This window comes from Xiphias gladius, chromosome 8 (genome assembly GCF_016859285.1).
Source record: "Xiphias gladius isolate SHS-SW01 ecotype Sanya breed wild chromosome 8, ASM1685928v1, whole genome shotgun sequence".
Classification (NCBI taxonomy): domain Eukaryota; kingdom Metazoa; phylum Chordata; class Actinopteri; order Istiophoriformes; family Xiphiidae; genus Xiphias; species Xiphias gladius.
In genome coordinates this window covers 26,495,844-26,784,201 of record NC_053407.1, presented here as the reverse complement: position 1 = coordinate 26,784,201, position 288,358 = coordinate 26,495,844, and the positions used below count along the sequence as shown (strand labels likewise).

The window sequence follows — 288,358 nt, the reverse complement described above, 5'->3', positions numbered from 1 at the left end:
TCCTTCCAGCTGAAGGACAAGCAATAACAGCCCTGCCGCTGCCATTGCGATGCCACCACTGTGGCTGGGAACGGGGGGAGGTTGAGTCATTTCAATTATCACAGGCAGGCAAAGAGACGCAATCAGCCAGTTGAAGGCCCGCCGCACCGCCTGCTTGTCCCTCCACCCCTAGCAACAATTACTGAGGCTCGGCTTCTCCATGAAGCCTGCTTGTAACATTCGGGCATGCCACAGAGTCGGGGATCAGCTTGTCGGTGGGAATCACCTTCGTGTTGTATGCTTCTTCACACAACGATGGTGTAGAAGCATGGCGTGTATGTACAGGCCGAGCCATTCAACTATTTGTATGCATGTGTGTTCGTGTAAACCTGTTTTGTCATCAGTTTCAAACCGATGTAGATGAGATCTGACCAACTCCGGTGGAGTGCCAGTACTGTACTGGGGGGGGGGTCCTTCCCATTCAGCATCTCAAGGTTGTTTCTCGTTTCTCCAATGAAAAAGATAAGATCCGCAGACAGAGGCATGATAACCAAAGACACACCATCAACGTAAGAAGGCTAGTGGCACAGCCTTTCAGGGGTGTAGAGGAGGATACTTTGATGGTCTGAAAGTCCTGTAATTTAGCTCCTTCTGCACACCTCCACTGTGGGATTCTCAAAATAACAAATCTGAGAGAGTCTCTCAGAGATGAAAACGAGCACACCCTGCAATAACCAGCAGGATGTCCAGGCCAGTAGATAACAGACACAGGGTTTCAAATGCAATATATTTACTCCGGGGGGAATGGTATCTGATCGTTGCTTAACATTTCAGAAACCAAAATGACTATATCATTCTAAGGCTGGGCTGCTCCCGTGTAAGCAAATCTCTACCCTGATATAGAGACTGAATGGCGGTTTCAATCACTGATTCATTCTGGCATCGCCTTTTTGTTAGCTCTTTTCTGTGGGGGGAGGATTGATTTTGCCTTCTTCAATAGTAATCGACATGTCAGGCAGAACTGATGTTATTTTTAGTCAACAATGAAGCCGTGTCAACTAGCACACAGTTAATATAACTTATGCCAGCGTACAGAGGTGAGTCAGAGGATATACAGTGACAATTTTCTTGTTTAAGGGGCAATAACACATGACAAGGTGTCATCACGTAGGAAAATAAGAGATGAGGCAGCCAACCAAGTCAATTGTTTTTCTGTATCAGGATGCCTCAGAAGGTATTATCACTGTTTCAACATCGACAAGTAGCAAAGGAACAAAAGAAGAGGCTGTGTTTACTTAATTCAAGACAAATAATCAAGATAAGTTATCGAAGACTCTACCTGCTTGACCCAGGTAGTGTGTTATCCTTGCACCCAAGATGGCAAAACAACTGCCCCCATGCCCCAGACCACCAAAGGGCCTGAAAGCTCCAGGCTCACAGTGTTAAAAATTTGTTTTGGCACATGGCCGGTTGGGGACAATATCATCAAACATGACGAGATCCCTGTCGTTAAGAGGGTCGAGTTTTAAGATCCTCACTATATTAGTTTTGTGTTTCTACGGTGCATATATCCATAACCAAATGACCACACGGCAATTCTGAGGCCAGGCAGCCTTCGAGTATAGAAAGACGTGCTGCTCCCATCCATTGTTTTCTTATGAGGAACGGGCATAAAATCCAAGATTTTGAGTGATCACACACACAAAAAAGGCAGGTGCAGGATTGTAACAACCTAACCCAACCCAACCCAACCCAACCCAACATACAACATGTGAGGCCAGGTATTAATTACAGAATCAAGTCACAGAATAAAGTAATTATGAACAGTAACTGAGCTGAATGTTTAAAATACCGCCATCTTACGCCGTGTCTATACACTTGGACAGATTTTTTCGTGGGTAAGATTTTGGGTAAAACAAGAACGTGTCCACTTCTTACCCGACGGAAAGTTGAATCCACCAAGCAGCTTGTTTGATGCACAGAGCTGCACTAGATGTGGTTGAGATTTGGGAGATTCTCCTGTAACAACCTTCTCTCTGCTGATCTGTAGAGATTTGTTTAAATCTATCTCGACTGAAATATAATTCCAGCTAATTACCAGCTGATTGTCTTCGTTGCCTCTTCGACTGGAAAGCCAGTCACCAGAGCAAAACCCGAGCTCCGTGAATCATTGACAGCACTGGAGATGTGAGTGTTGATATAGAGGTCTGAAACCAGGGTATCGGATCCCTTTTTAACTGGCAACATTGTTGGCTGTTAGTTAGGATGGTGAACACGGACGTTATCAACAGGCATCACACAAAGTGTCGATCTCGTTTTGGAATTAAAAAGCGAACTGAGTCTTGAGTCTCTCTTTTTTGTTGCAGTTTGTCTCTCTCTGCTGTTCAACTCTTAGTAACCAGAGGCCATTATTCACAACTGACAATGACAGCCTTACCTGTGAAATTAAGCAGCTCCGACATGGCTTGTCTCTTCACTGCCACTGCTGAAGGCTTCAGTAACGCTGCCCATATGTGAGGATTAATTACTTTCTCGACCAGCCTTCGCAACAAGGTCGCACTTGTCATGCCACTGTCCCATCCACACAATCAGATTTCTCACAAAGGGAGCTAATCTCATTCCTTCACAAGCCATTATCTTGATCGGACCGGCTTTTTACGCAATTTGCAATGCTGTCCAGATGAGAGAATGACTTTCCTTTAGCAGGAGTTAAGACGCTCATCAGCATCCCACTGAGAAGTTTCCAACTGTCAGCCAACATCCACCAACTCTAAATTGGAGTTAAATTGAAGAGGCGTCCGGCTGGAGAAAGGCCAAGACAAGCACACCCAAGCATCGCTGCCGCGGCAGATGTCGATGAACATTTTTAATGGAGTTGAATTAATTCACGCAGGGTGTAATTTGTCCTGTGGATGTGGGAGGCGTACCAAGCCTGAACTTTTTCAGGGTCACGGGAGTCGTTATATTGATAGACATCTGCTGAGGCGGCCTGCAAATTTGCAAAAACTGACAGGTCTGCTCTGATGTTGAGATAATGATAAATTGCATTCCTCCAATCTGAGGCCTGTTGTGAAGCCAGAGTTGTTTCCCCACATATGTGTGGCCAATACTCTGCAAAGGGAGGCTGTTAAAGTCATCAGTATGTAAATAACTACTGATATACAGTACTTTTCCAGTTCATTTTCCAAATATAAATTCGTACAGTTATTTTAAGTCCATGTAGTCTGGTATTCAAATACATTTTAATTTGTTTTTACGTTTAAAGTACATTGATTTTGAATATTTTACCATAAAGAGTGTGACCTAAAGATGAAACACTGGCACACATTTGTGTTTCTCAAGTAATGATAACTGAAGACATAGGCCTGATTTCCTCCAGTTACAACCGGTATCGATTTAAACAAATCTTTTAATGGCAACAGATGTTATTAACTTACATTTTCTTGTTTGCTAGTGTTGCTCTAGCCTGATAATCAGACTGAAATGCGATTTTCACAGTAGTAACTGACATATCTGGACATTTCTGGAAGCAGAAAAAGTCTGTGCCTACAATAAGCTGTTCAGATGCATCTCTCTCAAATTTTCTGTCACTATTTTTCTGGCTTTTGCACAGGAAGATGGCATCCCCATTCTTAATCCCATCTACAAAGCTCTGATTGGCTTGGTTGTTTTTTCCGACCGGGGAACCAGGCTGTCAGTGAGCACAACACCAGATCTAATTGAATCGCTGTAAGGAATCTCATGGCGCATGATTAAAAAACCTGCCTATTTATAGATCCGGGAGTGACTGCAGGTTCCAGTCTTGTTTTTTGAATGTTGGTGGTGAAGGCAACCGTTGATGTTGTTGTTGTTGTCGTTGTTGTTGTTGTTGTTTAAATCTGCATCATGGATTGTGCCTAGACCCCTATAGACAGCAAGGCACATAATTACCACAAGTTAAAACCCTCCTGCTCAGGTGTGTTTCCACCATTTCCACTGACACCCCTTCTCCCAGTAGAATGGTTTTAAAGTTAAGAGGAGCTGCTGTGGATGTACTGTTATTGTCTTGGCTCTTTTTACTCATCAACCAAAGTCCGGATTAGTTTTGTGCTGTACTGCCACCTGCTGGTATTTAACCTACATGTAGGCACAGACTTTTTCTGCTTCCAGGAATGTCCAGATATGTCAGTTGAAGATTGGCGTTGTCGAAGGGGTACCCTAAACCTTAGAGTAAGGATCAGGGTTTCCTTTTCCCACCATCGAACTTACATTAGACTAAAATTTCAGCCCATGGCCACACACGTTCTCGTTTAACCACGCAGACACACACAGACACACACACACCTTCAATCGCAAAGAAGTGTTTTGTGCTGTACCACAATCTCGTGATGCCAAAAAATCCATCCAGAAGATTTTCCTTCAAAACTGTAAAACGAAGCAAAGGCCTGCAGATGCTGCCAGTCTGATAGCGATGTTCAATACTACTGTCATGTCTGGAAATTAATGCAATAAATTAATAAATATAATTTTATTTTGGAGACCTAGTGTAGGTTTTAATTTGTAGGTGAGAAAAGGCTAAATTAATTAAGGCCCTGGTGAGATTTTTAGACTGTTCAACTTCTAGTATTGTAAGAGACTTAAAAGCTTTGTAAGTTTTTGAAAAATATCAAAATGACTTGTGGTGCCTTTGGGTGTTTTACTGTGAGCTGTAAAACAAAAATATTTCTTTATACTATGTTATTTCACAAGGAAATATCCTATTTTTCCGAATTTTTTGAAATTACCTTTTGCTGCGTGGAGTTAAGTGCAAGTGTGTTGCACCCAGACTTTGCACGGAGGAAGTACCTCACACCTTTTAAAAACATAGCTGTCTCTAGTGGCGACACCTTATGTATGAAAAAAAACGAAAAACCTGCAGGAAGGTACCGTAGGTTTTTGGGAGTGGAAGCTTTATATTATCTACAACTAATTTAGCACAGTCAAAGAAGCTGCTTTGGTCTCAGTCAATTTACATATTGTCAATCAAAGGCCAAATAGAAACATCGTACAGCTACTGATTACACTGCCCTTTTCATTGGCATCATTTTTGTTAAACCTGCGTTTGAAATCCATGTTGCAGGACCGTGATTCCCTCCTGGATGCTTCCTGCAACTCACCTGCAATCCGTCAGTGTCGAGAGACTTCACAATCTTAATATTGTTGCCATATACTGTAGCTACGTTAACTTCTGTAGGATCAATTTGTCTTAAGGCTTTTACTGGGGTTACTTCGATGGGTCACTGACTGCTTCAGACCCATTCCGTGATCATGTTATCGTTTACGTCTAAATGAAAATAAGAATAAAAATTGCCCCCATTGAGTCCTTTTCCCCCCTGCATGAAGAGTAAGGAGTTGTGTCACCCTGGTTTCGGGTCCCAGACCTTGTCTGGCTGGACAGAACTGGATCAGGGCCCTGGACGAGGAAAGTGCTGCCTTTCCTTACCAAGGACTGCCAAAGTGCCTTTGAGCAAAGTACATTAATTCCCAACTGTTGCAGCAACCAACATAACATAACTGTTGTAGCACTGCAATTCTTTTTTTTGTTTTTTTTGAGGCAGGTTTGGTTGAGTTTAAAGCAGAGGAATTGCAGGCATGCCAGATCTTTTTTTTTTTTTTTTTTAAATTGACAGTTAAAATTGAAATTAGACTAAAGAAAATGTCAGGGTTCTCATTTTCTGTTGGTATTGGACGAGGCTTTCTCTGGAATTGATTTCTTTCTATTCAGTCGTCCTTTTCAGCCTGCTTTGTCACTTCAATTGACTCCTCTTTTGCCTGCAGGGATACCTGTATTTCTGTGACACAATGGAGTCGTTCACACTGTAGATGAGGCCACCGGACTAGTTAAACAACACTGCCATCCGCTGCCTGTGATGGGCACATACATTGTCGGTGGTCACTGACATGAGAAGTACAACAATAGAGGCTGCCTATATGATTTACTTTTAACCTTTATTTATTGAAAGGTTGACATTTTATTGCTGCACACGAACAATTTGACACTTCAACTGGAGTCATCTGTCGTTTCTTATAGACTGGCAAGTAAACAGCTGATGATGCTAACGCTGGCTACATAGTGTTAGCAAAAACTTACATATAGCACCTTTAAACAGCAGCTTTGCAATTTTGACACGCTGGCTGGATAAACACCTGCCTGGAGTGAATAAAAAGCTAGAGCAGTGATGGCTCCAGATGATTTGATCCTATCAGTGTAGTTTGGGTCAGTCTGCGAAGACTGGATTAAACGAGATACGATTTAAGTGTGTCGACACTCGCTGACCTGAACTAGATACTCACCATATTCGCCGCTCTCCCACTGCCTCTGAGGTTATTATTGCCTTTTGCTTTATATTCACAAGAAAATAGAATCGACTCACTTGATACGGTACCTAGAAAGACCTTTAAAGCCTTCATATTAAATGGCTCATTCTCCTGAAATCCAGTGGTATCTAGAAAACCGGTTCGATTAAGTTTGCCCTGCTGATGGTTAAAGATATGTATCTGTCTCTGAGATTTCTGCTTTTACCCCAGTGCAGGGGAGGTGAATGTAATTTTCTTTTCTGCGGCCGTAAGAATTGAAAAATTACGTGTGTTTTATTTTTGACCTTTTTCTATTTAAAAAAAATAAAAAATAAAAAAATAGCCCCAGTGAAATCTGTTCACAGTGAGGCGTGCAGATAATCCCCAGTAACTGGAGTATTGTTCCTGGAGACAGAAAATCTCAGCATCCCAGTAAAGACCCAAAATTTTGGCTTGTATGTATCTGTTGTATAAAATGCTTGATACAAGTATTTGGATTCAGCATCTTTATTTTCACTTCAAAAAATACTTACTGGCTGTAAGCAAACTGTGGCTGGAGTGAGTTCAGATTTAGCAGGAAACTGATGCAGCTTGACCACTTTTAATATCTGGTTTCGAAGAGCTGATCACAGTGTTGATTGAGATCCAGTTGTTTTGCTTTAAAATCCCTTCACACATCTTGACACGAGTAACCAAAGCTTTGTAGGTGGAACAAAATAAAGCCATTTGTGGCTAATCCCGTGGCAGCAATTAGCTAGTCAGATGAGTGAGCTTCGGGGAGAGATGAACACACTCAGATACAATCACATTGAATATATTGCTTTAATTAAACATAGTCAGGTGCCTGCTGGGGAACACAGTGCACTTCTCCTTTTCTTAAAAAATGAAAATCAAACTGTTCTACCTCACCCGCTCACCGGCTGACAGTATACACTGGGCAGGCGCCAGCGGATGTGTAAAGTAAAACTGACAATGAAGCAGAATTCTGATGGAGAAGAATGGTAAGGTTTTCCTGCAGATAACCTCCTCTGGAGGATCGCGGTGAGGCTGTTCAAAACCTGCCCCCCCGGGTCCTGCACTTCGTCCGGGATCTTCGGGCGTCAGGGTTAAGAGCCAGGTTTCAGAGTGGGACACCGAAGCACTTTGGGTATGCAGATGAAACTGCCGTTTATGAAGGCCAAGACTCTCACTTTAAAGTCTGTTTTCATCTGCCGAAGTTGAAGTGCCTTATGTTCCCTCCTGATAAATGTTCAACACAGTACATGCTAATAAGAGCGCACACTGACCCAGAAATCATTAGTGCGTCCATTCCCAGACCAGACTGTGGTGTTGAACATCGCCATCAGACTGGCAGCATCTGCACGCCTTTGCCTCTTTTTAGAGATTGGCAGGAAAATCTGCCGGAAGGATTTTTGGCATCACGAGATTCTTGCACGACACAAAACAGTTCTTTGAGAATCTCTTTCATAAAGAAGTAGAAGAGGGGGAGAAACACCAGCAGACAGCAGTGTGATTCATCAGAACTGTAATAAATAAATAAATAAATAAATGAATAAATAAAAACTCAGGAAACAATAACACTGGAGTATACCAGTACGGCTACCAAAAGCCTCTTTTTTATATAACAAAATTATAACAATCCACCTAATACACATTCTTTTAATGGTTACAATTTAATGAATGAGGCTGGTGTTATTTTATATTTCTCCTACTGTCAGCAAATTCCATTAAAAGACGAAACAACAATGCGTTGGCACTCAGCCCCAAGCCCAGTAGTTTTCACTGGAGTTGTAAATCTTCAAAAACTACTCACAAATATACATTTTTATTCGTAAAAGTAGCTTGGTAATTTTCCTGCAACAGCTGGGCACTGTAGTTTTTAACAAACTTTACTCAAACAGGAGGACGTCCGTTTACTGGGGACTATTTTCAACAGCAGATTAATACACATTTGGTGCTCTGGTGAACGTTTCCTGTAGCAACATGGTGTATCGGGGATTGAGTCATACTAAAACTAAAGTGTGTGTGTTTGTGGTAATGAAATACATCACCCGGTGAAACCGTGTGCCTCAGTGATGTGTGTTAATAGTTTTTGGACATCAGTGGAGCTCTATGACATAGGGGGATAAGACTTTGGCTTCACAGACAATACTTGTTAGTAGGATGAGCTCAGTGTTGGTTTTGGTCTTTTCAGGGGATTTTTGGGTCTAGGAAAGATGTAGAATATCAACAGACTTATCCTTTAACAGCTTTTCTTACAGGGTTCCATTAACAGGAAAGCCAACTCTTGAGGTACGAATTTACTTTGTGAGTGTTACCTCTCTTTTGGGGAGCCACTGTGGAGCGAAAGGACCCACCACTCTCAAACTGAAAATCTAAACGTTTCTGGAACCTCTGTAGAGGAACTGAGAGTGGGTCGTGAACAAGATCTGCTGAGGAAATGCTGAGGTCAACGGTCCAGATTTCCCAAGGCAAGCCCCAGCGCCAACGAAATTTCTGAAATCATGCACCAACAGAATTTTGTAAAACCTCTCTTTACTAATGTAACTATACAATTCTATTTTCAACATAAATGTGATGGTCTGAACCCCCATTTCAAGTAATACACTAAATTGGTTGGTGATATATTAAATCCCTTTTAATAAAACATATTTAAGTTAATGATTTTAAACTTTTTGATCTTTTAATTTTTTTTTTAAATCCAAAAAAAAAGTGAAATTAGGACATACTGGATGCAAAAAAGGTGAAACCAAATTTAAAAAAAAACCTGCCCAGGTGCTCAAAACCTCCAGATTCCCAGAAACAAGACCAAGGACATGACTTCAGTGTCCTCAGTGGTAGCTCCAGCCCTGTGGTGAGTATGAAGCAGGTGAGAAAAGGTTTAGAGAAGCGACTGGTAAACAAGCTTAAGGAAGCGGTGGCATGAAAGAAAAGATAGTCACATCACACTGGTTTTATATCATGAATCCTTTAATCATATCCTGAAACAAAATAGACTCAGTGTGCAGTGAAGAAATAGAGTAAATAAATATAGTTTATCAAGAGATACACAATTTGTTTGATGCTCAGGATTTTATTTTCAGGACCTATATTTGAAAGGAGCAGAATACAGACAGGCCTCGATGCTGGACATACAATCAAAGGGTCTGACTGAAGAAAAACAACAATGGGAAAAGAAAAAACATTGCAGCTACAGGAAGCGAGAGAAAAGAAACACAATCACATCTTCACAGAAAGTATATGGCCTGTTCCCTTTAACATCACCTCGGCCTCTGGGATGGTTGTCAGTAAATTGCACTTCGTTTTAAGATGTATGGCCTCCGGGACTTGGTGGTGTGCGCCGCTTGCCTCTTCAGGATGTAGGGTGATTTTCGCTTCAGCGGAGTGTCACTGTTCTCCTCTAAATATTCTAGAGAGTCGTGAAGTAGCTGTTGGGAGCGGAGAGAGAGACAGGGCGGCGGGTTGAGTGTCGCACGACGAGGATTAAATGGCAGGCAAACACATGTTCCGTCGCTGAGTGGCAGGGTAATGGGCGGCTACGCCGGTGCAGCTGTGATTAAATGAGCGCTGTGCTTCCATGCAGGGCGAAACAGATGCCGATCTGCAATCACTGTGTTAAGATTTTTTTTGTTTTTTTAAAAACAAACAACAACAAAAAAACCTGTTGTGTAAGGAGCTGAGAGTGAAGGGATGATGATGATGGGGGGGGGCGGGCAAGGAGGAGGGGTGAGAGAGAGGAGATTTAATGAGGTGTGTTTACAGCGAGAGAAGATGGATGCGCTCTGTGTGTGTGTGTGTGTGTGTGAGGAGAGTGTGAGATGTGAATGAGATTTAGACTAAGCCGTTTATGTATGTGTGTGTTCTTATGTGAGCGTGTGTACTGTACATGTGTTTTGGGGATTTTATATCAGCCAGGACACGCTGTTACTAGCTCTACCGCCTTGTGCTTATTTCCTTGCTTTGTTTTTGCAATCTCGGCAAGTGACTCCTGAATAACGAATAATCCGCCTTTAGGATTAGTGAATTTGCACAATTATCCCCTAATTTTTCAAAGCTGGACGCGGGATGACAATGCGACTGTCTAATAATGCAGATTTACTCAAGTACTAGTTCTTTTGCCGACATGCAGTATTAGTAGAGTTTTGGATCATTTTCTCAACCTGTAGAGCAGCATCTAATCTAAGAAAGCACCCAGGAGCACTTTAACTTACCATACGACATTTCACTGCTGAAATGTTTACTTCTGCTTAAGCAGTTAGTGCTTATTTTTAAAAATTAATACAAAGAAATGGCAAATACTGTCGATGATAAGAGAATAAAGTTGAACGGAAGATGAGTTATTTCCATTGTGGTATTCTAGTATCTCATATGGCAGCAGGCATGAAAAAAAGACACGCCAATCAACTCTCTACAGTAGAGGGTGACTACCTCTTCCCCCACTGTTCGTCTGTGTGTGTGTGTGTGTGTGTGTGTGTTCGTCTCACCCTCTCCTCCCGGCCCTGCAGCGCTCGGCAGATGTGTTGCAGGCTGTACAGCTCCTCCAGCAGCTGGAGGCTCCCCTCCCTCAGCTCGCCGTCCTCCTGCTCGTCACTGCTCCACGTCTCCTGCCGCAGGCTGCTCACCATCCTGCACAGGTTGGCCAGCGACACACGCCAGTAGGGGGCACTCTGCTTATTCTGCTTCATCTGCAGAGAGCGGACAGTAGGGCGTTGAGGAGTGGGCGTTAAAGGATTGAGTTTCAGGGTGAGTTGAGGAAGTGACGGGCTTTGACAGATTCGGAACTGTGCAACGAATCAGCTCTCGGCTGTGAGGAGGGGATTTAATTGAAGCTTCAACTTGTGAACTGAGGCGAAGTGAAAATTGAGTTGAGCCCAGAGGAAGAGGGGCCGCGGAGGATGGAGACACACAGCTGCTAAACATCCTGATGTTTATAGCATGAAAAGTGATTTGGGTGAGGACAATAACGAGAACTGTTATAATTTAATAGAGTCTAATCCAATAATCCTGCTATATCTGGTACACACGTGTATTTTATTATTATGCTCGTGTTTAGATGTGACCGCGATAGAAATTACACCACTGAAGAAACTATTGAATAGTGATTTTGTTGTTAGTGGTATTACTGCATTGCATTGCTTTATATTGTAAGTTCCTGCTGTCATTCAGTCCGTCCCCCATTCACACAGATTGTGGGGACAATGTACTTGGTATCCTTAAAATGCTGCCTTTGTTTTGATTTCCGTTTTGGTCCCAGGTCTGAAACTCACTCGTCACAGATGCTGAGTCTCAAGTTTCGCCTCTGAAGCTTTGCCTTTTTATATTTCAATTAAGCACCCTGACTTGAACATTTGTCCTGTCATAGCTTGATGGACGATGCATTAGATGCAGCCTGCCTTAATGAGCCGCCCGCCCGCCCCAGTGCATTGCATTTGTTTCACAACGGCCGTGGCAAGTCCTTTGAAGAGGCACTGAGGATGCTGCTTCACACAGAGCACCGATGCAGCCTGCCGCGTGTTAACGCAGCAGTCGAGGTATGCGTGTGCGGATTCTTAACCATTCGTAGGCACCAGACACCCGGGGTGATGTCTGTGTCACGTCTAACCTCATCGAGCTGCAGCCGGCTGTGTTACAATCTAGTTTGACTGCTTGAAGATGGAGAAGGGCCCCGGGGTGCAACGGCGTGCTTGTGCCACTGATCTCGCACGCAATGCCACAAAGACCTCTGGGTGTCACTGGGGATGATGGAAAGATTTAGAGGGTGAGGAGAAAAGTGTATTTTCCGAGATTCTGTAAAAACGGCCACATGCCCTCCGAAACTCACTTTGAAGCGGCATCGAACAGCATCGAATGTAGCTTCCTTTTGTTTGCCAGGAGGAGAACGGCAATAAAAGTTTTAGAGACGTCACACCGGGAACAGAGCATAGGCAGCAACTGACATTTAGAAATCATTGGTGCATCGAAGATTTCAGTGGTTTTCATTTAGTTTTAAATGAACTAGATGAGCGGGGCCAGGTGTGGGTTTAATTGTGTGGAAAGGTCACATGAAAAGGTTGTTGTTTTTTTTTTAAATGCAGCTTCATCAGGGTCTTCTCCCTTAATGCTGCTTTGAGGAGTGCGGTCCAATATTCTTAAAGGCCCCAGCGGGCCCCACGTTATTAACCAATCAGCTCCATCTCAGTGACGATTGAATTTTCTGTCAGTGACTGGCTTAGTGACCGCACCGCCAACATTGAGCTGCCAGAGCCAAATCAAAATACAGAGGTGTAATTTGTCGCACGTTCAGCACTGTTTCTTGTAACGTGTCAGAAATGTAACTCAGTGTCTTTACAGTGAGCATCTTAAAACCACCGAAAATCTCGACCTACGTTCCTACGTTGCTCGCAACTAATGATCAATACCAAACTGGCCCGGACTATCAGACGAGCCCTGGCTGTAGAATAACGTAATCATGTTCAACAGAGATATAAGAACCAGAGGGGAAATCTACCGCCCGCATCTGATCAAGTGGACAGGCAGGTCAATCAGTTTAGTTGTTGCCTTAAAAAAAAAAAAAAAGGTCATGTACAGTGTTAATATATTGCCCAAAGTATCTTCATCTTCTACAATACTGCACTTTATAGCCTCCTGAGCGCTCTCAGGCATCCGGCGAGTTATTATTGCAATCATTACCCCTGAGCAACCTCGGAGCATGACCGGCAATGAATCACATGGTTGATTTGTCAGCCTCACGTCTTCGTAAGAGCGCCACGGTTATTTATCAGAGAGGGAGAGAGAGAGATGAGGAAGATGTGTCGTTACGATGCTGTCGGGTCCATCTGAATTCTATTAGGCTCAACGATTCGTCTCCTCGTGCCTCCAGTCGCACTCGCACCGGCTTCATCCCTCAGCTTTGCCTTGGCCTTCGGCGCGCAGCTCCAGACGAATTTGATGCAAGTCTTAAAGTTACGGCCGAGCAACTACTCTCAGCCTCAGCGCTTATTTTCTTTTCATCTTGGAGGACATGCCCACGACCGCAGCAGCTGGAGTGTGTCGATCATATTTATTTCTCTCTACACATTTGAACTAAAATTTAAAAAAAAAAAAAAGACATTTCCAGCCACCAAACAAAGTCAATCCCAAAAAAAAAAAAAAAAAAGTTGGGCCCTAAGCGACAGAAAAGAGCCTCTTATGATAAATGATTCATCTCCAACTCGGTATGAACACAACCCAAAGGTGAGGCTGTGACTAAAGCATGGATCCAGATCCAGATTTCATGACGGAACACCTGGCAAGCCTGCGTGTGGAGCCAGGTGGAGGGACGTGAAGGGTCACTAACTGACCAGGTGGGCTCGAGCTTTTCGGACACCCCGTCCCCGATGTCACGGGTGCGAAAAGAGAAGACCCCCGTACCTTAGAGGTGAAGAGACTGCTGAGCAGCTCCTCTTCTAGTGCTCGCTGCTCCTGGTCGACGTCTGTGAGTGAGAAGGTAAAAGAGAAATGTAACCTTCAGCCAAATCTAATCAGGACTTAAATCAATCCTGACTGCCTGCCGCAGAAGAAATTTCAGTCTAGAATGATCTTTATCGATTTGTCTGATGTATCACCTGGCATTTAGACCTTTTTCATCACCACTGTGAGCTGGAGTTAAGATGTAAATGTTGCAAAGTCTTCTTAAGTGTTATTTGGAAAGAGGCTAAGCTGAGTGGAAACTCAGCCTACAGTACTGTTTGTCGGTGGGCAACTTTAATCGTTCAATAGGTGACAGGGCCCATTGGGAGTTCTGTAAATCAATGGTATGAGAGTGAAACAAAGCACAAATTACCCAATAAAGCTTTGTAATTCCAACATCCATTACTTATTTTTGGCTCATTGGACCAAAAGTTACTTTGTGGTCCCCCGTGGGTTTAGATTCTCAAGCGCTTTCGTGTAGCCTGAATTTAATGTGAAATAAATGAAGAAAAGTGAATTCTCTTAATTCGGAATCAAAAAGATAATGAAAAATATCGTTTACTTCTCTGTGCTTCATCTAGAGGCTCATCTACTGTACATACACATGGTTCTAAAACAATTAAATGAGGCATCATTACACTGGGTCATTACAGGAACCCAACAGAGGGGCAATGCTTCGAAGAATCAATTGAAGATATTAACTTTGAGGTTTCAAAGTTACTAGCCTCCTGGAGTCCAATTGTGGGACCAGTAAAAAGAAGGTAACGGCGTTAAGAATAAATTATTTTGGCAGCACAGGTATTAAGCTGGAAACACAGACTCAGAAAACCATAATGTTAAAAACAAGCTTTGAAGTGCACATTCATATTTTAAAAAAAGAGAAATATTTCCAACATTCAGAATATTCTGTTTTTAAATACACAAATGGTGCACCTGTTGCACACAGCACGTTATGTGAGGGGCAAATGGCTAGACTTGTCCAATACCTTGCTTGGGTGTCATGGCTTTTTATCTCCTTTGTTACTATGAATGAAGTCGATGATAAATGATAAAATCATTTAAAAAAAAAAAGATGCATGAAAGAGCCCCGGTGCTTACCTGTACAAAGTCCACCACATGTGAAGCAGAGGAGCAGCACACACGCCAGCTGTGCCTGCATCTTGATGAGAGTACAAACAGACAAAAACAAAAACCAAAAAAAAAAAAAAAAAAGGATCCCACACTGAAGAATTCACCTGAGGAAGAATCTAGTCCATAAGGTTGAGGGGTCAGACCCGGACAGCTAAAAGAGAATGAAGAGCGAATGTGTAGTGATGCTGCTGCTTCCTCTTCTTCTTCCTCCTCGTCTTCTTCTTTCCCAGCTCCAAACAGCGCTGCCCCTTCTCCCTGCAGTTCCTCGGTTGGATGTGAAGTGCAGTGGGCTCCATTCCCTCAGTTTATAAGAGGCAACGTGATGTCAGAGGACCCCCCCCACCACCACCACCACCAGCACCACTAACTAAGCCCCGTCCACCCATCCACTCATCCCTCTCTTCATATTTCCCGTCCCTCCTGTCGCTGTGTCATTGTTTCATCAGACGTCACTCTAGCATCACGCGTGCGACAGGTTTCTGCGTCAAGGTTTGGGAGATTTGCTTATTTCACCCCAATAATGCACACAGGTTTGTCTGGCTCTCGTCTCCCGGGGACGGGATGCGGGAGTGATGTGGGAGGGTGGGAGGATGCACAACAAAGAGTCACTCTGTGTGTCACTGACTTTTTTTTTTTTTTTTTTTTAAATTTGGTTTGACTTACGAATCAAATGAGTGTCTGAGAAAGACATGAATCATGAGCAACCAGTTATCTATAAACAATATTATTCAAAAGTAGAATTTTACCATTTACTTTAATTATTCTTTTTTTTCTTTATCAAAATTCTTCCTTGACATAGACTTACACTTTATTTAAGAATATCAGTAACAGATTTTCTTTTAAACTGTGCCCTCATTTGAGAAAATCTCAACGCAAGTTCCATTTAGCAGCTTTTCTGAAGCTTTTGATCATATTGCATGATCTTCATCGGCAGATGGAGTTTTTCCAGTTCCATTTTTCCCAAGTACTTTAAGGACGTCTCGTCCATGTTGGCTTAAAAGCTGATGTTCAAAGTTCAATTCGTTTATTTTTCCTTGGAGTTCAAAGCTACTAGATTCTGTATGAGCATCATTTAAATAAACAGAACTGTTCTGTGCACCACAGGTAAGATTTCACAAATATGTTGCACAGAACTTTCCTACAGAGTCCCACAAGGATCTATTTTAGATCCTCTCCTCTTACTTGACTTTTATTTTATTTTATTTTTTTGATTGACGTATGATTCTTATACTCTCATGACATTTCTCGCCTGGATCAGAGATATCTGATGTAAAACAAATGAGGGGGGGGGGGGATTAAGCAGTGTCTACATTACAGTAACATATCACATCAGAGACCTGAGAGTTCATTGCAAATTCTGCTCGGTCTGCTGTCTGTCTCAAGGCCCAGGTGCTTATTGCTTGGTTTGGACGTCATATCAACAAAAATGAATTTCGCACATGACATTAAATTACATCTTAGTAGCTTTCCTCCTGGCAGTAAACTTTGCCAGGACATAATTTAGTCATTTCCCCACTTCGCTGTTTATAAAATTACAGCTTTTTGGCTTCGAAGGGGCCGTAAACAATTAGCTAATTGTTTAATTGTAAAAACCTTTCATTTCTGTTCATTACTACACACAAAAACAAAGATAATCTGGCATCCTAATCTGGGATGCCTTGAATTCTAACATAAAAAGGTGACTGGATTTTTCTCATTAAATACATATGTACATGCGGTACATAAAATGCACTTTGATTTAAAGCCACAAAGTGAGTACAGTCCTTGTAAATCAGCCCTAGTTTCTCTTGTCCATGTTCACACATAATTGGTGCCCACAGATAATTATCTTCTATTAAAAACGCTGTAATACAGTAAACAACCCAGTTGGAGCGACTCTGCAACAGGTATTTCAAGGGTCGGGCCGGAGTTGAAGCAGCCTGCGTTCCCCCTACGACTGCGTCTCGTCCTGGCGCCTTGAATCCAACAGGGATCCCGAGCCCCACGAGGTCAAGTTGCCGTGTGCAGCTTCGCCGAGGCCCTGGTCATATCGTGACGCCCCTCGACTTGAGGGAAGAGGGTAACTCTTCGTTGCACTTTGAGAAATATCGGTGGAGCGGCCTTTTAACGAGACCAACGCGCAGAGCTGCGCGGAGGTTTTAACCGGAATGGCGGATGCGTTCTGTCATTCATCACTGTAGTAATGATGGTGCATTGTGGCACTTTACGGGGACACGCTCTAGCGTTCAGACGGGCCATTTCCCATCTGCAAGCTTTGCATATTCCTGGTGGCATTTCTCTCATTAACGTGCCACTCGGGCGTGAGTTTAACCGGACCTCATCCCACGGGTTTTGCCCTTTTTTGTTTTCGCTCTCAGTGTTTCACGCTGCATCGCCGCATGTGTTCACCTTCGTCATTTTACTTTTTTTTTTTGTTTTTTTTCCCTCCGTGTGACTTTCCCTGGTTGTTCTGGTAGGTGGAAGGGGGCAGAGTTTCGCCGACAAATCTCAGTCTCGTCCTGGGAAACACCTCCCTCCGCTTTGCGGATGGGGCGGCGGACCGAGTTGCAGTCGGGACACCCTCAACTTTCCTGAAACACCGAACACACACACGCACACACACACACGCAAACACACCACAAACCGTCCGACGTCGTGGCATGCAGCGACTGTAACTCGTTTCGGATTGTGCTCGACTCCCCTGCGCTCCCGAATTATGGCTCCGTTTGGGAAAAACTTCCTGAAAGCTCGACTGAAGAACAGGTAATGTGAAATTTCTTGACGGGAAACCTGTTGCGTGTGTGTGTGTGTGTGTTCTCTCTCTCAAGTTCGGTTTCAGAGAGCCCTCCGTCTTGAACTGTTGAGGGGGGAGAATTGCGCACAACGCGGTGCGCATCGTGTTTTACGACTGAGCTGCACAAGGGAACACAAAATAAAATTAAATCATAGGAATATTGCCGATACATCTTGACAGGTGTACCTCTTTAAGGCAGTATTTCACGCGTGTGCGTTTCACGCATGCAGCTGTATCTTTAGACACTTTCGCTATATTCAACGGATGTGAGACTTATATTCCCCATTATGGGACGTTTGAGTAAAATAAGCCCTTCGCTACTGGTTCTCTCATTCCTGTCAAAATACACAGCACCTGTACATCAACTCTTGAGAGCTTTGACCCTGCTCCTGCTCTGTAATTACTACAAAGGCGTTTATATTTAATACCCGTTTCATCTTGGACAGCAAGAGTCAAAGAAGCTTATTACTTAAGGTTGAAAGAGATCCTGTCATCAACACCTACACATAATATTATATTATTTGCTTCAGCAGTTTCCCTCAGTGACTAGCTTGGCCTTTTGATGTGCCCTTGGCTACGGCTGGGACTCAGTCTCGACTTTGAAAAGGTGGGAAAAGGAGATTTGCCGAGGCACACGCTATCCTCTGTTCGGGCGGTGTTGACTGCAGACTCTTGTTGTGCAGAGCTGGTAAACAGAGTTTTTTGTCTTTTGGAGTATCTAGGTCACGGTCCGATCCCTTGCAGGGTGCAGGCGGGATTCCTGTCGCCAAGACCAGGATCAGATCATTAGAATGCACTAAAAATCCTCTAAAATAAAAAAAACTCTTTGACAGTGGCACCAGCAGGAAAATAGATGCATTTTCACTTTACACAGAGCTGAGATGAATTATCTCCTTGATAACTTCAAACCAGTCTGACTGAAGCTGTCTCCAGTGGATGTCTTTGCGTAGTAATTACCATTGCTGCACCTATAATTACCTCGAGTGTTGAGATCTGTAGATATGTCAAACGCTTGATTTCAGGGACTGGCTTTTACTCACGGCGAGACACTGAGCTGGATGTTTGTTTTTAAGAATGGCAAGATGAAGCTGATGCGGAGTTTCAGTCGGTTGAAACATCCAAACCTGCGCAGACCTTCAGAATAAAACTTGAGTGTGTCAATGATTACAGCGACAACATTTGTTTGGATACTGTCAAAACATGGCGTCATCACCGAGTCCTGTGTGTAAAACTGGCATCCTATAGTGGAACAGCGCGGGGTTTTGAAATTAAAATGGTTGCCAGCCGGTGACATATGTGACCAAAGCAGTTTAGTGACCAGTTCCACTTAATCTTGCTCTGAGCCACGATTATAGCATGGCAGCCTTGTGCAGAGGACCAATTAGCCACTGAAACTGTTTGGGTAACAAATTAGCGGGCCAAGGCAAATCATAAAAAAAATAATAGTAAAGAAAAAAGATGCCGTTTGTGTCGAAAGAGAGCAAGCCACTTATTTTCACTGAACAATAGCTTATATGGTGATTCAGAGACCTGCTCGGGGGGAAGGAAAAATAAGAGGGGTGGGTGGTTTCACAGAGGAAGGGAAGAGAAGGGAAGGGGTGTGTTGTGTCTCTGCTCACAGATGACTATCAAAGGAGTCACCATCCCAGAGATCAGCATATCCAGATAGAAAAGTGATGTTATTTCCTCACCGATCCCCCATCCTCTTTCAGATAAGAGCGAGAGGAAGTGACTCCTGTCCACCACTGGGTAGTTTATTCACCACATTCTCTGTTTATCTTTCGTCCGTTAAACAAACCAGACACAGAAAAATACTATGTAGATACTTTCTACACACACATATATATATATATAATCTGTTTTGTGAGGTAACCATTCTGTGTGGCCTTCTATTGTTTCATACACTCAATGACAGACCGGGCAGATAAAACCTTTTCTAAATATGATATGTAAATTCAAAGCTGTGTGGTGGTCTACCTGGAAAAAAAGGGCTGCTATAATTAGTTTAGGAAATGCTAATGCAAGGTTTTCATCTTAGTCACCCTGATGTTATTAGTGTTTACCATATGGAAAACCCTCCCCTCAGGACGAACCCCTTAACTTTCCATATACAGTAGCGCCATTGAAACTAAAACTAATTCTCGTTCTAGTAACTGATTCTACCCATAAGCTTAAACTGTACGTTGTGTTACACTAAACGTTAAGTGCTAATTAGCATGCTAAAACACTAAACTGAGATGAGCGAACACGATAAACCATATACGTGCTAAACACAGGCGTGTTCGCATTTTCATTGTGAGTACGTTAGCATGCTGACATTAGCATTTAGCTCAAAGTATCACGGGGCCAAAGCCTCAGAACCGCTAGCATGGCTGTTGCTTCTACTCTATCTCAAAGACTGGGCAATGAAACCAAAAGTACCAGAATTGATAGACACCAATCTATTTGAATCAGAAATGTATTTGGGTGAACCAACCCTTTAGAGTTCCAATCAGGATTGATTTACAGTATATCTATATATCTATATATATCTATATATATATATCTATATATCTATATATATATAGATATAGATATATATAAATATATAAAACCAGTTTTACTTCACTTATCTTACACCTGCCTCAGTTGCAAGAGCAATCCTATAATTTTAATACCACCACCACACTAATCAGGATATAAATCAGAATTTTCAGATCATAGCGAGAAAATCAGAACCTGCTGACAGCAGTGGCCACAGGATATATTTATATTTCACCACTTTGTTCCTGTTGGAAATATCTGCATCTCCTAAACAATCACTATTGATCTGAGAAAAAAAAGCACAGACACTGGAGAGCTATAATTCTGTCAATTGTTATGACTTGCTCAAACCACCAGCATGCTGTACTCTGTGGTAACTTGTAGCTTGCAAATTTATGACACAAGAGGGAATTGTTAATGTCTACAGGGTTGTTATGAGTATTAGAATGGAAGAGCGCCATGCCACCAGTGGAGCTGTAACGTAATCTTCCAACGCAGAAACTTGTACTAAAATTCAAATAATTTAAATGCGGTTTCCTCCAACATGTCTGATGTCTCGCTGAGTATTGCAGCTTTTAAGTTCAAACTGAGGTCAAGCAGGTCTGCTCACGTTTCTTGGGTTCACTCAGGTGTGAAATGTTTGATGTCGAACCCGTCCCGTGTTATCCACTGCACAGCATCCATCCTCAACGTGACAAGAACTTTATATTTTCAAATTTCTATTAAAAGTATATATATCATCATAAGTCCTAGTGCCATTGGCACATTTCCAGTCACAAGGATCGAGTTCATCACCATATCAGTGTCAGCTTTGTCATTTATCATCCAAAGCTGTGACCTATGAGGGCACCCTCATTTGTTTCGTCTGGTACCGCAGCTTAATCCCAAACTATGAATATCAAATGGCACCCAAAGTGACAGCCCTTATGAATGTATTAGCTGCGATGTAATCAGCCCAATGGTGCGTGCAGCATTTGTGTATGTCCAGGCAGGGAGTTGACTCCAGAACGTTAGTGGTTTTGGCATTTGAAAAGACTGATGCCACCATTCTCATCAAAATTTGTCCTCAGAAAATAATAGTCATTTTTCCCCCTGCAGTTTTGTGAGGTTCCAGTGATACAGTCTTATAGCCTTAAGGAATTTGACGTTCAGCCTACAACAGCTTAAAGTGAAAATATCCTAATATCTCTTGAGTAAAAAAATCACAACATTTTTCCCTAGAGCTCTAGATTTTAATTTGTGTAGGTTGCCATTATATGAATCGTTGTTCCATTAAGGAGGTGTTGAGGCTCAGAGAAAAGTATGCTGCAGGTTGTGTTTTTTCTTGATTGACCTGTGCCTCAGCCTGTAACAGTCAGCTGCTGCTGTTGGTGCTGCTGTTGTTGCTGCTGCTGTTGCTGCTGCTGTTGCTGCTGTTGTTGTTGCTGCTGCTGTTGCTGCTGCTGTTGTTGTTGCTGTTGCTGCTGCTGTTGCTGTTGTTGTTGCTGCTGCTGCTGCTGCTTTCTCCTGCTCCGGGTACAACTAGGCCCAAATTTAGCTTTACAGAAAACTCCAAGCTTCAAAAAGTCAATGATCAGAAATCTACGGGTGACGTCACAGGTACTAGTGGCCGCCCACTTCAGTGTTGGAATAGTAGCCGGTAGCCAACTGAAAAAGTAAACAGTTAGGTAAGACGTCATATTATAAAGCCTAGCATTCGAAAGACCTTAAAAATTCAATCCACACTCGCATTTAGGTAGTTAGCATAAGTAGCTGCCCTTCTTCTGTAAACTCAAACTACCCAAATTAGTCTATACCGTAGCTACCTTGGTGAAACAGTTAGCCTGCTGTCCATCCAACATGATGACAGTCACGGTCATGAATGAAAAACTGAAATGTGAATGTTTTCCTCCTTTCCTGATGCTATTTGAGTTTTACCATCCCACAGGTAGCTGCTTGGCTTTCCTGTTCTTCCCACTGAAGATTAGTTCAATTTTTTTGGCATATCTGTCACCAGAGCAGCTCAGAGAAACGTTTACACATTTTTAACACTGCCAGCTATTAAAAACGTTGTATTGCAAACAGTTGGGATATGGTTAATTCCCCAAAAGTCATATTTGTCAACACTTTCTTCACATTAGAGTGGAGCTTAAAAGCGACTGGTGCGGAATCCATTTTCCCCTTCCTCCCTCTGTGCATTGAACTGCGGTGGCAGGATGTCGTCTGAGCATTTGTGATTGTGGCCTAGGACAAATACAGGTGTTTCCATGCCATGCCGTACCCTCTTCCTGCACAGCTGAGGGCTTGGGTCACCCTCTCTGAAATACCCAATTGTCTGGAGAACGTGTTTATTCACCTGTATGTTCAAATATGCCCAAAGAGACATGTTTCTCACACGTTTAGGCAGGCCGGTGTTAGTGCTACTGTTTCCACACTAGTGTGTTAGTATGGAAATATTTGTCCTGCACAGGCGATTTAAAGATGTTAAGCACAGCTGTGATGGACTGATCTTGTTTTCCTTTTCATTCTCTTTTCCCTATTCTGTTTTCCCTCCTTTCCTGATCTATTTTTTAGTTGTTGCCTATTCTGTTCTTTCATCAATCCTTAAATCCATGCATTGCAGTGTGGTACAACAGTGGTTCACACACTTTTTGGCTGGTAACACCTTAAAACAAAGCAATTTTGTAAATTGTGAGTGAGAGAAGTCCATTTAAACCAGCCTCTGAATGTTAAATATCAGTCAAGATGGTGCTTAATTTAACAACCTTATATATAATTGGTATTTAAATCCATAACAAATGTAAGAAAATTCTTAATCTGCAAGTTGCTGTAACTGATAACGGCTGTTAAATAAATGTAGTGGACTGAAAAGTACCAGATGCCCCTCTAAACTGAGTAGAGGTATAAAGTAGCATAAAATGAAGATTCTGATGTACAGTACCTGAAAACCACCTGATTTTACCCAATAACCTCTTCAGATTGTTTCAGTTGACCAATTTTTAGAAGATGTAAAAACAATTGAATATTATACTGTAAGCTGTACAAACATATTATGTGTTAAAGAGCTGTTGCATTAGATTGCATTATATTGTACAGGATCTGCCTTCACTGTGTCCACCCACTGTTTTCTCTCCCGTGCCACGGTAGCATTTGCAGGGTTTCCTGAGTAGGTGGTAGCTCTGAGGTCAAAGTCATCATGGTTGTTGTCTATGAATGCCGGAGGCGCGCTGGATTTGTTTGGCCTGTGCATAGCTCAGGTATTTGCTTTACCCAGCTTGTTTCCAAGGGTCTGCATAACCATTAACCAGCTTCTTGCATTGTTGCATGTGTCACATTCCTGAGACCTTATTCACCGGCAGTTTACACAATGCTCCTGTTGTGTGTTTTCATGCCATGTGGGAACCAAAACACAGTAGTATCAGTCTTTAAAAATCAGCAAACTGAGACATTTCGTTTAAGTTCTCCAGTCGGAATAATACTTAATATCTCACTTACTTGTCTCAGCATGTAGGTAGGTAGTGTCTGTATCGTCTTCAGAGGATGTGTATTTTTGTCCACCCTCCCTCGTGATGATCAGGAGATTAATGTGGGCTGCAGCCAACCAAGGCTATCTCCACAGATAAAGACACGGCAGCTACAAGATGCAAGGTTCAGATCTGAACTCACTTCTGTGTACCAAGGCTAGGAACAACATCTAACTTTTAATAGCCCAGCTGAACACCTAGTGTATCTGATTTTGATCCAAATTTTGATTAACTTTTGGTAAATATACCATAGAATCCGCTTTTGTGCACTAATCCTTGAATGCAGGTCTCTTTATTTTGAACTGAAAAAATGCTTAGAGGAAAAATCCTTTAGAAATGTATTGGTTAAACACCATTTTTGACTTTTGGTTTCTGTCCACTTATGTGAGATGATGTGAACAAGTCTCTAAACTCCCTCGGGGATGTCAGTTTGCTATCTGAAATGGAGTGACTGTTGATGAAACCTGACATTGACCAGGATTACAAACACATTGTTCTGATGTATAACTGTTTACAGTTTAAATGAAATATTGCCTGTTTGTTTGCAAAACCACACACCCACATGAATTCAACCCACAAAATCAGTCTGCAGTTCAGTGTTTGGCGGAGGAGCTGTCTCTTGAAAATATTACATTGATAATCGTTCTCAGGTTTCTTTGACATTGAACTGTCTGTAATTGCAGAGGTATTATATTTCACTTCTTTTTTGCTTTCAGAGTAGCCTTTAACTTAATATTTGAGTAATCCAGCAAGACAGAAACTTGGCCGTCAGCTACAGTACATCAGAGTTAACCTAATTAATCACATGAGTTGCAGAATATTCCAAATATGTTATCTTTCATATAAATAATATTGCGATACATCATTCTTTATCTTGAAATCAGATTGAAATTTCTGGCAATGTTATCTACTTATTTGATTACTTGTTCGTGTTGTGGTTGTCTGCATTGCCAGTGCCTGTCGTATGATGACTGGATATTAGGTCCTGGATATTACCGGTGGTCCATTAAGCATGTAAAAAATGGATATCGTCGGCCCATCAGAGGTCAATTTTTGAACAAGTTTTACGGTCCAGACGGAAAGGTAATGAGGGCCTTGGGGTTAAATAGCTCAGAACCGAACCATTAAGTGATCATCTCTGATGAGCAGGACGATGAGGAACAGTCTAATAGAATCAAGCCAGAGAACACAAGATGAGTGAATGTAGTTTTCTGCTCATTGACCTAATGGAAAGCCATTAAAGTAGGATCCATTTAAGAAGAAAATAATACTTAGATACACTCCCATTCATGCTTTTGAAGTCCTTTCAATATTCTGTGTGTTGTACTTCAAACTACAAACTGCAGCTGTAGGGGAATTTGTGAAGTATTTGAACATATCGTTTTTTGTAAAACACGGCCATTTAAAAAAAAAAAAAAAAAAACATAATTTGACTGATTCTCCAAGTTATGGTTGACAACACAATTTTGGGTTAACCTGGTGGCCTAGGGGTTTAAGACACTGAGCATGTAATCTCAACGTACCTCAAGTCTGACTGGAGACCTTTGTTGCGTATTATCCCTCCTCTAAATTCCCTCATTTTCTGTCACCTCTCTGCTGTAAGCCATCTAAATAAAAAGGCAAACAAGACTTAGAGTCTAAAGCTCCACCACTGCCTCAGCGAGGCTGTAGTTAAAATGATTTATCCTCTCGGCACCACCATTATGTCTACCAAATTTTTTTGGCAATCGATCCAGTATATGTTGAGATATTTCACAGAATAAGTGAAAACTAGAACTGGTGGTGTCACTATAGGTAAAGGTCAGTGAGTTTTATCCTCTGGGGACCACGAATTTCATGGGAATCCACCCAGTAGTTTTGAGATATTAGTCTCTGGACCAAAGTGGTGTACTTTGCTAATCATAGGGCTTTAGTGTTACCTTAGGCATTAAAAAAAAACCAAAAATATAGTTTAAAAGGCAATTTTTAAATTTTTATAGTTGTTTGCATATAGGTACAATGACTTTCTTGTGTTGCGGATATCTCTGTTTTCACAGTTTTAACCCATAGCAAGCAGCAGCCTGCCAGTGGGTCAGTCATTACTAACTCGTGCTGTGAAGCCAAACGTTAACCAAACCCAGAACAATTTTATGTGAAATGCTAAGTAAGATCCCAGAGTTTCCAAAGAAAACAAATATGAGTCTGGTCATTTCAATTTATGGAATGTCGAAAACATTCAAACCATGGAGTTTGAATATTGCAGTGCTTGAACAAGCTGACACACAGTGTTATACTGTCAGTCAGTATGGTGGAATAAGATGATTTTAACAACCTCAAAAGCTACTTGAGGAAAAACAGAGGAGAATGTTTGTTTCATTCCAAAGCCACAAATGTAAGCTCTTTTTCTGTCTCTTTCCTAGGACAAAAGATGCCGAGCCCATGATAGGAAAGGAGATTCAGGTTACTGTCTGTAAGGAGGAGAAGGTTGTCTGTGGAGTAACAAAGCACACAACTTGTGCAGATATGATTCAGGCATTACTGGAGGATCACAAGTCAGTCCCGGAGAGCAAGCGGCTCCTGCACGGGGACCCCAAAGACTTCTGTCTGGTCGAGCGGTGGAAGGGTTTTGAGAGAGCCTTGCCTCCTCTCACCAGAATCCTGAGGCTCTGGTATGCCTGGGGGGACCAGAGACCCTTGATCCAGTTTATTCTTGTTAAAACCAGCGATTTTGTGCCTCAGCCTGCCAAGAAGGCTTTAAAGTCCAAGGGGGCCAAGCCGAAGCGTTGGGAGAACGGTCGTGCGCAGTACCCCCAGTCTCTGGCAGTGGAGAAGCAGAAGCGCATGGTGAAGAAAGCTTTCAGGAAGCTGGAAAAGCTTCACAACGAGAGTAAGAGCTCCCCGGGTGCTGAGGAGATTGACCGGATGGTGAAGCTCATTCTCAACCAGGACCACACCATCCGGGAGCAGATCCAACGAATGAGGGAGCTGGATTTGGAGATTGAGCGGTTTGAACTGCAAGTGCAGAGAGAAGCTGAGTCCGAGAGTTTATTGGCACAGGCTTGTGGTCAGAGTTTGGAGGTGCAGAGTGAGGAGCAGCTGCAGGAGTACCTGTACACCAGAGATGGAATTGAACAGCTTGAGCTGCAGGTCCAGAGACACCGGGAGCTCATCCTCCAGCTGTCCCAGGATATTGACACTGAGCTGGGGAAGGCTAACTTCCCACTAGACCAAGATGAGGAGAGTGAACAGGAAGGAGCAGCGGCTGCTTCCTGGATTGCCTCTGCGACAGACCAATCCTTCTACGCTGCTGAACTCGAGAGGCTGCAGGATGAACTGAAACAAAGCCTCTTCACCGGTGTGTCCATTCACAACCAAGCTGGAGAAATAGACAAACAGCTGAAGTACTTTGACACTACGCTGGCCTCCAAGGACCAGGAGTGCTGGCAGCTGGCTGCCCAGCTGAGCTCGTTGCAAATCGGGGACAGCGCAGAGGATAAGTCCAGTCCTCTCCCTCTGAAAAGTGAGACTCAGTGCAGCGTCTCACAGACAGTGAATCTCAAACACAGCCTGTCCCCTCTAGACGTTACAGACACAGACTCAGACACCGGGATTAGCTCCACACACAGTCAAGACTCGTTGTCACCATGTCTCGACTTCCCTCCCCCACTGGATACAGACGTTTGAACAACCCGGCTGACTCTGCAGTTTAATGTTCTGTATGCACTAACCCCAGTTTGTGCCGCTCAGGTGTTATCATTAGATTTGAGCATTTCTTTGTCTGAAAGATAAATCCCTGGTGACGTTTCATAAACAAAAAAGGTAATTTAACTGGAGCTGAAACAATAAGTCGATTCATTTTTTGCTAATCAGCTATTTTAATAATCAATAAACTATTTCAGTCATTTTTATAAGTGAAAATGTTAAACATTCTCTTCTTTCGGATTCTCAAAGGTTCTGCTGCTTTTTTAAGTCATATGGCATCATATGGAATGGAAGTCAACAAACAAGCAATTTGAGGATTTCATTTTTTTCTGGCATTTTGTTGAGAAAAAAAAATCAAGAAAATAATCAACAATGAGTAATGAGAGAATCAGTAATGACAGTTTGCGGTTTTTAATGTCTTTCCTCCATTAAACACAGATGGTTGCTGGGATTGAAATACCTTCTAGCTCTATCTGAATCATGAGAGCCAAAATTAGCCAAAGTTTTATTATCAGGTATATTTATCTCCATCAATATTATTCAAAATTTTTACACACATCTGTATTTTTTGTATGTTTTTCTTGTGTCATAAAATATAATATATTGCTTTTTGATTGGGAAATGAGACACAATTTGGGAAAAAATTGTTCATGAGCAGTATTTTTTTGTTTTGTTTAAAACGTAATGATAACACATGGAAGGCACAGACTGGAGCAACGTATGCACCAACTACTGTCTATCACTGTTAAGTGTACATTTTTGCCCCCAACAGAGAAGCAAAGGCTATTTCCCAATGACAGACACGTTTAACGTACTTACTTCACAGGCCTGTTGTGTTAGAAAAAGGATGAATGTATGTTTATTGACCCCCTTAAAGTTCTCAAGCTATTTATGAAGCTGCACTACTTCATACACACTTATAAGTCTATTACCACTGTTTTATATTAAAACAAATAGCGAACTGGTTTGGATGTAGAATATGTTTATAAATGTATCATCAACATTCCTCTGGACTAAACTGTAAATATGCTGCTGTATATACTGTAAATGATTGTTCATATGACACAGGCACAAATTATTTATCAAGTAGTTGTATTTCACAAATGATTGTTTCTCCTCTCACCCAATAATCTCCATCTAATTTCTGATCAAACACATTCAGAATCAAGATAACGCAAACATCTGTGTAGACTATGCTTAAAAACACAACATATGATAAATTAAAATGTATATTTCAACTTTCATAATAAACACTAATACACAAAGAGTAATCAGTGTCGCTGATTTTGTTAAATATGTTTAAGCAACAGCGTTTCTGCTCTAGAAGGTGTTAAGGCAAAAACAGCTCAAATTCAGTTCTTGCAAACGCAAAGAAAATGCAAAGCTCTGAGTCACCAGAACAAAATGACACAGCAACCTCAGAAACCCCTTTCAGTTACTGCACCGTATAAATCAGTCAAGATGGTCGCCAGGCAGGCACAAACAACAGCGAGCACTCTCCTCTTAGCAAGGTACTGCTGACAGACTAACACTTTGTACTCGGGACAGAGTGAGACTGGCTGCTGGAAAAGTGGGGGATATCTATTTCACACACTAATTGCTCGCCCCCCCCCCCACACACACACACACACACACTCTTCCTCCACGGCTTCAAACCACTAAGTGACTCCACCAAGCATAAAAGGCCAAGAGATCTTACAATGTGAACAACTGTGCACTGGTGCCTCATACTTGTTGATGGAACAGGGGTTTATTATGGTGCTTCTAGCACTTTCTGTCTCACCAACAACCGCACACCGAGCAGGAACAAAAAGGGAAGGCTTCGTGGATTTTATATTCTAATGCAAATTTGACCTGTCTTAAGTTGGTGGAAATTCAAGAAAGGGATGTTGAATAACTGAGTCCGCTGCTCAGCCAGAAGCCAGGTGGACAGTAAGGGCTCAGTCGCTTGGAAGTTTTACAGTCACTAGTATTTATTCACAGTTTAGGACGACTTCCAGCGCAGCAAGAAGAACTATTGCACCAATAGCACCAATGTTTTGTGCTTGCATGTCAATGATGTGTTTAAGAAACCTTCTTCAGGCACTCTTAGACACGTACCTATATAGAGTACCAGATGTAATCTGTTTTTACCATTTCCACCCTAATGAAGAACATTTTTCTTTTCTGTGAGCTGTTTATTTTTATCTTGAAGATGACCCTAAAGTTCACTACACTTACTGCGTGTGGAACTGAAACATGCCAAATGGCTTAGGCCCTTTTTTTTTTGGAGAACAATTTTTTTTTTTTTTTTTTTTTTTTAAGAGTATTACTGTTTACACCAGACTTGTATTCTTGACAGGTTGGGGGAGAAGAACAGGGACTTTTTTCAAAAAAAAACCAAGACAAACTCAGTTCACCTAATGTTATTGACGGACACGCTGAGGCAACTGCTGTTCTCAAATGGCAGTAAGTAATAACATGAGCTGATTTTGGCCGTGGTTTTTCAAGAGAAAGGACCTCTCTTTACTTTTTTTTCTCGTATTAGATGCCATTAAGGCAGCTGAGGCAACCACAGAAGTTTAACAAAGCACAGGGTATAAATTTCCCAGTCTTGGCAGAACGCAAAAGCCTTAGAAACCGTTCCTAAGAGAGAGTCTTTGGAATAGTTTGGGGGGGGGAAAAAATGCAGCCTTTTTCCCTAAATTAATATGTAGCCTTTGCAAAGCACTTTCATAACAAAAAACAGAAGAAACTGGCGTTTCCCTGCTCATGTGCAACTTCACTTCCTAGTTTCAGGGAGGCTGCAGACCCAGGGAATGTTTACCTCTTCTCTCTGCCACAGATCAGCAATTCAAAGACTTACCAGCTCGCAAGTGTGTTTGCCAACAACAATAATTAGATGGACCAAAATGATAATTAGGCTGACTGGAAACCCGTCTTTGTTCAGCCCTCCCATAACGACTGGCCAGTTTCAGAAAACCATAATTTGTTATCAGCTATGGGTCCAGGGCTGAATATGAGCAGTGTGGTGGTTTTTAAAATAGTAGGTATTTTTTTTTTAAATATTTAAAATCATGACAAATTTACCAAGTATGGTGGCCTTTTGGCATTATTTGACTTTTTCTGTATCCACGTTTTATCCTATAGCACAGACATCTAAAGGAAGCAGTGAGATAAGACTCAAGATGGCGTGACGTGAAGTGTTACGGTACACAGAGACTGTTGTGGCTATACTGTGTTTGATCTAGTTGGGTAGCTGTCGTCATCAGTGAGGGACAACACTGAATTAGAAATTAAACACATTTCAACCGCCACCAGTTAGCGAAAGAAAACATTCCGCCTGACCCTATCAAAAGCCTTGGGAGGGCAATTGAGGAGATTAAGCATTTGCGTCAGTCCCCCGCCCACCCCACAGGCACTTTCTCTACTTTCAGGCGAAAAAAAAAAAAAAAACACATTCCAACAAGTACATTTGGCTCCAATATTTGTATACTGTAAATCAACCAATCACACTTTCAATTTTTCCCGGAGAAACATACATCACCTTGTACATGTGCCAAAAGCCTGCACTGCATTTTTGTTTGGTGGTGTTCCCACAACACACCCGACCGTCAACTCAGTTTGATAATGCCGAGAGCAAATGGTGGAAAAAAAAAAAAAATCAATCTTTTCACCCTTCGTCACATCAATTCACGTTACCTCTCTATCGCTCTCTCTCACTACATTGACCCATCTCAGAATAATAATATACGTTTGGGGTATGAGTTTGGATGAAATAGTACATTTAAAAAAGCATCAAAATTATCAATCGCATCTAATGATGTTCACGCAGTAGACCTGCAGCAGTCCCATCAGCCAATCCCAGTCACATTTCAGTTTAAACCGGACGAGTCAGGACTTGTCAAAGTAGCTCGCGGGGCCTTGGGCTTAATTGCCACAATCAAAGCACATTTGGAGTGCCATCCCATCCAAGCGCATGAATCATTTGATGAAAGAGCCCAAGGAGCAATAAACTGTCCCTGCTGCCAGGGAAGAAGCAAGAGCGCGCACAGGGCAAATTGAGGGTCGGTGTGTGTGTAGGTGTGCGTTTCTGTGCTGTAGATCACGGGGAAAACCTGCTGGCTGCTGTTTTATAGATGGGAAATTGTAGATATTTGATCTGGGTTGTGTGGTTGCTCTCATTACTGTACATAATACTGTATAGTAATATTTTCACCAATTCAAATTATATTCAAGTGATCTCTTTTATCCTCCCATCACCACCACCACTACCTCCCTCCCTGCACGCTCCTGTAAACATGTCTTATTTTGGCACGGATGTTAATTTTCCTCTTTATTAGTGCTGCTGTCCTGGATGAGGCTTTCTTTGCTTTTCTACAGGTGTTCTCTGATGCTCCTCCATCACACAGCCTCTCATTACAGGAAGGTGGAGACACTTGTCGCCGCTCAGACAGTCAGGCAGAGACGGAGAAAAGACGATCTCAGTCTGCTCAGACAGAGAGAGAGAGACAGAGACAAAGCAAGGAAAGATACTTATGCACGGGCTGAAGTTTTGTTGTGTTGTGTGTTTTTTCTTAATAAAGTCAAACCGATAAATAACTTTATACTAATGTCTGGTGGAAACAGAATAAAGAGGACACCTTTTTCCATGGAGCCCTCATTGCCACAAAAAACAAAACAAACAAGAATAGCATTTAAATGCTGGCTTCAAATGTTTCTTTTAGCAGGACCATCACGCGTGGCGTTCAGTTGTTTTACCTTGGGAGACTGCCGTTGCTATAAGCAAACAACAAAAAATTATAGTTGCCTTGTTCCCTTTTAAAGTTGAATGATTTTGCGTTTTTTCTGTATTTAAAAACGTCATGATGTGGAACAAGAAATTAACGTTTGGGGGAACTGCTGTGTGCTCAGATTCCTAAAAACGTTGGTATACGTTGCGAACTGCCTTGAGAGCTATTGTAAAATTTCCCATTGTGGATACCGGTACAGTGAGTCATTTGTATGGATTTTCTCGCACACTTTCCCACTTGATGGTACCGTTTCCCGCAAGGTTATAGGTTAGCCATTTAGCCTTGTTGATCTTTAAAGGTCAGTGTAGCGATGCTATCACTATTCAGGTAAATAGTTTTTATGTTTATAGTTTTATAAATGCCAAGGCCATCAATGCAGAAAACAAAACTAAACTGAACTAAACTAAACTAAACTTCAAAAAAAATAAAAGAAACATGCATTTTCCAGGGCGCCCAGATTGAACACAGGAAAAAAAAAAAACTTTGACAATCAAACATATGTATGAAGGAATATTAAGTTATACAGTTTAGAAGTATTCTAGCAATAAGTTCATTACAAATCTTGCGTTTTATTTATGTTTCAAGTCACCATTTCCTTAAAGAGTTAAGTAGCGAGATGGCACAGGAGATGGAAGAGTTTTTAAATCTGACAGTTCTGGCTCATGGGGGTAGGGTAGGATCCGAAACCCTGGATGTGAGGGACGGGAGCTGTGACACCGAATGGACCCTGCTGCTGAATGGACTGTTCTTCTGTCGAGTGCCAGGGATTTTGACGCAGACCATTCACCAGCCTATTTAAAAGTGTTTTCTGTTTGACAGAAAGAGCAGAATACCAACAAATAAAAGAAAATCAAAGAGCTGATTCAACCAAAGAACAACGACATACATTTTGTTTGCACTACCTGCTGCATATATTTAATTTTTGCAATTCAAATACCTAATTTGCCTGCATAAAAACAGGTTCTTGGGTTCTGCCATTTCTGAGCTACATACATCAGCTCTCACACAGAATTAGATATTGAGTTCAGATGAGAACGTCAGCTGCCAGACAACTTTCACCACAACCACAGCAAACATGAATTCTGACTCTTAACAACATGCATTGACTTTGTTTTGGACAGGCGTTTAAATTTTTTCTAAAAGCAGGTTTTATTCACTTTTATTCACTTTATAATGTCTTGTGTGGCTCTAGGGGAGCTTTGTCAAGTCTGAGGGGGGATCCCAGCTCTGGAATATGGAGTTTGAAAGAAATGGGCATTTAGCAGGCAGGGAGGGTCTAACTAAAGTACACATTGTGGGTTGCAGTACGCAAAGTGTAATATCTAGCGTTTTTGGAGTTTGTGAGATCTCGGCCTCCGCTGCATCAGTTTTGACCTTGTTTGTGTCTGTCTCTTGTGAGTCTTGAGCGTTTTTTCAGTCAGAGTACTCTTAACAACTTGTATTCCTCATCCCATTAAAAAAAAAAGGGATTACATTTAACTTTACCGGTTTTATTTATTCAGCCCAAAATGTAGCAACAACACATAAGGGTAGGAAGGAAAACTCGTCTGATGAACCAAGAAAATAAATCCAAAACAATGCAGGAAATAAACTTATTCACACAGGAGTCTACATAATTTAACCTCTTTTACATTCCCATGAAACACACGGGTACTTTCCTCAAATCCATTTCATACGCAGCAGGCTACACGAGGATGATGGATGATGGCATTTGAGCGTCGCTGTCCCCCGAGGAGGATGAGGACCAGGCCGCCGCCTCCCACCTCTGATTGCCTTACGTTGGCAGTCTGATTAGCTACTTAAGCAAACATGGAATTCGCTTGTCGTTTCACCCCTTCAGAAACCTGCGGCATGACCTCTACGCTCAACACTTCCTTTGTGGTTCTCGCCATTCACACCTTTATTCTCCTGTGTAGGATTCCTGATTATGCCCGTTTTCATGGGGTTTGCCGTCTTCCACAACGTGTAATCATCTGGCGAGTCCTGACCTTCAGCGGGGGGGGGGTCATAATTCACCACCTGTAGGAGGAGGAGAAAGATAAACTGCTATGTGAATATAGATTACACACCTAACCTTTTGTATGTTTGTTGCTGACGCCTATTTCTATGACGTAAATTCTGCTTTCTGGTTTAAATTGGATATGAACATAAAGACCGATGTAGATGCTGCAGTATCTTGAAGAGCAACAGCCTCTTCTGATCTCAAATGAATTCCTCTTATGGAAGCTGCTGTGACGAGTCTACTCTAATTTTCATTCAGTTAATGTTGGTTTTATATTATGGCCTCATTTGGTAATTTGAACTTTAAGAATAGGGGCAGTCAGGTTAATCTAGCTAATAAGATTACTGCCATGAGTCTGGTCTGTCTCCTGGACATACATTGAAAAAGCAGATCCTCGAAGAAGGCAATACCATGATCAGCTTTATAACAAAGGCAGCCAGGGCTTCGTTAATTTCTTGATTTTCCAACTAGAAACCATTTACTAATCATTGACCGCTTTTAATCTTAATACTTTTTATGAACTCGTGTATTTGTTGGTGCATGGGTGTGTTTTGTTCCACATTCAGGACTAACATCAAGACATTTTTGGCGCCAACTAAACTGTGTCCATTGCGCCCAGTACCAAAAACTGCCAAGCGCTGGAAGGTAGCTCTGAATGCTTTGCTCAGATTTGCCTGTTCTATGATCAGACACTTGCTGACCTGCGCCAAAATGGTGGCCATTTTAAGCCATGTCATTTAGAGAGAGATGCTGTACAGCCGGGATATGTAGAAAAAGGGATATGTAGAAAACTGTTTACACAAAAAATTGCATCCATGTGTAGAGGGCAAATGAAGACATACAATACAGAACAGCCATGAATTCAGTGTTTTCTTAAAATTTCTGCCTTGGTGGAGTCCCATTTTCCCTATATGTTCCCCTCCTGCACACTTAGTATGTTCCTGCAGCAACATGGGCATGCAAAGACACTTCTCTTATTCCAGAAAATAAGGTGCAGCAAAAATAAAAAAGAAAGAACAACTTTGTAAGAGGAACTTGGCCATTAAAATGCTGCAAACATTGCTTGTCTTGAGTGTAGCAACACTGAGACAACAACAACAACAACAACCTTTATTTATAGGGCACTTTTCTAAACCCATGTTACAAAGTGCATCACACAAGGCAACAGCCTCAAAACAGGCAGATCATAAAAACAACCAATTTCCACTAGAGTAATAAGCAAATAAAACAAGTAGAACCATTTACAGTGTCGCCAGCAGTAGGGCACTCAATTAAAATAAAGTAAAATCAGGAAAAGCCCTCCCATAAAAGTATGTTTTATAAAGAGATTTAAAAGTAGGTCACTGATTCTGTTGAGCAGATTTCCTCCGGCAGCTCGCTCCAAAGCTTCGGGGCTCTGACTGCGAATGCTCGGTCACCGCGCCTCGGCAAAAGACGAAGACCTCTGCCCGAGGACCTCAGGCTTCGTGCCGGCTTGTATGTGACTCACTAAGAGATCAGATTTATACTGTAGCATGGAGAGTACCTTAAAAGTCAACAGTGAGATCTTACACATCACTTCTAAGAACGTACTGGGAGCCAGTGCAAGGAGGTTAAAACTTCGCTCAGATCTTGTTAGAATCCGGGCGGCTGAGTTCAGTACAGTCTGGAGCCGATTAATAAATCTTTGGTTGAGGCAGGTGAAGAGGCTGTTGCAATAATAATAGAGAGGAGATGAAGGCGTGTGAAATGGTCTAGATCTTTGAATATCCAACAATCAGCCACAACATTCAAACTGGTAACCGGTTTTAATGATCGGTGTATTCCTCTCACAGCGTCTCTCAGCAGAAAGGAGACTTTGAAGAAAGATCTCGTCTCACAGCGGGTTTGAAGTGGCAGACTCCTGAAGACCAACACGCTTGTCTGCTGCCGCCTTTGATGGCAGGAAAGAGGCTCTGTTGTTTCCCGTGCCATGTCGCGGCTGGATGACAGCACTAATCTAGACACGCTTCCCCCTCCAGAGCTGGCACTTTGAAGACCCCGGTCTGTTTGAGAGATTAATGTGATTTGGGGCCAATTTCCTGAGAGGGGTACTGTGATTGTCGCAAACACGCCCGGTGAACCTGCACATATACAGTATGTAACTGTGCGCACATTCACACACACACACACACACACACACACACACACACACACACACACACGTACATGTCCAGAGCATGCGCAGGCAAACACAAAAACAAAAAAATACACACACCCCTTTTTTACACAACCTGCAACCCACAGCCACTTTGTCTTTCACCGCCCGTTGCCATGGTAACTGAAAGCACACTGAGGTCCTTGGCCGTTGTCTCCTTCTGTGTATTTCACAAGGTGCAAAGGTCCCAATGGAAAAAGCTTGGCAACCTTGTTTCCTGTTACATCCACTGTAGACAGAGTTTCTCCGTGCTCCGCTCTGTCATTCTGGAGGTTTTTTTTTTCTCCCCTCTTCTCTTTCACTTTTTATTTATTCATTTTTTTTTTAATATGGTCCTGTTAATCATAGGAGATAAATATTTTCTAAAATGAGTTTCTCAGAAATGAGATGGGATGTGCTGGAATTCATCTCAATTTGAATGAACAGACAAGTTCAGACAATCTGTTTTGCAGACTCTGCTTTTCTGTCTCTTTTTGACAGTCAGAGAGGGTGCACTGGATTTACGGCAGAGATTGACGTGTTGTCTCCGACGCGAACAGAGCCGCGTTCCTCTGACCCTGGACGAACGACAGATCGAGGCCTGGCCGGGCCCGGCCCGACGGGCCGGGGTCTCTCTTTCCAGTTGCTCCCGTGCACTCGTGGGTAGTGGTTTCCTGTGAGCTTTCCTGTCCGAAGGGGCTTTCGGGGCAGCAGTTATAACCTCGTGGGAGGAATGTGAAAGACACCGAAAGGAGTTGGCTACAGATCTGGGCTCAAAAGTGTCTGCACGTAGTCATTTTTATGGTTTGTCATTGTCTAGAGTAGTGCACAAATCTGTGGGAAAATGCAATAAATGTCAGAAAGTAGTAAAGTTTTATTTATTACTTGAAATAAGTTTGAATAGTTTTCCACTATTTTACCCAGGTAGCTTGAAAACCTGGAGGCTCATGCATTTACTGCGATACATTTAAAATAATGCCGTTTTCCCCCTTCTATTAAAACTCAGTTTGTGTCACTCAACTGTAATTTTCGCATCTTGCAGCGCCTTGCATTGTATACTGCTTCAGTCCCACCGTGGTATTTTCGAGGCCCCTAAGTTCACTGCATACATTTCTCACTGAAATTCAAATTCAGGCACACAAATACGAAGGGCGGAGCATAAATGTAGTTCACGTAAATAGGAAATGATTTTGGACACAGCTCAGAGAACATTAGTATTCTTCTGCTGAAGCTGCAATTTGTGGCCGAACCTGAGGAGCACACTCTGCCGAGGGGCAGCTTTAAGATGAGTGCTTTTGAATTTTGCAAATGAGCACAAACATCGCAGTGTTGGCGATCCAACTTGAGTCACTGTGGTTTTATAGCCCTTCATTTGGAAACAACACCTAATGATACTTGAAAAACATGAATCTTTTAAAAAATAGAAAAAAAGTCAAGCTTTTTGGAGGCTTTGAACTCGATACTTGAACTTTCTTTGCATCAGAAGTTTAATATACTGAGTGCAGAGTGTATGGTTGAAGCTTCATGTTTACCTTTCGGTCTGCAAAACTCATTTATGAAAATGGGCTTTCAACTGCAATTGTTTTATCTGACCAAATTTGGGAGAAATGAAAACATGCTGCATATGAAATGTTTGGCTCGCCTTCCTGTGAGCGTCAGGTGACTGACAGGAAGTGAGGCTTATTCGATAATGCGGCACTGATGTGAAAACAGTAACTCAGACAGAAGAAAAAGAACCTGAATGATTCATGTTTGCTGGGAGAGATTGTTGCAATCTGTGATGGTTGTGTTAGAAAAAAAACAAAACAAAAAAAAAAAACTTGATAGCACAGACTGTGTGCGGACGCCATGCAGGAACGGTGGACTGGTAACCTTTAAACTGGTTTTACATGACGTTATACAGGTCAAGTCGACTCGTCTCTCTTCTTCAGTCTGGCAGGAATCAGATTAGTGATCACATGCTTGAGCACCATTCCACTGTCTTCTAATATCATGGGACAGTGCTGTCCTTTGTAATGTACATTATGTTCTCGTGAACTCATTTAGAAATGTCTCCGAAGGCGATGGTCTGGGCCGAATTCAAACTGCGGTATGTTGATCTAAAAATGTGTAAAAAAGTCAAGAGTGACCACTGTTTTACTATGTTTTCTGTCATAACAGGCACTGGAAGAAAGTGCTGCTTTGCCCATGATATGAAAAGTACTGTACAAAATGTTTTGGGGTTTCGGTTTTCGTTGGCTTTAGGGTTAGGTTTTTGTTGGTTGTAGTCCAGGTCAGGTGCTACTTGTTTTTGTTAGTGGTGTCGGTCTGAGTGTCTTGGTCTTTCATTTCATTTCCCATTCATCAAAAACATTTTAAACAAATGAGTCCTTTGAGCTCCTTCCCACAATGCTGTTGAAAAGTATTATGTACTTATTGTGGTATTATAATAAACTAAAAACTACTACAAAGTAGTTCAAGATTTTACTTAAGAATTAATCCACACACAGTCACTACTTGCAGTGACTTCTGGCAACAGTGTTTTTCAGGCATTAAAAAAAAAAAAAAAAAAAGAATTTGAAAAAAAAAACAAAAAAACATGCTTTCGTTCACAAAAAGAATTAGCTCCCAGTGTACTCAACCTAAAAACAACACACATCTCATTTTTGCAATTTATCCTGCACACCAAAACTCCATAATTACGTACTAATTGGCTGCTATGATTTGCTCAGATTTTCTACCTTTGTGCAGATTGCTGTTTTTTTTTGTTTTTTTTTTAACTAACTAACTATCTGCTGTTATTGAACCATATAGACATGAGCACAGATGACAATTAAAGTTTGTCAGTGACGTGTCCAGTGCCTCTGAGAAGCCCGTGCAGTTATATTATTCCTGATGACCTCTGCATTCCCGATTTATACCCTCTGTTTCTCATTAGTGTGTTTTCAGCTGTTTTCTGTTTAAGCTCACTCTTTAAGTCGAAACGATTGTTTCAGAGGGGTTCATAGTAGCTGTAGTAGCTGGTCATGGAGGAAAAAGGAACTGTGTAAAATCGCCCCACATTTATGATCACCTATTTCAGTCAGGCATTTCCTGCCACAGGCGTGATATTTTTCTTTGACACAATGGGCCGGACTGTACATTACTTTGGAGCAAGAGGGAATTATATTACCTCAGAAGAACAAGGAGTTCAACTACTTTGAAAAGCTGGAAAATTGCATAAGAGATAAGCGGCTCAGGGTGGAGATTAAGCTAAAAGTAGTGCTACAACGTGTAGATAATGACCATCTTGTGGTTGGTGTCCTCTTTCACAAATACTCTCTTTGGGCTACTGTTTAATTTATTTACTGTTTTACAGGTATTTGGTCATAAATCAAAGATTTAAACCAATTGATGCTTCGGTGTGAGTCTTTAAAATGCAGTATGAAACAATAGCAATGAAAAATTACCTCCAAACTGTTAAAGCCAAAACAATTAAATTTAATTTAAAAAAGCATGAGTCACATTATCATAAGGAAAAAAGTAAATCAGGGCCATCCAATCCAAAAATACTTTATACTTTATCCGTGATGGGACCATTTAAGGACCAAATGTCATCACTGCGTTAAATGACTTTCATGACCCCTTAGGACCATGATAACTGGCAAAAATCATCTCTGCCTTCCTGGATACTCGCTGCAGGAATGTGGGGGGGTTTTTTTCCGTCTTTTTTAAAAAGTAGTGATGTCCTCAGTGTTTCCATTACCTCTGACTGTCATATTAGCTCTCTCCAGGGAGACGTGGTATGTTGTAAACATCACCCCCTGCAGGACCGATGACATCAGCGTCTCTCTTGTCTGAGCGTCTCCCCCCCTTGGACTTCAGTCAAACCCTCACATCTTAATTACCACTTTGCCAAAAGCCATTTCGCAGTGGAGATGAACACCCCCCTGCAGACAGTAAACAAGTGGACTACCTTCATTAACCATCATCACAAAGATTGCTCCACAAAACTGGTCGCTGCCAACAGTAAACAGCAATTACCGCCGGCAGGGCTTTTCATCTCTTTCCTACATATGATTCAAGAGTTCCTTTGTCACAATAGCTTCTTTTGTATTAACTTGCCTGTAAATATTAGTCTCACTGTCCTTTTCTAAAGTCGTTTATTTGTGACCTGATGTAATTTTAGAAACATCACAACAGAAAAGTGTCAGAGGGTTAGAGAAGTTGGATAAACAGATCCAGAAAAAAAAAAAGTGAGAAAAACCATCTATGGTAGACAAAGCAAACTGTCCAGGAGACATAAACACTTCCTCTGCTGGCCCGTACAGAACACAAAGGAGGAATTTAAACACTGGACTGACAATGCCAAACTCCCTTTACAGTGGAACAATATGAGCCAGCTGCCCATTGGTGAACAATAGGTTTAAAACATAACCCTTTCCTGTTGCCAGAAAATCTCCTTTTAGTCCCCTGAAACCTGTTCGTCACAATGAGAGAGAGAGGGAGAGATTCAGTTATGAATATACTGTGTTGCTATGGAAATTATTCAAAGCTTGCTGCCGCTGGTGCATTGTGATAAAGCACTACCTTTTAGTATAAACACAATGGCAAAATCTAAAGACACACGGAGGTGAAACTGCAACTTAAACTGTTGTAAAGCTCTCACTATGTTGATCAAATATATCTGCCAGACAGACTGTCCCCAAATCAGAAGAGACACAAACTGTATATATATTGCAATTTCTTAAGGCTTCCTAGAGTTAAGGCAATTCATGTCAAATAAACACCTGTATAAATCTGGCAAACAAATACAGAAAAAAAAAACAGTAAAGAATAATAGGATTAAACTTTTGGGGGCTCTCTGAAAACAGCCTACCAAATCTGGTGGAGATTTGATGAAATACGTTAGATAGCTGATAGAAAAAAAAAAAAATCTAAATTCAAATGAATGGAAAATCTGTTTAGATGCAAATGGGGACGTGGCATATACCGAGATTCCTCAAGGGAATCCAATTTTTTTTTTTTTTTTGTTTTTTCACCTTGTGGTGCAGGACTGTCGACCTTAAACAGAGTGTTTTTAAAATGGCCCCACGGTGATGCTGTGAGATCCAGATCCGCAGCAAAGAGCGATCATTTGCTTCAACACATGCTGTCCACACGCTGCCCAGCTCAACTAACTCAAAAAATGTTGGCTCTCTGCCTGCAGAAATCAAAGCGCTAATGAGGCCCCTCTGCCACACGTGTATTTTCACCTCTGGGTCTGACATTGTCTTTGCTCTGCTTTCTTTGGCTGGAGTGCAGCCTGATGCTGCTGCGCTTTGGGACATGATGTCAGGACGGACGTAGGGAGCACCTGTTGATTTACGCACAAAAGGCGGGGAGCGAGCTGATAGGTTCATGACCCTCACCGGCCCTTACGTGGAAGCATCTGTATGCCGAGACGGTCCCGCTGCCTCTTCTTACGTACATACATCCTCTGTACGTTATCCCTATGGCGGCGTGAAGCATCTTTGCAGCGTTAGACAATATCTAAAAAAAAAGGGGCAACTGCAGTCCGCTGTTAGTCTATTTCACACACAATCACTGCAGACATGCTCGCTCAGTAATCAGAGGAAGCTGGTAGCAGAGGTGCTTTGATTCCAACAGGAAACACCCTCCATTGTTCTTCCATGGTAGCTAACCAACACCCACAGGCTGGCCTCACATTAAAATGTCAGTTTTACCCCATTCTTTACTGCTATAAACAGGCCTCTGTGTTTCAATATAGCCCTTGATTGACTGTTTTACATTCCATTTCCATTTGAGGCATTTAGCTGACACTAAAAACCAGGTGGTGTTTATAGATATACTGCAAGTACATGATTAGTGTCTTGGCACATTTAAAGATGTCTTTATTCAAATTTGGCTGTGGTGGAATTAAAACTTGAGGTTCTTTGTTCTCACCATCCCCAATGCCTTTGTTTGAAAATGACTATTTTCAAGATGAAGGCGTTTTGGGGGTTTTTTGTTTGTTTTTTTAAATAAGCTGCAACTTCCCGGCATTCATTTTCTTGTAAAATTATGCACTGTAATGTCAATGTTGTGATGACAGCAGAAAGTAGCCAAGCAAAATCCATTCCTTGCTAAATGGTGTTGCTGAAAGCTTGGTGACATATCGACTTTGTGGGGCCACCGTAGCCAGGAAAACCACCCTGGAAACATGCTAGCGCGACAAAGCCACAGCTAACCACAAGCTAACTAGTTGGCTAATTGGTAGATATCCAGTTAGCAAGGCCGTTTAATGCACAAGTTAACAATTTATTTTATTTATTTTTTATTTTTTTTATTTTTTTAAATTGCACAACGGCCAATGACACAGCTGCTATGAAAAAGTTTTATTTTGGACTTACTTTCCCATTTGATAAATGTTTGCAATTGGTCAACGACCAAACTTTTGTTTCAAAGTTCACATAAATGCAACTCTACAAGCTCAGCGCAATCTACTTTGCCACTGCAAGGGTTAGGGATATGTTTAATTTGAAATGAGCCATTTATTGTAGCTGCACAGCCCATCATGCAAAAATATGCTTCGTGTTCAAATATATTTAATATTGCATTTGCAATATGAAAAGACATTCTACTCCATGCGGACCCCGTGCCACTGTCATCACTCCAAGCCTTCCCCCTTGTACATTTACATAAGTTATGTGCAAAAACCCAAATCTGCCGTTTTTCACAGATCAATATAGACAACTGAAAACGAATGTAGCCATGTGACCACAGCATGTTTCCATTCTGCATATACATCCTGAGCACATCCTCCAGAGGTCTGGCCAATCAGCAACTTGATTCATCAAATGAAGATTGTGCCCACGCTGGGCATCAAAGCCCACACTACACAAATCACATTCACATACAGCGAGTGGGTGAGCATGCTTCTCAGAAATTCTAAAGGTGATGTAGCTGGGTAACATACATTTTCCCCTCGTTTTGTCCTTATGTAGCTTAAGAAGGTTGCCAGGCTTTGGAAAAACCATTTTATTCCACACTGGCAATATACATTTTCTGTATCTTGCTACAGCTCTTTCATTGAACTCATGGAATAGTCAATTCCAAGACTATTTCGTTTTTTTTGGGTTTTTTTTGGTTGTGTACCATTGTGCATAATTTTATACACATTTCCCCCAAATTCAACATCATTATTGAACTGTAAAATACTTTGTTCTCCCTAACCCAAAATGAGGAACCCTTGATAAACACATGAAATCCCAATCCAACTACTTGTGTTTGGACTGGGTAGTGATTGAAGCTTTTAGTACGGGTTCTAAGGTTCTAAGGTTGCAGTTACATGAAACCACAAAGTTAAAGGCCCTTGCTTCAGTCCTGTGACTTTTGTCAATGAATTCAAACGCGAGCACTGGTCATGAGTGTCTTTTGTACCTCTCATCACTGATTGGCGAATCAGCCACACCTGGAGTTAAAACTCCACTCTGGGTTAACTAAAGTCGCAGCAGAAGCTAATCAGCAGAAAAGGAGGGGCAGAGCCAAGAGCACAGAGACGAAAAAAAAAAAAATGTGGAGGCTCAGAGAGAACAACATTCAACATTTTTAAAAAAGGGCATTTTTAGATCAGATTGGTACCTAAGCGGTTCTCCACAGAGACGATTACGCCTTCAATTCACAATCCGCTGCAGCCGAGCTACAATTTGTCAATGCTGCTTGGTTTTTTTCCAGCACACACTGTGGCATGTGGCGGATGCATGAATATTGTCACTCGCTGACATTTGTCTATTTAAATGAATGCAGACATCTGTTGATAGTTGAATGTTTGTTTCTGGTGGCTATGTTCACTTCAGTATTGTAAGATGGCAATAAACATAAAAGACACGCTGAAATGACTCTGGGCCTGGAAGATTTAATTATCATCTTCTCCACTCTCTCTAACATCCTACTGGTTTTTGTTGTGATATTTTGTAGAACAGAAATTTGCAACATACTAAATGTTTTTGTTTTTTTTTGGTTTTTTTCCAGACAAGATAGGAGAAGTAAACACTTTGTAGTGTATTGACGGTGTATGGTTTGTGAAAATGCTTCATTTGTGGCCTAATAGCCACACCCAGTTTTGAAACAGCATTCCAACAAACCGGTCTCATGTATTACATATAAGTCATACTCAGAACCTGCAGAGGACAGATGAGCTACAGGTACAAGAGAGAACAACCACGAAATAAAGTTCACAGAGGAGCCAATAGTCCATTCTGCATAAGTCTGCAAAGTTGAAGAAAAGCTAAAAAAATTAAACTAACTGGTATTTTATTAACTGCAATTTGTTGTGTCTATTGTCAAGTCACGTGTGCCTTATGTCCGATAGCTGCATTTGGGAAAACTCAACATTGAGACCATTTGATTTGCTTTTTCCTTGAGATAGCTCTGAATTTCCAAAATTTCCAACATCTGTGGAATGCAGAGATGCCTGCCCGAATATTAACAAACATGTCTGAAGGCCATGTCTGGTGCCAAAGCAGGTCGTGTGATAGCTTTGTCTGAAGAAGCCTCTGTTCCTAATCTCAATGAAGCTGAAGAGTGTCTGGTATCTGGTTCAAGGCCACGGCGTCTATAGGGGTGAAATGGGAGGTCTTGTTTTGACACCATGGGACAGCTCACTTTGTTCTTACTTATCTCCCCCCTTTTTCTAGCTTACCCCTACATGCTGTTCCCTCTGATGTCTGGCTGTAAGATAGTGGACCATAAAAACACACTGTTCATCTGAGAGAGTATCAGAGCCTTCCTTTGGGTAGTGATTCGTAAAAAACATGCTGCTCAGTGCTTGTACCTGTTGGTCGCCTCCAAGCTTTTTGACAGTTATTAATAATTGTGCCTCCAGCAATACAGAAAAAAAGACATAGTCCAACAGGAGGAAGAGGAAAAACTCAGAGATGCATTCCAAGATGCTGTGATTGTTTTGTATGTGTATCAGAGATCAAATTAAAAGGTACTACTATACCAATGTTTGTAGAAGTCAAAAAACATAACACACTAGAGGGGGTTGCAGCACATATTAATTAATGTTGCGCAATGTAAAATAAAAAAAAACCTTGATGAGTACTCTTCAAACTCAAGTTGAATATTTATTTACGCCCCCTAACATACCAGAAAAAATGAGCTCCAGTTCAAAAGTGCCACCGGCAAAATCCCATTAACAGAACCAACACTGGTTACATCCTCCAGCAGCAACACATTTCTACCTGCTGTTGGTAACTGCACTGCACTGGATGCTAGCTAGCATTAGCTGCTTTACAGGCAGACAGGCCCAAATTTAAATTTGTGAGCAGAACTTTAAGGGCACATCGACTGTTTTAATGGTTCGGAGACATGAAAACTCTAAGCAACTCTAACCAGCATTTTGCTAACTGCCACGTTTGCTAGCACACCCACCTTCTCTGTTGAGTTTTCCAGCAAACTCTTTGCTGAACCGGCAGGCCTACTATCTTAGAAATAATAATAATAATCAAAAATCCTTGCACATATTTGGTTTACGTTATCTTGTTCCGGGGATTTGCGTAATTTTTGTTACCCTTTAAAAAAAAAAAAATGCAGCCATTTGATAGGTTAAAAAACCAGCAGACCTGGTTTAAAGTATTGTGACAACAGATTTGTAAGATAAAATTTGATTTAATGTTGTTAAAACTTTCTTCTGTAAGGTGGGCCCTACCCTTAGGACAACTGCCAGAGTCAATGAAGCAATGAGTAAACAACCGCTCTCTCAACTGAAAAAACTTAAAAGAACTGTCAACGAAAAATCAAGTCATTAACCGCAGACAGATTTACTGTGTCATATTGGACTGAAACCTCAGACATTTAGGGTTTGTTGTCAGAAGCAACTGCTTTCCGAGAGCATTTGCGGAAAGCTATTAGCCCGTTTGATAATGAACAAATTCCACTTGATCCATGAGTATACGATCCCTCCGCTCATTCCAAGGCCAACATGACGCAGTTGATATATTGTTTCAGTCCCAAAATTGTCAAAACCTTTTGCATATATCCATTACAATCCATACCATCCACTTTATTTTATGAGCATTCGCCTCTCCACCCTCTCCCCACCATGCAGTACCTGGGTGTATTGTTTCACGGAGAGCCCATGTAATTTGCTGTGCAGAGCTCAAGATTATATTTCAGCCTGAGGCTTTGGAGTGGCCATACGTCTTGGGAGAGCGAGAATTGGCTCCACGGGGGGACGGCCAAACAAGTAACCACCGACCGGTTCTCCCTCTAATCCTACTGAATGGCATTAAGAGGTGAGAAACTCTATCGCACATAAAAAGACAGAGGCCTCATTTTACACACTCTACACTGAGATCCCAGCTTCCCACAGCCCGGCTACAACAGGAATTAATGGATTTGTAGCTTTCTGCAACAATGTTCGGCCAAAACAGCCTGAGATTTGCATGGGAGCCTTTAGTCAGAAAGATGGAGAGCACGACTTTGAACCCAATTTCCTTTGGCTGCACTGAGCAAAGGATTAGATCCAACACCAACTTTTATAATGGTGTTTGATACACTTTGCAAGGCTTGACTCACAACAACCACAACAACGTTCAGTCTAAAGCTGTCTTCCAGTTCACTAATACATACAAATTCTAATGTGGTATTGTCGCACTGAAATGACAAATTAAATTTAATCAAATATGAGTATCAGCCAGCTCTGGATAACCATACATATCAAATACTTTAATGTTAAATTATCTTGATGCGGCAAACATAGGGAATGGAGCAGCCACCCACAGCTGCAAGAAGTTAAAACTAACCGTGTATGGTGATGAGACAGCTTCAGGAACCTCCCAGAAGACAAAACACTAATCTTAAATTAAAAGAAAAGTTTGAATCCATAACATTTTTTGACGTTTTTATTAAGTCTCCAGATTTAGTCTTTTCGTGGTCAAAAGTTGTTTAGGTGTGGAATTGAAAACTGAGCTTAAAATTGGTTTAAAAGTAAGGGATTTTTTTTTTGAGATATCTAGGTTACATAAAACCCCCGTTGCAGCAGTACGTCGGTGACAATGTCTTGGCATGTAGTCAGGACCTTCTTTACTTTAAATATAGCCATTTGATCCTGTTGAAACAATGTGTATAAGTAACCTACTGTAGACATCCAAATGCTTTCTAATTTTACCCAATTTAGTACAAGTTTAACCTAGACATCGATTGACCTGCAAATGACCAAATCAGTGTTTACTAAATTGGCACCAGTATTCCTCGTAGTGTGTGATGTCCTTCAGTATCTTCCGTCCCCTGTTAATATGAACCGCTAAATTACTTTAACTCCTTGGAAACTATCTGCTGAAACAGTATATGTCAGTTTATATGCCCATATATATTAGTCTTGTTCAACATCGACGAGAAGCCCGAAAAGTAGTTTGCCTAAAGATTGAAATTTTATCTTCTACAATTTCACAACAACAGGGCAAACTCCACCTGCTGATGACAGTCATGTGATGTGGTCGGAAACTCTAGAACAGCTTCTAAGTGGAGCTGGTGGTGCGACTTGTTTTTTCAACTGCAGTTTCCGGTGTCAGGATTGAGCTTTCAGATTCAGTTTTAAAGTCAAAATGAACCTTGTGGTGAGATTGTTTTTTTTCTCCACAGTTTTTGTCAAGGTTTTCGAGGTATTAGTATGTGTAATCATGAAAGGAAAATTGTACTAACACTGAGTATGTTTTTACTGGATTAATACATAAATCACTACTTTGCAGTTTGCTGAAGATTTAGTGTTGATATCAACAGTAGTTTTGAATCTGGATGGGAGATTTCACCAGCAAGGAACATCTACTACAATGATCACATCCCACTGGGGCTTAGCATCTCTAACTCTACTGAAAGGCACTGAGAACTCTCTCTGTCCTATATATTTCTTCACGCTCAGAGAACAGCGCGTCTTTCTTATTAGTCGACTGTGCAAAATAAGTTTTAAAATTGCCTCTGCGACCGGAGCTCTCGACTGTGATGACTCTCTGTTTGTGCAACTCGGGGATGTGAAAGCTCGATGCAGTGTGTCTTCATAACGCACGACTGGCACGCTAAAACGTTATCCAGGAGATTATTACTTCCAGCCTATTAGCAACCTGAGAAAGCGCTCGCAGTTCTTGTACGAGTAAATTGATATTAAGTGGTGGGATTAACTCGGTGTTATAGTGACAAATTAGTTTTGGCTTTTTCTTTATTCAGCTCCGTTCGTCTCCGAATGATAAAGTCTGAAAAGCAGAAAATATGTTAGAACTGCGTGAATGTGTGAGTTGGGCATTGCCTGGGAAGCACATGGAACACTGTGCTTTACCATATGAACATGCGTTGTGTATCAGATGGGAATCGGCCCTAGCAGATCACACAACTGGTGTATAGTGCAGGTCCGGACGTATTCATGGATTCTGACTTGCCTTTGGGGAGTTGTTTATCACCAATGCCCGCCAAGAAGGGAATTTCTCCACTCCGTTCTCACAGGTCGCTAAAGGTGTGCTTCACTTCTGACTGGCATGTGGTAGGTCAACTTTTGCCCGGTACCAAATGTTCGGTCACACCAAAAGGTTTCCCCGAGAGTCTGCGGACAAGTGTCAAAAACTGCCCAAACCTCAAATCAGACTCTCTGCGTTCGCATCCTTGTGGACATGGTGTCTGATCGATGCATTATACGAACATTTGCGGCCAGTGGGTGTTGGTTTCATAGCCCGAAAGCCTGTAATTTCTTGCTGAGCATGACTGTGACTCAACACCCAGCACCGTGAGAGCTCAGCAAAAATGGTACTGTAATAGTATATGTTTTCCTGCCCGTACGTTGTCCTGAGCCGATAGCCAAACTGCCCCCTTTGGTTTTCGAAACCAAGGCTCAAGGTCTGGCCATGAAAACAGATTCTTCTTCCCTCTGAACAAATTACATTTTTATATTTTTCTCCTGTTTTGGTTCCGAGCTCAGCAAATATCAAATCGCTGAGATGCAATCGGGGCGTGTAAATATCGGAGCCTCTGCCCTTTTGGACAATAAACTCTGTGCATGTCAAGTCAAGTTCTGCGGAAATGCGACTGACTACCAACAAAAACAAGCTCAACTGTTAAATCTAATTAAATGACTCCATCACCTGTGAGCAATTAAACTGATGCACAAAGAGCAAACAGCTAAAGTAGGTGTTTGTTTAAGCTTCAGTGCTAGTTTCAGGCATGCATGACTGCACGTTGCTTTCAGTGGTAGCTTGGTGTTGTCCAAGCATTAAACCATTTAAGCATTGACCTGCATAGATTTAATTTGTATTGTAGAAGAGCAGTTGGGTGGATTTTAAAAATTAAAGGTGCTTTTCTGGTTTTATGAGTTTCGTCTGGGTTTGTCAAATCCTTATTCATCAAACACAAACACTTTGGTCATTGATGTAGATGTAATATTTTACGCTATGGCTAAACTTGTCCTATCAATGTGATTTTTATTACATTTCTCAATTTATAGCAGGATACACGACAGGTCCGGCAATAATTTTTGATAAATTTTGGCCCCACTGCTATAAAGTCTTCAGCATTTTATAAAGGTGTTAAGACCTCCTTTGAGATCTAATGCAGCTATGAGAGCTCTATTTCCCTTAAGTAGCTCTGGTGTGTATTTGTGGCAAGATGCTGTCAGTTGTCGATGGTGCCCTCATGCCACTTTTTATGGAAACCCGAACCGTTAAAAGTAACATACGAAAATGAATATGACATTATGCAATAAATACAGACTCAATAACAAAACAATAGAAACAAAACAATAACATTGTGAAATAACCCAATAAATGTTTAAACCTCAGCTTGTTATTGTAAAATGTAATTCACCCTGCTCCTTTTCACAGTTTATTGCAGGACTTTATTTCATTTCAGAATTTTCCATTTCAAAATGTCTGTTTTTATTTCACAACTCAGTTTTTCTTAATTAGCATTTTTTTCATTGTGCCAGTATTCATCACAGAGTCCGTGGCTTTGAATCAAGACAAACCGGGCAGGGACAGGTATGTGCTTGCCTTTGTTGCTGTCTAAATAATTCGATTTTTTGCTTTTAATCTGTTTTATAATAATGAACAGAATTTTGAATTACTTCACAGTTTCATGGTTACATTAAATACTTTGTTGAATCTTTCATAATTTTTTTTTTTCCAAACGTCATATATATTTCATCACGAACACTTTGGGTCACACCTGTGTTTTCCTTGCTACACCACGTCAAACGGTCTGCCATAGAGGACGACGACAACAGACCTGCAGAGATAGAACACAGCATTTTCTGCAGAGCAAAGATTCTTCTCTTCGTAACATACTGACCCAGCATTAGGGCGGTTTCAGTAATAAGTTCATTCTTCCCAAAATATCTCCAGAGGTGCACATGCTCATTTTTTCCCCCAGTCATAGGAAAATATGGCATTATCCAAATGGAGTTTTGCCTAATATGTCTGCTTAATGAATGTAATGTCTCGGTTTGCGCGCGTCCATTTGCTTTTCAAATTGTTAAGGTTTCTTAGAAGTTTCCTATCCTAGATTTAATACCAAAACTATTTTACAACATCGAAGATAATGAGAGGACAATGAAATGGAGAGTGTTGATTTTTTTTTTTTATAATTAAATCTCATAAATGTTGATTATTAGATCAGATTTCAGGAGTCAAATTTAAAAGGGAAAGTGTCATCATTCTTCTCCTCGACCCCATAACCTTCCCACCACAGCAGTAATAGCTCATGACAGTCTGCGTCTGGTGAAACAACCTGGCTTCAGGCAAGGTCTCACTCTGCTTGGTGCGCGCGCGGCTCACTTAGAGGAATAATTCATCTTCAAACACTCTGACGCTTAAAAGCAGCTATTAGGGATGCACCTTGGATTCCTGGGTCAATCTGAACTCGCGACGGAACATGCAGGACTTTCATTACCGGTATAAAGACTCTCCCCCCCCTTGCATTTAATCATTTTTGTGTTTAGCCGCATTCTTTCATTTTTGAAGGTCAGCCATAAATTTGGAGCACTAGCTCTGGTTCCTGTACTATAAACTACATTCTTTTGTGTTGACACAGGCGTAAACAGTGAGAGATAAAAAGTGTGTTTCATTCTTTCTTTTTGATGTGTACTTTCACACAAACAAAGAGCAAAAAGCTTTATGCCATCAAAACAGGCCTAATCTTATACAGTGCTAAACTACCAACAGTACTCACTTCTTACTTTAATACTATATTTAGACAGTTTTTCGGTCAAAATTCTTTATTTGCAAAACGGCTGCCTCGGGAGCACTGGAAGTATCTCACGTAAAGATGGTTAAGGCTCTCCAAAACAATCAGCAAATGCAGGAAATGTGCTCATTTCACCAAATTATACGAGATAAGCTGATGAATCGCTGTGAGCTAAATGAATCTCAACTGCTGGCCAGAGAAAGCAGTGGGTTATGAGTAACCAGAATAGCAAATTTCTTATGATGCCAATGTCAATACCAAGGACTGGCATGACAGTTGGTGAATTTCTTTTGGATTTAAATGTATTTAGACAAAAATCATCAGGTTTTTGGCCCCAGATAGTGTCTTCTTCCACTTTAAATGAAACTGTCCATTTATAATAATCAAAGTCAAGATAAAGGCAACTTCTGTCGTTTTGAGGGGGGGAAAAAAAATCCAGGATTGACTTGGTGCCAGAGCTCAGTGAAGGACGTGTCTCTAATCAAAGCCTAATTATTTAAATAGATTCAACAGAGCAACTCAAATCGAATGGAGGTTTTCCAAACAAAGAGCTCCAGATCTGCGCTGCTCGCAGGTTTCTCTCCATGCTCACAAAGGCTGCGAGTAAATCAGAGTAGAAATCAGGCAGTGTGTTTTGACAGATATTAGGTTGATTAAAGCACACAGATGTGTGTTATGCAAAGTGTTTCTGCTAATTCATTTAATTGTTTGCTGAGTAGTAAAGGCAGGGGAGGAAACACTTTATGTGATTATGTTGTAATTTTCTGTGTGTGTCAAGACTGAAAGGGCGATAATTTACAGTTTGGTTACCGTCATCATTTTTTCTCCTCTACAGGAGCCTGTGTGTCATACAGGTTGAGTTTAAACGTGTCCAGTTAAAGACAGTTTACTCTTTAAAAAACCAAATAAAGGCACAGGGATAAGGTTTTTTTCCAAACAGTCCGAGTACAAGCAGGCGACAAATTCAAAGAAAAACCTGAATAAAGGAGCAGAGAAAAACATTGCGAATGCAGATGCTTCCACACAGGTGCACTGTGGGATACAGTTAAGCAATTAACATCCAGTCATGCTCTGTGACATGTATGAAAATACTGAGCAGGCCCCGTTGATTCTGATTTTGTATCAAGACGGCAAAAGGCAAAGATCTAAGTGACTTTGAAAGAGGGTTGATTGGTGGGGCACAGATGGCAGGAGCTCCAGTCAGAAGGACTCATCTGGCCTGTGTTTCACTAGGAACAGTGACTGAAGTGACATCTGCATTTAGATCTATGGGAGAGACATCAGAACATAGGAGCGGAAATTGTGGTCGACAGCGCACACTTGATGACCATGTTGCTCATGCACTAGTGCGATGTGTAAGGAAAAACAGACGAGCAACTCTTCTTCAGGTGACTGAGAAATTCAAGACAGGATGCGATCAGACTGTGTCGGCAAGTAGCACCATTACATAGAGAGGGATATGATAGTAGGGCTGCAGTGCGTACACCCCTCATTACAAAGATAAATGAAAATTTCAGTGGTGCAAAAACCACAGGCCCTGGTCTAATGAGATGTGGAAAAAGGTGATATAGTCAGATGAGTCATCCTTCACCATGTTCTCTACAAGTGTGGCGTACACCGAGAGAAAGGTACAGGCCTGAATGCTTGACCCCTGCAGTGATGGGATCCGGTGGCTCTGTTATGCTGCGGGGGGCATTTTGCCGGCATGGTCGTCGTCCACTTGTCCCCCTTAGAGGACAAGGTCACTGCAAATCATACACAGAGTCGTTCTGACTGATCACCTTCATCCTGCGATGAAACATCTCTATCCTGATGGGAGTGGTCTCGTCCGGGAGGACAGTGCCTCCACCCACAGGGGACGAGGGGGGTCACCGAATGGTTTGATGAGTATGAAAACGATGTGAATCATATGCTGCGGCCTTCGCAGTCACCAGAGCTCAGCCCAAAATAACACCTGTGGGAGATTTTGGACCGACACGTTAGACAGCGCTCTCCACCACCATCATCAAAACACCAAATGAGGGAATATCTTTTAGAAGAATGGTGTCCCTTCCCTCCGGCAGAGTTCCAGAGACTAGTAGGATCAATGCCAAAGCTCGTTGAAGCTTTTCTGGCAGCTAGTGGTGGCCCAACACCTTTCTGAGACTCTTTATGTTGGTTTCTTCCTTTCATTTGTCACCCGTGTGTATATGCGAACATACCGTGTCGAATCAAAAACAGACCTGTCCGGGGCAAACTAAGACTTCCTTTAGTCATACGTTATGTTACCTGTTTATGTTATTGAGAAAATAGTTATATTTAGCCATGTTAGCGGCAGGGATGGCAATGGCAGTCTGTGGGCCGAGCCGCCTTTTTCCAGACTGAAATATCTCTACAACTACTGGATGGTTTGCCATGAAATGTTTGCACAGACAGTCAAAATCTTGATTTGTCCACCACTTTGGTTTTTGACCAAATACATACAAAACTATTCCGCCTCAGCCGTACATTGTGTTTAGTTAGGGAGCAATGCATTCACTGTGATTTTTATCACACAACTTAAGAATGTTTCGACGTGAATTGTTTGGAACAGTTGTCAAAATGCATAAAAAATCTAAAGCTGTACAGCATGTGGTCAGAAAAAATCCAAAATAAGAGTCATTTGTAATAAAGGAAGTTAAACTTGCAGACACACTGCTATGTCCTACAAGGGTACATCTGATGTTTTAAAAAAACAATCATTACTTTTAAACTCACAGTGTAAAAGTATTTTATTTTATATTAATCTTAACGCATATCAACTCATGTCTCATCAACAGTATCGCAGTCTGTTTTTTGGGGGGTTTTTTTGTTTTACAGTCTCTTTAAAACGGAGTTTCACTGCACTCGGTTATAGACTACCTCCAGTTTCAAGTCTTTAAGATGCAGCTGAGATGTTATGAAAACAATGAGGTCAGCCAGATATATAAAGAGATATAAAACTCTCTCACACACACACACACACACACACACACACACACACACACACACACACACAAACTCTCGCTCTCTCTGCCTGCCATCAGGTCTCAAAAGCTGCTCCTGAATGATTTCCAAGAGGTTTTATAAAGCAGCTCTATAAAGCTGTCACAGAGCGGAAGCGCCACCAAAGCAGCTGTGCTACAATGGCCACATTTATATTTTGCTTTTCATGCCGGCGTACATTTTAGCATTGTCTGCCCGAGAGGGAAGGGAACCACTAAATCTGTTTGGTTTTTTGTTTTTAAAACTCTATGGTCTGCATAACAGCTTCGCGTGAAGAGGGAGAGCCCATTTTTACAACATAAACAAAGCTATTAAAATAATCTAAACTGTGCGATTTTTTTACAGTAATTTGCATTTAAGGGATGAGGATGGCGTGGAACAGTATTATTTCTCTTATCCAAGACCCAAACTGTCGGTCAGCCTCTCTTCATTTTTGGACTTCCGCAGCCTGTATATGGCGCTGAGCCCCAACGTAAATCATTAAAAACAAGTCACAAAATCCAAGTTTAATTTTTACAAAAGGCCCACTCATTTCCTGAAATAGCTGGGCACTGTAGTTTTTAGAAAATGTGACTGAAACAGGAGTAGATAATCCACTTGTTCTGGACCACCATCTGCTGCCGATTCATCCACCCTTTGGTGCGCTATTGAATACAGTATTTATGGCAGCAGGATGGTGTAGGTGGGGTCGGTTGGGCCCATGTTCACCATAATAACCATAACTCAGTGCAACAGTGTGGCGCATTGATGTGTCCAATAGTATTTGGACAATAATGGAGCTCTATGGCAAAACTCTGTTGATTTTATTTTTTGTAGCATATTTTTTTTCGTCTATGGAAAATCTAGAATATCACCAAGTTTATCCTTTAAATGAATTCATTCATTTTCTCATTTCAGACGCTGACTGTCTTTCTGGATTTATACGTGGCATCATAAATCCGCTGTTTGAGATGTAAACGTATTCAGATATTCAGCCTCTCGGGGCACAAATTATGTTAAAGTGTATCCGCGGCTGTGGATGAGGAGATAGGAAATATGATGGAAATGTACCTTATGCATCATCTGTCGATGACAGTCCAGCCAGTATTCATTATAGCCGAGACTTCAACAAGAGACTGAACTGCGTCAGTGAGCCCTCAGTAAAGATGATCAACACCAGCTGTCATCAAGAGCCCCTGATGAGTCCATTACAGACCACAAATAAATAGAATCATTGGGCTGTTTGACAGTGAAACAGTGGAAAACTGAGTCTCATCAATTATCAAATTATCATCAATAGAAATGCAAATTTCCACTGGATAGAAAAAACAGCATTGAACAGATGGACAAGACAAAACAAAAATAATTGACATTTTGATACTTGTCAGAGCTGTTATTCTATAAACCAAAAAAAAAAACAATCAGTTGTGCTCATGGGAATGCAGGATGTGTGTTACAATGCACGCTGTGGCCTGTGAAGCTGCAGATGGTATCACCGGAGTCACGTTGAAAGGACATCTTTTTCTTTTGACAAATTTTTGCCAAGTTTTCGTGTCAACGACACGTGTGTTAGCAATACATGCTAAAAAATAAAAAGTGATATGGAAAAATGAAAAGGTATGTTTTATATTCTGCTAATTTTATGCTAAAATGACATTTTAAAAATTTTGCAGGGGCGTCAGTAGCAGTGTGACAGAAGATTCCAACCAATAACGCCACTGGGCCCTCTAAGAGGACCTTTTCAGTTTTACTACGCCACCTTCCAAAACTGATATAATGGGGAAATATCTGGCGAAATGCTCCACTATGTTCAACTTTGCCTTCGTGTAGTTTGGGGCCGAGCACGTCGTACGCAGTGTGTTTATCAGAGCTGGAAACCGTGCTGACGAGAGCGGCTACAGGGCACCAAAAACGAAAAAAGCTAAAAGACGCTAAAATAACGGCAGATTCGGTTGATCATTTTCTGTGTTTCCATCACTACGAGCGACCCCCGTCACATTTCACAGTGATTTAATGTTAATGTAAATTTAATGGTTAATATGAAGCTTAGGATTAGTGCAGTTTCAAGATATGAAGTAACTTCATTGTCCCTCTATAATGGGAAAGTTGAAGTGTTTGTGTTTGATACAGGAGTTACTTTGGGTTGCCAAACCACTCTTTGTGCCTTCCGATGGCTAATCGGAGAAAATAGTGACAGTTTTCCGAACTTCTTAGAGTCGGAACAAAGTGACGCTACCGCAGCACGATAGCAAGTGCCTGCATGAGATCGCCAACCTGCTGCACTTGTCGAAAGTGTTTGCAACTGTGAATCATGGTCCCTGTGATCTTTATCTGAACTAAGTGGAGAGTCTGTGAATCACCACAAATAATGAAGTCCACCGTTAACAGCGGGTACATGGTCCCTCTCCAGGCAAAACTCCCTGATTATGGTCACAAAACAGGGACTCATCTTGACCAGAAAACACGCAACAGTGTTTTATAACACGTTGTCATAGTCATTATTATCAGTTGTACAGTTTACGCAGTGGTGGAAAGTAAGACTCAAGTCAAGTACAAGAAGAAAATTGTAGTGAGTTACAAATTTGACGTAAAAAAAGATCAGCATCTTGTGAAATGTGATGCATTATTATAGATTAAACTAACTACTATAACTATATTTGAACCATCTGCAATATATCACTGTACTCAATAATATATTTTGCAGTATTGCAGTAAAACTGTATTGCATATGCAGTATTCTTGAATGTAAAAAGTAGGTGTAATATTGGGAAATATATTTGCATTTATGCATTTTTTTTATATAAAGAGTTCCTCCATATTATAGTTTCCAGTATATCTTAGTGATACTTAATGTTTGTTTCATTTCTTCAGTGGAAAAGTTGATTTTTTTTTTTTTTTTTTGCCACTGACAACAGGTAACATGCAGGCATCTTATTTAGAACAGCAAATCCACGTGGCCAAGATCAGATAATTAAAAAAAACTAAAAAAAAAACAAAAAACAACTTCATCAGGGGTTACAAAAACCAGAGACATCCCACTATAGTGTGAAAAGACTGTTGTCTGTGTACAGTTGAATAAAACCTCTCGTTCTACCCACCAAGAATACAAACAGCAGCTCGTTACCTGTGGGGTCGCCCTCAAACAAGAGAGGAGCTTTTTCAAGGATCACTGCAAAGCCACTCAGATCAAGAAAGGCAAACACGCCCGTGGTAATTGTTGGACGTTTGGAGCGTATCAGACCCCGTTCCCTTGGGCTTCCCGGGACATTTCTGTTAATGGGCTCTTTGAGCTTTGAATCTCTGACCTGCATGATGGTTAGCACAAAGAACTTTAATACTCCGAAGACCAGCTCCTGACTCAGAGCTTTTTCATTCATTTGTATAAAAAATGTGCGATGAGACAGATTCATTAACATTTAGCCCTCTAATTCCTAACATGTTAATGCACATCTTGTTTTGGTTTTGCTCTTGGCATGCAACATCCCATCTGTCTCCTCAGTGATAAATCCGTTCTTCTTTGTGGATGTTATCTTTGGATTTAAATCTCGACTTGCCGTAAACTCCCCGGAAACTTAACACGCAGATTTTTTTTTCCCCCAAGATTTCTTTCGCCTTAATAACAAACAGAGGACTCTTGTTTTCCTGACTTTACTTTGCTCTGTTTTCTTTGCTTTGATTTAAATCCTATTTGGTTTCCATGCATTCCCTGCTTTTGACTTTGAGATAAACTCTATCACATCGGTAAGATTGTCCAAATTAATATCTCGACACAATCATTACGCTGTGCTGTATCTCAGCTACTCTCAGTGGTACTGTTTGAGTTACACATTGTGTGCATGCCATTTAAAAGTCAATTACTGTTCTCTCCAGTTTGACGAGTGGGAACAATGTACTCCAAAGAAGGACATCTAATCTCTCGCCTCTCACTTTAGGTTTCTGGTAACACATCTAGTGCCGGTTCCTGCATACCTCAGATTCCACAGACCTCGAACGCCTCAAACATATTTACCTCTGACCGCTTTCCTGGCTAAATATTACCTCATTTGGTTATCTTAACTGTTCTTTGAGTGACTAAAATTTAAATGGGCACCTCCGGACGCTTACTTCAGACATTTACGTCAGCCGGAGCTCCTCTGTAATGGAACATTTTGGTTGAATGCACGAAGAGAGTATTTTGTTTTGTTTTGGAGATACACTGCTGTCCTACTCGGTGCATCGATGTGTTGTTTGCTTTGCTTTTGTTTGTTTGTTTGTTTGTTTTTATGCTACCCTGTAGCGTGAGAGCCTTCAGTGGGTTCTGAAGAGCTCTTTCATCCCTTCCTGTGGTGACTAAGCTCATTCCTTGCAAGCTGAAAAGAAGCACGAAATGCGGTGGGAGAGTTTCAAGTGTTTATACCCACACCTCCTCCCCCGGGCCTTCTCAGAGCCTAAATCTGTTTCAAAAGCCTTGCGTTAGCCAAGCCGTGGCCATACTGCCAAGTCCCATCGAACCCATAGGGGTGCCCGGTGTGTGAATAAAATTTCAGAGAGGAGAGGGTGAATGTGTTTGACCTTTTGCGAGGCACACGGTGCAGAGCCTTCCTCCTGAGCTCTCCGGGGCATTAACCTTATCTCAGAGCCGCATAATAGCCTATTGACTGCTCCCCGTATCATCCTGTGGCTCCGAGTTCAATGACTGCCGATGTCTTTTTCTCTGGGAGGACCTTTTGATTCAGCCTGGCGCTAACACCACCAGGCTTGAGGATTCGTTTCCAGCCGGAGCCATCAATTTATGCATTCCTAATGTCTGAGAATTGGGTAAAATGAGCCACTCTTTGCAATTTGTACTAATAAATGTGTTTTGCTTCTGAGGAAAACCGGGTATTTAAACCTAAACCGAGTTTGGTAACTTTTGAAGGGACACATTCACATTTACACATTCCTCTTCCTGCAAAAGTAAGCTTGAGCTCATCAGAAATAAGTAAATGGAGGAATTAAGTAAAGGTTAATAATACAGGGAGTAATAATTGACCTGGTTTGCAGTAGGAGGTGACCACTTTATAATAGCAGCCTATGGGGAAGATGCTGTTTTTGGACAACAGGGGATTTTAGCTGCAGTACTGCAAGTGGCCAGCGGAGCAAACTGGCAGCAAGGCTGAGTGGTGGCTCCATACCCAGCTCTCTGAATACATACATGGCCAGTAGATTATGGCGGCAAATGTCAGAACCTGACTGAACAAGAAGTAAACAGGATCCTGCAGCACAAAGGGCACACTAACTTTTGAATACATTCCGCGGCATCCAGACAGCTTTTAGTTTGTCGAGAAAATCTGAAGACTGGGAACGTTGGGTTGTTACCTTCATCTCTTTTCCAAAAGTTCACTACAATGCTTCATGCGATATTCTCATTTGCAGACATGACAGTTGACCTTGGCGGTGCATTCCAGAACACTCCGCCATCCAAGATCTGACAGTCGGCTGCCAAAATTACATTCATGAGCTACTTTGTTATTGTGCATGTGTTGTCAGGCTTTTGTGGAAATTGATCGGGTGGAAGAAAAAGGAAGCAGAAAGAAGACAAAAGGCAACTGATGCACATGCACAACAATCAGAAATGCTCGTTCCAACTCTATTTGTTGGAATGACTATATTTGATATAATATTGTTATATAGTTATACTTTTTTTCATTCTGCTTGTTGGAAAATAGAGAAATGTGCAAAAAGCCCCAAATAATGCAACCCATGTACCCCTATATTATATTATATTATATTATATTATATTATATTATATTAATTTGTTGAACCTCTTAAACTATGTTTGATCCAGACACTGTTTTGAGGCAACTCAGACATTTGCTTGGCTTCTCTTTTTGTAATCATTTTCCGCTCTGTAACCTAAGAAAATACCTCTCGAGCATAATATTATGTTTTTATCTTTAATTCTGTTTTAATAGATTGTAAATCCCGGCACTAGATTGAGCCAATTTAGCTACTGAACCATTCTACCCCCAACATATCACAAATACCCCATAATTGGCTCATGTTGCCCACATGAGCCAATTATGGGCCTCGGATTAAAGCTTTATGTGCGACTTCACCCCGTACAGCACGTACATCTCTTGTTACTGGAACAAATGTCGAAGTTCAGATGTCGCATCATGAAGCGCTACTGCTGGACTGCCTGCGGACAGCTCACAATGACGTTTTGTTGCAGCCGTAGTTGTCGCGTTCTGCGTGACGCTGCTGCTTGTCTCAGTTTAAAATGCACCTCAGCCCCTTGATCCCGAAGGCCTTTCAGTCCGAAAGGTAAGAGTCAACAAAGGGAAAGCCTGGCTACCACGAACCACGGGAAAGTAACTTCTTCGTCTTGTTCCTGATACACACTTAATATATTAAAAACTGTCAACGGAAAGTGAAGTTTAACTTTGAGTTGGTTCAGGATTTAGCCTCCTTCATTTCCTGCCTGCCAATAACTGACTTGTGTAAAGAAACGTGCTCCTTGTTTAGTAGATTTTTTTTTTTTTTAGAGTAAAGTCCAGGAAAAGAAATCATGAGGGATGATGGCTTTCTTTGCCAAGATTAAATGAAGAACACATGAATGAATCTCAAACTGACTCCATCCATGTGCTTTTTTTTTTGGCCCAAATGCTTTATACTAGTGAATTTCTAATGATCAATAATGTGTTGACATTATTAGAGGAGCTGACCGGTCTGTGAATCTCATGTTGAATCTTAATGGGCTACTTTCTGCTGCTGTAGGCCCAAACAGAGGAGAGACCTCTGGAGACCGGTGCTCCAGCTGAGGCCCAGCAGGCCTGGCACGGATCGGCGCTTATAAACGTCTCTCAAGAAATAGTCTTTGTCAAACAGCAGCCTTTAAAAAGATAGTCCGCCACACGGTTTTCGTCTCAGAAGAATCACCCGTGTCACCGCAGCTCGAGAGGAAACAACTCTCGGTAATTTCAACAAAAGTACATTTTTTTAAATACATCTACAAGGAGAAGGAGGGAAGTCGATGAGAAAGAAAAAGGGTGAACGATGAAATGATAGTTGAGCAATAAGAAACGCTTCCAATGTAACACAGCAGCCTTCGACCTTCTCTGTTCATGCGTTTGTTTTCTTGAACGTGTCTCCAACGTCTTTCCCAGGAAATACCAGTCTGGCACAGTTGAACCGATTGGTTTGGAATGATTGTGTGATGGATTCATGTAATAATCACTGCTCTATGCAGAGCACACACAGTAAAAAAAATATGCACTTGGATTTGTTTAATGTCTGATTAGTTATCGACTTCGAATCCCGGTGGTCGTGATTAGGCTTTCATATGCAATGATCAACAAAATGCAGTCTTTAAGGGCAAGTTAATACAAATTTCTACTGATTCTTTAAAATTGGGAACTTAAACGCGACACTATCGATTTCAAGGGCTCAGAAGTTTTAGTATGACTGCTGAATGAATGAATGTATGCTGGGACAGGAAGACGCAACCGAATGGTCCAGTCGTTGTCTCCGCTTGGCTCGGTTCAGTTTCTACGGCGCCACCAAACCAGTACATGCATACATGTACATGATCACCGCAACAAGGCAAACGAGATAAAGGATGAGAATGGAATCAAATGCACATCAACCAAAGGGCATTTCAAATGTACAACTACAATCCACCGGCATCAAAATGCTCAAGAACTCTCTTGTTTCCGTGTGGACAGATCAGTGTTGCGCATTTTCGAAGAGTGCAGTTTTTCCACCCCTTCGTTCGCGGCAGTCTTTGGAAAGTTTCACGACCACACAGCAATTTTCACACCCTGCCACGAAATTCTGGGCCGGATTAGAGTGTGGTCATTGCAGCGTGTTGACTTTGTTGCTCTGAGAAAGAACCTGTGAGCACGCCGACATAAAACAGAGTCAGACTAACAAGGATCCCACCTATTACCACCTCAACACCTACCCGCTGCTGCAACAAAGGAGCAGGCAGAGAGTTTCCGACAGCTCGGCTCAGTAATGAGGAGGCTGGCTCCGAGTCCTTCCCGAGGTGAATAATCGCATCTGAGATTTATAAGAAAAAATAACCGGCCGTGCCATCCTTCCTTGAGCAAGGGGTGGGGGACTAAACTTAACTCCTAACGACGCACTTCCACTCCAGTGACGAAACTGGTCAAATTCAACAGGCGAAATACCAGTATTGCCCGTCAGCCGGCGGGACTGGGGTAGAAGTATGGGGTAGCAACAGCGTGCGTAGAAACGCAGACAAACTAATTCCCCGTAGCTGCCAGGCACAGCTCCGACCGGGAAAGTGATCCGTCTTTCTACTTCAGCTTGAAACAGAATACGGTACCATGAGAGCTCAATCTTCCCCTCTCTCCGGACAGACTGCCTCCTTTATTAGTTTTTTCTCGGAAAAAAAATGACACATTCTTTATGCTGTAAGTCTTCGCCGTGCTGCTTTTCAAATTTAATTTGCGTTCACGAATCGTCAAACCGCTCGCCTGTCACCGTTCCTCCTGTCAGTCCGCTTTGATCAAGCTGGTATCAGGAAACCCGATCCTACCGTGTGAAGCGTTTTGTTCCGCAACAGGATAGGGAGCAGATGTAGGCTACATGTTTGCAAATAAGCATCCCAGGTAAATGTAATGAGGAATGTGGGCTATTGTTGTGTGACACGAGATACAGCCCTGAGGAGAAAGCCTTCACTTCCTGTTGCAAGAACACGGGGACCACAGTCACGTCGGCATCCGAATGGGACCGCGAGGCGACGCCACTCTGCCGTGGACCACAATACCCCCAGGGAGTGCTGAAGAGATAAGGGAAGTGTCGGACCACATACTTCGGGGCTGCTCTCCACGCAGGTACCAAGCGCTGCTCCTGTTCGTGCTCCGCGGTGTTGACACGTTCCCCGGTACCTAAATGACGACACAGATCGTTTGTCATTTCCCCGCAGGCGCGGCGGTTGTCACGGTCCCCATTAATTGGCTGTCAAAAAAGACAAAAAGACAGTATGAGCCCGTCAGGGGGCAGACACCGAAGTGAGAGGGGGAGGGAGGAGACGCACACAAAGAAAAGTTAGTGCGGATGGCTTCTTATGTGGAGACAGTGATGAACAAACCATTTCAACACCACAGTGGATTAACCCTCATCTGTCCCTCCCTTGCTGAAGTGCTTTTGGGACAATTTTCAGAATCGCAATCCCTTTAACTGACAATTTTTTTTTTTTTTTTTTTTAACTCATCACTCTGCTGCAGCCTGCGAAGAAAGAAATGAAATAAGAGAAAGTCTCTGCTGCAGGAATGTACGGTACATAACATTTCCCGCATATTTCCCCTGCTAACTTTTCACGACGGGTGCGTGTTCTTCATCAACTCGTGTTACTCAAAGTTCTTTTTTAGTCTTCCCCCTGTGCTCTGGGTAACGTCCCCCCCCCCCTCTCTGTTCACCGGGGCTGAAGACGTGTGACAAAGGGGAGCCGCTCATCCAAGAAATGTACGTCGATGATTCATCTCAACCCACTTTGCTGTACGTCGCAGCCGCAGCCATGAAACCTAAATTCTTCAAGAGAACAGAAGTGAAACAAGAAGATGCCAAAGTGATTCAGTCAAATAAGTCGCGCCATGAGTAATCCCCTCTTCATTGCTCTGTTTGTCATTTTCCTAGATCTTTTGCCTTACATAATTTGACACTTGTACACTTGGCTGCCTGAATCCTGGAAATCTAGGAAATGCACCTCCTTTGTGGTTCTCTATCAATGCATTGAAAAAAGGAATTAGGCTTTTCCCCTTTCTCAGCAGGGGAGAGCGGATGTGCCAGACCCACACTGACCGACGCACCGGGATTGGCTCACGCTGTGTACACGCTCCGAAACTTTAGGAGCCGACACCGGACCGGCCTCGGGGTTCCAGTCGCGAAGCCATCTCAACCGCCGCGCCCTCAGGATTGAACTAAGCCTGGCAGAATTGGTGGAAAGGTTTATTTTGCCGCAGGCCTCTAAAGTGACGCGTATGAGCGTCTTGTGAAACGCCCTCTCTAGCGGCTGGTGGCAGCTGCTTCAGGGAAAGACACACGTGGTCAATAAGCAAAGACTGACGGTCGATAGGAGGCGAGACACTTGACCTCTTCCCTTGGACATCATATAAGCTGGACTCTTTCATTTAAATGCATGGAGTTGACAAGTGTTTCTCCTGATGATTGGGCCCCAGAGTTGATCTTAACCGGCCTTTTTACAAGCGCAAACATTTTAAACCGCAGACCCCGCATTTCGGATGTTTTGGTATCGGCGCTGGTGAAGATTAGTACCTTCAGTCTCATTTCAGCTTTTGTTTCATTTCCCCATGTATGGGACCTACACTTAAGAGGCTTATCCCACCTTTCCGATTTGCTTATACGTCGGTAAATATGCTTGAGTTGATGTGGAACAACCAGAGGAGCATCGCAGCCCTGCTGCACGCTGTGAAACGAATCCAACCTGATGGAGAACATGCAGAGTGCGGAGGCCGACAGAGGATGTTCTTTTGTCTCATCACGAGGTTTATTTATTTATGATAATTATAACTAATGCTTTAAACGTGAAGGTTATTAATGATTAATTGATGGTAAATTGCCACGTTACACCATTTAAGTCAATCGGCGCGAGATAGACTCAAGACTAAAAACGCACACGATATGAACCACATCCGCTGCAACTTGTCGGTACACGGCTCCAGTATGTGTGTAAAACGTGGGACTGTGACTGGTTGCCCTGTCTCCCCCCACCCAACACCCCACCCCCACCCCCCAGGCGTGACTTTCACACGTTTAACGAGGCAACAGGATGAGCAAGGATGCAGGAGTCACGCCTTCTAAAGACCTAATTCTCATCTCGATAAGACTAACGAACGGTCCTGGGGCCCCTTTATTCGCTTCTCTTCATCTTTGAGCATGATGCAAACATTTTTAAAGAATACAAACTTGCCTTTTGAGTAAATAACAGAAACAGTTTTGCCCGATTTAATCTGTGCCGCACGACAGGAAATTCTAAGACCCGTTTTTCTTCATCATAAATCACAACTTTGGCTCATGTTTGGTTCTGAGGTGAAAATATGTGCAGAAGAAGCTTCTAAAAATGTAAATGCAATCTTCCCTCTTCCTCTGCATTAGATTATTGATTGATCATCGTTTTGCGAAGCTGAGCGTTTGGGGCAGAACACTGTAGATTGTCGGTGTTTGGGGTTCGAATCCCCTCAGCGGCTGCTCACGATGACAATGTTTGCATTTCGGAGCTGGGACATGAATTAATAAAAGCGTGTACTATTTTCTGGTGCGGGCTCTGTCATCAGACGCCTGTATGTGCCCTTTACTACCTCCGCCGAGGAGGTTATGTTACACCTGCGTCTCCTTGTCGTCTCGTTTGTCAGCAAGATTACGCACAAGGTGCTGAAGCGCCTTGCACCGAACTTTGCGGAGGGATGGGGCGCGGGCCGGGGAGGGGCCCATTACATTTTGGTGCGGACCCGGTAAAAGCGGCGGATCCAGGAATGGTTTTTTTTTTAATCACTTTAGTGATGACCAGGGCATTTTTTGACATTTTCGTCGATACTTGGCCGTGGCGGAGGAATGCGCTCCACTGAATGCCAAAGACTGCTAAATGCTCCGCCATGTTCACCGACCAGAGGCTAACTTGGTTTTTCGGCTCTCTGGGTCCGAGCGGGTAGTGCACGGGGGCTTCGCCAGAGTCACGGGGCTGGTAAGAGCAGAGTTGCAGGCCAGAAAAACCAGAACGAAGATCCGGAAGGGACCCGTCTGGTGATAACTCTCTGTTTGTTGCTGCACATGTGACCCGCTCCGCGTTCTATCATTCTATCGTTCTATCAAAAATACTGAATCGTGCAGCTTTAATTAGGCAGCGTGATTCTTAGAGAGGCATCCCTTTGAGCTGCCTGGAGAAACTTGAGTGCGGTTTTAGCGCGTCACATCAGGCCAGATTGTATGAGATAATGTCTAGAGCGCAAACAGATGGGCGACTACTTGAAGGAAAAACCGGCGTTGTCATAGTTAGGGTACTGGGCCCCCGCGAGCTGCCACGGCAGCTTGGTTGCTCCTTCGCTGCACACCGATCACTACTATCGAACCGTCCTGGAGAGACCAACGTTGTCTTCCACAACTCATGTGGTGTTTTAATGATGGCGGCTGAGAGTCCCGTTGGACACGCCGGTCCAAAATCACCCACAGGTGTTCAGTCTGGTTGAGAGAGGCCGCAGCGTGCGCTTCGCATCATCTTCATCACCGGGCGCCCGTGTTTCGTCACTTTTTCTTCGCTCATTTTGTCCGTGTTTTCTCCTTCGATTTGCCACAGAGCTGTACATCAGAAAAACAAGCTCAGCTAACCCCTGGCCGGCTACCTGGGCGTAGCGGGGTGAAGCGAGATTGTCCTCTCATTGTCTGAGCCGACCACTCCGGCGCCTTGTAGGGAAAACCTCTGAAGTGTCCTTGTTTTAAAGACAGGGCGATAGATTCAGCAGCGCTGAAGTGCACACATGAAAACACACACTGCACAGCCGATCGATGCCGCCACGCAGCCATCGCTGCCTCTCTCTCCTGTCTCCAGGTGTGGGCCATGAAGTACTTTCATCTTTCCTTTTTTTATGTTTCGGATCCGCAGACTAAGCGCTCCGCCATCGTCCATCCCCGCTGATGAGAAAGGTGGCAGAGTGCGGCGCTCCGTCCCACCTGGTGCCCCCCCTCCACCCCCACCACCACCACCACCACATTGTCTTTGAGTGCTTTCAGAGAGATCTCACTCTGACAGAGGAGAGAAGGACGGCAGCCCTGCCACGTCCCTTCAAACTCGAATGACGCACGTTACGGGGCGGGGAGACCGCGGCTGCGCTTGATGTGCTCATGTTGGTAAAACGTGGGGAAAAAAAACAAAACAGTGCTGCTCTTTCAACCTCTTCTTTTACCCTGAGCTTTCTGGCTCAGGGTAAAAGAACGGCAGTTATCACATATAGTATAGAGTAAAGCGTGGGTCTGCTCGTTCCATCCCTCTGCACTTTTTATCCCCGGTGAATCTCTCTGTAAACATGGGTGTCCCGTCTAGAGTATTGTACAGGGTTGAAGAGGGTAAATGCTCTATACGGCCCAAAGTATTCGGACGCCCACATCCACATGCTTTCTCTGCTGGAGGATGTTAAAACAGCAAATTGATGCCCTTGGTTTTGGAATGAAACTTTCAACTATTGCGTATAGGTGTTACGTTTGGGTGTCCACACACTTTTTGCCCCGTAATGTGCGTCCTTAGCTGACCTGTCTGTAACTGCTTAGCGGTTATTGAGAGATCTGGAATATCTGGAATATCTGGAATGATCCCTGTGGTTTTTGGTGACAGCTTTAAACCCAGAACACACACAGAAGTTTTCATTGTTAATTATCACCTTCGCAGTGTCGGTGTCACACACACACACACACACACACACACAAACACACACACACAGCATTGCAGTTTACAAGCATTCCACACACATACATGTGCATGACTCGATTGTGTGAATGGGAGAGAAGCTGTGAATGGAAAACTAATGAGTGACTGGTCTAAGTCTTGACAGAAAAAGGAGCTTTTCCTCAAACCTGTATCACACTTGAACCAGCAGATGGCGTGGTGATCCAAATATTCACCACTCCTTCACTGGCAAGATCCTCTCCTGTGCAGAGAATCATCATGAACACTAAACAAAAGTACAGCGGACACCGAAATATGACACCCATGTGTTGTTGTTCAAGCTTTCAATCCAAACCAACTGCCATTAATGTGCTGTTTTAGCATCATCCACCCTTCTGGTTTCAGGCCTTCCACCAGACTTTGAAAACTGCCTGCAGGACTTGCTCCCGTTCAGCCCCAGCTGCGTTAGTGTTGGTCGGCCTGACGTTTAGCGATAAGGCCTGGCTCCCAGCCGGCGTTCCGGTTCCTTGCGAGGGTGTCGGACGGGCTGGAGGTCAGGGCCCCGCGCGGGCCGGTCAAGGTCTCCCACACCAAACTGAAAACCGATTCCTAATGGACGGTTGTTTTGAATCTCCACATACTTTTGGCCGGATATTGTATTTCAGCTGGCTTCTAATCAGAAGGATTGCTGGGCTGCATGTTTACAAAAAACCAACAAAAAAACAAAACAAAAAACTTTTCAGATGTATCATCAATGTTTCGTAGTTTGCCATAAATAAATAAAGTGCATGTCTTGGTACTTGGTACTCACTGAAGCAAATGGCACTGATGCTGTGCTGCCATCTAGTGGACCCGTGCGGACCTCCCTCATTTTTATATCCCAGACTGTATAAACCAAGTTTTAGCATTTTACCAGATTCCTCTGACTTCAGTCACACACTGTAGCTTTAGTAGCCCTATCAGACTAAAGACTCATGTCCGGTTAGTGTACGGCACATGTATGTGGTGCATGTAAAGTACAGTGCTAGTGTCTTATCTTAAAGTGAGCCGTGATTCACACCAACGTTTTCTGCACAAGTCAGAAGTCAGTTCGATTTCAGCTTTATCCCAGTATCCTGCCCTGCACTCCCGCCCCTGCGCGTGTGCTCCCGTCTATATTTATGGCGCATATGGACTACCTGGAGATGCCGGCCCAACGCGGTCATGTCAGATATATGGGTCACTGCGGGGGCCGCCCGAAGAGGGAGGGGGGGTGGGGGGTTGTGTGACCCGGGGTGACCCGGCTGCGGTTTGGTTCGGCCACCGCACAGCAGGAGCCGTCACCCTCCCAGTCAGCTGTCAGGTGGAGGAGACATTCATCTCCGTGGAGGCAACGAGATTGCAGCTCAGTGAATATTGTGTCTCTCTGCCGTGCGATTTCTGCGGCTGAAAAATGTGGCTTTTCATATCCCCGGCTGCTTTTATGAAACTGTTTTGGTTTTTTTTTTATGTTTTCCTCTTGAAGCAGATGTGACACCTTTGAAAAAGCAGTTTGTTTTGTTTGGGGACAAAAGAGGCCTCTGACAGGTTTTGATGAAAACATGTAGGCTGATGTGCCGTCGTCCTTTGACTCAAGTTTTAGATTATTTTCCATAAAAATGAATAAAACAGAAAAAGATATAAACCTAACTTCGGTTTTTTTGAATTTTAACCACTGATTTCGAAACTTTCCAAAAATCGCAACTTTGCCCTTTGTTTAACTGTTCACTCCGTATTTTTGCAAATTCAAAATAGAACTCTTGTCACTAAATTACAGGCACATTATAGATGAACTGGAAGCATTATATTCATGTGCTTTTAGAGACAATTGAATATTCCGGTTTTATTTAGACTTTGAGGTGTAAACCTGAAATCTTGCTACAGCATGAAGCAGAGAGAGCGACTTGCTCCAGCACCGGCGGTAATGAGTCATCTGTTCCCAGGCAGACTCATCACGGCTGGATCGGAGCGCTCGTGCACCTCTTCATCTTCTCCCACGTAGAGCTCCACCCTCTGCTGGGGGGAGCTCTACGTGCCCTGCAGTCGGGCTGAGGACACGATTTTAAGATCATTTTGTTGCTTTGAGGGGAAAAAAAAAACATCCATTCAACGTTGCACTTTTAAATGGGCATTTAAAACTAAGAAACCCAAGAAACAATAATTACACCTTGCTTTTCTACCCCTGTCACAGATTTTGAATAAAACAAAGCCCCCAGGACACTGGTTCGAAACCCGAGTCTCCGAGTAATTACACACGTTCAGTTTGTTCCCATGCACACAGCAAACTCAGTCAGCGAGTGTGCGATTTTCGGCATACGGTTTCGTCTTTGAGTTCAAATCTTGTCTTTCACCGAACCAAGATCTTGTCTGAAAATCGCCAACCTGCCTCAGCTTACCTGTTATACCCGCTGAATGTTTGTCACTTGACACCGGTGACGCCACAACGTGCATCCGGTTTGTGCCCATCACACAAAAAAAAAAAATCACTCCCCTGCGAGGGAAGAATCTTCACAAGGAAATGTCCACGTCTGAGACACGTCTCTGCATTTCTAAGTTCCCGAACTCTATTCTGCACGTTTCCAACAGCACAAAGATGGATTCAATCTGTCTGTACCTGTGTCAGTGTTATAGCTTCGACGTTTTTGAGAGAATCTCCTCTAATTCTGCATGTTAATGGACAGAGACGACCACAGCGTTAATGGAAAGCAAGTATATTTTATGGCCTGTCCACCGGCAAGGTCAAACTAAGCATCGCATCAGTCACATCGGTGTTGTGTGATGACTGTGTTTGTTTGGCGTTAATTGTTGGCTGATTCCGGGCTGCATAAACATCATTATTCTGCAGGGGCTGCGCCTCATCTGACTATTCATGAGTGAAGCAGCTGTCGCGGCCGCCGTGATGCTTTTCTACTGACGGATGACTCACCGCGTGAATGTGTTTGCGAGTGTGTGTGTGTGTGTGTGTGTGTGTGTTTGTTTGGGTCCATTTTTAACATTATGTGCACTTTGCAAGGAAAAACAGATTGAACTATAATTTAAAATGAGAATGCATTGCCCTTGCAGAGAATTGATGTTTTAGATGTTTAATTATTTTCTTTATGGGTGCATTGATTTCTCACAGCACTGGTTGTTTATTTGGCTCAGCAGTTTGTCTGAAAACAGTATTTCCACCGTTTTCAGACAAACGGCCAAAAACTGTAAATAAAACTCTGTAAAATCGTATTTACAGAATAAAATTTTTCAGCCCACTATTATAAGATCACTCAGTCATTTTTCTTTTTTTTCTTTTTTTTTACAGTTAACGCCACATTCTCACGTGGGACTTAGGATCCAGCTATTGGTCGCGGTCAATGCGGATAGCGTTGCCGTGGCCGACTGTCTAACCGAGCTACCACTGGTAGCCACTGATAGTCTTTTTTGATTCTGAATCTAAACCTCGAAGGTGCTCACACTAAGTCATGTACCATTGAGTCATGCGTGAAAGACGGTACTCAAACAATGGCTGGGTAGGTGGAGGTTAGGGAATCTGGGTCTCCCTGATCCAGGGAAGGTGGACTCTGGTCCATAGAGGTCCCTCTTACTCTGTCCACTCTCCTGGAGGAGGTTTTCCTTGGACGAGCCTTCCCTGACAACACGGCTCCCAGAGTCACGTAAAACCCGATCGCGGCAACAGGTGAGGGTGGAATTTTATTGAACCAGCTCCAGTTGAAGATCAGATTGCTCTACAGCTGACGTACTTTCCAATATGCTGCCTCATATGGATGAATCCGCGTAGCCGCCCTCGCTATCCAGAGCTCTCTGCAGCACGCAGACAGCGGGGGGGGAGTGTTAAGACAGGGAGAGGGTGTTTGACTCAGATAAATGTCTCCTTCAAGGAGGACTGACAGTGAAGTCCCATTTCAAGGGTCCAGAGTCAGTTTATTTCTCCTCAGCAGGAGCTGTTTTTCAATCAGCATGGTCTGAACATGAATCCACTTGGGAGAGAGGGGAGGAACTGGCTGCATCTCCAGGAAGGGAAAAGAAAGTAGCGGCAGACCTCTGCCGCAAAGTGGCATCGGCACAGCATGTAATGATGAATGGATGATGACTTGATGAGAATGTCTCCCACTTGTGGGAGAAGAGGAGCACTCGGGAAAGTCTTACTGGCAATCCAGCCCACGTCACGGTTTGTGTGGTGTTCTGGTCTACCATCTGCCCCCAGCCGGCTCAGACCAGGTCAACAACGCAATGCCCCTGCTGCACCTTTCCTCTGTGCAATTTTCTTTGCCTGAATTGGTGGAAACACATCCACGCAGACTGTAGATACACAGTTTGTTTTGTTTTTTTTATAAATACAGATAATTATCAGCCTCCAGAGTTTCAAAATGTTCATGTGTGAATTAAAAAGAATTAATAAGAGACACCATCTTTGTCATCCTGACTGACCATTTGTAAGTTTGCTCTGTTGCTCTACTCTGTACAGGACATCCATTGCGCATCGGTCTGTCCCGTCTCCTCTGTTGCTCCTCCTGAGGGTTCCTTATCTGATTCGAGGGTCTAATAACATAGAGTGTTGTAAAATGTACAGAGTGGAACCCCATGGGGGAAATTTGTGACACTGGGGCCATGTAGATAGAATTGATCTGAGCTGAGTTGCTAACCCGTACGACTTTCCTTTCATGGAAAGCTCCCATGGATCAGCGTCAGGGCTCAATGGGGAGTGCACTGCTTTTAAAAGGGAATGAGAGGTTGCCACTGCGACTGCCCACGTTTGTTACCACACACGTTATTCACTCCGTCGTTTCCGTGTTTAACCCGGGTGCCCGACGCCCCTGCAAACACAAAAATTAAGGTATAAGTAGATTACTAGAGAAGTCCCTGACCGCACTGAGCTCGGCTTGGTGCCCTTGGTGCCTCACTTTGTACCCTGTGACTCGACTCCAGACGTTTTCAGCCCTGGCGTCTATCAGAATCTCTCACGACTGAGCACAGAGTCAGACTCTGAAAATCAGAAAAGGAAGAATCCATTACAGCGCCCGACCACACTGTCTTGACTGATGTGTGGGAAGTATACCTGCCAAGCGCCGGGCAAGAAAAAAAAAATGGAGCCAAAGTTCCAAAATGAGGCTGTCGCATAGTTGAGAGTGTGATGACTCTGTAGCCTGGCGTTGGGTCTGCGACTGCTGAAGACTGGCAGCCTCCGGGGATTCCAGTCAAACCTCATGTAGAGCTGGGAACATGACATCAGTGGTTAGGTAACCGTCGGTCAGATTCTCCATTGGTTTCGCTGGATTGGACTACATTTACCAAGGGACCCCAGCCTGCAGCTTTCCCACAGTAACACTGCTGACACACGGCGCGAACAGCATACTGTACGCGCAACAGCATTACGCGACGCACGTAAAAACACTCCGGACAAAAGACGCACTCAAACCAAACACACACACACACACACACACACACACTTAGGTTCCACTCTGACATCTCTGGTAACTGGACACCTGCTTCTCTCCTCCTCTGACTGACAGGCAGCAGCAGACGGTCCAGACCCAGTCCCGGCTCTTCCTAATTGGATTTGCGAGGCATCCTGCCGCAGGCCTCTAATAGCCTCTTGTAAGCCGCCTCGGCCCTGTTGTGGACCACTTCCTCCCCGCACTGAGAATAAGGGACCTCCTGAAAGGCATTTTTGGCTGCACACCCCGATTCCTCAGAGCTATTAGGCACTTGTAGATTTTGAGGAGCTTTGACAAGAATGTCAGAACAACAGGACATATGGTCGGGAAAAAAAAAAAAAAAAAAAAGGAAACAAAAATGGGTGCAAGGTTGTAGCATTGCAAAGCCAATTCCAGCTGATAGGGGTTTCGAATTTTTTGAATTGTACCACAGTTGCTCCAGGATGTTTCCTCAACCGTACGAGCCGGTGATTCGACTTTCAAACCCCAACCAGGAAATAAGAAAAAAAAAAAAAAGAACTATTTCAAAGTGAACTGCATTGACTCTTACCAAACCCAGCAACACCCCTACGAGGCCGCAGCGGGACTTCTTTGAATATGCAATGTTTCTTTTTCCACCACAATAGGTCTTCGGAGTAATCGACGGCCTAATCTGAGATAGAAATATGAATTTCTTCGCTGGCACTAGACAACTTCACAGGTACAAGGGGATGTTTTTAAATGACTGCAGAATAAAAATAGGGGCTTGTTGCAAGAGTACATTAAAAAAAAACGACATATTAAGGTTTCATATTAACAATAAAATATGAAGCACAGGTAGCTAAGGCAGAGCACTGGGGCCACGTTTGCACTGGGTGATTGGCTCCAGCCGTTTGCGGTACACTTTACAATAACCGGCTCATCCACAGCTGTGTAGCTGGTGACATCAAATCAAATTCGTCCAGGTCATTATAACCTGACACTCCCTAACCGTTACTCCTACGTCTGCTGCCGCAGCCCCCCTGGACCACCCCTCCCTACGCGCTATTGGGTGTCGCTGATTCAGCTGAGATTCCTGGTCATGTTTGTGGGGTCAGCTCTCTCAGCAGAATCCGCATCGCCGCACGGATGCGTGGAGAGCCGCCCCGAACTGCCGAGCCTCCTCCGCCGAATGCGACCCCGTCACCGCTTTGCGGAAGTGCCTCCAACTGGAATCTAATCATTGTGAAATAGGGGGCCTTTAAAAAGACAGGAGCTAAAGCGGCACGGCAGCGCTGCAGCAGGGGAGAGCAGGAATGAAGCAAGAGGGTTTTCGCACATTAAACTTCTGCGAGTAGACTCCCCAAATGCAAAAATCAACATGGAATTGTGCACCATATGTCCCCCCTTTTAAAAATGTTTTCTCTGGTCATGAGGTTTGGTGAATACCCAAAGAATTCTTAAGTAAATTTATACAGTTTTTTATACCGTTTTTTTTTTTTTTTTCTCCCGCTAAACATGGTTGGCACAAACAGCCAATATCAATAACAAAATAAAAAACAAAAACAATAACATAACAACGTAATATATATATTAAAAAAACAAAAACGAATGGATTAAATATACATATGAAAGTAAAAATTCTGATATCAGCCTGATAGGTGTGTGTGGTCCGTATGTGTCCAATGTGGGATAAAACATACTGTACTTTTTAAGAATTTACCAGGTGAAAGGTCCCCATTGCCGTGGCTCTATTATGTCAACATTACACTGTCATGAATGAAAAAATAAACATCTCTCCACGCGTCCCGAGGCCTGAGAATATTTATCTGACAACAGTTAAAGGACCTTTGCACGCTGACTGATTGAATTTAAGTGGCAATCCTCAAGTCTTACACTCTACCTGCAGGACATCAGACCCTTAGGGAGCTTTTAAAAGGCAAACGATCGAGCTCTTTGGACTCTCGGTTGGGATTAAGTGTTACACTGCTGGCTTCCAGGGCTGGAAGTAAGACAAGAGGATCTTACCCCATCCCCTGGTCTTCCATGTCACACCAATCTACGACAGAGGCGTACAAAGACTAGGGAAAAAGCCACTTTAATTTTTTTATTATCATCAAAGAGAGTGGCGGTACGATGGTCATTCAAGGAGGATACTTTATATATATTTCAGTAAGAGTAGTTTTAAGTCTTGTGAGGCAGGATTAGCTCAAGTCCGAAGATTTCATGAGCAAGCTGTGTGTTCAGATGAATCCCTTTGTCTCTCTGAGCACGTAGTAGTGGTCGTAAGGGAGCCGGACATTTTCCTTTCAAACCTATTTCAATTCTGTAGTGTTTCTTAGAAAGCCGAGACCAAGTTGCTTCAACGAATTTCAATAAAACTTTCGTAAAAAAATTCCAAAAGGTTGAGCAACGGGCCCCTTTGGTACAATTCGATCCTCAATATTGCAAATGCATCGAAAAGAGAAAACAAGAAACCAAGAGCACGATCAAGCAGGAACTTGCATGTGAGTACCACAGTGTGTGCTACAGTGAGTCTTGCGGTTGCAGCGAGGCAAGTGTTAACGTGCTTTACGACATGCCAAACACGAAGTTCTTTCATTCATTCATTTTCTAAAGTGGCCAATTATCAGGGATATGCCAAATAATTTAACACACACAGTCTGCCTGCTGCTGGATTTTATCATCAGGTCTAAACTGATCACGTTTCTTCTTTGACGTCTTAAGTCCGGTCAGCTCTTACAGAAGACAAGATCGAGTCCTCGTCTCTGACACAAAAGTCTGACTTGTGTTTTCAATTTCAGTCCGTTCTGTTGATGCAAATCAATAACACGGTTTTAGATGTGAGCCTCCTCCGACTATGTTTGTACAATATGTGAATCCTCAGCTCGTGAAGTTTGCCTTCGCCACGGCCTGACAAGAAAGTCGTATATGAAATGACCTCGGAGGAGACTCGAAGATTACACTGAACCAGGGAGAGGGCCTATGAAAAATAACTCTGCTTACAGAAAAAAAAAAAAAAAAAAAGACGATGGACTGGTGGTGAGCCGGACGATCCGTTCCAGAGCAGAAGAAGAAGTAGAACATCAGTGTTGAGTGATTAGAATAACAACAGTGGGCAGACAGCAAGTGTAGATCTCTGCTGTGGAACATACGTGACCGCAAGCTCCATTTTTCAGCCGTCTGCCGACAGAGCGTTTGATCCAGCTCTATTTCTTCATGTCAACAGCCGTGTGTGTATGTGTGCGCATAACACACACACACACACACACACACACACACACACACACACACACACACACACACACACGCACACAGATGCCTGTCCTCCCCCGTGTGAGGTAGTGCGGGAAGTAGGGAGGCAAGGGAGGGAAGCTCTTATATTAATGGTTGCGGTTAACCTGGAAGGGTCAAACCCATTGGAGCTGTTGATGGATCTGGTCTGCAGGAGCTCTCTCTCTCTTTCTCTCTGTATCATATACACAAATACATACAAATACACACACACACACACACACACACACACACACATTTGTACACATGTGTGCAGGCCTGGCTGCACGACCATTAGTCTCTGGGTGTCCAGCCGCAGTGTGATGACCGCCGCTGTGCGGAGAGATGACGATGACGAGGAGGGGAGGGCAGCAGGGAGACAGAGACTGAGAGGGGGGGCGGGGGCAAAAAGATGATGGATATGAAAGAGTAAATTGGAGTTTTACTTACAGGCATGTTTATCGGAGGCAGAGGAGGAGGAGACTATGTCACTGGATGAGGTAAACCTCGGGGGGGGGGGTGACATAACAACAGTGTTTCAAGATAGTGAACAAGAGGATGGATATCTGCAAACAAAAATAACTTCCTTTTTTTTTGTCCTTACCATGAAAAACATCATCATAAACAATTAGCGTGTCAATGTTTCTGATTTGCCATACTCTGCGGTAAAGGTGCCGTTAAGCCAAACCAATTAAAACCACTTGCTCAATGTTGGGGAGAGATCATGTCAGATCTCGTGTCAGAGTCGGACAATGTGTTCGCCCAACCATTCACTCCGGCCTCACCTTCTCGGAGACAACGAGCCTTATTTTCACAGCCCCGAGAGGTCGCGTGTCGGGAAGACCCCAACATACAGTAGGTGGTTTGAATGAGCGACAGATGCTCATGGGTTCCAGTGACGAGAGTTTCCTCGGAAACCTCTGCAAAAGCTCTCGGTAACATTGTGCAAATTTGCCGGCATTCTCGCCATACATCGACCTAGTTTTAATGGTCGGCTGGGGGGGATTTTAAGATTTGTTGAAACTATGCAGAAAACTTCTGTTCTCTGACACGTTGAGCCCACCCAAGATGCTTTGTGCTTGCAAATGGGTTATGGTTATAGCTTGCTTATAAACACACATTGTGGGTATGACCGTCCAACAAGTTAGTGCAGAGCAATGACAATAGTTTTTTCTATATTGCAAAATCACCAGGCAAACAAATCGGTGCTTGCATGCACATGGTTTCGGTATCAATAATAAACTGACCGCCAGTATCAGGTTTCCGTGGACACTTCAGGATCAAAGCCTCTGTGTTATGATGCGTGCAGATAACATACTCGGGTTTGTGCTTTCGAATGGCAGCAACCAGGAAGTACCCTAAGGAAACAACCTTGTTTCCAAAACCAAAGCATCTGACACCGGTTACAGTCCTAATCGAATCAACCCCACCGTTCCTATAGACAGGGTTTTCCCGAAGACCCTATTCACCGCCGACCGTGATCTCAGAGCAAAACAAAGGATGACATCAGTAAGGGACGGAGGGGAAAGGAGGAGACGTTGCTCCCAATCACGCGACGGTGTCACAGATTAAAGAACGGTGACTGCGTGTTTTAGGGGAGGCATGTAGTGCTGGGGCCACATGGAAACGGCTTCTATTGATGAAGGAAGGGATGAACTGCGTTTAATGAGATGAGACGACTGTTTCCAGGCTACAGGGGTCAGGCCTAATTTTGGACAGAGTTTAAAGGAAAAGGCTCATTATGCCATTGTCTGCGTATCCATAGCCTGATACACGTACTGTATATCTTGTTCTTCTGCGCCATAGAGCTCCAAAACTATTAAAAACACATCAGTGAGCCACTCTGTTGCACTAGATTACATGTTCCTTCATTACCGCGAACAATGGGACTGCAGTTTATTTTGAATCAATTCCACATACACCACCCTTTATGTAAAGATTCTTGCCAGAGCTCCAAATGTCTATTAACCCACAGCCGATAATAGTCGCAAACAAACACGCAATTTACTCTCGTTTGAGTAACGCTTGCTAAAAACTACAGCTGTTTGAGGAAATGACTTAGACTTTTTTGAAAAATAAAATGAAATATCTGTGACCCATTTTTTTAGAGAATTATTACTTCAGTGGGAACCAGTGGGCTTGGGGTTGAGAGCCAAAAACAGGGTGGAGAAGTCAGAGAGTACTGACAGATGGGCAAACACATTGTTTATTGTGGTTTCTTCATGGGGTTTGTTTACAGTAAGGAAAGTAAATGGAAGGGAAGGAAAAGGAAATGTATGATTTTAATTGTCTTAAGGGTTACAGCTAGTGTCAATCTATATTTTTCTTAATGTCTGGAAATCCCACAAAACAGCACCAACAGTGCATTAGTCTGGTTTGCAGTATTTCCCGACTTCCCCGACCTGCCCGTGGCGCTCACCCCTAAGCCCATTAGCTCCTGCTGGAGACGTAAGTCTTTAACAACGGATTAAAAATGAATAAAAATAAAAAGCTTCATCTTTTTACTAGAACTGCCGCCTCGCGGTTTTACGCCTCCATCAACCGGCCAAGGTGCAGTTTACGTCCATGTCTGTCCAGACCCATATTAATAATATAGCGAAGCCTCTGAAGGAATTTAACGAAAGGTATTGAGTGCATTTGCCGAACATTATGACGTCACAGTGAAGTTGACCTTTGACCTTTGGGATAGAAAACGTCATCGCGTCATCATTTTATCCTATTAGACAGTTGAGTTACATTTGATCATAATTAGCGTATGAACGCTTGACTTGTGACCAAAAAGGTTTTTCTGTGAGGTCAGAGTGACCTTGACCTTTGACCACCGAATTCTAATCAGTTCATCCTTGAGTCCAAGTGGACGTCTGTGCCAGATGCAACGAAAATTCCCTCCAGGCCCTCCTGATGTATCGTGTTCACAGGAACGGGACGGACGTGAGGTCACAGTGACCTTGACCTCTGACTTTTTGACCTCCAAAATCTAATCAGGTCACCCTCGAGTCCCAGCGAATGTTTGTGCCAAATTTGAGGAAATCCCCTCGAGGCGTTCCGAGGACATTACGTTCACGAGAATGGGACGGACGGAGGGAAGGAGGGCCGTGTGGACAGACGGACCAGAAAACATAAGCACGGAGGCACAGAAAAATCAAAAAATAAAAGTAAGTGTCTTCAAACAACTGGACACTATAGTTTTTAGTACATGTTTCTCAAAAGGGAGTAAATGGCGCACAGGGAATAGTTACAGCAGCGGATTCGTCCACATTTGGTGCTCTGGTGGGTACTTCTGGCAGCAGAACCGTACTAAAGAAAAAACTACAGTGCCCACATTGATCATAACAAAGAAAAATCTCAGCCCGTGCAAAAGGGGCGGCTCACTGTTTTGGGCAACAATGGAGCTCTATGGGAAAGAGGAGTAAGAAATACTGTCGGGCTCGTTAGCGGGATCAGTTCACTGTGGGTTTTGCTCTTTTCGTGGGATTTTTTTGACGATAAGAAAAAAACGAAATACCACCAGCCTTACCCTTTAATGTAATCTTTAAGAAAAGTGCAGTCATACCGGAATTAAGTGACATTCATTTATTATGCTTTCACCAGATAAACTCGGAACACAAACATATTAAAATCTGCCTGCTCTGCCTGCATCATGTACCTGGGATACAGCACAGAGGCAGGCGACAGAGATTACAGAGCTTTGCTGCAAAGCACATGGACACGTTAGTACGTCAAGTCAGTCTGTCTCCGCGCTGCTCGTCCTCAATCCTGAGCCGGAACGAGGGGGGAAGATGAAAGGCGCAGGTAAAGAATGCTAATTCACAGTGCTTAGAAATGCGGTAGTGGTTTGGGACCCCTCCCTCGGGATCCACATTTACCCATCGTGGGATCGAATCCCACCGAGAGCCTTTAGTTTTTTCTTGCTTCACCTGCCCTTCACTTCTTTCTGTGTCATTAAGAGGAAGTGCGGAGGACTGCCCGACCCCCCCCATTTCAAAACAACAAAGAAAGCTTATCCTCATCACAGCTCTCACCTCCGCAGGTCACGAGGGTTCATCAACCCACTGGTCCGACCAGAAAGGACAGTCTCTGGGTTGTAAAACACCGCACTGGACATTACCCTGGAAGTCGGAATGACGTGAATGTATTGCCTTAGATAAGCTACATGAAGGGTCTAGACTAGCACCGCAGATCTGCCTCAGACCAGAAACACAGCTGATTATCTGTCACACAACATTACGGCTGTTTAATTTTTGGTTACTAGCTTGCGCTTACTGACTTTCAGCTTTTAGAAAAATGCAGAGAACCACAAATCCTGACACATTTTCCACTTGCGTTCCTTATCCAGACCCTATTTTTTCTAACTCAGTAGATAAAATTTTGGTTATGAGTTACTGTATATATGATGTAGATGCAAAGAGCAGGGTAGTATGATTGTGAAACTGGCCATATCATTCAATGGTAAGCGACATCTAGTCTGTAGATGGCAAAAAAGTGTTGTTAGGTTTGAACTGTGAGTCGCTATGAGCTTATTTTGAATATGATTTCAGACTCTTTGGGCATTCCCCACAATTCCTAAAAAAAAAATCTTTTTCCAAACATTATCCAGACTTTCCAGTCATGCACAGAAACCCTGATCACATGGCCCAGGAGATGTTGGCCGTGTGCTCCTTGGCCTTCATGCGCAGCACGGCGATGCTGGACGAGCGCCTCTCAAACTCGGGCTTGGTCTCGAAGGCGTGGTGACCGTTGGCGGCCGGCGTGAGGAGAGAGTCTGCGCTGAAGAAGTTGTTGAGGGAGACGTGACCGAACTGGTTCTGCTGATTGGGAAAGCCCATGTAGCCGTGGTCAGCGGCACCGGCGGCCGAGCGGGGGGAGTGCGAGTAGGACGTGACGCAAGGCGGGGAGCCGCGGGGCAGCATGCAGGAGGAGACCACGGAGCCGCCGGAAGCCGGACTCGGCCACAGGTTGTTGGAGATCTGTTGGGTAAAGAGGGTGTTAGATACTGGGGAGAGGGACTCTCATATCATGGGGATCCAGTGCAATACAATCATTTAGCATATACAAAGATTTCATCTACATTCAGTGGATCTTTTCCCGACAATTAGCATGGAAAAGGTAGCTGGATAAATATAGGCCTTCACTGATGAAGGCCATGACATACCGTCAAAAGCCCTGAAAGAGCCAGTAAGTGGCCCTGTTGAGTTGAGATTATGTTGTCACGCAGTATAGATGCAGTTTTTAGGGAATGAAAAAATAAATAAAGTCTCATTCATTGTCTGCGCATGTTGTTCTTTGTTGCACTTTTAGGAGGCTACAGAAGACACAAAAAGAGAAGAGGAATAAACAGAACGCATCTACGTATCTGAAGAAATATATTGATCTGGTTACCGGCTCTAGTTCGGTCAAAGATACGCACAATGCATCAATTAAAATAAAGTAATATTATGTTAAATGTTTACTTAAGGGGACAAAAATGCAAATGTTTTATACGCACATTGGAAATTTAAAAAGGTTGTTTCTCCCATATGACAAAAAAACAAAAACAAACATTTTCTCACTTAACTCTGGGGGTATCTGGGCATTCAGTAAGTTTGGGTTTTGTTTTTTTTGGGGGTTTTTTTGCCCACGCTCTGAGATATCTGTCGTTCCGTAAACAGCGTCCTCGCGAGCAGTCTTTACTGGCACTGTTTCAGAAGAAACAGTCCCTGCGAAGACTGTTGACATTTCTGCGTGTGGATTATCGAGCGTAACAGCGACGCTCCCTTAATGCTGCGAGTCTCGTGAATTAAATCCCATACAGCACAACTGTGTCTTTGGGCTGGAGGCTGAGATCTCAAGAGACAATCTCCAAAACCTGGACAGTTTAAACTAAAACTATTTGCATAAGTGTACCAATAGAATAAGTGGGGTATGTTGTTTTTTTTGCTTTTAATCATTTTGGGTGAATGGTTAAAAGGAATTTTTTTTTAAAAAGGCACGTGGATTTAAATAAATCCAAAGAAAATTCAGATATTTCTGAAATTCATCACAGGAGGATCATGCCGCCGCCGTTGGTATTTTATCAGGTGGGTCAGAGGGCAGCCGGGGCAGTCAGCGCAGAGAGGACAGAGAGGAGATAGAAACCCATCTGGCCAGCACACGGTAAACACGTCGCGTCTGTAACGCAAAAATACAGGCCCGGCTCGGACGGCGCGATCACATGAAAATGACTTCATTCCCGCTGAGGCAGGGCACTGGGTCTCACTGGCCGAGGTCTCAATCAAACTGGGAAGACCGGCCCATGTAGGCGAGTGGCATGTGAGGAGCGTGCGAATTGATTTGGTCCCTAATTGTATTTGGTCAAAGTCAAGTGGCCGAAACGCGCTGCTCTAGCTCTCTTCATTCTAATAAATAAAAAAAACCAAAAAACTGTTCCGTAATTTTTAAACTAAGAAAATGCACCGAAATCGTTCGAGAAAAAAAATCTTCAAATCAAGGATCAAATATACCCGCAGAGCGTTCAGGAAAAAATCTGAAGATTGCACAAGCACATAGACTGAACCGACCGGCTGTTGCTCAGCACAGGACAACACCTTTTTGCCCGAGTATAGCTTAGAGAAAGTTTTAACAAATACCACATTGTGGTTTGATGAAAGAGCAAATGTCTACTTTGACACTCAGATAAACTTCCTGTGTAGCAGAGAAATGTGGCTGTAGCACGAGAGTCCGCTGGGCCAATCAAACGCGTTCCTTACAGTGCCTTCCTGACCACATGTGCCATTGATAAGCAGAACCTCAATCTTTGCCCAAAAAGCAGCAACAATGGCCAAAACCTCATAGTTAACAAAAGAAGAAGAAGAAGAAGAAGAAGAAGAAGAAAAAATCAAACTCTTTAAAATCCAAAAGAATGCAATCCGGGTCCACTGTGTTTGGGGAGACAAAAACACCCACTGCCAACACAGTGACTTGTGGGGCGGTCCATTTAATGACAGTAATCTGGATCAGCTGTAAGAAAATGGCATGGCTGGTATCCAGGGCCGTCTATCAGAAACATGTGTGAGGAAAAGAAGAGAGGGTCCAACAGATTTTTTGAACTGGTCTTGGGCCAGGGGCATAGCAGAGCTGTGACTCTAACGTCTTCTGCTTTTTTTTTTTTTTTTTTTTACAATTCTGCCTCTTCTGAATTCAACCCATGAGCTGCCTCTTCTCATGTGCTTCTCATGTGTTTCCTTTAAGCTTAAAAAAAGGGGGAACACACAGGCCTCTGAGAAGCGGCTGCCTGTACATTTCCATCTCGTCGGGGGAAAAAAGCAAAACCCCAGAGCAGGCTCGGAGGCCTAAACTCGGTTTCTGATGGGGAACGCCGACCCGAAGGGCCAAGCTGACACTCCGCATCTCCTCTCACCTCATCTTGCGCCTGACCTTTTGTCCGAGGTGCAAGACGAATGTTCAGCTAACATGAAATCTGATATTTGGCCATTAATTCAGCCGTGACACCTCGCAACCCCTCTAATCAGTGCTCGGGCTCTTCTCCGAGGATGGGTTCAATAACGGGTGATTAATTGTGCAGCGGTGACAGGCGACCGGGTTTACGCGCTTTGCTGTGACTAACGCAGACGGCGCGTTTTAGAGGGGGGGGACGTCGACGGGGGCAGGATCGGAGATCGCGGGCAGGCCGGCGAGCACCCCTCGCCGCCGGCGTCCAGCGCGTCCAGCGCGCCTTTGACGGAGTGAACAAAACTCTTTAAACTCCCGTCAGATGCAACACGCAGCTGGCGGGAGAACGCCGGGGGGGGGGGGAAACTTGCCTGCGTGTAGCTGTCGGTCCTCGGTAACACCGACAAGTCGTAGGTGGCCGCAAAGTGCGTTTTGGCTTGCTGGATCTGCCCGTAGCGCTCTCTTTTCCGCCACTTTGCTCTTCTGTTCTGAAACCACACCTGGTTGGCAAAACAACAACAACAACAAAGAAAACAAAAAAAAGGGGGAGAGGGTTAAAATGAAATGAATCAGAACAAAATCATTTAAAATCTGTGTCGACCGAAACTCTGGGACATGATCTGCTTAAAGGGAACTGAGGCAGCGTAAAAAACGAAACGAAATCTTTCTGCAGTAGTTAAAAAAAAAAAACAAATAACAAAAAACAGAAAAACAAGTACGTGTGAGACATTAATTTGAACTAATAAACCTATTTTGGGGTGTGTTCATATCAGCCACATTGATTCCTTTTTATTTTTACCAATAGAGGCCTATACTTATGATTGATTGATCGACTGTGTTAAAACCCTTCTGTCTTTATTGTGGGGTTTGTTCTCTGCCAAAAGCGAAACTTCAAGAAAATAGGAGTATGGTGATAAACTGTACCTGCACTCTGGCCTCTGTTAATTCCGTCCTCATGGCCAGCTGTTCCCTCACATAAACATCTGGATAGTGGGTTTTCTGAAACACTTTCTCCAGCTCCTCCAGCTGCGCGCTGGTGAACGTCGTCCGGTGCCTCCTCTTCTTGCTGCTGGACACGTTGCTGTCGCACTTGTCTCCCATGTCGTCCAGGTCCGCTTTCTCCTGCCCGGTCGTCACCGGGGACGCCCGCAGGGTGCAACAGTTGTCCATGGACCGCCCGAGGTCCGAGTGCAAAGCGTCGTCGCCTGGTTTCGGCGCGGCGTAGCTGGCTGGAGCGAACAAGTGACGGATTATCGATTAGACGTTTCACACTTTCCAGCGCCGTTACATTGTAACTGCGACTGAAAGCATTGAAAAATTTAAAATAAAAATAAAATAATCATCAGTACAAGTGTTGACTGTACAAATTACTTGCTGCTGCCCTCAGGTTTTTTTTAAAGAAAATCTGAATTATAAGTCAACTTCGATCCTTTCAGTGTTTCATATTAAAATAAACTTGGATTTTTTTTTTTTTAAAGAAAATTTCAACAACTATTTTCAAAATTAAAAAAAAAAAAAATGGCGAAAACGTGAAACAATTACAAGAGAAATCACATCTAATGAGAAGAACTGAACCCCATGAATGGCGCTTCTGAAACGTTTTGGACAGAAGAACAAAAACAACCAAAACACCGACTGGATGGTGACTTTCCTTCTCTTTCTCCTTCACTCGCACGCAGACGCGGGGCAGCAGAAAAGCGCCAGAGTCAAAAGACACATGGAGGTTTTTTTTTTTTGTTTTACGCACCGTTTTGGTCTCCGCAGGGCGAGGAGCGATGTTCGCCGCCCTGAAGCCCGAAGGCCTGCACGCATTTCTGGGAAGACTTGGCGAAGTACTGCGCGCTGTCCAGGCTCTCCATGACCTGGTCCATGTAGTAGTCGCCGGTCTTCATCGCTTGACTTTTCAAGGCAAACTTATCCTCCATGTACTCCATCATCTTAACCGGAGTCCGTTCGCTTTAATCAAATGTCACCATTTAGGAGGGAGGGGGGGGAGAGAATTAAAAAAAAAAAAAAAAAAAAAAAAAAAATCGATCAGCGGAGCGATGCTTTGCAGGGCAATAATTTGCCAACGGAGTTAATTTGCTCCGTCTTGAAGGCTCAACGTTTTTATAGCCCCAAAGAGAATGAGATCCTTAAAAAGCACCCCCCCCCCCACCTTCCTCCTCTCTGAATATGACACAGCACCCAACTCCTCCCACGCCCCGAATCCGAACCGACGTGACTCGAGATCCGCGACGACTCCGAGAGGGAAAACCATCACAGCCGACTTCAGCATCGGGCACGTTTGGGGATCCAGAACGAGGCCGCCGCTCGTCCGCAGCTGCAAGTTGTGACTGCGAGCGGGATTTTTAACCAGAGCCCCCGGAAGGTCGCTGATTCCCCGCTGTCCGTCCCTTTCCTCTCCCGGGCGCTCTAACCTGCGCGGTCCCGGGACAGAGGGAACAGCAAAATGCTCCAAACTTCACTTTACAGCTGTATGGAAAATAAACACCTATTTACTTCAGTTTATTCTCATGCTTATTCTACCATCTTTATATCGGGCAAACTGATTGAAAGGCTGCTCTTGGATTTAAATAATAATAATAATAATTCTAAGAGATTATAGTTTATAGCTTCAAGCCTCTAGGCGTCATGTCACTAATTTAAAATGTACTAATTTGTCTGGGAAATCAAAAAACAATTTGGAGCTTCAGTAGGAAAAACTAGGAAGCTTGAAAATGCTTTTTGTTTTTGTTTCTTTTTTATTTGATTTTTTTGGGTTCAATAAAAGCCTTCCCTGCTCAGAGAAAAATCTGCGCGGCGCACACTAGTTACAACACACACCTGGACAATGGGGCGAATTGAATTTCCTATTTTCATTTGAAGAAAATGGGAATAATTACACTGATCCTTAAATGACACCGTTTAATGGGCGCGAGCAGGCTTCAGACGCAAAGCGCAGCTCGATTAGGATTTGAATTGAAGGAAGTTTCAAGTCCTGACATTTCGACAGAACAAAGACAAAAAATTTGTACATTTTTTTCCATGTGATTTTCAGTTGATTATTTCCCGCTAACGCTCAGTATGGCCTAAACTATTGATCGCACTCGGGTTGGGCTGCACCGAATTAAAAAAAAAAAAAGGTTCAGCTCCTTATTTTGATTTATTTTGAGGCTTCGTGTAAAACCCAACGTTGGGTATTTTGTGCCGCACGTCATGCCCACGTTTCAGGTGAGGTTCGTTAGTGCGCCGGGGAGTCAACGTTTCCTGACGAACAACGAAAAGGACGGCGTTTCGTTTCAACCTGGACAGACGCGTAGAAGCCGAGCCACGCTGTCCAATTAGACAAGACCGCCGCCTTTTGGTCAGTGAACTTTGGCAATTTCTCCTTTGTGAAAACATAGTATAAACACGACCTAATTAGAGTTAATATTCGACATTCAGAAGTCCTGTAAACGAAGCATTGGCCCTTTCTTGCTTGAATTATAGACCAAACATCCTCCTCGTGCGGGAAAGCTGAGTTTCATTGAACCCAGCAGCCCCCAGGAGCAGACGCACTGGACTCAACGGGGAGGTTTTCGAAAAAGGACAGGAAGTGGGGTTCTTCTGTTTCTTCTTATTGGAGGAATTATGTTACCACTAACCAAAGCCCATCTCCCACCTCCACACCTCCAGCCGGAGCCGCACCACCTGCCATGCGCACCGCGCCTAGCTTTGGTTCGCTCTGGAGTCAGTGGCAGTTACCTGGGGCTGCACAGTGCCACGGGAGAAAAAATAAAAATAAATAGAGGTGCTCTTAAGTGTGTGTGTGTGTGTGGGGGGGGGGACTTATTGGGGCTTCTAAGATGACCTCGCACACTATCTCATGCTGAGGAGAAAATGTGAAAAGTTCACTGTGGTTTGGTGGGTCCTTGGCTGGGAATTCCTGCCACACTGGGTGCTGCGCGGCCCTGTGAAGATGCAGGGCTCGGTCACCTCGAGGTGCATCAGCCAGACTCGTTCTCCAAGCGCTGCAGCCAGAATGTCTCGCGGGGCCACCCGGAAAGACCTACAGCTTCACTTTGAATAGGAACATGCACTGCCAGTTTGTTATAACATTATGTAGCACTCGTCATTTTCAAAACATGATTGAAGTGAACTAATTATCATTCATTTCAGCCTTAATGCGGCTGAACGTAGTCCAACACAACCAAACCAAGGCCCGGGAGGCCAGAATGTGCCACTTCAGAAGGCAGAAACATGACATCATAATGCCTAAAGCCACCCTTGGGTCTAATTTAATCTATCGAAATGTCATCAAATTTGGGCTAGCCGCAAAACACAAAAACGAGCAGTTTGTTTTGTCCAAATGCACAGATTGTGTGTGGCTTATGACTGTCATCTGAATCTGCAAAACATTCGGCTCACAAAGAGGAGTATCAAAGAGGGGAAAGCAGCACATTTGTCCTTTTAAAGTTCGCTTGCATCGTGTTTGTTTTTCTTTTGTTTTTCCAAGAGTCAGGCATTCCCGAACCTCAAGTCTCAGTCACATGTTACGCAGGTCACCTGTGACTGAAACCGGCTCAGACCGGCCATTGGGTTCAGCCAGGCTAAGTCCGGATGCTGTGATACAGGACTAGAGCAAAATGTTAACAACAATAGAGTAGGAGGATGAGAGGGACATTTTCTTCTATAACCACTTTAAAATGTTCAAAAGCGCTCCACAGATTCATGTCACCAGAGCATGCACCAACATTCAAAAAACAGGCGAGGTGAGTTCACACATTATCACGTTATTTGCATAGTTTGTATTTTAAAATACACTTAACAGATTCAGGGCTCACAAAACATTGATCTAAAAGCAGCTAGAGGCTTCCACGACCGGTTGGTTTTAGCTTTGTTATCCTTTATTTTGATATTCATTTCATTTGAAAGATAAAATTAGTCAAAATAACATTTAATCAAATGAAGCATAAACACATAAATGACCTATAACAGTGCAGGGTCCCAAACAGCGTAAGTGTAAACATTTTTTGATATAATGATTACTGAATCCAGCTGCAAAGAGAAAATGCTGGTAATCATTTAAAAATCAATTAGACAAGCCTGGAAGTACTTTAGCTGTAGATACAAGAGGCTAATATAAATCATCCCGCTGATCGAGTCTTTCCAAGAGCTTTCTCCCCATAATCCCAGCTCTCATTGCAATACGACAACTATGATGCAATTATATCATGCGATCAGACTGTATCACAAAAACACAATTGAAAGTATGGATTATCAGAAAAATGTAAATATCAAGGTGAGTGTGTTCAAATTTACATTTCGTAATGTAATTTTAAATTCTGTACATTTTATAAGATGTATAAAATATGTATTTGTGTATCTAGACACTCGTGCTGTATGTACACATGCACATGTACATATTCATGCACTTATTTCCATAAATGTCCTTACAAATATAAGTGATTCTGTTCTAGCTTTATCTCAGTTTACAAATGTGTAAATAATCTTTCGGTTTGTCTCAACCTCCGGAGATAATTTGCTTGCTACCTGCGACATCAGTCCTGAAAGACCCACTCTGACCTGTTTTCACCTAAGTGGTATCATAAGCCAGCAGCTGTCATTCGGTGAATAGATTAGCTTTGACTTTTACCAGGGTCCGGTGCAGAACAGTTTCTGCTTGTGTGAGTTTATTTCCAGTTTCTTCATACGTTGGGTTCACATTTCTAGGAGAGCTTGCACATTCCTCAGAGTTTATATCCATTTCCCTTTTTCTTTACCTTGGCTTAAGGAGCCGGCTAATTGTGTCACAAGGCAGAAAAAAAATAAGAAAAGACCATCTCTTCTGTCATTTTTCTTTGGAGTGAGGCTTATTTTACATCCAGGAGTATTTCCATTGCCGAGAGCAAAGCCATACACTGTATCTCCGAATAATTATAAAACTGTACAGCTTTCTTTTAAAAATATTTCACTCCAATCCTAATGACTTTATTAGTGCTGTTCTCCTCAGAACATGCCTCAGCATAGTGCTATCATTATTTTTTGTGACCGAGAGAAACTCCTGCACACTTAAAGCACATAATTCATACTTTACTTTACAGCTAATTATTTTATGCAAGACTCTCTGCTGTATTTCATTATCTTTCCAGGCAGCCAATGGTTTCCATTAATTTACATAGGATATAAAAAGCAATGGTCACACCCTTGTAATGTGCTTGAGCTGCCAGTCTGTGCACATTTTATAGTTACATTATTGTTGTAATGCAATAACACTTTGAAAAATAAACACAGACTCCATGTTCACTGCGACGAATTACACAAACTCAAGCAAGTTTCATGAGTCTGCTAATTCGTTCTCAAACATAGGGGAATTAACAGAAACTTATAGCTGCCTGGAATTGTTTACAAAAAAAATGCCCCAAAAAAATTGAAAACTGTGCAGTACGCATTCAGAAACGGTCAGCGAAAATGTACAGTATACATATACATAATTTGCAGCTAAAACTTGCACATACACTGTTATGGTCCTATAATGTATTTGAGGACGGCACTTGGAGCGATTTGGATTCGAAACCTCTCCCTGCTAGACTCCATTTGACTGCATTTGCTGACTTGAGGTCAGGCTGGCAGCGCACGCTGGACCGAGAGGGACATTCTTCGTCTTATCTAAATGTGTGGCGGAGCACTCATTTCACCAGGCAATGGATTTTGGATGACTTAAGTTACATATAATTTACCCATAACACAAAGGTAAACAAATCTAATGACGGCCGGTGGACGATGGTTTAACAGTATAATTTCAGAAGCAGTAGTTGTAGAGGAGAAGTCTAAAAGCCTGGCAGATCTGAACTTGCGTCAAACAAAACAAAACTTGTGACAAGATGTGCATGTACAGCACTTCTATATCACCTGTCTGATATGTTCGATAAAAATCTTTTTCCAGTATCACAGCTGTATAATGACGGTTTGATGACAGAAAAACAGCCCCTGAAGGTCCCCCAGGAGGGCTCGGGGCTTCAGTCTCCCCCTGGAGGGGGACAGTGCTCTTGGGTTTCACAACAGCCCCAAAGTGGGCAGGACCACCACATATCTGGCATACGGCACTCTCCAAGACAAAAATCCCCATCAGCTCGTGTACAGTCAAAACACACCCTCCAGACATGTGTAAGTGAAAGATAGAAGGAAAATAAATAGAGAGACATGCATTTCCTGCCAGGGAGCCACTCTGCAGCTCTGAATATTTGTTTTGACATTCATTAAGTTATCATTTCCAGGCAGCGGACCAGCGAGAAACCTCCAAGCCTGAGGTTCACTGCCTCCGGTAGGACAGTGTTTGTGAACGGACGCTCTAGCTCTCCAAATTCAAATACACAGACAAGGCCATTATAATCCACGACTGAAAATAAAGAAAACAGGCTTCTAATTCTAACACCAATGTTTGTGCCCGGCTCATAAAGGCAATAATTTCAAGTCCACTGTTGCTGAGCCAGAGTCAAATACATCCACAGAATGGTGAAACTGCACATGAATTTCTGGGCTTCATTAAACTTTACTGTTAAGAGAGCACAGGAGAAGTGGAAAACTCACATCTCTTCCCATGGTTACAAACTATATCTACTATATTTTCTGTCCTGAGAGCATATCGACGCAGAAACCACAGTGAAGCATGGTAAGAAACATGAATCCACAGGTATTGCAGGTCCTGGTTCTTATTTCATGCCATCATCTGCACACAAAGCGTGTCATTTGCTGAGGGGTTGTGACTTTGCTCCATGTGTTTCGGTACTGGCTGCTGCTATCAGGTTCAGGCACTGACACTTGAGCAGAATTAACATAATAGAAGTGCCTGAGGATGTTTTGGCTGGTCTAGGTCCTATTGGTCTTAATTAATTTTCAGGAGAGAGAGCCAGAGTTTTCAGCTGAGTTTAAAAAGAACAGCTGCAGGGAGATTCAGCGCAGGTGATAAAATAGCATTATAAATAAAACTCAAGAAATTCTTCATCATGGAAGAAAGAATTAGCTACTTCACACTGACACTTAGTGGCTAAACTCCTAACAACAGATTTATTTGATATCTTCAGACATCATCATTTGTGCTGTTTTGCAAGTGAACATGTTAACACTATACCAAAGCTTCCATGGCTGTGAGCAGTACCAATGCACATATATTTTGAAAATACCGGACATTTTTAGGTAGATGTATCAGGGTTACAAAGATAGAAATAAAAATTTAAAAAGTACCGCAGTTGTATCTGCCTTAAGGAGTGCTGGGGCAGGGCGGGAAAAAAAGGGGGTCGTGGTTGCAGAGGAGTTTGTGTTTTACTTGTACACTTTGTCCCTCTTCTTGCCCCCTCCCCAGCCGCCACTCAACTGGACAGGGTTGTCTCGGAAGGAGATGCGCTCCCTTTTTAATGGAGCAGACGTGACTTGCTTAGGGGCTGGAAGCTCTTTTCCTGCAGACAAAATGGAAGGGGAACACATCAATATTTCACATGTAAAATGAGCAGTGTGATATCAACCCACCAGAGCCTTCAAATGGCAATCCATAATATTCTTGCTATTCTAAGGACATCTGCGGTGGTGCGCACTCGTTGCTGTAGCGTCCTTGCACTGCCCTTTAAGTAAATAATTAGTGAAATAAAATAAAATAGGTTTCTACGGTAACTTCTACTGGTCATTATAGCAGTGTCTCAATTTTTGCACACCTGAAGATTTCTGCCTAGAAGGACTGACTCACAACGAGGAGTTCTTAGAATTTATGACATGATTACTTCTACTGGGAAAAATTGACTCGGCGTCAAGCCAGAAATTCCAGGAACAAAATGCTAAAGGGCATTATCATTACCACATAAGTTTGAGTTTCTGCACTTGAAAGGGAAGAACATTCATTTAATGTTGGGTAACTAGAATCTAAAAACTAAAAACAAACAGCTGGCCTGGGAAGTTCTTGCTTCTGACTTTTCACGGAATGAGCCAATGAGGAATTAAAGAGAGTTACATTAGGAAATGTAAAAGCTTTAATGAATGAGGCAAAGGTTGACCATGTTTTGTATTATATCATTACTTCAATATGGAAACTTGTCACTATGGGACACAAGTGCACTGTGGTCTCCAAACTCAGTAGAACAGTGAAAACTTAAGCATGAGCAGAAAACTTTTGTGTTTGTGTGCTCCGTCTCCCAGGGGCACTGTGTGCTGTATCAGAGGCCCTTCCATTTCACCTGGGGATCAGCACAAAGCTTTTCCAACACACAGAACAAAGGCAGCGCTTCTCCCGGGCATGATGCATTCCACGTGTAGAGCCCAGGCCCACAGTCTCCACGGCCACCCCACACAGGGAGCCAAACAGCGGGGAGGGCTCTGAGGTAGGCGGGGGGCCCGGGACACATCGCAGGTATTGACTCGGCTCCAAATATCTGCACAGCTGGCACACTGTATAGAATATCCCTCCACTCACATGTCACACCTAATCGCAGCTCACTGGTTTGGGATTTTTACTCATGTCCGTGGTGTAAAACTGTGCTTTTCCTCTCCTCATAGTTCGTGTAATGTAGTTTAAAGATAAACCACCACAGTCTCTTGTGTTTATTTTCAGAAACTTCAGTCCAGCTTTGGTGGCTAAATTAGTTTTATAAAGACTTTTGTCCAATTATCTGTTCCAAATCAAAAACAGATCCCAAAACTTAATACACATGCTGCTAATTTTAATGCAAGTTGTCTAGTCATGCTATTAAATGTACAGAGATAAACAAATGGCCACACATTTGACCCAACCGCTGTGACCAAACAAATTGTTTTCCTTCATTTTACTCCAATTATGGTTGAACAGCGAAGCAGATATGCAACTTAAGTGGTTTCCTCTGCACACGTAATGAAAATATTTTGTGAGCCTGGAAACGTATTTTATGGCACCATCCCAGCAAGTGGTGAGTATCGCATTACAATAGGTTATAGCGTAGGTTATAGAGCATTTATGTACTCTTTACTGCCATGGCAAACTAAGTGAACCCTCTAACTTTAAATCTTCACTTTGATGTGTGTATGGCACTTGAGAGGCAAAGGATACACAACTTCATGATACATAAAGTTTGTTTTTTTAAGTCACACTCTTTTACTGACTTATGTAGTGTAGGCTTACTATAAAAAAAAAAAAAAAACACTTTCATCAAAGAAGCTACACTCCTATTTTCCTGATTTAACCCAAACAGTCCGTTTCCAGTGATATGAACTGGTCTGGCACAGAGACCCTTAGATGCCCTTTCCAAGTTTATGAAATATCTAATTGGCTTTTTGAGAAATGCTCTTGCCTTACACATACATTCGTATTTCAATTTTCGCTACAAAATGTTGATAAGTGGTGTTTTCATCAGTGCAGACAAAGCGGCTTTCTTCCTCCCGGCCGTACTCCTGAGGAAAACAACAGTCTGCCTGCTTAGCACGACAACATTCACTCCTGCTGCACCTCGTGGATATCATTTTGAAATCATCATCAGAATCCAATTTGGCTTCGTTAACAGGGACAGGGCTCTCCTTCACTTGGATTCCTGGGCTTGTTTAATGTGATCATCTGCCGTCAGCCTGTCAGTAGCATCTTTGTCACTCAAACTCCTGAGCCCCACTTCTCCTGACAGAAGGGCCAGTCATTCTTCACTGAAAGGACTGATTTTTTTTTTTTCCTCTTTCTGCCCGTTTCCTGTCAGAAGAGAAATTCACGGCAGTCTGTCCCCGGCCCGACCTTGCGGCACCCCTCCCCTCCCACAGCAACAGACGAGTGGACTCAGTCTGGGCTGAATAAGCAGCCGCCTTCATCCCTGACTCTATGCACTCAGGTCTGTGTGACCCGAGAGCCGCTGGTGCGAGTTCGCAAACACTTGAACATCTGTACACACATGTACTAAATGTACATGTACTGTATATATACACGCATGTGCACACAAGCTTCTGTTATGTTATGGCAGTCTGATTCCTTAGGTTTGAGCATGAAACTGCTCAGAAAGTTTGACTTTGGCCCATCTCCCCCTCCCTGTGTAGTAATAACTGCAGAAATAGTGACAGTTTGCTTAATCAGACAATATGGCTGATTACAAATATAAACACAAATATATGGTAACAGAGCTAAATGCATAGGTAACTTACCTTTTGTATAAAGTAGGTACAGTGTTTTTGCTGTTATTTATATTTACTGTTGACTTTATGAATTAAATTGGAGTATTTTTATGTTACTCTGTGCAACATTTTTATTTGTCCATCTATCCTAATCCTCAATTCCTAATTTCCAGACCGATCAGTAACAAAAAAACCCCTTTAAATAACATATAAATGTCTTTGTTAACCCTTCTCTGGATTAACAGTTTTTGTAAGAAAAGGTTAAAAGAGACTAAGTGACACAAATAATTTCCTTTAAGGGAATAATTGTCCTAAATTTCAGAACATTTTAAGAATATACTCATATGTGTTTTTCGGATTCTGTTCAAAGTTTAGTTTAAAATTCCCAGTAACACAGTGTTCACAAGACTCACTTGCAAGACCCAAAGAGTTTCTGCGAGGATAATTTCTCTCTTTGCTGGGTTGGGCAGCTAAACTGCTGTTGGCCCACAATCCACTGGCGTGATGTAGACATTCTGTGTACCCTGGATCAGCCTGTACACACAACAAGCAAAAACACACAAACACACACACATAAATGAGGCCCAACACGACACGTCTCACGCAAGCAGCCCAGCATTTTGAAAAACATTCAACAAGCAGCGGTTCTGCAGTCTGAACATATCTAAGAAACAGGAGGAAGGGGGCGGCTCCCCTTGCCAGTGATCATAATTCAAACTGCTGTATAACAGCACAGGGAGACCTGCGGTTTCTGACTTCAAAGACCACATGAGCATCAGTATCGTTCTCAGGTTCAGACAAACTACTCCAAAGTGACACTAGGATTTCTACGAGTGAAATGAAGAAATTGCAGCCAGTTGATCCAATTGAAAGTGTCACTGTGGAGCTAAACCTTAGACTCACCTCCCCCCCTTTCCTCCTTTAAATCGAAGCGGATGAGACAGGCTCCAGGAGAGGGAACCTACAATGCGGGACATAACTCTTACTGGCAAAAGTAAATACTGCATACCTTCACATACATGCAACTGCCCCCCAGAAAAGATTCAAATCAAGATTCGCTGTCATTCTACCGAAGTGGATGAACTGCAGGGGAAAACGGGAGGGGACTGTACTCACCACTAGCTGCACTCTGCCTCCGTTCAGAATGTCCGAGTTGATCTCCGGTAAGAAATGCTCGCTGAGAATAAGTCGAAAAATGTTTAGGCTGTTAGCGCTCAGTGATTTTCAAATCAGTTCAGTGGTTCCCCATCTTCAAGTCTACGCCATTACATCTGACATATCATAAAACAAACAGAGATGCCACGGACGATAATGTTAATGTCTATTTGTTAGGTAGGGACGGGGGTAGCACAGGCCTACATGCTCACTGCCTCACAGACACTCTGTTGGTATGTGTTTCAATACACTCGTTATACTGAAGTGTCATTCCTATCTCTTTTGTCATTTGGCTGATTTGCCCCTCAGTATTAAAAGAAAAACAAAAAAAAACAGATCAAATAATGATATTTTACTACAGTACAATTTATATCAGCTAATTTAGCTGAAAGAAATAAGTACGGGAAATTATAAAAAATATATACATTTTATGAAAATAAAAATAATAAAACCCACCCAACACTGTTAAAAAGTCCAAAAAAAAAAAAAAAAAAATTAAAGTCTCCCGAGACTCAAACATTTGTTTTGTTTTGGATGTTTTACTTACATCCTTCTGCACAGTGAAGGTCAAAGACTTGCATGTAAGAGCATGGTTTTGTGACATCAGAACCAGTCTGGAAGCCAATCAAGGTCTAATATGCAACTTCCGCAAGTGTGATGTGGAAACCTGAAGCCTCGATACACATACGCTAAGAATGAATGTGTGTCAAGATCCGTCCCTACTTCTTAATGACGTAGGAGATATCTCGGGTTTAGTACTTAAACTTAAAAAATGAAAAATATATGCATATTGAAAAGTTTTAGTTTAAGGAGGATATGTAATTTTAAGAATTTTTAAAGAGGTACCTGAACTTTGCAGTGGGAAAAATCCCACACAATTATTATTCCAACCAAATATTTTATGTCTTAAAACATGTCTGGAGGGGATCTTTAAGAAATGATGCCAACAGTGAGAGCAGCTTATTAAAAGATCAATTACAAAAAAAACATATAACCTCTAGCAGCATCTAGCCCTGGAAATAGTTTGGATTTTTTTTGAGATATCCATCTCTGAGATTTCTCTGAGGCACTTTGCTGTTGAATCAAAACTTTTGATTCAACAGCAAAGTGCCTTTCCAGAAACAATGTCCCGGTTACGTTGGCTCATCCATTGACTTCGCTGCGAAATCTCAGACAGATATTTCAAAACTGGTCAGATAAAACGAAAACTACGAGTAAGAGTAAAGTAGGTAATTTAGTCATTTGGTGACGTGACCCTTTAAAGCAATTCTATCTACACAACGCACCACCTCGCCGTGTGACCTACATTAGGTGTCTCACCTCTCTGGGTCCCTGTCAGACTGGGTGTGCAACCACTGCTGAGCTTGTTCCCGCTTCACTTGCTCCGTCTCCTCTGCCTGGTGAAGGCCCAGCTCAGCCTCACACACTGCATTCAACAGAAAACATTAAGTAAACGTCACAGGCGCGACTCCAACTCTCCAATTCTTCTTGTCAATAAAAGTGACATTCTTATTGACAATGGCAGCAAAGAATGAGTGTGCTGCCTAATCAGTGAAAGCTGGGGTGAAGGTGGCATGTTTCTAAATGACGCATTATCAATACTCCAGCGAAGGAGTTGTGTTAACAAATGATCACCAAAGTACGAGCTCAACAAATAAACAGCTCGCAGGCCTGACCTGAAGCAACGCTTGACATGTTTCACTGTAATTACAGCCGGCCAGGGTTCCCAGCGCTGGGAGACAACAGTGGTCAAAGCTCCCAGCATTTATGTTTTGACTTAAGGTATAATAGTGTATGATAGATTTAAAGTTGATGAAAGATGCCACAGGAGAGGTTCTGCATTTTTTCGAAAAATTGTTGGGGCTTGTGGTTCTTTGTACAACTCAATCCAAGCGATGATCCAACAGTTTGTTAAAGAGAGAAATCTGAAAGGCGGCTGATTTACGAGTTGTGCTGAAATCCCATAATAAGGTCATAATTCAAAGTAAACATTTATGTTGCGCTGACAGTAATGCTGTAATGCACCCGTAGATGGGTGTAAACTGATAATGAATTTTGACAGCCCAATGCTGGAACTAATGATGCATTTATTTAAGCCATTTACATGCTTTTGCTGAGCTGTAAAAAGCAGAGAAAAGCTTTACAGTTTTCATGGGTTAATTGAGAAGCCCCACTAAAAATGTCAAGTGATAGATGCTTCCCCCGGGGCAGCAAAGGCCAGGAAATGGCTACTTGCACTTCCCAAAGCTGAAAATACACAGAGAGACGGGGCACAGGCCATCCAGAAAAGCCCTCAGAGAAATATTTTTTCAAACAGCAACTTGCTCATATACTGTAATTATTATGGAACTAGATCACCCAAACAATGGTTCTGGACTGCTTCTTCACGGTTTTTATATATGTCAATCATATCCTCGGATCCTATATGGATAGTTTAAAAGTTGCTAAGAAGACTGACGATAAATTTGAAACCCCTGGCGTTGTGCAAGAAACACATGGTCAGTCTGTACATAGAGCTACAAGACAGGAAACACGAAAAATGAAAACATTTTTGCATTTATGCTGCACTCTAGTAGCATGAAAAGACTCTCCTCTCCCTCTTCCCCTCTGAACCCTGCACTAAAGCCCCCTCCTGACCCCCTCCAACCTCCCGAATCCCCCTCCAGTACTCCTCCAGGACATCAGGAAGGGGCCTGTAGGAGTCACGCCTGTTAAGAGGGGCTCTTAAGCACATTAAGCGATCTCGTCTCTACTGAGGTGGGAAGAACTCTGACTTAATATCAGAGGGTTGGAGGGGAGGAAGGTGGAGGCTTTGGCCCACAGCAAACCAGCGTTGAAGGAGAGACACGGTGCTGGGACCTTGGAGCCTCCTTCCCTCCAACATCGCCGCAGAAACAAACAACAAAGGGTCAGGCAAAGGATCGGGACCAATGCTGACCCTAAAAAAAAATAAAATGGTGCCCTGAGTGAGTTGATGACCTTGTGTTGTTGTGAGTGAGCATCCTGAACAATTACAATCATCTGTCCTCAGAAAAGTTATTTCAGAGATGTGAGAACAGGACGGGGCAAAACACGCAGCATTCAGACAATCAGACTGTAAACAATCAACAATCAGGTTGAAAAAAAAACAAAAGTTTAGCCAGATTATCGAAACCACTTTATTTGTACATAAAAGACAATGTGAGCACACTTGTAAAGTTGGTAATAATTCTGCATTGCACAGTAAAACTGTGTACGTACACAACTACAGCAGGAATGGTAAATCAGCAAGTACTGTAAGTTCAACCACAAAGTCAGTCTGTAAGACATGTTTACAAAAAGCAAAAAGCCTGCCCTCATAGACAGAATTTAGATGGAATAAATCTTGCGATGGGAATAACGGCGCAAACAATCTCACACAACCGCACACAATCTCTCCTCCAAAGCATTCATAGCGTTGCCCTCCGTTGTACGCACAAAAAGTGTCAGAAGTGGTTGTGTGAAGAACGAAAAAGGAAGCTTGAGGAAGAAGTTCAAGGCCTGCCTACTTTCTCACCTCGGCACACCTAGCTAATCCCTGGGTAAAGTATTTGGGATTGTCAGATTGTCTGTTTTGGAGAGTTATAAAATTGCTGGACAAAGCCCCCACCCCCCCACCTAATTTTCTGTCTCAAAGGGGGTTTCATATGCTTTTAGGTGACTATTCTACAAACTGCAAACTATTCTAAAAACGGTCCAATAAGAGCTTAATTTGATCAATACAGAGGCTTTTACCATTAACTTTTTCTTTCTCTCCCAAATAGTTTGGCTAAGCTTTGCTTTGTTTTAACAACCAAAATAAAAGACAAAATAGGTTGTGATAGAATGAAATTATCCTTTAATCATCAGATCTAGACCTTTTAAAAAACTTTTACCAACTATGTAAAATCACCTCTAATACAGCAGTAAAAAAAAAAAGTTCAAATGCTGTGTCATGTTAATGGTCAACATTCAGAGAGTTGAGAGGCTTGCTATTTGTTAATGAAGACTTGTACTTGTCCTAAAGGATGTCAAACTTGACTTTAGATTTACTCTCACAGACTTGAAACGTGCCCCTTTAGACTTGAAAACATCTACGTTAAGGCTGACCCTTACCTTGTTTAGTATTTTGTTTATAAGCCATTTTGTTGGAAAATATAGCACAACATCAAAAAAGCGTTTAAAGAATCCCGTTTTCATGGCATTTGCAAAGTGGAAGACGAATCAGAACAAGTCTGAAATTTGACTAACTTAGTGGTTTTAGTTCAACGTCTGTCTCTGTGAGTGACTTACACCGCTGCCTCCCTGTTCATTGGCTCTACATGTTTCTTCCTTAAGTGTGCCAGTGCATCTCAACATATACTATGAAGAGAGAGATTGCACTGCCTGAGATAAGGGGGTGAAATTGAATGCATATGAATGGTGGTAAATAGTCTGACATTAAGTTATTTTGGATGATGGATGATAAACAAGATGATTGTGTTTCAGTTGGACTTTGTAGAGGACTTGAACTGTGAAATTGAGTTAAGTGCTCGGGAGGTAGAGGTTCCAGGCTGAAATAAAAATATATACCCTCGTGTCCCTCTGACATGAGGACGGATGTTTGGCGGAGCTGGATCTCAGTTTGGATGGAAAAGGAAGGTTGGAAGAGAGTGTGTGTGTGTGTGTGTGTGTGTGTGTGTGTGTGTGTCTAGGGGGCTAAGTGGAAGGCATTGGTGGAAAGTAAGAGGAAAAACAAGGAGAAATGCTTAGAGGCATGCAACATCTTCAGCATCTACAGTGCCCAGGCACTTGACAATACAAAACATTTAAAAAAAAAAAAAAGGAATGTGCATTTCTATATTTTTTGACTTAAAAAGAAAATGTCTTGCGGCTCTGCTCCATTCTCTCCCTCTCTGTCTCCCTCTCTGGGTATGTAAGCCGATACCCATTTCAAGTGGGTTACTCATGTCCAGCACATCCACACAAAGAGCCCGGATAAAATAAACACGCCGCGTCGGATATCTTGGAAAGAATCTGTCATGGGTTTGGGGCTAATCACCTCCAGAAGGGGCTTGACTCAAAGCCTGAAATGTTAGCCCCTGTCGGGGAGTTCTGGCTGGGCCGGGCTGGGCTGGCTAGGCCCCGGGCACTGGGGATGGATCCGGAGGAGGGGGTGCCTTCCACAGGTCAGGACCAGGGGAGCAAAAGGGGAAGCTGGCCTGGGCCCATTTACACAGAACCTGGATAACAGCACCATGAGCCTGTACCCAACACACTACCTCTGCTGCCAACGTGACCACTGCCTCTTGGTCTCCCTGTAAAAAGGCAGCAGGAGTTGTCTCCTCCAGATCCAAGCTGGTTAGAGTTACACATTTTACAGGATCGGATCAGAAAACCAACTGAGGGGAAGGGGTATTAAGCAGAGGGATGGGTGATGTCCCAACCACTGACCCCCATTACCTTATCAGCTGATGTAGCTGCTTCACTTCATTCCTTGACAACACCAGCCCTGTTTGATGAATTATCAAGACAAGGGTGGAGGGGAGAGATAAGGATACTGGAAAGAAACAGAACTGGAAATATTATTGTAACGCAATAGGTTATTTTGATGGAACCCATCTTTAACTGCCAGTTGGCTGAGAGCTTATCCACGGCTATGGCTATACTGTTCTCAGACATGCTTCCAGTGTCAGGAATCACCATGCTGGAAAAAAAAAAAATCGACATAATACACCTGCAGTTCAAAATAAACACTCGTTAAAATAATGATGCCGTCAAACTCAAATTATCAGCTGAGAAATCTGTTGTCTGTTGAAAGTGCCGTGTAACTTAGGCAGCTTACTGGGGACAAGGGGACTTCTTCACAACTATTTCACAAACGAATTACCGAAGCAATCCACCCAAAAGAGATAAAGTTAAATGTACGATTTGTTCTATTTCTTTTTAAACTGTAACATGGGATGACAAGCAAAACTGTAACATACTGTATTTCCCTACAGCTAATTAAGTAGTATTTCATGCTTATGGCAGCATGGGACTTGGACAAGAGAGAGACCAGTCACTTCACTGTCTGTTGGCAAACACTGTTGTTACACCATCCCTCTGACTGCTGGATGACCGCAAGTGTTGTGCACTCTGGATGTGAGGCTTTGACCCTGGTGGATGGGGGTGGGGTGCAGAGAAAAGATGGAGGCCCTCATGATAAAAGCCAACTTCCCCCATCTTTCCCCCCCTTTTTAGTCTGGCTGTGGATGTCACAATTCCAAATCATCTCTAAACCTCAGGGCAGGGCAGAGCGCCACAGAAGAAAAAGATGGAGAGAGAAATTTTCCTCTTCTCAGATTATCAGACAATCAAAGTCAACCTGTAGAAGACTGTATATCCATCACAACAGGAAGTATGTCTCAAGACAAAACAGATATCATCTGTGATAAATTAAAACCTGTTTTGCCCTGTGAAACCACAGGGTACACAGTACAGAAAAAAAGCTACATGGCTGGGTTTTTTGAAAACTGGCAAAGTGGTTTACACTTAGCTGCTGGTTGCACCCAATTTTATAGGGAAATTATGGTTTTAGCCATAATTCCTAGCAACAATAATAATAATAATAATAATAATAATAATAATATAGTACTTCCCGAACCTGGTTGTTATATGTTTTTGCCCTGTCAAACTTCACTGTGACAATACCAGGTCTCAACTACTTTGGTGAATACAATATTATCATATCCAATGGAGACAAGACCCAAGTTGAAATGAACTGGAATTAACCTTTAAATCAAACTTTAGTCCACATTTTTAGTCTCAAGTCTACAGCTCTGGGACCCGTTTCAAAAAAGAGATTTATTGAGCACTACTTACACACACATTGCAAATGCTGTCACATTTCACAAATGATTGTCACTCGCAAGTTGCACATACATTTCTAAGTCCTACAGGGCTCTCACAAGCTCATGCATGGGTAACTAGTACAGTGTGTGTTTTGATTAGTTCAACATGTCAAAATTAGTAGTAGAGGAAATTAGCTGTTGCAAATTGCAGCTTGCATGTTGCAAATTTGGTGAAATGGACCCCCAATCTGTACAGATCTATACAAGTTCCCAAATGTGTAGCATCTCCCAAGTCCTACCTTTCATATAATTTCTGCTGTGTGGTGCAGGCCTGTTTCGTGCCTCCACTGGATCCCGCTGGTAATTGCAGTTTCTGAACAAGGCAGGGCGGACAGGGGGATCTAGGATAATAAGAGAAAGAGGGTCAAAGAAGGACAAGGCAAGCCTAAATCCAGAAGCAGAAAACGAGGACCTAACATTCGGAAAATATTAAAACAGCGCTCTGGTTCCACTGAGGCAGATGCCAATGGGAGTTACAGCCGACATAGACCTGTGGAGCAAGATGACAGGAGCTATGGGAATCATTCATTTGTAATTCTGATCAAAGAGCAGCCTCCCTCTACATGACCGTGGCATGATAGCCATGGCAGGACTACTGTTTCTTGGAGCAGAGCAGAGGTGAGGTCACCTTTCACTGCAGCCGCACTCAACCACTACAATTAAACAGAATGAAAGTCATCACGGGATGAATTGTCAAGAGATTTCTTGGCAATCATTGTTGCCTTTGCAAGCTCTCAAATAAGGCCCAATAAGAGGCGACAGGCCCTGGCTTCTGCTGTCTGTTATAGCTCGTTAACATACATGGGGTGGAAAGCTTTCGCCGCTGTTGAAGCATGGTTGAAGGAAGGAAAGAACAAAGATGATAATGGTAAGTGGCAAAAATTGGTGTGGATTTTTTCCCTTTTAGAAAACGGATTTATGTCTTAACAGCAGTTCCTTCCATATTGTGAGAAATATTCGGTGTTAAAAGATTAGGAATGAGGAGACAGACAGAAACTTTAGTTCAGGTGGAGAAGGATTACTGAACAAATTACGCTTTGTATTTGAGGTGATTTAGGAAGAAAACCGTGAGAGTTTATGATCCGCCGACATAATCTTCATATTTCTTCATATGTCATATAGCATTTGGCTAACAATAATCTATCAAAACCCTGAAATTTTTAAACACACACAAGCACACATAACAGAAAAAAAGCACATACACCTCATAAAAATCCCCAAATTACCTTTTTATCAACACACTCACCACCATGTTTCTTCTTCTGTTGCTTATTCAACTTCATCCTTTGAGCTCTCTTGAGCATCAGGAGAGCTGTGTGGCTGTGTTTAAAGCCCCTGGAGAGAAGAAGGACAGAAAATCCCATTCATTGAAATAACATTGTACACATAAACACAGCGATGGGGTAAAAAAAGAAAGAAAAAAAATCAAAATCTGATTTACCATTCTTCCAGAATCTTTTTTGATCTTGCAGAGAGACCACTGAGCACCGAGGTTGAAGCAGGAGATTTGCTTCTAAAATCATAAAGACATTTTTGTCTTTAAACAGATAACATGAGATGCAGAAATGTACAAATTTGTATTTTTTAATATCACCACGCATATTTATAAACCATCATATTTATATAGCACTAACAAAAGATGGCAGAAATAGTATCAGCATGTTATTGACAAATCAACTTATCATCAAAAGAGATCAGCAGAGAATGCTTTTTATCGAAACCTAACAGCAGCCTGCTACTGTCAGCTACTGCACGCTCTTGCTGAGGTCCACTGGTACAGTGGGGTTTGAGTGTTGCTTAACGGCTACATTAACTGAGTTTGAAATGTGGACTATGTTGATCCAACCATGGCTAACGTATGTTAAATATGTATATAATTTAGACATGAGTCGTCATGATTTTTTTTTTTCCGACAATTAACTTTTCTATAATTTCAAGACAATTATTTCATAGTTGATTCTATAGTGTATTTGGATTTTGCATAATGTACCTACATTAGAAACTTGATAATGGTTGTTTATGGAGAGAAATGTGTTTTATTTTTTCCTTTTACTCCCCCCGTTTTTGTGTATTGCTTGTTTAAAATTAACTGTTTAAGATTATGTTATTCATGTTGTTTGATTGTTTTTATTGCACTTTAATACGTAATTGTAGGTCACCTGCGCTTTGGTACTGGAGTAAATACTATTTGGTGTCCTTTCCACAAGCGTACTGAGGAATGAGAATTAAAAATATTGAATGTAATGTCATTCTTAGTCATCTGCTTTGGGTTCAAAAGATATGAATGTTACAATGTCAGTGTAATATGAATGTCAGAATAATCCAGGAACAGAATACAAGAAGTGAGAACATGAGGAATCCAGCTAGGCTAACACCTAGCATAACATACAGTATTATTCCTCTCACTTTGGGTCTCTACTGTGTGCAGACTCAGACTCACACAGCCTTATTATGATACGAATAAAAACATTCTAATAAACACTGTTCTCCATAACTGCCACTGCTTGAATATTTTTTCTTTCTCTGCATGAAATGTAGTCAAACATTTGTGTAAACAGTGTGAAATAGAAATTAAACGGATTATGAATAACACTTTATTTCCTACAAGTAAATGACTGCCAGTAATCAGGCTGTGAGTTGTCTTACCTGTCGGAGCTCTCTGGGGAAATTCTCTGGCCACTGGAGTCCACCTGTTCCCCAACCACCCAGGCCTGCTTTGCCCTCCATAAAGGTGGTGGTGGGAGTGCGTACTGGGAGGGTTCAGGAAACGGCCAAGTAGGCTGTAATACATACATGGATAGGTGTAAGTGACAAAAGCTGACACTGAGCCTCTGTATATACAAAAGTATATACAGAGGCCAAGCTTTAGATTAGCTTCAAAAAGTATAATTTGCAAAGTTTTTTTGTTTACTGGAGTGGTTCTTTACATTTAGATTTTAAATTTTAATTTAGGAAACTTAACATCTGCCTGAAAACTGAATCTTCATTTGAGGTGTGTTCAGAAAGCTTGGACGCTGGAGCTCTAAATGGAAAAATAGAGTTAAGGCCCTGCCTAGACAACATAGAGTCCTCAGGATACCTTAGGGAAAATGAAATATAATGTATAAAATAATGTCCAGTCTCATTTAACTCAAGTACATATTTTCATTTGACTTATCTGGCTGACACTTTTATTCAAAGCAAGTTTTCACACTCAAGGAATGCTCATTCGTAAGTCAAACTAACAGCTTAATTACTCTCCAGATCCCATTTTCTCTTTGTCCAAGCGCTAAATTGTACATCCCCACCTTTGATGTGTACCTCTGTGTCAACATATTGAAGCCAGCCACGACAGCAGCTGCACCACATCAGCTGGCCTGAACCGGCTACCATGATGTACAGCACTGAGCATGCTCCAAAGAAAAGATCCAACAAGAGGTAAATGAAGGGGAAAAAAAGGGGACGACAGTCCACCAGTGTGAAAAATGACATCTGCTGGTGCTGAGCAACCTCCAGCCCTCCAGGAAATAATTTTGTTTTTCAAGAGAATAAATTTAAAGATCAATCAGGGAGAGTGAGACAAATCCCGGAGGGGGCAATAAGCAAGATGAGGAAGGGGCAGGGCAAGAAAATAAGTATTCCATTGACATCAAACAGGGGCTGGTAAATCCCAGAATTCACTGGCTACTTTCACTATAATACCAGCCCACCAGGTTTTAAGGAATATTAGAGAATGTCCCAGGACAGTTTTTTCACCTCCAGAGATGGAGACTGCTCTGACACAGGGTGATGTCTGGAAGGTGAGTCTTCCGTAAGCAGCAATGTCCAGTGCTTCTCTAGTGCTGCCTTTGTGAAAATAAAAAGATTTGTTTAAACACACACACACACACGCACACACACACACACACAAACACACACACACACACATTTCTGAACAGCAACTGGGGAACAACAGAGAAAAGTGTCTTCAGAATCAAACATTTAATACTGTGTTTAATATATATAATATTATGTACGGTATATAAAATATAATAGAGAAGGGATTTCTTCAGTGTCAAGAACAGGTTAGAATGACAGCTCATAAAGATTTGTGGATGTTTGTTTTGTGTGTGACGTCTGATGTGTATGGATGTACATTCAGGTTGTAATCTGTGCATTATTCAGTGTCGTTGTATGTTTCTCTGTTTTTGTGTATGTGTAAAAATGTGCATGTCTGCAGGTTTATGTGTTTGTATCAGCATCTGTGCAGGTTTGTCTGACTGATGGGGGGCACGGGGTGGGGAATTACTGAACCATGAAAGTGAATAACACACGAACTTGTGTGCATACCTCATCAAAGACAAATTCATCCACGTCTACCTCCTCAAAGATTTCGTCCTCGCCGCTGTCGGGGCATGTGACAGCAGCGAGAGCAGATGCGAGCCTCCTCCTCAGAGTGAAGCCCTTCCAGAACGCCTGGAGGTACCCAAAGAAAGAAAGAGAAGAAACCTCTCCATGAATCACGGGCAAACGTAAATATTGTGTGTTATCCCATTAGGGAGATAAAACATGTTAACCCCTGTTTTAATTGCTGAGTGTTCTGCTGTCTGAACTCTGTGTGACTCCGGGCTGTTCTGAGACAAATGGCGCTCCAGTGTGCCTCTAAATCCTCCAATTCCCAATGGGCCGGGGGGGCACACTTTAACTTCAAGTTGAGCTGAGCAGGAATCCTAGAACTCTTACTACCACACCTCTTTGGAATCTGATTAATCACTCTGTACAACCCCAACATGAATACAAATGACTCTACTACACAACCACCCCCACCATCTACCTTAGAGAGCCCTAAAGGATTCATCAAACACTTTTTGGGTTGAGAAGGGATTTTGGGGGAAGTGTTGAGTAGCATGTTTTTTAGAACAGCAACTTGCACCTATACAGAGGATAAGCCGAATGAGCCTCCGTAGCACGTATGAGGCCTGAAGATGGATGTTAAAGGGGGGAAATTAGACATTTTCAGATATCCTCTGTGTGAAAGTGACTTTAGCCTTCTTTCAAAATACTGGAAAATTGTAGCTGTAGCTGGTGGGGTTTTAATTGACACACTTACAGGGTAACAGTCTATCAACCATTCTGAATAGCGGTTAGGTTTGCAAATGTTGACTTTTTTTAACTAGCAGGCACTGTGAGCAGTAGTTTTATGCAGATGTCCTTTGTTTTTTGATGCATATGTACATGATGGACATACTGACCTGCTGGATGAATGGAATCAACTCAATTACTACATCTTTGTTACTAGTAAATATAATTCAGATACCGCAATAATGTAGTTACACTTGGTTGGAACTTTGTGTCCAGTCCTGCACCAGCTTATGGTGTGGCAAAAGTTGCTCAATAGGAAAAATGCTGAGTTTGTACCTTTGAAGCAAATTACTCAGTATAACTGTGTTTTTTCTAAATAGTCTGGACTGGCAGAGAACGTTGCAGAAACTGGCAAATTGGCCCCTCAAAAAACTCAGGCAACTGACACGGCTTCCTAATTTCTGCCCCATAATTTATAATTTTACCCAACTCACTGGATTTAACCTTCTATAAGTGAAACTACATATTAATCCTAATATTTGACAGAATTCCTACAGTTTTACCTGGATGATAGTTGCTGCATAATCTTGGCCAACAACACTCCTGTTAATATAGGGAGGTCCTGACTCTGGCTTTGCTCCCTCTACTCCTCTTCCCCCTCCCCTCTCAGCTGTGGGGGGGCTGCTGATGTTCCCACATTTCAATCTGTACTTCCTCCACCGTTGTTGAATCATGACTGCTGCTGTGCTGCTCCAAAAAGGACACACACCCAGACAAATACACACACACACACACACAAAGTGAGGGATATACATGATGTCATAGCACCTTCGTCTTTCAAAATATGAATTTATTCCTGAGCAGACATCTGGAGAGCAGGACTCCGGAGAGTTTAAGCCTGTCCAGAGCCACCCGTCTTATCAAAGATCTATTGTCCTCCCAAAGATAGCGCAGTGTTAATGATGAAGCTGCGTGTTAAAATGAATAAGATGTTCAACATCTTCTGCTGTAAATCAAATAAAGGAGGCTCCAATGATGACAAATGCCCTGCAGCAGAAACTAATAAAATGCTGAGCTGCTATAAAGAGAATTATGTAAAAAAAGATTGTGTTTGCTTTCAGTCGGCAGTGTCCAGTTGTTTACCGTGGAAGAATTTGGAGGATTTCCTTACAAACACTACATCAGTTGATCTCGTTAATTTGTTTTCAACAGCATAGTGTTGGATGGAATGGACGTACATAAGTGGACACTACTGACTCTGAAAATTTGGTGAATTACTTTTTGGGGTCCCGGTCTTGATGGTTGGACAGTGGTGCCATTTCAAAATGGGATCTGGCAGTTAATTTTCCCTTTGTTCCCAAGGAGTGAGGGCTTGATTTTAGAGCTGTTGTAACAGTGTGTAATGTGTCCCGCCAACTCTCCGTGGATGACTTCTCCTCTAAAGTCCAGTAGCTGCAGTTGACATTGTTCCTGCTCGGAAAGCTCGGTGGAACTTCTTCAGTGGACTCCATTTCCAAGTGCTCAGCAGGCTTTTGAGCATTGGTACTGCCCATGTCCAGTGTTTTCTCAGCCGTTGTTTGGGCTGCAGACACAGTCGTGCTGCCATATTCGTGGGCATATCTCTGGTCCACAGCCAGTTTCAGGGTCTCAGTGAAGTGTCTGCAGGAGCTTTTTACAGCATCCAGGTGAGATGAGGCATTACTGTGAACATACACACACGAAAACACAATGTTTAAGGCATGGGTGCTCACTGTATTTAGGATATCTGCAGCCACTGTAGCAGAAATATTGGCCCCAATGACCCACTTACAGAAAATTACAAAATATAACCTATTTTAGCTCCAGTCCCCATGACTCATACTCATGCCTACTCATTGGAATTACCGTGCAGTGGCTTGTGTGGACTGGACATAAGTCTGAGATGCCTGACTATACAGTCAACAAACATGTTAATGATGAATAAATGCCAACCAAAAATAAAAAACGAAAAAATAATAACTTCATGCCAATTGCAATGCAATTCCAAGTGTAACCACAAATATACACTGAAAGCAGAAGTCAATTCAAAAGCTTTCATGTCAGATAAAGATCTGACATGAAAGCTTTTGAATGGGCTTGATTGTTTTGTTTTGGTTTTGAACAGATGTATGTAGTAAGGCATATGTTTTGTTTCCAAAATAGATTTCCACTTTTTAAAGAAAATCATAGCTATTATCAAGAAACCACACCTGAGACTATATCAGTGTGCTCACTAGACTCTAACATTTTTTTTTTTTTTAAATAAATTTAAAAAAAGCTGTTTGGTGTTATGAAATTAAATAATTCAAACAAAAAGAATGGAAGCATTTGCAACTCTCTCTCTCTTATTAAAGGCCTGTAATTCATATGAGGGTCAGAGTTATTTAGTTTGGGACATACTGTTATGAATAGTATTAGAGTATTAGAGGCACTTAATTCAGTGTGTTAATTTCTTGAGAAATTCAATCCATTCTCCGGCAACACAGAAAAATTTAATCATATATTAATGGAATATCAGATCTTATTCCTGACTGGTTCATCTGAGGTGAGGTGAGTGCACTGAGTATGTGTGTGTGTGTGAGCTGCCTCTCTGCTCTGTGTGTGCCCTAATACCATATAATGTCTCTTTCATTGAGGGGATAAACTGACTACAAAGCCACCTCAATGGAAACTTAATGATTCTATTAGCAATGCTTGGCTCTGCTCCCCCGTCCCCTCCCTGTCCTCAACCCCGAGGGGCCAGAGACGGTCCAGTACCCAGCCAGTGTGGAAGGCTAGTAGCCTTAGGTAGTACAGCTTCTTCACTACAAAGACCTAGCTCTTTGTTCTCGGTGGGACAAGAAAGAGCGGAGTCGGGAGGTCCAAAAGGATTGTGACACAAATGACCCCTCCTCCATGTACCTGCTGGTTCACGCCAGGGTCACCATGAACATGTAAAACACTGGAATAAGAGGGTAAGGGAAACATTTTATAATGTTGAAAAACAGTATGTATGTAACATGTTCATGTCACGTATATATTACTAGCCTTTGTCCGTCTGTAACCTTGTGTGTAGATAGCAAAATCTGCGATGGTTACTAGTCATTTCAATTACATTTCAGGACTTTTAGGGACTAAGACCAGAACGAAATATTTCAGCAACCGATGACTCTTTCAATGTAAATATGGGCATATGAGTATTGTTTTTAGATCAACTTGACAGAATGGGAACCTTGAAGCAGCCCAGTATCCACAGAAAGTTCATTCTTATCGAATAATTTGCAGCTCCGAAATTATGTTTATTATGTCAACGTTCAGTGGCAATGCCAGAAGTGAGCGGCCTTTACGTAGCAAAGTGGAAAGTAAGAGTGGGGAGGTTGGGGTGGTGGATGGGTGTGCCTTTATTCTTGGGTCCAAACCATGGTAACATGCAGTATCTGTTATGTATTGAGTATTGACTTTAGAGCCAATTACTCTAAGACAACATTAAAGATTCATTCTGTTTTACTGGGTCAACCCACAGCTCGTCTCTAAAAAAATCTTGCACTGTTTGGTAGCGAGTGATGTATCCAAGGAGAATACAGAATGTGGCCAGGAGAAGAGAAAATACGGGAAGCGGGATTTCTTCCACAAAAAATAACTTTTTATGGATTTCTCTATCATACATGATCACTTGAGGACACAGAAAAATTTGTTTTATATATCTGCTTTGGTCAAGACACTTGTTTTCCAACTATGTGTTTGTATTGAGGGAAAGAGATTTTAGTAGCTCAGCTAAGTTCCTAAAAAGTAAATTGTATGTCTGAAATAGAGGGACTTTGTGAAGAACATTGGATTCAGTCTCCAACCTACACCCTGTAAAGAAAAGTTGTGAAACCATACCCCTGATAAACCCCATGGTTTCCCACCTTACAGTCACCAGTGGACCGGCGTGTGGCACTCCTCTCACCTCCCCTAAACCTCAGTATGACACGAGGTCAGGCAAGGGGTTAAATGGCTGTGTTGGTCCTTGCAAAGCCCCCAGAATGGCTCATTGTACAGAGGCCAGGGGGGTAGAGGGCACACAGTGAGGGGTGAAGCAAAGGGAGCGCCATGCTAACCCCCAAGCCATAGGAGTCCTCAGTGTGACCCGTAAGGGTAGCCGCTGCCACGTTTCATCTTTTGTGCTGTTTAATTTGGAAGGGTCATGAAGATAAGCAGAAAGTTGACCACTGTTTTAAGTGTTGGTGGTCCGTCTTGCATAGGACTGTCAAAGTGTGCGGAGGCCAGTGACACTGAAGGACTTGTGAAAATAGATGGACGTTGTCTTTAGGCTCACTTCGCCCTACGTATCAGACATAACAAGAGGATAGCTAACATTCCTGACTGCTTCACGTCTGTCTGTCTGACAGGGCGGTCAGCACACGATCAAGAAAGTGTAATACAAGGGGAAAAGGTTAGAGAAATTTCTTCACTTCTATTAGATTTTATTAGATTTTTTTAGGTTATTTGGTTTAGAATGAATAATAACTTGACACAGAGAATGGTGAAAAGTAAGGGAGACCATGCTACGTATGACAATGGAACTACAGTACATTGTACTTTTTTTTTTTTTTTCTAGAACACCTTGAAGCCAAATTGCAATGAACAAATCTGAGCTGAGCGTTTCCCTCCTTCCTTCCCTCCAGTGAGCAGCTTCCGAGCTGCAACCAAGTCCGTTAGACATTTCAATTTACCAACACAGATAATGTAAGTGTGTTATCTAACTAACCTGAAAATCAGTGGTACATATAATTAATCCCTGGTGTCAGTATATAGAAAATAATCATGATGAAAATTATGTTACCCGAGTTAACAATAAGAACCATCAATCACTGTTTCTTTTCCTTCATGGGTCCATGACAGCTCTAGAAAGGATTAACAGTAACTTTTGGGGTCACACACCAGTCCAACCACTTCCGCTTACCACTGGTGAGACCTGTGCTCCTCCACACTAGGCTCACTCAAAGTATATCTACACAAGCAGTCAGTAATTTTTCTCTTACCTGAGCTCCCTGCTGTGCCGCTGCTGTAAATCCTGAGTCTGCTTAAGCTGAGCCTGGCAAAACGTTAGGAAGCTGCCTGAGTCCGAGCTGACCTGTTGAACAGCAGGGGCCGACAGAGAGGAGTCTGTGTCCTGGCCATCAATGGCTCTCAGGCCAGCCACTGCCCTCTGCAGAGTGGATCTGAAAAGGAGAGCAAACTGGATTAAATATCCAGTTAAAGCCATGTTTTAAGAGCTTTAACTTTTTATGTTAAAACAATATCAACAAAACATTCTTACAATACAAGTAGCCTACTTAAAAAGACAATAATTTTCAGCCAAAAATTATATTATTGTATATTTCTTGTTAAACAACTGATTTATATTTAACTATCATACAAGAGCAATGTGGTTAATATTACCAACAGATCTAGATGGCAAGATATCGGCTATCATATTGACTGCAGCACTGAACAATACCACTGCATTTATTTGCAAATTTAGTCAAAAAAGACAAGTAAGCTTTGTCATCTAGCAAGACCTTTTCTGCTGACACATTAGCATTTCAGACTTTTTAAAAGAACTACACTATTGCTACTCTATATTGTTCTACATAATAATACAGCTTTTTGAATGCACTCGTGACCACTTCAGTGAATACAAACAACTTTTTGAGTCCTACAGTGTGTATGAAAACCAGTATATTCAAAAACTGAGGCCTTTGAGAGCGACATGAATGGAACCCAAAACATGGGCTGAAATTTCAGATTCAGTGGAGAAGTTTTAAAAATAAGGCCTAAGTTAGAGAGAGAGAAGTTCTGTCAGGGCTACAGATGTAGACATGAAAATGTTCCCTCAGGCTTGTGCAAAGGGCAATCGGCAGGATTTGACTTTTACTTTTTGGTCAGTAGGCCTCACAAATCAATAAGGAGGTTTGAGACTTGTGGTTAATAGATTTCGTTTATTTCTGATGTTTTATGTTTCAGCTGAACATTTAATCACTGATAAAGCTATTCAACTCCCCATCTTGTTGAATAATGATCATAGTCTTATTTAAAAACCGACAGCTTACTGGGTAGAAAGTTGCTCTAATACAGAAGGGCTAGAGCAGCCATTCTCTGTTTATCCTGACAGGTAGAGAGTTTGAGAAAACAGTCTTGGGTCCCACTGAGGCCACTCATCGTACATGCTGTTCTGTATGCTGAGTGCATTGTACTTTTTGTCCTCTGAACTAACTAGACTGATCTATTTACAGTAATTTGGTGAATTTGTTGAACTCTATCCCCTGCTACATATGATGCACACTGTGATCTGGCATTACAATCTAAATCCATTTTGAGACTGTTAACGATTGTTAACTTTATTTTATTATATCTAAAAGAGCAGTTACAGAGCTATTTTGGATTTTTTTTTTAAAAACCCTACCAAATGGAATATGTTATGTAGCATTAGCCTTCAAACCAGAGGGGAGCCCTGAATGGCTTCGAGTCTAGGGGAGAGGTAACTGCTGCCTGAGGCTAAGGATGTACAAGCGGAGGAATCCCAACTATCTGCCAGAGAAACAGACTCACAGAATCCACCGGCCGAGCAAACACCAAATGTGGTCTGTGCTCAGTGGGAAAATGTGGAGCTGGAAACTCTGCAGGACACTAGGGAACATCAACAATAAAATCCATTAAAATAAAAGCTTTCAGACTACAAACTCGATTTTTTAAAACATTATGAACAACTGAGTTTCTCAAAATTGATTCCCAGAGCACCACATGCTCTTAAATCTTGCTACCATGTCACCAGAAAAGGATAAAACATGTGTTGAGGGCAAGCCTTTCATTTAAAAAGCTCAATGTGTTTTTTGTGTGAATATTATTTCATACTGTTTCTCTTTACATGTAAATGTAAGATGTTTTACCAATCCATGGCTACAATAGATTTTTAAGGGAAAATCTCTCAGGATTATTTAAAGCTCCATTTTGCAGTAATCAACAACTGACCCCTACACTCTACGTACAATGACCCCTGATTGTACAAATAATAAAGATGAAGCAGAAAACAAAGTATAAAATCCAGTGAAAAAAAATATAAACAAAGCTGATGGTGGTAATCTTGGTGCTTCAGGTACTTTATTCTTATCTATGCTTTATTCTGATTCATGCACGGGTTGTGAACCCTTTTCTTCAGAGTCTTGTTGGGGGATTTAAAACCATGTAAACAGTTCATACTTTGCACAGATAGCATGCAGAGTGTTCTAACCCTAGCGCCACCCTGAGTCAAAGACATGACCACAGAGGACAGGATCTGTGTACTGTCAGAGGGATACGGTTTTGATGTGGCCCACTTGGTCTCTGACACAGTTCAGGATTAGATTCCAACCCTTAGGGCATGTTGTCTGGCTGGCTGTCTTCAAATGAAGCTCCAAACCCAAATGGGACCTTTTGATTGTTACATGAGCTCATTGAGGTGCAGATTGTAATTCAATTCAGCAATGGACGCCACTTAGACACACTTGGGCGAATGCAGAGGAGACCTATGTATATACAAAATAATTAGATGCCATGAGTTGTTGATGTTTACATTGGACAATTCTTATTAAAGAATTGGGGGGAAAAGTTTTTCTGGTTTCACCAGTTCAACACTCAACAGTTCTCATGATCTTTTGAAGCATAAAGAATTTTTCCTGTTGGGTTGTTGTAAGTTGTGTATTTGTCAAGACTGGTTCTTTTTAACCAAATAACTGGAACTCATTATTTTTCAAACTAAGGTAGGACCTTCACAGTTTAGATGCTATGATTTTTTTTTCTCTCCTTAGCACTATATCTAACTTGATTATACTTGGACTTTGACTTGAATCTTTCCTAAATTGATATAAATTTTATCCTCCTTTCTGCGGGAAACACTGTTCTTGGCTCACATTCCTTCATCCTTCTTCTCTAGCCAGTATGAGCACAGGTCCGTATTTCATTTAGTGAAGACTTCCTTCAAAACACAGGCTCTTCAAGTGGCCCTGATTAATCAGGCCTAGTGTTTTCTTCTTCCACATCTCCTGGATCAGGGGCTGCTTACAGGGAGTGGAATTCTTAGCGCTTGCCTTTTGGTGCTTTAATTTAGCCGGTGTTATCACTGGCTCAGGATGAAAGGGCCAGGGCATGAGTGTGGAAATACAGAGGGTTAATTCAACTGCTGGCACTGGAGGTTAAATAAAGTTCAATGAAATATTAAGGTAATGTTTCAGTTAAGGCTTAAGATGGAAAAAAATGTCCACAAGTATCCCATGTTTTTAGGTTTTCTTTCTGATAGAAAATAAACTACTAAAAAAGGAGATTTCCAAATAAAAAAACGTTAATTTTATGTTCAAACTGTTAGTATTATTGACCCAATTGGCCAGTAGTACGTAAGGCAGGAATGTTTTACATGTGCAATTGACATTCAAGTCTTCTCTGTTACTGATTTAAAGGTTAAAAAAATTGCAGATAAAACCCCCGTAATACAACTGTCTAAATGCTAATAGATAAACAACCCGTAAAAGATTTTTTAAAACAGCTACATTAAGGGCTTTTTGGAGGGGTAAGCAAAGTATAGTTCTTCATATTTTGTATATTGTTCTGTGAGTACATGGGTGTGAGTAACTCTGCTGAGCCAAAGTGAGATCATTGCTTATGACAGGGTGATAAAAGCATGAAGAATATACGTGATCATTGCATATTTTTCATATAACTCACTGCAACTGTCTTAACATGAGAAAAATATTTAGGCACTGTAAATGAATGAACAAATTGACACCGAAGAGATAATAGATTTTTCTGTTGTATCAATATTTTGGGAATTACGAACGCTTAGCGTGACGTACATACACACAGATGTCGGTGGCACGTCGCAGCAATCTAATAGCAGGCGCGGATCACAGTGCTAATCCTGGGAAGTGAAGAGGAAGGCCTGTGTTCGGCTGGAATGTTTAGACTACCTCAGCCAATAGACCGAATTTGTGATAGAGAAATACTGGATTTTCACTGGTATGTTCCTTTGAACATCCATCACAGCAAATGATATTTCAGGGAAGAGGAAGCTGAAACTGAAACTTCTTCCAAGGAATTTCCAGAAAGAGCCACGGAAATTTCTAATTATACTATCTTGATTAGAAAACTGTGTGGCAGGTACTACAGAGGCGTACATGCTAAAATCAGAGGTAAACAGCCATCCAAAAAATTACTGGGGCATTCAAAGCAGGTTAATACAACAGTACTGCCTAATGCGTCCTAAAAGCAGAAGCATACAGATTAGATAACAAAAATATCTAGCTCCTGGGAAACAGTAGCCCATGTAATTTGCTTTAACTCCTCCATCCAGACCTCACCATACCTCCAGCCACTTTCCTGCTGAAGGGGATTCCCAGTGAGGTGGACCTCTCGCAGAAATTGACATCCCTCCAGACTCTCGCACACATTCTGCAGTTCTGTGAGAGAAATGGAAAAACTGTTTTGCCATGTCAATATCTGTTTGTTGTCTAAGCTGGTCATACAGAAATATATCAAACGGATGAAATAAACAGCTACGTGTTGCAAACACTTACACACCGTATTTCCATGGAGTCATATACTGTACTTGGATGGACAGCATACTTCCACTATGAATGCAGCAGCGTAATATAAAATGATGGAACCATAAGTGTTTATGACTAAAAGTTTGGTGCATCAACATTTTATAGCTATCGTAGCTTCTTTTGTTAAGCAAAATCAATCTGTGGCTGAGTGGTAGTAAGGTCTGTGAGCATACATACGGCATGTAATCAGTACTGAAAATGACTGAATATTCAGTATGCGAGTGTCAGATAATAATAGTAGTAGTAATAATAATAATCTTCATTTATGGGGCAATTTTCAAAACCCAAGTTATAAAGTGCTTCATACAAGCAGCAAATTAAAATCAATGAAATATAAAATCATTCCATGAAGGAATGTAAGCAAAAAGGAAAAAAAAAAAAAAAAAAAACCACCACAGGTTTTATCTTGTCCATGCTAAATGCACAATAGAATTAGGTATGCCTTTATGATGAGGAAATGCTATTTCATATAATCTTTTTAATCATGACAAAATGTTACCTGATAAGCAGTTGAAAGAAAGATCCAGATTTGCAAGGGACACAAAATCAGACATGGAGGGCAGGAGGGTAATTCTAGGAAAGACAGAGACATATTGTAACCCTTTTGAAAGTACACTACATCTAGCATTTGTCAAACACTGTCAAACACAGAAACATTTAGAAATTATGTGAGGGTTTTTTGAAGTCGTTAATGTGGCATGAGTCAATAAAAAAGTTTTGTTTGAATTTTTTGATATCAAATTACTGAAGAAAAAGAGAAACGCCAAAAGATGCAGTATGTGTTATTTTCTTCTTTCTCCTGTTTCTACCACATAACAGACCTTAGGGAAAGACGGATATCAGGTAGGACTGGTGGTATATACCTGTTTTGAGCCACCGAGAAGTGGCATATGAGGGGAAGCCAGCAGACAACGAGGCCCTGAAGTGAGGAGATGCTGTTGTCGTCTAGATGCAGCTCTCTGAGGAGGATGTGGTTGTTAAGACTGGGGGGCTGACAGACAAACGGGGAGAAGTTGTCAGATAACACTGCTAACATTGAGGGGTTAGACTAACTTTACGCTGCTGCTGCTGGTCCAGCGGCAACTGAATGACCCCATCCATCATTGTCAGTTGTTTTAGTCCTGCTGTGCTTACAGTCATTAACTCGTGTTGGCCACGAGTGAAGCTCATCAAGGACCAAGAGGCGCCTTTGGAAATACTGAGAACATACCAATTGCTTTTGTGTATATTTTTTTTTCAACTTACATGTAACTTTTTTTCCTTTTTGAATTTGCCTTATCTAGCAATCACCAGAGAGGTTTTAAAAAACAAAAACAAAGATAAGCTTCAGTAATTTGTAATTTCTCCAACTAATGCTTAAATTTCTTAAATTTCTTCTCATAGAAGACATTTTGACTTGACAACACAGGTGTAACTGATAACATCAATTACTGTCTTTCAGCTGTCAATGCGAATGCTGAGTCCATCTCTCTTTTCGTTGAAATGAAGCCTATATTACTGACAAATTTAAGAATGCACTTTGCGCTTCAGTCTGACGCTTCTGAGACTAACAGGTTAAAATTAATCTTTGTTTCACATGCAAATTTGTGCTTTCCACCAATAAAAACCGTTCTCTGTTAGTGCGTCTTATGTGGAGATACGGAGTGTGTCAAACAGGCTTCCTCTCGGGAGATGTTGATTTAAATATAATCAGCTTATATCTATTCATAACATTTTAAGGCTTTGATTTTGAAAGTTTGAGACCCACACTAGTCGTTATTTACACATTTTTATCATTCTGACTAGCCTCACACATCTATCCCTGTCTAAAATTAAATTCTGGGTTTGTGATTATAAAAAATAAAGAGTATGTTATGTTATTTTTTTGTTTCTATATCTTGATATAAAAATGAAAAGAATTTCTCGTTATATGCAGAAAACAAAAGATGGAACAAAATTGACATTAAAAAAAATTGTTTTTTCAAAATTAGTTGTTTTTTTCCCTGATTTTCCATGGGAAATTCCCAAGTCCCTACATACAAATCATTTACATCAACACAAGATGGAGACAGAATGATGTGAGCTTAATTCAATAAAACCTCTTGAGTCCCTCAACTCCCTCAAACATGCAAAACAGTTTCTATACGGGTCTAACAAAATTGCAACACTGAACAGTGACATGAGATCCAGCGCTTTCAGTGATCAGCTGTTGCTGCTTTTACCTCAGTGAGGCTGTTGGCTCTTAGGTCCAGTGTCTGGAGCAGAGCCATGTTCTCCAGACCCTCCACGCTTGCCAGGTGGTTGTGTGAGCAGTCCAGGTGAAGCAGGGTATAAACGTCCCTCAGTCCTTTGGAGCTGATCAGCTGGTTGTGATCCACTGACAACCAATGCAGTCTCCTCATAGACTCCAGACCAGCTGGGAATGAGACAAAAAAAGAGAAACATCTTATTCAGATTGGAAAACAGCTCAGGATGAGTAGCATGAATCTGCATATGAGCAGTGTTCAAATCCTAAGCATGTGTAAAAACCTAGTTTGAAATAAGAGAGTCTGAAAGCCCCTACCTGAATGTATAATTTTAGGGGTGAGTCACAAACCAAATGTTACAGTAGCTGAATGTACGTGCGTTCAATGCGTTCAGCTTCTTGCCTGGCCAATATCTATTTATGACTTTAGCCCCATGGCTCAGGGCCCAGGCTGGGTTTAGTAAATAAATCACATTTCGATACAGATTGCAGTGAATGAGGTCCAGGAGTGAAGGGACAAGAGATGACAAGAAGAGAGAGGCTGCCCTCTTGTGGAGTATAGTTGTGGATTGGAGTTCAGGCTTGTCAAGCTTCATCTCAAGCTGCCACCGTAAATACACATTCCAAGGGCAATAATCGAACTACGAAGAATTGGAGACCTCATACGTGACGCAATCAAACATTATAATCACAGCAATTTTTCCACTTTTATCTGTTATATCATTTTTACGACAAATATTCTTAGCATCAAAGTTAAGGTTTCAGAAGGTACATCATGAATTTTCAAGTTCTCACCGATGCGGGTGATGGAGTTGTGTGAGAGGTCTAGAACGTCCAAATTTTCAGCACCACTTAAACCATGGATGGATGTCAGCTTGTTGTGGCCAAGTCGAAGAACTCGCAAACTGCTCATGTTTTCACAGTCCACAAATGAGATGTCATTTTCCTACGACAAAAAAAAATTAAGGAAAAAAAGAAAAAGAAAAAAAAGAAAAATGGCAGCAGTAACTCATTACATATTGACTGAATACTGACCTGTACATCGACGTAGCAGAGCTGTGGTAACTGGTTGATGCCTTCCAGGGATTTGAGGCCACAGCGTCTGAGGGTGAGGGACTGAAGGTGAGTACACTGAGCGAGGGGGGATAAGCTGCAGCCCGGCAAATCCCCCAGGGTCACTGTGGTTACCTGAAAGAGAGGCAGAGGTTGCTTCAGGTTTCAGGGGTTTTACTGAACTTTGAGAGGTTAAATTGGCACGTGTGACATGACCCCGGGATCTGTTATTATTATATTAAATATCAAATATGGACTAGCCAGGAATGGGTTACTGCTAATGCAAAGTATTTTCTATAATATAGCTAGGTAAAATCAGTATCAAATATGCAATAAAATTTTATTTTCCTTGCAAATACAGTAATTAATACATTTGTTTATTCAACATTGTCTTTTTGCTGAAATTTCGGTCTTCCGAGTTTTAAAGGAGAGTTTAAAGTTCTATGTATAAATACTGTTTCAGACAGTTTCCTACAGTGAAAAGAATACAGTTCTGAGAAGAACTACTGCATTTTTTAGCATGAAAATGACCGGAGATATTGCCACTTCAGGCCAAATCCCCCAAACTTACATGTCAGTGTTCAAATAACTTCATTCTCCATAAATAGTATCGCCAGTGTGTCTGTATCATGGCTGACCATTTGTACAAAGGTTACCTCTTGCAGGGATTTGCAGCCTGTGGACTGCAGCAGAGTGTGTGGGCAGAGAGGTGGCAGACTGCTGGCCTCGGCGGCCCTCCTCAGTCCTCTTTGACTTCGGACACATCCTTTTTGTTTCCTCCTGTTCTGGAGAGACAGTTTGGACCATGGGACGCAGTCTTTCATCCATGACAGCCTCTTCTGCTCTGTGTGCTCTGGGAGACACACAGGTAAAGAGCCGGAAGAAAAGCAAGGCTCTAATGCTGCATCTTGTTGGTTCATAGTTTTATATACGGAGGTCTGACTAATGTCCTTGTTCAGGTCAAGTTGTTGTATAGTTTCAGAGCTGGTGGGACTGGCTGTGGACTCGCTGTGTAAAGGACCAGGGCTTGAGGGGGTCAGGGTATTGCCGTTTTCTAGTTGTGAGGTCTGGGGGTTTCTGGTGTTCTCTCTATTCTTGCTCTCATTTTGAGTTTTCATGCTGTCATTTTCTCTTTTCCTTTCTTGCAGCTCATTTGCTCGCATCAGTCTCTCCTCCTTTTCAGCATCTCGAACTCTAATCTTGTTGCTTTCCTCCTCTTCAAGTCTTTTTTCTTCTGCTTTTATTTTTTCTTTTTTCTTTTTTCTCACATCTTCATTAATCTGCCTCTTGTCTGCCTCTATATTTCCTCTGCCATCCTCCCTTTTTCTCATATAATCCTCCTCTTCCTGCCTCTTTTCTTTGTCCTTTGTTTTTCTCTCATCTTCCATCTTTCTGTTGTCTGCTTCATGTGCTTCATTCAATTCCTTCTCTTTTTTGAGTCTCAATTCTTCTTCTATATTACTGTATTCTTCTTTTTTCTGTTGCCTCATTTCCTCCTCCTGCCATTTCTTCCACTCTTCCTCTTTTGTGTTTTTCTCTTCTTCCATCCTTATCATATCTTTACACTCCATACTATGTTTCTCCTCCATATCATTCTCTCTCTTTTCTCCATTTTCCTTGAGTTGCATTTCTTCTATTTGTCTATTTTCCTCTTCCTTTCTCTTCATCTGTTCAACCATCGTTTTCTTCTCGACCTCTTTCTTTCTTGTTTCCTCATCACTTTTTCTCTTTTCCTCCGTTTTCCTCATTTCCTCCTGCTTCACCCTCACCTCTTCCTCTCTTCTCTTATATTTGTCATCACTGTTTCTCCCCTCCTCCTTAAGTCGTATTTCTTCTTCATTTTTTCTTCTTTTGTCTTCCTCCATCTTCTTTCTTGCCACCTCTATCATTTTTTTCTCCTCTTCCCTTTCCCTTGTTTCCTCCTCCACCTCTCTTATCCTTTTTTTCTCCCTCTCCTTTATTTTCTCATTTTCCTTCCTTTTTCTTTCTTCTTCTTCCACCTGTCTCCTCTTCTCTTCTTCCTTAAGTCTTATCTCATTACTTTTTCTCTCTTCCTCCTTCTTCCTCATGTACTCCTCTACTTTGTTTTTTTCTTCTTCTTCTCTCTTCCTCTTTTCCTCCTTTTCGATTCTCCTCTTTTCCTCTTCTTCCATTTTCTTCTGCTCCTCTTCCTTCTTCTTTCTGTGCTCTTCTTTGAGTCTCATTTCTTCTATTTTTCTCTTTTCTTCTTCCTCTTTATTCCTTCTCGTCTCCTCCTCCATCTTTTTCCTTTCCATCTCTCTCTTAATTCTCTCCACTTCCCTTTTCCTCCTGTCCTCCTCCTCTCTCTTCCTCCTCTCTTCCTCCTCCTTCCTCTTCCTCTCACCCTCTTCCTTTATCCTCTCCTGCTCCTCCTCCCTCATCTTCCTCTCTTCCTCCACTCGTTTCCGTAAGTTGCTGATCAGCTCCTGATTGATAAAACAGCAAAATATTTCATTAAAAAATTTAAATGGAAGTAAATAAAACAATCCACACTTTTGCATACTCTCACTGTGCTGAATCCAAGCTGTTGAAATAATGATGATTTTAAAAGATTATTTGGAAATCCTAAAACTGAATTATTAACTTGTAAGAGTGCCTACACCCACACTGGGAGCCCCTGTCTTTGGTTCAACATCTGGTGGAAAATGCAAAAAGAGTATTCAGGCATACCTGCTGAAGCAGCAACTCCTGTTCAAGTTTTTCCTGCGCTCTTTTCTCCATCAACTCAAGTTCCTTTTGATGTAGCTGGAGAAAGCAAAAATAAGAAATAAACGTAAGAGGACATATACGAGACAAATCCCTGCAAAGTGGGAGATTACAAATTTGCTCACTTGAAATAGATACAAAAAACCTGCAAGTAACCATGTTGAGTAAAGGAAGTCCCAATGATTCACCTTCTCTGCCTCCATTATCTTCTTCAACTCCTCCTGGAAGTCTCTTTCTCTTTGCCTCCTTTGATCCACTTTCTTCATCTCCTCACAATGTTGTTCCTCCCTGTGTTCTCTCTGGTATTCACTGCTTTGTTTTATCTCCTCTTCTTTCATTGAGCTCTTAAGGGTCCTCACTTTGAATTCCAGATACTTCTGGCACCCCATATATTCATCCATTTCAGCCTCATCTGTGACAAGTACAAAAATGTAGTATTTCAGCGACTGAGGAGGAAAAACAGGCACTTGTGCCATTGTAGGTTCAAATGTGGCTCCCTATGAGTATGCCATTGTCTTTCCCTGCCTTCTCTGTGATCATCCGTTGCACACTATGCAGTGAAAACAAACTACCTAAAAATTTTGCATAAAGAAGTACTTACGTAATTTAACATGAATGATTCAAACAGCACTTGGGCACGTCAGTAGCATTATACTATATGCTATTCTTCAAAGTTCTGTCAAAACTATAGTTATGGTGTAGCAGTTACATACTTCCAAAATGTTAAAATTCGAATTAGAGCATTTCCATCAGCTTGAACACTAGATTTTAACACGCAACATGCAGACAAAAAGCTTCAGCTCCTTCAATGTTAGGCTTGCACTGGTAAAATGTAACCATCTACTCTATTCTCTGTTCAAAAGTTGGGATTATGTACATCTTCATCATTACTGTAGTACACTACAGTCATGAATGAGAACAAAAAACAAAAAATAGGACAACAGTGACCTCTTGTGGGAAACTGTTCTATTACCAGAGTGCAGTGCAGAGTAGAAGTATATTGCAATTAACTGCAATATTTAACATTGCATTTGCTTACTTTGAATTAACATCCTGGTGTCACTCTGTCATAAGTACATACTGTAAAAGAGTTTATGAAGTAAGAAAAGATGTTCGTCTTGAATCGTGTTTTTGTACTTTGTACAAGTAAGTTCACAAGTGTCAATAACAATGATGAAGCTTTAACCTGGGTAATATGCACATGAAAAAGATATTTCAAAGATTAATATTATTACCCTCTAGTGTGGCTTAAATAAAGCCCGGCTTCACCATGTTTACAACTTTTCAGTTTACAAAATTTCAGTGGATGTACTGTTAAATTTGAGTAAAACATCCTGCATTTTTTGTCACCCTGTTGGGTTTACACGACACCACATTAAGCATTTTCACTTTATTAAACATGTACTGTACCTTCATTGTAGGGACACACTGACACATTGTGTGTGTAAAGTGCTTCTGTTTCCCTGGGTGCAGGGGGGAGGTCAGTGTCAGTGGAAGAGTTGTGTTCCTCATTTTCTGTTCCACAAGTATCCTGTAGCAAAAAAAAAAAAAAAAAAAAAAAAAAACTAAATTTAGAGTAGGTTTCAAGAACTTGTGGACCCATTGTAGTTTGGATAGTAAGAGACTTGAGCCTAGACCGTAAAGAGAGACATTTACCTGCATATCCAGCTTCATCGTGTCCTTATCGAGTTCAATAGGGAAGTTCATCATGTCCTTTGTGAGATGTGATGCAGTGAAGTCTGGCATGTGATTCAAAGAAAATTCAGATGTTACAATCTAAGTCACTTGGATGGGATCATTAGAGGTCTTACTTTATTGTCAATATCAGAAAGTCCAGATCTCTGATTTAACAACCATTCTGTCAATAAGGAAGCTTTAATACATTTTAACACAGGAAAGAAGAGCCTTTCGAAGTATCAAAATGTTTCAAAATGTTCTTGCTATTTAACAAGTTTCCATACCTTCAAGTTCCTCGAGGAAGAACTTCTCACAAACTGCTGCTCTGCTCTTTGAGGTTTCAAAGTAGCTGAGCAGAGATGGTGGAATATCATCTGAGACCTATTGTCACAAAGTCAGTTGAATGTTATGCTGGTCTCATCACAAAAAGAAAATTAATTTATACTCTGTCATTTTTGAACACTTTCCAGTTTTCAATCTAACCAAACTTCCAAACATGGGTTTATACTAAGCTTCTGAGGAGAAAGTGAAGCAAGAACTACTGACTAACTGAGTATATAAGTAAATGATAGCATAAAGGGTCAGTGTGATCAATCATTAGACTTGTGGTAGGTCAGTGTATTGTGGGCACAGAATGTTCCCCAGTTGTCCACAATCCATCAATTATCTATGCCACTAATATTGTCCGTGGTCCCAGGGATGCTTCCAAATTCATCTGCACAGTTTTCTTGTGGCTTTAAAAACCCACACTCATTTTTTTTAAGTAAGGCATGGCCTGTTCCAGCCGTGGCCGATGGCTGCCCAGCAGAGCCCAGAGTGAGGTAGCTGGCTTTCACCTTTAACTGTATTGTCCTCAGGTGGACTGAATCACAGAACACACAAAGACTTGGCCATAGAACAAAGCCTACCTAAATACATCAAACACAGATAATATGTAAAGCACACAAAAGCCACCATACACAAGCCGACATTGAAAAAAAAAACGAAAAAAAACTAGCTAGCTTCTAGCTACACTTAGCTTGTTGTCGACCTCACCTGTCCAATTAGCGTAAAGAAATGCTAATTTGATCAACTTATTTCAGGCTTCAGACCTCAGCAAAGGAACCACAGACTTACCGTTTCTTCGTGAAAGTTAAAGCTCTCCTGCTCTTCCTCAGTCTGCCCAGTGTCAAAGCTGACCACATTATTCAGCTCCGGTGTGATTGCTTCATACAACTCATTAGCATCCGTCATGATTTTCAAACGTCAGCGGCTCGCTGGCAGTTCACTCTAACATTCAGTTACCACCGTTCGTCGTCAGAAAGTTAGCTTTAAAAAAAAAAAAAAAACATACTCGCCGTCTAACTGAATGTTGTGTTTCTTCACCACGTCAAAGCTCATTTAAAAATTTGCTAGCATGAAGAAGAAACCGACAAGAACCTTTCGCGTCTAAGAGATACTCCAGTCTCCATGGAAACAACGCTGTGAACTACGTAACCTTGCAAGGGACAAACCATGCAAAAGGCAAAAGTAAAATTTAGTTCTTCATAAATACATCCTTGCACCTCCCATTTATCAGTATTTTAATATTTCTTTCAATTACATCTTCATTCATATTCATCTATTATATTATATTATAATAGATAGATAGATTGTTTGATTGATTGATAGATAGATAAGTAGATTGGTAGACAGACACATAGATAGATTTATTCTATTATAATAGATAGATAGATAGATAGATAAGTTGTTCATTTGTGATTGAAAAAAAGGCTATGGGACATTATTTGCTCTGTAGCTAGGTAAATGTAATTTATCGAATAGTTTATTGAGTATTATTCAATATTAATATTTAAAAAATGTATTAGAGGTGTAAATAGCTCAATTGCAATTGTCAGGTCAAAATAATCGTTTAGCCACAAAACTTGCAATTGGCCGACTACTGGTACACTTTGGTGCAAAAAGGAACCTGAGAAAAGCAGAGCTGTTTGGATCCAGCACCTCTTTGTGAAATAAAATGTGGTCTCTTGGACTTGTGTGGGCATTTTGGGCAACCAGCTAGAAGGGGCCAGTGAACCTAAGACCTTGTAGGTGAATCACAGGACCAGAAGAACAAAAAATGTGTTGGGCTGTGAACAATGCACACTTTTTCCATGGCATTTCTGATCACAAAGACCGGTTCCTCTCTCCCGTGGTGAAGGCTCTGCACTCATGCTGTACTCTGTCTCTTTGAGGAGATGCCAGTGGCCCACACAGGTTTTCCCATACACATTCCCGAGGGCTTTCTAAAAGGAACCCAGTCTCCTTCCTCAGAGTTTCAAAGAAAAACAGCGTGTCCTCCATCCCAAACTGTTTGGTCTGGAGACACTCTAAGGCCTGTTCTCCGTTGTCGTGACGTTCCACGACAAAAACAAAACAACAGAATGGCGCCAGATCAGACTCATTTTTCCTTCAAAGGACAAAACTGAATTCCACAATGACAATGAAAGGCATCGCATCTACCACACTTATGTGGCCAACAAGGTCAACACCATCAGAATCTTCACAGGTTCGGCACAGGCATGCTTTCATAAAGGTCATTATGGGTCAAATCACAACTTCAGTCCTGAGGCTGATGGGCAGAAATGGGACAGTTTGGTGTTGGCCACGTTGTTGGAGTCAAACTGCCTGTCCCTTATGTTTCATTAGGTCCTCTAAGATTCATTGACCAAGTTCAATTGCTCAAAAAGGCTCCATCAGCAAGCCTTGTCCGCTCCGATTAGGGCCAGGCCCTTTGTCAGTGGGCAAGGTGTCCGTCGCTTTTGTCCAAGTGCACAGAACCCAGACAGCAGCCAGACAGGGCCAAGCTGCAGATTTATACAGCAGATTACGCCAGTCAATGGCGGCTCCGGCCCCAACGCAGCAGCGGTTTGGATAGTAGCCGTGTGTTTACACTGTCAAGGGTTTTCTGTTACTCGTCTGTAGCCATTATCTTGGCAGCCATTGGGCCTATCAAGCCTATCATTTCCATCTGGGGGCTTTGACGAAAGAAGGGATTGGAGGGAAAAATTACCACTACCCCAACTCCCCTTCATCCTTTCATTCTCAACGCACATTCTGAATGTACAGGTTGCAAGCCATAGATTTATTAATGATGCATAAAAATGAATTTGCAAATTATGCTTTTGTGCTGCAACACATAAATGTGTCTCTTTTGTAGACCTGGGTTAATCCATTTGTCATATTTAATCAGTGTGAGTAATCCGGGAACCTAAAAGGAAAATAAAATATTTTACATGCATGAACTCAAGATGACATTCCAAATCCCAGAAGTGGAAAACTGATGATTCTTCTCAATGCACTGAGCCAGATTATAGGCTCCTGCCAGTAAATCGACTTGTATGTAAACCTGATGGTAGTTTAAACATATTAAGTGCACGTGAGGGGAGAAATATTTAAGCAAGCTAATCCTTCACGAATGTCGCCGTAAGCCTAATCAGTCTTATGTTGCATTCTTGTAGTTATGCGTTGTCAAATCAAATTCTCGCTCACAGAAACAATATCTGATATCGCTCCTTCACAGAGTTCCGAAGTCACACCTTCACAACGTTGGCCCAGATTGGTGCGTTTCACCTAGTTCATCCTCAGCACCCTCCTAACTGGGATTACCACCCCCTCAGTGGGATGACAACAGCAGTGAATCGGCTGGACTCGGACACAGATTTGGATTGCCTTTCAAAGTTATCACTACGCTGCCAGTGTGACCTTAGTACATCTAAATCTGCTTCAAATGACTGTGGGATTACTGTAATCAGAAATCCCCCTAACACACTGGGAATAGTCAACCCCAGGTTCAGAGAGTTACAGTAACAGGTCTACAAGCTTTTATTCATAATTTTGACACTTCGTCCCAGTTATGTTTTGTGCATTCGGTACGCGGAATTACAAGGTTTATACAACGTCTTCAAGGTTAAATCTGAACATTTGCACACGTCCTCTGCAAATTTTACAGTCACATGCTGAGAACAGCATTTCCCCCAGGGCTGCCAATGGTAACATTGACAACCAGGGGCAAAATTAAATGTGAGCTCTTTTGTTTTCATCACTAATGGGCTGTATCCTGTAAATGTACAAAGAACGTCTCAAGTTAAACTTAGTTTTTTTTTGCTGAGCCACAGTCTTTGTACAGAGATCCACTGTGCAGAGGCAGAATGGCTCTCAATGAACAGACTCGACTGTAGAGGACACCCACTGCTGACTCTCTCTCAGAACGTGTAACACAGCATTTGCTTTTTAACGAAACATGCAGAATAGAGGAAAATTGCATAAAATATTTGTTTTCCTCCCTCCTGGATGAAGCCCTGCTCAGTGTAGTGTTTCGTAAATTGATCTTTGTAACGATAGAGGAACTATTGAATCTGGAACGGTGCAGACATCCATAGCAGTGTGGGGCAGAATATGCTTAGTCATTTCAAACACCGTGACATGTTGTGGACCAAAACACGGTTAATAAATATGCCATTAATAAGCATGACAATGTGCCTGAGTTTTTTCCATTTTTATTCAAATACAATGGCATGACACCAGTGTTGCTGGGGTTGTTGTTGTCCCCTTTTTAGGAACTAACAGCCTTATTTTTAGCTTGATAACCAACAGTTTATCATACTGTAAAAATGTTTTCATGCTCTGTATCAGAGGGTTTTTAATATGTACTGGAGAATGTTAGTCTTGAGCACGGTCTTGAGATTTAATAAAGATTGGAGTTGTTTTCACCTGCGTGCACCACTCTGAAGTACCAAACAAGAGCCAAATCACATACTGGCATCTAATAATTAAGTCAAGTCAAGTAAAATCAGTTTTATATATCAGATTTATGTAGCACCAAAGTATAACAGAAGTTATCTCAGGGCACTTTTCCTGTAGAGCAGGTCTAGACCGCACTCTTTATAACGTTATTTACAGTGACCCGACATTCCCCCTTCAGCAAGCTCTTAGCGACAGTGGTGAAGAAAAATTCCCTTTTAACAGGTAGCAACCTCGAACAGAAGCCGGCTCACAGTGGGCGGCCGTCTGCCTCGACCGGTAATAATAATAATTTATTTGGATGTTCTGACATTTAGTGTACCATAGTGCATAGCAAGACCCACCCACTTGGTGCCTAAAAGGGATAAAGCAAACCATAAGGAGAGCACTTGGCCCAGGTCTGGCGTTAGTGCCGTGATGTGTTCTGTGGGTCTCATGACTTGCTCCTGGCTTTGTGTCACAGTTATTTCCTAGTGAGAGAGGAGAGGAGGCTGTGCTGCAGTTAATCTTCTCTTTGAAAAAGCACCTCCACCTCCAGCCAATGAGCACCAGGGGTGAGCCAGAGCCACATCACCGCCATCATGTTATCGAAAACGAGCCCAGTGTCTGTGTGTGTGGTGAATGTCCTGGTGGCTTCAGATGTCATTACCTGTCGCAGTGTTTGTGCCTGCCTGTAGGGCTGGGCAGTAACTCAGAGTTTTGTTCTGAAAATAAATAAATAAATAAATAACACACACATTGGTTAAACATTAATCTAATTTAAAATGTATTTTTAACATCTCCACTCTTTTATCTTTACCCATTTATCCTGTGCAGGGGTTGCAGGTGGGCTGGAGTCCATCCCTGAGTATGGGCAGGAGGCGGGGTACATCTTAGACAGGTCACCTGTATATTACAGGATTAACAAACATATAGAAAGACAAGTATTCACACTCACAATCACATCTACGGGCAACTTAGAGTCTTGAAAACCTGAATACTTTTGAACTGAGTGAGGAAACTGCTGCGTCCAGAGGAAATCATGCAAACACAAGGAGAACATAATAATATGTTAATTTTCATTTTGCACATATCATCCACTTCTGAGTGCTTGAGCTTGGAGGTGCCACGATATTTCAGCTGGAGCATGGTGATGTTGGCTACATGGTATTTTGCAATTATGGCGAATTTGGGTCATATACTGGCATCAGTATGTGGTGGCATCAGAGTAATCGAGTAATTTATTGTAATTTTCCTAAATTTGCCGATATTACTAGAGCAACTTCAAATTTCTATGTCCAGGTACCAGAGTAATAACATGGCGTGACAGTATACCATTACAGAGAAACTGGCACTGTACCATACAATACGTATTTATATCCATTGCCATCAAAATACCATCATATATATATATTTTTTTTTTTTTTTTGGTCTAAGTGCGACCTTAACACTAACATTTAAGTAACAGACCAATTTTTTTATAATAAAATGTGATTTAACCTAGATCCAAAAACCTAAATTTGCTATTCTGTTTTTCTCGGTGGAAACAATAATTGAAAGTTGAATGGAAAGCAGTGTATGTGTCCATTTAGTTTGGAACTAAATGAAGAAGGGCCACATGAGCAGCAGCAGCCACTGCAGATAAACTGACGGAGTTCCACATGCAAAAAGTTGAACCTAAAGACCTGTAGTGGTGCCTTGAAGCTGTTTTTCTATAGGTGGGTCCCCATTTTGTTTTGTCTCATGTGACACGATACACATTCCCGCCAATGGTGAAACACTATTCTCCTGATCTACAGGTGGCGGTTATGCGGAAAGATATGCGGAAATGCACCCACAAAGGTAAAAAGGAAGAGGGCTGCTTGCTGGTAAACATGTATCTAAACAGTGCAGGTTTCAAACTCTTGAGACAAAATGAGAAAGGAAATGCATTCATCACGTTCCCGCTGTTAGACCTCAAGGATACACACAATGCATTTTGACGAGTAACAATGAATGTAAACATAACTTTTGTTTGTTCACAAGAAAACTCCACAGGGCACCTTGAAGCCACAGGACATCTGAGGAAAAGACCACAACAGTTCTGGCCACAGTGTTTGAATAACTGACTGTTCCAACATTGTTGGTCCTTGGACCTGTAATAATAATCTCGTATTGGTGCGGAGATACTTACGGCTCACAGAAGCGTCAGCAGTCGTAACAAGAGATGAGATGTGGCAGGACTAGTACCAACAGCTGCACCTACTGTGTGGTACGCGAGGTTACAGGGCATCTGTTGTGGTCAGTTGCTCTACAGAAGAAAGTGGACCGCTTGGAAACAGAGGCCACAGAAAACTCCCGTGGGTGAGAGAAAGAACATCCCGGAGTAACCCACGGTTAAAAACTAGAACACTTTGACTCAGACAAGACACAACATGGCGGGAGCAGATAGCATTTATCACCACCTAGTGTTTTGATTCCCATTTTGCCCATCCAAACTCCAGCCATCAGCACTTCTCATGGCCTTGCGGTCTCATTTTTGACACTTGTCCTCACTGGGGAAAAAAACAAAAAAACAAAAAAACAAAAACCCACAAAATTGCATCAAGGCTGTTACGGTGAACGTCATTGTTGCCTCACCACTTACTGTTTTCGTTTGTTTTATCAAAGCAGGTTTGAGCTGCGCACTGCCTATCGCGGCACACAGGCTTTTCTGTTTTTTTAAAGCAGCTCCCAGACAGCACATGAAATACATTTTGTTTCCCCTGGGTGAAAAAAAAGAAGAAAAAAAGAAAAGAGCTTTTCAAGACAATAGCACACACTAAAGCTTTGTAGTTAAAGACTTTAGTGTGTAATTATGATTTTATAAACAGTTAAGCTAAATATAAATGCTGTACATCATAGGGTTGGATAACAGTTGCAGGATGCTACCTCTTTATTTGGGTCTAAATTCCGTCAGCATTGCTCAAACTCAAAAGGTTTTTGGTTGCCATGCCTGAGAGTTCAAAGTTCATCTTCGACTGTTTTACTGGCTTGACTTTGCTCCCCAATGTCACCCTTCAATAAATACTGGTAACAAAAGTAATGAAATACCCCTTATCCAAAATTATTGACTTGTGTTCAAGTTTATATTTGTACATCTTTGAAAAACGCATTTTTATTCTGTAGCCCAGTGAGTTTGTATATAATAAAAGTCAATGAAAATTGCTGTAAATAAATCATCATTTTAATTAGCATTTCCTTTGGCTGTGAGCTGTGATTGCCTCAAATTTTCCTCCCGATTTAAAAGCAGATCTGACACAACTTTGCATCTGCACCGGACATTTTTATCGATAATGCTTCAAGACTTTCACTGGTATTTTTACTGATGCTTATTACAATTGTAATATATGGACCTGGTTCCTATCAGTTAAAGCGAAACAAGTCAGCAGTGACGATAAATGGAAGGAAACCTCACTATTTCTGCATTCAGTCTCAGATTCGCCCATTAAAACTGGGCGGACCGAACACCTGTGCACCCTGACTCGACTGTATCATGGTAGCTTGTGTTATCGAGCTCATGTGTTTATGGCCGGAATTGGCTAACTGTACATTCATTTTCCACTTTAGAGATGACTGGGGGCAATTAAAAAATCATTTGGAGTCTTGTTTCTGGCCATCTGTTGAATGTAAGTCCAAAATTCATTCTCTTTTTAAGCTCTGATTTGGAGACATGTTCGGGGGAACACGTCTGGGTCTTTAGCAGCTAAATTTTCCACTCTCTAATCGCAGTTGCTAGTCTCTAACTTTTTTCCGTCTGCTGTTTGGGGCTGGGTAGGTAGTGTACAGTGGATTTATCGGAACTGTTTGCTGAAAACAGCGTCCTTTGAGTTTGCAGGCTGTGAAACCAAAACAATGAGCTGAAAGACGTTAAAATGAAGAGACCTGGGGAGAGCTGCTGTCAGGTGATTATCTATCTATGGCTTATGAAGATTACACAGAGCCATTTGATCCATTGTTTATATATAAATATTTTTGTTCTTTGCTTTAATATATGACTTTTCTTAATTTCCAGATCAGTACAACAACCATTTACCCCAAGGACAATATCTGGATAACATGAGATAATTCTCACTGTTTGCAAGACTTGTTTCCAAAGTCTTGTTTTTTCTTTCACGGGGTGAGTGTGAAGAGTCAGTAGCTGCACCAGATCACTGATTCGCTCATTCATGCCAGCTCTGGGTGATTCCCATTGGCTGAGAGCTTCCATCTCTGTGACACGGTGAAAACCAATATGCCTTAACTTTCCACCAGAAGTCTGGGAGGGGTAAACTCGTGACGTCTGGATGGCATCGGGTTCCCAAAGTCACGGTCGGTTCATGAAGAATTCAACAGGTAGCCCAGGTAATCCGCCATCTGTGACCGGCTCTGTGTTTACCGTCCCAAAATCAAAACAGCAGCACAGAATGGGGAAGACCAAGTACTCAGCAGTTCATGTAAATTAATCAGTTGTTTTATTCCTGTTTCAAAACAAGCTCAACATTTTAACTGTGTTTTTCAAAATAAACGCAAATTTTACAATTGATGAATTTGGAGAAAGTAATCAAAATAACAAAATAAGGCCATGAAAAAAAAAAAAAAAATTCTACATCTCATCACCAGGCTCTCTCTTTATTAATGTCTTACACCGTGCGTTTGGGTTATACTGCCGCCGGACACGCTCATCAACTGAGCTGTCACCCGGATAACCGATGCACGACCCCCAACAGCATGGCGAGGAGCAACAAAGAAGTCATGAAGAAGTTAGTGTGAAAATACCGTGCAAGAGACCTTTTGTAAAAGACGTAAACTGTACAATACTGTATATATATATATATACGATGTAACAATATAGTATTTATGGAGAAGGAAAAACATAATAAAGTGTCTAATTATGGTGTAATTCCACCACAAGCTGTGACTATGACTCATTTTACACGACTCACATCATTTTCATAGTAATCGAACCGTTCAGTGAGCCCGCGTGCCCTGCTGTGAACCTCGCCAGGATATGTTTCATCCAAGATAAAGGCGATAACTTGGAGTACCTTTTCTGTAGATTTGGAGTGACCCTTCCCCCTAAGGAGAAAAGTGGACCCAAAAGATAACAGACCCCCTTCAACTGTAGGGGTCACGTATTCAGGTCTGTGCCATTCTCCTGCCGTACACCACACGTGCACCTGCCCAATCGTCCGGACTATATCGAACGGGACCTACCATGACAGTTTTTCCCACATCTGTGGAGACCTGTGCCTGTGGTTTTTGCTTTGTCTTTGTAATGAGTCACCCTTGGATCTTTCCCTTTGGCCGTGTTTGACCCAAAATCAACATCAACCAGGTTTTTATACACGTCATAGGGTGTTACTGCTTGATTGTATCAGGCAGTACCCCTGTATAGAAGCATTTGTAGTTTCTTATGTGTCTTCACTCACTTAATCAGGTTTTTCCTTCAATTTGTCACCTGTCTGTACGCGAAAAATATAATAATGAAAATTCAAGAGAGCCAAGATTATTAAGTTGTTATTAAGTTTTGGACTGGGACGTAAATATGACATGAGGAACATACAAACACACACATCATTATGCTCACTACCAGGAACACTGCTGACACAATCTATGCCTGCTTGTCGAGTTACGGATACGGCTCTTATCAAATCTGTGTGGCCTTCAGAAAATTAAAATAAGAAACTCTTTAGCTCGCTGAATAAAATAGCGCATCAGTGAATGCAACTGTAGCTTGGCTGGTCCACAGATGACAAGATCACAGTAAAGGAGAGACCGAATATGAGCCCAGGTATTAGAGGCGAGATCGGTAACTACTACTGTAAACATTCATCTGTATCGTGCGCTGTTCATTCAAGATGATTGTTGGGTGGAATGATAGGATATGAGATCTAACTTACCACACAAGTGCTAAAAGTGTCTCACAGATGTTTTAGGCCCAGTCGTTTTGTGCTGTCATCTTCTTTGTCGTTCAACTCAAATGCTATTTCTCTCAGCAGACCGGTTTCCATAAGAAATGTAGTACAGGTAGTACATTTCGTCATAGCCGGACTGTATTTATATTCCCATGTCTTGTAGTTCAGCTGTACTCAAAAATCCCAGGTGAGATACTGAAGGGTGTAATTTAGGTGGAGACGGTGGTGAATTTAATTCACTCCTTCATGTGATTTGAAAGCACAAAGTGTGTAACGCTGCATCTAAATGCTGAAAATGGCTCAACGAGGAGCTTCAGTTCACTAGAACCTTCCCTCTCTGCTGGCAGCTTTCAGCACTGATCAGAAGAACAACGCACTATTATCACCTTTCTTATCAGTGACAGTCATTAGCTTCTTTGTCTGCAGTACATTAAGCCCCAGCCGATACTGTTCCACTTGCAGATTAGAATAAGAGAGCTTAGTTTCAATGGATTTCTGGAGTTAAATTAAATGAACTGGTATGATAGTAATCATCATCATCATTTGTTAGATTTTACTGATTGGAATCTTTCATATGCTGTTCGAGTAAATGGAAAGAAAATTCAATTAAATTAGACAAAAAACCAAAAACACATAAAATGTTATGTTCATAAAACAAAGTAAAATACAATAAAAACAACTTGCTACTTTGAGAGTTTATTTGTTCATCCATGTTAACAAATCTTGCGATTTTTTTGAATCCCTGCAGATTGTCATCTTTTAGCAGCTGTGCTAAAGGCACGTTAGTCAAAATACATTTGTAAGCCTTTTATATTCTGCAAAATTTGGAGAACTTAAGCAGCCACAAATCCTTGGTTTAAGTAAACCACAAACTTTTAAGCTTTTAGCATGCCTTTTAGAATGCTAACATGCTAAACTAAGATGGTGACAGAGGCAAACCTGATAAACCGCGGACTCTCAGAGCCACTAGTGTGGCTGTATTGTTTTCGTCAACAAACAAAAATCCACGGCCAGATGGGAACGACGGATGTTGGGGTTCATGGTCAGCACCTTAGGACTAGGACACCAGGGAACTAACTCACTGCTCACCAGAGAAATGGCGGTTTGTCTTTGGCCCCATAGATTGAGCTGTTTTCTGCCTCTGAGGCCACTCTGACATCGAGAAACGTTCATAATCACCTAGAGGCACTGCTATCCTATTAGCCAGAGCTGCTGGCTGCTCTTCTCAGCTGCTGCTTTATGACTTGACAAAATCCCTGACCACAAAAACCCTGAATCACTCACAATCACCATAATACATAATACCACAAATCCACTGCATCCACTTCCCGGTGGGTTAACCCAGGCTTGTTGGCTTTGTTGTTCAGCCTCAACTGCTGTAGCCGTGTGTACTCTGTTTGACTTGTCCACAGCATATTCTGTGAATATATAGAGAGGACGGCCGTCTGGGTGTTGAACCAGCGGCAGTAGATGTGTCCGTTTTTGCACTGCAGTTGACAGCCTCTACTGTTACCCTAAGCTCCAGACGAACATCCTCTTTCACTTCCCATTTCCTCGCCTCATGACACCGCAATAGTTCACTTTCTCTGTCATACGGAAAACGAATTCAATGAATGGATTACTTATATCCAAAATGGTATTAGCCTTTGAACTTTTTCAAAGTAAAATGACCATAAATGTGGTGATTAAGATATAAGCATATTGGCTTTTTTTTTTTCTAGCCATGCTAGCATCTGTCAGTCCACCACTTTGGTCCAGGCTGAAATATTTCAATACCTTTTTGGTCACTGATGGGAAACTATGATATTCATGGTCATCAGAAGATGAATCCTAATGACGTTGGTGATCCCCTGACCTTCCCTCTAGCACCACCATGAGGTCGGCAATTGTGGTATTTGGTAAAATATATTGACAACAACGGGGTGGCTCTCCGTGAAATTTGGTATAGACACTCATGTCCACCACGGGATTGATTCTGATAACTTTGTTGATCTTCTCAGTTTTCCTCTTGTGCTGTTATCAGGTCAGAACTTTAATTTGTCCAGTACTTTGGTTTTATGACCAAATATTTACAACAGTTGACATTCCCATCAGCCTCAGCTGTACTTTATGTTCAGTGCTAATCAGCAAATGTTAGCATGCTAACACCCCTAAACTAAAATGGTGAAATAGTAAACCATATACCTGCTAAACATCAGCATGTTAGCATTCTGATGTTAGCATTTAGCTCAGAGAAATGCTGTGCACACACCGTGTATTTGCAATCATAATATCTCTCTTTGTTTCTGAATGGGTAGTGGTGGTTACCTGAATAGTTTTTAATGTGAGCCACAGTGTCATCAGCCAAACCAAAATATATATATGAACTAATAGAACGAGAATGGCACTCAGTAATAACACATACCTCCGCCACGGTCAATGTCAAACAACACACACCAGACTTCAGAGATAAAAAAAATTCAAATTCATAGTAAATGATCCGGACCTTTCCCGAAATTTTAATGGGCTCCTCCATGGCCCATTCCCCATCCCTCCATAATATTCAGTGCAAATCGGTTCAGGGTGAAAACATAACCTCCTTGGCAGAGGTAATTAGCTTGAGCATTGGTTTTCTTTCACTGCTCTCAGGGTTTCTGTGCCGCCCTGCTGATCAGATGGAGGCTATTAGCAGCAATCAATAAATCTGCTACTTCAGGAGCTCTCACTGAGATCCTGCAGAGAGAGAAGACTGCAGTGAGCGGGCAATATCCTGGACATTTTGTGGGATGAGGAGGACAGGCTATGTTCATGTTAGAAGCACCAAGACAAACAACACACAGTGTCTCAGATACTCTTCATCCTTCATCAGAAGAGAGTTGTAAAGAGCAGGGATAAGTGCAATGAACTGGAAGTAATAGGATTTGTGTGAGCATCACACACACACACACACATTTGTGCCTGGCAAAAACCCTCCTGATGACTACTCTGAGATTTCTGTGATGATGTCCTTGATGTGGGTAAAATACACAGTGGGTGGATATCATACCGAACACTGGGGCAACTCAGGACAAGATAGGACAAGACAGGACACAGACATGGGTGGTGCTGGTTTCTCTCTTCCAATGATCACTTACTTAAACAAATTCCATCTCAATCAATCAGTCACAGCTTTCTAGACAAAGAAAAGAAGGCAAGGCGGGTATTCCTCTCTCTCATATTGAAATATGATTCATCAAAATAAGGCGACCGTAAGCTCGCAGGTGACCAAGGAATTTCAGGTTATGTCACCGTAAAAGTGATTCCTCTTAGGTGGTGTCACTTTCCCTACATTCTGACGAGTAAGGGCCTGTGTGTCGGAGATACTGCACAAAAAGTAAAGGTAACTCTTTATATGGGGCAAGTTAAAGATATTTTTTACGAAAGAAAAGGAAAACAAACATATTTACATGCAAATTTCTTCAACTTTCAAGTGTCTTTATGCCCACATTGTGATTAGATGTAGAGGGTGAGGAGACTGTCTAAGTTGATGGCAGTGAAGGTGATCCATTTCTCCCGTATTCTGGGAAAGTTCTCCCCCTCGTTTCTCAGGTGGAACTTTTTGTCCGGCATGCGGTGAAATTTTACAGAAAATACAGGCAGCTTTTCCTGATAAAACTTCTTCTGTTATCAAACCAAGATACAATATGTTGCCGTCCTTGAAGATTTCGAAACCAGGTTCAGTACGTTTCAAAAAGTTAAAAAAAAAAAAAAACCCTTCAGCTTAACAGTGTCTTTATTTTTTTTTAAATGCCACAGCGGAACGATAAATGGAATGAATTTGTCTTTATATTTTAATGGTATGGGCACATAAATGATAGCACATGTTCTACGTGTACACAGAAAGCGAAATCAAGACAGTTTTGCATTACAGAAGGATTATGTGAAAGTGGCTCGATAAAAGCCTGACCCTGAAACTGCCATGTGATCGGGAGGTGAACGAGTGCACTTATACAGCATATCTCCCTCCAACAACCCAGTGTGAGTCCTCTGAGTCATACCCTTTCATTGTGAGGGTGTAGGTCAGCTTCTCTCTCACTCATCTTTGCCGAATACACTCGCGAACGTAGACTCAAGAGCATAGTTCTGCCTTGGCCATACTGTCATATGAGTAGACGTTAGGCAGAGGAACACATATATCGTAATGTTCACGTGAAAACATTCATTTTATTTAACACAGAGAAGGCAGATCCATAGTTTCTACACTGATTCTGTCATTAGATTTCAGTCTTTATTATATGTCAACTTTGCCAGACGAAAGCGACGGAATCAGTGAAACAATCCAACAAGCACCAACGCCGTGTCTTGTTGGTTACTCGCTACTTTAGGGTACTTTTTTTTTCCGCGGTCGCCAGCAGTGTTCAAATCCCCTACCTGAGTAAAAGCAGCAATACCACGACGCAAAAAAAATGCTCCAATCCACGTAAAAAGTCTTCCACTGAAGATGTTACTTGACTAAAAGTTCAGGAGGATTATCAACAACATGCACAAGTACAAGAACCTCAAAATTTACTTGCGTAAATGTACTTAGCTACAATCCACCACTGTCCACTTGTTACTTCTGGCTTTGTGATATCTGATTAGGTCTATATTCTTAAAAAGATCATAGTGTAATTATTCACACAGATCATGTGAACAAAATGTCTTCTTTGTTTTATTTATTCATACATACCTATATGCAACCATGTCTCCCAGAAATTAGATTTATGTTTCCCCAATTCCTCTGTGGTGCCAGGGCTGCTATTTCGCCTGTTAGTTATTTCATTTTAATTTTTTTTTTTTTAACTGTACGGACTTATATGCAGTACTCTTTACTTTCTTTGTGTGTACTATACACCGTCTGGTAGCATAAAGCCTGTAGCCTACTGTGTGTGTGTGTGTGTGTGTGGTATTGTCCGGAGAGCAGCCAAATCACAGGACGCTCACTGTGCGACACGGTTCCAGCGGCATTTTTAACGCACAGCACGTTTCTTGTATGAAGCAGAACACTTGTTTATCATATTCGTATAAAATATTCGCCGACATAACGGGTCTTTGCATTATCCAAATATGTTTGAAATAACCCGTATGGCCCACGTATGAAGGAATATTTTTGCGGTTTGGATTTTTTCTTATTTAGAAAAAAAGATTTCTGCCTCGTCTACGCAATAATGTGTGTGGTTGTTTGTTCGTTTGTTTGTTTGTTTATTTATTTTATACGCAACAGCCTGGAAGGTTGCGCGGGTGGATGACGTCCAGAATACCGAAACCAAAACCTCGCTTTTTTTTTTTTTTTTTTTACGGTTTAAAAACCTAAATACCGTCTGTGTTCCGTTATGAAAAGGACTGTCTGATAATAAATCGGTGTAACGTCAAAATGAATAAATGTCCCGTGGAGAAATGAGCGTTTATAAACAGAGGCACATTGAATTCGTCCGTGAGCCAGCCCCCTTCCTTGTAGTAGTGGAGCGTACCAAGTGGAAAGGGGTGGCCACGGAAAAGAAAGACGCTAATTTCGCCATAAATATGAATTATTTCAAAACGTCTAATATTCAGCGCCGTACGGTAGAGCGATAGAATTCGCATGCGACGAGATATTGCGAGGAGAAAGCGCGAGAAACCGGTCCGGTACCTGCGCGTCGCGGGCGGAGCGCCCCCACCCCTACCCCCTAGGCGTGCGGTGCGTCTGGCTGATATCTAGAGAAGTCTCGGAGCCGGAGTCTGAGGCAGCACACACCGGCCGCAGTGGTTGACATAGAAACAAGTGATAATGTCTGCCCCGTGCATGTGCTCTCACAATTTCATTCCTTGAGACGCAGCATTTCGGAAAAGGACGCCGGTTATTCCTCACAGGTGAGTACCCACCCGCCCGCCGCGGCATCCTCATCGGGGGTCGCCAGGCTTATTGATAAAGGCATATGGCATTGCGCGCGTGTGTGTGTGTGTGTGTGTGTGCGCGCGCGGGCGCGTGCGTGCGTGCGTGTTTGCGTGCGCCCGCGCCCCAGAGAGGCTGACTGATGTACCAGTGCGCAGGATGTGGCACGGCCAGTGGATGATGAAACGCCTCACATGGATGCCATGAAGACTGGGCGGGAGGGAGGACATTAATTTATGCGCATTCCTCAGAGAACAAATTGTGCCCGGGTAGAACAACGAGCCACATGGCACCGGTGTGACTTGTTGGGTTGATTATCTTTTTATATATATATTTTTTTAATTTTTTTCTTCCCTCTGTTGTGCGTGTGTGTGTGTTTTCAATTCCTTTCTCCATCCGCATTTTTTTTTTTTTTTTGCCCTTTGTTTGACTCATCTTTCCCGATAAGCGTTTTTTTTTTTTTTTTTTTTTTAACCTTTGCGCGCTCACTCATCCTCGGCCCTAGACACGGCCGCGCCGTCCTTTCCCCCCGCAATAACTGCGATGCCGTTTGTTATCACGGTCTCCGTGATAACTGCGGTGAAGGTTACTCAGCATCCGCGGTCCGCTCGGCTGCCGTGTTGCGTCCGCCGGATGATTAGAAACGACGGCCTCCGCCTCACACAAACCAGGCTAATCTGCAAGCAGTAAAAAAAAAAAAGGAAATCTATTAATCACTTAATCCGCTGGTCGGCACCAGGCGGGATGGCTGCGCTGGCGATGGGTTCCGACGAAATTCTTTAAGCGTGAGAAATTGGAAAAAATGAAAAAACAAAAAACAAAAAAAAAAACCAAGACGCCCTGAGGATGCTGAAATTCAAAAGATAAAAACATGCTGCGCACCTCAGCCCGCCCTCAGGGTGGATAGAGTCCACACCCTTGAATGGGTTCCAGCGCTATTTATAATAGAAAATCCTACTAAGTGTCATTACATGTGCGTTTAACGACACGGCTGCCCCCCCCCCCCCCCCGCACATTTTTCATCCAGGGACAACTTCCGCGTGTCTGCCCACATACTCAGTATTTTGATCTCGAAAGTTGATATCCTTTCCCATTTGAGGGCTTCCCCCGTCCCCGACAGCTGCGGAGAAAAAGTAGTGTTTGGGTTCGTATGCAAATGGCCTCCTCCCTTCAATTATTCAAGGGGGCCGGAGACCTGATAGTCCCCGCACCGCGACCCGTCACTCTCTCAGTCACCGTCCACAACCAGGCTAATGTTTCCAGGCCTCTTGTTTTTTTTTTTTTTTTTTCCCCACTTTTTCCAGAACACTGACTTACACTAAAATGATCCCCATTCACTGATTTTTCTGCCCCAGCCATGTGATTTCCATGTGAGAAATAGCTTTATGGACCTATCCAGTCAGATAAGATGGTGTGGAAGAAATAGGAAGAGTAAAACTGGGATTTATTTTCTGCAGAACAAAAAGTACGATTAAAATCAGACTGACACATCTCAATAATCAGGTTGTCTCTTTGGCATGTGCTGTGCGTTTGGGTTTAATTTCCATTTCAAAGCTCTGAGAGGGGGTCGTCGCTCTCGTCGTCATTTGACAAAGTTGGCAGGTTTTGGTTACGCAAAGTTCGTTCGGAGCGAAAAAACCGGCAGTCGGCAACCTAGGGAGGGAAGTGAAACGCTGAAACTGGAGACACGCACCTCGCTCGACTACACTGACGACTAGACTCTTAAGCAGCGACTCGTCAAAGGTGGTCGCGCCAGTGCCGTGTCGATGACAAAGCACTGGCGCAGCCTCTTTCAGAGTATTTCACTTTTAATTGCTGTTTACTCACTTCAGTGTTTCCTTTCCTGTGCCACAGACACTTGGTGATAATGAAGAAATAAACCACTTCATCACTCAACCTCTACAAACTGTCTTAAACCCCACGGGCCCTTGAACCCAAACACCATCAAACTTGTAGCCGGGTAAAGACAACGTTACAAAAGTGACTCTTCACAGACGCCCGCCCTGCCCTTCCAGCCCGCCAACCGAAAAGACTTTCCACCCTTCGCCCCTGATTGCTTTATCAAATGCCCAAAAACAGCAAGGCCGTCAAGAGAGAGCTTGACGACGATGTCACAGAGTCTGTCAAAGACCTGCTTTCCAACGAGGACGCCTGCGACGATTCCTTCAAGAAGAGCTCGCTGATCGTCAACAACCATGAAGGGGAAGGGAAAGAGTGCGATGTGGAGGAAGGGGGCTCGGATGGCGAGGAGGAGGAGCGCCCGGCCTGGAACAGCAAGCTCCAGTACATCCTGGCCCAGGTTGGCTTCTCTGTAGGCCTGGGTAACGTCTGGAGGTTCCCCTACCTGTGTCAGAAGAACGGAGGGGGTGAGTTACCGTCGGCAGTCCTCATTCGCAGTCTCACTTTGCACATTGCAGCTGACAACCGCATACACAAAAGGGAGCGGGCAACCAGGGGTTGTGACTCTGGCACTCGGCTCTTTGGGGGCCATCTTGGCAAATCTGGAAGTGGTTCCAGACGCTTGGCTTTCTCAGCACCTTGCTAGCATAGTTGTAAGTTTTCAGCCTGTCACGTGTGACCGTCCCAGTCACAGTGCTGGTAACGTTGGAGGAGAGCTGCAAAACTGTCAGTAAGATTAAATGTCCTTGTCTGAGAATAAGTAATAATAATTAATGTCGCCTCATAATGAATGATGGGGGATCACCATTTCTTATTTCATGGGCTATTTGGGATTTTTGTGAAAATGCATAGAACAATATATTATATATGATAATGATAATAATAATAAACGCAGCATTCAAATACTGATTTGGGGCCGTCGATTACCATGGCAACAGTAGAAAGCGTCGAGGCATTTGGGCTAGCCCTGCCGTGCACCAACAGCTACGGCAAGAGGAGCAGGTCAAAATTGCGCAGGGAAGTTTGTCCGTAGACTGTGGTAGATATTTAGAACGAACATTTGGAGTAATAATTTTTACAGATCGCTTTAGCTTCGTTTCCTACAAATAGGTTTGGCTGATTCGGGGATTCGTTTAAAACTTGTCTGAGCATCCGACTGCTCAAGTTTCTCCGTCCCATCAGGAACACAATCTCACCACCGACAGAAATGATGCCTAAAGCTACGAAAATGAAATCCCCCATCGTCATTAACCAGAAGTACCCTATACACGAGTTTACATGGAAAAGTAGCATCAAAAACAGTGGTGAACTAGGAAATACTGCTCCAGGATCTAAGGCTCGTGGGTGGGAGATAAGTGAAGCTCTGGAAACAGAAGACGACCATACTTGTAGTTTCTGAGGGTGTAGAGATGGCACGTCTGTATGTTTCATTTGTTATTACAGAGGACAGACAAGGACTGAAGAAAGCATCTGTGTGGTTTGCCTCTATGCCCGTGTGGATAGTAAAGAACTAGACAGATAAATCTGCCTGGAATCGTCCATCCATACTCAGAAACCAGAAGTATAGTCTTCCTCTTTTTGCTCTTTTAATCTTTGTAAATAGTGTGATTGTGTATCTGAATGACATTTACGTCTCAACTTCGCAAAACGATCATGGAGCTTTTATTGTGACACTGTGTTTATGCTTCACAACGTGGGCACAAGGTCCTGTCGAAACGTCTGCTCACTATTAAAACGTTCGTCGATAGAGTGCGACAGTCAATACCACAGAGTCCTTAAAATACACGCATTATTTATGCCCGTGACCCCTGCGTGAATTTCTGTGTCCGAAATTTGCCACGTGAAGAAAAAGAGCGTTGTGAGAAAGATCAGCCAAACTCCGCTAAGAAGTCAAAATTTACCATCAGTCTACGACACTCGGACGCAAAAAACACTCCCCATGATTAGTCCTTAAAATGCACGTCCAGAACCAGCATGTACCAAACAGATACATGTACTGTATAATTTATCTGTGTAAGCGCAGTACTGCTGCCCGCTTCATTTTAAGTGCGTGTAAGAAAGACGGAGAAACAGAGCGCTTCCAATTTTGGACTCGTCTGTCGAAAGCAGACTGATCAGTGACCTTCAGGATCGACATACGAGCCACGTGACCGTCCTCGTCTCCGTCGTCGTGCGGTCTGCAGCGTTTGGGCAGACTGTAACCCAGCGACACTGCTGTCAACGCGCGGGAAATCATTGCGCGGGCAGCTCCGATGCTCTCGGTTGGAGGCTAATAATGACAACATTCAACGCCGCTGCAGTCAAAACCACACGCCCCACAACTGCCATACGCGCTTACTCGAGCGGCGCCCGATGAGGACTCGCTGCAGGATTTATACCCCTAATGTGTATGCGCTCCGGGGAGGTGATAAGGCGCTGCGCGTCCCACCTGCAGATTATGTAAAGCCACTGACTGCCCTCGAGAAAGCGGATTAAACGAAACCGTCTCAGAGAGGCTGGCCGGGACAGGAGAGAAACCCTCAATCCAGGACAGTGCCTCAATGGGCTTCACACACGCACACCAACAATGGTTTCTGATCTAGTTAAGTCTCTCCAAAAAATACCCGTAGCACATCCAGAATATGGTGTAGAATAGGTTGTTTAAGACCGATCTTTATATTCCGCCTTCTCTTGACTTTTCGTCATTACACACAGTATTATATTATTATCGTATTATAATCACAAGTCTAGGGGCATGCGTAGTAGGTGGTATGCCGTGGGGCCGGACTGCGTATGTGCATATATCGTGACGATGTGATCCTGTTGTGTTAGACTTCTACAGAATCGCAAATGTCTTTCTTAACTAAACGGATCGTTAAAAGGTTTAAATACTCGACGGTTTCTGTCCCTTGTGAAGCGTAACAGTGCATAGATTTGCCGTCATATGATGTAGGTTGGTATCAGGGGAATGTTAGCATTGTGATACTGACCTCTAGCCACGTCAACCAGCCCTAGTATGAGTTTTGGCCCTGAAACCGTCCCAAGTCTTTGTTTATGCATTATGTGTTATGTAATCCCATCTGGGTTTGGACACGCTAACATACGCACGCACACGCACACACACACACACACACACACATGCACTCGTGTGCGCGTGAACACAAATGGGTTAAAGAGATCATTTATTCTTGTGAACATTTCCAGTGACAAAACGAATGGAAATTTCTGTTCATCAGTGGAAATGACAAACTCAACAATAGGGCCGTAATCTAATTATTTAATACTTATGTAGTAAATCCAGAACACAGTAAGAAATCAAGGGGAAAAAAACAGTCTTAGAAAATGGACCCTTTGTAATTAAAAGTACAATATCAAGTCTTTACATCGTTCCAAACGAAAGGTGGAGGGTAGGTGAGATATTGATCGGGGAGAAGGTCAGAGGACCGGGAGTCAGGGAGGGCATCTTGGTAGAGTACAGTTTGAAAGACATAGGAGGTCCAGCTCTGTGTGTGTGTGTTTGTGTACTTATATTACTAATGTTGTTGGAACACAAATCTGTTTACACAGTCACACTGTGGGGACAAAGACCAAGTCCTCGTAAGCTAACTCTTTCAGTTTCAGGGTGAAGACGTGGTTTCACGTTGAGATAAGGTCGGGTTCAGGTCTGGGAAGGAATGATTTAGAAATGAATGTATGTCAGCGTCGCCCCCTCTGAAGTGACGGAGACATGACGGTGTATGTAAACCCATACGGCGAATCATGTTCCTATCATGTTCTGTGTTCGTGTACAGAATTTGCACAAGATCCATCTGTTGGTATCTGTTAAACTGTCTGTGTGTGTGTGTGTGTGTGTCTGTGTGTGTGTTTTGTGTATGTTAGGGGCGGTTCAGCTCAAATCACGACCTCTCTTTTCCACCCTGTCGTGTTTTCAGGTCTGTTTTGAACAGTCTCTGGTCACCCTGCTGTGTTCAGGGTGACCAGAGGCTGTAATTAGATTAAAATATCAGATCTGGGGCTGGGGCAGGTCTGTGTGTGTGTGTGTGTGTGTGTGTGAGAGAGAGAGAGAAAGACGGAGTGAGTGTGTTTTTGTATGTGTGTGCGCTTTATCTACATCTTTTCTCCACCAACAGCAGGAACCTCTGTGCATTGTGTGTCATGCGTATGCCTCATCGCCTTTCATCTGCTTACCGTATATTTCCTTTTAAGGCAGTGTGGTGAGCACAGAGGGGCCTTTTTGCACTCTGAGTCCGCTGCAGTGCCTTAAAAAAAAAAAAGAAAAGAAAAAAGGATTATACTGATTAATCTGTTGATTACGTTAAATGCTTTGATTACAGAATGTCAGAAAGTAGTGAAAAGTGCCAGTTACAATTTCCCAGGGCCCCTGTCGACACATAAATTGTGTGTTTTCTCCGACCAACTGTGCAAAAAAAGAAGAAAAATTCAGTTTACTGTCGTTAGTGAAAAAGTGAAACGACAACAAGCTGGAGCACAAGGCAAAGGCCCGCTACACGCAAATATGCGTATTTTTCCCCCCCATGTTTGTACAGTAGTTTGAATTCTCAATAAAAAGTAAGAGCCCTGCTGAATTCTAAATAGATTCATAGTAATGTCTGTTCGCTCTGTTCGGCTTCTCATGTCAAACGAAAAACATCTTGTGGAAAGGCATAGTCATATCCTGCCAAGTCAGGTTTAAAAAAACAAAAACAAAGCAGTATCGCTTTGACATCGGTTACCTTCTTGTCAAGTGACAACCAGGCCTCATCCAGATATGACTGTGCTCTTTTAGCCACGTGACCTGCCTAGTATCCATTTTTGCGGTTTGGAGAGAATTGTGCTGACACCTACTCGACGGATGGCCGTGAAATTTGCCCTGCGATTGGGTTTCGAGCAAGCTGCAGCGTCTTTCGGTGATCCCCTGGCTTTGAAATTCGTTAGTTGTTCATTAATTTGGTTTATGACCGAAACCCCGCAAAGCTACGAATGTTAATCAGCAAATGTCAGCGTGCAGACACGCTAAGCTAAGATGGTAAGATTATACCCAGCATCAGTAAAAAAACAATCCACAATGTTGCAAACTGGCCCTTAGAGTTTTGGCAGTGGCTTTGTCATTTTTAGTGCACACATGCGTCTGAGCTTGCAGCCGGAACATCCTGGCAACACCCTCGAGTCAAAACTTGCAAGTTTTGACTCGTTTTTTCAGAAACCGATGATTGTAGCTCGATCACACAGCTGGTCAGAGACCTCTGGGCATCATCCTGTGTTTCGTTTCTGCGCTCATTTCTCCTCCGTCCGGTGATAAATCGACTCAAAGACAGTGTTTTCTCCTTGCTTACACCACTCTGCATGCAAATCATCCGCACGCGCATTCTAGTACAGCCAAAAATCAAAAAGCCTAGACTGGATAAACCGGCTCTTTCACCCTCATACTATGAGTGAAGAAAACTATTTTAAGAAAAGATTACATGCACTCTTATCAGGCTTCTCAAAGTGTTTGAATATCCAAGGGAGACTGTCGAATGTTTTAAAAGACAATGGAGACCAAAGGGGGTTTTGATGCTGACTGAAGTCAAAGCCTCTTCCCAGAGTGAACTGTGTACTCATTGAACCAGAATTAGATGTTTTAATATTAGAAACAAGTTAGTATACTGTACACACACACAAACGCGCGCGCGCGCACACACACACACACACACACACATTTACTTCCTTTCTGTGACCACTCCCATCCAAGCCAAACCTGGGCGGGACGGCAGGACTCAGGAAAGGATCTGAATGAACGTCCTGCCAGGTGAAAAAACAATAAACTCTGCTGAAACAGAGATTAAACTAATCTTAAAAACAATACACCCATGGTGGGAGTTTTGATATTGTCATCGGTGACACATAGCAAACACTCCAGTACGTAGAGCTACCAGAGTTATTATTTGATGTTGCGGTTTAGCCTCGGGGGTGAGGGTGGGGTAATCTTTGTTGTGTGGCATCGCTCTTGTTGGACCAAAAATATAACTTCAAAAAGTGTGTTTTCGCTTGTTACTCCAGCAGTGAAACGAGGTAGCGTTTTCTAACGGCTTTTCCTGACTGAGGCTGCTGAAACCTTTAAACACACATAGGGAGCTTTCAATTTCAAGGGAGGAAAAGAGAAAAACCCTCTCCTTTGCATCCCCCCGCATACGCAACGGGAAAATTAGAAGGCGTAATTCTTTTAAAATCTCGTGCCACCGAACACATCTGACCACCGGCCGTTTCTTCGAAACAAGGAGTTTTAGGTCCTCCGCTCCTGTTCCGACCGTCATGTGCCTGGCAGTCTCACCGCTCATGAGTAGTCTGACCATCACAAGAGGCGTGCCCCCCCCCCCGTCACTTACCGCACCACACTATTACAGCCTGTCTTAATGGTAGTCCTTCATCCTGAAACCTTAATTCTAGAGAGGAATGTCATCTTTGTAATGTGCCCCGAAGTAATCCCATAGTAATTTAGGTAATTTCAGACTTCAGTGTCTTTCTCTGGTTTCCTGAATTATTTGATTGCACCACACACCGTGGGGGACGTATTAGGTGGAGACACACAGATGCAGCTCAGCAGATATGTGTGTAGCAATTTGTGTGTTTGTGTGTGTGTGTGTGTGTGTGTGTGTGTGTGTGTGTATTTGTATAAGAGAAATAGTTAGACAGATACTGTCTCATTGGGGCTGCTGTGTTGTTTTATGTACTTTTATGCAAATGTGTCACCAGCGGGGGGGTCATTCGGCAGAAGTGTAGTTAGAGTCCAGGAGGCCGCTGTGTTTGTGTGCAGCATGTGTGAGATAGGCAGATCAAAACTGCTTTAAAAAAAAAAAAAATCCAGTTTGTGTACATGTGCTTGTAGGCGGCTCACGGGAATTGAAATGGTGTCACCTCACAGTTGTCCGTTTCCCCTCCTCGCGTGTCCTTCACCTAACTTGCTTGTCTGTAATGTTTGGGCTGGCAGGAGCGTACCTGGTGCCCTATTTCATCCTGCTGGTATTGATTGGCATCCCGCTGTTCTTCCTGGAACTCGCCGTGGGACAGCGGATCCGCAGGGGCAGCATTGGGGTGTGGAACTACATCAGCCCTCGGCTAGGGGGCCTCGGCTTTGCCAGCTGCGTGGTGAGTCTGACACTGGGTTCTGCATTAGGTCTACCAGTGTACATCCATAGTGTAGCAGTGGTATGAACGTTAGACGAGAGTAGGGTTGAAAGAATAGTAAGTACTCATTATGTGACGTTAACGAATGAAATATAAGTAAGAGTAAAATATTAAAATACATCAGGCAATATTTGAAAAAATTAAATTCAGACTTCCAAAATTTGCACTTTTATTACCTAAGTTGATTTGATAGTTCATTTTAAAATGAAACACGTGAGGGATTTTTTTTTGGAACAAATACTGTATGTTGAAAATTTAAAAAAAATAAAATTAAATAAAATTAAATTTGTAACCAGAAACCAATTTATGGCATCTCTGGTGTGTCATAAATCCTTCTTGTGGAAAACGAGCTGGTACAGAGGAGGTGATGTGGTTTCTTTTTCCAGCAGCAGCAATAGCTGTTTTTTTTTTTGTTTTTGTTTTTTTTATATATATAACGAAAAACAACCGCAACTGCAAAATAGTGCAAGATCCGTCAAACTTCAACTTTAAGTCACAAATGAACGGGACAAAAGGATACCGTACATCGGCCATTCATGGGTGTCTAGGTAACTGAAAAACGAAAGGGACACTTCTTCAGTACTGGTGGGGGTCTGTGTCACTCTTCACCCAGAAATGAAAGGTGCCCTCTTGTTGCAACGAGAGGAAAACCAAGGTCATTTTTGGCGCCGTATGTGGTGATGTGAGGCTATGACGACATGACTTATACAGCTGTTCTAAGAAAAATAAATCCTATTCCCCGTTTTTTGGTTTTGTGAGTCTGAGGTTAACTTGGCTCTTTTGCCTGTAGGTGTGCTTCTTTGTGGCTCTCTACTACAATGTCATCATCAGCTGGAGTCTCTTCTACTTCTCCCAGTCCTTCCAGCAACCTCTGCCATGGCATGAGTGTCCACTCGTCAAGAACAAGACCAGTACATGTAAGACACAATCAGACATATTGAAACCAGATTCACTAACCAGTTAACTGGCACCGTCTACAGTCTAGCGTTCAACTCCCTAAATGTGCTCATTCTGTAAAACACAGACACCGCAGTTCATTTTAGCAAAGACGTACACAACGGGACTGAGGTTCAACTCGTACCTTTTTTTGTCCACAGATGTGGTGCCGGAGTGTGAGAAGAGCTCGGCCACCACCTACTACTGGTACCGCGAGGCCCTGGACATCTCTAACAGCATCTCCGAGGGTGGAGGACTCAACTGGAAGATGACGGTGTGCCTGCTGGTCGCCTGGTCCATGGTTTGCCTCGCCATGATCAAGGGAATCCAGTCCTCTGGGAAGGTAAGGCCACATTGGATTTCTGTTAGCATATTTAGTTCCCTCAGTGGTTTTCTGCAGCCATTGCTCTTGCACCGCCTTGGGTTTCCACCGGCAAAAATAATTGGAGAAAAAAGTTATTTTAACAGGTAGGGAGTAGGGCAGAAGAGGAGACGGTGCGTGAGAGCAAGAGGCGAAGGGAACAAAGGGAAATGGCCGAGTACAGTTGCCTTGCAATCCTGGCAGCTTGGCCTTGATAACTGCTCAAATATAACTCTTGTACCCTGTAAAACGGGGAACAGTGACAGAAACAAAAGGCCATTTCTTGCCAAGTGTTTTGAAAATCCTCTCACACATAATTAGCTCACTTTAAAGTGGAGGCTTATAGAGGGCAAACTGTATGGGCGCCTGGTGTAAAGACACTGCTGGGTGACTACCGTAATGTGACTTGGCAAATTTTTCTAATGAAACAATCCCAGATGTGATCCTGGGAGCTCATGTGATCTTGTGTGGGATTTCTGCCTCAGCTTACTTTAGCTTAATGAGGCAAAGCTGACAGTAGCGTGACTAGCATCCGGAAGGATTAGCCCACTGGCTAAAGGTTGGCGTTTGCTTGCAAACTCACCCCACTCCTCCTCTCTTTTTACAGGTGATTTTTTTATCATTCCACGCTTTGTCATATCATATGACAAGCATTAGCTGGTGTACTTCCAAGGTCAAGTCTGTGCTAATTGGAAAAAATGGTCGCACCTTTTAACGTTCCCAGAGTAAGCTTTGATGCAGAAGTTATTTGATTTTGGTATTATCCCCACTTCTTATGTTAGGCATGGGCTTGGTTGCAGCAAAGTGTGGGGTCAAAGTTAATACAGTATATTTCAGGGATAACTTTTTTTTTGTCTGCAGTAGAGTAAGGTCTTCTTGAACTTCATTCATGAGCTTGAGTGAGCTTAACTCAATGAAACAGGTCTTTGTAACAGAGTCAAAGTTATGGAGAATTAACACTCAACTCTACAGCTTTGTTGGGCTTTTTAGCCTCTTATAGCTCATTATTTTGGTTTACAGCACATTTACTGCATGATTTGCTCTCAGCTGCATACGTGGGCAACTGTTTCCAACACAAAGGCGCTGCCAAACCCATTGTATGCATCCCGTCTGGCACTAGACAGACAACTTGGTGGAGACCACCTTGGTGGAACTTACATTCAACAGGAAGCCATAAACATGACTTCAACGGGACGCTCGTGTTGCTCAGTGGCTGCTGGAAGTAAAGTTGGCAGTCATTTGCTAATGTAACGTTAGGCCAGTGAAATGTGGTGGATATGTATCTGACGGCTTGTTCTTATTTTTTCTACCCAATTTATTGCTGCCATCGTTACAAAAAAAAAAAAAAAAAAGAATCGCTCAGTTTCTCGTTACTACAAGAAACTTAATTTTTACAAAATCCATTTCATCGTATAACAAGATAACACATTATTATGACATATTTTCTTGTTACAATACATCACATTATCTCATATCACAAAATGTCCTTGTTATTTCATAAAACCAACAAATCCCATTAAATCTAGCTATTTTCCATATGACGTGATAAGTTGGTGTGTTATACACATATGAGTGATAAACATGATGATTCAGAATCTTGATCTTGATCAAGAAACTTTGTCATTGTAACAAGAAACTGAGTAAAATTTATTTTTTCTCACACTGGCTGCAATACGCTGCTGTAGTTTTCTTGCCCGCTACTGGTAAAAAAAAATTTTTTTTTCCAACATTAAGGAGATGGTCTTTGGATTATTAGAAATTGGGTCAAAAACACTGTAGGTGAAGGGTTTGGCTTTGCAGAAAGTAACAGCCTAGTATATAGTAACTATAGTTTCTTGAGGTAACTATAGTTTCTTGAGGTTGGTGTACGAAATGAGGCTGTCACCAGCTAAATGGGACCCCCCCCCCCCTTTGATCAGGACATTGTCCTTAGCTCCGGTCTTATCCCAGTGGCTGTCTACTGCACACTTGGGCCCACCGAGCCCTTGTCTTTTTCCCCCCGTTCGCCACAACACCCACAGATAAAGCAAGATGAATGCCTCTCAACAGCAGTGGTGCTTTACTCTCGGCCCCTGCCACGGTGATTTGCAATGCTAGACAGTCTCATTTCCCCTGCCTGCAACATCCTGCTGCCTGGCAAGAAATGTCACTGATAACCACAATCACTGTCACAGTGACTATCACAACTGCCACTGTATCAGATGGGCTGTATTGGCATAAATGATGCTTCCAGTCCTTCCACTGCCATCGTGAAAATAAAATGATTTGCTAAAACAAAGATATAAATATGTTTTGTTGTTGATTAAAAAAAAGAAACAACCCATGATTTTTTTGGAAACAGCTGAACAGAAACCGCACAGGCTCCTGGTTAATTGTACAGTTTGAGCCAGATGGTCGTCCTCCAGCTACCCGGTGTGTCTGGACGGCCTTTTGGGTTGGCCAGGGGAGAAATGGGCATGAACTTTCCCTTGAAGGGGCCAGCTCCAAGTGCCTTTGAAGTCTACCCGGCGCTGTGTGCTATAAAAGAATAATAATGCACTCTCCACCCATGCTCACACAAAAGCCTTTTCCAAGGAAAATCCCTACCGCGATCTGCATTTCTGTCCCATTTGTGTGTGTGGGTGGGCGCGAAAAGGGATCGGGCTGTTTTGGTCACCATGGTTACGCGCGCTCCTCTGGCTCGGCTTCATTGTCGGGAGTGTGGCCTGTGGTAGCGGAGAGAGGGGGGGGCTCGCCATTAATTTGGTTAAAATAATGGCGGAAGCCATCGAACGTATCCCGAGCTGCCGAATACCACACAAAGTAAAGTTTGTGATCTTTTAGATGTAAAACAGCCGGCAGTTTACAGGCACATTACGTGTGAAGAATCTCAGCAGTTGAATGCGTTTCTGCCGTTATGGGGAAGTACAGCTTTTTGTATCAGTTTGTGATGGAGAACGGCGCCGCTCTTAGAACGTGACCTTTGAAAGAAGCACCGGCTATCTGCCACTCAAGCAGATACCTGCTTATCGCCGTAGAGAGCCGCCTGTTTGGCTTTGTGGTGACCGAGACCGCCACGGTGTTCCTAAACAAGAGCACTGTGCTGGCAGGTTTAATCAGAAAAAGGGTGGACAAGAGCTGCAGCCGAGAAAAAGTGAAAACGATGTGTGAAGAAATGTATTCCGATTATGACATTTGAGGTTTGACTTTATATTTAGGGATGGTCACCTGACAGGCGTGTAACTGTGTGAGGGCATCAATAAAACTCTAATAATATATAAATACAATTCTATTTGTTGGTTTTAAGTTAGATATGGTGTCCATTTCTTTGGTTGGAAAAAAAAAAAAAAAAGTATTTCACAGCTATAATGCACCGTTTCATAATGAACTATGTTTGTGCCTGTGCTATGTTCAATAGACCCAGCTCTAAGTCATCTCTTTGATAATGAAAGGAAGAACTGGTAGTCAGTGCTGAACGGGAAAGTCCCCCAGTATGCTCAGGTTTCAAAAACTGCACATTATCAGAGCACAAAGTCAGGGAACAAATATCTCATGTATCTCAAAAATACTTGCATCTTGCAGATCAGAGGCCCGGCTATCTGGGAGAAAACGGTTCCGCCTCACAAACCTTAATTTAACCTTCCAACATATGAATGAATCCTGCTCTGATGTAACACTACCACTTTCCCTTTTTTTCCCCCTTTAAGATGTGACATTACACTGTCTCCTTCAGGGCTGAATCACCGACTGCGCATATGATTCAGACCAAAACCGTTTCCTAGTGTCTGCACCCACACCCCGCTGCCAGTCCCGGAAAACCACGTGTCGCAGTGTGGTGGCTGAGTCAGGCCTTCAATCTGGTCTTTTCACCGCCACCTTGTCTATACAGAGGCAAGGGGGGTTAAAAATGTATAGTGTTCAACTAAAAAAAAAAAAAAAAAGTATTTCACAGCTATAATGCACCATTTCATAATGAACTATGTTTGTGCCTGTGCTATGTTCAATAGACCCAGCTCTAAGTCATCTCTTTGATAATGAAAGGAAGAACTGGTAGTCAGTGCTGAACGGGAAAGTCCCCCAGTATGCTCAGGTTTCAAAAACTGCACATTACCAGAGCACAAAGTCAGGGAACAAATATCTCATGTATCTCAAAAATACTTCTGCATCTTGCAGATCAGAGGCCCGGCTATCTGGGAGAAAACGGTTCCGCCTCACAAACCTTAATTTAACCTTCCAACATATGAATGAATCCTGCTCTGATGTAACACTACCACTTTCCCTTTTTTTCCCCCTTTAAGATGTGACATTACACTGTCTCCTTCAGGGCTGAATCACCGACTGCGCATATGATTCAGACCAAAACCGTTTCCTAGTGTCTGCACCCACACCCCGCTGCCAGTCCCGGAAAACCACGTGTCGCAGTGTGGTGGCTGAGTCAGGCCTTCAATCTGGTCTTTTCACCGCCACCTTGTCTATACAGAGGCAAGGGGGGTTAAAAATGTATAGTGTTCAACTAAAAAAAAAAAAAGAGATGTGGGGACCAACGTCTGATTAGCACGATAATGACACAAAGGGTCTTGAAGAGAGGCCCAGCAGCTACCAGTTCTGGCCTGGGGCCCTGCTTGATTTTAGTTAGACGTTTTTCATGCTATATGCTCTTTCAAATTTGTCTTAAGTGTCGTGGTCACAAAAAGTAAAAATGCTACAAAATGCAGCCCAAATTCATCTCTCCGCTGCAAACTTAGATCCGAGACCAAGATATAAATGAGAACCGAAAGAAAGTAGACAGAAGTGCTCAGGGTTCACTCTCTTTTCTGCACGATTTGACGCTGCTGTCGAATTATCCTGACAGTCAGGCAGGAAGGTCATTTATCGTCAGGAAGATTATTTTTACAGTTTTCCAAGGAGAAGCATTTTTTCTGACAAGAACTGAACAGCAGGTATCTTCATCTCATAGCCTCGAACTTTAAAATGCACAAATGGCACAGAATGAGATGCAATGCACATCGAGTCCGTGCTGGACCAGGTAAAACGGAGTCTGACTTGTCCTGAAACTAGGTCATTGGCATTAACAAAAAAAAACAAAAACTGAATTTGTCCTTATTGCTTTAAATTACTGTTTCAGCTATGCATCCATTGCTCCTAATAGTTTTATGTCTTCCTTTATGTCACTCTTTGGAGGAGGGAGAAGGAGAACAGGCTGACTCCTGCCGTTTATTTACAATGATGTGTTTGCTCGCAGGTGATGTACTTCAGCTCCCTGTTCCCATACCTTGTGCTGATCTGCTTCCTGATTCGGGCTCTGCTCCTGAAGGGCTCCGTGGATGGGATTCGACACATGTTCACACCCAAGGTAACGCACGCCTCGGGCCGGCGTTCCCCCGAACTCCCGAGGTGCAGTTGGGAGCATGTTGGGAGGCAAAGGAAGCCACGAGGGAAAACGTTCTTGCCGGTGGAGGGATCTCTTTATTGTTGGTCTTCAACTGACAGTTCTCTTCGTTATGAATTATTCTACCAAATCCTTTTGTCTATAAAATATCAGAAAATAGTGACAAATGCCAATTGCGTTTTGCCAGAGCCCAGGGCCTCATCTTCAAGCGTCTTGTTTTGCCCGACACTCAGTCCAAACCCCGAAGATATTAAGTCCACCACCTCTTTGTATCTGACAAAGAAAAGTATCAAGCTGCGACCAGTGGACGTTTGTCGCGTTTGCTTGCGAAGTTACTAAAAGAATTAATCTAACTATTGTCAAAATAGTTGCTGATTAACACTTTCGGCTCTTCTTGACTGAGCACCAGAGGTGTAGAAATACTGCCGTTCTTACATTTCTTACATTGAATGTTCCCCCACTGAACACTAGGCATGCACACCAGGTTTTTTGTTTTTTTTTGTTTGTTTTTTTTCTGTTTTTTTTTTTATACTTAGCAACCAGCCACTGTTCGATCGAATCCACTCATTGTTTAAGGTGTCTGAAGCCAACAATTAAATCTGCACTGTAATAGGCCGGCTCCTCGGCAGCGACAGGCCAATGGCACCTCGGGTCCGCGGAACCGTGTCACCACGGCAACAGGAGCTGCCGAGGCTTTGTGTGAGCAGCCAGCCGAAGACGCTCAGTCACGGCCGAGCGTGTCTGCCTCGCCGCGACTTCCAACAAGACGTCCTGCCGCCGTCTTCCGTTTGCCCGCAGACATCGTAGTCCCGCCGCGCGCGTGCTCTGCGCTGCGCTCAGGACAGTTTTTGAGACCCTTGTAACAGAAAAACCACCAGGTGATAAGGTGTCGAGATGCCAGCTGCCGTTTGGCAGCACACTGAGAGTCTGCAACGCACAGACTGAAGCAACTGTATGCTCAGGAAGATTAGTAGACCTAAGTTTCAACTTTTAACATTTCAACTTTAACTTCATTGTCCCCAAAAGGTTTTTTTTTGTCTTGCAGCCACACACAGACTTGAGCTTAACAGCATCACAAAACATACAACAAAAATATTCTGTGAACTCTTTCTACCTCAAAACAAACACCTGTATTTTGTATATGTATATATATATATAAAACATACGTGTATATAACAGTGTTCCCTCAATGACACTGCTAAATGTAGACTGTTACTACACCAAGCCAAATCTATCTGCGCTCTGCTTTCAGTTGGAGATCATGTTGGAGGCCAAGGTGTGGCGGGAGGCGGCGACGCAGGTCTTCTTCGCGCTGGGTCTCGGCTTCGGCGGCGTCATCGCCTTCTCCAGCTACAACAAGCGGGACAACAACTGCCACTTTGACGCCGTCTTGGTGTCTTTCATCAATTTCTTCACCTCCGTGCTGGCCACCCTCGTGGTGTTTGCCGTGCTGGGCTTCAAGGCCAACATCATGAACAGCAAATGCGTCGCACTGTGAGTGCAGGCTGACTCTCACATTTAGATATGCATCGTGTTTCCTGTAGACCATCAAGGAGCCGACCTGAAAGCGTATTTTTAATTCTTTCCTCAGAATTGCGGAGTGTGACGTTCGGCTCCCTGATTAAAACCAATCGTTTTAACTGTCAGTAACTTCTGCCTGTTTTTTTTTAGGAACACCAATAAGATTGTGGCGTTGCTGGGTAATGGCATTGAAGAAAGCCTGATCCCCCACCACATCAACCTCACTCAGGTCAGTCAAGTCAGTGCTGAGGACTACAATCTGATGATAGAGATCATCAAAGGGGTGAAGGAGGACGAGTACCAGAAACTGGGACTGGAATCCTGCAGCATTGAGGACGAGCTCAATAAGGTACGTGAGAGACGCACGCCCGAATATTCATTTAGAGGAAAAGCTCGACATTCGTGGAAATATACTTGTTTGTTTTCTTGCTGAGAGTTAATTTGATGCAGGAAATGTGACGCTATCACCAGCAGCCAGTCAGCTTAGCTCAACACGAGGACTGCAAACTCAGGGAAACAGCTAGACCGGCCCTGTCCAAAAGTAACAGAATCCACTAATTAGCACGTTACAGCTCATCTGTCGCTCCTCTTCCTCTCCAACGCCCCGGCAGGCGGTCCAGGGCACGGGCTTGGCCTTCATCGCCTTCACAGAGGCCATGACCCACTTCCCGGCCTCGCCCTTCTGGTCCGTCATGTTCTTCCTCATGCTGGTTAACCTCGGCCTCGGCAGCATGTTCGGCACCATCGAGGGCATCCTCACTCCGCTGATCGACACGTTCAAGGTCCGCAAGGAATTTCTTACAGGTAGGAGACGATGAATAATCAAACATACACCTTCCCCGAAATGCAGTGTAAAGGAATTAATTTGACATCATTCTTAAACTTTACTGTTGTTTCACACTTGGATAAAGCTTTCCGTGCCCCAGCCCGCAATTTTAAGGCATCTTGTCGAGTCCTATAAAGAGTGCGTGATTCTATGAGTCATACAGGACCCAACAAATGATGGAATATGCAGGATGTTTGGAGGCGGTGATGGTTGGAAATCATGCAGAAGTGAGCAGAGGCGAAACTCTTCAACTTCGCCACGGACAGATGGGCTGTCTAATAATATTTTACACATATTTCATGTTTAGAAAAGTTGCCGATTAACAAAGACACTACATTACAGCACATCAAACTTCCAATCCTTTCCCTGCAATTCCATGGCATGTATATTTCAGAAGGACGTACAACTATACGTGTGTTTTCTTTTAAAGAGAAATGTGTATATCATAATGTTATGATGCCAGTACAAAGTCTTAAAGCCTCAGCCACGTGGGCTGAGTATTTTTCTTTCTTTTTTTACGCGCAGCGGCTGCTCGAGTCCGTTCATATTCGTGAACTAAAGCTACCTGTCAGCATAGCTTTACACTGCACTCAGAGACAAAAAAAATAAAATAAAAGCCAGGAGTTAGCTATTCCCACAACAGCAGATGGAAAGAAAAGTTTCAGAAAGTGATTAGACTGCAGTGAACAGATGTGGGTCATCCTGCCGGTCGTTTTTGACTCCGAGGGCTTTAAATGGGTCTCGCTGTACTTAAACATGCTCCCTTTTAGCTTATCTCTACTCCTCTCGTCTGGGTTTGGGTGTAAGTTGGGGGATCATGACCATTATTCAGGTCACGCTGCGAAACATCACCTACATCTACTGTTTTTACCAGCAAAAAAAAAAAAAAAATCCTACGTATGCATGTGTCACTCAAAGGTTGATGCTTTTGATACTTCTTCTTGCACAAGGTCGGAACAATGACCGTTCCCTCCTCACCTGACACTGAATGTGAACCTTGACAGTGACAAGTACTGTGGCATGTCTGCCGGTGTGTACAGTATCTGACTACCTGCGTCTCCCCTGCAGTGGGCTGCTGTGTGTTGGCCTTCTCCATCGGTCTCCTGTTTGTTCAGCGCTCAGGGAACTACTTCGTGGCCATGTTCGACGACTACTCGGCTACTCTGCCTCTGCTCATAGTGGTCGTACTGGAGAACGTGGCCATCGCTTGGTTTTACGGGATTGATAAGTAAGCGCACGACACCGCCGCCTGCCTGTTGTCTTAACTTTGCATGAGTCACTTGTCACTTAAGGGATGCAAAAGTAAGTTGATTACGTATGTGCAGAATCTTTGTAATGCCAATTTAAATCTTTCAACTGAGTAGAAAGCAAAGCTATTATTTCAAATCAAGTTTTTAAAGTGTGTCAAAAAACCTTTCATACTGTATGTGCTGAGATTTATTTTGATTCTGGCCTGAAAAAAAGAAAACTAACCACAGCCACATTTGCATTCTGCATTTTGGCGGTTTTGTCTCCAATATTTCTCAACAATAATTAATACATTAAATAGTTTGGTTTACATATGTCCACTTTTACAGTGACCTAATTTTTGCAAAATGAGAGATATACCTGTGTTTCTGCCTGGTATAAAGACCCGCATACGTTTGAACCAGCTGCACTCGTAGCAGGTTTTGTCCACCTATTTCCACGCGTTGCAAATAAGTTGCATCATTTATATTAAGTCACGGGCTTTGATGGAAACTGTGAATTAGGAGGGGTTAACACAAAACCTTTGCTTGCCAGATACCAGCATTCACGGGGACCAAAAAAGGCTATTTTAGGAAGCCCCTGAGTTGGTGTATTGTTGAAATCAAACTATGTGAATGGAGCCGTAAAGGCAAAACATGAACAGCATGTAAAGGCCATCGGGTTTATGATGAAGAAACGTGAAACTATTGTGAATTCTTTACCACAAACATCCGATCTCAACTCCCGCTGCTTCGCTGCCGCCGCTCTCCCAGGTTCTTTGAAGACCTGAAGGACATGCTGGGCTTCACGCCGTTCCGTTTCTACTACTACATGTGGAAGTACATCACGCCCATCCTGCTGCTGGTTCTCCTGTGCTCCAGCTTCATCCAGCTGACCATGACGCCGCCCAGCTATAGTGCCTGGATACAGGAAGAGGTGAGTCGGCGTTTCCGGCTCGTCCCCCCCCCCCCTCCCGAGACCAGGGATCAGCGGGAGTGGAAGTTCTCCGACTTGTTAAACCTGGAACGAGTAAAAAGCAGATTAAAGGGTTCAAAGTAAATGAGGCAGTAGCTAAAAATGGGGGGAAATGACCGAGTTTTCACTGATAAACACATGTTCATGCATCCTTTACCCCTCGGACAATCAAGAGGATGTGTAGTCTACCACACACACACACACACGTTCAGGCACCCGTTTGATCACATCAAGAGAAAACTAGTCATTTTGAAACCTTGAGTAAGTGGAGCAAAGGGGACTCCTCCATGTGTCCAGTGGGACTAGGACTTCTCAGCTCGCCAAAGCAGCGAATTACAATCTGAGCTAGGCTTCAGCGTGAGCTGGATTTACCTTAACCGACTGAACAGAGTCATCGGTCAACTTTTGTCTTGAAGGGCAGGACTCTCAATGCCCTCAAGTCTCAGTTAAAATTGTCTTGATTCGTAGATTAAAATCAATCTGTAAAATTAAATTCACACAAACAGAATGTGTAACGTCCCCATCACAGCCTCATAGAGTCCAAAGTGACACCCTCATGTTCCTTGTTTTTTCCGACCAAGAGTCTTAAACCCAAACATATTCAACTTACGACGATTATACAGAGGAAAGCGGCAACCCATCACATTCTCGAGGCTGTAAACTAGTGAACAGTGAACGTTGTTTCTGTTGATTTACTCGTCAGCGCTTGTTTTCTTATTTTAGTAGAGACAACTTCTAGACCAGACCAGAACGGATTTAAATTAAATAAAAACCTTACCTTCAGGGGCCATTTTGACACAGCCCTGAACGCGTGCGGCTGTTACTTAGGCCGTCATTTGCTGAGTAAACTGATCACGAGACGAGCCGTGTCGCAATCTGGCTGGTTTTTACCGCCTCTGCCCTTTTTTTTGGGCTGCTGCCCGCTGTCAATGGAACACTAAGAAATTGAAAAAATGACTTCAAATCAGACACCGGTTATCAACACCTAAATCCCTCTTGGCATCTGTCTGCGCTCCATATGTACCTCTGTAGAGCTTAAGCCTTTTTCTTGTGTCCTCCAGGGCAAAGAGCAGACCTTGCACTTCCCTCCGTGGGGCATTGTAGTCTGCATCTCCCTGGTGGTGATGGCCGTCATGCCTGTGCCTGTGGTCTTCGGCCTGCGCTACTTCAACATCATCGACGAGAACACCAGCGGCCTTTCCACCGTGTCCTACAAGAAGGGCCGCATCATCAAAGAGACCGCCCGACCGGGGGAGGACGACGACACCAGCCTGATCCGCGGCAAGTCGCCCAGCGAGGCGCCCTCACCGTTGCCGGGCAACAGCATCTACCGCAAGCAGAGCGGCGGCGGTGGCCCCGATGCGGACACCGCACCCAACGGCCGTTACGGTATTGGTTACTTGATGGCCGACATGCCGGATATGCCCGAGTCAGACTTATAGACTGACTGTAATAGTAAGCCCTGCCCGGCCATACCGGCTGGCCACTCCTCCCCTCCACCCCTCTGCGTGCGTTTAGTTGCCTGTATCATCAATGTATATTTCACTTGTACTGTATATTCCTTGTAGATATCGTAGCTGCTCTCTATTTGTTGTCTCTGAACCTTATATGATTGTCTACCTTAAAAAAAAAAAAAAAAAAAAAAGGTGTGGGGGGAAGAAAAAAAAACCTCATCCTTGTCTGACCCTTGACCCAATTGTTCGGCTGCGTTCCCAAACTCTCCTGCCCCCCACCGGACCTTTGCTCCCTCCTCCTTGCAGATCCTGCAGGGGAGAACAGGTGTAAGCAATAAGGTGGACGTTCCACCAGGCCTACTTGAACAAGAATCTGCAAATAGGAGTCTGCAAAGGAGCAGGTCGGGGGGGGGGGTCGAGAGGTCATCGTGGGACTGCGCCTGTGTCTGTGGGCAGTGGAAATCAAGCCAGCTTCGAGTCCCGCTGTTTAAAAATAAATAAAAAAAATAAAAAAAATAAAAAAATGGTAGTGTACATTATGACCCAGAACTGCCGGCCGACAAGCGCTGAGATTAGTGGCGGTGTAGCCTCTCCGGGTGGCGTAGCACTGCAGGACTGAGCAGATTTTTCTTGGTGAAAGTTCACATCAATCTAGTTCAAACAGCAAGAGGAAGGCCTTCGAAAACCACTCCCGTGATTGTTTGAGACAAAAGTGTGCCTAAGTAATTTATATTTGTTTATAGAATACACGATGGACGTTGTATATTTAAGGTATTCTGTAAATATAATATAAATATTATAAATATATTTATCTTGATAGTTTGGATATCAGAACACCATGTTTTTAAGGTTCAGAAGTACTTCAAATCCTTAATTTTCATCTCTTTGTTTTTTACTAATGTGTTGTCATTGTTTGTGAGGACTGAGTCCTTCTTGTAAATAATTTTTCCATGAAATGGCTTCAAATGCAATGTCTTTTTTTCCCTGTCAAGATTAAAGTTCAAATATGGTCCATACCCTGAAACTGATGTCTGTGGGTCTTTTGGCTCTTTGAATGGCAGGTTTCCTCAGGCGAAATTTTCAGGTTATTCCCCACATGCAAAAATAGTAAGTATTTAGTGATTTGTATTTTTTTAAAAAAATCTGCAAATCAAATCACTAAATATTTACTTTAAGTATTTTTTTATATATATATATATATATATATATATATATATATATATAAAAATTACACTTCTTCCCACTGCCTCCAGTCAACATTGTTATTTTTGTAAGTAATGCTCTGACAACAACATACACACAGAGACATGACAGTACATCAAATAGTATTTACTTCCTCGTTCTGTTTGACACCATCACAAACAGTGACTTCAGGTAACATGACATAAAAAAAAACAAAAGAAAAAAAAAGTGTACAAAGCGCGCAGCATTATGAGAAGTCCCATGGTCTGTTTATTGATGTGGAGTGATTGAGCTCACTGGTAAACACGCACACAGGCATGAGAATAAATAATCAAATATACACTTTTAGAGGCTGTTTTTTTTTTTCCTTTGGCTTTCTTTCCAGTTTTTTTCTATGATACTACAGGTAAACAAACATCTCTATTCATTGGGAGCGGGAGGCCTTCCTGAACATCTGCTCCGCTCTCAGCTCTGATAACACAAATCGGATCATCTGTGTCCCTTTTAGGAAAAACAAAGATTGTCTACATCCTGTAAAACATGGCACAGTATTTCATAAGTGTGCATCTTCAAAAAAAAACAAAAAAAAACTCTTGAATCAAATTCTTCTGATTGATTCATTACAACCTGCTCCCACTCGTTACATATGGCTCTCGGAAAATGAGGTAAAACGTCCCCTTCCACGCTGACACATCGATCCACTGGAGAGTTGATCCCTTTTCGACGAGCAATTCTGTAAAAAAATATAAATTTAAAATAATAATATGTGTAACATAATATGGCAGATGTATGCAAAAATCAAACATGAACAAAATGATGTTCGGAACAAACTGTGTGTAAAAAAAAAAACTACTTCAATAACTACTTTTCTTAGTTTTTTATTTAAAGCTTGCTCAGAGGCGTTGATTTGGAGCGCAGAGATGTGTGGTATGATGGTATAACCAAAAACTGCGTGGCTGTCAACGCGTATAACGAGTATAAAGAGCAAGAAGAGTAGGAGAGGGCTGAGGAATGAAAGAAGTGAGCGCACGGAAATGGGTGTAAGCGAAGAAAGGAGTTGAAACGGCAGTTACTAAGCGAAATGAGAGGAAGTGTACCGACAGGAGTTGGGGTATGAATCGTTTATTGGTTTAGAGGAAGTGCCACTGTAGGTAGTTGCTATGGGGTCGCTATGTGGTCGCTATGCGGTCGCTATAGTGTTCCTAGCAGTTATATTGTTATACTGCTGTTGAAACTCCTACTGCTGTTGGACGGGAGGGACGGATACTTTATTAGTCCCAAAGGAAATTTAGGCAATAACAACTAATAACAAGCGGACAAAGACTAATCTAGAAGGACACTCAGTAGAGCGTAGACGTCCGCCAAGATCGATGTAAAAACAACACACACCGGACTTCAGAGAAAAAAATTCAAATTGATAGTAAATAATCTGGACCTTTTCCAAAATTCAATGGCTTCCTCCCCGGCCCGTTCCCCGTCGACCCGACAAGTTTGGTGCAAATCGGGGCTTTCTGCGTAACCCTGCCGACAATTAAACGAACAGCATAAACTCCTTGGCGGAGGCAATAAGAGCGAGCAGATAATATGACCGGGTGCACTAACGAAAGGCAGATGAGACATTAAAAAACTAGCCACTGTACACGCATGTGCAGGAGGAAACGTGCACGTGGAGATTGTGCAAATAGCGGTTAAGTGCAAATGTGAGGCTGCGAGACAAAGTCCAGCTCGTCGTCCTATTGCAGCTGCCCCTGGGAATGCCGCCACATCTGCCTCTGCTGTTACGACGACTGCCTGCATTTCTAGTGATACAGCTCCTACTGCTGCTACTCAAAGCCTCTGAAACCCTGGTTTTAAATTATAAACTGTTTTTCTGTAACATTAAATAGTCATTAACACGATCAAAAATCTAATTTCAAGTTAGAAGAAAAATCATCTTTATGTTTTGTTTACTATCTACTTTTATTTATTTGACAGCTTAACTCTCAAACCTGTGAATCTGCTACGTCAGGTCCGCGTGAGCGCGGTTGGATGTGATTCGACTGACGGGAACCAGACCACCCACCGACTGGCCTCACATTTTGATTCTGACTGGTGCACAGAAGTACGTGGCACTGTGCATTTCCAGCTGAGCCCCCCTCGCAACAAGCTCTTGAACCAAACCGACGTGAAAAGTTAAATAATCAAAACTCCTTCGGGCAGGAAAGACTGCGACCCCGTCACTCACTGTAAAAAGCTTATTTTGAGAAGATTGGTTTTTTTTAGGGCCTTTAAGGTTAAAGCCAAGATATATAAGATATTTATAATTTAAGATTACACAATGAAATGCAGTTTTAGGCTCTTCAACATATGAAAACTGCTACTTTTAACAACCCGGTTATACTGTGACATGATTTGAAAAGCCGGTTGTAGAGGGAATAAAAGAAAAATCCCTCAAACCTACTGGCTCAATGGCGATGAAGCTGCTCTCTCATTTTGGCTGCGATCTGCTCTCTCTTCTCGCGGTGTCTGTTCAGGTCCCTGACCTCCGTCGGCAGCGCGCCGTCCCACACCATCAGCACCGACTCCTCGTCTGCGGGCAGAGACAAGCACGCGCTTCGGACCAAACGCAGAGCAACTCGCGCAGCGAGACAAACGGTTTTCGTATGAAGCGTGGCACAAACAGCAAACCACCGGACTCACCGAACTGATTCTTCTCCTGTGCGACTTTTCTGCCCAGAACCAGCACCACATTCTTCCAGTTTAGTGTTTCTATCCATGAAAGCAGAAGAAGAAGAAAAACATTACACTTGACCGAGTTGAAAAAGAAATGCATGAAGCATTTCAGCACATGAGAATTACAGCAACAAATCCAAAAAGATCGAGGGGGGGGCAAACATAATACAGCAAGGAGCAAGCAAACTGTGAGCAGCGTGCTGCGTTGCTTCACACATTTCTGCACACAAACCCCCTGACATACCATGGAACAAAAACAAAAAGGAATGACCTAGCTGTTTAAAATGGGTCTCTTTACTGATTCAGCTCCCTCCCTTCTTTTATTTTTTATCCATTTCCTCACTCACCAAAATGTTGCAAGCTGTACGTCTTTTAATTTACTCTCAGCTCAATCACTTAAAAAAGGGAAACTTATTATTACGAGGCCACCGAGCTGCCTGATGCTCTGAGATTATCCCCATGGCATATTAAACACAACCACTTGTGCTAAGTAGGTAAACCATAACGGCACGGATGGTATTAGTCAGCAAAATCTTTCTGTATTCATATACATTATACAATAGGGTCAGCGTGAAACCCTCACGCCAAAGGGGGAGCTGTTTAAGTTTCAGCAAAATCAACTCTCCATTAATACGCAAATTCAGGCAACATGGTTCTCCAAAGTCCAGGGAACTCAGCTAGTATATAAAGGGGGTGCCTGTGGCGTATGACTGAGGTTTCAGTCACAGTGGATGTATGCCTGTTTGTGCTGTCATGGTAAGAACGCGGGGCACACGCAGACACCCTGACGACACACCACCATGACCTTCACCTTCATGTGGCACCATGGGGGCATGACATGAAAAAACAAAACAAAAAAAACGAAAAACAGAAAATATAGAATCCGTCAATAATCAAATACATGAATAAATCAAAGTTGAGGACCCACCTATGAGTGTGGAGGCGATGCAGCGGATGGAGTCGCAGCGGGGGCCGATGACCTGCAGAGTCTGGTGCTTGGAGAGCTCCAGCACCAGCAGGTGGCCCCCCCTAGTGCCGATCCAGAGGGCCGCAGCGCTCTGCACCAGCAGGGCCTTCACCCGGGCCCAGGAGGGAGTGGCCTCGGTGGGCGGCGCCGCTTCGCAGCCCCGCCGGCCTCTGCGGCCAGAGCCATGTCATGCAGGGGGGGGGAGAGGAGGCGTTAACATACTGACCCTGCGGCTGACATGTGGAAAACACCTGAAATCCTCAAAAATGTCTGATTCCAGGTCGCGAGACTGTATCAGCAGACAAACCAACTGCGTGGGCGTTACCGAGGCATCTTTCACCTTTCACTCTCTGGTTCCCGTGTTCTCTGTTTTTTTTGTGCGCGGTGCGTCGAGTCTCTGTTGTGCTGTGTGTGCGTACCTGATGATCTGGGCACAGTCGATGCAGTCCACCATCCTCTCGCTCCTCTTGTCCCACACCTCGACTGTCGGCGTCCCAGCTTTGCTCAGGTACACGTGTTTATCCACAACCATTCGGGACACGCAAGTCTCGCCACCCAACGGCCGCCGCTGCCTGGACACACAGACACACACAGGTTCACAAAACTCTACTGTTACACCAAGACTGCTGCTTCACTCGCATTTCACCACATGACAGGGACTCACTGGAAGACGAGGTTCGGTCTCGTGTCGATGGTCTTGCAGACGTCGTAGTCGGCCGTGAAGGAGAGGACCCTGGTCCCGCAGCCGGCCCACACAGACCTGCCGTCTAGCGAATGCACCGACTGGCCCAGGCACATGATCGGTGTGCTAACGCTTCCCACGGTGACGGTTTTGACCGGCTGGCCGTTTTCCTGCTGCGGGGAGGAGAACGAGAAGGATTCGTAACACGCATCGCCGTGCCTGCCATGTAGATCTACAGCATGGGAGGAGGCGGCACCTGGACACGACGTCAGAGCATCGGCGACTAGACCAAAGAACAAACCCACTGGAGCTGTTGTTTAATATGTGATGATTACCTTGAGAACAGAGTCCTCGTAAACCGTGAGAACTCCATTGGCTGTCCCGACCAGCAAGTAATTCTTTCTTTGGCTGAAAAGGAATAAAAAAAATAAAAAAAGATCAAGATGGAACATTAATGGGAGATTGTTCATTGAACATAACTATCTGATTCTACCCGAGCACGATATACTGTGATGCAGTGGTGTGTGGATCTTTCCAGATCTAGATTTACACACAATGTAGTCTGTCGTTGATGGAGTCCCATTTTAATGCAACTTCCTGGACTTCTAACCCCTTCCCCTCACATATCCATGCATCCATCCATGCATCCTCCGCCGCTTACCCGGGGTCGGGGCGCGTCGGCAGCGGGCTAAGCGAGGCAGTCCAGACGTCCTTCGCCCCAGTAAAAGTTTTCCCGACAGTAAAACAGTATGACCAGGAGATGCCTGGTGATGGGTCATTTAACTGTATCCAGATTATATTCTCTAGCTAAACGGTGAAATTCAGTCTTATGAGATATCAGGTAAAGAGTCTCTAATGCTCTACACTAAAATTATTAGTTTTCTGCACAATCACCAACACGTAACACTGGTGCCTTGGTTATGAGTCAACACCTTTGGCTAGTCTGATTATAAAATAAGATCAAGATCAAGATATTTATACAACTACTGGCCAGATCCAGAGATGCTCTTAACAACTTAATTTGGGGACCTTTCCTGACCAGGTATATCCCAAAAACTATTCCTTGGAATACCATAATGTCTTCTGTGATAAATTCTCCACGAGTGCAGCATCAGTCGGTAGGGTTTTTTTTTTTTTTTTTTTTTAAACAGATGCTTACGTTTGACGAGGGTGCACATGGAAGTACAGTGAGGTGACGGCATCGGTGACGCTCTGCAGGTGGCACCAGGTCGACAGGTCCCGAGTGCTGACGACCACTAGGGAGCCGGACTGGGTGCCCGCCACCAGCCAATCACAGGCCTCGTTGGGGATTTGGACCGTCACGAGGCACAGGACGGGGCTGGTGTCGATCACCTGTGGGACGGGAGAGAACTGCTCTGTGACCATTAACCACCATTACGTGTGTGTGTGTGTGTGTGTGTGTTGTACTACCCAGTGCTCCGATGGCACTGTGGTGCTTGAGATGCGCTGATGCTGCTCATCAAAGTGCACGTCTGTTGTTATGAGCAACCGCTCCCGACGAACTGTTTAAAATGCATTTAGTCAAAGTCCGGGGTTACTTTCATTGGCGCCCCTGTGAAAAAAGTGTCCAAAACACAGCAACAAAACACACTCGAAGAAGGCATGTGCCGTGTGGACATCTGGACAGTTAGTACGAATAAACTGTGGAGACTGGTTGTGGTGTGTCTGAATCAATGAAGTGAGCTGTGCGCTCACAACGTTGTGCGTTAGAGAGCCCGCTGAAGGCTTCTCCGGTAGCTCTGTGGGAGGTGGTTGCCCATAAATACCATGGCTGCACAGATGTGATCCTCCTCGGGATCAAATACTGAGCAACTACCAGTGATGGACCGCCTGTCAGTGGGCCACTGAGATGCCAGTGAGACCAGTAAACCTGGAAAGGCCACTGGGTATATTGTACATTTCTATTAAAGTAGGTTTTTTTAACGTGAGAATGTAATAATCAGTCGTGTGAAACAGGTCAGACCAATCAGGAACTGTCATTCCAAATGCCTGAACTAAACCAAAGGCGAAATAAGGAAAATGTCCCTTCCTGAGGTTAACAGTGCTGTCCATACCTGTGTAGCGACTGTGTTGGTGTCCAGGTCCACGGCGGTGATGGAGCCCGCCGTCTGGGTGCTGCTGCCCCCTCCCAGCCAGGCCCTGTGGCTGCTGGACGGACTGTCGCTGCCGCCGGAGCTCACCGCGAGGCAGTCGGCGTTGAATGCCCGGGGGACCACCCGCTCCCTCATCAGACACAGCATCTCTCCTGAATTCAGCCTATCGAACACCTGCTCACAATGCAGGGGGGGGAACAGAAATGATTGTCGATTGTGTGTGACATGGGCTCGATTGGCTCTGAAGTCATGAAACGTGCTCTATTTAAAGCCACCGTGTGTCTACCACTCCCACTGGGAGAGCGCTCCACCGCAGCTGGTCTCCGCACCGCTCTGCCTTCCCTGTCCCCTCTCCGACGTTCTCAATAAAAATGAAAGAAACCCACAGTTGCACAGTCTTCAGGTTCTAACCTGGGCAGAGGTGGGTCGATCCTGCGGACTTTCCCGCAGACAGTCCTTCATCAGCGCCTGGAGGCCCGGCCAGGGTGAGCAACCGTAGTGTTTCACTGGATCTGCGTACAATTACGAAGACATACATTTATGAAAAATGGCGGTAAAACAAAAGCTCATAACGATAGCGCTCCTAACCTTAAATATAGCTGAAATTGATTTTTAATAACACCGGAAAACTATAATAGTATACAGTTTGATATAAAAATGGCTGGCACGGCATCAGGGTTAAAGGCACAGTCTGTGGAACAAAACGAGAAGGGTTGGCTCGACACCACAATTTAAAATACAAGATGAGAGCCTGTCAATTTCCCAAACTGACTTGACAGTTGGATTAATCGAGACAAAAGCAATATACTGTATAGGCAAAATACAGAAGGGGAAGGTTTTCTGATGTTGCCAGAAGTCTTTTCAAATGAATAATAAAAAGGGGAACGCAGCAGTAAAGAAGCCTAAACTTTCAATTGTATTTTAGTTAATTAATTGACGATGCCGTCTAGAGGCCGAGCAGCATCAGAGTGGATCAATTCAGCATTCACAGAGCGTCCTTCAACAGCGCCTACAAATGTGCGTCACCACATTTCACATGCAACAAAAAAAAAAAAAAAAAAAAAAAGTGTTTACAGGACGAGAAAATTAAGAGTGTCATTGTATAATATTGTATCACACAAAAAAAAAATCCCTCACGTTTACTCTTTAGTAAAAAGAACTCTTAAAAATATTACCTGGCAGCTTCCCCTGGACTGCAACTTCGTCAAACTCGCTGGGGAACTTCATGCCATCGGAGATGCGCTCACCACAGGTCAGGAGGTCGTAGAGTAGGAGGCCGAACGAGAACACATCAGCCTGCTGGTTGTAGATCACATTCCCCCGGGCAACCTCTGGTGCTCGGAAACCTGCGTGATGCACAGAAATCAGGTTTAAACTTTTTGCATCTTTGACCAGGCTTTACCCATTCATTATATTTAAAAAAAAAACATACACTTTAACCAAATTTAGTGGAAAAAAATTTGTCTTTAACTGAAAAACACGATTTTTTAAATTAATAACCTCCTCAAGAGAATCACACTGACACTACAGTTTTACTGTGGCTCTTCAGATATTCAGGTCAGATGTTCAATAAGAAGAAGGCCGTGGATATAGTAAGGATCTAAAAGGATCGAGGAGGCGTCTGACCTGGAGTGCCCTCTGAGCTTCTCACTCCCATGCTGCAGCAATACTGAGCGATGCCGTAGTCTGTGATCTTGGCAATGATCTCGGAGTCGGTCTTCAGGTTGAACAGGAGCACGTTGTGGGGCTTCAGATCCCGATAGATGATCATGGCTGAGTGAAGGTACCTGATTCGCACACATGAAACGAAGACCCAAAAAGGTTTTCTTTTCAAATTTCCACATTTTTTTAAACACCGTATTTTTCAACATCTGAATCTGATCTTGAGAATGCGTTTGGTGATAAATGTGAGAACAAAGTCTCAATCCCAATGCTAAATTTAGTCAATGATTATATCAGGATTTTCCTACACATCACAGTCATATGTGAAATGACAGTGTCTCTGCACTTAGCCTTCATCAGAATTACACTGTAGTGTATCATAATGTCATTTGGACAACACAGTACTTTGATCGCCAATTTCCAGACCTTGTTTGAAAAGATCAACTCTCCAAAATTCAATATTTTCTGAATAAGCAAATAAAACCGAACAGGCCGAACAAGACAAGGAACGCAATGCAGTCATCCCTCAGTTTCTACCTGAGTCCGTCGGCCACATGCAGGGCGATCCTTTGCTGGAGCTTCCGGTTGAGGCTGCCGTTCTCACGTTCAAAAAGGGAGTCCAAAGAGCCACGAAGAGCCAGCTCCATCACCAGGACCTGAGGAGCTGAACCGGCTGCCAGCAGGCCGACCAAGCTGGGGTGACGGAGCCGACCCAACACCGTCAACTCCTGGGAAAAAGATCCAATGAGAAGAGGTGAAGTAAATGAACCAGTTTGGTTTCTGATAATATTTCATTGACTGCTGAAGCTTCCATGGAGCAAGGTGCTTCGTCAATGTACGGTGCAGGACACGGCAACTGAAGGGACCTTTTAGTTTCTCATTTTAAGTTTCCAGTGGTACCTGTCTAAGGAGTCTGTAGATGTAAAGCTCAGATGCATGCTTGTTGAATATCTTCACGGCTACTTCTTCATTTTTGTAGACACCTCGATAGACAGTTCCAAAGCCACCGTCCCCTACAGCCGGATAAATAATACTCATATGCATTTCATGTGATATTATTGAGCCATTATCATCATCATCATCATCATCATCATCAGACATCCTGGTCTTGTGCCATTTATTAGAACTGTTTCTTCAGTAATTAAGAAAGTAAGGAAAAAATCATGTATGAAAATAAGATGAGCTCACCCAGTCTTTTTTCCTTAGACAGATCCACATCCAGCTCCTCACTGTCCAGTATTGTTCCCGCAGGCAGATCACTTAGCACTAAGTCAGGGGCGATCTGAGAGATGGGCAGTGTGCTCCGGGGGTCCTCCGGATTCACCAGCAGAAAATCTACGATCGATCGATTATAAGTTCATTAACATAAAAGATTTCAGATATCGAAAAAAAAAAACATTCATGTGGAATGCTTAAAATGATGTGAAACCAAATTTCATGGATTTAAAGAAGGGAAACCATTGTCAAAATAGGCGAAGAGGTCCTCCAGCAGAATCTTTCTCCACTCCTGGCCGTCCTCAAAGCTGTACAGAGCCCACTTCTTCAGCAGAGCCTCGCCGCTGCCGTGCATGTCGGTGTTGAGCAGGCCGGGGAACCACTCCTCCAGCAGGGAGTCGATGTGATCCACAACCTGACCCAGTAAGACCCGGCCTGGGGGAAGGGAGACACTGGTGAACATTTGAAAGGGACTGACGGCGGCGACGTCACCGACACTCCTGTGATACATTCTCTTGCCATATAATCAATACACTTGCGTGACATAACGCTATTTATATTAAACATATGGATATTTGAGGTTACATATTCTCGGTTAAACTTCATTTGCACACACTGAAAAGATTTAAAGCAGTTTTCATAGAGGTTCTAGTTTTTTGCACTGCAGCCAGTTTATGGTTATTTTACTTTCAAATGATCTTCTCTCTTTCATCTCTTGTAAATACGGGGTCATTTCTAGTTCTCATTCAATTGTTGTGCGGCAAGACGGGAACTTGTTAAAAACCACTGCACCTTTGCGTGAAGAGGGCACAGTTATTCTGACAAAGCTGGAGGGGTTTTTTTCCTCATCTGAGGCGGACTCCACCAGACAGTACGCTTCAGGGGACCAGCTCAGGTACACGCCCCTCCTCCAGTAGATCCGGTTGGGTCGCACAACTCTCTCTGGACAGCAAACCGTGTGAGATAGTCTTTATTTGTCAACTGGGGTTTTTGGTTTTTTTTTTTTGAGTCTGTAAGCAGAACAGCACTGAAATGAAACAGCGATTGTGTCTCCTGTGCATGCACGTTACCTCTTCCGCAAAGCAAGTAAGACGAGACCTCCAGCAGGCGGCTGATCTGCCGAGACCAATAATCCACGGGGAAGTATGGCATCTCATAGAGACGCACAATCACCTCTGAGTTCTCACTGTGAGGAAGCTCTATGACTGGCCTGTGTTTGGACAGACTTAAAAAAGGAATGAGTGGCTGGAGACATTTGAACTGCATGACATTTTCGTATTTCTATTTTTCTGATTATCATTTGAGGTCTGTGGCTGGGACTTTAACACATACCTGCTGGGTACCAGCAGCTGGTCCTCCCCGAACGGCAGAGCGATCTGGAACTTCTCCAGCAGTTTGAAGAACTGCATCAGGTGGCTCTTCGGGAAACACTTGGTCTCAAACAGAAACTTTTCCACCACCGAGCGCTGAACGACTCCTTTAGGATGCTCCCAGAAGCCGCAGCTCTTTAGTGTCAGTTTCTGCACAGAGAGCAGGCAACACACACATTTGTTTATCTGCCACTTCTGACACCTCATGTAGTGGTCATGTACGTGCATGTGAGTGTTAATACTGGGATTTTCTGTTGCAAAATGGGCCCTCCGGTGGCCATTTTCATTTTCAGTTCTTGGTGACACGGCTGACTCTGAATTTAGGATTAGCTGTTCAATGGAGTAGCCTGAGTGTGAAGAGTCTCTGCACTGCTTTCAGTTGGGGTTGTACAGATGTCTGACGTCTGCTTGTACATAACATACATCCTCTGAGCGTGTAAAGTAGGACATGCAGTTGAAGCGCAACAATTTCTGGACAAATGGTGTAAATACAGTAGCAGCTAGGCTAGAAAAATTAGATATTTCCAAAAAGGTAATGAGTGGTGATAAGTAAAACAGAGAATAGATTTTTTTCCTGGGTTACACAAAACTGTAAGATGTTGTCGGATTTTCATCATCAGCCTCAAGCCCAAAAGAAGAAACTGAAACTGCTGCTTTGTTTAAGCGGATTCAGCTCAGTTAGCCTGAACAAAGACACAAAGGATGTGGTTTTTTTTGTGTGTGTGTGTGTGTGTGTGTGTGTGTGTGTGTGTGCGCGCGCAGATGAGGCCACCTGGGAGATGATGTTGCACAGCCACTGTGGGTCGATAAAGTAGAGGTCCTGGAGCTGAAGTGCAGGGTCGTCAAAGTGCAGTACGACCCCTGCGGAGACAAAAACGCAGGGTTTGGTCAGACATAATTCCCGCTGAGTGTATTTAATGTTGATCCAAAGAGGCGATTATTCTATTTAAAGCACAAAATACACCTGGCCATAGAATGGCCGAACATCTATATGCATGATTACAGTATTTCTTCTCCTGCCAGTAACTGATAAATGAACTGCGAAGCGTTAACAAAGGGAAGGCACAGTAAGATTTACATTCATTAATCCACACACACGTAAGTGTCATCCTGTTCTCTGCTCGCTACATGTATCACTGCATAACTGGGTTAAGAGGGAATCTAGGTTATACTAGACGGGGACGTAAAGCTGTTAAAGTAAGTGCTGATGCTAAGATGAATTGGGACGCGACATTTAAGGTCATCTATTTCTTTCAAAAAAAAGTTTATGGCCTGTGTGATGCTGAACGAGGCAGGTTCTTCTTTAAAGCAGACCGACCGGCTTCGCTGAGGAAGTGGACGGCGTGCGGCAGCTCAGCTTCCTCCAGCTGCAGCTGACTCTCCTGGATGAGCTGCAGCACTTCCTGGTGCCTGAGGACGGGGAACTCCGGGGGCACCCTGGTCCTCTCCAGCAGAACCCGGCGCTCCAGCTCCACATAGCTGTCTGGAACCAGCTGGCCCATCACAGGCTGGCCCTGGATCTGTGAGAAGGAAAGGCGGTGAGTCAAGGGGTAATATGAGGAAAGGAAACATTCATCCTGCTGTTTGTGTCCTTTTACCTTGAAGCTGGCGACCTCTCTGGCGATGGCCTTGCGGAGTCGGGCCATGGCGTCCGAGTCCTCGCAGACGGAGACCATATGATAGTCCGTGATGGCGGGGAAACCCTGGTGGTTCAGCAGCTCCTCGCGGATCTTGGTCAGGCAGGCTTGAAGCTGTGGCTCGTCGCTCGCGTCTCTGTGGGTGCCCACCAGGATGACCGGGGAGAGCGGAGCTACCGCCTGAAGTAAAGAGGAGTGGCAAGGATTTTTCAAGGGATGGAGAAAACATATATACATAAACATTTTCCACGAGTTTGTACTAAAAATCACTATTCATATTCAAGAATGGATGGTCAGCGTTGAGCCTTAAAAAAAAACAAAAAAAATTTTTTTTTTTTTTTTTTTTTTTTTAAAAAAAAAAAAAAAATAAAACAAATAACATTGTTTCAAGAATTTTGAGAATTTGACTGAAAAACATGATATTTCCAAATGAAGCAGATCACTCCACTATCACGTCGACTCAGATCAATCTATAACTTAGTCTTGGTTTCGGTTACTTTGATGTTGAAGAGCCAGGGTTTGAGGGTGTCCACCTGACTGGCTCCCTTGCTGAGGTTGTAGACCACCAGGTAAAGAGCTCTGGAAGTCAGGAAGTGAGGGTGAGAGCCACTGAACTCCTCTCCACCTGGGTAAAGAGGCAGAGAGTCAAACTGTAGCACGCCGGCTGAACAAAACACCTGTCTCCACATGTGAGAAAATTTGAATCAGTGTCTTATAACACGCATGACTTTGATTTGGTGCTGTGTGGACTGATCGATAAGATGCCATGTGTGACTTTATGTTTTTACGCTGCTGTGCTACTTGGGAATTAGTCATTAGGACGTGTGCATATCTAACAGCTCCTAATGAAGCGATTCAGATTTCAGGCGCTGGCCAACCTGAGAAGTCCCAGACGTTCAGCACCATTTTCTTCTTGTCCCGTTCCCTGATGGTCCAGTCCCTGACGTCAATGCCAACGACGGGCGTCTTAGAGTTCACCTGGGAGCGCTTCAGCTTCATCAGCTGCTGAATCAGCGCGGTCTTCCCGCTGCCGGCATTCCCCACCACGATGAGTTTCATCCGGTAGTATGGCACTGCCTTCTTCAGCCGCTGCTGCAGGAACCTGGGGGAGAGGCAGCGCTCATTTACGATGAGACTTGCTTAATTTATTGCTTCTTTTACAAATTCAAGAATGAGTCATCATAAACTGTGGTCATAGAGTTCTTAACATTATTATTTTTATGCACAAAAAACATCTCAGGTTTGTAAAGCCCCTGACCGGACTATGTCTTTGGTCTTGCTGCCAATGAGTTTGAGGTCCAGTTGGAGCCGAAGGCCATCCAGCGGCAGGTCCCACAGTCGGACTAGTTTCCCCATCTCATCGGGGAAGGACCGCAGGTTAGCGTTATGGCTCACGTCCAGGGAGGTCAGGCCTTCCAACAGGCCGATCTGTGGAGGAATCTGGACGCAAAACACCACAACCATTAAAAAAGGTACTTATTTGCAATAATGTGGTATTTACGCTGGTGTTAAATTTCTTCTCTAGTGCTTTAAATCGTCCTATACCTCACTGAGCTTGTTGTCACTCAGGTGGAATTTCTCTAGTCTGCTCCATTTGTAGATCGGTCCGCTCAGGTCCAGAGCTTCGATGCCGTTCTGACTGAACATCAGCTCTCTGAGGTTGCTGGACGCCCAAAGTCCCGGGCCAGGGAGAACGGTAATGTTGTTGGTTCTCATGTCCACTGACCTCAAGCTAAACAGATGAAAGCATTAGACGTGTAACGTAGATACGCTGAGGATTATCACCACACACTTACTGACAAAAGTATAAACTAAAAAAAAAACAAAAAAAAACACATGGACACAAGAAAAGTAGCCGAGAATCTGACTTACTTTGGAAGATCAAGTATGGCCTCAGAAACACAGGTGAAGCTGTTGTTTGCTAGTTTCAGTGTCGTGAGCTTGGATGGCAGATGTGACAGGGAACCTGGAGAGGACGGTAAACTCAGGATTATATGGATCCCCTCTTCAAATGGTGCAGTGATTTAAAATTTGGTCAAATTCCGAGAAAAGCTGAGACTAAGATCCCCCCCCAGTGTGTTTGCAAAGTACACAGTGTACAGAGTACACAGTAGGAAAAACGAAGAGGGAACAAAGCTCTTTGACTGAAAATGTTAAATGCAATAACTGCACTCACAGATTTTGTTCATGGAGGCGTTAAAGGTTTCCAGTTTGGGGCAGCCAGTCAGGAAGTCTGCAGAAATATTCTCCACGCTGTTCTTGCTCACGTCGAGCAGCTTGATGTGCGGCAGATTCAGAGGCGTGCGCAGAGCAGTGATACTGTTACTGAGAGGGGAAAAGGCGAAAAACAACCGTTACCTTCACCAGCGTTGCTCATGTAAAGCGCCTCAGTTTTCCCAGTAGCCTACCCTTCCATAAACAGCTCCTCTAGTTGATCCATGGCGCGGCCCAGCTCGTCCGGAAATGAGGCGATGTTGTTGAAAGACAGGTTGAGCTGCCGCAGTGATTGGCAGGTGACAGCAGGGTCAAAGGTCAGCAGCGGACCCACACAGTTACGAGAGACGTTCAGGATGCTGAGTGAGGGCAGAGACAGCAGCTCCACCGGCAGCGACTGGAGCTGGTTGCTCTGCAGGTCCAGTCGAGTCAGACGGTTCAAACTCTGTGCCAAATCCAAAAAAAAAAATTGCTTCAGCGCACATTTTCCTTTCATCATTTGACATCTCGGTGATTCGGCACAGATCAGAGTCCACTACCTGGCAAAGAGCTGCAGGAAACTCCAGCAGATTGTTGTGGCTCAGGTCGAGGCGGAGCAGGTACCCCAGCTGCTGCTGCACGTAGCCGTCGTCCATCAGACAGGACAGAGAGTCCAACTCGTTCCCTGTAAGGTCCAGCAGGCGGATCCGCTCCCTCTCTTTGGTCAGAGCAGCAGAGTTTTCACCGGACCCCAGCACTGAGAAAGGGATACCGGGGGACACAAGTCATGAGCTACAATCTGATGTTAAGACAGTTTTTTTTAAAGCAATTAAAATTTAACGAACGGAAGTGTAGGACAGAAACACGAGGGCTTGAATGAGGTCAGCAGACAGAGACACAGGTACAGTACATTACACAGGAGTTTGAGCATTACTGCGTAATGTTAAAGAAGAAAACAACAACAACAAGTACATTTCTCTGACAATCCCATTTCATCTAGTATTTTTTACCTTTGTCTCTCCGTAGACCAAGGGTGTAAGTCTTATTTTCCATGGAGCATAAATGGTTGACAGTGCCCATTAAAAAAGGTCCATAGTGGGAGATTTGTTTTTTGTTTTTTCTTCCTCTGAAGCCATTTTTTAACATCTTTGGTATTTTCTTATGAACTACTTAACTTGAATGAAACTAATCTGGCACATGTATCCTTGTCTATCACTAAGTGTATTTGAAGCAGATCCAGGTCCATATGCAGATGGATAGTGTCTGAACATTTTCTATTACTAAACAAAATGTACAGTCCAAGAGCACACAAAGATTTTTTTTGCATTTCACAGTTCTTCCGTATCCAAAAGACACATCCTACACCTCTTTTAGCTTGATGGGTATTTTATTTTATCAGTCTAAGATCCCCGGTAATACTGTATTTTCCTGAGCAATTTTGGATTTTGGTTGAATGACAGGCAGCGAGCTTTATCAGTTAACGGACAGTCAAATGTCAAATATACACAACAAAACAGTACAACCCTGTGCAACATCAATTAAATGTTACATGATCCCAAATTGTACCATCTTACAATAATTGTATTATTTTAGGTTGAAGTGTTGGGTATTTGATCTTATGTATGAGTAAAACCAAACAGGTTAGACAGACTACATGGAAAATACAGGTCCCACAGAACAACCTCAATACAAAAGTACACCTGCGACGACTCCAACGAAAGTGACCAAGGTTATAAACTAGACTGTGAACAGCTTCACAGCTGCCTCAGTGGTGGCCTGGGTTGTGTCTAATGCAACACGGTCCCACATGGTGAGGACTTGCCTGACCAGGTAACAAAACCGGATCGTGAGACCTCATAAAGTTGGGAGAGGGTGCATCAGTAGGTTACCGAACGTGAGCCGACACGCAGCTGCGGCAGTGGCTAGGCGGTTCAGGGAGAGACACGCTGCCAATAACAGAAGGCGCGGCGGCCGTCCTCGCAAAGCGACGCCACGCACAACTCGCTATTTACACCGTTGTATTGAAAAAAAAAAAAGAAGATGAGTCGGTGCCTCTGACTTGGCACAAGGATTTACGGTGGTGCTTCAGTGTCTGCTCAGACAGCTGGACATTGCATGAAGTCAACCTCTTTGGATGACGTCCCAGAAGAAGATCATTACTTACAAAATGGCACAAAACTGCATGACTCAACTTTGCCAGAGAAAATGAAAAGAAGCCAGATGAATGTTGGCAGCACCTTCTTTGGTCAAGTGAAAGCAAAATAAATTTGATGGGAACAGATGGGGTCCGGCATGTCGGGCCAGGACTACCGCAGTGACTGCACAGTGCCAACGGTAAAAAACGCGGAGGTGGGGGTGTGCGTGAGAGCAAAAGCTGGAGCGGAGATGACATCTATAAATAGCACTATGAATGCAAGTTTGTGTACCCAAATACTGAAGGCCCAAGAGGCTTGGCGGGGGAGGAATTTTCCAAAACGACAATGATCCCAAATGAACTGGGGGTGAAGAGGGAAAAAAAAAAAAAAATCACAGGAGTTTGAAAAAGTGAAAACTATGACTTGGCCAGGTACGTCCCCTGACTTGAATCCAACCGAAAACCTTAGGAGTATTTCCAAGTGTCAAACAGAAGAGTGAAAGCATCGTGCAGCCGTGTCTGACAGAGAGAGAATGAAGCTGAACTGAATTCAATCTGCTGGAGCTACCTCTTTGGGTCGAGCCAGTCCTCCCGTATCTCCTGTGTACAGCCTCACCGTGATCATTCTCAGTTTGACCGCTCTGGAAATGGAAAAAAACAGACCAACAGGCAACAGTGACCGAACAGGCTTAGATCTGAACGAGATTACTGATTCTATTTTTCAGTTAAGAACTGCAGCGTATACGGTTTTGTTTAAAAAAAAAAAATAGTATCACGTATGCATGAAATACTAAATAATAATGAAAGGTTTTTACCTCGGCACTGGCATGTCTGCGACGCCCCTGCTTTCTTTTAGAGGAGCCCCCCAGTTCCTCCGCTGAATTATTATGTGGTTTTGGGGACAGAGCCCCTGACACTGAATCACTCCCTACAAAAGGAAAAGCACACAGGAGGACAAGGGGTCGTTTATGCTTGTCACTACTCACCTTGTTATACTGCCACAACACTGCGTTTTTGTTTCTTTTTCCTTTTTAGTTGAGAGGTTGAATCTAGTTCACGACACGACAGAGCTCGTCACAGCTCCCAAAAATATATTTCATGTCACCTAATTTTCAAAAGGTATTGGTTATCATTTGTGAAGTGAAAAAATGATGGTATTCAAATCTATTTCCGCTGATATTAAAAATATTTCCTTTTTGTTTGTGGCAGCTTACCTTAACAAAAACAAAAGGGAATAAAGAAGAAGATGTATGTCAGAAAGATGCATAAGACGACAAATTCATTTAGAGGCAGTGAAAACAGCACAATGCACACGGTCTCTGCAGGTGGCCATATTTGTGTCATGTCAGACACCAGGCAGGCAGATGTTCTCATGAGAAGCACAGTCTGACGTTTAACGGACTCAGCCTGTAGTAGAACTACATCGCTGTCTGAACGTGCAGCTCTAGAGTATAGATCTAATGTATCTGCCATCTACGGACACACGCGCCCGCAGGATTAGCTCTCTGAAACTTTACCGTCACTCTCCATGTCGTCGTTGAAAAACAGGCTGTCGTCCATGGAGACCAGGCTGAAGCTGGAGTCGTCACTCTCGTCAGAAATGTAGCCAGAGGTCAGGCAGGGGTCGGCCATCGACCTCAGGGGACCGCTGACACTCTTGGACCTCTGGAGAGATTGGATGTACCTGGCCAAACTCATACCTTTACCTTAAAGAGCAAGAGCATGGTACATAGAACTAAATATTAATTCATTCTTTTCACATAACCGATCAACTGTTTAGTCTAGAAAATGTCAGAAAAATTCGGAAATACGCAACTTCACATTTAAATTGCTTGTTTTGTCCAAAATCAACAGACAATCAATGTAAAATGGTGCAAAACAAAGAAAAGCATCAACTCTTCCTCACTGTTGCTGTAACGGAGACTGTGCGTTCTTCCTCTGTCGGCCAGCAGGGGGCTGAGCCAGGCAGCGTCCAGGCGCCCCAGCCTGAAGCCCCCCAAGCAGAGGGCGCTGTTGTTGAGGTCCAGACCCAGGCGGCCCAGGAGCTGAATGACGGCGGGCCCGTCGCCCCGCTTCACGCTCACGGCCAGAGCCCTGCGGAGGTGCTGCTCGTGTGCACCGCGGCTGAGTAGGAGCTCCACCAGTTCCAGAGGTCCGCCTCTCTCACACACCTGCGAACGCAACACAGAGGCCGTGATGGACAGGCAGGCGGCGCTGCAACCGAGGACCATTCTCACGTCTGATTCATCTATCTGGTGTTGTTCCTTTGCACCAAGTATCGACAACCGTCAAGTTCTAAAAGCTGGCACTGAATGTCTGGTTACATTTTTGATCTTTATTCTCTGACCAGATGAAGGAAATTCCTAATGTTAATCGAAATATTAAACTAGTTCAAAGAATTCGGGTCTGTCTGCTTGTTTTTGGAGACATTTGGCCTCTTTTGTTAAATGAAAGGCATCGAAAATAAAGTATCGTCATTGTAGGTTATTGGAAATGAAACGCAGGCACAGTATTATTATTATCATTATTATCATTATTATTATCATTATTAATAATAATAAAAACACCCAGACCTATATATTAGTCTATAAAATGTCAACAAATATATGACATGTAAACGCCCCTCACATGTTACTGGAGCTTAAATCTATGTTACCAACTCATCATGTGAGCTGCTGGATTCCGTATACATCCCTAATCTGGCCTGTCAGGTTCTGTGGCCTCTGACCTGGTAGATGAGAGACTCCGTTTTCGTCTTCCCGTTGATGTCGGCGCCCAGCTCGATCAGACACTCGGCCATCGCCGTGTCTCCGTCCTCGCAGGCCTTTTCTAGCATGCGGCGGTGCAGCTCCGAGTCGCACCACATCTTAGACAGAGCGAGGCACACCGACTTCCGCAGCTGAGAGCCGACGGAGAGGGAGAGGTTAAGAAGGACACTGCACAAATGTGTTTATTGAATTATGCTGAAAGCTCCCAGTATTTCTAGTAAGAGATTTTCTAAGAAAATGGACTGGATGCTCAATGTGAACGGTATTAAAGCATGTCTGATATGTCCTGCGGGGTCTTTTTGTACTGTATGTTCCCTCTTGCGGTCACAGTGCGTGTCCAGAACGGCGTGTGTTTTAACATGACTGCCTGTTGATACACAGTATGTGACTAAGACGAATGCCATCACGTCATTAAAAAATTTGACCTAAAATTGAGCTGTGGAGGTCAATAATCTGGGAAAATAGCTCCCCTGGATTTGCTATGGAAAACTGCAGCTAATACTCAACAAGACTAAGGGTCTACAGCCACAAAATATGACCTGATGATGGAGCTAGACGAAAATTCAGGGGATCAAAGTGATTACAATTCATTCTGTTGACGACATGAATTTTTTAAGGAAATCCATCCTATGGTCGGGAAGACATTTAATTCAAAAGCACAAAAATCAAGCTCATGGTGGTGGTCTAGCTCACTGGGTTGTTGCTCTGGTCAGGACTCTCCTCTCTGAGGTGCTGGAAGATCTGCCTGTCAAAGTCTTCTCTCTGCAGCTCGGCAGCTGCTCCCGAGCAGGCGTCCAGCATCCTCAACGCCACCTGAAAACACTGTGGGACACATCACCGGTGACGCATCGCGAGTTTAGCAAGCACAAAAAGCGTAACCGGGAGCGATCGAGAGAAGTCACGTCAGTTTCATTGATATAGCCCAAAAAAAAATAAAAATCCCAAAAATCGGTACAGCATACAACACCCTCTGTCCTTGGGCCGCTGATTCAAGAACAACACAGTGGTCACGGGTCCACACTAATACGCCTGGAGCTCTGTGTCCAGACTACTAGCAATCAGTCACATCAACATTTTACATCAAAAGATAGCTATTAGTTATTAGTTATCAGTTATCAGTCTTTAAGTAGTACGAATATGCAAACAAATGGTACTGGCTGGGTTCTAATTCTGATCAACAATATAAGACCATAGGCTTGAAACAGAGCTGCATGATGTGGCGGCGACGTTATAGCGACATGACTTTTGGACACAATTCGTTTTTGACTCACGGCATTCGAAATGTCGTAGCTGAAAAAAAGGAAAATTCTTTTCTAAATGCTTTTTCTAAAAGAATCCCATTTCTATGGGTTTAGGCGTCTACGTTGTGGTATCCCGTCATCTAACGGCCGATTCGTGACAAGCCCTCAAGTGTCAAATTTCAGGGCAAGCGCTTCAAGACGAAAGACGAGGAACAAATGTTGGAACATAAAACAGAATGAAAAAGCAGCCGCAACATTTTGAGTGAGGAACGCACTGCAGCAGTCAATACTGTGATTTTTCAACCTGTCCGAGCACTAGTTCCAGGGCATTCTACGAGAGAGAAACAGTCAGGTCACCTTCAGGGGCATCTCAGAGTCTTCTCTATACTGGACGAGTGAGGCGACCACAACGGAGGCCAGAACAGGCACGATCATCCTCGACAGCTTCTTCTTGGATACGAGGTAGCTGAGCAGGGTCAGACCCCAGTAGTGTATCTCTGGAAAGTTGGTGAGAGCACAATTAGTCTTTTCTGACATTGGAAAACAGGAGATTTTAAAACGATCCAACGAGGGACTTTTTCTAATTCCACAGTCCAACTGCTGTATACTCCTCTCTCCTGGCGGCCAAAGGCAGTACGAACAGATTCAATAAAGTCAGAACAGATTCAATAAAGAACACGGCCACTGTTGCACGAACAGATCCGTTCAGGAAATCCTAACTTACAGACAAATCCCTGGATCGAATAATCTTCCCCTGCCTTCACTACGGCTAAAGTACTTCTACAAAATGCAGCGGTGACTAATAACAGATATATTACTGATGGTTCAGTGAAATAAAAAAAAAACAAACAAACACAATTTATCAGTGTATTGCCCTTGGCTATGGGCTGCTAATGGGCTACTGATAACAATTGTATACGGCACCTCGTTCCTGCGGGAACATCTGTAGTGTATGCAGCACCGTGTCGATGGCCCCCTGCTGGCAGAGCAAGTCCACGGCACCGGAGCAGTCGGCCAGAGCAGAGAGCACCTTTAAACCGGACTTCTGTATGGCAGGGCTGCTGATGAACTGCACAGACACGCACAGCACTGAATATCACGCCGGTCGGTATCTCATTCACAGTAATGTCTTAATGACGTATCTGCATCTATATAACGTGTCAAATTATCTCTGTAGTTATGTATTGTATGATAAGAACATTATGGGATGTTATATGGAAATGGTGACAAAAAACAACAGTAAAAGAAAAACCACACCGTCTTTGTCAATATAAACATGTTAGCATGATGTAAATGGGGTTGATTCAACACCTCTCTAAAATTGTTACAACAAAAACTGAATATTGCAGCCTTCACGAAGGTAGGATTTACTGCAGGGCTGTTGTACTGGACTGCGTTAGTATTTGCTAGGTGTACTTAATAAACTGGCAACTGGGTTTATATGAATTGTTAGTAAAAAAAAATCTCTGCAAAAAAAACAAACAAAAAAAAACAAAACTTGAAGTTCAAGATTTAGGATACAGCGAATATTTTAAATCCCTTCCTATCTGAAAAGTAATTGTTTTGACCCACCTACAGCAGAATCATGAGATGGAGAGACTGACTTATCTACCAAGACCTACAACTTATTTATACATTGCAAGATAGAGAAAATGGCTGATATTTTTGTTTCATGAACATGGCAGTTACGTCTGACCCTAAGTCATCCTTTAAACTAATTCTTTAAACTTTAGTCATGGATAACAATACGCAAATTATGTAGAGCTACATAAAGTCTTGCCGTCCAATACTTTACTATGTTAGAGATATAGACGTCATGTTGCCCGCTGCCAACAGTGTTGTGGTTTCTTTGCTGTTTTTGACATTAAAAGATGATCAAAGAAAAAATTAAGCATCAAAAATAGGATTGTTTTTGCTGTCAGTCATCGTGAAAGTGGTTTTGTCTCATTTGGGAACGAAAACTCTTTCTAGGGCAAGAAAGGCAGTTAAAGTCGAAGACATTATGGCTAATTATGGCTTTTGGCTTTCCCACTGACATGTGTTGTCTCTCTTTTTTGCCCGTTTTCAGAAATCGCTTTTGTCTGCCGCCTGGCGCTCCTTCCAGCCATACTCACTCCACAAATCGGAAAGTAATGTCATGACCCATGACCCCACCCCCACACTCGCACATTTTTTTTTTTTTTTTTTCCTGTTCTCATCCATAGTTGGACCGGCCATCGGGCATACCGGGGCGAATCCCGGTGGGCCGATGGACCTTCAAGAAAAAACAAACAAACAAACAAACAAAGTTTTTACTCTCCCTGGTCTGTCTGTCCCCCTCCCCCTCCTACACTGGATCATGGGGTTCCCCCGCCTGCCAAATCTCTCTTTAACCCCTGCCAACAACCACAGAGGGGAAAACAACATGCGTCCCATTCATTCATGCCAGTACATCAACTGGCAAATTCTTTTTTGAAATGTAATTATATCCTTCCGATGTTCTGGTGGCAGGACAACCTACTGTATAATTTCTACAATGAATGGATGAACTGTTGTGTAATTTCCTTAATGAACGAGAACTACATCTGGATATGTACTGTATGTGTACACTGCTTCCCTTTCTGTGGAAAACCCATCACACTGCGGCGTTTTCAAGCGCTACCATCCTCAAACTGCGAAAATACCGGAAGAAGATGGAGATAGTTAGAGGGGTGTTATGGGCAGTGGGTGTGTTCATACCCTGTTGAGAACCTCCAGGTAGAGGGTGTGAGCTCCCTCCACCACACACTGGTTTTTCAGGACCTTCAGCGACACGTCGGCCATGTCAGGATCTGTGACCGAGATGCCGTGCTCCCTCAAACTCCTGTCTGGGAATTCGCACACGGCAAAGAGACAAAGAGACAAGTAAACATAGATTACACACAGACACACACACACACACACACACACACACACACACACACACACACACACAGACACACACACAGACACTCCTGCTCTGTTTTCAGTCACTAATCTAATTAGGACTGTTACAAGGTCAGTGCTGGGAGTAGTGACTGAGCACACAATAACCTAGTTTAGATAGAAATTAAAACAACACAAGCGGCTCCACTCATTCAGCTTTGCATTCAACTGCGGAACAAAGAAAACATATAGCTGCTCTGTCATACAGCTGGAGAATATGTGATGTACTACACAGTGTGCAAGGACACATGGATTCCCGGCCTTCTCGAAAACTAGCTAGAATGATCAGATCCCGGGATGCGCGCCACTGTCTTTAGAGCTATTTCCCCCAAGATTCGGCCGCTTGAATTGCGATTCAACATCGATTATTAAAGCCGCATAAATTGATTTTTGTCTATTCGGAGGCAGCATATCTCCACAACAGTTCAAAAAACACAGAATCTAGCATATACTGTAACGGCATACTACAGTGGAGCACCAATAGCGTTCATTTGGAATTTTGTTTCTGCCACTTGATGAATGCAAGTCCAATATTAACACTCCTATTACCTCTATTTAGGTCTCTTCCAAATCCAGAGAAAATATATCTGTTTCTTTAGCTGCTGGATGTTTTACTTTCTTCACCAGCAGGTCGCTAAACTTTGTCTGTCTCCTGTTTGGTGTCGGCCAGGTTGCGTTACAGTGGGTTCATTCAGAGCGTTTTTTTCTTCTTTTTTTTTTGCTAAAAACAGCTGCCTGCTGCTGGAGACGATGAGACTGGAACCAAACAGTAAATGTGCCATTAAACCAAAGCTATGACCTGCAAGGGGCTAAAGAGCTCTGTAGAGCTGCAGAGCTGGTGACACATTGCAGTCGGTTTAATCACCACAAGCAACACATTGCACACTACACAGTCATTAGCCTCCACGGAGTGACAGAAAAACAGAAAATAAACAAAACAGAAAAAAAAGAAAAGGCCGTACCAGTAACATTTGATTTGGAGGTCACCTAAAGAGCACTTAGACGCAGACTTGAATGTACCTGGGCAGAGGAAGACCAGGCTGGCCTGCAGAGCCTCCAGCTGAACCTCCGGCTGGAAGTTGTGGACCTTCATGGTGCTGAGGATCTGACTCACGGTCATGTTTAACTCATCCAGACTGGCTGTCCTACAGACACGGGGAGGCACATTAAATCCCAAAATGAAATATGAGTGCTATTGTATCGGTACGTCGTCGTTGAATAATCTTCATCACTTGATAGTGAACCGTATTTTAGCCAAGGTTTGTTAATCATCATTAAGAAGGGATATCATAATGGCCAGCAGGAGCCAGAAGAATAATTGCGGCAAGCAAAAACTGTTTAAAAGTTCACATGGACAACTGACTATTGTCTTAAGACAGATTTGAAAAAATTAAAACAATCTTTTCCGTCCGGTCATAAAAATAAAATGTTTAAAGCTCTGTATATGAAGATGTAAAATCTGTGAGAAACAACACCCTACTCACCTCGGAAACCCTGCCCCCCCGTCCCCATGCTTACTTTTGATCTATTCATGGGATTTTCTGAAAAACCAACAAGGACAGGTTGGACTGAATCTGTGTTTGTGCCCACCTGCCCTGGAAGAGGAGCTTGAGCAGTTTGCAGGCGCTGATGGAAACTTCTGCTGAGGTTGAATGTCTCTTCATCATCTCTACTAGGTTGACGTGGAGGCCACTGGACAGCAGCAGAAAACGCATTTTACCTGCAACCAAAGCCGTACAGTTTACTGTACTAAATATTTGATCAAAGGTTGTCGACAATATGTCGGCGGTGACACGTGGGCAGGTGATCAAAAAATACGAAGCAGATGTTTTACTTTTACGTCTAAATAAGAGCTGACCACAGTGAGGGCATATTATTTTTCCGGCGTGGCCCCGTATCTGCACACGAGGTGTTAATATTTGAGGACTCACTGTTGTGCGTAATGAGCGTGGCAATAGCACTGGTAGCAGCTTCAAACACACTGGGAGAGGAGGAGTGGAGCAGCATGGCCGCCATTAACTGTCTGTGAACAGGAGTCCTGAAAACAACCACAGGATACACAACGACAGTCATTCCATCCTCTCATCGATTAAACAGTGTTAAACATATAAAGAGGCTGCGTGAGATATTTCTTTGTTTCAGTGTGTACCTCTCATCCTGCTCCTCTCCTGAGTGGTTCACTCCAGCTCCGTGCAATAACAGATTGTGAATGGCCCAGCTTGCAGCTTCCTGGGGCAGCGGAGGGGATTCACACAAGTTAGAGGCTTTGGTTACTGGAACTACACCCGGGTTAAAATATTTGCTGTAGCGCGGGGGCCGGAAAGGCGGCTGGGCTGACCTGAACTGCCGGCTCGGCGGCGTGGAGCTCCAGTGCCACACAGCAGGCCTCCATCCAGCCCAGGCCCATGTCGTCCACCTCCTCTTTACCCCGGTTCTCCTCCTCTTCTCCTTCCTCCAGACCCTGCTCGGCCACCGCTTTGTTCTGCACGATGGTTGCGGCTACCGGGGGGGGGGGACGGTTACGGAGGGAGAGGGTGTGGTGGGATTACTGCACTGCACAAGGTCTAAACTAACCATCAGAGGCATTTCAGGTGAAATCGGCTACGTGAGGTCTCCAGGTGTATCAAAGCTAATAAGCGTAATAATATTTGGTTATACAACAGTTTAATAAAGCCTCTCTCTCCCTCTCCCTCTCTCAGCATAGTGACTGTATACACAGAAAGCACTGTTTCTCTACCATCATGTAACTGATCTTGTTGTGTGTAACACTGACATACGTCGAGGCTGAGGCCAAGCCATTGTTCTGCTGCCACCATCACTAATCCGTCGGCGTGGACATGAGTAAATGAGTTAAATGTGGTGCGTGTGAGTGCGCATCCTCACTGAGGTCAGCCAGGCAGGAGAGAGCGGCAGCTTGCAGTGCGGCGTTGCCGGGAAAAGTCTGGCAGGCTCTCACCGCAACCCTCTGGACGCCGTTCAGCACCAGGATGCTGTAGTAGCTCTCTACAAGATGACACAAAACAGGCGAACCCTGAGTTGAAAAGGACGGTAAAGCTCTGTTGGAGCTCTCCGATCTTAACCTGGCAAACACTTTATCTTATCAGAATAAATGAAATCCAAACACTGCTGTACTGATAGTGAGGATTCATTGAATTCGCAAACAGTGTTATCGTCATCCTTCCAGGGTTATTTCATGACAGTGCAATGGCACTTGGATTTGGACACCGTTTTATACTGGTTTCCACAGAGGATAAGACGCCGTCCAGACTGTAAGTAATTGGACGGTTACACATTTTTTGCTCTTCAGGCTCTGAGCTTTGGCACATTCAATTTTAAATAAAATAATGGACACAAAAAAATGGACACTACATTAAATGGTCTACATCAGTATAGAAAAAGAACTGTGCGGGAGATGACTGCTCCAAGTCTCCTGTCTAGACATCACCAGATGGTTTATACAGTATCTTCCCTGAGGAGGCTCTTCCAGGCCTTCACTGCAGCCACCTTCAGCTCTTCCTGGTTGTGCCCCCCCCCAAAAGTGTTGACAAAAGTGTTGGTGGAAACCCTCAGTTTAACAAAGAATAAAATCCAACTGAAAAATGTTTACGTAATGTCATAAATGTATGTTACTAAATTACAATGGAGGAGGCAAAGAGGTCATTCAAATGTTACATAAATATTACTGCTCTCTGCCGAAAGCCGGGTCTGACCTGTTGTGAACTTCCTGAACAGGCAGCAGGCCGTCTCCTGCAGCTCCTCCACCTCGGGGAAGGCATCCATGGCGGCGATGATCACGCTGTAGCACCGAGCGCCTCCTGACATCAACATCTCCACGTTACTGCCTGGAGGAGAGGAGCTCATGAACTCAAAAGCCGCTGTCGAAGCACGAGCAGGATTCACCTGCTTTTTGGCGTTTTGAATTTTAATTTCAATGTTCTGGAATTGGTTTGATTTTAGTCGGCAATCGAAGCATACGCAGGCATATGCTGACACGTTATACACAAGAAATGTGAAATGAAAATGTATTGTCTGAATAGCATCAGTACTGTAATGAGAATTGATCAGCAGTCACAAAGACAGGTGTTGGAAAACTGCTGTCAGAAAAATAAAAAATAAAATAAATTAGCCAATAGAAGGGAATAAAGCAGGAGGTCAGAAAAAGTCTTCACAAATGAGTGAGAGCGATATCTCCAAACAGCCTGGAATCCCCCCTAACCGTGATTAATCGTATATCTGTGAATAACAGATTAATGTGGAAAAATTGTGAGCGGCTGAAACTTGTCCGCTCCTCCGCCTTTTTCATGTTCAGCTCCACTTTTCATGCAGAATTCATCCAGATAATTGGAATCTCAATGTGGGACAATGTCTCAGTTGGCTCTTTGTAATTTTTTATCTTCATCCTGTTTCCTCTGAAGTAAAAGGGATACGTTAGACAATATATTTGACCTTTGTCACACTTATGCAGCGTTATGTCATAAATTTTTCTCTTAAAAGCCAAACTTTTATTACAGAAAAAGACCTTACTATGCAATATAGAGCATCAAACCCTGCAGTCTCCCAAATCTGTGCGTTTTTGTCAGAACACGTAGGCCACTGCAACCACAAACATACTAATACTTGATCGAGCTTCTTTCTGCACAAGAAAAAGAGCGATTCTCTTTTGCACAAGACAAGGTAAACAATTTTCGAAAAATTTTTTAATGGAAACTAGCTTGCCCAATTTTTTGGGCAGATTTTAGGTTATAACCGATACACCTGTATCGGTGAATAGGACGGTTGTCAAGTAATAAGACATCGCAGTGCATGTTGTTGTATGTTGGAAGTCATTTAGAAACAGTATCATCTTCACTTAATTTGTGCTGCTTTTTTTTTTTTTTTTTTTTACCCCACGGTAAAATGCCCCCCTCATATTTTAGTTGCATGTCCGTAGCAACCAAATTGAAAACATTATGCCCCTGGCCACAGCTGTCGCCAGCGCAGAGGCATGAAAATGTTTGTTATGTGTAAAAAAAAAAAAAAAAAAAAGGGGGTACAGGCTAAATCCAAACTATTTTCTTTATCTATATTGTTGCCATATGATTGTACTTTTTTTTTTAATTTTGTATGAATGAAACTTGGAAAAAAAAAAAAAAAATGCACATAATGCACAGTAAACGCCCCAAATCTTTCCTGGATTTATGACATATGTCTTAAATGGACAATAACTTGGCGCTTGACAGACATCCTTTCTATTTGATGGCAGAAAAATGGAATTCTGGTAATATGATTCAGTTGCTTCCTGTTTCTGAATTTTAAAATAAACATTCATGGGACTGTTGGAAGCCTCCAAACCAATTATCTATTGAGATTACAATGCATTTGGATAGTAAACACAAAGACTGTTCATTTAAGGAGTGGCTGTGTTCCACACCATGAGGGAATTTCCATGAAGATTTGACTATTTTTCAAGCAACACCACGATCCTGTCCCACAAATAGCTCTGCTCTTACACGGCAGCACATCATACATGTTTACTGGCGTTTAATCGGATTTGCTTCAAGACGTTACAGTGACATCGCGGTCTGGTGGTAAGACTAGAAATAGACTGTGTGAAATAAAGAAAGAGAAGGAGCGATGTTTAATATGCTTCCTTCATGATCAATGTGTACTTCTGAGTCTTGTGGTGTAGCACAAGTAGAGTGAAAGCACATATTCCTAAACCTCTCCACATGAAGAGAACTACACTCAATCCATCCATTCACCAACCACAGAACAGGGCTCAAACCAAACCTTTAGTCTTTAATTTGCTGATACACTTCTGCACTACGCTGAGAGATCAATCAATCACTCCATCAATCAATAAGAGATCGATGTATGGTATAAGGCAGGAATCAGAGCACCAACCTATCAGCTCTTTTTTACTAATCAAGTTGTAGAGTTAGTACCCCGGTTCTTTTCTTTCCCTCTTAGGCCGCAAACATTATTGGGGTGTAAGGAGGTCCTACCAGGACGAGCCAGTGGGAGCAGCACTTTCATGGCCTGCAGGAGCAGCTCGGAGCTGTCCGGGAACCTCTGCAGAGCCGCCAAGACCACAGCATGGTCCTGGTTCTCCACAAACTCCACGAGGTGGTCATCACTCACTGGAGACACAGCGAGAAGAAATGCATTCAACCACTAAAGCACACACAAGCGTACAGAAAAACGCTGAGTCTAGCCGGAGCTGAGGCTGACAAAGTTCGGCTTGGACAAATGAAAGTCAAATCTGACGTTGCGGAGCCGAACCTGACAAAATGTCTTAAAATTGCAAACTTACAGATGATAAACCGTCAATAAACTGTTTTTGTTTATTTATAAACTTGGACTTTCCCTCTAGAACCAGCCCCAGACCAAACTTTATGTGTTTTTTTTTCCCCACTACCTGTAAGAAGTAAATAATAACAAAAGCTTGCTCCGTGTAATAAGCATTACAGCCTCACAGGACTCCAAGCACGGCCATAACCTGTTAGGCTGGTATAGCATATTCGCTAGAATAAGAGTCAAACAAGTAATATGTAAATGAGTTTATGTCACCATCAACAGAAGGCATTAACTAGCTTCACGGTCCCAGCCAGAAGCTCCGCCGCAGGGCACCTGTGGTAGAGTATTCAGACACCGACGGTGCAAATTACTTTGCACAACAGTATACAAGAGGTTGCAGTGTGTGTCTGCCCACCTCTCTCCAAGAGGACCTGCAGCGCTCCACAGCCTTGGAGCTGCACTTCTTCACTGGTAGGAAACGTCTTCATCGCCTGCACCACCAGGCCAAACACATCCTCTTCCTCCTCCAGCACCAGCAGAGGAATCAGGTCTACACAACCATGAAGAAAAAAAACACATCTGACGCCTTAATAAAATTCACTTCTGACTGTTACAAGTAATAATTAGGAATGACAATCGGGGAGTTTGAGTAAAATACTTCCTGCTAAAAGACTGACAATTTTCAGAGCCACAAATAAATCAACAATTTTAAAAACACAATATATCCACAAACCATTTTGTCACCTATGGATTCACTATAATGTTATCTCCAAACTTTAAGTTTCGCAATTTGTCATTTGATAAGTGTTGAGTATCTCTTAGCAACTGCAGATATGAGTTTTTCTTTTTGGGATTATGTAAATATTTTCTTTAAAAAAAATGTTTTTTTAATTTTCCCCAGTGTCAGAAGCAGAAAGTCTTTGGCTTTCTTGATTATTGTCCTTGAGTAGAGCAGAGTAGAGTAAATTATTAAATTATTCCAGCGTAGATAACAAACTTGTGTAATAATAAGGAATATGCTACTTTTTGTTTTTAAATAGGATCTCAAGTATCTGCTGGTTTCAGCTCTCCTGGGGATGCTGGACCAGCGTGCCGCGGGGAGTGGCTGGATGAGATTAGAAATGAGCGCAACCAAAAGGATCGTTTGAGGAACAAGGTCGACACGTCGCTCTAAAAGCAGACCATAAAAAGAAAACGAGGTTTTCTGAGGTGAGCTTTGAAAGGGGAAACCCAGCCGAGCAGATGCGTAACATATTGCCACACATGCAGATTTACAGTCGGACGATTACATGTGGCCTGCAGCGCTTTGATGTTTTGCAGACTAGTTGTTTTACATTTTTACTCGCCATCCTTCCCAAGAAGCTTTGCGATTCATTCATTTTCAAGTTTCTTTTTGTATTGGTTTGATGACATCAACACATCATAATATAAACCTTTTTGCAGCTTTGTTATTCTGAATCACCATTAAAAAAAAAAAATCACCAACTGTGACCTGGGCTTTAGCTATAAGTCACAGGACAGAGGACTAAACTGACTTTCGATTTTCTTGTGCCGGTGTTATGTAGCATGTAGCGGGACTACTGCCCTGATGTGTTGTAACATTCATCTCCTGCGTAGTCGTGTACCTGATCTGAGCAGTAACGCCAGGGCCCGTAGTCCCACCATGGTCACTCTGCAGTCTGTGCTGTACTGAGATAGTACCGTCAGGATCTGCCTGGAAAACACATCAGTACAAGGGAAAAAAAAAAAAATTAACATTAAATTAATTTTAAATTTCTACACTGTTTTAAACTAGTTTCTAATTTAGTGACCGGTATTAAATATTTTCAATAACCTCTTCTTGTCTGAGCAAAGAGCTGACCCAGAGCTGGTTACTCAAAATGAACAGGAAGCGAAAAACTGAAAAGAGAACATCCAATAGGATTCAGGATAATATGGGAAAAAAAAATGTCTCAAATTCAACTTCACATCGTCCGGAAAAGAAAGAATATTGCATGCACGGCTCACATGTGGAATGATGCTTTTAAAACCTAAAACTCATGCTGGTACTAATGAACACACGAGTGCAACTTCATGGTATTAATGTCCACTCTGCATAAAGCTGTGATGCACATTCGGAGAAACTCTATCCATAAAACACTAGAATGCCACTGACAAAAAAAAACAAACATTATGCTTAAAAAGCCATGTGATTGAAATGTTAAATGTAACATTATTCATAAAACTGATGAGGTTTTTTGATCTTCTTTTGGTGACAGTTATAATGGGGAAGTTTTTTGTTAAGATGCAATTTAAGATATGGAAACTTTAACACTTCAGCCTCATGACTTCTTTAGAACACGAAAAGCTACGCAATCTGGACAACTACGTTTGTGCGTTTATATCATGTTCTCCCAGGTAACAGGAGCCATTGGGATGGCATGACAAGAAACTATGAATTCATTCTTTCACCCGATAAGTATGTTTTTCACTTACTGGTGCACTCCCAGTGCCTCCCCGTCCTTGGCTGCCTGCAGAGGTCTAGTCAGCTGGTCCAGCGTACCGGGGCATATTTCAATGAGCCGACAGAGCAGCGACCAGCCCACCTGTAGCGAGAGGATTACACCACCGCTCACTTTACTTCAAGGCTGGAAGCGAAAAGGCCCGACCGATTGGTCAACACCACTGCCGGGAAAAGTGATAACTCCGCTCACTGTTCATCCGTGTGTGATGCAAGCTCGATAACCCTGAGGCAAAACTTGAGACAAAATTCTGCACGTGTGGGATTTAAACGATCCGAAGGAATACGAAAAGTCAACAGCTCTAAAAGGAGAAAAGGCGAAACATCAGGATACTTAAGATCAGATTTTGTTTCACCCTTGAAACGAGGCTGTTACGACTAAACCCGCACCTGAGTCTCGCAAACTGAGTCCTCAGTGCTTCGACGTACTGCAGTCTCACCTCTGCTAATCTGCCGAGGTGCCATAAACGGGCGGCACCAGGCACGGGCCTGCCGGCTGTGGACGACAGAGCAGAGAGTGTCTCAGCAGGTGATGCTGCCGTACACACTTAAAACCTCTCTGAGTCCAGGCAAAGACCGGCAAACATTTCTGATTCCTTTCAGCGCCATAAAAAAAAAAACACTGACGCTAGGACAGAGCTGTAGAGCTGCAACTACTAGTGCATTCATCAATTCGTCAAATGGACAGAAAATTAAAATGGGCAACTTTTTTGACTATGTAATCAACCTTTTAGTTATTTTAGAAGCAAAAAATGCCAAACATTTGCTGGTTCTAGTCCCTTCAATGTGTGGATTTAAGGCTTTTCCTGTCATTCGTCATTATATACACTGATTATCTCTGGGTTTTGGGCTGTTGAATTGTCACCTCGGGGCTCCGGGAAATTAATTTGTATTGAGCGTTCTTCACTATTTTTTGGAGAAGTGATCAACCACATCATTAATCTAGAAAATAACTGGCAGATTAACCGGTAATGAAAGTAATGGTAGACACCTGTCATTGAAACGCGCTGTGTTTTGTAGACACTACATCAGGTTTTTTTTTCCTCTCTGTTTAGGAAGACAAAGTTCAAGATGCTCCATTTTGTTGTGAAAGGATAACACACTCGTGGTGCACGAGGAAAAATAAACTACACAGTCGAAGGTTTGTGGGGTTTTCTGATGTCTCGCAGTACCTGCTGGACTCCTCTGCTGCCGATGTAGGATGACAGCACCCCCATGAGAGGGACGTGGACATCCTTGTCTTCAAACAGTTCAGCTGCTGCAACCAAGAGCAACGGATAAGAGGACAAGTTAGCTTTGAAGCAAGGGGCGCAGCCTTTCACACCCACTTACATATTCAAATGTGTACAAGAAGGCCAGGAAAACAGTGTGGCAATAACAAGGATCCCATTTTAAGGGTGCGGGTCTAGTTGTCCTTGGCCATTTGCAAAGACTGGCAGGATGAGCGGTGCTCAATCCCAGCGGTGATGGAAACACACAGATGAGAATACACTGAGGGTTTGAATCGTGGGCGAATGAAGTGACAAATCTGTGCAGTAGAGAGACGAGGATGGTGATACAAGAAGTGTTCATGTAGGGAAATACCACAATTTAAAAATACTCCGTTGCAGGGGGGGGGTGTTTGCGTTACCATCAATCTAACAAATACTGTGTCAGTTAAATGATTAATCAATTTGTCTGTAAAATGTCAGAAGTAGTGGGAAATGCCCATCACGATTTAAAGCAGAGATGTGTATTTACTGAAGTATCGCACTTACAATGCATCTTGAAGTACTCTGTGCTTTGAGTATCTCCATGTCCTGCTCATTTTTGCTTCTGCTCCACTAAATTTCAGAAGAAAATATTGTACTTTTTATCCTCCTTTACATCTTTCTAGCATCTATTTTACCTACAGAACATACAGTACGATCAACTTATAAAAAATAAATAAATATCATGCACTGTTATAGATAAAACTACCCTACAATGAAGTAGTCAAAATTAAAAAGCTGCTTGCACACTGGGCCATCGGCTGTAACATTAATCAAATAATATAATACCATGCACAATGAGCACTTTTACAGAACATATGATGCTTAAGCGAAGTACAGTTTGCTGACAATGCTTCTGTACTTTAACTTTGATTGCAGTATTTGTGGAGTATTTTTATACAGTGGTATTATTATTATTATTAATATTATTATTGATAAGACAGCTTCTCCCACCGCTGCCCCCGAGTCGAACAACGTGACCAAAGGACAGCGAGCCTGTTTACCAGCTCCGGCGTGATGCACATGCGGGAAGAATGCGTTTCCTACCGCAGTCGGTGTGCGCCAGGAAAAGCAAGTCCTGGACGATCTGAATCAGCGTGCACAGCTGCCTGTCTTCCTGCGGGGTTTTCAGCCGCACCACGAGTTTCCTCAGCCTCTCCTCCAGTTCTTCCTTGTTAACCATGGTCTTTGAAGCACTGCTTGCCCGCCGATGACTCGACTTGCATCGAGGTCAGTCGGCGCGGTCCCTCCGACCCGACGAACGGCCCCGGGCGGCCGCGCCGCTGCGGCGTTGGCTCGGCGGCAGGCAGGAGACGAGCGAAGCGCTGCTGTCGCCGCTCATGTCATGACATCGCATTACTGAACGCTATGTTACGTAATACCGCATTAGCTAAGATGCAGCTAGGTGGCTGTCGCGACTGAGGAAGCTGTCGGCGTCGCACAGTTTCGGTTCCGACACCGACATCACAGTCCTCGCGCTAACTTTCCCCTCGGCCGAGGAACGCGATCGGCTTTTGTCGAGCGGCTGACTTTCCGTTGTTCCTGTGGGAAGTCCGGCGGGTCCTGCTCGCCAGGCGGGTTCCTCCCCCTACAATCACATCATATGACTCCGGTCAGATAAGAAAAAAAAAAAAAAAAAAAAAAGAAAAAAAAACTTCCCTCTTGTCGAGCAGGAAACTGGAAAAACACCGACACTGCGCAGCGCGGAGCGGAACCCGAGTTTGACGGTGGCTCATGGCACGAAAGGTGGTTTTTAAAACACGGATCAGACCGGCTGTGATTGACAGCCACGGCGTCAATAAGCTTCCTCTCGCCCCGGTCAGTTCTCGATTTTTTTTTTTTTTTACTGATTTATAAAAACACCGAGACAGATTTAGCGCCGGATTTCATTCAAAACTTTTCCCCGTTGTCATGTGTGTTTGCCAACCGCCCATCGTACGTCCCCCCGTAGAGCGAATATTAAAACATTTTACCCCTTCCTGTTGGGCTTTTCCAAATTCGGCATCAATCCAGTCCACGAAGCTGGGACCAGTGAAGCGAATCTCAGCTTTGTGTGTCTGTCGCCAACACCGCGTTTGTTTTTGTACTGCGCGTCTACGGCTGTAACTACGGTATTTACACCGTAAGCTTCGTAGACTGTGTCTGTGTGTGTGTGTGTGTGTGTGTGTGTGTGTGTGTGTGTGTGTGTGTGTGTAAACCGTGACTAGGAGTCAAAGGTCAGCATGGATGGCCGCTATTACATATACATGAGTCAATAGTAGTAGTAGTAGTAGTGACTCATGTATAGTAGCAATTCAACAGCACAAATAGTCGTAATATTACTACTACTACTACTAATAATAGTAGTAATATTACCATGAAATTTAGCCAGACTCTGTCGAGGGCTGCTCAGACCTGTGTATAGAGAAAAACCCCTGAAGGATAGTGACTGAAAACGGGTTTCTACTGAAGGCCTCAATCTAAATTAAAATCAACTCGACACTGAATGTCAGGTCGCGTTTCGTCTGCTCTGGCTTCACGTTGTGTTTGTGAAAGAAGCCCCGGAAACACCCTGATTGACAGACAAACAGCCCCAGTGTTCCCGATTAAACACGGAGGCGAATTATGCCCCTTGAATCCGGTTTATATCAGTCACTACGAAAAACGCGTCCCAGTGGCCGGCCCACAGCCGGCGCGGCCCTGTCTATCCGGAGCACCGCGAAATTCCCGCCGTTGGGCGAGGCCCGGGCAGGTAAACGCGGCCGTCCGACGCGGGAGGCGCGCGCAGGTGCGCAGGTGAGCTTTTCGTTGCTATGGCAATGTGGGCGTGCCCCGGCTTTCCCTGCGGCAAGGTATCGTATGATCCGGGTCCTTCCGACAGACTCCCCGTTTGTTAAGGACGCCAACCGCTGCGGTGTTTCCGAGTGAGCGTCTCACAGGTATAGTCCGAGTTATTTCGGCTTAGTTCAGACGAGGCTTTCGTGTAATGCCGACATCTTATATATTTTACGCGCCGGCGTGTATTTTATAGCTAACCTGTCAGCTAAAAAAAAAAAAATAGTTTTCCATATGTTACTTATAGCCGCATGATGAGTTCAAGAGAAAAAAAAAAAAATCAAGAAATGCCTGACTTGTTCGACAGATTCTCAAATATTAGAGTTGGCTTTTGAGTTATTATCACAGCAACCCAATAATATATATATATATATATATATATATATATATATATATATATATATATATATATATATATATATATATATATATATATATATATATATATATATATATATATATATATATATATGCCGAATTGACGAGAAGACCCAATTAATGTAAGGGTGTTGGTGTTAATATACATTAATGCTGTACCGATATGCGAGGAGTTACTAAAATGCTAAATTCTTAAAGGGAGTTCGGCGCTGGGTTCCTGTGACTACTGACATGTCTGCCGAGGCACTCCAGAGTTGCTGAGAGGGGACCTTGCGTGTTGGCTGTGTCAACAGTGAGACTGACCGAGAAAGGGGAAAGACGTCCGCCTATGTCGGAGGCTAGGTGAATCTGATTTGGAGTAAGTGAATTAAAATCATTTATATAACGATTAAATGGGGGAGAAAAAAAAAACAAAAAGAAGAATGGGATAAAACTTTGGTCAGGTATGCCGAATTGCCGAGAAGACACAATAAAAGGTATGAACTTTTAATATAGAAATATATATATATGATTTGCCGATAAACAACGATTTAAAAAACCGATAGATTAAAAAAAGAGAGGAAAAAAAGGGAGTTTGGCGCTGCGTTCTTAGAAACGGTGGAGTGCCAGTTAACTGCTAAAATAAATAAGTTGGATGCGCAAAATTCTCGAATAAAATGTTTTGATGCCTGTATGGATAAGACTAGTTATAGTAGATATAATAAATAAATAAATAAATGACATGATATGATATTAAAAGTTGTGGGACGACTTTTTTTTAAATTTTTGGCTAAAAATAATGCAGCGCGGCAGTCAGGTGACGTCGGGTAAACATGGCCGCACAGGGGACTAGAGCTGTTTCACAGTCTGTGGTAAACAATCGTCCGGAGTCAGTTTGAAAGCCGTTAACGTTCAGCGTTTAGGCAAAATTTCTCACATGGCACGGCACGACACGGCTCTGAAATCTGCCGTAGTACCCGAACCACTCGCTCCGTTAACCACGGGGACTTACCACGGGTCTTTAACGTTAGCTAAGTTATTAAGTAGAGCTGTTAGCAGTCTGCCGCTGAACACACACACACAGGTCGGAAATTTCATGTGGAGACGCTTTCGGGGACGTGGGGTGTTTTAAAGAATGCGGCGTCCCTATCGCCCTTTGATTGGATCCGCTTTCTTCCGCGGCTCCGCCGGTGTTCGAGGGGCGTCTCGTTAACTACAACTGTCTCCACCCACACCCAGACGTCACGTCCATCTCATAGAGTGTCAGCCGAACCCCAACCAGTGAAGGGGGCAACCGCCGCAAGAAGCCGCCGCTCGTTGTCTTTGAATTGACCCCCGGTGTAACCTTTAACTCCCGGTTTCCCCTATGTCCAGCAGCCACAATGAATACAGCTTGAAGCACATGAGCCACCTTATGGGCAGCAGGAGGGAGAAGGCAGCGGGCGACGGAGAGCGGAGTCTCACTGGGCCTTCACCCGGGGGCTCCGCCAGCGGTGGGGATCTCCTGGACCAAGATGCCTCCACACCGGGGTTCGTCTATGTTATGGCGTCTTTCTCTGCCCTGGGAGGACTTCTCTTCGGGTACGACACCGGGGTGGTCTCCGGGGCTATGCTGCTCCTGAAGAAGGAGATGAACCTGAACGCCCTCTGGCAGGAGCTGCTGGTTTCCAGTACTGTCGGGGCCGCGGCGCTCTCCGCCCTGAGCGGGGGCTCCCTGAACGGGTGGCTGGGGCGCAGGATTTGCATCCTTCTGTCCAGTTTCATCTTCAGCATCGGTGGCATCATCTTGAGTTTTGCCCCGGACAAGGTGGTCCTTCTTGTGGGCAGAATCACAGTTGGTTTGGGCATAGGTGAGTAGGTGTTTGGAAATTATGAAAAAAGGGCTGTTTTACTACACATAGTCTTTATCGATCCAGGTAAAGTGAGGTGATTATGCTCTCGATCGACGACACCTTGTTTCACATTGATACAGATCATTAATGCGGCCGCTGAGTAACTCAGAGGAGTCAACGGTCTTCCTCAAGACCACCGAGGCCTGGGTTTGGAACCCGGAATTCGTTTGTAGCATGGATTGTCGAGATGTGTTGAGTTCTGAAGTTCGGCATCAGCTCTTTGGTCAGACACTGAAGCTTGTTTACTTATTCTTTTATCAGATATTTCAAACTTCAGACTATATTTTAGGTTTAGGTTTTTTTAACGCTAGTCACATAGAGCAGTTTTGCATATTTTGGTAAATTAAAGATAAGGGTCAAATGTTTAAATTCCCCGTTTTAAGATATCAAAAAAGGTATTGTCTTGGTATCATTCAGGAGCTCTGGTATCGTGTTGGCACCCGTATTGAAAATTTTCAATCAGGGCACCCTTTCAGTTCACTTTTTTACGGTTTGCCCAGGGATTTGGAACACAGGCAACAAGCTTTCTTTTCTTGGTTTAGCAGATTACCACCCCCTGCTATTTTAACATGTTCATGAGCATATACCAAACTCACTCACCAGCAACTTCTCACCTCATCCCATCTGACCTGCTTCTTGACTTCTACTGTGAGGTTGCATTTGCCAGAGTGAAGAGTGAGACCTTGTGTTCGTGTAACAGAACCAAATAGGAACTGGCTGTCCCAAGATTTTCTTAACCAGGAGTCGGATATATGAAGTGTTTGGGAAATATTCCTGAGTGTGTCAGAATGAAACCCTTTATTTGGTTTTTCCCTCTCAGGCATTGCCTCGATGACAGTTCCTGTATACATCGCCGAAGTTTCCCCGCCTCACCTGAGAGGTCAGCTGGTCACTATAAACGCCCTCTTCATCACTGGTGGCCAGTTCATTGCCAGCGTGGTCGATGGAGCCTTCAGCTACCTGCGCCATGACGGCTGGAGGTGCACGTTTGTTCCACTTTTTTTTTCTTTTTCACTTCAGTTTTGTTGGTCGTATCTCTTTCCCCCGTTTTCCTTTTGGGGGAAACCAACAGACCATGTTGCCCAGTAAACAAATTGCAGCATTTAGCCCGTAAAGTTCTGCCTACATGCTTTGTACTGATGATGTCCTCCAACCTACACCCCACCAGCAGCACTTTAGGGATGTTGTGCCTACATCGCTCACTGACACTCGCTCTCGTATCATAAATTGAAACTGACCTACACAAAAAGTGGCTGATGCCGCATATTGGTTTTTGTTTTTTTTTTGTTTTTTTACATCAGCAAGGCCGATATTAGCTTATTCCAGATATATTGCCATCGACAAATGGTTAACAGAAATGTCAAAGATAATTCTATGGTCATTTAGACACAGTGTCATTGTTACATTGATGACACTGTGTCTCTATGTGTTACAAATGCCGGTACATATCATGGACACACATCTTCAATAACCAAATTCAAAGGATCCTTATCAAAAATGTTTCGATATGTTAAAAAAAACTAATATTGGCTGATATATAGTTATCAAACTCTCCTAATATCAAGTCACCACCAGTTTTGTGCACTCTAATGTTCGTTTGCTCACAACACCAGATGGCTTTAGTGCCTCGGGGGTAATTCTGACGCAGGGCAAGCAAACAAAGGATCACACATGGATTTGGTATTTAAAAAGGCAATACTGATCTTAAAAAAAATGCAGGGACTCAGATTTCAATGCTGTGGATCAGCTCTGGACATCCTCACTTGCGTGTTTTTTGCTTTCCCCAGTTCATGATTTAGGTTTGTATAATGATCATGCAGCCTTGAATCGCCTCCCTGGTAAGCAGGGACCCCTGAGAGTCTTCAGACCCTTACTTAAGAAACACCGGGGGGGTGGGCAGAAGTCTATTTTCTCCCCTTCACTCCTCCTCGTTCTCTCCATACTGTAGGTACATGTTGGGTCTGTCCATTCTTCCAGCAGTGCTGCAATTCGTCGGCTTCTTCTTCCTACCGGAAAGCCCTCGGTGGCTCCTCCAGAAGGGCCGAAGCCAGGAGGCCCATCAAGTTCTGAGCCAGATCAGAGAAGGCCAGGCCGTCGACGAGGAGTATGACGCCATCCGAACCAGCATCGAGGAAGAGGAGAAAGAGACGGGTGGAGGTGAAAAATTTCTGAAAAAAGAACACAAGCAGTGATAAATTGAGATTTATCTAGAAGTGACATAATCACGATTTGTGATTGGGAAAAAAAAAATTGATAGCTAAACATTAAAAAGAAATAAAAGAAATTTTAATATTAAAGAGTTTTGGTTGTTTGGTTGTTTGTAGGAGGCCTCGTTATTTTTCGGATCCTCAGCCACGGTCCGACTCGCAGGGCTCTCATCGTTGGCTGTGGCCTCCAGATGTTTCAGCAGCTGTCTGGGATAAACACCGTCATGTAGGTCATCTACTTATCTTGTAGTAGCTCCCACATAATTATCTCTCTTCTCCCGGAGCCGTTGTGTCCTGACCAGTGTACCTCGAAAAACCTGTTATGGCAGAGTTGTTGTGACTTGGTTGGGGGAGGGAAGTGTAAATTGATCTGGCTTTTCAGTGAACCTCTTTGCCCACGTCTAGGTACTATAGTGCAACCATTTTGCAGATGGCGGGTGTGCGGGACGATAAACAGGCAATCTGGTTAGCTGCTGCAACTTCTGCTACCAACTTTGTGTTCACCCTGGTTGGAGTCTGGCTTGTGGAGCGAGTGGGCCGCAGGAAGCTGACCCTGTGGAGTCTTTTAGGTTTGTAATTTAGATTGCCCTGCAGTGATTGATAGATAGTTGATTTAATTTGTGACAGCCTGGCAATTGATAGGATTTTGTATTTCTCAACTTTACAACTTTTGATTGTCTTTTTTATTTTTTTTTAGATTTTTAGCTCAATATTAGTTAATTATAAAATCCATAATAAAATAGAATAATTCTTGCTTGCAGTACATTACTGTGATATTTTGCCATGGTATTTAGTTATAGATTGTAGTCAAATGCACATAAAACGGACAGGGAAGATCAATAGGGATACACCGCCTCTATAGATTTTAGTTGTAGTCTTATGGTGAGGTCTCCGCAGGCTTTATTTATTCATAATAAATAGCAGAGCTTTATATAGTGTGCTGATTTTCTCTAATGCAGGTACTGGTCTGAGTCTGACTTTGTTGGCAGTTGGGTTCTTGCTGTCTGCCCAGAACTCTCCGCCCATCACCCTCCACCCGGTCGACTCTCAGAACTCGACCTGCATACGATATGGGTGAGAAATCATCAAGCAGCTACACTGCGGTCGCTTCATTCCACTCATGTTGTATTATACCGAAACATTAGTTTAAAGTCTTGTTCGCACAGGTAACCGGCATATGCAGGCAATGTGAGAGGCCACGTTCATCTTACGGTTTAAACGTTGGACGTAACTCCACTTTTCCTCCACAAGAAAATTTCTCCCCTTGCTATCACAATCACTCTCTCCGCCTACACATAACCCGGAGCTGAATACATCAAGTCCAGGCATCTTTTCGAGGAGCTGTTGTTGAAAGGCACTCTAGGAAGTGTAGGAAATCACAAAGGGTTCATCAGGGCATAACACTGGATCTCTCAAAAACTCCCTTAGTGCCTTTTAATATCAACAGCTTAGGAGCGGAAGAATATTTGAAGGGATGATTTTTATTTTTATTTTTTATAAAACTGACTTTAAATAGTTTACATTTTATAGTATCAGTGACTTGGTAAACTTCTCTGAATCCCCAATGGGAGTGTCAAAAAGTACATTTCTGTCCCCACCTGAGTCGTCTTTCTACTACGCAAATATGGGAAAATCCAAAGGGCTTTTTCAAGCTGCTCGTACGATCAAAACACATAAACAGCACTTAAATCCTTCTAAATTGAACTCCCGGAGGTTCACCAGTATTCACTTTAGTGACGATTTGACCAAAGATCCTTGAGTATTAATCCATGTCATTGTTCTTCCTGCCCTCTGTGGAGGTTGTTTTCAACTGTTTTTTATCAAAGGAGTTACGAGTGCTGACAGACCGGTATGTGTGCCTGTCTGTTGCTCAGTAAATAGTGCAACGGGCTGTGTGAGAGGTTTTACCATTACTTCTGTCCGTCAGGTCCTGTGAATTCTGCATGTTAGATCCGAACTGTGGATTTTGTTATCGTGAAAACAGAACCGAAGTGTACGACTCCTCCTGCATTCCTGTCAATCAAGCGTCCACAGATCGTGCTGCGTGGGGAAGGTGAGACACTGTCACAGGATAAGTTTACAGCCCAATCCCATTCGAGTGAATATCATAACTGCAGATAGATTGCTTTGTACATGAAATAGTATCAGAAATAGGAGTTGATGAAAGCAATGGCATGCAAATGCACTCACTTTCAGAATCTGTAAAGCCGAAGCTAAAGGAGGAACATCCTCGTTGTAATTTGAAAAGAGGATGCTGCTGTGTTTTCAAAATACTGCACACACAACTGCCTGCAAACCAGTTTCATTTTTGCTGCATTTTTTGCATTTTTGATAATTAAGATTGAATTGAAACATGCTCGTTGGCAAAACTTGAAGAGAAATGTGTGTTTCAATTTCATTCTTCTTTTGTTTTTAATCTAGATGTTCCAACCAGACAGAGGCAACGGACAGCCCAATTTGGGCCTACAACTACTGTCCCACACCCTACTCCTGGATCGTCCTGATGGGCCTTATTCTCTACCTAGCATTCTTTGCTCCAGGTGTGGAATGACTTTCCCGTTGTTTTTCGAACATCCCACATTTACAGTCGATTCAGAAATGGTTCAGATTCGCTTTTTGCACACTTTGTGTTGTAGATGTAATTTTAAATGAATAAAATTGCCATTTTTGCAAATCAATCTAAACTCAATAACCCACGATTACAAAGTGAAAACTTATTTTTAGGGATTTTTGCAAATTTACTAACAATCAACAACTGAAATCTCTGATTTACAACAGAGAAAGGGGCTGATTTACTGTAGCCTACACAGCACAAAAAATCTTCCTGCAAACAAATACCTAAACCAACAATTATGTGTATGATCATGAAGAATAACAAATAGCTAATGTATAGCTAGGTACCCGACATCAAGAAATGATGCATGCAATGCATATTATTAACAACGCTTCCTCTGAATGTCTGTGTGTTAGGTATGGGCCCAATGCCTTGGACAGTGAACTCAGAGATCTACCCACTCTGGGCCCGCAGCACCGGAAACGCCTGCTCAGCCGGGGTCAACTGGATCTTCAACGTACTGGTGTCTCTGACCTTCCTTCATGTCGCTGAGTTCCTGACATATTACGGTAAGACTATCAGGAGGTCAGATGATGTGAAATACGTCGGATCATAATCTGCACTTACATGTGAGGTGAGACCTTTTTAGTCCGAAAAGCTTGTTGAGTCTGGGAAATTCGCCTTGTTCTAGGACAAATGCTTTTTGCTGTTTTTTAAATTTTGTCCACATTCTATTTTCAACCACCTCTCCAAATGTGTTTAGGTCCTTAATGTATTTTTCCCATTTCAAACTCAGCTCTTCTTTTGTGGTTAGTGTTGAGATAAGTAAATATTTTTTCCCGGTTAATGTGTTTACTTTTTTTTCAGCTCTGTTATGTAATATATTTCCAATGTTTTTAAAAAATAGAGATTTAAGACTAAGTTGTCAGTGAAAGCATTTCATTCAACTTCAGAAGGAGTCTTTCGCTTTGGCTCGATCCTAAAATATTGTTGTTGTTTTTTTTTTTTTTTTTTTCTCCTTATATAATCAGGCACAGTCACTGTAAACCCCATCCAGTTTATAGCAACGGGACAGTGACAGGGGAGATGAGATGAACTTCAACTGAGTTTGGAGTTGAACTTCAACTCCATTCACACAGTGACTCTACCCAAATTTATTAATAAATAATAAGAAACCTCAAATGTCTTTACATTTAGCAAACGTTAGTAAACAAGCTTTGGAGAATCCTGTCATTTTCATCTATGAGTTAACATCGTGATTGGGCCACTGCATTTCAGTTTCAATCTTCAATTTTTATTTTCATGTTTAGATAGCAGATTGTCTGTCTGATATTTTTGAAAAATGAAAATCATTTCACCTTTAATTTCATTATAGTTGTCAGGGTTTTTCTTGGGAGAACAATTAAATATATTACAAATACATTTATATATAATATAAATGTATGTACAGTGGCCCCAAAAAGTATTTGGACACGAAAGCCACACTTAAAAATGTATGAATTTCATCATCAAATGTCAAAGCAAATGGCATTTATTTTAAAGGAGGATAACTCGAGCACACTCAATTCTCATTGATCGCTGAAGAATGACCTTTTCTCTGAGGTCACTTCACTTGTCTTTGCCATTTTTGCAGTCGCTTCTAACCAACCACTTCCAAGGTAATTTAATGTGGTTGTATAAAGTCAATTGCTCTTAGGTTCATGCTGGTGCCCCTTGCAGGGTAACCGCAGTTATAGCGCATCACATTTAAAGTTGACAATCAGAACTTGTCCAGAATTTTTTGTTACCATTTAGAGAGGTATGTTCATGCTTTCTCAAGTGACAACCTGATTTATTTATTTTAGTAGAAAATATTTGTTTTGAGTTGTGCTAAATGTGTTCCCCATGGAAGTTTGCTGATAATTTAAATAATACTTTTTGAGGCCACTGTATAGACATTGAGATTTAATGCATCTTTGTTTGTTTGTTTTATTTTGTCACACCCTGTATACACTAACAGCAAATTATTATTATTTATTTATTTATTTTTAATTTTAATTTTGGCCGTTTTTTATGCCTTTATTAGATAGTTAACGTGGAGATAGACAGGGCACACGGGAAAGAGTTTAGGGAAATTGATGAATGATTTTATTTTAGTATTGAAAGCCATAGCTCAGAACCTAATACGGAAAATGTCCATGTGACTCTCTCTACCAGGGGCGTTCTTTATGTACACAGGCCTGGTGGTGTTAGGTCTCCTCTTTGTCCAGGGGTGCCTCCCAGAGACCCAGGGCCTGCAGCTGGAGGACATCGAGAACTTGTTCACCGGTCAGCTTTGCTCCTGTGGAGCCCCCTCACCCAACGGCAGTCGCCACATCCAGTACATCCGGGTAAAAGGCAGCAACTACCTCCTCTCTGACAATGATGCCTCAGATGTAGAGTAGACTGGGAAGATTTCCTTTCTACTATGTCTTTTGGCTTCCCTGTCTTTTTGATTGAGGATTGGAAAGACTGCTGATGTGGGGAGGAAATGTAATCATGTTGCTCTCTGGTGGCTGCAATCAACCAGGGCAAAAAAGGTTTGCACTCTCAAGTGAATGACTATAACTGACACTTTCGCTTGCGCTGGCGACTCTTTCTAGGTCACCTCTGTTTTTTCTATCTGTCTTTGTTTCACATGGGACTTTTTCTGTTTTGCATTCTCCTCATTTCACATTGTTCCTTCATCATAAAAAGGAAAACTGAACCAAGGACTGGGGTGATTAGGGTTCATTTGAATAGTGTTGCTGAGATAAGGAAATATGCCAAGAAAGTCACAGTAAAGTCCAGACCAAGTATTTGGACAGTTACACATTTTTGTTTTGTTTTTCAGGCTCCTTGCTTCAGCACATTCAGTATAAATTAAAATATTCGATAAGCTTGGATTCTGTCTTCTAATATTTCGTCAAATTCATCAAAACTCATTGGATGACATTTCATCATTCAGCAGGACAGCGATCCTAAACATACAGCCAAAGGGGTTTCAGAGTAAAGAGGTGAAATATCTTTGGCCGAGTCAGTCACCTCAACTCAGTCCAACTGAACTGCATTCCACATGCTGAAGACCAGACTAAAGGCAGACAGACTGCAGAGCAAGCAAGAGAGGAAGATGGCTGCAGTGAGGGCCTGGGAGAGCATCGCCAGGGAAGATACAAAATGGCTGCTGATGTCTATTGGTCGAAGACTTCAGGCAGTCATTGACTGCAAAGGATTTTCCACAGTATAATAAATACAATGATTTTCTTTGACTTCATGTGTATCTATCCAATTACTTTTGAACCCCTTAATGTTGGGCACTCTGTGTTAAAAGGGCTATATCTCCCACAGTTATTTCTATACCCATATAAACCTACTCAAAGCTGAGACTTGGCGCATTATTTTATTTGAAGTTAAATATGCAGAAGCGCAGAACCTGAAGAACAAAAAAAAAAACAAAAAAAAATGTGTAACTGTACAAATACTTATGGTCTGGACAAAAAAACAAAAAAAACTCACAAAACTGAAAAGGATTATGGTACTCTTTTAAGGGAGTCTTGTTTTCAACAAACTGATAATCTGTATTTTAAGAACATGAATTTTGGGGAATGATTATTGTTTTCCCAGCAACTAGCATTTTAGAAACAAGTCTGATTTCAGAAACCAAGTGACATGGTCGCTGACTATTTCAAACAGTACAACTGATTTTTGCCTTATTTGGATATTGGTTCCAAATTGAAGATATATCACGATGTGGTCGGACACATCCTCAGTGATGTTCTTTAGGTCACTGGGTGTTTCGGTTCTTTCAACATCAATCACCCTTGCTCAGGCGACCCATCCAGGGTAGATCAGACCCTGGCTTGTGTCCTGGCAGCATTGGCCTACGGATCACTCCTTCTGATCCAAAGCCATCCGGAGGCCCTCCCTGCAGCATCCATGTTGGAATTGATGGCTTTACGTTTTTGCAGCCCCAGTGATGCCGAGTAGAGTGTAGATCTTGCACAGTGAGCTGCCAGCAAAGTTTCAATGGGCTCCAAGCGTGCCTTCCAGCCTCTCCTCCAGCACTGATCCAAAAGCTCCTGTCACTTGGACCGCTTCCGCTCATTTTCCTCTTCCGTACGGTCCTCCCAGGGAACTGTCAGCTCTATAAGGAGCACCTGCTTTGAAGAGGTTGATGATAACACCATGTTTGGCCTCAAAGAAGTTGTCATAACATGGTCCAGGAAATTAAGTTGCATCTCCAAGTCGACTTGCAGCTCCCAGTCTGAAGCACAGGTGAGCAGACCAGCTGCTGATCTGGGCTGTAACTGAGGCTGTTCGCCAGCCCTGACAAAGGCACTGTTCCTCTGGCCACAGAAATGGTTGTTGTTGACCACAGCTTTAGAGATGGCCCGTGCAACTGTCTTCAGCACTTGGTTGTGTTGCCAGAAGTAAGCCCTGGGGTCCTCCCCCAGGGCTGTTAGACAGCTGCTGAGGATGTGCTTGAGTGAACCTTTTCCGGGGCACAGAGGACATTGGGGAGAATCACTCTTGCCCCAGACGTGGAGATTTGCTCGGCTAGGTCAGCCATCATACACAGCTTGAACTATGAACTTGAGGCTCCGTTGAGGCTCTGCCTGCCAGATATCAGTCCAGGATATCTTCCCCTCCAGCGCACCCTCCCACTTAGTCCATGCTCCCTGCCATGGGCCTTATCATAGCAAAGTTATGAGATGACTCCCAAACCTGCCTGTCCAGTTGCCACCATGCCTGACAAAGCCCTGTGTCTCAGCCAAGACTGTCTCCAGGCCTTCCTGAGCTGTTGTCCACCATTTTTCCCCTCTTCAACAACATGGCCCTGGAATTGGCAGGTTTAAAACTCATCCGTGCCCTGGAGATGAGCGTTTTCATTCCCTGGATGATCCACCTACCAGCAGGCACCAGTGATGAGGTGACAGTGAGGTCATCCATAAAGGCTCTGATGGGGGTCTACCAAACGCCAGGCTTGGACAGAGGGCCTCTGCATGGCCAAAAGGGCTCTGAGGGGCCCTAGCTCTTGCTGTCTGTCAGGGTCGCTCAGAGCGTTGTGCAGGAAGTAATCTACTTCCTCCTTTGAGCAGGCTTCCCTGAGGGTATGTCTCCGGGGGTTGGTCTTTTGCTTTGTTGGGTTCTTCCTCACAGAATATGCAGGTTGGGCTACTACACTTTCCTGCCACGGTTGCTGTCTTTCCGAGCAGTCGACGCTCTCTCCAGTTGTCACCAATCCTCTTTTGGTGGTCACATGACCTGTTCCTGAGCATCACTGGCAGAGCCAGAAGCCTGCTGATCTGGGCTCTTATTGAGGCTGCTCACCAGCCCTGACAAAGGCAATGTTCCTCAAGCTTCTTGATGGTTGCTTGGATTGCTTGGAGGCTACAGTCAAAGACCGTGCCTAGGCTCTTGACTGGTATATATGTATATTCAGTAGAACTCTTTCAAAACACATTCCTCTTAAAGTCACTAATGTGGATTTTATCTTTTAATCTGTGCTGGTGTAAGTAAATCAGCTGACTGTGGGTTGCTGCTATTGTCTACACAGTGAGTGAGACTGCACTTTTTAAAAACCAAAAAGGTGTCTTTTAAGATTTTTATATGTCAGATTGTGAGAATGAGTTGCCTACAGGGGACCTATTATGCTTATTTCCAGCTCTATATTTTTAATCCTGGACTCCACTAGAGTAGCTTTTTGAATCACAGTTCAAAAAAGAAGTCCTTATTTATCCCAAAATATCGGAATTTAGCTTAGCACACTGTGGATATGGTCAAACAGTGCCAAAGCCAAAATAACTAAGTACTGCATTAATGTGCCAAATGCACTAAGAGCTTTCCTGCTATGCTACAAAACTGCTAAATATTCCTTTTTAATGTTCAATCTCATTTCCTTGTTTCTGCAGATCAGATAATTATGACCAGGCAGCCCTGAACAGCATAAGTGTTTACACTTTGATTATATGCCCATTTAGTGGTCCTGGTAGCATCTAAAAACCACAAGCTTTCTTATTAAAGGTTTTTTGATACAGTCTTGTTCTTATTACAATGCAAGCTAGAAATTGCCAATTCTGAGCAACTGGTCAGTGTTCCTTTTTAAATGTTTTATTAAGGGACAATTTTAATTTTGTTTGTATTATTATAGGATTATCACCAACGTCTGGTAAGGTTTGAAGTAGTTTTATGATGTGTGAAATGTGTGAAAGCTTTTTGGGAACAAAAGATGCTCAGTTTTCTAACTACATATCTCATGACTACAGATCCATAATCCTCTGACATAATGTCATATTTGCTGTGAAAACTCATTTGTAATATGATAGCAGTGACATCACCCAGCCACTATGCGTCTAATTGATTACCAGCCTCTGTGAGAAATCAAAAAAGGAAGTAGTGTCGCATTTTGTATGGGGAAAATGTGCAGTATAAATGTGGTGACAGATATTTTAAATACCGACACTGCCATTTTGTACAACGGACTCAATTTATCCTCAGGTGAACAAGAATATTCAAAGGGACGTTTGTAAGAAACCCACGGTTCCGGGTTGAAGGATGTTTGCGGGGCATAGATCCATTTTAACCTAATGACAAATGACTGGTGTGTCCATTTTGGTACTGTCATTCATATTTCTTACATGAAACGTTCATGCTGTATATAAAATTCCATGTCTCTTTGATCATGCTTGTTTTCTTTCGTATGATCTTTGGGAAATAAACAGACACATATTGGAGCAATGTGATCAGTAAAGTCAGTTAAGTTAATGTATATTATTGTGTGTACTTTAAGATAATCATTACCAAAGTTTAAAGGGTCAATTCACAAAAAATTAGACATAAGCCTTAGGGCTGCAATTTAAAATTATTTTCATGATCTATTAATCTGCAGATTATTTTCTTGATTTAATTAATTAATTATTTTGTCTGGGAAATGTCAGAAAGTAGCAAAAACTCCACATTATAATTTCCAAAGTCCAAGACAAGCGTATTCAAATGACTTGTTTACGGACCGGCAGTCCAAAACACCAAAGATATTAAGTTTACTATCCAACATGACAAAGAAAAGCCTCAAATCTGCAGATGTTAGAATCTAGAACCGGCAAACGCTTGGCGTGTTTGCTTGGAAAATGACAGAAGTTATTCATCTTTTCAGCTCTTAAAAATCTGGCCCTGCTAAAAGTTTCGGTTTTATTTGTGCAGGCTTTAAGATAGATTTCTGCCACCGCCCCAATACAATGGAGGCGAGTGGAATTTCATTTGTTGTGCAAGACCTGGGCCAACACATTCAACACATTATCAACTCACAAACTGATAACTTACTCAAGCTGGGATGGTATTTGGGACCACAAGGAGACCCTGAGTCACACAGCACAGGTTAGCAGTAAATGTTGGAAGAAACATTGTTAATAGTCCTATAATTTGGGTTAATTTCTGTTTTGTGGCGCAGAGTGAAGTTAAACTAGTTTGGACGTAAATATTCAAACAGTTTTTCCGCAGGTTCTCAGGTAGTGCAGCCACCACGGAAATCTTTGGCCTGCCTTCACTTTAATATGCCCTGACATGTGTCCAGTCATTAGTGAGCTTGTATTTTGCCAAGCCTTCCCGTCCTGGTAATTTGATAGGCCTGTAAAAGGACTACTGTGTTCATGCCATCATTGCCCATCAGGAAGTGGTAGGGCGGGGGTGCTGGAGGCTTTTACACAAACCAAACTCTAAATAAGCGGCTTCAGGGAAATGATTTCTGGCTTGCTCTGCTCAGTTGCCTTTGGCTGTTGCTTATTGTTAGGGTTACTGAGTCACGTCCAGCAGTTTTGTCGTGGTGGATGTCAAGTTACGTTCAGATTAGACTGAGAATGAAATGCATCAGCTAATTTAAGGGAATTTCTGTGTAGAGCAACAATATACACTCCCTGGCCACTTTATTACATACACCTATACAATCTAATGCAATCTAGTACAACAGCTCTGCCACATATTCTTCCTTTACAAAGTTTATTATGGTTCCCTTTTTGTTAAAACTTTCCAGGAGATATTAATCCAACTGTATGTTTATTACCGAGGTCGTAGCTAGTGGCAGTGCGTTGCACTGAAATGTGTTTCTCATATTCTTGATCCCTCGTGTGTGAATGCGATGGACCAAAACATTAGAAATACCTCTCAAAATAACGCGGTCCACTTCAACACCACTGCAGACTACAATTTCCGTGATGAACATATAATTAAATTAATACCTCTCTGACCGTGTCAATCCAAAGTGAACGTTATTTTCTCTGTAAAGGTAGAATTTATGGTTGAGCTGTTGAGTTGGATGGCATTAGATTTTGCAGGTGTACCTGGTAAAGTGGCCGCTGAGTGTGCTTGTGCTGTGTGTAATCAAAAAGATATTCTGTGTCAAAAATTTTGTTTTTTTAAAAATTCAACCAGGGCCAAAGCACCTTCCTGTGAAGTGAACAACTAGAGGGTCTGCAGAGAGAGACGATCAAGAGAAGATCAGAGAATTGCCTTGGGAGGAGAGATAGATGAAAGTTAGATATATAGGAATATAAATCCTCTCATGAATGCTATGCATTAAGAACATAACACAGGAGAGTGCAGTGCTGTTACTTGTATTTGTATTTGAGTTGATGTACCCCTGTACGCCACCAGGTGGGGCTCACTGCTTTTGTCTTCCAACTGGTTTTTCCCTTTGCAGTGCAAACGTTTTTCGTCGTTTTTGGGAAGAGCAGAAAACAGAATAACTGAATAACCGCAACTACAGAGGATTTCATCGTAGTGGAAGCTAAAAGAGAAAAAGAACGGACGCAACTTTTGGGCTACCAAGGATATTTATTGCTTGATGTTCTAATAAAATTGGGGCTGTGGTCTAAAAATCTATGTTTCCCTGCTATTAGCCCTTAGTTTTCCCTCCAAAATGCATCATGCATCATGTCGCGTTTAATTGTGTTTTGTGCGACAGTTCAGCTACGACTCTTTGATGACCCAGATTTTAAAAACAAAACAAACAACAACAACTCTGGTAGAGAGGTCACTATGGTCCTGAATATGTTCCGGCTGAAAAATCACCGTGCTCTGCCATCTCTGGCCATCTCTCTCTCTCTCTCTGCGTCATTTGAGTCACTAGTATATATTTTTCTTTTATTCGTAAAGCTATTTCAGACAAACCTCCGCCATGTCTTCGCAAACTTATTTCACCAAGTTCCTCCGATCCTGAATTTCAGATCGCAAGACACCCATCAGCTGCGTGTCCCCAGCGTTCGGACAGAGTTGGGAAAGGAAGCGTTCCTGTTTGTCCGTTCATGTCTCTGTATGTCTGTTTTTAGCTTATTTTAACTTTCTTGATAACAAATGTTTTTTTTTTTGGTGTCCTTTTCTGTTCTTAGCACAATTGACCTCTCAAACATTGTCATTTTAGCCTTGTCTTTACTTTGTTGCATTTGTCCAGTTGTAACTAACGCCGCCGTTACTGGCCAGGTCTCCCTTGGAAAAAGGAGGTCGCTGACCTCGGTGGGGTTTTTACCTGGTTAAATAAAGGTTACACAAATGAAGTATTGTGTAACCTGTATTGTTTTGCAATTCATAAGTGTAGGCAGTGGTAACGACCAGAGGCTAATTCTGGCATGTTCCTAATGCTTCTAGTTGTTCGACCCGGCAACGCTGGAGGGGAGGTCATCACACGGACGCCTTCTAGATTAGGTGGCTTGTGGCATACAAAATAAATAAATCAAAATCTTCATCGGCTCAGTTCGCAAAAAGAGCAGCTAACATCAACATCCTTGTTGTAAGAAGACCTTGGAGGGGTCATACTGATCCTAAAACACTTCTTTTATATGACCCTCGCTTCAGATAAGGAAAATACTAATAACTACTACCTCAAGTACATTTTCCTGATTATACTTGAATACTTTAACATTTTCAATACAGGGCTATTACTTGTAAGAGTATTTCTGCAACCGACGATTAATATAACTATCAATTATTCTGCCATTTGTTTGTTTACTGAGAAATCGTTTTGTCTACCAAACGCCACAAAATGGTGAACAGCGCCCCAAGGTTACATCTTCAAACGGTGGGTTTGGTTTGTCCGAGCAACGGTTCAAAATTCAAAGATTCTCAGTTTGCTGTTGTGTGTGTGTGTGACCAAGAAAAGCATCGAGTCCTCATATTTAAAGAAACATTTATTTTGATTTACTTAGGTACAGAAAAATACTTGACATTCTGGCTTAAAGGAAGAATAAAAGGTTTTAATTAATGACATAATTAATCAAATATTTTGAGGTGTGAAACTACGGTTTCACCTGCATCACGTGAATTATTCTCCTTGAACATTTACAGAATAAAAGTCTGGTTGTTGTCACCACCCTCTCTTACACGGTGTGCGTAGCACCCTTGTCATGACGTCATCTCGCAGCCGGTGCCCCGGTGAGGGGCGTGGCTTGCTGACGCATTGCGGCTCCCTCTCCGTCCCCGGTGCGTAAACGAAGCGGGGAGAGAGAGAGACGGAGGGAGAGAGAGGGAGAGAGAAAGAGAGAGAGAGAGAAGGGGAGAGAGAGAGAGAGGGAGAGAGAGAGAGAGGGAGGGAGAGGGAGAGAGTTAGAGAGAGAGAGAGGGAGGGAGAGGGAGAGAGTTAGAGAGACAGAGAGAGAGGGAGGGAGAGAGAGAGAGAGAGAGGGAGAGAGAGAGAGGGAGGGAGAGGGAGAGAGAGAGAGGGAGAGGGAGAGAGAGAGAAGGGGAGAGAGAGAGAGAGAGGGAGGGAGAGAGAGAGAGAGAGTTAGAGAGACAGAGAGAAGGGGAGAGAGAGAGACACAGAGAACGGGAGAGAGAGAGAGAGCGCAGGCGCGTGTGCGTGCGCGCGGCAATGGATCACTCAGCGTCAGGAGCGGCAGCGGCGTGAGCGGCATTGGTGGCGGCGGCGGCGGCGGCAGTGTGCATATGGGCTGGAGCCGGGGGCTGAAGCATCCGGGCCGAACTGCGCAGAGATGCGGTGCAACTAAACGCGACATGCGGACACACCGCCCCGCTTCCCACCGGGTATCATGGTCAAAACAACGTTGAGATAATTATTATTTTTTTTTTGCGTGTGTTTGTTTTGAAATGGCGGCGCTGAAGGCGAGGTGAGCAGCTCCGTTGCTCGGGGGGAGTGCGCACTTTTTTTTTTTCCCCCCTCTCTCGCTGTTTTGCCGGGGCAACTAGCAAACACAGATAAATCCGCTTTTTGTTCTCTTTCCTACCGATTATTGTATGAGGAGCCATGACGACGGGGCAGGATGAAAGCTCAGTCCGTGTGGCACTGAGGTAAGTCACCAACATTTCCCCTTTAGCTCGTTGTCATCAGCTGGTAAATGCGTATCTGTGCCTCAATTACCCGGAGCCACCTGTCTGTCGGTGCCGCGGGCCTAGCGGCCACCGACAGGTCAACGGCAGCATCTGCTAACACACACACACACACACACACTGTATCTATAAATTATCAGCCTCGTTTCATTTTAGCAAGGTGACCCAGTTCATGCCGGGCACCTCCTGATGCTGCAACCGGCTTTTGAGGACACGTTTGTCGGTCTGTTTGTGGTTCACCCCCCCGGCCAGGGTTCACAGTCTCCCAAAGTGTGATGCACAGTATGTTGTTTCCCGTGTGTCTGCAAAAAATACAAAGCATCTCACACACACACACACACACACATGGGCTGGTTTCTCCACACCGGCATGCATTGGGAGGGACGATAACCCATTGTAACGGCTGAGCTCTGAGAGAATGGCAGACAGGGAGGGTGGGAGAGAATGAGAGAGAGAGACAATCGGCCTGTTTTTCTCCCAAAAGCCTGGCCTCAAAGCCTCCTGCAGGGAGACGGCTAATCGATGAAAGAAGAGCTTCACTGACAGCCAGCTTTCAAGGGGAGAGGACAGTGGACCGCTCAGTGCAGCTCCTGTAGCACCGTCAAGTGGTGCTCTTTTGTTGGCAGACCTTTCAGTGGACAGCCCAGTCATGGCTCTCAGTGGTTCAAGCCTGTTAACGGTGTTTTTGTTTCTCTCTCCCCCCCCGCCCCCCTTCAGCTAAGAGACACTTAATGTGTGCTATTGTGCCGAAGGAGGCCGCTCCCACCCAACTGGTGAGGTGGCACAGTGTCGGTGGCATAATGGGGAACAGGTCTCTCTGTATCTCTCACTCGAGGCCCTTCAGAGACCTTTTGATCATTATAAAAACTGCTGAAAACCGGCTGAATTGTTGCATGCGTCTCTGTGTCTTTCCTCTATATACACACACGTGTGCTTTCCATCTTGTCAACTCTGGCATTTGCTATTCTGTTCCCCGATACTCACCCTCACGTGCACTTGTTCACAAAAGTGCATCATCATTGTGTGTGAGGAGCATGTTTGTCCAGAGCTTCCTGATTCCATTTCCCGTTTTGGAAGGGTCGTGGAATTTTTTTTAGTATTGTTCGAAAGGTAGCCAAACATAGTTGACTAGTTCACAGAAAAGCTTTTATTGCAGGAAAATTATAAATTGTGGAAAAATATGATCGGAAAATGCCAAATATTTGTGTCAGACCCTGATGATCAAAGAGCGAGGGCTTCTTTCCTTCTTTCCAGAGTTGCCATTTTGTGCCAAGATTCAACAGTCACACGGGGACAAATCGATAATAAGAGGCCGAGATATCAGGTTTGATGCTGTCAGTGTCAAACCTGATGTCTTGGCCTCTTTTAGTTTGTTTTGAGAGAGGGGCAAAAGTCACCCTAGGAAGGACAGGATGGCCAGGCCTGACTGAAGCACAGGAAAACATACAGAAGGTTGAGGGGAGAGTGAGTAAACCAAAGTGAACCTACAACACTTCTGATTGATTACAGAACAGTACCCGGAGCGACCTGCACTCTGCGAATCGCCGATATCAATTACCAGTGTGACCGGTGTAACAGACTATCTTGAGTGTGGATTTAAAGAGTGCCACGTCCCCCCCGAGGGGCCTGTAATGCGGTCCGGTGTCTCCACCCACGTAGAGACCAGCAGAGGATCTGCCTGCGCCTTTCTGTTTGTCCATCTGGAGATGCGCAGTTTTTCGGAAAGAACACTCTGCTGCTGGCACTGAGTACCCAGAGAAGTAACAACACCTGTCCTGATGTAATGCTATACGATACAGTTGCCCTGCAGTGTGGTGTTTTAACTCAATTCTGTGCTACAACGTGTAGTTGTTGTGGCACTGGACTGGTACTTAGAACACACTCTCTTGCCAGTAGGGCTGCAACTAAAGATTGTTTTCGCTATCGATGAATCTGTCAGTTATGTTCTCAGTTAGTCGTTTGGTCTATAAAATGTCAGAAAATGGTAAGAAACGTCTGTCACAGTTTCCTGAAGCGAAATGGAGACTTCTTCACATGTCTTCAAATTCAAATGAAACCAGGAAGTATTCACATATCAGAAGCTGAAACCAGAGAATATTTCATTTTTTACTTTTAAAAAATGTCTCAAAGTGATGAATCAGTCATCAAAACAGGTGTCGATTCATTTTCTGTCAATCGACTGATTGTTGCAGCTCTACTTGCCATTTTACTTGGCGCACACAGCTAAAACTAAAGCAGTCTAATACAACAGCACTGCAGTAAATCCTCCCTTCATGAAGGCTATAATGTCCAGCTTTTACTGATGCTGTGATGATGTGTTGATTCAGGTGTGTGATCATTATGGAGGATGTAGTTTGTGGTGCTGTTGAGCTGTATTGTGTTCTGTTATTCATCCTACCCTCATTGAAACGGGTTGGACAAAACAGATATAAACACCTGTGTTTTATTGAAGAAAAAAAAAATGGACAGCATTCATCCAGTGAGAGGGGGTATTTCTTGTTCTGATTCCAGGAACTAAAATTACAGCCCCGATATTAGCACACTCAATTTCACTTTGTCCTTATGTAAAACCAGTTTGTTCTAAAACATACCCAGAAAAGCAGAGTCGGTCTTTCTCGGTAAAACACGCCGGGTCATTTTAGGCTTTAGACATTCTGCTGGTAATCTACAATTTTGAAGCATTCGGGATATAATGATGCCTGTGAGACCAGTGTTGTAATTAGCACACTGGGGTTTACACATTTTTTTTTTTTTTTTTTCCCCTCCTCTGTGACACCCAGCCCCAGTGATGGTTTTGCAGTCGCGTGTTTTTAACTGCTACCAACTGGCAAAATAGTTTCGTCAAGACTGTTGACAAGTCTCACCTTGCACGTGTACAACCACTTCAAATTGGGTGTGACAGTTCATTCTCTCAGCTACTTAAATTCCAGCTCCCAGATATTTGGGTACGCTCACTCCTCACCTCGCAGGAGTTGCTGTGTTTCAACAAAAAGCCTGAAATGTACATGTAGTGGAAAAAGTGTTGCGCTTATCTTATAGCCCAACGATTCTAATGTGCAGTTAAAGCCATGATGCCTGATCCTAGATCGCTTATTTCCTTTTAAAGAGGGTTGCTTTGAGGACTGAGGGGTCCGGTTGAGGTTGTTTTAATCGGTTTAAGACCCCAGCTTATCTCAACAGAGGCCATCCTGTTCTTTCAAACTTCCTCAGAGGAGCAAAACGCTAAAAAACATTTGCTCTTAACGTGCGTTTGTGTCGATGGCATGTTTTTAACCAATGCACAGAGACGTTGAGCATTGTTGGTGCGATGAGAAAGAATTACACAGTGCACCGCCCTTTCTGCAGTGTATAGATTGTACTCTAGTCCAATTATTTGCACAGTGCGGGACGTCACAATAGCTTGTCTTAAATGGTGGGTGTACATTGAGGGGAAGGGCTTAGCTGTAACTGGGGACTTGTTGAACCTGCCCGCTGGGGCGATTACTGCAATACAACGAGCATGAGGCAGCGGCTATCATTTATTTTCAAGGCGGTAACAGATGCACAGTACGGATCAAAGCAAGAGGGAGTGACTTATAAACTATGTTTGTATCTGCTGTGACAACTTGGTGTGCTGCAGTTTGGTTGCTATTGCCAATCTCATTAACCGTTATATAACATGAAGCAGCCCACAAAATCAAAAGACATATCTCATCGAGGAAATTCAGTATCTTCTTCCGTTTTCCCCTGTGAGGACTTGTCGATTTTGATGCTCGGTTGAAGGGCATAACGGTGACGATAATGAAATTAAATAGGTCCCTAAGCCTCTTAAGGCTTAAGTTACAGGCGTACTTTAATGTAATGACGTGGAGGCATGCAGCAACTGGTATAAGTTGCTAAGTTTAAGCCCCAGGTTGTAGCTCACGAGCCAACTGCAGAGACAGGGTTAACTGTGGTAGAAAAAGCTTGTTAAAATGAGCTGCGCGATTAGAGCAGATATCTACCATTACTTAAAGACCAGAACAGGCTTTAACTCAGCTGACGAGAGACAACAGCTGACAATAGCCGTGGGGGTTTACAGTGCAAACAGAGGCAAGGGGGCCTCTCAACTGAGAGGATAAGTGAGGTGCAGAATGGAAAACTGCTAACATGGTGAAATAGACATAATTGCCCTCAAAAATATTGAATTGTGACTGTTTTAAGCAGTCACGAGGAGCAGGTTTTAGCTAGAAAGCCTACATATAGCCATAACTTGTGTATTTTGAATGGTAAATTAAGAAAAAGCATCCTACACTTAAGAAAAGTTTGTTTTATTTTTTTTATTTATATAAAAAAGCTTAGATTTTGAGTACAAAACTTGAAGTTTTGTCAGGATATCTGTCCAAAAGTGGACACTTGGAGTGCAAAGACGTGGAAATTTAACAGAATACTTATTCGGGTACAAGTTACCAGTAACATGGGCAGGGCCAGTAGAGGACTGGCAGAGGACCAGTGGGAGCCCAGATATGGTACGTTTAGATGCGTGTTCATCACCCATGACAGCACCATGCAAACACAAAAGCACCGGCGGGGTCTAAAGCCTCTCCAGACCTTGTGCTTTGTTCACACGCACTGAGCCAAGTCAGTCTGTCAGGAGTTAGCCGCTGACCCGTGGTCCTGTGAATCTGTGTGTGTGTGTGTGTGTGTGTGTGTGTGTGTGTGTGTGTGTGTGTGTGTGTGTGTGTGTGTGTGTGTGTGTGTGTGTGTGTGTGTGTGTGTTCGTACATAAGTGTGCGCTGGTCTCTAGCTGTTCTCTCTTTCCTCCCATTGTTCTAACTGTTAGACCGGTGTAATATTTATACCAATCTGTGCCATTACAGTTTCACACTTTCTCACAGGGAGCTTCTTTAAGATAATTACCGTGTTAAACACCTGCTGATGGTATGAGGCAGGAATGCGTATTCTGCCAGTCCATATGAAACACTATACACACAATAACGGTTTCATGTAGTTACAAAAACAGTCTGAACGGAGCAGGCATGTGTCCCTGTATCACTGCATATAACCCAGGGGTTTTCCCAGAACTGCTGGATAGGGCAGTGATGGTTATTTCAAAAAACATTTATTTGCAGCATTACCGTGGATCCTACACTTGCAGCTGAATGCGTATCAACCACCCTATGTTGGTGTTATTTTGCAGGTGGAATGATGATAGGGTATGACTGTCTATTATTTTAGGAGAGTCCTTCAACTATAGTAAAGCTGAAACCAGAACTAATCAACAAATACTCTGATAATCAGTTAATAGTTTAAGTTGTTTTTCAAGCATTACCTGGTTTCAGCTTCTCAATTGGGAGGATTTGCTGTTTTTCTTTGTCTTGTTCAATTGCAAATGGAATCAATTTTGGTTTCGTATTGTCTGTGAGACAAAACAAGCAATTTGAAGACCACGCCCTGGGCTTTGGGAAAATGGGAGAGGCATTATTTTTCCAATTCCTGATATTTTATAGACGATTAAATGATTAATCCATTTTAATAAGAGAAAATTATCATAAGATAATAATAATATCAATCTTTATATATCACCTTTCAAAACAATGTTACTTGTACTTGACAAAGGAAAAACAAAATAAAAAAAAATCCACACCACCATTAAATATAGATTCAAAATAAAAGAACAGTTAATAAAATAGAACAAAATACCCCCTAAAAAAAACAACAATAAAACAAGTTAAAAACAGGAACATTAATAAAATTTATAAAACACAATGGACCTGGAAAAATAAAACTTTGGACTACCTGATGATACAAATAACCTGCATATATAAACTGCAGGTGGTAAGAAAGTTGAGCATGAAGGCAAAGATGATGCAGTTCTTCAAAATATTTTACTGTTGTTGAATAATTATTGAGAGATTACTGTATTACAGGTGTTTCTGGGTGCAGTATAGCGATGGAGGGGGATCAGGTGCAATAGTCAGTATTGAAAAAAAGAAATAAACAGCAGGAGTTCAGGGTTGTTTTATGTGGACTGACAACCTCAAACTGCAAAATCATCTTTCAAAATGTCATTGATTCAGTTAAAATCTTCTCCACCGCCACCAGGGAGTCTGGGTCATTCTTTGTTGCTTCGTCCGGAGCGATGACTGTTGGCTCTGACCTGTGTTGTTTCCGTCCCGCTCTGCATCCTCATGCTATGATCTTCATTCTTTTATTAGAGAAAACGGCCTGAAGGGAGCTCCCATCACGCCCGTATTACTTCTCTGCACATGCTGCTTGTCTTTTTAAGCGTTAGCCAAAGTGTGAAAGCGCTAGCCAAGTGACACAGACGGAAGCTATGAATAACACCTACTCCTGCCTGCTGAACTGCAGGCCTGCTTTGAATAGACTCGGCTCGTTACGATGTAACATAGCTGACCTTACATCACCTGTATTTTATGGCCCAACAAGCAGGGCACTCAGGCTGCCAGCCAGTATGACTTCATCGAGTTGCTGTTAAAGTTGCTCATTGTAATAGACAATTATGCTCTCTGTGTGCCTTTGCAAGTATCCAGAGCTTGAAGTGATGTCTTCGGTTTGCTTGTTTTGTCCAACCATCAGTCCGAAGTCCAAACATATTCAATTTGCAATGATAATAAAAAAGGAAACAAAAAAAAAGGCAGCGAATCGTCACATTCGAGGAGTTAGGACCAGTGAACGTTTTGAATTTTGCTTGATAAACGACTTCAGTGATTCATTGATTATCCACTTTGCCGGTTGACTTTCTGTTAAACAGCTGATTAGTTCATTTAAGATTTCAGTAGATTCAGCCCTAATTTTCTGCATTTCCAAACTTAAGAGCGTCTGGAGCTAAAACAATTTGTCAGTTAGCCGATGGTCAGAGAATTAATCTGCAACAATCTTGATAATAGATCAGTTTTTTAAGTCAATTATCAAGCAAAGATGCCCAACATTCTCTGGTACCAGCTTCTCAAACGTGAAGAGTGGCTGTTTTGATTTTTGTTTTTTGTGTGTGTGTGTTTTGTATTGTAAATTTGAATATATTTGGGGTTTTAGACTGTGAGACAAAGCAGTCAGTTTGACGTCATCACCTGGGGACACGGGCAACTTTCTATAGACTAAAGGATAATCAAAATAATAATCAAAAGGCTATTTCATAATGAATATAACTGTTAGTTGCCGCCCTGGAATAATTCAAAGAAAGTAAAGGAAAGTTCTGTAGCAGGACTAAAGACCAATTATCAGATATTCACATTATCTTTGGTAACTGACTTGACTGTCATGGTGACAGGCTGCGCTGTAAGTGGAATCCAGATACAGTCCATTTCCAGTGTTTAGCCTTCGTGACCTCTTTCTAGACAGAAGGCTCTTCCATTCCAAGACGATACTAAGCATAGCCTACACTTAAACTCAGCTTCGCCCCAAAATAGATCCCTGACTGGCCACAGCATTGCTGGAAGACCTCAGTTATCTATATCGCAACCACTTAGGAGTCAGCGCATTTCTGCCAGACGCATCTGCACCGGCGCAGGGAGCCTTCAACTGCGGAGCTGCGCGCACCACACGTGGACATGTTAGATGACAACGAATGGATTTCCTCCCTCCACTTCCTCCTTCTCTCCCATCATGTAGCAAAGCTGGTCATGCAAAATGGATTGGATGTAATTATAGAGTAGCTTACATGTACACCACACCCACTGCAAATATGTTGTTGACTCTGCTGCTGGCATTTTACACTTTACCCCTTTTTTTTTTGTGTGTGTCATTTTCTTCCTCCTTGCTTTAGTTTCCAGTCAAGACTATGACACAACTCTGCATCACGTTGGCCTTTTCCCTCACTGTGCAGACCTGTCCAGTTAAGGGCTCAGCTAAAACGAACGAGGTCTAAATGTGAAATTGGTGCCACAAATAGGACGTGGATGTAACTTAACTTCTATCATCAAACTGCCAGCAGAACGTCACAAATAGGCCTCGGACAGTCACAAATAGATCTGTTTGCATAGTGAGCCGCCACCTTATTTATGTCAAGAGGGCTGTGTCTGCAGTTTTAATGGGAACGGAGGCGATTTCTCCATCGACGGAGCCGGTCGTCTTCATGAATCGGGCTGTACCTGTCTGTCCGTTAAACGTGATGCTTGAGGTTTCGTCCGTAATGTATCAGACATCACTGGGTTGACTTGGATGATGAACGTGTTGAAAAAGTATTATGGTTTATTAAAAAGTTCTGATTGGCCTATCGAAGGTGGCAACGTTAGTACTCCACCATCTCAGATAGGGCAGCGACCAACGTTCATTATTGATTAAACCGTCAATTATTTTTACAATTATTCATTTAGTCTATAAAATGTGAGAAGACAGTGAAAAATGCAAATCTGAGTGATTAATCTGTAATCTCAGTTTTTCAAGCAGGGACTCCAAAAATATTTCAGTTCCAGCCACTCAAATGTAAGGGTGCTGCTTGTATTTCTCATAAATCATCATATAAATGCAGTTGCCAGTTTATGAGGTACACCTAGCTTAAACTAACTAAGTCTAATGAAATGAATCCTACCTTCATGGCTGTTATAATGTCGATTTATTTTTATTTTTTTTTTAAACATTTTTAAAGAGGTTTTGAATCAACTGTGTGATGATTTTGGAGGCTGCTGTTTGCAGTGTTGTTGACTGTATTGCATCATACTGATCTCCCTGACAGGTGTTCCTATTATTTTGTCCACCCCATGTATATTAGCGAGGGCAGGCCGCAGCTCAGCTTAACAGCACCGCAAACCCCATCTTAGGTGCAGGTGTACCTGCTGTAAGAAACTGGCAACGGAGTGTACGGTTAAATGTGTGTAGTTACGTAAATGAATATCTTTGGGTTTTGGACTGTTGGTTGGACAAAGCAGGACATTTGAAGTATATTATGGAGGACTCTGTCACCGAAGACATTTTTTCAGTGTATTCTGACATACACAAAAAGATTAATCAGTTTAAACTGGGAGGGTTGATGCACCTCAGTACTAACTGATTCACCTCTCTGCATGATTTTTGCGGAGACGTGCGCCGCTGCTGCTTCTTCACACCTTCCCGTGTCAAGACAGTCTTGCACCTAAGACGCAGACGTGGGTTAGACGCCTCCGAAGGCAGCATATGCAAATTAACCGTCGCCACCTGCTGGCGTCACGCAGCAGCTGTCTGGATCTGCATATTCATTAGATGTTAGCAATTTGAAATTTGCTGCAGGTGTGAGCACTCAGCGGGTGGTGTCTTTGTGGAGCGTTTTTAGTGTTGATTGGCCGCCCGCTGGCAAATAGTGGAAAAAAATAAAATAAAATCATATAGCTGACAGAGATGCAAATGGTTAACTGCGGAGCTGAACTGACGTCCACTCGACCTTGACTGGTGTGTTTACCTAACCTATTATCTGCTATCTGGCTGCCTTGAAAGCTGCAGATGGCGGCTCGCTGGTGTGTCCCTCTCCGACACACACACACACACACATTAAAAAAACACACACGCTCCATATTTTCAAGGATAGCTTTTGTGTCGCCGGCCCATAGCTGACACAGAGACGGGACTCCTGTGTCAACACCGCATGGTTGAACGACACTGTAGCCCAGGCTGTGAGCCTGCGATCCGGCACTGTTTTCTGGGGGAAATCTCATACGTCAGCAATTTTGTTCAGTATTAGGCATATTTATTTTTGTCTGTCGTGATTGACGTGAATGATTATACTGTGTAAATGTATAGACCAAGCACAGTGAAAAAGGGGTGTGTAACATTTGTTGGTTTGAGCTTATTATCAGTGCCGCAGTACAGATCAAAGGTTGACTGGTGGGGGTTTTCGAGGGCACATGCGGTCATTTTTTAGTGAAGTTGTACGTAATATAGCACAGACATTTTGTGCAAATTTTCAACATCTTACTTTAATATGTTTTTCCCAAAAAATAGTAATTTTTGTAAGTTTCTTGAAGATTCTGCAATAGCATTTGAACATAATTGTGACACTAAAAATTGAGGCGTAGAAACTCATATTAACAAAACTCATTCAGGGTTATCGGTGCTTTTTTAGGAGACGGTGAGTGACCCATGTATGTAATTGTAAGACTTGAAGCAGTGTGCAAAAACGGTAAAAGCAGAGTGGTTAACGGTCCGACAATGAGCGTCAGCGTCCCTGGTTTCCATCCAGCTGCGGACCTACTCTCCATCTCTCCCCCCACTCCTTTACTGAAGTCATGCCCCTGTGGGTCAGCTAATAAAGGCATAAAACAAAATAAAATAAGTCAATTTGAAGAATGTGTTTAAATAATGAATACAGCCTTTGTACTCCGTAGCTGCGGTCAGAGAGGAATCCCAGTATTGAACATGGGTACTGAATAATACAATTGGCCCATGTTTGAAATTCCATAAATGCTCATTGCCGGGTAAAATACCTCTCCGACTCCGGTTGAAAACACAGCAGATGGACGCGTTCCTGCTACCGGAGAACAGTTTTCACCCATAAAACTTCACCTTTTGCGGTGGCAAGAAAAGCAGCTCTAGCCAGGACTGCTGACTGTGCGTCTTTTTAAATTTAGAGAACAGGACTTTCTTTCATCGAGAATGACTGTGAAACTATTTAACAAAAACAGAGGAACCAGTGTCAGTCCAAGATGCCTTCATGCGACTGTGTCTTCGTTGCCAGCCGGTATTTGTACGCTGGTGGCATCTGCGTACGTGTGCCGGTAAGTATCTTCATGCTCTTGCATGATGTCAAGAAGCCAGAGGAACTGGGTCTATATTTAATCCTTCTGCAGCATCAGCACCACGTTTAAGGAGCAAGTACGATTCACCCATAATTAGCTTTACAGGGATGTTGACTGGTTTAATTGCTAGCTGTTGCTTTTAGACTCCACTGCTGTTTTATGAGATGCTTGGCATCATTATTTTGCCAGACCTATATTAGTGATGCCAGATAACTGTGTACAGTATTAGTTTTATTTGTTGTGCTAGATGATCCGGATTAAATTAAACAACCCCTCATATTAGGTTTAACATGTGCGTGCGTGCGTGCGTGTGGTGTTTCCACTCCTGAAAAGGATGCGTCATTCATAGCACACCGATGTGTCCGCAAATAAAGTGTATCGAGTAGGCTAGAAAAAGAAGGAGGATTTGAAAACGCTTTTGTGCCGTCAGTTTTCAGTAACGTGATAATTTAAAAGTGAAAAGTCTGACCTGCAAATCTTTTCTGTGGCCGGAGTCACAGCAGGCATTGTTCGGACAGTTTGCACTACAGTCAGATTTGTTGCGGCAGGTGTGAACAGAGCCATTTTAAACGTAAGAGCATTGATGTGACTGAAGATTTTTCTTTTTTTTAAGTCTCTTCCAAACAAATTGCACAGAGACCGAATGATTTGACCTTTCTTTGCCACAGAAGTCTGTAACCTTGCAAGTCACAAATCCATGTCACTTAAATTTAAAATCCTGGTTCATTTGTAGTCACTGTGAATCTAAACAAAACAACAACACAAAATACAGGGAAGAGAAGCTTTGCTTGATTCTGGCTGTGGCCAAAAAACACTGAGGTATACATAGGTATAATGAAACAGAAAATGTGACATGTGAAATTCCCGATGTTATCTTTAGTACTGGTCTTATCGCTGCTTCAGCTTAGAGTATCTTGAAAAAGAGTATCTTGAAAGTGTGCCAAAAACAGCTGCTGTATTTGGCAGACTGGCATTATCAGAACACAGAATTAGTTATGAGTGACAGTAATCAGTCTCCAGTCAGAAAAAAGCACAGCGAGGCTGCTCTGGTTTGGTGATAGGGCTAAGTTTTCTATTCAGAGACTGAAACTGAGAACCACTAATTTGGCCACCACCGTGCTTACGACATGTGCCATTGAGAGGTAAAAAGGGTCTGTGTTCCCTCGAACACTGACCCCGGCCCGCCAGGTAGTGTTTCCTCCCCACGCTGACAGCTACAGATGATCCCTTGCTGACACCTCCTGTTGCCTAATCCTCCCCTCCCCTGAAAGTGATTGGGTTGCTCTGCTCCCTGCTCCCTGACCCCTGACCCGCAGGAAGCAGTAAAGCCATTATCGGCGTGCCACGGGGACTCGCCGCAGCCTCGTTTGTTTTCGAAAGCACATTTTCCAAGTTCAGTGGGATATCCACGCATATATCCAAAGCTTTATTAGCGGAAGATGAACCAATAAGCTCAGGTCTGCAGCAGGGCAGTCTCAGCCTCCATGGACCTGGGGTGCAAATTATAAAACACAGGCGGTGCCCCCTGTTAGAGGCCTGCTCGTGTGTCTTGTTTTTGGAAGTTGTGGCCAGGTGTTAAAATGTGCGATGAATTTGTTCTGTGCTCCATGTGGCTCTGTAACACACCCAGACACACGTCCACGTCGCTAAACGGGTTTTAAATCTGATTAAATTCAATCTGGGGTTCACCTCCACATTTTTGTTCAGTAATTAGGTGGTGGACAACTAAGCTAATGAGACCTTTAGATCAGGGTTGGGCAACGTGTAGTAGAAATAGTAAAGTATATGGCCATATGCTCTGATATTTACAGGACTTTGGCATCACCCCGATGAAGTGCCTTGATTTTAAGGTATTTAATTCACTGGATCAGCCAAAAACTGAAAATTCGTGAGCACATTGCGAGGCCAGGGTCAAGTCTTTCCGGTCCCTCCGACCGTTGTACATAAAACGACACAACATTTAAACATTTTCATTTCACTGCTGTTTTACTATAGTAACTGAGAGTAAGTCCTTTCCCCACACATGTCTAGTAATCAAATATGTAAGGTAAGTGAGCGTACAATGGATGGCTGTCTTATTTACCTTTTTTATTGTTGTTGAGAATCGAAATGTTTTTTGTTGTCGAGTCTCACGTCAAGTCTTTAGGCTTTCGAGTCCGTTATGTATCCTAAGCCCCACAGCGGTTAAATCCTAGTCAAGTCTCACGTCTCCTTAAGTCTCCACTTCTGTCTGAGGAAACGTATTTTGATATGAAGACATAAAATATGAGTCCGCTCTGCTTGTATGTGCTCTAGAGTTGTCACTGGGCAGTTGTAATAAAACCATTACTGGTGGGCCCATTTTCTCAGTAATATCATATTTCGGTGCAGGATTGATCTGCTACAGTTTTTTTTAAAGCTTTGCAGGAAGGATTTAAGGAGCTGGGGTTTGATTTCCTCCCGCTCTCTGTCTCCCCAGAGAGGGTTCGGCTTTTACCTTTTTGAAGGATTAGGCTGCGGTACTGATGTCAAAACAACCTTTGTTTACGTTGAAGTGATTCGAAAAAAATGAGGGCTTCTAAGTTTGTGTTACGGGGGCACACGGAACACTCCCGCTTCCTTTAGGGTTCTGATATTTAGATGTTTGACCGTTTTTTAGAGACGTACTTAATTTTTTTCTCTATCTGAATGAGGGCCTAAGGATATAGGGTTATTGTATGTTGTACAGATCGTAAAACCCAATAAGACAACCTTTCACAACTGATTTTGCACTTTACCGACTTGACTTTTTCAGCAACCACTTGTCATGTCACACGGAGGTTAAAATCTACATTTTTGTCAGCTTCCATAAAAATGTCTTATTTTTTAGCATTTTGAAAAACGGTTGGTATTTTTCGAAGAGAAATTGCTGACATTGATTTGAATGCTGAAATGGCGTTGAGTAAAAAGTACTCACTCGTTGACGCCATCTCACAAAGCTTGGTTTAATTAATGCAGCATAAGCGCACGGTACAGGCTGAGGAAGGCCTTTGCACTCAAACCAAGGCTTTTTAACTCAGGGCAAATGAGTATGTCACCTCCTCTAAATGTACGTATGACTGCCTTGGCAGCTCTTTGTGGAATTAACAGAGTGTATAACTACGGCCTGTCTAAGTGGTTGCACTTGAAGGTAGAATTATCCCTGTGGGTTAAGAATAATTATATGATAAACCTTTTCTGATGCTCAAGCTTTAGTCACACAGACGGAGGAGCTGAGGAAATGTTGACTAATCCAGAAGCTGGGTCTGCATTGAATTAACCTCGTCCTGAAGTCTGTGATGGGCGGCAGGATGCCGAGCGAGCTTGTCCCTTCCTGGTGCCCCTCCTCCCGGCACCCTCTAGTCGGCCAGACCAGCATTACATCCTGCCGGGATCGGATTATGACTTTAATTCACCGCTTCTGCTGCCCGTCGCCATGGCAACCCCATCCTTTATGTCACGCAGAGCACAGAGTGTTTCAGTGCGGCACAGATATAAAAACCCGTTGATACAGTTTTGGGTGGGAAACGCTGAATCACAAAGGATGGGAAGTTAAAGCTTTTATAAGCAATGGATTTGTGTTTGACTTTGGCACAGATTCGTGGTTTTCTCGCGGCTCGCCTGTGGCCTGGTGTTCGGTTAAAGTAAACGCTGCCGCCGAGCTCTTTTGTCTGGTGCTGTAGGTGGTCCCGTCTAGGCTGAATGGGCAGAGCATGAAACCGTCTAGTCTAGCAGGGTTTTTGATACTAAAAATGTACCTTCTCATTAAAAATCATTCCCCCTAAATAGAAGCTGCAGAGGATCTTTGTCATGTACTTATCCCGCGTTGATGCTGCAGACGGTTTTCTCTTAAAATCCTGTACGGTTGGACCAAAGATTCCTGTCTGTCTTTTTATTTTATTTATTTATTTCTTGTTGCCAGGCAGTTATGTTTGACACTGTAGCCAAACTGTAGTAGTCGGAGAACATGCTGTGAAAACCAGGACTGTATATTAATGTCCTGCTTCTGGACAGTGAGGCGCCTCTTTGCCTTAAAGTGCACACAGGTTTTAAGTCTTTCGCGGTCTATGAAAAACGGGTATCATTCCAGCTCCCACAGTGTTAAGTTTTCTCCTTTTTTAACCCTGCACCTGGTTTATTCGGCTCTTGTCGGGAACCAGGCTTGAAGAGGAGAAGAACACACAAACGTTATACCCAAAATCCACACAAGTGGAAAAGGAACAGCTCGACCAACATTTCTGAGCGACCCCCCAGTGCGCAGTCTCCTCCGTATAGCTCTGGATACAGGTTTTAGGCACCTCTCCAGTTAATGCAGTTTTTGCAGTACTTCTGCCTCAACACTGCCGCCCACAAAATGATGCAGTGGTCAAGGATGTCTTCTGTAGTCAGTGTCTGTGTAAGGGAAAAGATCAAGATCAAGGATGACGGTGTGATTTCTCTGGTTTTGAAGAAATTTCCTGGTGTCTGTTTCCTCCTAGTTTTTGGATTCTCCCCCGAGGTGTTTGAAAGTCCTCTTTCTACGGCTGCTTATAGACCCGAGTTAAGTCGTATTGTCAGATACTTGCCCTTTCAGGTCAGCGGGCCGACAGGACGATTAACGCGGATAACAGCAAAGAGCTGACCAGGCGATTAATTCCTGTGATTTGCAACCTACCTCAGCAAGTCTGAACAGTCCTGATGTGTTGAACAGAAAAAGGTAAACCCCACCCATCTGGCACACGATGTCTTGTTAAGAGCGGGTTTCTAATGCGTGCTTACAGTGAGTGAAAGGTGAGAAAGGCGATGGCCTCGAAGCAGTCACCTGTGCTATTAAACCTACCAGCGCCGCCTCAGTTTGATTACAGCTGCGAGGAGGCGCGTAGACGCCGGCCCGCAGTGTCTGGCGGCAGGCCAAGCGCGTGACAAAGACGCACGCTTTCTCCCTCGTTGCCTTCTCTCTCTTGCGCGCGCACTCTTTCTCTCTGTCCTTCACGCGGGCGTTAATTGTCCCCTCTGTGAAGGACAGTGAGGTGTTACGCCTGAAGTTGAGCGGGCAGCCCAGTGGCAGGTGACGTCATCCCCAAGCAGCCGCTGCTGCTCTCGGCGAATCTCCACACAAAGATCCGGCCTGTTTACTCTCCCGTCTGCGGAGACCACGGCGAGCTGAGCCTTGCCTTTTGTGTGCATGGCTTTGATTCTCGGCTGTGTGTGCAGAGTGTGAGCAAAGGTTACTCTGAAGCTTCTTTTTTTTTTTTCCTCCTCTCTGTCTTAGCACCAGCCAGGTTCACTGCAGTACAGCTCCCCTCTCTGCAAACCCAAATGAAGTAGAGCACAAACATTTATGGATTCGTCAATTTAGTTAGTTAGATTTCATACATAACGGTTGGAAAAACTAAAAGGAAACAACGAAATTTACTTTAACATTTAACATTCGCCGGAAGCACATTTTCATGCGCGTGCAATAAATAGCAGCTGCACTGTATGTCGGACAAAACAAGACATTTGAAGATGTCCCCTTGGTCTCTAAGATATTGTGACGGACATGAAAGATGGAACGATCAGTCGATTAATCGACTGATCAGCAACTATTTTGATGATCGAATAGTTTAGTAGTTTTCTAAACATAAATGCCAAACATTTGCTGTCTCCCGTTTCTCAAAAGTGAGGATTTGATGCTTTTCTTTGTCGTGAATAATAGTGAACTAAACATCTTTGGGTTTTGGAGTGGTGGTCGGACAAGAGGAAGACACCCGAAGACGTCACATTGGTGCGCGGGAAATCACAACGGACATTTTTGACACTTTTCTGTCGTTTTAGAGACTAAACGAATAATGGATCGAGGAAATAATTGGCAGATTAATAGATAATGAAAATAATCATTAGTTGCAGCCCTAATAGGCATGTTTCACTATTTTCTGACGTTTTATTGACCAAACAATTAACCAAGACAGTAATTGGTACACAGCTGCAAAACCTCCAAAAATGTAATATTAGGTGTCACTTACTGAGATTACTGCCAAATCACAGTTGCTTCTTCAGACGGAAATCAAGAATATTGCCACCAGATACGATGAGAATAACAGTTTTCTGAATACTAATCATTCCTTCAAATACTTCCTCTTTCCGTTTAACATTCAGTTGTATCAGTTTGCCTTACTTCATCCCCTACAACACCCCGAAGCATCTATTTTCCCCCAACATTTACATATTTTGCGTTTTCCTTGACAGCTGGATAAGAACCAGAGCTGCAGATGAAAGTGAAAGGAGTTTGTAGACTGCAATCTCAGACAGGCGCACACTCCCACACCTCCGTATCCTTCAGCCCTCCCTTTCAGAGATGAGCGGGATCCTTAATGATTTATTGAGCGCAGTAAGGGGGAGGAGGTTTGACAGGGATCAGGCGTCATCGTTGCAGGTTTGAGCGTGCTCAGGTGTTCACAGCTGAATACCAGCAGCTCTGACACAAGGTGAGAATGTAAAGTGTTTTTTTTTTTTTCAAAATGTACTAGAAAAGAAAATGAAGACTGTGAATAAAACAAGGAGAAATTAAACTAAATATAAAAAAAAGAAAAAGGCAAATTCCCTATCTGAATTGGACACTACGATATGCCAGTTAAATGCAGATGTCATTTTTCACCTGCTCTCTTTGTATCTGAATCAGTTTCTGGCTGACATTAGCTAGACTACACGTCTCCGCTGCATAGACATCATGACCCCTGACCCTGACCCTCACTTGACCTCTGACCTCGGCTCCTCCCGCAGCGCTCAAAATCAATGGCACCTAAAATAGACAAACCATAACAACTGTTTTTATGGCCTTTGCATTGATACGCTAAGGTTCACTTTACATTTTGAAATGTACGATCGTTTTAGGCTTCTATCTTTATCGATGATGATCAATGAGAGCTATTGATCTACACTTTTTGGCTGATGGAAATTCCTGCAAATTCAGCCAGTTCTCACGTTCTTTTGTCGAAACTGCCACATTTAAGAAATCTGATTATTTACAATGAATGAGCTGGCCTTGGAGCTTTATATATAAACATTTCGGGCTGGGTAAATGCGGCTGAAATAAAGACAACACTATTTTTCAAATTCTCTTTGCTGAAAAGAAAACTTTCCACAAATCACTTTATTAATTTTTAGTTACATTTTGCTCCCCTTCATTCACAGCATGTTCATATCACCATGATAAAATACAGTAAACGTGAGAGGCCAGCCCTTGGAAAAAGATGCCTATATTTCTGTTAAGGCAATATAAAGGCAAGGCTAGTATCCAGTACTGTGTCATCATATGTGATTATCACAGAAAGTGATTTGGATGTGGTTTTAATTTGCATTTTCAAAGTGCTGCTTTTTTTAAATTTTTAAAGAAATTCCTTCAATTTCACCCCCGACACGGTTAAATCCTGGTAAAGTCTGTGGTAACTTTAAACTAAACTGTCTTAAAATCAATGTTTACATTAATGAGAAACACAAAAATCCTGATGGTACCGAAAAAAGATCCCACATTGCATGCGGATGAAAAGAAAATGAATTTGGGAAAGATTCCCGGGTGTGGAAGTACTGTGGGAGAGTGTTGAAACAGACAGGATTACACACCCAATTAGTGAGTTAAATTGTCTGAAACAAAGACCCCCCTTGTGGTTACTGGAAAGGATTAGATTTCTTGAGCGTTCTCACGTGCCACGGAAACGCATAATCGGTTAAATATGGTGAATTTGACATGGACGTTAATTGATTTTCTGACTGGCATCATGTTTATTGTGCGTTACGACAGCGCCGTGAGATCCAAACAAAAGAAAACACGAGCTCTGTAGACTAAATGAGAAAAATCAAAGGACAGATTTGGGTTTTTTTTTTTCTTTTTTCTTTTTCTCCTCAGCATTGTTACAGTTTGTGTGTTGTGCTTCTACCCAGCAGCTCTACTGCAGCGGATGGTTGGCTCACTCCTACTTTTGCCCTGTTGAGATCTTCTCAGGTTTGCGGACAGTGGCTCTCTGGTTATTGTCCTGCTTCATTAAACCCACACCTGGTAACACGGATGCCCCGAGTGGCGGCAGGCGATAACTGTGTGAAACTAATACGTTTGCCGGACTGAGAGACCTGATCAGTGCCTGCAGCTGAATTCCATGGACTGTTTTGAAGATGTGACTGCTTAGTTTCACTGCACTGTTTTCACTGTGCACTAATTTTACTTAGACCTTGAACGTGCCCTGTGGACTTTGCTTCGGAACAAACAAAAAATTTGTTTACATTCACTGTTTCTCAACAAAACCTAGTATGTGAATCCTTGAGGTCTGACAAACATGTTGAGTGTATTGTCTTCCTCCATAGAGAATTCGCAAAGCAGATTTTTTTTTTTTTTTTTTTTTAATTGTGGATTTTACACATCCACGTTTCCCTAGCTTGCACTGTTCCTTTTCCTTGCCATTGTTGGTGCATTGCTACAGGGCTCTTTGCTTCAGCGCCATTGACTGCTAAACAGAATAATAGCACGAAAACCGGTGGTAGAAATGTTTAATGTACCCTCTGAGCGAGCATGCGTGCATGCACTGCACAAACAAAAAGAAGACCACACAACGCTACATGGCAATACTTGTGGTCAAAAACTCCTCAGGGTACCTTTTTAATGGGACACCTGAATACAACAGAGTCATTGTTTTCGTGCTGTGCTGTGCTTTTCCCATTATGGCTACTGTGAGAAAGATTTTAAAAACCCTTTTAGTAAAAATTGTTTGTGTAATCAAACTGTAATATGGCCCTGCAGCTCCTTTCCTGACCAGTTCACTTGTGTAATACTGCTCTGCTGACAACACTGTGCTATAAATGTCCAAACATAGATTTAAACAAAATTTTAACCCTGGTTAAAACTAACAAACATAACCAAATCTACCCCCGGGGGGACTGTGTGCAGCTACTTCATAATAAGGTCTCCATTAATATTCCTGAGTGTGAAATCTCATCCAGCGGTACTTTGTCTCACATGATTCGTTATGCTCATGAGCTTATATTTTTAATGCAGCATTTTAAGGGCTGTCAATAAACACAATACCTGCTGTAGAATTAGATTGCCCGGGAAAATCTGCAGGTTTTTTTTTTTTTTTTTTTTTGACTTGGAAGTCTTTGTCCGGTGCAGATTTTACAGTTTAAACTGCTGCTGTATCATTACATTTGAGGTGGTTTCGTGATATTTTTCCAGATAAAATTAGCCCAACAGAAGAATTAGCACAAAGTCCATCATCACAAACAACCAGGAGTCAAGTGTTAGAGAAACATCAGTGTGAAAATGAAAGTAACAGCAAGTATTCGGACACTTCGAAGGATTGCATATTACCAAAAAACGACCAGCAGTACAGTTTGCGATTTAGGGTAGCGTCTTTCATCTGTGACCCCACTCGGTGACCGTTGATTGCGGACATGTCATGACCTCCGGGCAGGGCATTACCTCTCCTCCCTCGCCTTAGTCCAGCCGTGTAATCCTGCAGCCGTGGCGTTGGTGTCAGCGCTGGGATCCGGTGTCACACAGACGGACACAATGGCCGCACTGTACTCCGCTCACGGCATTGTTCTCCGCTGCAGTTGGGGGCACAATGAGGTCTTTATCCACTCGGGACGGAGAGACTGGCAGGCCCGCTGTCAGGTGCCTTTTCTTCCAAGCCTGTTTGTGAGCTGAGCCCATGAGCAGCGTTTGTTCAAAGTGACAGAGGGATATTTTCTGAAAGATTGGCCTGCTTTGTCACAGTTAACCACTGAAGGAGGAGAACAAACTGTAGATGCTGAAATAATTTATTTGCTGCTGTGTTTTACATTAGAGCAAGGCTGGCCTGTAAATACCAATACCCTGCCAGTTTTCCATCCTACCATTTAAATGATTACACTCATTTTGTTTTTTCAGTTCCTTTATTGAGTTCTCGATGTAATTTGCTACTTGGGGGCAGCAGAAACAAGCTATGAACACAACACCTTTTAAGTGGAGATGGTGAACTCGTTAGCAAACAATCACGTATTCACTTATCCTGCAGTTATGGAGCAACATTATCATTCATTTGGAGTCATATTTCTGGCCACCTGGCAAATGTAGGTCCAATATTCACAGTTTTTTTTTAGCTCTGTTTTGGTCTCCACCAGCTCTTGAGGGAAACATCTGGCTATTTCGCCGCTAAATGCTCCACTAGGTTCAGCAAATAGTTGCTAATTGTGTCTGTCTGGTGTTCGACTTGTAGTATACGGTGGGTTTTTAGAAGTTTTTCTATGGACACCTAAACAGTGAGCTGAAACCTCACTATAAGGCTCTGTAAGGCAGAGGAAAGCTACAGATTCAGCTGATAAATCTCTGTAGGTTCATCAATACGAGCGACCCATTTCACATGGTCATTTGCTACATTGTTATTGTTTTTAAAAAAAAAAAAAAAATCGATTAAGGTTCGTCTAGGGAAGGTGACAAACATGAAGTTAAAAGTAGAAGAGCTCAGTATCTTCTGCAAAAGGAGATTCCTGCACACAGCTCTTGCAAGATATTTATTGAATCAGTACATCAAACTAATGTTCTGGTCCTGGCAGATCTTTTTAGAAAATTATTCCTCAGCTTCTCATCATCTCTAACTGAACTCATAATCTGAGGAAGGTCTGAAGGGACAGAAAACATTAGTTTGACGAACTGTTTTAATAAATGTCTCGAATGAGAATTTGCTGCTTTCCTTTGTCATATTCCATTGTAAGTCAAATATCATAGGGTCTTGGACATGTGGTCAAAACTAGACATTTGAAAATATCATATTGGGCTTTGGGAAGTTGCAATGGTTTTTTCTAAACAAATTTTTGACATTTTATGAATTGAACGTTTTAATCGTAAAAATCATCTGCTGATTAATCAATAGTGAAAATCATCAGTTGCAGCTCTATATTGTTATGTTATGCCATGTTTTGCTTAACATCACAAAAATCCATTAATGATTAAACCAAAAAACATCAATAAATAATATTATTTGTTTTTAATCGTAGTTTGCTTGAAATAATAATTTTAAATGACAAAATCGTGTAAAACAAAAACTGTATTTTCACATTGTCGACATGATTCCACAGAAATCTGATAAATGATGACATTGAATTATTGTGCAGCCCTGCTTTTCAGCAGTGAAGTGTTGGTTGTCATATTTATTATATGGCCTGGTTACTCATAAATTCCAAAAAGATAATGTCAATACTTCAAATAACCCTAGTATAGTTATATATAACTTCATAACTGCTGTAACTGTTGTCAGGTTTACCTTTACATTCACCAAATTTTGGAGGGATGTTATTTTGAGCCTGCATGTCTCAAATGTGACAAACTGACTTGGCAATGTTGGACACTTGCCTCAGGTTTTCCTCGACAACCCTGGGCCACCAGACTTCCCCAGGATTTTCCTTTTTTGTAAACAAACATACATACATACATACATACATACATACATACATACATACATACATATATATATATGTGTGTGTGTGTGTGTGTGTGTATTAAATAAATAAAAGTTGTTTTTTTTTTTTTTTTCATTTGTATAACCTCCAGGCTGACATTCAGATACTGTTTTTGTTTCTGTTGTCTCTGTCCTTGAGTACAGCTCCTCTGTTTGCGTGTTGCACTGTTGGTTACACCATCTTTCCTTTGCCAAAAAAAAAAAAAAAAAAAAGCTCACTTTCACTGCAGAATGAACACACGCCACAGTGCTTTGCTCTCTCCCTCTCTCCCTCCTTCCTCTCTCACGTCAACATTAAACTAGTTAATCCGTGCCAGATTTGCTATCATTCAGCGTTTGAGCTTTGTCAGGCAGACAGGCACACTAAAGCAGGACATATTAACCCAGCTGGCAGGTTTTATGGGACAAAGTATTGGGTCAGAGCTGGATGTTGACCTGGTCGCTATTGCTGTACAAAAGCCACACATCTGCTGCAGTAAAATAACACTTTCCAGTTGCACAAGAAACAGAGACATGCGCATGTAGAGCTAATTGAGATTTTTGTGGATTTTTGATTTTTTTTAATTCTTTTTTTATATTTATTTTTTTCAGAATTTACATCTGAATGAGGGTTTGATAATTGTGTTGCTAATGGCTGCCTGCCAAAATATGCTTATACAGCTCTATAATTATCATGTGTGCACAAACCCTTGTCTCCAGTTCACAGCTTAATGAAGCAGCTCCAGGATTGTGCTGATAACTTATTCGGGAGCATGGTTAGAAAAGATTGATTCGCAGGTTTGGTCCCCACAGCAGCCATTGTCCTTGTCAGCAGCTACAGTGACTGCGCATCCTGTTTATAACATGTCCTTGAAGGTAAATGGGGGAAGCACTCTACTTGCTCAGGTGTGAATTGCTAACAAAAAAAAAAGGCTGTGTGCAAATGTAAATGTGTTGGCGATGATGTTTGTATTTGTATTTGAGACCGGTTTGTATTCAGATGAAAAACTGAGCTGTTACAATATTTTGGTGTGGCTTCCTTGTAAATCATCAGTGGTCATTAGGAATCTCCACCAAGTTTTCAGAAGATGTGTACCCCCTGTTCTGTATGAAGATATTTTAAAAGCCTTTTGTTGTGAGTAAATAATAAGCAGTAATGTGGTGCTGCAGCAGTTATGTCGTATTTGTATTTTGGATATTGTTGTAATTTGTTTTCTTTCAGTATTCTTGTTTTTAAGGCAATAAGATCCAAGGATAGAAGGTGAGAATTTGTGCAACAACTCAGCACAGAGTTTTGCAGTAGATACTTAGGATTGCTGACGGACTTTTGAAGGCCGCCTGTAATTTAACTCTGAAACACGGAAGAGTCGTGGAGCGGTCTTACACAAATGATCTGAGAGTTCGGTTGTGATACCGGTCTTGTGTTTTGTAGTTTGACTATGCATACTCAGAGTAAAAACTAAACTACAGGTTTTACTTCCTTTCCTGATGTGGGTTTTCATCAGTGTTCTTTCTTTTGATTTTGTTGAACTTTTCTACGGTAATTGCATATTGGTAAATACATGCTGAATTCGTACCTGATTTATATTAAAACTGGCAGAAGAACTTTGATTTTATGTTATTTTATTGATTTTTCGGATCAGTGGTTTGGGTGTGATTTTTCTTCCAATGCTGGCTGTTTCATGCCAACAATTTCTACTGCTTTAGGCTCCATTTTTCTCTATTTTACTTGCGCATATTGAAAAGTACAATGGACAGTAGTTGTGTTTTTGTGTAACTAAAGTATTTATGAAACAATTGGGATTATTTAGGGCATTTGTTTTCCTTTATTTTTTTTAATTGCATGTATCCTTCTTAATGTTTGAAGGTGCTTTTACCGTTTTTGCCAGAAGCCTCTGTTATTTTTCAAACCATGGTATACACAGAAAACAAAAAATCTCATCTCTTGTTTCTGTGTTTTCCTTAGGATTCGTCCTCAGCTGGCCAGGGAGAAAATCGAGGGATGTCACATCTGTACATATGTGATGCCCGGGGAGCCTCAGGTGATCCTGGGGAAAGACAAGGCCTTCACCTATGACTATTTGTTCGACATGGACTCCCAGCAGGACTCCATCTACACCACCTGCACCGAGAAGCTGATCGACGGCTGCTTCGAAGGCTACAACGCCACCGTCTTTGCATATGGACAGGCGAGTCTTTTGTCCTCGGTATCTCGGCTGCAGTGCCGACGGCGCTTTGTAGCTGGGTGGCTGTGTTTGTTCGAGGGAAGAAAGAGAAGTGGTGCTGGAGAGGTGGGGTGTTGACATTTGGGTAAAGGTAGACTAGAGGAGACTTCTGTCATGGACTTTGAGCCTGTGTGACCTTTGTATATGTCCAACCACGGTTTTAAAGGAATAGCTCCACATTTTGGGAAATACACTTATTCGTTTTCTTGCTGAGAGGCGGAGGAGGAGATCAATGCTGCCCTCACGACAGTACACTTAATATGAAGCTACATTCCGGAGGCAGTTAGCGTAGCTTAGCATAAAGACTTGAAACGGGGAAACAGCTAGCCTAATACTGTCCATAGTAAAAAACAAAAAAAAAGTCTGCCTATGTTTTTTGTATAGTGCTACTGGGTGAGCTTTAGACACACTGGTTGGCGGATTTTTTTTAACCTTTTGGATGGACCCAGGTTAGTTGTTTTCCTTCTGTTTCCAGTCACCATGCTAAGTTATTTACCATTCAGGCATGAGAGCGGTACTGACCTTCTCAACTCTCAGCAAGAAAGCGAATATTTCTTATTTCACAGAACTATTCCTTTTTAATAAGAATATTTTCTGAATTCAATATATTTGAAAATATAGCAGTGTGTCAGTTTTATTTAAGCCTAAAAGCACAGTTTTCTCTCAGAAGACCTATCAGTCTGTACAACCCCACCACAAAAATTAAGCCCCAGGAAGAGCAGTAGAAGGGGTTTCCTCTTTCAGGTAGAATACAAATGCAGGAAGTTCCATATATTCAGAGTATGCAAATTTAGATTTACAGTAAATTTAAATCAAAGGGATTCCCAGCTGTTGTCTCATACATATGCGTACCCCAAGGGGTGTTTCAGCACTCGCCAGGGGACACGTGGAAAGATTGTGGGGTAGCTCTGCTAATCTGAAAAAAACAGAAATTTGATCTGGTTAAAAAAATGATCCATGTTTAGGAGGAGAATAAAAACACAAATAGGACTACAAATTGATGTGAGGCTGATCATTAGTATATTTATTGCCACAATAACCTGTAAAGTAGCAGCTATGATAGGCTGACAGTACAGGACACACCTCAAGGTCTAAAACGATAGCTAAATGTTAGATAAATGGAAAATAAAACAAACCACTTTTTGATCTAAGCTGTAGAAGTACAAATGCAGACTTGACCAGGATGACCAGAAACATAAAAACAGAAAATACACAGTGTAATTACAGATTAGAATAGTTTCAGTGCAATCAAGAAATAGAAACAAAGATAAAAGACAGTGAAAAATCTTAAGCATTAAACAAAAAGACTCTAATTAAAAGCCATTTTATAAAAATTAGGTTTTAAAAGAGGACACTTAGGTAGCTTCGCTGATTCCCAAAAGAGCGTTTATTCCACGGTTGAGGAGCCCTTACAGTAAATACTCTACTACCCCCTGTCTCAAGCCTTGCCCTGGGGACAGGGAGAAACAGCCGGTCTGCAGGTCTAAAAGTATGAGCAGGGGCGTAAGGGGTGAGAGGGCCGACAATGTAAGATGGGGCAAGCAGTAAAATTTTTTAAAAGTAAAGTCTGAACACCTCGGGTAACCAGCGCAGTGAGGCCAGAGCAGGGGACGTGTGCTCATATTTTCTAGTTCCCGTAAGAACCCCAGCTTACATCAGTACCCGACCATGGTTCAGGTGTCTGAGTCTCCCAGTTTTCGCTGCAGAATTCTTTTTATTTATTAATTCGTTTTTGTGGCAGAGGACATCAGTATGTTAAGTCACGAGGGAGCTCAAGCCTCATAATCCTACAAAGTTCTTATGGGGCCCGGAGGAATTGCTGCACGCACACTGACTCATTTATTAGTGCTGTAGCACCGTATCTTTTTAAGAACAATTTCAGGATTTACCAACGTGGTTTTAATGCCCTGCTATTGCAAGATGTACAGAGATTCATGTTTTTTATAACGACTTCATTAACAAAGCCAGAGCACAAAAGTAGATCACAGCCTAAAAAAAAAAAAAATTAGGGAATTAGATAACAAATGTGAGTAAATGTTAAAAAAAAAAAAAAAAAATTCATGGCAATAAAAATATGTCTATGACCAAATTACCAGGAAACATGACCGAAAAACCACACAAGACTTTATGTAAATAAATAAAATAAATGGTGCAGAGATATTTAGCAGTACTTTTTCCTTGTGTTTCAGGCGCTCGTGCCCTCAATGAGACAGTTTGTACAAAGGCTCAGATATTTGTGGAAGATTTCAAAACAAAAGTGATTTATGTATGTAGACTGCGTGTTGTTGTTCATCCGGTCACACTCCTCTATTGAGCTGAAGTCGTTGTTGTTCTGTTGTGCTTTTTTTTTTTTTTACTGTTTTCAGATGTTTGATAGATGAAATGATCCACCGACAGAATAATATGCAGATTATTGAACGCCGAAAACAATCGGTAGTTGCAGCCCTTCTCCTCTTTTTCCTCAGTTACTCCTCCTCCTCTTCCACTTCACACGTCCTTCATTTCCCCCACCAAGTTCATCACGTGGAAATAACATGCAGGTTTGGGCCCCATAACCCTTCCCTCCACCCCGCCGACCATTACCTCCCCCACTGCTCAGGTTGCCTTGGTGACGGAGCTCCTGCTGCATGCCACTCGCGCGATTCAAAGCGAAGAGAAGCGCACACGCACCTTTTTAGACAGCTATACATCTTTCATGTGCGTCCATATTAACCCGTGTCTCCCCGGTGACTGCTTCTGTCAGTGCTGGCCTACTTCTGAAGGCACAGACAGCCGTCGGTTTGGCCCGGATCAGACCTGTTTAGTCCCTGTGAAGCCACAGAGGCAATCTAGATTTAGACCGACCCACTCAGCTGCATCGCAAGAACTCAGCCCAGTTGGGTTGCGGATATAAACAGGCAGTAATGATGGGGGGGGGGGAGAGAAAAAAAATTTCTGGCTTATAAAAAGTAGTTTTGAATGTTCAAAGCCCTGGTTTAGTTCATTTTAAGAAATAGTCGGGGGGGGGGGGGGGGGTTACTAAAAGAGAATCTTCTGCCTCTTTCTTTTTTTGATAGGGTAAAATTGATCATGTCTATTCAGCTTTCTCCAAAACAGACAATACATTTTCGGAAATAAATATCAGGAGAGAAATGAATGAGGAACGGTTGCCGATATCTCCACTGACAATACCCTTATTTGACCAGAATGAATTCAGTCACAAGACGGCGTGCTTTTTCTGGAGAGAGACCAGAGTCACACGTGTTAAGTGGACTCGAGAAACTTTCTCTCCCACTGCATGCGTAGCCCCCCCGGGTAAATGCACTGACTTCATGTCCCCTATTGTATAGGATGCCCCAATTCTGGGAAGTGTAGGAAACCAAAAAACTGGAGGAAAATGTAGGTGGCTGATTGAGGGAAAAGTTCATACAACAAAAAACTAAAACTGTATTTTCATGGCACATTTCAAAGCCATAGTCAGAAATTGCTTTGCAAAGTACAAAATACAGTAAAACCCTGAAAAGCATTGCTTAATAAAACAGAAAAGGAAAATAATCAGTTCCCCTTCACTGACTGTTGGTGATGTTTTTATTTGTGTAGCACTTCAAAGATTGAGAAGTAAATTGAGATCACCCAGATGTGATAGTAATATATCACGAGACAAAATAAAGGGTGGTACAATTTTAATGGGTTAAAAGATATTAAAATAGCATAAAAACAGGTTAGCATAACCCTCCAAGTAAAAGGTAATAGCAGATGAGTTTTAGAATATTTTTTCAATTTAAACTTTTTAAGTGAAGTTGGTATCCTGATCTCTTGAAGTTCATTTCAAAACTTTGGTGCCTTTATGGCAAATGCATTTTCACCCAGTTTTTCAGATTTTGTTTAGGTACTTGCGCAGCGCAGCGCCCCAGCATTGTGCTGAATATTTGTACTTTTGAATGACATTTTTCATCCTACCGTACAGACGGGTTCAGGGAAGACCTACACCATGGGGACGGGCTTCGACGTCAACATTGTCGACGAGGAGCTGGGCATCATCCCCCGTGCCGTCCATCACCTCTTCAAAGGCATCGAGGAGCGCCGACAAGCCGCCCAGGAGCAGGGACGCCCCGTACCAGAGTTCAAGATCAACGCCCAGTTCCTCGAGGTACGCACCCATCTCGCTGCATCGTAAATAAAAACGCTTTCTTATTTTACCTGCTTCTTTAAGCCAAAAATGATTAAGAAAGTAAAACAAACAAAGTGTAATCTTCCTCTAACTAGCATTAGGACAGGCTTTACAGAGATGTCATGGGTCAGGCCTGTATTGTTGACACTACTTGTTTAACAAGATTTGACACCAGCGCTCCATCACTTGAAAATATCCACCCTGACAATTGAACTGCAGCAGCTGTCATCGGGGGGTTAGGAGGTGTTGGGAAAGGGGGGGGGTCTCAGTCTGGACAGGAAGAGTTAACAGGGAAGATGTGAGTTGACAGTTGTGCCGGTCCGTCAGACTGTGACAGTGTCGAATTCTCGGGGAGGAGGATGAGCTGTGGCTGAGAAATATGGATATGCACAGAAATCCCACACACCAGGCAGGAAATGATCAGTTCGGGCTCCAACAGGTAGTATTTGGCGCTGTATAATGGTGCCGTGTATTTTTCATATTTCCTTCAAGCTTGTTTTTGAAACGGCATTCAAATCCTAAGGCACCGAAACATTAAATGAATCTACAGACTCCTCATCTAAACCGTGTTAAGGAGAAAACGCCGAGCCCTTGGCAGTGGATGACGATAGACAGTATTTAATCAGGGCAAATATCACCTAAGCCATACTTCAGTCTGACACTGAGGAAATTAATCCTGACCTTCATGTCTTTTCTCCAGCACTAGTTTGCTAAACAGGCCCTGAAATATTTCTTACATTCAGCATTTGCTCTCTTTGATTTTGACTCTTGCCCTTAATGGCTCAATAAGTATTTTTAACATTTAAGATTTTAGTTTGTAGATCAGCAGAACAGTCACAGGCCCTTAGAAGGTTGAAAATCCCTCAAAATAAACGGTCTTATATTAAAATGGCCTGAAAACAGTTTACGCTCTTATTCCATACACTATGCGCAGGTTTCTTTCTGTTCGCCCACTCACTCAGGTGGGTTAATACAGATGGACTTGACAACGTTCCATTTTCCGGTGACCACGTTTCATTTCGCAGATTTCACCAACCTTATTTGTCAGAACTAGGCTGGATTCGTTCCTCTTGCTTCCTTATTTCGGTACTCATGTTGGCCCTAAATGCAATTGGAGGTAGTATTAAGAAAGTCTGACATGTTTCAACTGTGAAACCTTCGGACCTTCTCTTAATCTTTTAATAATTCAACTCATGATTTAAAGTGATGTATTTGCTCGGCTGAAAATTGTGTTTCTTGTGTTTCTGCCTCCACGCAGCTTTATAATGAGGAAGTTCTGGACCTGTTTGACTCCACACGAGACATGAAGCAGAAATCTCACGTCAAGATCCACGAGGATGCCACCGGGGGAATCTACACAGTGGGAGTGACCGCACGGACCGTGTCCTCCGAGGCCGAGGTAAAGGACGGAGACGATGCGTGTCTGAATCCGCCATCAGAATTAGACAGGGAGGATATTGACTTGTAATGCTACATCAAAACTTTCTGTTCAGTAAAAACCGTTGAATGTAGTCATTCGCCATTAAGTTGAATAAAATGTTCAGATGAGTTGTAGGTAATTGAGTATATACTAAACAGATTTACTCCGACTGTGAACCTCTTTGCCAGCGATAAGCCTTTACATATACACTTTCATTCATCCCTTATTTATATATTATTCAGTGCTGCACTCATTTTTACTCTTATAAATGCCAGAGAGTATTTGTTGTTGTTGTTGTTGTTTTGTTTTTGTTTTTTCCCCCAGCCGTATCAAAGGTGAGTTCAACCCGTGTGTTGACATTTAAAAACTCTTTCCTCTGCCTGCTCAGATGATGCAGTGCCTGAAGCTGGGCGCTCTGTCTCGCACCACAGCCAGCACACAGATGAACGTCCAGAGCTCTCGATCACACGCCATCTTCACCATCCACCTGTGCCAAGTCCGCGTTTGTGCCTCCGACAATGTTAGTGAAAAAGTACCTTTCTGCACAGTAAATCTTCACAAGATGAAGACAGGTCCCTTGATGGAACAATGACGCAGGAAACGCACTGATATTATGCTGTGTCATTCATGGGGTTTTTGTGTGTGTGTGTGTGTGTGTGTGTCATTGTTACTCAGCAAGAAAACGAGACCGATAACAGAGTCTCCAATGGAAACTCTGAGATGGACGAGTACGAGACGCTGACAGCCAAGTTTCACTTTGTGGACCTGGCCGGTTCCGAGAGGCTGAAGAGAACCGGAGCGACGGGCGATCGAGCCAAAGAGGGCATCTCCATCAACTGTGGACTGGTGAGCTTCTCCCTCCTCTACCTCGCTCCCGCGGGTCTAGTCAAGTCGCCCAGTGCTGCAGAGAAGCTTTGATTAGTCTAGAGTCGTGCTGCCATCTAGTGGCTGAGATTTCTCAATGTTTATCCAGCCCTCAAAGTGCAACATAAAGAGTACATCAAGGTAAAGGCATTGGTGGAAGATTTACTGCTTAAAGTCCCGTTACGTTATTTTTGCTGTTTGGAGCCCTACCTTTACTAATGAATGTGGATATTCTGATTTCAGCAGTGAGAGACTTAATGAAAGCAGCAAAATAAGTGTTGTTTTTTTTTTTCTTGAAGCAAGAATATGTGAAGCATTTTTAACCGTTATGTTGGATTTAACTTGGTCACCAGCAGTTCCATCTCAGGGTTCCCTCTGCTTACTGGATTTGAAAGGTTGAATTCCAGAGAGAGGAAGTTAGGACATCTGATCATTTTAGTGGTTGGAAAGGTCACGAAATTTTACAAATGAATCACCAGAGGGAAATTTAAGTTGTATTAAATAGATTGTTTCATTAATTAGTTGCAATAGATGGGCGATCTTCAGCTCTTTGACTTATTTATTGTGTGACTAAACCCCTGCAAGCCCAGCTGAGATGGAAACCATGATTATTTACCAAAATGAAAACCTTTAGGATTTAAGAAAGTGCCATGTGTTACAAGTATTTATGTCATAGTCAAGTTACAAACTCCGTCTAGGCGACTAGTGCAGAGCGAACTTTTGTGAACATCTGCACCAACCTTAAATATTCTCTTTTTTTCTTCTCCCCTTTCTTTTGCTGCAGCTCGCTCTGGGGAATGTAATCAGTGCTTTGGGCGACCGGGGCAAGCGGGCCTCACACGTGCCTTACAGAGACTCCAAACTCACCCGACTTCTGCAGGACTCATTAGGAGGAAACAGGTTTCTGACTTAACCTTTTCCCACAAATACCGTCTCTATAATTTTCGGGTTAGTTAAGTTGTCACGCCCAGGGAAGTCTTGCTTGGTCAAACTTTTCAATTTGAAATCGGCAAACTGTCAAAACAATACAATACAATAACCAGAAATTTCAGAGAAACTGTTCTGGCATCTCTTACGTAGGCTTACATGCAAAAAAGTAGCTTAGCTTAGCTTGAATCCTAATCCCCATAATACTCATATTTAGATATTAAATTCTACTGCAGCAAAAAGGATTTGTGCTGAGCCAAACACTGATAAAAATCCACCTCCTCCTTCTTCTCTAAGCCAAACAGTGATGATCGCGTGCATCAGCCCATCAGACCGCGACTTCATGGAGACGCTGAACACATTGAAGTACGCCAACCGAGCCCGGAACATCAAGAACAAGGTGATGGTGAACCAGGACAAGGCCAGCCAGCAGATCAGCGCTCTGAGGACGGAAATAGCTCGACTGCAGATGGAGCTGATGGAGTACAAGACGGTGAGGAGAGAGGAGCAGGTCAAAGGGGCAGGGAGAGGAATAGAGAGATGCAAATGATAAAATGAACCATTCACTATTTCATGTCAGAGGAGGAGTGAAAAGCGTTTTTGAAATGGTTATTCTTTGATTCCAGGAACTAACCCTTTGTTCCAGCTGTTTTTAGCAAAAGCCCTGAAATAATTACCACGGTTTTAAAACTGCCTGCCCCCCCCCCCAGGGTAAACGCTTGGTGGGTGAGGACGGTGTGGAGAGCTTTAGCGATATGTTCCACGAGAACTCCATGCTGCAGACAGAGAACGGCAACCTGAGGGTGCGGGTGAAGGCCATGCAGGAGACCATCGACGCTCAGAGGGCGCGGCTCACCCAGCTGCTCAGTGACCAGGCCAACCAGGCCCTCGCCAGGGCAGGTAGGGGGGCAGAGTCAAAGTCTTGGATTAGTTTTAGGCAAAATTTTTAACCACAAGATTGCTATTTATTTATTTATTTTATTTTATATTTTTGTCTTCAGTTTTGATATGTTATGATTTGTTGTATTAGAAAATAGGAAACCAACTTTTTCCCTTCATCTCCCTCGGCTCAAATCTGTCCTGTGTCTCTCCCAGGTGAAGGAGGTACGGAGGAAATTGGAAACATGATTCAGAGCTACATTAAAGAGATCGAAGACCTCAGGTAAACGAGTCTGACTGCAGACGCATATATATTTCCCTGCCATTCTGTCTGTCCCAGTCCCTTTTTTTGCCTAGTGCACTCAACTCACAGACTGATGAAGACTCCGTCACACTTTAGAAATTGCTCTTAAGTGTAAATGTACGAGGGATGTAAAATCATAAATACGTCTCGTCAGTTCATTTTTAACGGATCAGTTCCATCTAGTTTTAGTTGGTATTTTTTTCTATTAGGACTTAAAGGTATCCAGCAACGCAGAAGGGTTCGGTTTTATTTCCCTGGGTTTTGAGATATCTGAAGGTGAGATTTCTGCCTCCCCCCATGGAATTGAATGGGGTTTTGGTTCACCTCCACTGTATTGGGGTGGATGCAGAAATCTCTCTAGATACCGGCAAATAAAACTTGACACCAACACCGGTGAGTGAGGAAAATATGTTGCTGCTGTTGTTGTTTTGTTTATTTTTGTTTTTTTGTTTTGTTTTTTTTAAATATTTTGACATTTGGGTAAACTGACCCTCCTAACAAGCACATATTACCAAATAGCTGAGGTTTACAGACAGGAGATATACACTCAGTTGTCAGTTTATTAGGTACACCTAGCTAACACTAATGCAGTCTAATACAACAGTCCTGCTAAAAATCCTCCCTTCACGAAGGTTGTAATGTTGCAGTGTTATTTGAAACCGTTGGAGAGAGGTGTTGGTTCAACTGCGCGGTCATTTCGGAGGATGTAGTTTGTGGCGCTGATGAACTGCATTGTGTTACACACTGGAGGCGTTTGTGTTCAGCCGACCCTCGCTGGTATAAATGGGGACAGCGTGATAGGAACGCCTCTCAGTATAACGTAATACAGTTCATAAGCAGCACAGACTGCAGCCTCCAAATCGATTTTTCTAACGTTGAATCAACACCTCCTTTAAAACGGTTTCAACAGGACTGAACGTCATAACCTTCGCGAGGGATAGCGGCGTTTGCAGGGCTGTCGCACTGCTTAGACTGCACTAGTTTTAGAAAGATGTGTCTAACCACCGGGCAACTGAGGCTGCTTAAACTTTGACAGATTTTCTCTACAGAAAAGTAAGATGCATCATACTTAAGTCTCTGAAGACTATTTTCGGGCTTCCAGAGTTAGAAATTTTTACCTCAGTGTAAGACATTAAAAAGTGTCAGAAATGATAAAAAGAAGGCCATTTTTGGAATATGCCCCTGACACACACAACACAAATAAACTTTTCAAAGCGTTGTATATCTACAAACACCGCGTAACCTGGGTCTGATGCGAGCGCTGTCCCTGAATTTCATCCACAGAGCCAAACTCCTGGAGAGCGAAGCTGTGAACGAGAACCTGAGGAAGAATCTGTCTCGCGCCTCCAACCGCCAGTCGTTCTACGGAGGGCCCGGCTCCTTCTCCTCCTCGCTGCTGGCCCCGGAGAAGGAGACTTCTGATATCATCGAACTGGCCAAGAAAGACCTGGAGAAACTGAAGAAACGAGAGAAAAAGAAAAAGAAGAGGTATTGAGATCATTTTGGGCAGTCGAGGCCATCTGTCATTAACAAAACATTTGATCTAGGATTGGGTAGGTTCGTCTGGCTGTTGCGTCTTGTTGCATATTCAGCTGTGCTTACATCTGAATAAGTTTCAAACTGGATTGACACTTCTTTTATGATTTTATCAAAAACCATATAATTTTTTTTTTTTTTTTTTCTCCAAAGACATATCACTAAACACGTTTGACTTGTTATGCATTTTAACTAGAAACTTTGCTTCGGTATACCCTCTGGTAAATGGGAACAGGCATATTTAATGGCTTCCAGGCTTGAAGTCATGATAAGTAAACCGGGAAACCACACAGCTAACAGACGATGAAATAGTTTATGTGTAATCGATTTTTATTGACTGCATTTTGCAAATTACAAATTGATGTAGATCAAACGTGCTATTATTTGGAAGGATTTCACTGTAGGAGTAGTCCCTGATGAGAAAGCTACAACAGCATCAGAGGCTGATCAGAGGCTCCAGCTTGAAAATGTTCAGAGCCGCGCTGCCGGGCACTGTGGGGGATAAAAGGTTGGGGTTCTCAGTGCAGAGCTTCCTCTGACCATTCTTCCCTCCATTCTTCCCTCCTTCGTTCATCTCTCGCTTCCTTCTCTCGTTTGACCCTTCACCCCTCCCTGAAGACTCCAGCAGCTGTTGGAGGAGAGAGAGAGGGAGGAAAGGGAGGAGGTGGTGGAAGAGGTTGAGGACGCCAGGTTTGTCAGAGCTTCCACCCTCCTGTTGCCACTCTCATCCCTTGCTTTCCCCTAATTCGGCATTTTATTTTACTTTTTTTATTTTTTTTCATTTGATGCAGGTATTTTTCCCCACGTAAAGTGAGAAACGCTACTGTAGCAGCACTTGACCTCCATAAAAAACCATTTTTACCATTTCAATAAACCTTAACCTCTTTAGATCTTCTTTGTGAACCCTTTTGCTCATCTATTGATCCTTCATGCTACGTCCCTGCTTTCTATTGCATCATCTGTTTTGTGTTTTTACTGACTTTGTAATAAGTATTAGAGACAACCTGGAACTAGTCACCTGTCTGTTGTGAGAAATTTTCAGCACAATATAGTCAAGGTTTCATAATACTTTAATGTATGCTTTTATGTAAACATTTATCTGTTCCGATTTTTAGTGTTGAAGGTCTGAAATGTCTTGAAAGTGCCTTATGGTTGAGCGCACAGGCAAAAAATGTTTCTTTATCATTTATGACAGACTGTGTTAATCGGCCTTTGTGCTCATTTTTTGTCGGCCCATCCAGTTGATATTGTGTGAGACAGTTTAACTTTGCTAGCCCTCTGTGTTTGGATAAAATATTTATCCAACAGATCTGCTTCATGGGTTTGGTTCTCAAATTTCCTTTTTTTTTTTTTTTTGTACTGCATTTTCCCTCCATGCTTTTTTGCTTTTGCTGGTTTTGACTCTTATGAGATGCCTCCCTCCTTTTTTGTTTAAAAAAACAAACAAAAAAAACCAAACTGTCTTTTTCACAAATAAGCAAATGGAAAACGAAGCAGCGTCATCTCAACATTCTGCCTTGTATTTCACCATGACATGAGATAATGCCTTTCTGTATATGTTTCATGGTAAACAAGGCATTATCTCATAAAAAAAATCATTAATGTGTCTGCATATATAGCACAGTAAATTCAATCCTACACGGTTACGAGCTTTATTGCTGCACTGTGGTGAAATCCATTTAAAAAGCTTATTTGTCAAAAAGACCTACTAAAAAAAAACTGAAAGTGTCTTTATTACCCACAGATGTTACTATGGAAAATATGCTTAATGTTAACTTGTGTGTTACAGTACCTGTGAAGATGCACTCACAGTCCACTTGGGATAAACCATGTGTTCAGCTCAGAAAATATTCATGGCGTAGTCGCAGCAGATATATGACGTCGCTGACTCTTCGCCATGTCTGAATCTTTCAGTGCCAACAAGGAGGAGATTCCCGACAACGAGCAAGAAAAGGGCACCGAGAAGGAGATGGCCGAGCGAGCCAACGAGGACGCAGAAATGGTGCGACCGACGTCCCTACAGTGAATCGGCATTAAAATACACATTAAGAAGTGCATTCAGATATTGATCGTTGATCGTTTTGATGTAGGAGGTCCAGGAGGGCAGCGACCATGAGGAAGGAGAAGAGGAGGAGGAGGAGGAAGAGGAGGAGATGGATGTGGAAGAGAGCTCTGATGATTCTGACTCCGAGTCAGATGAAAAAGGTATCAGGGACAATGTCTCTCTCTCTGTCTGTCTCTGTCTCTGTCTCTGTCTCTCTCTGTCTGTCTCTCTCTCTCTCTCTCTCTGTCTCTCTGTTTCTCTTCTTTCTCTCTCTGTCTATGTCTCTGTCTGTATCTGTCTCTGTCTGTCTCTCTCTCTCTCTCTCTCTGTTTCTCTCTGTCTCTCTCTCTCTCTCTCTCTCTCTCTCTCTGTCTCTCTCTCTCTGTATCTGTCTGTAAACAAGTTACAAACTCACTCAGTCGCATTTAGTAGGCTGCAGGTTGTCCACCAGGGGGAGCTGTGAGGTCATTGTCAGATCAGCCCCACAAACGTAAACCTGTGCCGCTCCTACTGTAGGAAAGGAAACCATGTTTTCGAGACATTTACACATGCATTTATAGCAGTCCAGTTGTGCGTGGACCACCAAGGAAACATTTAAGATGCATTTTAGGTGCTGTGTTGGAACAGGACCGAAGAAGACTGGATTCAAACCAAGGCTGCTACCTGCAGTTTTCCCAAGCTGTGGCCTGTGTTCCTCTTAACTTTAATGCCCTGTATTCAGTCCACAACCAAACTGAGTACACCTCATAATAGTATCACTAAAAAGTTAAATGATTCAAAATTGTACCATCTTACAATAATTGTATTATTTTTAAGTTTAAGGTATTTGATCTTACGTATGATTAAAAACAAACAGGTCACATAGACTGCAACTGAAAACACAGGCCCGCAAAGTACAACCTCAATGCAACAAAAGTGAGCACACCTGTAATTTCCAATTAAAGTTATTTGCACGACCATGAGCCGAAGCACAGCTGCAGCAGTGGCTACGCGGTACAGGAAGAGCCACACTGCCAATAACAGAAGGCGCAGCGGCCGTCCTCGCAAAGCGACGCCACGCACAGCTCACTATTTACACCGCTTGTGCATTGAAAAAAACAGATGAGTCGGTGCCTCTTGACTTGGCACAAGGATTTACCGTGGTTTTTCAGTGACTGATCAGACACCGCGAAGGACACGAACCTCTACGGACGCTGTCCAAGAAGAAAACCATTCATAACAAAACAGCACAAAGCTGCAGGATGAAACCAAAGGAAATGAAAAGAAGCCCGATGAATGTTGGCAGCACGTTCTCTGGTCAGATGAAAGCAAAAATAAATTTGTATGGATCAGATGGGGTCCGGCATGTTTGGCGTGAACATGGCCAGGACTACCACGGTTACTGCACAGTGCGCGACTGAAAATATGGGTCATTTTAGGAAAAATGTTTCCAGAGACAAACATTGTACAGATCTGTGACCGTAACATCCTTCTGCTTGTTGAGGCTAACTTTGACTATCTGTGTACTAACAGAGAACTTCCAAGCCGACCTGGCCAACATCACCTGTGAGATCGCCATCAAGCAGAAGCTGATTGACGAGCTGGAAAACAGCCAGCGGCGTCTTCACACGCTCAAACAGCAGTACGAACAGAAGCTGATGATGCTGCAGTGCAAGATCAGGGACACCCAGCTGGAGAGGGATCGTGTCCTCCAAAACATGAGTAAGACAGGAATGCCAGAAGGGGGGGGGTCATGTATCACTCAGTGGAAAGAGCAGTGCACTGTATATAATTTATCCATCATGCTCAGGCAGTTTGGATGAGAACATCCACCAAAAGTCATGTGAAGGTTTGGTTTTCAATGTCTCTGCCTCCTGATCAGTTTTTTTCAGTCTTAAAGTGAAGTATATTTGAGTTCTTGCTTGTCCTACTTCGCTTTGGAAGAATTTATATCTCATCCTACACGTCTGATTTCAGCTTTTGTTCTTTAGTAATGAAAAAGCTCTTCCAGAAGACATCAGACTTTGTGTACTTCAGAGAATCCTTTAAAGTCGGTCGTGAACGTAATCTGCCAGCAGCAAGGCGATGAAAGTCACATTTATGTTTGTCATCACTAATGGATCAAAGCTTTGTCTGACACAGATTCTAAAAGCTGCGAGGTGTTTTTTTCAGACTGTCTAATTTAAAAACAAAAAACTTTTTGACATCGGAAGATCAGTTTCTCACCGGATAAAACATTAGAGAAAAGATGTTAAAAAATTGAAGCACAATTTTGTTGTAACATACAAAACTCTTCCAAGTAAAAGAAGCCAAGTTATGCACCATTTAAAACTTTTTACAGCATAGTTTTTTTTTGTTTTTGTTTTTTTAATGGAAAATTAGTTTGTCATGATTCTTATGTGGCACACTTTCAGCTTCAGTAGAAAGCGGCACAGAGGACAAGGCTCGCAAAATCAAGGCTGAGTACGAGAAGAAGCTGAGCGTCATGAACAAGGAGCTTCAGAAGCTGCAGTCTGCTCAGAAGGAGCACGCCCGCCTGCTGAAGAACCAGTCACAGTACGAGAAGCAGCTGAAGAAGCTTCAGATGGATGTGGCAGAAATGAAGAAGACGAAGGTATGATAAGTTACTGCAGTTGATCGGGATAATGCTGTACTGTAACGCCTCCGGTGGAAACCTGAGGCTGCTGGTTAGCGTTGCATCAGAAGCATGCAGTCCGGTTGGATCAGCAGGCTTAAGGGCACATACTTTAATGAAATTCCTTCTTGTCAAATGTCTTTTCTGTTGTGTGAGTGTGTCTCAACCATCTTTCCTGTCAATTTCCATTTTACTGTCTTTACCCCACTTTGTTTTAAAAACACAAATGATTCGCAATTCATGAAAATGGTTGGTAGGACAGACTATAGCCAACAAGCAGCATTTCAGAGGAGGAAGAAAAAGTAAAGAGGGAGGATTCGACAAATTATCCATAAATTAAAAAGATTTCTCAAATCTCATGAGAACTTTCACAACAGAAAATTGACTTATTTTCTCTATCTGTGTGTGTAATACGAATGTTTTTTGGATTTTTGCTTTGATTGTTCCAGGTCCGTCTCATGAAGCAGATGAAGGAGCAGCAGGAGAAGAACAGGATGAACGAATCTCGCAGGAACCGAGAAATTGCTACATTGAAGAAAGACCAGCGAAAGCAAGAGGTTAGTGACGCGGAGGTTTTCCACGGCCTTTAGTTCAGATCTTTTCATGGAACTAATTTTGTTGATACTGCATTTTTGTTTTGTTTTTTTTCTTCCTCAGCATCAGCTGAAGTTACTTGAGGCTCAGAAGAGGCAGCAGGAGCTCATTCTGAGGAGGAAGACTGAGGAGGTGAGCAGCTTTGTGCAGCTTTTTTGTACTTTCATTTTAAATAAACTGACGCACAAATTCCAAGACATTGGCAAACAGTCGAGGTGCATTTAGTCACGGTTAGTTTTTATGCTTGAGAGATTCAAGGTAATAAAATCTCCCACTGCTGCCTCACAGGCGACGCTACTCGTTTCACTTTATGCCTGTAAAAAAAGGAAAAAACACAGCTTTCGTATGAGCATACCCATACATTATGCATGCAGAAATGCCTGTGGTACACTTTTAGTATTCACCCGTCCTCACGTTTCTCTGTGTGTGTGTGTGTGTGTGTGTGTGTGTGTGTGTGTGTGTGTGTGTGTGCGTGTGTGCGTGTGCGTGTGTGTCAGGTGACGGCTCTGAGGAGGCAGGTCAGGCCCACCTCAGGTAAGGTCATCAGGAAAGTCAGTCTCCCCGAACCTGCCCAGGATTCCGCCCACAGACCTCCATCTGGACGTATGTACTCCTCCGGCAACGTAGCTCCCAACGGTACTCGGTGAGTCTGTGTGGGCTCGGCCGCATGTTAATGTTTCCAGAGAGGCAAATATGGAAAGGCTACTAAATTAGAGAGCCAAAATATGCCAGCGGCCTCATCCCTGCAACATGAAATACTGTAAGTTGAGGTGTTCGTAAGACCGTGAGCACCTTTACCATCATGATTAGTCGCTCTGGAAAGGAGAATCTTATCAATCCCTAAAATGTGCCATAAGTCTGTCTTTGAACATGGCTGTTTTTCCATTATTATGTTGGATTTTATGACATAATTCTGCATCAGGAATCAATACAGACTCCTTGTTAACCAACTCTGGAACTTGTTTATGAGTTTATTCACATCATCCCTGAATGTGCATAGAAGTGTTGAATCATTTCGATGAATTAATCAATAACATTATTGACTCGCGCTGTGTGTGTGCAGTTCTTCCTACAGGCGCACCGTAGGCGTTTACTCCACCAGAGTTGCTCGTAATAAGTGGCAGTCTCTGGAGCGGCGCATCTGTGACGTCATCATGCAGAGGATGACCATCTCCAACATGGAGGCCGACATGAACCGCCTCCTCAAGGTGAAGGCCCGCAGCGGTGCAGCGTGACAGGAACTAAGGAAGAACCAAGGAAGGGTGCCCGCCTGACACCTTGGATTAGCAGGGACTATGCATGTAGTCAGGCGAAGGAAAAGCTTGATACCCTGCAATCCTCAGTACTGATAGTGACCGTGACTAAACAATAGAGGACATGTTGTATTTGGTAGCTCTGGGGTGGTAATTTGTAATGTAACTTTCTGTGTAGCAATTGGCTCTACCAAAAACTTTCAGTGTATCTTCTCAGGATGAGACAGAACGCGTTTTAAAATACCGAATGTTCTCAGGTGCAAAGGCTCGAACCTACGCACGGCACAGTACGCTGTGCAGTAGTAATTCACAAAAACGATGTAGGTAATCTGCTTTCGTCAGTGGCTTTCCTTGTTTTCCTGGCGAACCGGTACAGTCAGGTGTTCAAACACAGTCGTATAAAAATGTTGGGTTTGTGAACAGCTGTTTCCGATTTCCCCAAACTTCTCTGATGAATCAAAATGGCCTGGGGCAAGAAAAGTATGAGAGGAGTCCGGCAGATGTCAGTGAGAGGACTGGTGACGTGCCGGTGTGTCAGATCTAGCTGTTTGTTGTGGATAGAAACATTAACCGTCTCCCGGCAGAGTGTTAAATTCATTGTCAAAGGGACTTTCTTTCTTGACCTGGAAATCATCACCATCATCGTCCATCCACCAGGAACTATGGAATCTATATGGGAAAGAAACAGGGTGTTTTTGTTTTTGTGCGGATGGCTGTCATGTTGCATTTTTGTTGCTGCTGTTCTACCTTGTTTCCATATTGTGTTATGTACGCGTATCTACTGTTTCATTGTGGTCTGGGTTATGTTGTAATGATTGTTTCAGCTGATTTGTACTTTGCGATTTGGGCCGGACGGATTAATCACCGGCCGTGCCGCCAGTCAGAGTCTGAGTGGCTGTTTCTGGGTTTGTTTTTGGAAAAATTGTGTAAGAGCCTGACCTCGGGGGAGTCTTTAATTAACGGCTATATCCTCTTGTCCTCGTATGATTCATCATCCTCAGTGGGCTGCAAAAACAAAAATAAGTGTAAAAACGTCCCGTCCTGTCTGTCTGCGTTTATAGCAACGGGAGGAGCTGACCAAACGTAAGGAGAAGGTCATCAGGAAGAGGGAGCGACTGGTCAGGGAGGGGCCGGAGGCGGAGAAGGCAGTGCCCCCCCTCAACGAAGAAGTGGATGCACTGACGGCCAACATCGACTACATCAACGACAGCATCGCAGAATGTCAGGCCAACATTATGCAGATGGAGGAAACCAAGGTGAGGGAGCCTGATGAGGAGGTAACAGTTACTTCAAAATGTAACTGGCAGTTTATTCAGCTGTACTGGTTGGTCAGAGAGATGGATCGAGGCAAATGGTTGCAGAAAGGGAAGGAGCTTTCTCTTATTGCCAGCTTCCTGTCAGCTCTTACTAGCGCACGTGGAGTTTCCTGTGTGATTTAAAAAATGTTCTCAGCGGGTTTTTCGCTGAGAAATTTGTTGTTTTGAGAGAATTTATCTCCCCGTTTAAGAATTATTTCATGCCTCCTTTATTTGACAAAGTTACCTGAATTACCCGTTCGTGGTGTTTGTTTCCAGGAGGAGGGTGACACCGTGGACGTCTCCGCTGTGATTGGTTCTTGCACCCTGGCAGAGGCCCGTTTCCTGCTCGATCATTTCATGTCAATGGCCATAAACAAGGTACCGGCATGGATGAAGATGTCCGTTGCATATGGCTGCGTAACAACAAACACAATTAAAAAGGCCAAAAACTGAGCCCGTGGAAATAGGCCAGCAGGTCTTGCCGCCTGATGGGTCAACAATAACAACAATTTAAAAAAAAAAAAAAAAAAAATTTTTTTCAACTTTTAACATAAAGTTGATGTGAGATGGCACATTAACATCATAATGACATTTATTTATTTAATTCACTATTTATTTTAATTTATATCACAGGGACAATACAAATAGACATTGTTACATACAGATGAGCAATGCAGCAGATGGGATGTACCTGTGTACTGTATATTCTGCAGGGTGTCAAGCTGGAGCTAATTCGCAGCTCCGGTTCCTGGTTAGCTGATTCAATTAATATGCGTTGGCCTTGATAAATTCTCTACCTTTTGCACATTTTTGTCAGTGTTTTAATATGTACAAGTGTTGTTGTTTTTTCTCTTTGTTTTCTATAACTTTTTTTTTTTTTTCAGGACATAGTTTTATAATGAAAGTAAACGTTCAGAAAAATGCATCAGCTAGAAACAGATATCAGTATCTATGAGGTGGACTTGTGCAGCACACCCTATATTACCTCAAGCTTCCAAATCCAACCAGAAATGTCACGTTAAAGACGAGATGTGGGTGTGATCTTTGAACCGGACAGTGAATAGAAACACTGTTTAATACCTGCGTTCTGACCTCCGTCAGGGTCTGCAGGCAGCTCAGAAGGAGTCCCAGGTGAAGGTGATGGAGGGCAGGCTGAAGCAGACGGAGATCACCAGCGCCACGCAGAACCAGCTGCTCTTTCACATGCTGAAGGAGAAAGCCGAGTTCAACCCGGAGCTGGACGCCCTGCTGGGGAACGCTCTGCAAGGTAACAGCGGCACTTGTTCGGGTTGAGGGAGAAGTGGCGATAGGGACCAAAACACGGACCGAGAGCCCTGGTTTAACTCAGCCCACTTCCTGGAAGCGTCTGCGGTATAACGTCAAGTAAAAGTGGGGTTCAGATTTTATTCTGGGAGGAGGATGATGTTTCATTTAATGAGCCGGTTCTGTTAAATAAAAAAAAAAAAGAAAAAAAAAAAGTGTTTTTGCGACTAAACGTCTTTTCACATGTCTGCTACGAAGCATTTGGCCTTTCAGAAAGTGGACTGGGTTACTGGTCAGTTGCATGATTGAGCCTATTGAGATGCTCTTGCCTGTTGCCTTCTGCTGAATAGAAGCTGATCTATCCATTATACAAATTACTCTAACTCCACCGTTACCACGTGGTAATACGATCGCATTTGACCAAATTTGTAAATCATTTGTGTTTTTGTTTTTTTTCCAGCCTCTGTTCAGTAGGACGCTCTGTTTACAGTAGATGCACTTTATTTTCTTTTTTGTTTTTTGTAGAATTTCGGGGGACTGTGTTTTTGATTTGTGCATTGCCTTTTTTCTGTTCCCCCACGTTTTCTTTTTTCTTTTTCTCTTTTTTTTGTTTTCCTACATTTTTACAGAGCTAGGTAACATCCCCGCTGGTAAGTAAAATCATATTAGACTCTTATCTGTGTTATGGATGCATGGTTCCTTCCCTTTGCACTTTGAGAACTAACTAAACATAACATGAACAGGCGCATGAGGTGCAATGCAACCAGGCTTCCCTCCATCTGTCCGCTGACCCTTCACTTCCGTTCATCTGGACACGCTCTACCTCCCCCTCTTCCTCCTCCTCCTCCTCCTCCCAGCTCACCATGTGCTACGGCCTCCATGCTTTAGCACCCCGCTAACCCCGGACCCCCTTCCACAGGAACCATACAACATGGATATTTTAGCTCTGTAGGTCAGCCGACCCCATCGGGAGCAACGGACTAATGCTTCCTTACACTCCTCCACCTTTGTTTGTCTCATATCGGATCTTTTACCTTTGCCTCAACTCGCCCACACATCTCTCTTTGTAACCGTCCCCACCTGACCCTGATGTCTGACCTCTGACCTCTCACCTTTCTTCAACCCATCCGATCACATTGAGCTCAGTGAGGACAAAGTTTCTGTCTGTCGATTTTAAAAAAAAAAAAAAAACAGCATGGCACTGCGCTGACATCTCCCTCATCTGCTTCCCCTTGTTCATCTTTTCTACGTCCAGTTTGAGCAATTGTTTTTGATAGAACGAAGAAAATTGCTTCACCCTCTAGTGAAATTTATAAAAAAAAAAAAAAAAAAGATAAATTATTTAGTCCTAGGCAAGGTGTAGTTGCTAAGAAGCGTTGCAGGAAGTCATTCAGCAGTCACCTCAGTCTCATCGGCCCGGAGGCTATTGTGTAATTCTGATATTATTCATCCATCTCATTTGACAGAAAATGGGGACGATAGCAGCAGTGACGAGTCTGCCCAGAGCCCTTCAGCAGAGGGAACGTAAGCATATGTTATGATTGCTACATGTTATGATCATATGTTTTATGTTACAATATAATATATTATTTTAGCATGTTATGTTATGTAAAGACATGTTACAGTATGCTACGTTATGTAACGTTATTTTATTAGATAATATGTTGTTTTCTTTTATTTTGTTATGTTACATTAAGTGTAGTAAAATATAATGTTACAATATTCTGACATTTTTATGGTAATATGTAATTTTATGCTTACTGCATTTATCTTACATGTTTATATTTTATGGTACATTATTTTATGTTGTGTTTATGTTAAAAACATTTTTTAAGTTGAGTAATATTATGTGTTTATATACATTTTTATGTTACCGTGTTTTATTGTGTTTATCTTGTATGTTACATTATGTTCATGTTGTGTCCATGTGATGTGTTGTGTTATATGATGATTTATGGTGTGTATTACATTATTTTATGTTAAGTATGTGTTTGTCATTTTTATATATTATGCGATTTCATGTTTTAATGTGTCTGATATGTTTACGTTTCATCTATTAGCTCATTTTACGTCGTGTGTATGTTAAACGTTTATGTTGAATGATGTGTTATGTTGTGTGTTTTTACAAAAGCAGTGCTATGTTCATTAATACTCTCATATAAAAATCATGTTTTCCTTCCAGCTCTTTAGCATCAGATCTCATGAAACTTTGTGGAGAGACCAAAACGAGGAGTAAGGTATTACACGGTTAATTGTGTCTGTGCCATATAAACCATTACTTCCCCGGTTCTTTCTTGCCCTGATTGTCACGTGTCTGTGCTGTACAGGCTCGTAGGAGGACCACCACTCAGATGGAGCTGCTGTACGCGAACTCTGACTCCGCTCCCGACGCGCCCACTGCAGACTTCTCCAGCCCGATGCTGCCGCTAGTTGAAACGTCAGAAGGGGGAGGAGACACGGAGACGTCAGGCTCCTCAGTCAGGGACTACACAGCTCTCTCCCCCGGCTTTTCCTCTAAAATGGGCAGCATGTAAGTCCAGGCCCTTGCGCTCTTTGCTAACACGTTAGCTGCTGCCACCTCCTCGCTGCCTGCATGTTTGATGTTGCCGCTACATCCCCTGCTTTATTTCATTTTGTTTCACATTATTCATGAGCCTCCATACATCAAATGGCCATACCTTCCTCCAACCGATGAGTCCTTTGATGGAGAAAAAAAAAAAAACATGCGAAGGGGAACAAATATTAACATTTGTATGGCTTATTTGTTACCGTCCCACGCATAAACTACCTTGCTAATCCCTTTATTACAGCTGAGTCACACACTGAAAGCAAAAATACTAACCAGGCCGCTTTACCTGGCTCATGAAAGGCCACGCTTCAAACCTGAGTATGCATTGACTAGTATGTTTTTTAAAAAAAAAAAAAAAAAAAGCCTTGGCTGACAGTGACCCATCAACAGATTAAAGTAGTGGAATTATATTTTAGAGTTGCACAAAACCTACACAGTATCCTCAGTAGTTAAACATGAGCTTGGCGAAGAAGCACCAGTGTTTTGGGACTTTGAATATCAGGTAACTGTGTTCCTGTGTGTACTGCATGCTCATCTCCTAATTGTTGCCATTATTTTCTGTTTGTTTCACATCCCTCTGTTGTTTTCATTATCATTTTTCTGTACCGCTGTCTTTGTGTTGTATGTGGATAAATTGATGAAACTGGACGCTCAGTTCTGGCTCCAGAACCTCGTCAGGGGTGGAAAAGCGAGCTCCGGAGCCTTCCCCGCTCTCTCGCAGGAAGACCTATGACAAGGCGCTCGCAGCGGCCGACAAGGCAAAAGCCAAGGAGATTAAACAGTAAGAGCCAGCTGCCGGCGTTGCGGCTGCAGAGCCGATAAAAGTGAAATAACTTCACTTCAACTCTACTAATACTTCTTCTCTCGATTTCCTGCTTTGGAGAAGCATGTGGTCTCCACTAAATCAAAAATGCTCTATGCCCCGTGTGATAACCTTTGACCTGCCAAGTTCTATGCTGAATTTCACGTCATATTTTTCCTTCTTAACTTGGATATTATGGCTCTTCTTTGAGCCATAATGGAGATAATTGGTGTGTTTCTTCTTTCCACTCCTGGTACCCCTGACTCAAATTCAGTGTTCAACTTGCTAATGAATCCCTCTGCTGCTGGTTTTACTCACGATACACTTTTTACTTACTGAGGAAATCGCTGTCCTTTCTCTGTCTTTGTCTTATGAGTAACCTCTTGGGAGTGAGGGAGAATGTGCTGAGTGAACTGTTGTCACAAAACTGGCTTTGCGTCCTCTGGAAGATGATCATGTGATGACAACTTGTTTTTACATGTGGGGAAAAAAACGTTTCTAGTCCCTGTCATCCTGTCTCAGAATATATTGCAGTGGAATACAGTAGAATACTTACTACAGTTGATAAATGAATCTTATTTTAGAATCAGTGATACTTCTGAGTAACAATTACTTAATAAGTCTCAATATTTAAATTTTCATAAGCTTTTGTCGGCATCATGTGCCCACGTTTGCCTCTGTGCTTTGTGCACATTAGCTGTTTGCCAACCTGAAAAACGCACGGTGGGCGTGCGAGTGCATGTGGTCGGTATGGCTACCGAATATCGCTGCATTCGTGTCATATGGCAAAGCCAGTAGATGCCACGTTCTTAACTTAAAAGGTTGCTAATTTCAGATGGTCAGCACTACTTGGAAGCCCCGATTGTCCGACTTCAAAGGTCTCCATCGTTGTAGAGTGCGATTTAATACATTTGCATATCACAAACAAAATGGTTCATTTTTATTACACGGCATTTTGTGATTTCACAGAGCAGATAATTGTTTATTCCTTTTTAAAGATTGGTTTTTTTTGTTATTGTTGTTGTTGTTGTTGTTTGGAGTTGTGGCCTTTGCTGATAGTAGAGACAGACAGGAATCATGGGGATAAAGACGGAAATAACACGCGAAAAGTAGTCCCTGACCAGGCCCGAACCAGCCTGCTTCAATTACAGTGTATGTGTTTTGACAACTAAGTTACCAGGAAACCCCACAGAATAAACCCTTTAGGCTACAACATGACATTTACCCTGCCAGCAGCCTCAGGCTAAAAGTGACATTTTTAATAGACAAGAATCTAAGTGGTAACAGTGGTTTTTTTTCTGGTGTGCAGTGAGCATTATAGCCTCACGCAGGCTTCGTTATGTTTAGATTTAAGCTGCTGTTTGGTTATACTTTGGTTGCTCCGGATCTTTTCTCTTGTCACGGTGAAAAGCCTCCAAAACGAAAGCTTCGCAACATTGAAGGAGGGTACGTCGGACAGATTGCAAAGCCTTTTGATTTGCCATTGGGGCTATATAAATAAAGTTGACTCGGACTGACTTAATGCTGAAACCAGGCCACTCAGTCCCTGGGATATGTTAGGATCTTAACTGAAGTTCTGGTGAGGCAGGAACCTCTATTGCTGGACATATTCTGACAGGATGACACTGGCCTGAAATTTCCCAAACTGATAAACCCAGTAAATCACAGTGAGCCAGACACCACAGTGATTTTTCCCTTCTGTAGCTTCAGATGGGTTTGAACACGTGGACGCCTCACTGTCGAGCTGTCCCGACACTTGCTCCCCCTATGACGTGAACGCAGCATGCGCGTCTCCCTTTTGTCTACATGCGGTCCTCCCACACTTCTGCCAGCAGTGTGTAAACAGCTTAGCACACGCTTTAATTACGCCGCGGCTTAATTGGCAGCCCTACCGTCTTCCTTCACAGCCCAGTCATCGGGGACCCCGGAGAGCAGCCCACCACTTCCTCTCTCCCCCCTGCCGCGCGTCCCAGTAACCACGTCGTCGTGTTTAGGCGGATGACAGGGTGCCTGGGGCGCGCTGCGTGCATCCCGCAGGATAAGTAAGAGCAACAGATAAGTAAAAATTGACACTCGCCCGCCAGAGAGTCAGAGTAGAGCTAGGGAGAGACGCCGGGGACGAGCAGGGGCATCGGCATTGCACTCCAGAATCTGTCAGTTTGTCAAATGATGGCCAATGCGTCATTTCCAAAGTTACAGTGTATCTCCGGCTAATGTAGCCATGAGGCACAAGTGTCGATCTGTAGAAGTACGTACACAGTTTGATTTTGGAGTGCATGTTGTTTGTTATTTAGCTCTAGCTGCAATCACAGGAGACCCTCCGAGAGTCCTGAGACCGTACTAGTGGTATTGCACATTCTATTCACTTTTTTCTACATAATAAACACCCAATACTCTACTCTATGCAGTAGTTGGTCCTGCATTGAGATTTCAGACACTTATCCTCATCACTTTTGAGTATTTACAAAACGTCATTTACGAGTCTTATCAAATTTAAAGCATTGCTTCGTGGGATTTCTAGCAGAAAGTAGTACACTGTGGGAATTTTTGAGGGCACTACAGTATATTCTACAATTCAGACCCCTCGAATATAGTGGCAGAGGTTAAATATAGTGAGCTAGATCGAAGACGCCCACGTGGCAAAACTTCTGTTCTGGCGGAACCTGAAAGCAGGAGCTGCATCGAAGGTAGAAAGCGTTTGTAGCTCAGGCATGGTCCTTCATTATATGCACTGGCAGACTAAAGGTACATGATTACTGTGGTTTTGAGATACTTTCCCATTCATGAGTGTTTAGGCTGTTTGGTGCAGTTACACTGTGCCAAGTGAGGAATGATGATAAAAAGATTAAGGACCTCGATGAGAACAGGCAGTGGTCAGTGTTTTAATCAGAAGCCACTCAGCTCTCAGGTGCATCGGGTGCCCTCTTCCACTCCAGGACCGATGGATGCCTCCACCTGTCTTCCAGCCACGTCCTCCGCTCTGTTTCGCCTCCTCTCCCCGACCCACCCAAGGACACAGTTTTTTTTCTTTTTCATTTATCACGTGGTCCTCCTAAGATTTCACCTTTTGGTGTACACGGCGAAGGTGAATCTGAAACACAGATGCACGCGGTGTGGCTTCCACCCTTGTCTGGTCACGACCTCGGACAAACCTCACGACTTTGAGGTTGACTGTAGGTCAGGAAAGCAGTTCATCAGACCGTAACCGGAGCCTCCCAGGGGTTTTCATCCAACACCGCTGTGGTGTCCTTGTGCGAGAGCCACACACCAACCAGTTATTGGGGTTAAAGACAAAATTGAATATCCTTTCTGGGATCGATAGATAATGACAATAAACCCAGACAGTGTAATCTATTTAAGCTTATTACCGCTATCGAGCCTGAACCCTCGATAATCCCCTCTATTCATTAGTCCCATTTCATTTCAGTGGAGCTTTTATTTTTCAAACCTCATTCATCCACAATTCCTGAGTATCTACGTCAGGATCTGTTGTACATCGCCAGCTCGTCCTGCTGTACAGTCACACTATCAGATGCCAATTTCTCAACACAACCCGCCAATTCCTGATTGATCTGGGTTCCTGTGAGGCTATTGAACTCTTGGCCCCTGATGGTCCAGCACTGCTGCTCTCCAGTGATGGTCTGTCTTTGTCTCTTTTTTTTTTTTAAATCTATTACATGCTGGAAAAGAGAAACATCTGAAGGTACAGGGCTATTTTTGGACTCTGGGCTCTTCTTCTCTTCAGCACAACAAGGGTGACTCTGCCTCCTCATTTTCCTTTGGACCGTTATCGTCATCTCTTTCTATTTTTGGATTTGCAGCGTCGCGCTAATCAGCCACGGGAGCTGCGTGCTGTGCATGACTCTGGTTGCGTGGTTGTGATTTTTTTTTTTTTTTTTTTTCATCTGCGCTGCGCTCAGATTATTCAGACAAGGTTATGTCCAGGCTGCACCTATTGATAATGATAGGTGTGTGTTTTTCAGGGGCGTCATCAGCCCGGTGCCATCCACCAAGAGCAGCCGGTCAGCGACGTTGCAGTGTGTCCACGTGGCGGAGGGACACAGTAAAGCCGTTCTCTGTGTCGACTGCACCGATGACCTTCTCTTCACCGGATCCAAAGGTTGTTACCCACAGTCCCTCACTTCCTCCGTCCTTCCATCACCTCCCTCCTTGGCTCTAGACCTTCTCTGTCTCATCACTATTCCTCGCATGTCTCCTTGTTACAGCACTGTTAATTTATTACACGTTGACATGCTGTTAAATAACAGCAAATAAAACCTGACAGGGATTAATGAAGACTGCCATATGCGCAGCGTGTGGATAAATGAGGTGTTTGAAATAAACCGACACTCCACACGCAGCGAAACTCTCGTGGCGAAGGAGCTTTTAAACATAATAAACTGAGGTAAATACATAGGCAGTCAGCTAGAGATTAGCTCCCGTCTCCTCCCACAGAGCTGCTTATTTTTGAACAGATGAATCAGCTGCTCCTTCTGTGTACCGTGTCTGGTTTTGTCGTAATGGAGAGTGTGTTGTATGTCATGCCGTAAGATGAATTTCCTGCCAGTCTTGATCTTGAGCTGTTCTCTGTTGCTCCAGTTTTGACATCCTCTTCTGAGCGCGCCGCCCCGTGTTTCTCTTTTTTTTTTTTTTTCGCGTAATAAACGATGACGGAGTTGACAGGGTGTGTGTCCTCCTGCAGACCGGACCTGTAAGGTTTGGAACCTGGTGACGGGTCAGGAGATAATGTCCCTGGCCGGTCACCCCAACAACGTGGTGTCGGTCCGCTACAGCTCCAGTTTGGTCTTCACTGTCTCAACCTCCTACATCAAAGTCTGGGACATCCGGGACTCGGCCAAGTGCATCCGAACGCTAACGTGAGTGCGACTGTCTCAGCCGAATGAAACACTCCTTTTCTCATTGTGTTTACCAGAACTTAAGCACAACCCCGATATATATATATATATATGCCTTCACCACAACTAGCTACACAGGACGCACAGGTTCACTGTCGCCATTACATTTTCCATACAGTGCGAATTGACACAGTGAACTCCCTGCAGTACGAGCTTGGTTATTCTAATCTTTATTTACTTTATGTGTAAAGTGACAAGCACTTTAAAGATACAAGAGGTGTTGGAGGAAATTTACGTTTTCTAAACTTAAAATAAAATAATACAGCTATATGCTAAATATGCCACGTGTCACTTCACGTGGTGGAACTCGTTTAACATGACGGATCATTTATTCCTCTCCAGAACCGTTTTCACACCTTGTTACCCTTGTTTTCCCAAGATTCTTTTAAAAAAAATCTGTGAAAAATACAGGTACAAATTTAGATCCTAGAAGTTTCTGTAGATGAGCTAAATGACCTTAACGGTACCCAAGTCCTGTATCTAAATAAAAATACAGCACCGTGTACATCACAGTTCATCGGCGTGCTTCAGAGCTCTCTGTCAAAAGCTCAGCACTACGTCTGTTATGACTCCGTGTTGGCGTAGAGGCACTTTTTAATGATGTCGACAGGATTTCTTGACAAGATCACAAGTAAAAATAAAAAATAAAAAGTCTTGAAATTATGTCTGCGTGAGTGTAAGAATGTCTCTAGTTTTTTTCCAGACTCCTAACCACCTGGCGCCTGTTCATACGTGTTGCGTCCATGTGTCTTCAGGTCCTCCGGTCAGGTCAATGTCGGGGACGTCTGTGCGTCCAACACCAGCCGAACTGTCACCATCCCAGCAGGAGAGAACCAGATCAACCAGATCGCTCTCAACCCCAACGGGACGGTTCTGTACGCCGCCGCCGGGAACTCAGTCAGAGTCTGGGATCTGAGAAGGTAAGTTTCGTGTAGTCGCAAGTAGTTCAGTGAAACGCAGTGAGCACCCGGACTCTTGACACATGACCTTGTCTACAGCCACTCGGCAGGGTGGTTTTATTATTATTATTTTTTTCAAATTATTAAGAAAAACAAAGAAAAAAGGGAAACAAAGCAAAAATAAAGAACAAACAAAAGTTGAGTATAAAAAAGATTCCTAATAATAGAGTTGAATTATGACAGAGCCTAACGTTTCATTTTGTTTGTTTCATGGGACTAAGACATTATTTTCTAATTGGTGGGTGCCATTTTTTTTTTTTTTTTTTTTGTCCATAGTTTCAAGTGTGTAGGTGAATTTTCCATGTGACAAACCTCTTTTAATCTGCTTGTCCATCGTCCTGCGGAAGGTGTGTCCTGGCAGAGCAGGGTGGTTTTAGACATGGCACTTTCAGTCAGTCCGTCCGGTCTAGCAGTTTGATTTATGGCGAACCATCTGAACCGTTGGATGGATTGTAGTAAAGTTCGGTAACTGTCCGGTGATGGTGATGGTTCCGGTGACCCGACAGACTTCCTGTGTACATTTAGACAAACGCAAACACGCTGTCATGCTGAATGTTAATGGAAAATTATTATTATTATTATTATTAATCACTTAAACGCAACATTCAGGTAGATTTCTGCACTTATTACATATTGCTGATCTTGCGTGAGCCCTGCAGGCCGTCTGTTGATCACTGTACTCCATCTGTACTCCATTTTCAGATGCATAACACTGGCACGCTGAGTTAATTCGCTGCACACTTGGAAGACGCTGTTCAGTATGAAAACCTGACAGGCAGCCAATCCATCATTTCTGGCCAACCCGTGTTGGCTTTGACGAAATTGCCTCTTTGCTCCTCTCTAGGAAATAGAAACGGTTGATGCCCGGCAGTCTGGATGATTAGAATAACTTTGAATCGATGTGACCTGCAAGAACACGCTGTAACTTCCGCTGAGATCGAACACCGCAAACTTTATCCACAGGCTTTGTCTACCCACATGACACTTTTTAACATTAGCGGAGGATTTATGAAGTAGATGTATATGTAATAAGTATTCAGTAAACAGTTTACGAGTCGTGCAATAAAAAGGCTCAAACTGTTTTTTAATTTCATGTAATAAGGTTTCATGTTGTCTTCGCCCCAATGCGGGTAGTAGTCTAGATTTAGACACTGGGATTTTAATTATTGAATCTAAGTTATTGATTAGCCTTTTTCTCTGTCAGATTTGCATCTACGGGGAAACTTACTGGTCACCTCGGTCCAGTAATGTGTCTGACCGTGGATCAGTCCGGAAACAACCAGGACCTGGTGATCACCGGCTCCAAGGACCATTACGTTAAGGTGTGCCCTCAGTGTGTTTTTTCCTCTGAGCCCTGGTGAAGAGGGCCAACATTTAGATGCTAAAATCCGACTCACGCAAGATCTACTGATTGCCTGGAGTATAATAAATCTAATATTCAAATTGTGAATAAAGAGCTGCTGCAGCCATAACTTTCAGGACACACATCCCACCCTTTAACACGCGGTGTCCTTGCCGTTGCAGCTGTTCGATGTGACCGAAGGCTCTCTGGGGAGCATCGGCCCTACGCACAACTTTGAACCGCCACACTACGACGGTATCGAGTCACTGGTGGTGCAGGGGGACATTTTCTTCAGCGGCTCCCGGGACAACGGCATCAAAAAGTGGGACCTGGACCGCAAAGACCTGCTGCAGGTACCGGATGGGTCACGTGGTACATGTACAAATACACTGCAAAGATAGACTGAGTAGGGATGCAATTAAGTATTTAGGTGTTTGGTTGGATGCAGGGTTCTGGACTCGTGGTTGAGTAAGTTAATGTAGGTTTATTTGTGTATCATCTTCCAACTATAAGGCAATTCAAAGGGCTTTACATCTGCATATGAAAAGGTAATAAACACATAAAAATAAGAATTTAAAAGAATAAAACAGAATAGAAAAATAACCTCAAATGACATAAAACAACAAACAGAAGAATAAAAATAGTCTTGAATCTCCCACAATATATACACACGCATCTGTCTTGCCTATATCCCATTGGGTCTTGCATTTAAATGTCAAGTTTTTATTTTATTTTATTTTGTTGGCTGTTTTGGGCTTTTTCATCACTACATCCACACGACAATTTGTTCAGCTGTGCTCTTTGGATGAATGCAAATGATCCTTATGAAGATTGTTTCTGACATTTTAGACCACGATCTATTTTTTTTTTTTTTCTTTTTGGTGTCGTTGCATCCCCACAGATAAGCATTATTGCCTTCTCAGATATTTCCCCCCTGGTATATTTGTGAATTTAGTCACTGTGATTTTACTTTACGTAAAATCTCAGGATTTAAGAGAATATCCATGTCTCATAATGGCTGACGTGCTACTTCAAAAGCCTTTTCTATCATAAAAAGAACAAAATTACACGAGAAACGCTTATTCTATCATGTCTTTATGTTGAGAAGCCTTAAGAAAATCTACATTTAAGAAAGTCTTTACAGCACTTACTCAAAAGAATTCACTGTAGGACAAACGATTGACGGCAAATTAATTTATCATCACACAAAATAACATTTAAACTGCATAGACATTTGTAAAAAATTCTTTATTATTCTGCAGAGAGACTTTTACTTTACTTATCTGCTCGACCGTGAGGGCACCAGTCCTCTCGTGAGTTGGGCTGAAGTTTAAGAAATTTTCAGTCATTCATGAGAATTTCTCCTTCTCTCCCATCAGCAAGTCCCAAACGCTCACCGCGACTGGGTGTGTGCGCTGGGCGTCGTCCCCGGCTCCCCGGCCCTGCTCAGCGGCTGCAGAGGCGGGGTGCTCAAGCTGTGGCACACGGACACGCTGGGGACCCTGGGGGAGCTCAAGGGTCACGAGAGCCCCATTAACAGCATCTCTACCAACAGCAGCCACCTGTTCACTGCTTCAGAGTGAGCCTCAAACACACACACACACATTCTGTATGTCTCCATGTTCTAAAGTCCCTGCTTGGGCTTCGAGCTAGTTTTTAGGATGAATTTTAAGATGCTTGCACTTTTCTGTACCGTAGATTTATTCAGTGACTTGCCGCCTGACGATTCAAATGATATGCTGCGAGGCCATGTCCCTGGTAGACCCCACAGATCCAGACTCGCCATGGTTAAGCTGCCTTCAGCAGTTATTGAGCCAAAAAGGGGATTTTTTCACCAGAGGCTTAAAAACCTTGTTTTGACCGTAATCCGTTACTACTCCCTCTGCCATTTTACTACGTAAAACTCTGCTCAAATTTACAACTCGTTTTCTAAATGCATTTACTGTTATGATTTTGACCTTCTGGGTTCTTCTTTTGAAAACATACGATCGATCAGTACAGCTTGGATGACATGTTCCTGAAGTGCAGTGTAAAGCAGGAACTGAAAGCAACCAATAGGCAGTCAGAAAACCATATCGCCCTTTATCTGCAATTTGCAAGCGGCTGTTGTCTGTGAAAGGTGGAACAGCCACCGTTTGCAATCTGCATGCGAGCAATGCTAGAAAATTGCTTTTGTGAAAAAAGGCCCCCGGACTTTAAAAGCTTGGTTAACACAAGTCTTGAACTCTTGAGCGAGGACACAACGTTGTCTCGATGACCAGAGGAGCCCGGTGGACCTATATGGGATCCGCAAGTCCTCGATACATGGGGGCACCAAATACTAATTAAGGCATTTCGAATTCGATCAAAATGATTGAATTGATTTAATTCAATTCTAAACCAGAGGGTCTGGGGGACCTCGAAGCACTCAACCAAGCGGCTTGGTATCTGTGTGACTTCCCTTATATTTCGCTGTCTTTCAGCGACCGGACCGTGAAGATCTGGCGTGCGCGCGGCGGACTGGACAGCACCTCAGAGGCGGGCGACAACGCGGACGAGGTGGCGAGTAACTGAGCGCAGCGCCACCCGCTGGGTTTGACTCCGGAAGGACACTGACGGCATCCTTTGATGCCGCTTCCCTGCACTTTGACCCCTGACTTCTGAAGCCCAATGCTCATCGCCATATAACCTTTATAACTGCACCAAGAGGAAACACTACTCCAAAGTTCATCTCAAGAGAAACCTACAGAATAGTTGCTTTGTTAGACTCTATTCTCAGAGGGTCCTGCTAATCAGATCTAGTTCACTGTATCTTTAAGGAGTCTTTGCAGTATAAACTTTTTTTTTTCCTCTTTTGCGCTGTCGACAGTTCTTCACTGATGACATTGATTGAAGAGTTTTAACACTCAGAAAATATCCCTGCAGCTCAGCATATATTCAGCGCTGTGCCAGGAAACAGTACACAAACACACACACACACACACACTTACACTTACCCAGGGAGAAGGGTAGCAGTGTGCTTTGTTAGAGTAGGGAAACACAGACAGGAAGTTGAGCGTTAGAGGAGATAAATGCGGCAGAGCTAACAGGTTGGTAGCTGGTCTTCACAACCCCGTTCTCCAGTTTCTTGGGACTGTTCCTCTGCCCTCGAAGCAGAACCAATGTCCCCGCGCTCCTTTTCCCCACCGTTAACAAAAGTGGCTTTACTGTATGTGACAGAGACAAATCACCGTTCCCCTTAACTTCCCCCTCCTGCTTTTGTGCTCCTCTTTTCAATTTCTGCAGCTGCTTCAGATGAGCAACCAAAATCGTGCAACTCGTTGTCTTTGCTATCCTGCACTGCCCTCGTGAACAGAACACACTTTTATAGCAACAGTCCCACTTCAAGCAGGAGTTTGACATTTTGGGAAACGCTGAGAACGTCTTGTTCGTTTGATAACGAAACCCTACGGTAACAATGACAGTTTGCGCTCTCAAAGGGACTATTTCTTAGCCAGGCTCAGTAACTTCCTTTTCCATGTCCATTTTCAGCCAGAGGTAGGCTAGGTATGCCCCCCCCCCTCATTTCCATTATTTATGCTAAGCTAAGCTAACTGGCTGCCAGCTGTAGCTTCATATTTACTGCAGTGGTATTGATCTTCTCGTCAAACTCTGAGCAAGAAAGCAAGTAAACGTATTTCCCAAAATGTCGAACTATTCCTTTAACTCTAGAGCACTTGTGAAAACAGACGTGAGTAATATTTGACGCACATTTAATCCTTCTTAATGTTAGCAGGTTCGACGTTTGAGAATATTCTACACTTGTTGTCCCGGTTTCATCGTATGTAAAAAATGTACGTTTGCTCTTCACACGCTGCTGTTAACACTCCCTGAACCTACACTACTGAGTTGTCGTCTAACTCCCATGCTGCTAAGTCGTGTGCTCACCTTCTTCCACCCTATAAGAGGGCTTCTCGTCGTGGACTCCGGGCGAGGTCCGCTCAGTACCGTAGCAATGTGTATGTAAATATGTGTTACTAGTATCTTTTTGTTTTTGTGTTTTCTTTGAGAGGAGAGGCCTTCAGACTCCGCGCGATTTGCGAGCCTAACCACGTCGACTGATGTCTGTCTCCCAGTTCTGATCCTTGTGGGGCCTTCCTGGAGACCCTCGTGGTCTCCCCGATGTAACCGATCTGTCTTTTGCGATTGTGCGCCGTCACTTTTGAATGTTCGGTGAAGCAGCAGCTGTAGGCATTATTCAAATACAATTCTTATGTATGTAAACAAAGTGTTATAAAAAAAAAAAAAAAAAAAGTTTGACTGAATGTTAGTTTCGTGGGACCACCGATCTGAACACGGTCTCACACGAGAGCCGAGAGGACCAGAATTGGCAGGGAGACTGACGAGCAGCATTAATAATGCTTTGGACGGAGCTTCTCCTCCAGTGAGGTGGAAGGTTATGTTGAGTGGCCTGCAGTCGGGTTATTTTTTCTTTGTTTTCTTTGTTTTGTTTGTTATGCTGTCCCCGTTCCACATATCCCGGGCGTTCCCCTCTGGAGTTTTAGTAGCCATTCCCGTGTGGCGGATTCTGTAGCGATTCTAATGTCAGATGCCTGATGAGAATAAACGCCATCTGTCAAAAACAAAAAACTCTGTGTGATTTTTAAAGTCTTATTTCTGCTTTTAATACATCCACAGGTCAGTTAGTATTACAAATATCTATAGTTTAATTTGTCATTGTCATTTTTTGTTTTGTTTTGACATGTCTGAGAGAAAAGCATTTTATCATTTGTATTTCTTTTCATTGGATTTCCTTGATTTTAGACACAGCTCTTTTTCTTATTTTGGTAACACTTTACCTAAAATTCCTTTTATTTTGCATTTATAAGCAGTATATAAATTCAATAAAAATAAATGTTAATAACACATGGGGCATAACACATAACTTCTTCTGTGAACACACATTTTAAACTATTACCAATAATATTTTACTATAGTGTCATCCACTCATGGGTTCCCACAGGAGGAGTCATAGTTGTTGACGAAGACATTCATAAACACTGTTCACGACTTCATTGTTATAAACCATTTTACATTCCGTTAAATGCTATTTATTTGACACTTTTTATTCATAACAATTTACATGTATTTCACAAGAGAACGAGGAAAAAAAAAAAAAAAAATCAACAAACCATGGGAACTAAGTGGGGCAAACATTTCTACATACGTTTTATTGTGTTTATGTCCAAACTGTTGGTCGATTTATCCGGATGCAGACATGACAGCGTCCCAGGGTTTCCCCCCTTATTTGATTATTTGAGAGAACATAATTTTTTTTCCCCCATCATAAATATACTGTATCCCCTACTACGTTCATCCATTGTTTAAGTCTGGCGGGCTCCATTTTCTGTTGTTTCTCTTTTGCAGGCGACCAGTAGATCTTACAGAGATGCAGTTTGCTTCTTAATGCTCCTACTTCTGTCACCAAGTCCAGGTGCATTATGTTGCCGTCCTTGACTGTCAGATAAAGTTCTCCCAAAATGTATTACACTAACGGAAGATGCGAAAAGAAGCATCTTTCACAGTCACACCTTCAGGTCGTTGTCTACAACAGAATCCATCACTGGCAAAAACATAGTATGCAGTGCTGGAAAATCAAGAGTAAAAATTTGCAAACTTGAACACACCAAAATTAAACAACCATTCCATTTAAGCCATAATTTGCCACGTCATGGAAAATGAACTCTCAGAGCATCATAATTTGTACAATACAAAAGGAGAATGGGACCCACCTTCCACTTCACCTCGATCCTTTCCCTGCTCTAACTCCCTCCATATCACTGTCTCCTGTAGGTAAGGCTCTTCACTGTAAAACAGATGGCGGTTTACGGGAGGGAAGTTGTTGCTCTCAGATGTCTGAGGTGGTGGAAACTGGCCACAAGGTGGCAGTGGCAGCACCCGCAAGCCCGACCAGGGAGAGCGAGAGTGAACCTCATGGCTGTCAATGTCCAAAAATACTTCAGCTGACACGCTAACAGTAGAATAGCTTTTATTCCTCCACTGACAAGCCCCAGATTAACCTGCTAGGAGGCCGGTTAAGGGGGGGAAAAAAAACGAATTGTGGGCCACTTTTTGACCACATGGTAAATTTGAATAAACACAAATATCAATGGATTTGGAACTGCCAGGGCCCCTGAGGGTCTGAGGCCCGGATGTTGTGCCTGGTAGGAAATCTGGCCTTGCTGACAAGACTGCAGGCAACCAGCACTGAGGAGGGCAAGGGTTAAAAAATGTGCAGCCTTAGTTACAGTAGACGTGACATCTTGGTTGGAGGCATTTGCTTAAGTTTGACCTTATATGTTGTGTAGTTAAGCTGTTTTAAAACTATTTTACCCACAACGTTATTTTGAACTGTTGTGGACAGTAATTACTTCACTATTAACATAATAACTACCATTAATAATTCAACATTATTCAGTGATTGCTTCTGTGTAGCGTGGCAGTTGCTCATTCGTGCCTCGGCAACCCTACTTTCTACAGCTGTTTTACGGGGGCCAGTTGTCACGGTAACATCTTGCCATGTCGGTATTAAATGAAAGGTTATTTAAAGAAAAACTTTAGGCCAGAATGACGGGAGAACTCTTCTAACTGCCATGTTTACTTTGTTCATTTGCACAGACATGCAGGACTGAAGTGTGGGAATCTTTTTTTTTTTTTTTTTTTCCGTCAAGGGAACTTTGAACTGATCAAATTAACAGAAATGTGTATGTATGAGTATTGATTGCTCCGGCATTGATTAACACAACCCTAGTGCACTGTACGTTCCCTGCAGTTCATGATGTAAAACTACCCCGGGGTCCAGTATATTTTACCTTCGGTAATTCACTTTTTCATTGACGTTTAGCCTTCAGGCGAAGCTCGGTGACATTCTACATGATATACTGAAATCGATATCGCAGTGTTTAGAATATTTTTCCAGCAGTGATTTACATCAAGATATGGAAAATGTACGTTATGTGTATAAAATGATCAAATCGATGGTAATGAACTGTGTTCCACTTTTAACACTTAAACACTCTCAAAGTAAGAAGGACAATAAAATATAGTTATATGTATTGCCTCGCTTTAATCACATGTAAAACTAAAGCTAAGAAAACTAATTTTGCTCATTTTTTATTTAAAAATGACTTGGAATCAGAACTCGGGGCATTATTTGATTTGTGAGTAACCAAATATGATTATATCAGCCCAGTGGTGGAATAAATACATTTACTGAAGCACTGTAGGTATTAAGTACAATTTTAAGGTCCTTTACTTGTGTATTTGCATTTTATTTTTTTATTCTTTATGCTTCTACTGAACTACAATTCAGAGGGAAACGTTGCACTTGTTCCTCCATTACACTTATCTGACACTGGTGGTTACCAGTTACTTTGCTGATTAAAATCTTACCTAAAAAAAAAAAAAAACCCATCATAAGCTCACAAAATATATGATACTGTTAGAAATTAAACCAGTGGTTCGTAACATTTTTGGAGTGTGACAGAAAAATCAGTGTGTATTAGGGGCTACTTGTCGTATTTCAGATGTCTACGAGATGTTAGCCGGTTCCACCATGGAGACATTTCCCCTCCAAACTTCTCAGATGTTTCATTTAAATAACTTTTTGAAGCTCAAAGCCGTAAAATGTATCCAGTTCATTCATTATTCATTCATTCATTATTTATTTATATTTCCAGTGTACATTTTCAGCGCAACGTTTTTCACAAAATCTAAGCTACAGTGGGAAACAACATGATACACAATCCATGATCAAAAAAGAGCAGGGAGAAATAAAATCTCTTTAAAAGAAAAAAAAATAATAAATTTTTTAAACTGCTACATTCTCAAAACAAACATAAATGGTCTATCACATATGGTCTGCCAATGCAGTGTAGGTGTGCCTCAATGAACACATCAAATAATTTAAAAAAAAGCAAAGATTAGAGAAAAGTCCCAAAAATACAAACAGTATTTATTTCTACAGTATATAACTTTGAATGCAAAGTTTGGAGGGGCTCGTCCCCTAGCTTGGGAACCACTGGACTAAACTACTAAACTATATATACAGTAGTTAACGCCAGCTCCACATCCAGGAGCTGCAACAGTAAAATGGTGCTTATGCACGGATTCATCAGTAATAACAATCTAATAATATTATATATAACTAGAAAATGCGCTCAGTAGAGCGCAGACCGCCGCCAAGGCCAGTGTCAAACAACAGACACCAGACTTCTGAGGAAAATAATTCAAATTCATAGTAAAGGATGCGGATCTGCCCCAGAGTTGAACGGGTTCTTCCCTGGCCAATACCTCATCCCTCCACCAAGTTCGGTGTAAATCGGTTCTGTAGTTTTTGCGTAATCGTGCCCAGAAATACACCAACAAACCAACCAACCAACCATCAATCAAACAGACACAGGTGATCACTAAACCTCCATTGCAGAGGTAATAACTTATCACAGGTGACATTTTCCGTATTTTGATACTTTAGAACATATTGCTGATAATATTTCTTTACTCTTACTTGACTTAGATTTTGGATGCAGGACTTTTACTTGTAATGGAGTATTTTTACATTGTATGTTGATTGTAAAGCCCAGATTTTGGGCTAATTAATAAAAATGAATTCATGCTATAAAGTACATGTCGCCACAGTCTCTAACACATAGATGTGATGTTACAGAGACTTCATCCAGACGCCTAATGAGCAACTTGGGAGGCCATCCGGGTCTGTCTGACAGGCAGCACCAATCACTGGCCACCTGATGTGAATGTTACAGTGTGGAGTGTTTATGGATGAAACTGAGGTTATGTTGGGTTGAATTTTACCCAGGACGCTCCAGAGGACTCAACAGTACTTTCTCTTTTTCCCAGAACTCCAGACACACCAACCCTGAACGCCAACTACTGTTTTTTTCACTTAAACCGACTTACATCTTGTTTAACAATGCCACCACCTTTGCTGTTAGTCTCCTGGAGTGCCAAAGCTATATACCATAAAGTCAGCCAGCAGGCATTTTCACAACCATCGCATGAGCTAATTGGTCAGTAGCTGCTTTCTTTCGTGTAAATCTATTAATCCTCATTTTAAAAAAAACAGCACAACCAGCTGTTTCCCAAGATGCAGAGATGTGCACATTTTTACTCCAGCCCTGCTGCTGCTCATTGCCGAGTAGATCTCCGCCCCGCAGAGAAAGAATATGACCTGCCTCAGCATATACTAGAATTTAAGGACCCTTTTACACTGTACAACTTAATATCAGAAAAGGGCCTTTATACTGACAGTACTGAACTTTCCTTAATGAGGCTCTGCTTGTTCAGAAAATCCTATTAATCAGCGCTAATCAGTGCAACCTTTTTTTGGGGGGTCTGAAAGCCATTCTAGACAGAGGTCTGTTGGGTAAAAATGCAAACTTGTGAAAAAAACAAAAAACCTGTAACCCCTTAAACTAGAAACAAACTTCACTTGACACTGCAGGGCAATGTTTAAATACTAGAGCTGCGAAGATAAGTTGATTAATCCATTAGTTGATCACAAAAATATTTAGTGTGGCGAACTATTCTGACAATCAATTCATTGTTTAAGTCATTTCTAAGGCAAAACTGACAAACATTTGATGGTTTCAGCTTGGGATTTTTCTGAATATCTTTGGGGTTTTGGACTGGTGGTTGGACAAAACAAGACATTTGATGACGTCGTGTTGGGGTGAAAACATCATAACCTCTTGGCGGAAGTAAATATCATTTTCTACACATTTCCCAAATTTTTAGCTTGATATATTTGATATCCTTTTAACGTTTGGGGTCTTGGGTTGAATTTAAAGTAAAGTTTTGTAGGTTTGTACAATGCTTGCCTTCACAACATGAGTTTTAATGTATTCACCAGTGGGTCAGGCAGGGTTGAGGAGGATAATACAGTTTAGAAGAAATCCATGCATCTATCAAAGTAAGACGATGTCTCTATATGGAAAATTAAGGGAAGGGGAGATTGGGGAGAGAGTAATTAGAAGCAGTCAGAGCTGCTTCACACTGATAATTTGAAATCTATTTGTGGCACTGAGGCATGAATATAATACAATTCTGTCAGTCCAGATACACTGGCAGCTTAAAGCAAAAAACTTTTTTACAGTTTGAAGTTTTAAACAAGAAAAACTCTAGTCAAGCATGTATTGTGATTGAACTCAAACTACTTGCTCAACTCAATCTTCAAAATGCAATATTAAAGAACGAACCTGAAAAAGTGATATATTTGCGCTTCCAAAAGAAATTAATAACTTTGTCTCAATCAAAGTGTAATCCTGAAATTATTAATGATTTTATGACCAATGTGAATCTCCAAAGACTTCATATAAAAGCAGAGCAATGATTAGAAATGACTTAGGAGGAAGTGCAAGCAGTGGTGAAATAGCTCCCCAGTAATTAAGGTCAGTTATAAGGCAACTACACAAAGGACTTTGACAAAGCTGTCTCTAAATCATTATATCACCTTTCTTATTACGACTGATCAAAATCACCAGTTCATCCAGATCACTCCCTCAGCTGCTGTATAAAAGTTAAAACTGCACTTGTGCTGAATAAGAGCTTAGATGAATCAGACCCACCATATAACCCCCTGTCATTGCTCCCAACGGAACCGAAACAGATTGAAACAAGAGTCCACAGCCATGCTAGCAGGTCTGCGAGGCTGTTCTCTGACATAATAACATGCTCGCAACGAAGATTTTTAATCGCACTGAGGCTCTTTCCTGGGTCAATAATGTTAAATATGAGCCAGTATGTTGATGTTTAGCAGGTATAATGTTTACTATGTTCACCATCTTGGTTTGACTCACCAAATTTATTACAATTCATCCTAAGGGAAACACGAGTCCCTGTACCAAATTTCATGGCAACCCATCTAATAGTGTCAAAATACAGTATTTCACCCATAACCACAAATGTTAGCCTGCTGGTAGCGCTAGAGGAAAAGTCAGGGGGTCATCAGAGTTCGTAGGAGTCATATTTTGGGCGCCATGAATATCTGTGCCAAATTTCATGACAATCAATCCAGAAGTTACTGCGATGTTTCTCTCTCGACCAAATGGGAGAACCAACCGACCAACCACCATTGCCATCCCTAGAACCACGCTGCTGGCATACTAATGCTATATTCACACCACAGTGAACCCAGATCAAACGACAGAAGTTCACTCATTATGCACAAACAGATGCATCTGACCATTTATAAAATATATAAGTTGGGTCAAGTGTCTCCAAACATATTAATATTTTTGTCCTCCTTTCCGGTGCATGGAGCTTGCCAAGATTGTCCCCTTATCTCCCTCTCTTTTTGCACTGGATATAGAGTTGAGTATAGTAGTATATAGAGTATATAGAGTATATGGAGTATAGAGTCATGGTTGTTTTTTAGACTCACAATTAAAAAGGTGTTTATATGCTGATGATTATTACCTTTTTTTTTTTTTTAAAAAAAGCCCAAAAGACCTTATCTAGAACACAGTGTACTTCTCAACAACCGCAATCTGTAAAAACAGCAATTAAATGTGTGAAGCTGATAGTTTTCGCACTTGATTAAGTTTTCAAATGTCTACTGTGTTCCTGGCTTGAAGCAGAATCAGCAGATATTATAATTTTCACAAGCAATGTGCTTCCAACACTCTTTCTGCTCATTCTCTTGGTGTTTTTTTCTGGATAAAAGTCAGAAAGAAGGAAAAGACTGTGATGCAGCCAGAAAAAAAAAAAAATCAGTTGAATCCATATTGGTCAACCATTTCTTATTCACCTTTTTCTAATGTCTCAAGAGGCAAATGGGAATCAGATCATCTTGAAATTTTTTCTCATTTGTGCAAATTGCCACTTGCTGAATTCAGGTGCGGTTGAGGGGGCTGTAGTGTATCTAGGCATGAATTTAGCCAGAGAAAGGGTGACAAAACAAAACACCGAGAAAATTCCCCAAATCTTTTCATGGTTTGGTTTCACCACTTTTCCAATCAAGGGAAGCCTTAATGCAACAGCATACAATGATATTTTAGACAACAATGTGCTTCTAACTCTGTGGCAGCAGTTTGGGGATAGTCTAATGCCCCAGTGCACAAAGCCAGGTCCATAAAGAAATGGTTTTCCCAGTTTTGTGTGGAACACTGGCATTATCACTCAAACTCAGTGTTGGAGCTCACTAATGCTCTTGTGGCTAAATGGGCAGACATTTCTGCAGCCTGGTTCCAAAATCTTGAGGAAAGCCTTCCCAGGGGAGTGGAGGCTGTTACTGCAGCAGAGTACTGCCCACAAATTCAACGATCGCATATGATAGTAAACCCTACGTGTACACAAATTATAGGCCATGTAGTGTGTTATATACATGTTTTTATTTAACATGGGCTTTTGTATGTGACATTACTGTGGTTTGGTTACAGAAACAGAAAATGCTGGAAAATTAGGGGTGTACTGAAAGAATCACTGGTCTCAAGACTATAATCATCAATAAAAATAGCATGATTAATAAAAATACTGTAAAATATTATGCTATATTATTACATTACCAAAAAATATTGAGACTATATTACATGATATGTTCCCAAACTTATGATTATATGCGAAAAATAATTCCTGATTGCAAGAGAATAGTGATACAGTGATAAATAAGACATAATGGAAAATCCTAAATTTATTAGCACAACAGACCAACTGTGTCACTACAGCAGCGTTTCCTAACTTGGGGGTCGGTCAGGACCCCTCCTCAGGGTCACAAAGTAAATATGAGAGGTCATAAGATGATTACTTTGGACTTTGCTTCGTAGCCATGCTAGTGACATGATTATAGGAACAGCAATGTCCTGTCTGTCCACCACTTTGGTCCAGGCTGAAATATCTCAACAACTACTGGATAAATTACCTTGAAATCCATGGTCCCACGAGTATGAAGCCGTCCGACTTTGGTGATCCCCGGACTTATTCCTCTAGCGCCATGATGAGGTTGAAATTTGTGGTTTGGAGTCAAATGTCTCAAAGATTATTTAAAGGCTGGAACATAGGAATGAGTGAGACCCATATCACCAAGCAGAAAACACAGAGCTAACTCATAACAGGTGTTTGACCTGGAGAATGAACTTTCTGTCGGTTTCTCCAGACTAACTGAAGCTGACACACATATTTCCATTTTTAGCTCTCTACTTCATGCCGGGCTGGCTAATTGAGTCTGTTTTGCTCAGGTGGTTTTGTCATTTTCCTTTTCGGCGCTCACAATGTTGTCGACTCTAACCCTTTTAGGGCTCACACTGACCTCAGCTCATGTGACACACCTTTTCCTTCACCGTCACAGTTGTTGAAGGAAATGGCTTACTCCAGGTGCACTGGGAATAAAGTGTGCTCTACAAATTGCAGGTACACAGTCCATAATAATCCATGTGTGATAATTACTTTTGCTTTGTGTTTGGTTGATTGCAGACAGTGCAGTTCTTTCATAATTTCAAAGTTTACATTGTTCCTTAACTTATTCGAATATTTAACTGTTAGTTTTGTTACTTTCGAGTTATATTTCAAACACTTACAACTGCATTTTCTCCCACCCACAAGGATGACTCAGCAGACTCAACAGTTGCTGTTTTGTTAAAATCTACTTCTTGAATTTTAAATACGTTCTCTTGTCAGCTCTCTGAATACTTTCCTCGTCTGCGGGGCTTCTTGAAAGTAGTTCTTCCCTCATTAAGAGCAAACCTGCACACACACTGGTTTTCACACTTTTAAAAACACTATTGACTTCCATTAATTCCCTGGAAGGTTACCACAACCTTAACCGTAGCCTCTGCATGCCCAAACCCAATTCATATACCGTAATACAAGCCTAACCTTAACCTTAAAACAAAAAGTTGACATTTTTTAACCCCAAAATAAATGTTAAACCTATTTTTGTCCCAATACTGTCCCCAATACATTAGACAAGTGTTATACTTACATACTTACTCATTGACATATTGCATTTTGTAGCCCCTAGCCCTACCCTTAACCTTAAATTAACCCTAAAACCAAGTCTTAACCATTTAAAAAGCCATTTGAAGAAGCAAGGACTGGCCAATGATCACATTCCTTCCTTAGCTTTAACTTTAATTCTTACCACTAACTCAAATATGCTTGTTTATAAGAAAATGAAAAATTATTTTAGTTGTGAGCTCCAAGTCAACCACTATAGTCTGAGATTGTGAAGTGCTGTAAAGACTGTAAAAGTGAAAAAAAAAAAAAACAGGAAAAAAAATGGAAATATGAAAAAGCTTCTTTCCAAAGAATTCAGTTTTTCTGATAAATATTATTTTTAGCAATGCTTGGGGTGTGGCTCTACGGATGGCAATGTCAGTGGGTACGTCAGTTGGTCCACCACTTCAGTCGTGACTGAAACATCTCAACAACTATCTGACTAATTTCCATGAAATTTTGTACAGACATTCACGGTCTCCAGAGTATAAAGCTCATTGCCTTTTTGGTGATATCCTGGCTTTTCCTCTGGCACCACTTGCAGGGTGAATCTTGTGGTGGGAGTGAAACGTCTTGACAATTAGGCCTATTGGATAGACTGCCATGTAATTTGGTTCAGACATTCATGTTCTGATTGGAGGAACTGTAGTAACTTTGGTGATCCGTTCACTTTTCATCTAACAGTAGCGCCACCAGTAGTGTCAAAATCTCAATTTGACTTATTTGGTTTAAGGCCAAATATCTGAAATACTAATTTCATTCCCATCGGCCTCAGCTGTGCTTTGTGTTTAGTGCTAATTAGCAAATATTA

General features: G+C 42.7%; 8 protein-coding genes across 33 annotated transcripts; 4 read left to right on the top strand and 4 right to left on the bottom strand.

Annotated features, from left to right (window-relative positions):
• Positions 1-9,383: 9,383 nt before the first annotated feature.
• nts (neurotensin) lies at positions 9,384-14,881 on the bottom strand. Its single transcript, XM_040133853.1, has 4 exons — positions 14,821-14,881; positions 13,684-13,745; positions 10,779-10,979; positions 9,384-9,722 (listed from the first exon to the last, which is right to left on the bottom strand). The coding sequence occupies exons 1-4, from the start codon at positions 14,879-14,881 to the stop codon at positions 9,579-9,581; spliced, it is 468 nt and encodes a 155-aa protein (XP_039989787.1). The 3' UTR covers positions 9,384-9,578.
• Positions 14,882-16,747: 1,866 nt separating this feature from the next.
• On the top strand, positions 16,748-27,687 carry rassf9 (Ras association domain family member 9). 2 transcript variants are annotated; one of them, XM_040134032.1, is made up of 2 exons: positions 16,748-16,912; positions 26,052-27,687. In XM_040134032.1, exon 2 carries the CDS (start codon positions 26,071-26,073, stop codon positions 27,313-27,315), a length of 1,245 nt encoding a protein of 414 aa, XP_039989966.1. In that variant the 5' UTR covers positions 16,748-16,912; positions 26,052-26,070; the 3' UTR covers positions 27,316-27,687. The 2 variants fall into 2 exon arrangements, with proteins under 2 accessions (XP_039989966.1, XP_039989967.1); XM_040134033.1 differs by lacking the exon at positions 16,748-16,912 and adding an exon at positions 17,304-17,595.
• Positions 27,688-80,029: 52,342 nt separating this feature from the next.
• On the bottom strand, positions 80,030-85,815 carry alx1 (ALX homeobox 1). Its single transcript, XM_040132084.1, has 4 exons — positions 85,626-85,815; positions 84,803-85,107; positions 84,250-84,378; positions 80,030-81,438 (listed from the first exon to the last, which is right to left on the bottom strand). Exons 1-4 carry the CDS (start codon positions 85,813-85,815, stop codon positions 81,097-81,099), a joined length of 966 nt encoding a protein of 321 aa, XP_039988018.1. The 3' UTR covers positions 80,030-81,096.
• A 4,358-nt stretch (positions 85,816-90,173) lies between these two features.
• On the bottom strand, positions 90,174-126,724 carry lrriq1 (leucine-rich repeats and IQ motif containing 1). The gene is made up of 27 exons (XM_040132306.1): positions 126,403-126,724; positions 125,571-125,667; positions 125,266-125,348; positions 125,020-125,140; positions 123,798-124,021; positions 123,574-123,648; positions 122,652-123,329; positions 121,539-122,618; positions 120,865-121,017; positions 120,625-120,775; positions 119,807-120,000; positions 118,469-118,596; positions 118,105-118,178; positions 117,365-117,458; positions 113,034-113,213; positions 109,291-109,713; positions 108,576-108,759; positions 107,281-107,406; positions 106,708-106,797; positions 105,619-105,752; positions 104,414-104,485; positions 104,219-104,307; positions 103,212-103,313; positions 97,424-97,529; positions 96,065-96,125; positions 95,362-95,482; positions 90,174-92,295 (listed from the first exon to the last, which is right to left on the bottom strand). The coding sequence occupies exons 1-27, from the start codon at positions 126,517-126,519 to the stop codon at positions 92,162-92,164; spliced, it is 5,091 nt and encodes a 1,696-aa protein (XP_039988240.1). The 5' UTR covers positions 126,520-126,724; the 3' UTR covers positions 90,174-92,161.
• A 14,932-nt stretch (positions 126,725-141,656) lies between these two features.
• On the top strand, positions 141,657-163,711 carry slc6a15 (solute carrier family 6 member 15). The gene is made up of 12 exons (XM_040133496.1): positions 141,657-141,788; positions 143,665-144,176; positions 150,656-150,813; positions 151,643-151,769; positions 151,950-152,131; positions 157,371-157,481; positions 158,770-159,011; positions 159,189-159,387; positions 159,650-159,842; positions 160,933-161,092; positions 161,865-162,027; positions 163,128-163,711. Exons 2-12 carry the CDS (start codon positions 143,876-143,878, stop codon positions 163,506-163,508), a joined length of 2,217 nt encoding a protein of 738 aa, XP_039989430.1. The 5' UTR covers positions 141,657-141,788; positions 143,665-143,875; the 3' UTR covers positions 163,509-163,711.
• A 1,141-nt stretch (positions 163,712-164,852) lies between these two features.
• lrrk2 (leucine-rich repeat kinase 2) lies at positions 164,853-202,606 on the bottom strand. Of its 4 annotated transcripts, none has more exons than XM_040134094.1 (53): positions 202,550-202,606; positions 199,414-199,954; positions 198,289-198,374; positions 197,092-197,201; positions 196,242-196,330; positions 195,032-195,166; positions 194,325-194,459; positions 192,051-192,182; positions 191,224-191,343; positions 190,679-190,839; positions 190,490-190,569; positions 190,272-190,378; positions 189,931-190,060; positions 189,361-189,485; positions 188,116-188,243; positions 186,322-186,466; positions 185,755-185,894; positions 184,850-184,978; positions 184,117-184,287; positions 183,295-183,559; positions 182,906-183,094; positions 182,204-182,316; positions 181,957-182,029; positions 179,815-180,011; positions 179,470-179,720; positions 179,238-179,386; positions 178,934-179,027; positions 178,607-178,793; positions 178,320-178,501; positions 177,940-178,163; positions 177,559-177,686; positions 177,023-177,241; positions 176,743-176,944; positions 176,197-176,285; positions 175,387-175,574; positions 175,125-175,279; positions 174,847-174,996; positions 174,298-174,489; positions 174,028-174,174; positions 173,740-173,852; positions 173,377-173,567; positions 172,804-172,964; positions 172,353-172,523; positions 171,589-171,689; positions 171,139-171,351; positions 170,223-170,416; positions 169,399-169,471; positions 169,046-169,236; positions 168,801-168,953; positions 168,343-168,551; positions 167,382-167,450; positions 167,143-167,271; positions 164,853-165,435 (listed from the first exon to the last, which is right to left on the bottom strand). In XM_040134094.1, exons 2-52 carry the CDS (start codon positions 199,547-199,549, stop codon positions 167,147-167,149), a joined length of 7,617 nt encoding a protein of 2,538 aa, XP_039990028.1. In that variant the 5' UTR covers positions 199,550-199,954; positions 202,550-202,606; the 3' UTR covers positions 164,853-165,435; positions 167,143-167,146. The 4 variants fall into 4 exon arrangements, with proteins under 4 accessions (XP_039990028.1, XP_039990029.1, XP_039990031.1 ...); XM_040134095.1 differs by having other exon boundaries at positions 198,289-198,371; XM_040134097.1 differs by lacking the exon at positions 199,414-199,954 and having other exon boundaries at positions 202,550-202,589.
• On the top strand, positions 200,060-217,545 carry LOC120793755 (proton myo-inositol cotransporter-like). Of its 20 annotated transcripts, none has more exons than XM_040134108.1 (12): positions 200,061-200,184; positions 201,811-201,916; positions 202,912-203,387; positions 204,250-204,409; positions 205,378-205,586; positions 205,754-205,862; positions 206,042-206,205; positions 206,596-206,710; positions 207,564-207,689; positions 208,058-208,176; positions 208,607-208,759; positions 210,387-214,932. In XM_040134108.1, the coding sequence occupies exons 3-12, from the start codon at positions 202,940-202,942 to the stop codon at positions 210,611-210,613; spliced, it is 1,830 nt and encodes a 609-aa protein (XP_039990042.1). In that variant the 5' UTR covers positions 200,061-200,184; positions 201,811-201,916; positions 202,912-202,939; the 3' UTR covers positions 210,614-214,932. The 20 variants fall into 20 exon arrangements, 16 of the variants coding, with proteins under 16 accessions (XP_039990045.1, XP_039990042.1, XP_039990039.1 ...); XM_040134105.1 differs by having other exon boundaries at positions 201,757-201,916; XM_040134106.1 differs by lacking the exon at positions 200,061-200,184 and adding an exon at positions 201,194-201,284 and having other exon boundaries at positions 201,757-201,916; positions 202,915-203,387.
• A 1,550-nt stretch (positions 217,546-219,095) lies between these two features.
• Positions 219,096-277,393, top strand: kif21a (kinesin family member 21A). Of its 3 annotated transcripts, none has more exons than XM_040132400.1 (34): positions 219,096-219,479; positions 243,590-243,812; positions 247,795-247,977; positions 249,257-249,397; positions 249,807-249,938; positions 250,094-250,264; positions 251,067-251,182; positions 251,507-251,702; positions 251,920-252,109; positions 252,305-252,371; positions 253,677-253,880; positions 255,843-255,930; positions 256,019-256,133; positions 257,485-257,673; positions 258,366-258,565; positions 259,036-259,143; positions 259,244-259,312; positions 259,678-259,823; positions 260,244-260,388; positions 261,495-261,689; positions 262,008-262,109; positions 262,833-262,998; positions 263,624-263,644; positions 264,461-264,518; positions 265,177-265,231; positions 265,322-265,524; positions 266,219-266,344; positions 270,349-270,485; positions 271,068-271,242; positions 272,037-272,201; positions 273,445-273,562; positions 273,765-273,935; positions 274,962-275,161; positions 276,045-277,393. In XM_040132400.1, exons 1-34 carry the CDS (start codon positions 219,436-219,438, stop codon positions 276,133-276,135), a joined length of 4,710 nt encoding a protein of 1,569 aa, XP_039988334.1. In that variant the 5' UTR covers positions 219,096-219,435; the 3' UTR covers positions 276,136-277,393. The 3 variants fall into 3 exon arrangements, with proteins under 3 accessions (XP_039988334.1, XP_039988333.1, XP_039988335.1); XM_040132399.1 differs by having other exon boundaries at positions 270,334-270,485; XM_040132401.1 differs by lacking the exon at positions 263,624-263,644 and having other exon boundaries at positions 270,334-270,485.
• Positions 277,394-288,358: the final 10,965 nt, after the last annotated feature.

What these genes read in the sequence shown, in the direction of transcription:
- slc6a15 (XM_040133496.1), top strand. Translation starts at nt 143,876, where the DNA reads ATGCCCAAAAACAGCAAGGCCGTCAAGAGAGAGCTTGACGACGATGTC. An exon ending in GTGTCAGAAGAACGGAGGGG is followed by an intron (nt 144,177 to 150,655) that starts GTGAGTTACCGT and finishes TTGGGCTGGCAG; the next exon opens with GAGCGTACCTGGTGCCCTAT. An exon ending in TGGTTTTACGGGATTGATAA is followed by an intron (nt 161,093 to 161,864) that starts GTAAGCGCACGA and finishes CCGCTCTCCCAG; the next exon opens with GTTCTTTGAAGACCTGAAGG.
- rassf9 (XM_040134033.1), top strand. Translation starts at nt 17,549, where the DNA reads ATGGCTCCGTTTGGGAAAAACTTCCTGAAAGCTCGACTGAAGAACAG. An exon ending in AAAGCTCGACTGAAGAACAG is followed by an intron (nt 17,596 to 26,051) that starts GTAATGTGAAAT and finishes TCTCTTTCCTAG; the next exon opens with GACAAAAGATGCCGAGCCCA.
- lrriq1 (XM_040132306.1), bottom strand. Translation starts at nt 126,519, where the DNA reads ATGACGGATGCTAATGAGTTGTATGAAGCAATCACACCGGAGCTGAAT. An exon ending in AGCAGTCTCCATCTCTGGAG is followed by an intron (nt 105,753 to 106,707) that starts GTGAAAAAACTG and finishes TATGTATTACAG; the next exon opens with CCTACTTGGCCGTTTCCTGA. An exon ending in AAACTCTTTGGGTCTTGCAA is followed by an intron (nt 92,296 to 95,361) that starts GTGAGTCTTGTG and finishes TTTTGTCTGCAG; the next exon opens with GAAAAGAGCTTCCAGCCCCT.
- lrrk2 (XM_040134094.1), bottom strand. Translation starts at nt 199,549, where the DNA reads ATGGTTAACAAGGAAGAACTGGAGGAGAGGCTGAGGAAACTCGTGGTG. An exon ending in GTTCAGGAAGTTCACAACAG is followed by an intron (nt 191,344 to 192,050) that starts GTCAGACCCGGC and finishes GTCATCTTGTAG; the next exon opens with AGAGCTACTACAGCATCCTG. An exon ending in GAGGAGCTGTTTATGGAAGG is followed by an intron (nt 179,387 to 179,469) that starts GTAGGCTACTGG and finishes TTCCCCTCTCAG; the next exon opens with TAACAGTATCACTGCTCTGC.
- kif21a (XM_040132399.1), top strand. Translation starts at nt 219,436, where the DNA reads ATGACGACGGGGCAGGATGAAAGCTCAGTCCGTGTGGCACTGAG. An exon ending in AAAGAGATCGAAGACCTCAG is followed by an intron (nt 252,372 to 253,676) that starts GTAAACGAGTCT and finishes TTTCATCCACAG; the next exon opens with AGCCAAACTCCTGGAGAGCG. An exon ending in TGTCAATGGCCATAAACAAG is followed by an intron (nt 262,110 to 262,832) that starts GTACCGGCATGG and finishes GACCTCCGTCAG; the next exon opens with GGTCTGCAGGCAGCTCAGAA.
- nts (XM_040133853.1), bottom strand. Translation starts at nt 14,881, where the DNA reads ATGCAGGCACAGCTGGCGTGTGTGCTGCTCCTCTGCTTCACATGTGGT. An exon ending in ATGTGGTGGACTTTGTACAG is followed by an intron (nt 13,746 to 14,820) that starts GTAAGCACCGGG and finishes TCTCACTCACAG; the next exon opens with ACGTCGACCAGGAGCAGCGA. An exon ending in TGCAGGGCCGGGAGGAGAGG is followed by an intron (nt 9,723 to 10,778) that starts GTGAGACGAACA and finishes CGCTCCCAACAG; the next exon opens with CTACTTCACGACTCTCTAGA.
- alx1 (XM_040132084.1), bottom strand. Translation starts at nt 85,815, where the DNA reads ATGATGGAGTACATGGAGGATAAGTTTGCCTTGAAAAGTCAAGCGATG. An exon ending in TAACAGAGGCCAGAGTGCAG is followed by an intron (nt 84,379 to 84,802) that starts GTACAGTTTATC and finishes TTTGCCAACCAG; the next exon opens with GTGTGGTTTCAGAACAGAAG. An exon ending in GGACCGACAGCTACACGCAG is followed by an intron (nt 81,439 to 84,249) that starts GCAAGTTTCCCC and finishes TTTACCCAACAG; the next exon opens with ATCTCCAACAACCTGTGGCC.
- LOC120793755 (XM_040134099.1), top strand. Translation starts at nt 202,904, where the DNA reads ATGTCCAGCAGCCACAATGAATACAGCTTGAAGCACATGAGCCACCTT. An exon ending in GATCGTGCTGCGTGGGGAAG is followed by an intron (nt 207,690 to 208,057) that starts GTGAGACACTGT and finishes TTTTTAATCTAG; the next exon opens with ATGTTCCAACCAGACAGAGG. An exon ending in TGAGTTCCTGACATATTACG is followed by an intron (nt 208,760 to 210,386) that starts GTAAGACTATCA and finishes TCTCTCTACCAG; the next exon opens with GGGCGTTCTTTATGTACACA.